Source organism: Astatotilapia calliptera, chromosome 23, assembly GCF_964374335.1.
Source record: "Astatotilapia calliptera chromosome 23, fAstCal68.1, whole genome shotgun sequence".
Classification (NCBI taxonomy): domain Eukaryota; kingdom Metazoa; phylum Chordata; class Actinopteri; order Cichliformes; family Cichlidae; genus Astatotilapia; species Astatotilapia calliptera.
Genome location: NC_137443.1, coordinates 21,059,789 through 21,348,146, shown reverse-complemented (window position 1 = coordinate 21,348,146; position 288,358 = coordinate 21,059,789). Strand labels below are relative to the sequence as shown.

The window sequence follows — 288,358 nt, the reverse complement described above, 5'->3', positions numbered from 1 at the left end:
TCTATTTCTTCACTTTCTCACATTGATCCCTGAGAATGAAAAAAATGCAGAAACAGCTCCAGACCGAAGCTGTTTGTTGACTTTAAAGGATTCAAGTTCAGATTTAAAGGGGGTATTTACTAGGGCTGAACGATATATCGCATTTGCGATAATATCGCGACATGATCAAGTGCAATTTTCTAACCGCAAAGGCTGCGATTATACTCTGTTTACGTGACAGGCGCGAGTAAAACATGTGATATGATCAAACGAGATTGTCTAACCACAGAGGCTGCACTCTGGTCACGTGACACGGGGAGCAAAGTTTTGAAACAGTCTACTGAGAGTGAACTAGCAAGCAAAGCTGTAGCCTACACAATGGCCTCAGGTTCAACAGAACCAGAGCCTGCGGGGATGCTAGTACCAAAGAGGAACTGCACATCAGCCGTGTGGGAATATTTTGGGTTTAAAAGAGATGATGTCGCACAGAGTCAGGTACTGTGTAAAACCTGTCTTGGTAGAGTTTCTACATCTCGGGGAAACACTACGAATTTGTACCAGCACCTTAAGACTCAGCACAAAACAGAGTATGATAGATATATGGCTAAAAAAATCTAGTAGTGTGCAGAATAAACCTAGTAACGTTACTCGGCAAGGATCACTGACCGAACTGTTTGAAGGTGTTACGCCATATGAACGCACTTCAAAACGGCACGTGGAAATCACCAAAGCAGTAACCCACTGCATCGCGAAAGACATGATGCCCGTCAATACGGTGACCAAGCCTGGGTTCAATAATTTGGTAACTACACTGGATAAGAGGTACAGAATGCCCTCCCGCACGTATTTCAGTCAGACTGCAATACCCGAGCTACATATGCAATGTAGGCGGAGGGTTGCAGCGGAGTTAAAGGCTGTTGAGTTTTTTGCGGCGACAACAGACATGTGGTCAAGCCGTACAGCAGAGCCCTATCAAAGTCTGACGGTGCATTACATTACCGAAGACCTCCACCTCGAAGCTCGCAGCCTACAAACGGCCTACTTCCTCGAAGACCACACAGGGGAAAACATTGCTGCTGGCCTGAGAGAGGGGCTTGCGTGTTGGGATCTCCCTGAAGACAACCTTGTCTGCATAACGACGGACAACGCGTCAAATATGGTGAAAGCAGCACAGCTGAACGAATGGACCAGGCTCCAGTGTTTCGGACACAGATTACATCTTGCTATTGGTAAGTTACTGCCGTGAGAGAGAGAGAGAGAGAGAGAGAGAGAGAGAGAGAGAGAGAGCGTGCGTATGCATGTGCGAGCCTGTGTATCACTCTCTCCCACAAACACACCACACTATTATTTATCTTGTTCTTTACTGCTGTTAATTCTAGATATGTTATGTCAACCCCACCCTGATGTACCCACCTCTTCTTATGTATTTTCTTTTTTGTTTTTGTCTTATGGTCTTATGTTCTTGTATGACATGATGTATGTAACAATAGCTTTGGCAACACTGTTCCCATAGTCATGCTAATAAAGCAACTTTGAATTTGAGAGAGAGAGAGAAATGGTGAAACCTTGCATCATAACTGCAATTGTATGTCTAACACTAATTTTACTTTTTACTTTTTTTTTCCCTCCAGAAAATGCAATCAAAGATGGTAGAGTAACAAGAGCAATTGGGCTGTGCAAGAAGTTGGTGGGGCACTTCTCGCACAGTTGGAAGAAAAAGGCAGCACTCACTGAGGCACAGAAGGAGCTTAAGCTTCCTGAGCACTCTCTCATTACTGAGTGCCCTACAAGATGCGGGTCCAAAGAGAAAATGATTGCCAGAGTGCTGGAACAGATGAAAGCCATATCGCAGGTATTGACAGGTGACCGACATGCATGCTCCCTCATCCCAACCTGGCAGGATGCTGAAGTGTTGGAGTCCATTCATAAGGCACTGCATCCTCTCTCCGAATTTACTGATGCTCTTTCTGGAGAAGAGTATGTGAGCATCTCCTACCTCAAGCCAGTTCTCCATCTTCTGGCAACATCAGTCTTGGCTGAAAATGCTGAGGACACTGATCTGACTAGATCAATTAAAACCAAGGTCCTGGCATACCTCAACGACAAGTATAGTGACCTCAACACCCAGGAGCTTTTGGATGTTGCGTCGTTCATGGACCCTAGGTTCACAACGCAATACATCAGCGCAGACAACCTTCCTGCCATTAAGGCCCGACTGAAGACAGAAATGGTGGAATCGGCTAGATGTACACATAATCAGGTAAATCCTTGAAAATTATATTTCCACAAACACATAATATTTATATATAAGCTAACTGCAAAACTAATGTCTCTCTTCCCATCTGGCAGGAGAAGAGGTCTCGCACTGAAACTGCTCAAAATTCTCCAAGTGCACAGGCCTCTGGGGGAAAGGCTCTTGGTAGTCTTTTTAAAACCAGTGCGGCCTCTTCAGCTTTGCCTCTGCCACTTGAAGATGTCGTGGAGGCAGAGTTGAATAGTTACCTTCTGACCCCTGTCATTGACGGAGAGGATGATCCCTTAGCCTGGTGGAGGGTGCACAACATTCACTTTCCACAACTGTGCAAGATGGCCTGCAAATATCTGTGTGTGCCAGCCACAAGTGCCCCCTCAGAGCGTCTGTTCAGCACTGGAGGGAATATAGTGACCTGCACTCGCTCATCCTTAAAGCCAGCAAAAGTAGATATGCTGGTCTTCCTAGCAAAAAACCTGTGAGCTAGGATGATTATGGCTAGCTGAGCCATACTCATTGTGCACTTTAGTTTGTGCTGTGTTGCTGTTACTTACTGCAGATAATCAAGATGTTCAGCCAGTTTTAATTTAAAGGCGTGTTTGTGTGTGTGTTTATACAATTGCTATTATGTTTGCACTTTATGTGTAATGTTACTGACTGCAGAGATCAGTAAGATGTGTGTATTTTTTATTTATTAGTTTTATTTATTTAATATTATTTTTTAATTGAATGACTGTCTCGTAGTTCACAGATGTCGAAAAACTGAGTGTGGTAAAGCCACTGATTTTTTTATGTATATTTCTGCAATCTGCACATTGTACTGACTTTCATTTTAATGTTTACACCAGGGTTCCTTGTCAGCACTTTATGCTTAGATGTTTGTAAGCTAAAAATAAACTATTGTGTATGTTCAAATATACTGTTGTGATTGAAGAAGTTAAATAAAAATGTCAGTTATCAATTCATGCATCACCTCATGTCATCATAACAGAGGTCTGTCTTCCAGGAAAGAACAGTTTAAAATTAATGTAATATAGTATTGGCCATACTATATGATGTATTGCTTGTCTTTGTTTAATAATACAGAAGACAAAGACCTTAAAAAATAATCGCATATCGCATCGCAATATTGGGGCAAAAAAATCGCAATTAGATTATTTTCCATAATCGTTCAGCCCTACACCACCAAAAACATCTCTCTTAAACCTTTTCTCAGGCGTAACGTCTTCAGAGCTGAATTGACTCATTACATCTCCCCTCAGTCGAGAAGACTGGTAGTGGCGGGGATGGGGGCGGAGCTTGCAGTTAGTGGCACTTCATTCATCTGGCTTGAGGCTTGCCTTTGTTTTGCTGGCAGGTGCTTCTAATCCCGCTGTCAGAATAGATGTTTGAACAAGCCCATGCTCAGAAGCCCCTGTTTCACGTAATGCAGCCACCCCCACCTCCCAAACATGTGATATGATCCATACCACATGGTATAGTCATGGCTGATTATCCTGTGAAAGAGGCTGAATGAGTATACGCCACGTCAGTCATCACTTCATGAGCTGTTTTCACGTTCACTGAATTTAAAGAAAGGAGACATGCAGGAAAGCTGTGGAGTCCAAATTCAGTTTAAGATGCTTAGAAATCAGCTGTCTGATGTTTTATTGCTTTCACAATTATATTCTTTAGATTTAAATCACTTTTGTTAAAACTGGCTCAATTTTGGAGCTTAAAGTTAAATAAATTATCCAGATTGTTTCTCTTGTCAAGTCAGGACAGTGTTTTTTCAGATTTTTAGAGGATTTACCATGAACGTGCCAACAGGATTCTAACTTTTGCCAAATCCTGAATTGTCCTCTGCTGTCACCGCAACATTGATGTTTTTGGCTTTGAATGAAATATTTTTAAATTTTTGGATAGGTTGGCATGAATGTCATTTGATACCTTCCTGTTTGGCGATCAGGCACTTTATTTATAGACCATCTTTCTGTGAAGTTCAAAGAGTGTCAGAGATGACTGACCAGGGAGTGGCTCAGAGGTCCTCGTGGAATCACCCTTAAAACATAGATCAGCTGAATTTTCTTATTTAGGCACGTACCCACTCGTCCCGAGGACCTGCCTCATAGAGCAAGCTGCTAGCATGACTGTAGCTTCTATAGCAATGACATGTTGACGTTAAACCAAAAATGCAATTTTTTTCATTGCATTCTTACACCAGTGGCTGTCTCCAGTATTACAACTTCAGAGATTTTAGCCTACTAGCTTCCCTACTGCACACATATCTAACAATAAGTCTAGATTATCTAATGCTGAATGCAAAACTCCAGCTGCTAGATTAATGAACACTAATAATTATGTATAGATATAGATGGAGTTATATAAATAGATACACAGATTTATAGAGAAGGATAATATAGCTAGATATAGATGTATATAAATGTATATTTCACTTTCTTTATCATATATATTTCTTGGAGCGTGCTCTGAGAGGAAACATCTTTGAGATAAAGACTTTTTTGTCTGCGGGGCAGATGAAGTACCAAAGAAATAACTGACACAACCTGTTTTTGGTAAAATGGGTTTCACATTTAGTGGCTTTGAATGAAAAAATGATCTCAGTCCTTTCAGTCTGTCTTGACCTTCCCTCAGGCGTCATATCTAGAAGCTTCTCCATCCAATAAGCATCACAGTCTCAGACTTTTCTATTGATGACCGGAAACTGTATTGTTCAGGTTTGAGATTAAGTGAAAAGGCCCACTTTCTTTAAATCTCTCTGATTTAATGTAATCTTGTTGTTCACAGTTATAATAACGCCATTGATTTTGCCCTCAGGGGTCAAACCCTGACCTCAAAGTGGGCCTCCTTTGTTTGGTCCATGAGATTGAGGACCACGGTAGAAGCTCACCTTTTAATCTCAGGGGTGAACTTTGGGCTTGTGGAGGTCAGGAGGACACGTGGAGGATACAAGCTCGCTGAAAATCCTTGGGAAGTTTTCTCTCAGCATTAACCTGGTTTCTGCCTGCCAATGATGGTCTATTTTTGGGGGGGAGAAGGGGCCGCTGCTTTATTTTGGATTCCTGGTGGCCCGGCTGCTCAGCCCGAGGTCTCCAATAACCCAATTTGAGTTGACTTTGCCCGTTCAGGGAGAGCCGTGGCCCGGGGCTACGCGCTGTTATAATTCAAGTAATACAATGAAGTGAAACATGACAGAAACCACCCACACATGCACGCATATATGCACACGAACACACACGATCACACTAATTCAGTTCATCTCTGAAAGGCTCTGCCAGGAGGATCAGGATCGATAGAAGAGAGGAACTTCCCCTCTCTCCACAGATATCACGCTTTATTGAATATTTGAATGTTTTAGGAGGACAGAGCTCTGTTCTTCGAGCATTGTATCAAATATCCTTTTATTTTTTCTTATGTTCACTAATTTCATTGTCTGAATAAAAGCCCCTTTCCTTGACGATTCAAAAGGTAAGGAGGTTATACAGGAACAAGAAAAGTCATCCTTTAAAAATAGCAGTGGCATTTTATTATAATCAGAGAGCTATTTAAATATGGAAAAACCTCAAATTCATTGGTATTATTGCATGATTGCCAACAATCAAAGGCTTGTCTGACCCTAAAAAGAGTAGAAATCTTTAGCAGCTATCAAAAATATTTGATTTTAGAGGATATGGGCAATTTTCTATGTATAGGTTGCAAAACAGTTATGATTATTGGTTATTTTAGTTACCAATTAATCTGTTTCAATAGCTGTTAAGTTATTGTTTCTTGTTCTTTCCAATATCTTTAAGAAAATGAAAAATGTTTATTACAATTCCAATTAGAGAGACTGATTAAAACCCTAATTCTTTTAATCAGTGTAGTTGGTTTTTACTGTTTTTCTCCTTTAACTGAAGCAAAATCGTCTTTAACTGAGTTTAATACAGTTTATAAACCTGACGAGTCATTTACACTAAAAGGAATCAGAGGATATTGATGGAAGAAGAAAAGCTTTCGTGTATTTGGTTGTAATATTATTGTCTAACAGCCCACTGTTTGCGGAGTCTGATCCTGGTTATTCAGGCATATATTTGGAGATAAGAGAAAGCAAAGTGACCTATATTTGATGAATGTAAAGACAGCGCTGAGGTTTGCAATACAGCAAAGCATAAACAAAACAAAATGGTAAATAGCTGCAGTGATTTATTGAAACGTGCAAACATATATGAACACAGAGTATGTCAGGCAGTTTGTACAATATAATGAGCTTGATAGTCAAAATTTCTTAAGACCACCTTTATTCTTCAACACAGCCTAAAGAGTCTTTCTGTAATGACTGTTAAAATGTGTGTTTTTCTATCGAGGTATGCTTTAGTACATAGAACAGTCTGTTTGGGATCGTTGTTGTGCTGAACAATGAATCAGATCCTTCCCACATGGTTTTTCATGGAGGATCAAAGTCTGTTGGTACTTTTCTGTGTTCATAAGTCATCAATTTTCACAAGATCTTCCACACGACTAGTACTGAGTAGTACTGATGTTTCAGTGCCTGAAATAACAGTTCCTTCAGATCAGTTCATTGATAATTAAGCAAATCATTCGCTAACATAGCATCATTACGTATAAATAACAAAGTAATCATAATTATCTGTTGTTAGGTGTTTCTGAAGCTTAATCTCAGCATGTTTAAATAAAATATTTGGCACATATGGTTTATGTCACTGTCATTAAATTAAATGTTTTCAGGGGAACGCTTTGCGGCTTACCACAAATGCATGATAATAAACTACATTCATCATTATTTTAGTAGAAAACAAAGCACAAGCTGGGTTCTGTTTCCTTTAAAACATATTAGCCGTTGCAAATTATTTTCAGGCCAGGCTGAAACAATAACTCAGGCTGGGAATCTGACCCCACGCAGGACCACCCTGTTCATGGAAACTACCAGATTGCTTGACCAACAGCAACAGTGTGGCTGAAAGATGAAACTGCAGTTCATCCGGTGGCCACTGGAGGTTGGCTCCAAAACTTGTGATGAAAATGGAACCAAGCGAAGGGCCTGGAGTCAACATACAGAAATCATTTCCAACTTTTACTTATTGTAGATAGATCTTGTTGACCAAAAGTATTCTTTCAGTCATTGTGGTTATTTTTATAACTATAAGACTGATTTATCCCAATTTTCTGGGTTTCAAACTCTTTTGAAGCTTAGCTACTAATGGAGAGAGAAGAAAAAAACTGGATGTTCTCACATTTCTAAACTCCTTGTTCGGATGAAAGCTGTGAGATGACTGAAAGCTGACGTCGGTCTCTAGCTCAAAGTTTCCTGACAATCAGGTACACTGACGAAGCTGCTACTTCCGGAGCGATATGTGCGGTTTAACCCACTCTCGCTGTTTGGTGTTTAACAATCGATTTCCATGCATGTCCCAGTCAATATTCATTAATATCTTGATTAATTGCCCAGCGGCCCCAGGAACCAGGTTCAGAGTGTGTTTGTGGACGAGCCGGCCGGGGCTGCAGTGTGCTGGGAACTTAATGGTGCATTGAAGGGCTGAGATGTGCTTGCTCAGAGCAAGAAGCCATTGTTTGACTTGGCACGGCTCACGGCACCCCGGGGTCCATGCCATGAAAGACTTTCTGTTCGATGCCCAAGTGCGTATTGTTGGAAAAATTGTCCCCCCAAAAAAATTTGCATAGAAGAATCCAAAATGCATAATGTTCTGCAAATGACAGCTGCTTAGCTGAAACAAAGGAAGCAAAATGGCTTTTGGTTGCACTGCACTTGTTATGCTAATAAACCCCCCCACCACCACCACCACCGCCTGCCTTTATGGGCCACACCATGCAAATCATGGATCCTTTTTTTTTTTTTTTTTTAATTTTGCATTGTTCTGCTTCACTTTCTTTATCAGGATGTGAAAGTAGGCCCGTGCTGCAGCCTATTTGATTCATCACTGCTCATAAAAAAGCTATTTTAGTCGTTTAAACTCCTATTTGTGACGTCTTGTTGTGAATTAATGCTGGTGTGCAGCAGCTAGACAAAAGGCAAAAGGTTTATTTTGAAAGAAACACACGTAATGACCCCAAAATTGTTATTGAAGTATGTTAAAAATCAAGCAAAGACTTATAAAAACAGACACCTTCTCATTATCTTTGATGTGCTCTCAGATGTAAACCTGACTTCCTGAGAAAAGGTCGTAGCTCCTCTCTCTCTGGTATTTAGTATGCTAATGTATTCTCGCTTCTAATTCACCACCGAGGCTGAGAAACAACAAAAAGTGAGCAGTGAAAAGGAGGATCGGGTTTCAGCACAGCCTAATGACCAGTAGATTAATCACGGGACACGTGGAGCAGAGATGGTGATGGCGTCAACGCCGCTGTCAGGGCGAAAAGCTTCACCTGGCCAAAAAGTCAATGTGGCGGGGGGTAAGAGGAAGCTTTGGTTTCCAAACATTTTTCTTAACTTTATGAAAAAAAGTTGATGGGCAAGATTAAAAGTCATCAAACGCCAGAATCTCCATTTCTTTCTTTTTTTGTTTAGAGCCATCAGGATGTTGATGTTGAGGATCACTTATTTATCACAGAGCACTTTTTCTGCAAAAATGTGACGGCTTGTATATCACAGTCAGATGGCATTAGTTGTGCATTTGGTGCATCAGCAGTTGCAAGCAGTAAACAGGTTAAGCCTATCAGGATTCAACCTACATACAGTGTCATCAATATCAAGCTACATGTTTTTGGTGTATTGGAGAATTGCACGTTTACATATGTTGCAAACACCTCTGTAAAGGCTCTGCATAGGCAAATACCTATGCAAATTGACCAATGGGCTTCCATTTTTAAATGTGCAGCTTCACAGTAGAAAAAAACCCGTTTACAGCCTGATAAAAACAAAGCGTCGCTCCTGCAGCTAAATTATCCCCCAACTGTAACAGCTATTTAGATCTTAAATGATCCAGAAATCACACTGGACAGAAATTCTGGCATCAAACAACCAACTGTGTTTTTAATTTGTTTTCTTTCTGTGACAGTTTATTACAGCTACAGTTTCTCTTGTTAAATTATGTAACTGCTGTTGAGTTTTATGATTCTGCGGGTTTTGCACAAACGTGAACATTTTTTAAGAGACAGGAAACATCTATTTTCTCAGAATTTGTTTTGTTCTGGGGTTTTCTTGTTAGGACATTATGTGTGCCTGTTTTATGTCTCGCACACAACACAAGCATGGATGAAATGGTATCCAAATCGGTTATTTTTCACTTGTGTTATGGCCCTAGCAGGACCTCCTTTGTAACTGACCTTGTGTGGGTGTGTCCTGCCAGCTCTCCTGTCTTAGGCGCCACCTTTTTTGTACAGCTGACTCCCATCAGCATTTAAGAATACTTAAGGCCAGAAAAAGGAGAGCTCTAGTGCCAGAGAGCCTTGTTGGGTTGCAGCTTGTGAGCTGAGTGTGTATGGTGGTTGATTGCTCCTGCTCTGTGGAGAGGAGTATGTTTCAGTGATGAACCCTTTGTGACTTATTTTTCAGCTTATTGACCAACACCTGAGTTTTGTTGTTTTCTTTCCTTAAAAGGTGATAGTGTATTGTCAGTCTCTTTTAGTTTAGTTATTAATAGAAACATTAATAAAACCCATTAATTTAACCATTTTGCCTCCCTGTCTCCTTTTTTCAACCTGGGCACCTTTTATTACTTTTCCCTCATCCCCTGGACCTATTTGGGGTTAACATAACAACTTGATTTAAAATGGAAAGTCAATTCTGCCGCAAGTTTTGTGAAAATCACAGATTTTTCTTACTTACTGAAACAGACAAAATAGACCATTCGACTGCTTTGTATGTTTTGAGCCATCTAAATGGCTTTTTTCAGTTATTAAGATTACATTACTTATGATCCTCCTCTATCATAGTTGGCTTAGTTGATCATATAGTTGGTTCAGTAGGGTGTTATTTTTATATAGTGGTAGCTATATAAGGTGTCAGGTATATAATTAGCATAAATGGTGTACAAAAATTAGCCAGCTAACGCAGCACTCAAGTGCAGATCCTGTAATGATAACTTGTTGTTGTTTGAAAAAACTAAAGTGTTGTAATCTTTATAGGGGCTCTGTTTGCGCTCCTTGAAGTCTAATTTTTTTTTTCAATAGATACCATAGAAACAATTGCTGTAATGCTGATACCATTATGTCACCCACTTGGTTGTGAAGTCCTCTTTAAAGTCTTGCGATTAGCATTTTAGCTGCCACCGTGATTTCCGTTGAGCCAGAAGCGATCATGTTTTTACAACAGCGTAAGGAGGTTTTGCAGACATGATCACTAACCATGTGATGTTAACTTGTTGGCCATTTTGACTATATAGATTCAAATGAATAAGGCCCCACTCACACCGACATAAAGACCATTTTTGCCCTTGAAACCTTCCTGAACTAGGGAAAAACGTGTATTCCCCAAGTGGTGCAACAACCTCCTTGTGATTGCATATTGTTATGGTCGTAGTTTGAGTCAAACTCACTGCCTTGTCTAGCATGTTTTGGTGCAGCAACTTCTTTGCAACTGATTTCACTCAGCCAGAGCTAGCAACCTCCAGGAACTACTGCCAGCCATTTGAAAAATATCAATCATCTGTAGTAACTAGTAGTTGTATTACATCCAATATGGGAGACATCTCTGATACAAATACACAAAGCATGAGGAAACCTCATAATAGTGCTAAGTTAATAGGTAACATTAGCCAGTGTGTTTAGCAAGCTGCATCTATGGACCATATTGGTGCATCACATAAACATAGATACCTGCCCAGTAAGTTGTGTTATTTCACCGATAATTGCATTAAAGGTGCTCCAAATACAACAGACTGGAAACGATCACTTTATGCTGATGATGTGATTCTGTTTATTAGAAAATTAGACAAATCAGATGAAACACGAACAAAAGCCTAGCAAACAGCTAGTCGCTGTAACTGCCTGTCAGTCAAAGAGGCCATGCCACTGCAAACTTTAAGCCTTAATACTGTTTAATTAGGTGAGTTTTATAAATAAATCGCCACCTGCACAGTTGTTATAAAGCAGTAGATTAAGCTACAGAGGCCAAAAGGTTTTTGTTTTGTTTTTGGGGGGTTTCTAATCAGACTGTGAACAATGTTTATTTCTGCTGTAAAGTCAGACTTTTTAATATCGAAGTCTGTTGGAAGTCTGGTATCGAAGTCTCAATATCACCTTTTTAAATGTTAAGTGTAACAGAATACAGTTACTCATATTTTGTTTTTTAAATACATAACGCCAGTACATGTATTGCATTACTCCCCAACACTGGTGACAGGGGACAAAAAAACACTTTAAGTTGTAAGTTTTTTGGGTTTTTGGTTTTTTTGGTTTGTTTGTTTTTTCAAAAACAGTCAGTTTGATTCTTGGGGTTTTCTGTGTATTTTTGTAGCTTTCCTACCTTACTCTATGAGGTGGTGTTATAAAAATGTAATTATATTTAATCTGCATTAGTAAAAACATACTAAGAGTGGACTTTTTTTTCTCTTATTATTATTATTAATACTGTGTAGGTTGTGAAAACAGTCCTCTGATGGCTTTTGCAAATTCAAAGATGAAAATAACCCTCTTGACATAACAGCAATATCGTCAAATTTATAACTGAACGCCTGGATGCTTGGACATTAAAAGACATAGCCATGGGATCTGCTGTGCCATCATGGAGTGTTTCGGGAGACTGAACCACAGCAGCTCTAAAAAAAAAAAATGGGTTTAGTGTAATACTAAATGTTTGGACTTCCCATTCAGATTAAAACAAAAGACCTGCCAAAAATAAAAATATTTCAACATGTTCCTAATTAGAAGCAGCTTTTAGCTTCTGCAGAAGTGACTTTATGTCAGACTCTGGCATGTTTAGAGCAGAAAGCGTTCCAAAGTGGCTGGTAAAGGCTCCAGACTTGCATTTAGCTGCATTGAAGTGCTGGCTGGTGGTGATTTCCCACCTCGCCATAAATTGTGCCTGGGCTTGGAAGACGTTTGAGAGTTGGTAGCGGTTTAATTCCCTGACTTCAGATCTTGAAGAAGGTTTGCGTGAAAGCACGGATGGCTCAGTTTCTGCCACGTCCACAGTATGTCTTTATGCCACTTGGTTCTGTTGCTCAGCGCTGAAAGAGATGGGCAGCGCTCGCCTCTCGCTCTTTGAGAATTAAGCTGCCATAGCACGCCCATTGGCTCATTGTCCGCCGAGCAGGGGGCCAGGCGCTTGGTATTCCCGGCACAGAGCGGCTCTAAACTTTGGCCTTCGTTGTGTGCATTAGGAACCCGGCCCACTGCCATTCCAATTCTCCCCCTCGCCTTTCCAACTCAATCTCGCACCGTGCCCTCCCCACCCGCTCCCTCCATTTGCCTTTTTACTGGCGATCCCCCCGGAGGACATCTTGTTCTTGTTATTCTGAGATATGGGAATGTTCCAGCATCCTGAAACATCTCAACTACTGTACATGTGACCCCAGAGCTGCTGCTGCTTATCCTGATGCAAGGCTGCAAGCTCAGAGTCACCACGGGGGGAAAAGACATTTGTATTGTAGTCATCAAAGACGGCAGAGAGGCGTCTCACCTGTTTTCTCATGAAACGCTCCCTTTCATATTAGCGGTGCAGCTGGTTTCTGTCCCTGCTCTCAGGCTTGATTAGAAGGCTGCAGAGGAGAGGCCCGCTCCTGCAATGTGATTGGGAGAGTCACCTCTGATGGTGATTTATTTCCACAGCTTGACATCTTGTCCAAAGTGTTTGCACTTGAGGTTTAGGAAGCTCTCAGCCTCTTGTTGGGTTCTCTTTTGTCTTGATCAGAGTCAGCTCTGTGGTGTTTCTAACTGTTTCCAATCTTTTATATCCTACAGGTTTTGTAAAGACAAATGTCTCTCTTAACTTCTTATCAAACATATAATATCAAGAGATGAGGTATGGATTTGTCAATGATTGGGGGCGGGTGGGCTTTTTTAATATAGCAGCTACTTTACCTTACAATATAAAGTCTCTTGGGGTGACTGTTGTAGTGGATTGGTGGTAAATATAGTCAATAAAAAATAAATTTAACTGAATAGATGCATCCCAACACCACATGCATCTCTACGTGTGTAATAAGGCATCCATATGTAACCCTGATTGAATTTATAGCACTCAGAAATACGGGTTTCCTTGAATGCATCGTAGTTTTCCCATATGGTAGCTTTCTCCTCTGGTAATTTCATTTCCGGGCTTGCCCTGAATGCATCACCTGCAGCTCCAGTGGGTGTGAAGGTGTGGTGCAGAGGAAAGAACACAGCAAGGAAAAAACTCCATGCTGGCGTGAAACACGTTTTCTTTTGTTTTTTCCAGTTAACAGAAAAAGAGAGCTCCATGAACATTTGTAGGAGAGCTGCTGTTAGCGATGAACCACAAACAAGTACATAACTCAAAGGAGTCGGAGTCCTCGAACTTTTTGAACTATCCATCTTTATGTCTGACGTCATTAGCCATGTCTGGGCCCAAACTCGCTGCAGGTCCCTAAGTCACACGATCACTGCAGCATCACTGAGAGTTAAAAACTGTCTAAATCCTTTGATCTGTAATAAAATGATTAGCGTTGCTGTGTGCAACAGTGACATTTGTAGGGTTACTGAAGTTGGACTAGCTGGTATATAATGATGTGCTACGTGATCGCTAGCGACACAGCTATGTTAGCATAATATAAACAGTGAAGCTGGAGGATGAACGCTAATTTTATTCCACTCAATAAAAGTTATCATGAGGGTCCCCAAAGGTTCGGGACAAATGCAATCGCATGGCAGGATGCTCTAAACGGACCGAACTTCAGTCGGGAGAACAACTGAGATAATCCACAATATAAGGTTAGTCATTAATATACTGCTGCATGGGCTGGGCTGTAGTTACATCGTAAGGTTTTAAAAACTGAGCTTTAAAATGATTTGTGGTACTAAAACCCGAGAGAGGCCGACAGTGATCACTGACTGTTTTTAGGGGCTTTTTGAGATTACATAGAACAAGATACAAAGCATTAAAACATGCAGACTGTTTTTTGAGAGACAATTCTGTCTGTGCTGTGTGAGGAACTGCCTCATCGTGGTCCAGGATGCCATTGCTGTTGTGGATGTTTTCTGCGTGTCAGGACATCGACATGTGGATGTTTGCCATACTGGTAGGGTGGAAGACGAAAAACAAAAGGGATTCCACCTGAGAGCCACCTTATTATTTTCTTTGCTACTTTTCTCCACCTGAGACTAATTTCGTTCTTTGTTCTTGGACCAAGATAAACTGACATCATAAGGAAACTGGAGGTTGACAACCAGTAAATAGTGAAGTGGTACCACATTTCCTTGTTTTTCCTTTTCTTTGGGGGTGTTGAAAAATTGTATTGTATCCATTTTTGTTGTTTAAATTATTTTTGTGGTATATTTGCAGATTTAAGATGTGTCTTTGTTCCAACAAAGCTAATTTAAATGGTTAAGTTACTTCATCAACATGTCTTGAGGTTCTCCAGAGGCCTGGCAAAGCACTAATCATTTGATTCAGGTGTGTTGACCCAGGGTGATATCTAAAACCTGCAGGACACCGCCCCTCGAGGCCTGGAGTTCGTGACCCCTGCTTTAAGGTATTCCAAATTCAACAAAAACGCAAATGGAACTGAACAAGATATTTGCATAAAGCTAATTTTCTGTTTCACAAATCTGTGGTCCTGTGTGTTGTTCTTACAGAGCCTGCTACTGCCAATCTCCTTCCCAAATCTAGTAGAGCGTGAATCTGAGCAAACCTGTGATAATTCTGTACTGGAAGGCCCTAGGTGTAAGATTTTTGATGCAAGCCCTAGATTTCATATATTGTACACATACTATTGTCTTCTGAACTTTAGAAAACGTGTTTTGGCTGAAATACAACACATTTTTGTGTCACATGGTTGGTGTTGGTAAATACATCATTCCCTGGTATGAGTGAATGGAGGGGCAAAACTGCACATTTACCTGCAATTGGAATAATATTAGAGTCACACTAGGGACATCATTGGTTGAAGACTCAGCCGCAAACAAAATCATCGAAAAAATGTCCAGTGAACAAATCTTGTTGCGTTTGTAATTGTGGCTTTAAAGACGGGGACCACTCACAATCAGATACCATCGTCAGCACAACTGTGGTGCATCAAAAAATTAAATCAATAAATATAAAGTCAGTCTAATATTAGTTTGATATTGAATGAGGTCCAGTTGGCACTTACATTTAACAGATGATAAACTGGCAAAAACTACAAATCAGCTGCCATCTACAAACTGCAAAATTCAAAATCACAACTAGTTCAATTAAGAGACCAGCCAGAAATTCACAGACCAGAAATAGAAATTCTGAAATTTCTCCACTCAGGAGAGTTTTCTCCAAGCATGACATCCCGGTGTATTTCAGACCCAGCAACACGCTCAGACAAAAACTGGTTCACCCGAAAGACAAAACGCCAAAACACAAACTTAACAATGTGGTGTATGCTGTACAGTGCAGCGAGGAATGCTCAGACCTCTACATTGGAGAGACCAAACAGCCACTTCACAAGCGCATGGCACAACACAGAAGAGCCACCTCCACAGGACAAGACTCAGCAGTCCATCTGCATCTTAAGGATAAAGGACACTCTTTCGAGGATGCCAATGTTCACATTTTGGACAGAGAGGACAGATGGTTTGAAAGAGGAGTGAAAGAAGCCATCTATGTCCACTGTGAGCGACCATCTTTGAACAGAGGCGGGGGTTTACGACACCAACTCTCTGCCATCTATAATCCAGTTTTGAGATCCCTTCCCAGACGCCTTAACGCCCACTCACATCCTGGGCCATCTGATCTCAGGAATTCGCATGATAAGGTGGGGCCAGGTTTCACAATGAACACACCCGAAACTCTGGCTGATTGGGACCCACACCCAATTTCACACCTTGGCTCAGGCGATTAGAGGATCATCATGGGGTCCTTTTGTCCCTCTGTGGGGGGTTACTCCCACTAGGCTTATATCTGGGACTCTCCACCATTTGACCTTAGAATTAATAAATAAGATTATTTGCGATTATTTCGAAACCTGCGCAAATTTATCTGATATTGCAGACAGCCTGAGTTATATCACAATTGGCTGGATTTTATATCCAGAATTTATTGGGTTCTTACATCGGTTCTGCTCCACTGTGACACCAAGTTTTAGAACATTTGGTAGTTTCTGTATAATTTAACTGACTGCTTTGGTTGGCGTTTTCTCATGATGGCAGAAGATTCCAGGTAAATCAGTTGTACTATGTTTAAATATTACTCAGTTGTACTTTTACAGTTTCCGTGTAAGTTGTAAGAAAAAGTCATGCTCAAGCCAGGCCTCCTGACATGACTTCATTTGATGTTTAGTGATTGATAGTTTGCTAGCTGCTAAAACAACACCGTAGGCATAAGAAAGTTGGTGGTGTTCAGATGTTGGGATTCCTCTGAAGACGTGACAAAGCTCCTCTGTGCTAATCGGTAATCTGGGCTCGTCTCTGGCTGATGGGCTGACATGCTCAGGTCTCCACACGCCGATCACTTTTCTGTGAAAAAAATAAATCATACCTGAATGAAAACAGGAGGGAGTCTCCACATGTGGTGGCACAAACTGGGGTTATTTAAAGAACTAAAGACAGTAAAAGAGTCTTCCATTTTTTCCACTTTTCCAGCCTGAACCTCGTCTGAGCCTGAGTTCGTCTTTGTATGTCACATTTAATGTGGTAAAAAGGCAACAGGTGGCAGGAGAGGAAAAAAGTTCATATTGATTGCTTTCACGGAGTGTTTTTAAAGCTTTGGAGGCAATCATTGAGGACGTCTGCACAAGCAATCACACCTCTTCTGTGCAGAGTTTCATCCAGATAACACAGCTCTACCTACGGAAATGTTGATCGATTCAGTTTCATCTGTCTGCTGCTTTATTACCCTGCAGTCCTCTCCAGCTGTCATAACAGGAGGAAAACTGCTCTGGTAATATTAAAACAAACCTGCTGCAGCTTAAAAATGGACCTTTTGACAGGAGCCCGCGACTGCAAAGGCTCACAACAGGCCAACGAAAACTTCAGGCCTGCCAGCACCTCCATGAAAAGGCCAATCAATCTCCTGTACCCGAAAACCGGACCATCGCTTTGAGAGTTTTACTCGCACCAAGACGGATAAATGAGTTGCTGAATAAAAAGCAAAAGAATTCGCCCGAGTTCAGATCTCAAACAGCTGAGAGAAGCTGACGGATCACGTGTGAGGATGAACCCTCTCGTTCATTCAGTCGTTCATTCAGTCTTTCATTCATTCGTTCACCCGGGGGACTCGGTGCTCTGATGGACGGCCTTTGAGTGATGGACGGAGCCTGAGGCAGAGACACTGCCTCAGTGTTCAGGCCCCACGGGGGGTCAGCGGGGGCCTCCAGAGCCCCGCAACAAATCTCCCAATTGTGTTCCCCAACGCTCACCAGAAACATGCCACATGATCCTTATCAGGCTGCCTTTAAAGTAAATATACACCCCGACCATATATTACCATAAATTATGGCTGCGTGTTCGGCTGTGATGGTGATTGGAGCCAAACAGGGTGTGTGTGTGTGTGTGTGTGTGTGTGTGTGTGTGTGTGTGTGTGTGTGTGTGTGTGTGTGTGTGTGTGTGTGTGTGTGTGTGTGAGGAAAGCTGCGAGTTAAAGCTCCGTCCTCGCTGCCAATATTTGTTCAAGCTGCCTCCAGTGAGATCTGGAGATTTGTATGAACACAAGCTGCGAGTGATGTCACTCATTGAGCGACGTTTCACATTCAGAAAGGAGTAAGCTCTCTTAATAGCTGCCTTCTTGAATGGTTGCCACCTCTCTTGGAGAATACGGCGACTCTGTGTATGTGTCTTTATTTTCACACATGTTCACACGTGCTATTATCAGGTCAGCCAGTAATCAAAAATACCCCCGAAACAAAGAGAGGTTAAATTAGTTCGCTTGCAAGTTGGCTCGGATGCTTTTTTGGCAATGATTCTTTATGCAAATACGTCGACGGAGCCCTGCATCGTGCGGTTTTTGCTTTGTCACTCTGATTATGTAAGTTAGATCCTGCTCTGAACTTTGTTTTGTGGGTTTCATGAAGCCATAAACCTGTCATGTCATCATCAGGATGTGAAACTGACAGCTGTACTGAGGGAAGCTATTTTGGCACTGCTCACTATGAAAATCGCCAGCACTCTATGATGAAATAATTATCTCTTTAGCTAATTTTCTTAAAGTTAATTTCCTTTACCCAGCAGGTAAGCCACAAACAGCCAAAAACTGTGCAGTATCACCACAAAATTCTGTCTGCAACCTGCAATCCTGCGGAAAAAATAAAAACAGGGTGTAAAATTTTGTGTAATATAGGCAGCTTTGAAGATTAGCACTGAATTTATTTCCTGTTAAGGACACTAAAGAAAAGTGTTACAATTACCAGCTGTTTCACTTTACCCTGTAAGGCTTTTTCATATGCACATAAATCTTAAGTAGAACAGTAACAATTTGGCTGTTTAAAACCTGTAACACTGAAAACAAGAACACGGTAATAAGTTAAAGTTCGATCACTATCCTTTTTGTTTGTTCTTCTAAAATCATGTATGTTAAACCTGACATTTATAACAGAGTTAAACATTTAGTTTCTCATTTATACATATTAATGTGGTTTATGTCATTTACAGTCTGCATCATGCAGCACAAAACTTTTCCCACAACCCTAGAACACAACTTATCATAGAAAAAAGTTACACAGAAGTTGTAAACACAACAATTTCTTCTTCTTCACAAACAGCATATTGGCATAAAGAAAATGTTACACATATCCTCTAAATAACATTTCCTCAGTAATTACAAACCATATATTTATAAAGAAATTGTAAGAAATACATGACTCATCCAAAAAATCTGGGGGGAAAACTAGATGGTGTCGATTTGTGGAAAAATGGCTGCAGATTGTGTAAATCTTGTCACAGTCCAGTGTGCAAACGCAGTAGAAATATCAATATTAACATTTTATCTCCTTTGGAGATAAAAACTGAACAAGCATTAAACACCTACCGTTTAAAAACTGATATCACAGGAAAAGCTAACGTGCTACATCATAATTTGGACGATATGTGCATGTCATGCTTGAAGTAAACAACAATTTCAGGATTTAGAACCAAAACCAGCTTCCCATCATCGACATCTCCTCATGTAAACTTATATTATTTTCTTGTGTGACACAGCTAAATCCAGTTTTACCATTTTATTAACCAGGTAGCCACAGTGGACATTTTTTATAGAATAAGAATAGAATAGAATAATCCTTTAATTGTCATACAAGGGGAAATTTGGGTGTAATGTGAAAATGTCAGAAAAAAGACAATTGGTTCATTATGTTGTGCAACAGATTGCACTAACTCCCAGATGTAGGAACCAGGAAAACCTAAAGTTTATTTTGCAGATTGTGTTTGTTATATGCAAAACATATAATTCAAATCTTAGCTTAATTGCACACCAGTCACAGGCCACACCCCTAATAATGAAAATGCAGTTCAAAAAGGTAAATTATAAATAAATTCAACCCCAGTTCAGTTTTTTTTTCAGTGAAATCAAGACCAGAATCTGATAAAAGTCTAATTAAGGACATTTAAGTCTCAGTTAATTCTCTTAAATCGTCGTTGGGAGTGTTTTCTGTCCAATCAGAGCTGCAGCCTCACTGATCTTTCCAGTATGTGCTAATAACCAGCTCCTGGTAAGTATTCGGTCTTGTTGATTCAAACCTCCAAACCTCTGCAGCTGTTATTTCATTGTAAGGACATAATCTCTGAGTTTTGGGTAAACTCGACCACGAGCGGCGCAGCCAGTCCGCTTCATGTATTTTGCACATCTAAACATCACGACTCTTGTGATTCCTGGAAAAACAACTGTGCTCATTAATCTTTCAGCTCTTGTTCTTACTGCCCAGAGCTCCGAGGTGAGCTCACACATCCACCGCGCGGCCTCACGGCTATTCAGAAAAATAATCTTCCAAGTGTGCGGCCGTGAGGAAAATAATTCTGCACCAAAATCCCCGTTAAGACGATAATGGCGTTTTGTACTCCCGCACAAATTCATCTAAGCCTCTTAATTACATGAGTTGTACATTCTTTTGGCGAGCGCCTTCTTAACTGATGAAGTCACTCATACCAGGAGATTAGCCGGCTGGGAGGCCTCGACCTCCAGCAGGATGGGCTGCTGCTGACCCATGATGTGAGGTAGGTGAAGTGGGCCCAAATCCACATCAGGTGTTGGGCAGAAAAACAAAGAGGAGCTTGGCAAAATGAGCAAAGCAATGATTAAAAATGCAGAAAGTACATGGTGTGCACGGAGCAGCGGCAGAGTTATGTTTCCCCGGTTTGACAGGCTGACAGGAGGAGGACTGACGAGAAACAAGCGGGACTCAGAGCGGCGAGGGAAGCCAGCAGGTGGGCCAAAGACTCACCTTGAACTCCAGAGTCTTCGGCTTCAGGGGGTCAGTGAGGGCGTGAGCTCAAGTATCTCAGTGTTTTTGCACATTCAGTTACCTCTGGTAGCTCTACCTCTTTTCCTTCTGTCTGCGGCTAAAACTCAGACTGGAATTGAAACAAAGGCACTCTAATCACTTAAATATGAGAGAGCTGGTCTCACTTGGTGAGTGTGGGTGATCTGGACAAATTTACTTCAGGCTGCAAATGCTATCCATGAACATTACTGCCACTGTTTGGCCTAAAATGACTGTGACACTGATTTAATCTGATTTTTAAAAGTTTTCTTACCTTTGAAGTTCATCATTTTGGAGGTTTTGTTTCAGTAGCAGCTCCTGACTCAAACATGAACCAGTTCGAAGAAAAATGAACTCACCATGTGGTGTTATTTTACATTATTTGCCTGCTTCTGTCCACTTTGTTATGGACAGAGTAAACTTAAACAGCAGCATTGTTTCCTATATTTTAAACTCCTTTTGTGTCTCTCAAAAATTAGACGAGGAGTAACCTACTCTACCTCAGTGGACCAGCTGCCATTGGTGTATACTTATCTTAGTGTGTATTTGTGGGTGGACTAATTGTCTGTTTCAGCCAGGACACTCTTGCAAAAGAGACTGCTATTCTCAGGAGTCATGTTCTCCATGTTGAATTAACATTTCCTGAGTCAAAGGTCAAAGCCAAAACAGCGATCTGTGTCTCTAGAAAGCATGTAGCCCGCTACAGCAGCTACGTGATGCAGTACTTTACAGGAACTCCTATCTTCACTTTGGTATAAACTTTGTTCATTAACGCAGTCGAAACATGATGAAAAACAGTGACATCTGTGCTAACAAATACAACATTGAGTCAGAAACAGCAAGAAATGAAAGAATGTGGGGTAGGTTGCAAAGCGTTTTGCAGAAGGAGCAGCAGCTGGAAATTAAAGCCCAGCTAGTGCTTCTGCAGGAAATCTACATCAACTTCCGACGTAACCAGAAACCCATCTTAACCCGACAAAGTAATCTGGCAGGAAATGTAACTACACGTCAGGTCAACGCAGCCCGCAATGACTCTGGTTGGCATGGAAGGTGTAGAACGTAACGGTGCAGGGTTAAGAGGGGTTACCGGTAACCCAACATAGATATCATCTATACATGTGGACACTAACGGATGAAGACTCAGTGGTTCCTGAAGTCTGCCTGAAGTTCACCACCTAGGGTTCATAGTTGGTGTATTATAAATTCTGACACAACAAAAGGCAGGTGTGCAAACATCCACACAGATCTTTGCACTCATCATGTGATCATAAAGGTTATGTCATGTATAATCAAAAGTTAACACTACACTTGTTGTTTACTTACTTTTCCTCAAAACAGAACTAAAATAATGGTATTAAACGTGAAACAAATCCCAGTCCTGAGATTTAAACCAGCTTCTTAACTGACAGCATCTGTTGGCTCTGAACATACCTACTACTCAACCACATCTGCTTGTGATGGTGCTGACATTCATGAGGTTCATTCTAAGTATTTTTTCCTAATTATTGTTACTCATCCCTGCAGCATTTACCATCCACTCCTTATCCTCCATCTGCCCTGGCCATTAATCTGCACAACTCCCACATTAATAATATCTGTTATTGCGATTAAGAGTAACATGCCTCATGTACCCAGATAGGTTGTCCTCATACAGTCTGTTTTGTGAATGATAAAGCTAGGCTTAGCTTTGGATCTTAATTTCAAGCCTTTAAAGTGTCTTTTTTAGTGGATCCATCCTGGTTGATACAATCACCAAACAAGCAAACGACCCTTTGGGATTGCGTCACAACGGCCGTCTGGTCGGAAAAAAAACTCTTGCAAATCAAGCAGCCTGCTGTGGCTGAAAGTAGCTTTAAACTTTCAGTTCAAGTCCAACCTGCACTCAGTTTGGTGTTTGACATCATTTTATTGACCCTGGGGTTTAATTCTTGTATTTAATCACTTTATTGATGTCTAATAACAATTGTCTTGGCATATTTAGTATTGTCTGCTTCCCACGCTTACTTAGAACCCCGTCCTGCCCACAGCTTGTATGAGGTCATATATATTTACCCATAGTTACATACAAAAGCACAAAGACAGGCTTGCATGCATCTACAAACCAACTAAAATGTCAAACAATGTCTAAAATTTCACCTTTAAACCAAATTTATTCCACCAAAAATGAACTGTTTGGATGTCTTTTGGAGCTCTGATCAAAAAAACTTCTCTGTGGATGAATTTGTGGTTCAAATTAAGTTTAATGTCTGCCTGAAACCACACTCTTTCCTCTCAATTTTCAGGCAAATTTAGACGTAAAGGGACATTGGAAAGTCATGGCCTTTAAGAGGGATGTCTGTTTTCAGACCCACCAGATTTAGGCCAGAAAAAACAGTCTGTGGACATCTGGTGCTTGGCAAGAATAATCAGTGTCATATTCTACACTTTATTAATGATCTTTTGATTGGACAGGCTCTTTGGCATACGATGGAGACAATTATTAACATTTCTGAAGGATTTGCAGCTAGAAGATGAGCCTCGAATCAAAAAGGACACTTTTCAGATACGGTAACTTGCTTTGAAGAGCCATCTATCCCACACGGTGATATGACCCTTTAAAGCTTACCCAAAAAGTGCAGTTTTCTTCAGTGAAGTATCAGAAAACACATCAAACATCCAGGATGCTTCTGCTCCTCACATTTATTCATACTCATGATACTGATCCTCACAGTTGGCTTTGAATTGTGACACTTGGAGTGGATTTAGAGCTGATATTTCTTCAATTCTATTCACGAAGGTGTGGTGGAAAAATAAGTTTAAAAGGACCAAATTTGAAAATATTGGACAGCATTCAGAGCACATAGGCTAAGATTTTGCACTGATTTATTAAGTTACCTTTGAGGATGGTTAGAAAAAAGGAATAGATGGTTAACTGAAGAAATAAAGCTCAAAAGCTGCCAAAAGCACCAGCACATATCCGCCTCTTCGGTCTGGCTGCTGATCAGCGCTGATCACGATCTCGTGATGTTCTCCCATCAGGTGCTGGACAGAAAAATTCCTTCAGTCACTCGGGGGGTTGGCGAACAGCGGCCGGCGAGGGCGACAACAACAGCTCAGTGTGCCGCGACCCCCACCTCCGCCTTGCCTCCCCTCCCTGCACCGCCAATTCATCAGGCCGGGCACGACACAAGAATTGCAGCCCCCTTAATGTGGAGGCAATCAGGGACTCAATCAGAGCCGCGGAGCACAGTGGGAACCGCACTCCTAGCACATGTGCACAGGAGTACCCCGAGGGCCCCAAAGCTGCAGAACTAATGAGAGAGAATATATGTGCCCCACAAGTATGCACCCTAGAGAGCGCGAGCGGCAGCACAGGGACCCAGCACCCTTAGAGAGAAGGAGGAGGAACAAGGAACAAGAAAAAGTAAATCAAGGCAAAAGCCGCTGTCGTAACGCCTTTGACCCTTTAACTCAGAGACCCTTTAACTGGACACTATGTTTACAAAAATATCAGTCGAGGGCACCGAGGGAGAGCTCGGGAGAGACGCGAGGCCTGATTTAGATAATGGATGTAACTTTTCTTTCTTTCTTTTTTTTAGTTAAATTACTGTCAATTATTCAAACGAAACATTTGGAGTGAGAACAATGCCTAATTGGGAGTTACCAAGAAAAGCAAACTGTCCCCCATCGTGCCTTTTGCAACTTGCCCTGTCCTACTTTCTCCGGTGCTGGGTGCAACAATGAAAATGCCAAAAAAGAAAAAGAGAGAGGGGCAGTGTGTGTGTGTGTGTGTGTGTGTGTGTGTGTGTGTGTGTGTGTGTGTGTGTGTGTGTGTGTGTGTGTGTGTGTGTGTGTGTGTTTTAACCCTGAAAACAAACAGGTATGAATCCTGGAAGCTTGCATTTGCAGGAAGCTGCTCGGCTTAAATAAAGCCCCGGCGTGTTTTCTTAACTGAACCATCCGCCTGATTCTTGATGCTCTAATGCTTTTGGTATGCCTCTCCCTGACCTAGAAACAGGGATAAGCATCAGGCTTAATCAGGCAACAAAAATGGCAGCTTGCTCACTGTACACTTATGAATGAGGCTCTCATTACTGGAGGTGGGGGCTGGAAACCCTTCGTGACCATTAGATTAGAGCCATCTCATGAATAGTCATAAGGCCGGCACGTCATTCTGGTGAACCTGCTCTCTGTGGTATGAATATTCTAATGAGGCCCGGCCCGTTTTCTCTCCACAGCCTGCTTCTTCTTCTTTTTCTGTAGCCCATGAATATACATGATGGGAGGGAGGATGCTTGCACCGTGCGGGTTAGTCGGACGCAGTGATCCAGCAGCAGCTCCGGCTTAACCAACCATCTGGAGCATTTAGGGAGCATAATGTTACCGCACCCCAGCAAGCCACCGGCATAAAATAAAGTACAACATGAATTACATCAATGAGAAGCAGCGTGCTTAAACTCCCGTGAAAGGACGCCGTCGCTCAATTTCTCCTCAATGGAAGCTGAATCAGCTGATCAAAGCGGCCCTTTCCCAGGCATTAGCTCCATCACATCGGCTTCCTCAGAGTATGGGGCCCAAAGAGTGTCTGAATGTTCCCAATCAAAAAATGTGGCGTTTAGTGATGCAGCACTTTCAGTTTTGATTAATCAGAAGTTTTGGAAACTTCAGTGCAGATTTTGAGGTGGCTGTTTGACTCTAACAAGGTGAGGCAGCTGTGCTGCTGCCACCAAAGGAATAGCACAATGATATAATCAGAGTTTTAGTGACACTCCCACCATCATTCATGGTCTCATTTCCTCTTGATTAGTTTACTGTAACGATCTTTTTAACAACTATCAATCAGAAAACAGTAAATCGACTTCAGGTGTTGCAAAAGGCAACGGCCAGACCAAGAAAATTGAGCATATTTCTCCTGCCTTAATAGCGCTGCACTTGCCTTTAAGATTTTACTTATTATCTTTAAAGCCTTTCACTGCTGTTCCCGTAGCGACTGGAGCGAGAATCCTGAGGGCAGAAACCTGTTAGCTGTTCCTGCCTCACACATAAAGGCAAAAAGGCATCAGTTTGTGGAATGACCTTCCCAGCTCAACTCATTTATTTCTTCTTTTAAATCAACACTAAAGATTGGTTGACCTTCATTGTTAGCACTCAAGGTCAAAGTTGACCTTGAAATAAAATGTAAGAAATCATATGAAGTAATAGATCATTGGAAAGGGCATGGAGAGAGCTGTACAACACACTTGTAATTTTCCTAATGTGACTTATATAACTTTACAATGATGCCATAAACTTCATACTGTATGTTAAAATTTCAATATTTTACAACTTATAAAAGCCAAAGATTTCAGCAAATTCTGCTCCAGTCAAATGCGTAATTATAATAAAATACACCACTTTATTATGTAATGCATCAAGGTCATAGGTCAAAGGTCAGGGTCACATGAATAAGGAAAAACCTTCAGATTCACTGGATCATCTCCAAATTTTAAAGCAATGTATTAGGCATTGGGGACATAAGCACTTTCTTTGTTTGAGCTCTTTCAAACATTATTTTTTCAATATACATTGTATGACTTTACAATGACACAAATGAAACACTTTTGTAACGTTGCTTTTGATAACTGTTATACAAATAAACTTTATCTTCATTATTGTTATTACAAATTTGACAGAATTTAACTACACCCCCCACCACTCCAGACAAACAGAAAATCACTGTTTTTGGGTTGTTGTTGTTTTAAACAAATAGCTGTTCAATTAATTCATGCTCATGTTTGTGCCCGTTTTAGCTGACTGTAAAATCAAGGGCACTCCATCCGTCCATCCACTTTCAGACACTTATCCAGGTCCTTATCATAGAGTCAGCAGTTTAAGCAGAGATGTCCAGACCTCCCTCTCTCCACGACTTCCTCCAACTTTTATTGGTGGGGGCACATCAAGCTAGCCAAGAGCCAAAGCTTCTGTTGTCTTCTGGGCCTTCTCCCAGTAGGGCATGCTCAAAACACCTCATCTAGGAGGCATCCTGGTCATATTCTGAGCCATACTGATTTAAAAATTTCAATTTCATTTAATATTCAACTGGCTGTTTGCAATGTGATCACTCTACTCTGAATTCCTCTTAAATGACCAACCTCTTCATCCTTTGAGAATGATCCCAGTCACCTTTATTAGGAAACACATTTTCACTGATTGTTTCCTCTGAAGGGTGTCTGTGCTCAGCCTTTGCATTTACTGCACTTTCATTGGTTCATGTCCTGCAATAAGTCGTTTATCTGCTTTATTCTCCTACAAAGAAACTACTGACTGAGACCATAAACTCATCAGGAGTTGATCAGTAGAGTGCCAGTGCAGTGCCACTGCAGGGGGGGGCGCGGTATGAATTAAAAAAAATTAAAAAAGAACGCTTGGACACTGCTAGCATAATGAACAGGTTAATAAGGTTTAACAATTACACCATAAAGATGGTTTGTTTTTCTGTTATTTAAAAGAGGTTTATTTAATTGCAACCTTTAATTTATTGCAGTTAACTTTTATTTGTTTAATTGTCTACAAAAGGTTTGAGGTGTGGAATAAACTGCAAAGGAACTTGAAAACAAAATATGGGTGTGTGTGGTTGGAGGATATGTTTGTGCCGAGGGGGGGGGGGGGGGGGGGGGGGGGTAAGCTGTACTGTAAATGGGGGTTTAATTGATTAACCATGAGTTCCCGCTAAAATCTCAACTGCTTCACTGGAAAAATGCCTTCAGGAAGTGAAGACACTTTCTTCACGCCTCATTAACATTTCAATGCAGCTGTCAGAGCAAAATAAACCTTGAAATGCCATTATCGCGGTCACATAACCTTTTCTGTCAAGGACTGTATGTGCTAAGCTTATAGTCCAGCTTGGAAAGAGTGTCAGTGATGGAAATGGAAGGAGTCCTGGGAAAACAAATCAGGTGGAAAAGAAACATGACAAAGATCGCCTGTTTGCTCCTCAAACCAAATCTTCTTCTGAGACACAAAAATAAAAAACACTAAGAAAGCAGAACCTGTGTATATCTTAAGGACAGATACTGCTCTTATGCTGTAGGTAGTTTTTTAGGGATGAAACTTCTTTGTCCTCGACTAGTCCACCTTCCTCAAATTTTTTAACTACACACTGCACACCATGCTGAGATATGCCAAGTTTTCAGCTAATAGCTCATTGAGAATCATCTTGTTGGTACAAAAATACTATTTTATTAGTCTTTGTGAGTTTTGCTGACTTGAAAAAAATAACTGCACAAGGTGATAACATCTTTTGTCCAGTAAGTCAACCATTTTCCTGAAGCCTTCATTATTTACCGTGTTTATCTCTCTTTGACCAACTGGAACGCGACTGACGACGTCTGAGTTCATATTGGATGATTCACGTTAGCAACCATTGCATTGTTCTCACTGACTTTGGTTGTCCTGCAGTTATGATGACCACAGCTCATGGTGGCATAGCTCATCAGGTATTTGTGAGGGTGGGACCAGTAAATCAAAAGATTTACTTTTCGCATTCAGCTCTGTCTTCATCCCAACCTGGACCAGTTCAGCGTCCACATGTTGGAAAACACTGCACCAGTCCATCTGTCAACCTCCAGCTCCACTCTCATCTCGTTCATAAACAAAACTCCTTGATTCCTGAACTCCTCAACGTAGGGCAGCAACTCCACAATTTTCAATCTAAAATCCAAGGTGTCTGACTTAGAGGAGCTGATATTGTTTTGCACTTAGCTGCATAGTTATACACACACACGTATATATATATATATATATATATATATATATATATATATATATATATATATATATACATAACCTTTCTGATGCATATATAAGACCTAAAATTACCCAAATTATCGATTGTCCTTCACAGGAGGACAAGCCCAGGGGATGAGCCGCTTCTGTGATAGGTGAGGTGTTTTGTGAGCAGACCCCAGGACACACTGAAGAGATCATGTCACTCAGCTTGGGAATGCCTGGAAGTGTTTGAGGATGATCTGAAAGTGGTTGGCTAGATGGAACTAAATATATTTTTAAAACTGAAAAAAATTGCTCTTTCCCATATGTTACATGTAGGTCAATATTTGTGGACAGGGTAGACCTACAAAGCCGAAAATGTTCAGAAAAAAAACACCATAAGTATTTAAATTTTTTATAATCCTTTGTTTGAAATCAATCATTTGAATTTATATATTTTCAGTCTTATGTGGAGAAGGTAAATAACACATGCCCACAGCAGGAATGATAAAACTGAATATGTTTAAGACTTTGTGGCTTTGGTGCCAGTTTAGGTTTAAAACGACTTTGTTTACCCATCTGTTTGTGATAATTGCCGTTACACCTTGTTAGGGGTAAGCAGGAGTCCTGTGTGCCCTCTTGACTAATCAGGGAGGAGCTGCTGTGGTTGTTGTGATTGTGGTTTCTTTTACCACATGCAGCCTATGAGTCACGAAAGCATCCATGAGTGTTCAGGGTCTCAGAGACCTGAGACGCTGTGGCTGAAGTGGAATGCCTGAGGCGTGAGTCAGAAACCAGCCACCGGCCACGAGTCACAGTCCACAGAGCACACTCAGACGTGTGAAGTCGCACCTGAATCCTTCCCAAAGAGGATGCAACACTCGGGTGAACCTTTAAATGACCCGATTAGCATGCCGGCTGAGGATTTTAGGCCAAACAAAAGCCAGTTGTGCTTTTAATTTGGTTTCTTTTCATGTTGATTTATACTTCTTGTTTTATGTTTTCATTTCCTTTCTTAAATTCAGTTGTTATTTGTGGGCTTCATAGTCCTCGCTACATCTAAATTAAACCCTGAAAACATTCCTTTTCTCCAAATTTGATTAAGTTTCTTTCTGTTGTGTTTTTCCATCGTGTTTTGCTCGTTTGTTAGGGCATTAGGGGGGCCTGTGTTTTGTCTGAGGCATCATTTTATTAAATGTGCTGTCATTTTTCACTCAGTGCAGTTTATGGAAAGCCAATTATGCCACAAGTCACAGATAAATGCTGTAAAAGGTATAGGAAATTGAGTAAAAATCACAATAGTTGTATTGAAAATTAAATTAAGATATAAGCTAAACTGTTTTGAATGTCGTTTGCAATTTAAATGTTTTTCGTCAGCTTTTATCAATCCCAAAGATATGGCTGGTAGAGGCCCTTATTTGCATGTTTCTAGCAGATATATCCTTCCTTGCAGTGAGAGTCTCACTTTGTTTATTTCGGTGGTTGCCATCACGAGTTCTCATTTCACCTGGAGCTCCATGTCATAAAACGATCACTCGGTTTAAAAGCACTCAAAAAGCTATTTCACCTGTAGAGGTATCAGCATGTGAAAGTGTTACTGCCCCTCATTTCTGATGAGTCTTAGCTCCATCAATCATTGTACCATCCCCTCGAGGACTGCTTATATCAGCGGTGAGTTGTTGGCTCCAACCTCCACTTTAATTTTACAGCGTGTTAAAGAAACCACAGACAGCTGATAAGCTGAGGAAGCTGCTGAAGCCCCGGGTGAAAGAAAACCTGAAGATGTATGGTGCATATTTTTGATAAGTGCAGTGGAACATTCCAGTCATTCTCCACCATAAACTCCTGAGAGCGAGCAGCAGCGACGCCCTTCACAGTGAGACCCTCATCTTCTCTTCCCCTGCAGCTCTCTCTATCACAGCGTCTCATTCAGACCTGCTGTCTTATCATTTCTCCCTCCCACTCACTGAAGGTCACCATAAAGGGCCTCGATGGAGAAAGTTTCCGCTTGTCTGAAATGTTGAGAGGCACTTTAATGTGTTTGTGTTTCTGTTTAGTGGCTCAGCGAGCTGTTTTTCACCCACATTACAACAAACCAGCAGTGGAAAAACAACCCAAATATTTGGTCAAAATTTAGCAACACTGCAATGGAAAAATACTAATTTACAAGGTAAAGTCCTGCAATTAGATGGTGAGCTTATTTTAAGAGTGCATCATCCTCTGGGTGTCTTTAAAGTCTTCACGAGTTTATCTAACTAACCAGCAGATGCCAAACTGTTTTGGTATGGACCAATCAGTTGGACCGCCAGCAACCAACCAGCTATCAAATCACCCAACTGTTAATTCAAAGATTGAGCCACCCAACAAAACAACCAATCACTGACCCAACTTTATATAGTAAGGTGACAGTAAGGCACCCTACAGCAGGGGTAGGCAACCTTTCTGAAGGCGAGTGCCATTTAAAATTTCCTCAGAGGTCAGTGTGCGATATGATTGCATTAGCAATAAATTTAATAATGCTCTATATTAACAGTTACACAATATATAGAACCACTTTATAGATTTATATTTGTTTGCAGATGTTGGCAGATGTTGGCAGATGTTGGCAGCTATCAGCGAATAGTTATCAGCTATTTTGAAACAAAAAAAGACACTTTTTATCCATAACAGCATAACAGCAGGCTAAGTTATTTTTAGCCAATTACAAGTTGAATCTGGTAGTTGGGGTTGTTAGCTAAGATACAGTCATTAAGAAGCAGCACAACTAATGTGTCTATGCGAGCTGATTTGCGATGTGCACCGCTGGCACGGCCATTTATTTTTTTAATGCACCTTCTCAGATTAATTCACTGCGTGTCGTTCCCAGGGCTGGACTGGGACAAAAAAACAGCCCGGGCATTGTGACTATAGAGACCGGCCCACCAGGTATTAAAACCATAAAGCCTTTGAATGAAAACAAATGCTGTTGTGACAGTGATGTACAGTCTTGTTGGTATATGTATGATTTCTATACATTTTACATCAGATAAAAACTTTGGTTGTAAGCTTCAGATAATTATTTAATAACAGCCAGACATTTTAAATGAGAAGAACAAAGAAAAGTATTTCTTTGTGCCCCCCTTTTCCCTGTTAATGCCCTACCTGGCCCCCCTGGCAAAACTTTGCTAGACCCGCCCCTGCACAGTTACCAGCTGTCAGCTGCATAGAAAAGGATCCTGGTGTTATTTGTCTCTCAGAAACAGTTTATAACTTCCCTTCAACTCATTCATTTCACCTAAAAGGTAAACCTGTTTCTCCATCACCTGTTCAGCTCTGATGATTCAGTAAGGACATCTCCTGGTTTCATCTTCATGTTTCCCTCTCAACAAATAACCAAACTGACATCATGACCAGCAGCTTTACAGCTGTGGCTCCAGCAAACATCAGCTGATACTAGAAATTAATATTAAATAAATTCTAACAACAGCTGATCAAGCTTAAACGTGCTGCTGTTGTTTAGCGCGACATCCGGCGGTTTCCTCTTTCTGGCGCAAAGTGAGCGATAAATAAACAAGAGAGACGATCAGCTGATCATTGATCAGTTTCATGATTAAATTAGCAACAGGAGAGGGAGGGGGAGAATGAGAGAAGAAGAGGCAGCTGTGCAGCAAAGACAAAGAATAACTCCAGCTTTGTGTCTTTTTTCATTCTAGCTGAAGTCCAGGACAAACTGCGTCCCCTCTCAGCTCAACACGAAACGCGTAATATTCTCTGAATGCGGGAGGATTCCGTCTTTTTACGGGACGGTTGGCAACTCTACTAACTAACCTTATGAATTAAATAAAGTTCAACATCAGTAACATCATAGCACCCACCCAGCTGTATAGAAACTCCGTCATGCTAGCTAGCATGCAGTACGAATTGTTGTAACTGACTGTAAAAAGTCAGCACACTGAAAATAAACTCCACCTAAACTTGGTTTATATCTGACCCAGATAGACTGCAGGTCATAACTTCTTACCTGAAGTTCAGTTCACCTGACACTCAGACCAGCGGCCGCCTCGGGTCTCTCCTCGTCCTGCCTCCGATCTCCTTCATCCACCTGCTGGCCTCCACCACTTGTTAATTTTACTGAATCTGTGGAAGCTCCGCGATGCCACCACCAAACAATTGAGATATTTTTACACACCGGCCAGCATCTGGCCAATACACCACCTTTCATTGTTTATACCGTTACAAAAAAAAAATCATCGGGCCACCGAGCAAATGCCCGGTATGCCCGATGGCCAGTCCAGCTATGGCCGTGCCATCAGTTAACCCTTCGTGGCTAGGGTTGCTGACCCCTGCCCTACAGTAATAAAGAAAAAACCTAACAATCAGATGATCCCCTACAAGTAACCACTTGGCAAGACTAGGAAGGAAAAACTCCCTTTTAACAAGAAGAAACTTCTGGCAGAATCAGGTTCCAGGAGGGGCAGGCATCTGCTGTTCATCTATAAAAACATCTATAATATCAAAATCCTATTGCATTTGTAATTTTTGTTGAACAAGTATTAAAAAAAAACTCTGTAACACATTGTAAGGTTCAAACTGCAAAAATGTGAAAACAGCCACAGATTCTTTAAGGATTAAAAACAATTAAACTGTGATTAGTTTTAAACCAGGAAAACAGTGATGTATCAGTGTCCACAGGTATAATTAAATTCAATGCAATGCATTCTATGACATGGAAATGTGTGTGTAAAAACAGTTTGTTGTGAAAGTGAAACTACCCTTCACATCTACATCCATCTTACCCTCCATTTGGGTGAGATGGATGTAGATGTCACAGATTTAGTGCATTTTCTCAGCCCTCTTGGGTCTAGATCAGGGGTGCCCAATCCCGGTCCTCGAGAGCTACCGTCCTGCAGCTTTTAGATGCATCCTTGTTCCCACACACCTGAATCAAATGAATGGCTTGTTATCAGGCCTTTGCCAAACATGATGGCATGCTGAAGAGGTAATCAAACCATTTGATTCAGCTGTGTTGGAGTAGGGATGCATCTAAAAGCTGCAGGATAGTTGCTCTCGAGGACCGGGATTGGGCAGCCCTGGTCTAGATTGACTAAATGCAATAGAGAAAATACGGACACTGACCAAACAGAAGGTTTCGGCATGCAAGTTGTTCTTGTTCTTCTTGGGTATAGTGTCTGGCTTTATCTTCCATATGTGTCCAGATAAAACTGCTCACACTTTGTAGCCTACTATGTTGAGATGATACTGATGTGAGTAACTACACTTTTTGTTTTGTTTTGTTTTTCTGAACGAAGTGCAGATGAAACGTTCTGATTCGTCGTCCCCGTCTCTGTGTCTTTTTATGTTTGAGAATGAGTCTCAGCTTTTTGTTCTCAGTTTTTTTTTTTGTTTTTTGTTTACAAAGTTTACATGCAACAATATTTTAAATTTATAGTTAGGAAGCTGGAAACACGGCCTGCTCCATATTTTCACACATATGTGTGCTTGTGTGTGAATGTGTACAGTTTTATAGATGTATGTGCATATTTGCATGTACATTATATGCTATATACTCTTACATGTCTTACAATTCTTTTTAAAATGTTTTCTTTCTATTTTAATTCTTTTATTATATTATCCCTCTGTTCAGCACTTTGGCCGACACTTGATGTCTTTTAAATGTGCTATATAAATAAAGATGACTTGACTTGACTTGTTAGTGATTCACAGCAAATTGTGAATTACTGTGTTATAGTCATATTTGCTGTACTGGTAGAAGTAGTTTTTCGTCCTCCTGATATATTTTATTTCAGGTTCTGATGGATCTAAAACTTTTATTCTGTTATTTCGTTTGGCTGCGCTGGTGAGACCCGGTGCCTTTCGCAACCATGTTGCATAAAAACATCAAAGTTTTAACAGTTCTCACGTTAATGTAAAAAATAATAATTAAGCTATACAGTAAATTAATAAAACATTTTTGGCATACCACCACATAACAAATCAAACTCTTAAACAGTTTCCTATTCCTCTCTCTTTGCGCTGCTTTTTTTTGTTGTTTTTTGCTTTGCCTTTGTCTGGTGCTTTTCTCCCTCACCTGACCTTCTGAGGTTTGATTTCAAGCACTTATTGGCTCACAGACAAAACTTTTTAATACAGAGTTCAAACATGATTTTTCTAATGGTACTTGTTTGTTTTCTGAATAAAATGGCCAAAGTTTAAAACATTTTTACATTTTGTAGTTTAGTCATAAGAGAAAAAGAATGTAAGAACAGCTCAGTTTAGACAAAAATGGCACAAACATCTTAACTGCTTGGGCATATATATGTCATAGAGCAAATGGCAGAGTGCGCCCTGAACTATTGTACCACACGTGAAGTAGTATATAGTGTCCCTAAGGATACCCAGACCGTGTCCCAAAGGGGTGTAAAGACCAAATACAAAAGGCCATAAAGCCTTAATTTTACATGAAATATGAAATAATAATCAGCGTTTATACTCTCCACTAGTATCCATGCAGGTATTCATACATATCCAATACGAAGAACATTATGCATGCAATAAAAATCTGTCTGTCACCACATAGTCTGGAGTCATGTTAATAAATAACACTTCCAAAGAAAAGGTAATAACAGATTGGTGTACTAAGATCTCCACACCCATGTTAATGAAGCCTCCGTTCTGAGCTCAGCGTGGGATGTTTGTCTCTGTTATTACCCTGTGGCACTTTTAACCAACCAAGTGCCTGTGAATACAAACACTTTGTTCAGGAAACACCGCACACCAGGGCTCAAATCCTTTAAACCACAGCAAGTTTTTGACACCTGAGGAAGAAACAAAGTGATTTACTAAACAGGAACAAACTAACGGTAAGTCTTTTAGAGATTAACTTCTAGGAATGCTTCTTTCCCATGCAGTCTTATTGGAAAATAAATTGAAACCCCTGCTTTTTCCACATCTTGAAATCTACTCAATGCATGAAAATGACTTTTTGATATCATCTACCTGCGCATGGCCTTGAAACACCGCAGTTTCCTGTGAGAGTGCATCAGCTTCCCCCAGAATTTCTTTCTGATGGAAAACCCCATCAATATTCTGATGGAACATCAACCCAAAATGGACCGAGAGGACTCATCTATTCAGCATGCAGCTGACAGTAAAGCATTGTTGTGCCCCGGCCAAAGGTTTTCTAAGCAGTTTTAGGTCACTGAAATTTTTTTTCCACTGCCTCACAAAGCACCTTAGACTAAACTGCCCAGTAAAAATACATCCAAGTCCACATTACTGAAAAAAGAAGCCAAGCAGATAGTTAAGTCCTTAGTTTTCTGCTGCTTTATCCAACCCAAAGACAATGGCCTAGACAGCTGTTAGCTAGCCCCCGGCCACCAGGATAAAATATATGTTTCTTGACCGGTTCCTGGAATTTGCTGGCAGTCACTAGGTAAAATTGTTCGCAAAGGTATATTTGGTGTCACACAAAAAATGTCGTTTCAACTGCAGGTTTCTTCGGTCAGCTGTAGTTTGCACAGAAGATGCCGAATTGTCTGTAAACAGTCATCAATTTCTCACCATGTGGTAGTCAAACTGTGTGAAAAGTCATTTAAAAAAAACTATATTTTATTTTGAAAATAAATATTCTTGAGTTTAAAGTTTCACTACTGCTCGGCAGCTGGTTGTCTAAAATACACTAACTTGTTGACAAGTTAGTGTACTTCATGCAAACTACAGGTGATTGTGAAAATCTGCTAACAATCAAAGCAAGTTTACACCAACCAGCTGAGAAATGCACATTTGTACTTACCAACTGGAGGCTGCCAGGAGGTTCCTGCGTGACTGAGGCCTTTGGTGCTCATTTCTTCTTTGCAAAAGTTTGTTTTATGCCAGGTTATGTAACGGGAGTTGGCTGAGGTCCATTAAATGGCATTATAACTTAATATTTGGGTATACTGTCTATATGCCACTCTACCAGCTCTTTGATCATTTGACTGTTCACATGGCACAGAATGTGTTTTTCTTATGTTTTTCATTTTTATTTCTTTCATGTTCAGCCATTTCTGCTAAACGCATGCAATGAAGACCTGATCTGAGATGTTGGAGTTACAGTTTGAAGACACGTGAGCTCCCTTTTTATAGCCGTTTCTCAAGGCAACAGGTAATACCAACATGTCACATACTGTAAATGTATGACTGATGATTCATGACCTCTCCCTCTCCCAAAACAAATTACATCTGCACCTCATTCATCATAAATCAGCAGGAAAAAAAACACACTCAGCGCTGGTTGTGGGTATCAAAGCTCCTCACCTGTCAGACCTGCCAAACGTTACGGCAACTTATTTACCTGAGGTTAGTGTGCGCCGTGCAGCGTGCCCCGGAGCTCCGTTCATTAACATTCCTGTGTTTTGTGGCAGACCAGCTAATGCTGCGCAACATGATAAAACAGCTCTTGCGTGTCACCTGACTAGGCCACAAACTTTACTCTATAATTGACTCGGCTTAATTCCTCCACACGCCCGCTACCGTGGCGCTAAAAACATCCCATAAATGCCTCGTAATCCCCTCCTAGTCTGAAGAATCTCTGGACTTTGTGGCTGTTTTGATTATGAAGAAGGCTTTAAATGTTTTTCATGAAACTACAACCTCAACTGAACCGCTTGGTGCTTCCAGCTGCATTTCCTCTACGGACCACTAGATGGGGCCTCCAGGCATACTCAGAAGTATGCATCCAAAAATTACCTTGTTGGGTAGTTAATTCACATTTTATTTTTACAACGCCAAATAAAAAAATGTTTAAGTTTGTGATGTGTAGGGAATAAAAGTGTTAAAATATTTAAACTTCGGTAATCAAACTGTTAGCCCTACAAGGTCTGAGTCGCTGTTGTTGGGACACAAATCTCGTCATTGAGGCCACTTACATCCTTTTCAGGCCTAGCGAGGCAAACTTTAGCACTGTCATGATATATTTTAGTCATTAAATGCTTTGCAATTTCAGGTCATACAATCCTTAATATCCGTGGTACAAAAACAGCTGCTCATACTGATGTAAGTGAAGTGTTTGTCATAACAGTTATTGTCATTATTGATCAATGTTTGGCTTTATTACCTTCTACATTGGATTAAATGTTCACATTTTCTTTACGTCCTAAGTGTAGAGCCAAAACATGTTGAGTTTACGGTGATATCCATCAGAGAAATGCAGATAATCATTAATAGGAGAGACAGTGAGTGACAATCCGACATTATCTGACTCATTACTCTGTTTCCCAGAGTTTCAGTTTGAAGCCTCTGACAGGCATGTCCCTGACTTTCTGGTTTTCTTTGCCTCATGCCTTTCCGTTTTTGTTCTTGTCTCCCTTTTCTCATGGCTGTAGCGGTGGTAGATAATATCAGAGTCTACTCGTCAGTTCATCACCTGTCAAAGCAAGAGTCAACTGTGTTCCCACTGAAACATATCATTTGACACCACTTAACAAAAACATTTCTCATTTAAGCATCTTCAGCTGACACTTAGCAGATTATTTTTAGGGGTAGTTATACCATGATTGATACCTGCATGTCACACTGTTTACCTCTATGTGGTTCTTATTCTTCCTGATGTTTACCTCTTCTTTATGCAAGTGCCTTCGGAGGCACAGAAAGTGCATAAGATCATGTTTTTACCGTCAACCCAACACCAGCAGTAGGTGATTGTGTACCTCCTCCCAGTCATGTAGTATGTGACCCTAAAGGTCAAACACTTAACCCCTGAAGTCCTGCTGAGATTTGCTTCGATATAATTAGGGTTGTTTGGAGCCATTGTACGCCTGGGTGAGTGCAGAGAGCTCTGGTCTGTTCTTACTCCCAGTGCTAGAGAGAATTTTCAAGGACAACCAGCACTGTATATACTGTGTTGGTCCTAGTGGTGAAACACACACACACACACACACACACACACACACACACACACACACACACACACACACACACACACACACACACACACACACACACACAAAAGGTTTAAAAAGCTGCAGTTCCAAGAGCATCCACTTGAGGCTGGCTCCAAAAACTAGTCTATCCAATTTAGAGACAGTGTGGTGGCTTTGAGGTCCAGGCGGATGCTACTTCATCTTGTTCAGAAGTAAGGTCTTAGTTTATCAGGTATATAAATTATGCCTTAAGCTTATTTTTTGCATTCCAATAAATTATAGAGGTGCCAAGAACAATGCTAGCTAGGCTCTCAGTGCAAGTGTTAGCTAGTTCACTAAAACCAGTATCTAAAGAGGGGTCCACACAAGAATAGATTGCAGAGATGGAACAAAAGAAAAAAACGACAGGCAGAATAACTATTAAGAGCACAAAGACTTTAAAGTGCCTTCATTTATTATTTCCAGGTAAGAAAATGTTAGTTTCCTACTTTTGACATGGATGTTTGTGCTGGTTTCAGCCTAAATGGACTACTCGCTGGGTTGCTAACTGATAAGTTTAGCTAGCAAAGTCAGTGATGCTAACATCAGTGTTGGTCAAGTTACTTGAAAAAAGTAATCAGTAACTAATTACTGATTACTTCCCCAAAAAAGTAATCCCGTTACTTTACTGATTACTTATTTTCAAAAGTAATTAATTACTTAGTTATTTAGTTACTTAGTTACTTTTTAAAAACACGATTTACAACCTGAAGAGGTGATAAAGCGATAGATCTTTCAGCCCAATTCTACTTTTTCCTGCATAATCCATCATACAAAATGTAATCAAATGGAAAAGTCTCTTTTTTTAACTTGTTTTATCAGTTTTAATCTTTAAACCTTATGCATCAAGCAAAAATTTAATTATATGCAACATTCTCTGACTTGAATAAATTAGTTTAACATTTAAAACTATTTTCTGCACATTCCAGCACATAAAATAAAATATTTTTTGTGTTTACACTCACTCTTTCAAATAGATGCAAGTAAAACACAGCAGAAAATAAATAAAGTCAAAGACTCAGCGGTCCTGTTGCTCTATTTTCACCTGTAAAGCAGGAGTAGGGTTGGCGGAGGTTTACCCTGGTGCAGGTGTGCCGCGGTCAGTTGAAGAATCCGCGAGTTTCTCTGTGAGTTTCCCATTACGTCGTTGCGCACTCGGTGCTTGCTTGGAAGTTTAGGGGTTTTTTTCGCTGTAAAAAGTTTTCTTCCCACGCACGATGGACGCTAATGTTTTTGTCACTTTTTATGGAATCAAACTCAAAGTAAGGTCAGTACTTCCACACTTTAAACGCTGCACGCTCATACTCTCTCCCACAATCGATATGTGATCCATTGTTGATCTGCACACAGCTGTTGTCACCAACGGCGCACTCGCTTACGTCACTGTCATAAGACATTCTTGCAAAAAAATCACAGTTTTAGTAACGCAGTAACGCAGCATTCCTACAGGAAAGTAACGGTAATCTAATTACCGATTTTGCAATAGTAATCCCTTACTTTACTCGTTACTTGAAAAAAGTAATCAGATTACAGTAACGCGTTACTGCCCATCTCTGGCTAACATATAACAGATAGGATTAGCTAACAAATGCCTTAAAACAAAGTTTACCTGTTTGGAAAGAAAATTATAACATGGGGTAAGCCAATGCCATTATCTGCGGCAAGATTTTGGAGGCTGTTTTGTTTTGGGGGGGTTTTACTTGCAATAAATAACTTAGCCAAGTGCATAAAACATTCAGTCACATGACCCAGAGACCAGTCAGTGATCTCATGGTAACTATCAGTTGAGACCCTAACTACTCTACAGTAACTCATCAACTCTCTGAGAGGTACTAAAACATTAAATGCATTGCAACCTAGAAACAGAGACTGCAACAACACGTTTCAAAGTCTAAGTACTTGCAAACTGTTTATAACTTTAAAATATCAACTAATTGCTGAAAAGTCAGCATCTTCCATACCGAACAGAGTAGGCCACAATAAACTAAACTAAAAGAATCACAAGTAGATTTTTGATTCAGCACTGTGTACCTCTTTGTAACTGATTTCAGCAACCACTCATAAACATTTAGACTTTACCACGTCTTTAGGGCTGTGTGACTGAGGCTTTCTAGCTTTAGGAAGTGTTAAAATCAATTTAGGAAGTTTGTATTTCTTTGTTGTTTTTTTAATTAAGCGTAATAATGTATTTGTTTTTGAGCCTTATATACTTATAAATATTAATACACTATTGCATGTCTGGATATTGGATGTTTTTGTTCTCATTTTAGTCAAAAGTTTCATGTCAAAACATACTGCTAGCAGCATGTAAAATATCAAAACTGGTGACCAAGAAAACATGATGCTGACTCAATGTTAGAATCCATAACTGTGTTAAAGTAGGTGGGGATTAGTAATTTGTAGCTTTAAATTGAATAATCTTAATATCCTACTACATTTTATAAAAATTACTATGTGTTTTTTAAATAAAAAATGTAAGTGTAACTCAATATAAAATACTAAGAGAAAACTTACTCTAAATCATAGCCCAGTTTTTTCCTATTTTTTAAATTAATTTAATTACATCTATCCATTATAGATCATTATATAAGGAAGTTTGGCACATTACTCCAACAAATAGCTGAAACTCTCTCATACAGGTCTGGGTAATGCAATGGCTAAATATTTCGGTAAGAACAGTTTCACCTTGTGCCCAACAACGGTTTAATATTTATCAAGTATTACATGAGATGATTGGCAGTCAGCTGGGAAAAACCCTCAGGCATCATCATCTCTCCTTATAATAACAAGTATGGGAATTTTTGTGAGATATTTAGGGGCACCACCCACATCATGGAAGGCAGACGTGTCATTCCATAGGGGCAAACATGGCAACCATCCAAATTAACCGCACCTTGAGGTTTTTCAGAAGAAGATGTCACGTCAGCCGTCAATGTTAAATACCTGGAAGTGCTCACAACAACAAACCCAAACAATCTGTAATAAGAACTTTATTTTTCAACAATAACAAAGAACAAAATATTTCAAAAGCATATTCATATGTTACATCGACTGTACAGAGACTGGATGGTGTGGGCTTTACTCTAAATGGAAGGATGCTAACAAAACGAGGAAACTAGGAATATTTAAGTCATCTCATGAAAAAATATGAAATATTCCATGTCTAGGTACAAAATAGAAAAAGGATTAAGCAGATTATGGACTGATACTATACCCTGATACAGTGTTTAGGCCTCTTAACTGTCACAACATCATTTACAAACAAAACATGACAACATTGCCATCTTTCAATAGCTAAACCTCTTGGCCTCTTTGGTTCCATGATTAGGTATAATACATTTGAACAGAATTCAATTTTGCTTCTATAAAAATAACTTTTATTTTTTCAATGGCAGTTTCTATTCATTTTTTTATGACTAGTCACGCAACTCCTCAGTGCAAATACTCTAAGAACCATTCGCTTTGAAGAATAAGCAAAAGATTACAGTGGCAGGTGAGCCTAGGGTTGGGCATCGGGCAGGAGGCTGGAGAAAACACGAGATAATGAGCAGTATCAAGTCTCAGGTATTTCTCTTTACCCAGCGAATAAGAGAAAAATGTGTAACGAGGTTGTGAAATAACAGGTCGCTGAAGCGTTTAACCTGAAAATATCAAAGTGACTGAGGCCTGAAAGTGTGTCTCAAAGTGTGTTATGGTGCCAAACAGGCCGCGATGGGAATTCCGCTGGGATGCATTTATTTAAAAATCACTATTCGTGCATCGCATTTGGGTCAAAGTTAGCCCCAGTTAGCCTCTTTTTACATTTCAGATGATTATTTTTCTAATGGCAGTAAAACCTTTTTAGATGAAAGAGAAGAAAAAACTCCAATAGATTATTGGATTGAGCTGGTATAGCAATGTACGGATGACATTGAAACAAACTTGTACATTATATGTGCAGTTGTAGAACGAATGTTGGTGCTGTTTGGAACCACTGATTCATATTTTACATGCAAAGTAAACAGTGTGCTGTATCAGTAAAACGTGCATATATGCAGAAGTGGACCTTTTATGTCAATACAGCAAGATTACTCCCTTCCAATATTATTTTTGAACCAACACCAATACATCAATTGACACCAAACTCTAAAAAGTTATATTGGTGGAAGGAGTACCAGGGGGTCCTTGGACAGTTTTCTCCATCGTAAGAACCTTTGGACTTGAAGATATATTAGCTTAAGCTGCTGTGTTGGTTCAATTTTCCTGTGCAACATATTCAATATTTAGCCAACCAAATCTCAAAAAATTGCAAGAGTAAATACATTTATTTAAATAAAATTCCAAACATTGGTTTTTACTAGATACACACACCACAAAGCAGTCAGCAACAGCTGACTAGTGCCCATGCTATTGTTTGGTCTGTTCTTGCTGTTGGCAAAGTGATACACTTCATCACTCTGAGAAAATGTATTAACGTACAGTAATTAGCCTATTTTTGTGGGTACTCTGTAACACTCAGGTCCTTCGCTGCTATGTAAATGTCATTTTAGGTAGGTGGTTGCCAGGCAGCGTGATAGAGTCATTAAAATGTTGAAGTTTTGTGGCTACAAATTATGTTAATGTTGAGAAATAAAAATATGCAATGCTTTTAAAAGCATTTATTTGTGCATATATTCTAAAAATTGGGCATTTTCACATGTTGATAGGTAGTTGCTAGGCAACATAATATATATACATATATGGGCCTTCAGGCATCTAAGCTATATCAGTGTACAAAGTTTGGTTGCTCAACTCCCGGTCATGTTGAAGGAGTTTCCAAACAAACAAATACACAGAGATTTGGTGTGTGCATTTTTAGGTTTGAGGATACTGAATAAGTCAAACTGTTGCCCTGCTTTTGTTGTTGTTGTTGTTGCTTCTTTAACTATAAATCAAAGAAAAATAAATAGTGTTTCCTTCTTAAAAGAGAAGGAATGTTTTTTCATCAGAGCCTCCCACCTGAAGCCCAACACACCACTGCCTGCCACACTTACTTCAAGTATTGGTGATAGTTTGTCACTAGAGCTTAAGTTCATCTTGTCTGATATATGGGTAAATACTATACATTGCATAGCTCATGCGGCACTTATTTATTTTAGAAGGACTGTGGGCGTAGATGTGCCACGTAGGGCTCATTAAAGGCATTTCAATCTGCAAGTGCTATCAAAGTGTGCGTCAGGAAGTGCAAAGTTGCACCTTCTCTTAACTGAGCAATATGGCAACTTTTCACTTTCACTGACGGAAATAAGAGTTACATTAAATGTATTTTGATAAGGAAGGGGTCAAACCTTCCATTTCAAGGAGAAGCTGCAGGAAAGTGAAGGAAATATCTTGCTTGTGAGGTCATTCCTGATATGCTGAAAAGGAATATTTGTTTGACTGGCACCTTAATGAGCAGGTTGGTTCGTCAACTAAAAGGATTTTCTTTTACTTCAGTGATACAAAGACCAAGAAGAAAGGGTCGAAGTTTTCACCCTAACAGGAATATCTTGAATAGGTCTCAAAACAAACTAACGTGGAATTTCTGAAACTTCGGATGGTAAATCAAAGCTCATAGTTACTGACGTTCTGATCTACAGATTTCTCTGGGGGCAATAGTTTGAGGGAACATTCCTGAGTGCAAAAGTAAGATAGTCTCCTTAAAGATGGGTTTATTACTTTCAGTAGTACAGATTTTAAGAAGGGAGCATAGAAGCTTGGTTGACTGAGCCAAAACCTCTGGGAAAACCAAATATTATATCATAGAATTTGTGGAACTTTAGTTGGTAAATGGGTGCTCATTATATATTGACTGGATGAGCTATTGCCCTACTCTCAGATACAAATATTTTTATTGGAGCAAAATGTGACACATACTTTGATGAGAAATTAAGGTGGATTCCTGAAAGATGGGGTTTATTACTTTTAACGGTACATATTCCCCAAAAGAAGGGTAGAATTTGGTTGAGCTGCTAGTTTATGATGTACAGATTCTACTGGTGATGAAGATTTCAACTACAGGATGTATTTTTTAAGTTCAGAGGTACAAAACCCAAAAAGAAAGGGAAGGCGTTTGATTGACTCATCCAAAGTCTTTAGAAGAGGTCAAAAATTAAGTTTGCATAAACTTATGACACTTTGAGTGTTACTTAAGTGCTAATTAAGTATAAACATTAATTGGACAAGCTACTAACCCATTTCTTTTTTATCTACAGATTCTACTGGGTAAAACAATTTTCAAATCAAAATGTTTGATCAGCACTAAAGTTAATGGAAAACTGTGAAGAAATGCATATCAGAAACATGGCCTCTAAGCAGATATTCCATTGAATTTCAGTTGTGACATCTCACAAAGTTCTACCTGTATTTTGGATAATTATTGAATGGTTTTGGAGTAATAAAAACCTTGTTTACTGGGGTTTGCTGGAATATAGAATATGTTTCCATTCATTTCAAAAATCTGTTTCTGGAATTTGCAGGTCTTATTATGGAACAAACTTTGTTAAGGCCAGAAGTGCTGTACGATCCAAGCCAGAAGTGCTGTATGTTGGTGTAGCTTGAGTGGTGTGAAGACATTTTCAGTGTTTGTCCAAAGTACTCTTGAAAGAGGCATAGCAGAATCACCCCCCAACCTTCATTGTTACTCATGTAAAGCTCCTTTTACCTCCTCTGGAGACAGCATTTTAACATTCAAGGTTGGGTTTATGTTCTACTCATGAAGAGTTTCAAGTGGCGCCTATACTAACAACTTGAGTGATAGCAGAAAATTACATCAGATGATGCTGCTTTGTAAAGGCTAGTAGGTTAAGTAAGTCTTACACAATTTAACAAACCAGATCCTCATTATCTTAGAGATAATTAATGAAGAACTTCAGATATTGATTGTTTTCCAAGTGGATTTTTAAAGATTTGGAAGAGAACTCTTCATTTCTGTCTGCAGGAGACTAAGTCTTCAAACTCATATTATGAATATATCAACAAACATAAATATATATACAAGTTTTTGTGCAGGCATATATGAGGGTGTGTAGATATGTGTGGATGAGGTTGTGCGTGCACATGTTTTCTCCGTCGTCCATAAATATTTTAATATTTAATTTTTTTGTAATATTGTGAATCTGTTTAGTTCTTCAGTTCCACTTTAAGTAAACAGGAAAAACATACTCAAGCACAGCCACACTCGTCCACGATCATGTTTGGAACGTCACGCTTGACGATGTTGTATTCATCGTCAAAGTAGAGCATGGACATGGTACTGAGCTTTGTGGGGATGCAGCAGGAATTCATGGAGCCCGGACTCATCCCCCGCAAGCGGTACTGGTTCACCACTGCTGTGTGAAAGGATGAAGCTGAACCGGGGACACCGGCCATGTAAGCCGGACAATTCCCCTCACAGTAGTTCCCGTAGTAGCCTGACGGTGCAATGATCCAGTCGCTCCAACCGATGAGTCGGAAGTCTATGTAGAACTGCTGCCGGCAGCACAGGTTGCTGCTGCCATCACACTCCAGTCCTCGCTTCCGGATCCGGTGTTTGCTGTCAGCCTGCCTCGCCTGTACCACCAGGAAAGGCCGGTGGGACTCATCATGGACATTGAGCAAAATGGGCAAGACACCCTCTGCCTCGCAGCCCTCACAGCGGATATCCAGGTTCTGTCGCCTGTCACCTTTCTCGAACACCAACCGGACAGCATCAGTCAGCATAAAGGTGTGCCAGCCACTGCGTTTTAGCTCCACTCGTTTTTCCACCAGGTTCCATTTGCTGCCAAGGCCGGGCTCCTGGTAGTACACCTTCACCGTAACCTTACGCCTGGCACGCACCTCCAAAGGTGCCGGCAGCACCTTAAAGTAGAGCCATAGGGTGGCTTGCGTCACATACAGGTTCTGGTTCCCCTCGCTGGAGATCAGGAAAAACAGGCTGGACTGGGATGTCACCATATCATCTAAGGAGCAAAAACACATCAGAGGTATTAACAATGATGTCAAGTAACTGTTCAGAATACGCCATCTGGAAAGACCACTGACGATTGAAAGTAAAGGGCAGTGACAACCAGCTCATGGGTAAATGTTTATATTAAGATATAACTCTTTCTCCCCATAAAGGCAACATCTGATGACCTCCCTTGTACCCTTAATGATCAGTTTTGACACTTCAGTATATATCAATAAAGAAGCACGAGAACAGGTTCTGGGTTTTTCCAAGATTAGCCCTAGTAAGCTGTATAGGAACTTTAAAGAACTGTGACTGAAAAATACAAATCCTCAAATCCCCTCAAACCCAATGATACCTCTAGACAGATTAATACCACCATGTTGGTCTTAGAAGTATTCCAAGTACTTAAACTACAACAAAATGCCAGGATTGTTTGGTCTGGGCTGCTTTGTATGGATTGCAATCCATCTCATTTATTTCTCTTGTGGGATTAAAGTTTTGATCTGGAGCAGAGACATGTAAATATCCTTTAAGTACTCTTGAGTAATTGATGGTGGAGTGAAACAGTACTCCACACTCTCATGACTAGAAGAAACGGTCTAATCAATCTACTGCGTTTTACATTTTGGGGTCATTTATCTTGAGATGCTTCTGGAGCTTTCAGTGGCTGTTTCAAACCTAGAACTTGCAACTTTGCTTTTATTTTAAATGCCCCAATGAGAAGCTGATTGACGGATGTCAGATGAAGACGCTTAGTGCCATTAATCAGGTCTGAACCTCCTGAACTGAACTGAGTGCAGCTGACCAGGATGAATTGAGACTGACAGCATTTAGGAGGCCACAGACTTCAGTGAATGAACCTCGAGAGCTTTAACCATTAAAAAAAAAAAGGAGAAGACCAACCAAATACCATGAAAGCTTCCCTGAACTGGATACAAGGCTTGTGAGTACACAAAACATAAATCTGAAACAGTGTGAAAGACGTTCTAACTCTACAAGCTTCGCCTCATCCATCTTGAGACAAGGACATCTCTGAGTCAGCAACTTGGCTGTTACATCAAACACTGCCCGCAGATTAGACCGCTGCTGTCACCATAAAAATCAAGGATGATAAAGTAAAGTTTCTACAAAAGGATAACAAAGGTTAAGTTGAGCTCCAGGCGCAGATTTCACAGGTGGTTTATGTTCGTCTGTCACCACATATTCTATCAAGATGCTAAAACCCTCGGCTTGTTCACTTATTCTAAACTGTAGAGATCAAAGCGACAGCTAAAATGCCTGTGATGCAGATATAAACAAGCACTCAGTGGCAGGAGGGGTCTGAACGGGCTGGCGTTGGTTTGGGGATGAGATCTACAAGCATTGTTAGATGAGCCAGCTGCGTTGTCTTTGATGGGACCAAGGAAGTCGTGGATTCTTCTGGACAAGATAAACCCAGAGATTAAAGGACTCTGGTATCAATACCAAGCTCGGCTTGATGGTAAATGCTTTGAAAGTGTCCAAACAGGCTTATTTTAATAAACTGTTCATCATGCGCTGGAAAAGAAAGACAGCAACTGGCTCGGTGTTACATCTGGCACATATTTATCATTTATTTATCTTACTTTCTCCGTGGTCAGAGCCACAAATGTTTAGTCAGGATTAAGAGACAGATGAATAAAGCATGCTGTGATGTGGCAGTGGCCCAACTGTGCAAATTTGCAAAAAGAATTTCTAATGCAGTAACTAAAACTTCAAGCTAAAATAAGCCGACGTGACGGCATGTAACCACTTTCATTTGAATTCACTTATCTGCTGTTTTCCTGTCAAACATTTGCTGACACTGGACATTTTCTGAATGGTCTTTCATTTGAAATCTGTGGCTACAAGAAATGCTGACCCGCTTGTGGTTATGAGATCAGTGGCGCCAAAATGAAAAGAGGAAGATAAGCAAATCCTATTCTTGCCGTCAAAGTGGTCAAACAACAGAGATCTGTTAAAACTCAGTTACTTCTCCTTTTTTTAAAACAATGAATGACCCTTTGTGATTTATTATATAATAATACTAAAAGATCCAGATCCTGACGTAGAAATTTTGAGCTTGTGCTTTTTCTGGAAACTCGTGTGTTTCAGCAACATGAAGTTTGCATCCTGTGCTTTAACAAATTACACTAAATAAGATGTTGAACGTTGATTACAAAATGTTTTACTCTAAATATGTAAAAATGGGCAAAAATGAACCATCCAGTACAGCAATTTTATTCATGTTTGAGGGGGAAAACTGTCAAATAAACACTATTTTACACATTGCTATTTTATGGAGATCATTTGATATGATCAAAAGGTCCTCATAATGTACTGAAATGACCATCAGGCAAGACTTTTTGGTGCTAAATGTGTCAGAATTGAATTGAGTAGATGGGAAGGTAACGTCTTGTATTTTGTAGCATGTGGTTAGAAATGCAACTCTATGTCTGCCACCAGCCTGAGGACTAGAACCGGCCCACAGACCATCTAAATCTACCAACAATGTCCTGAAAACAACCCATGAAAAACCAACCACAGACAGCATTGTGCCAAACAATCTTAAAGCAAATGACCGCAGAGACTCTAAACTGCCATTTACTTCAGTTTAGTTCAAACCAAATCGCAGCAGCAGTCCCTTTAAGGCACTTTATATTGTAAGGTAAAGGCTCTACAGTATTGTAGAGAAACCCCAGCAATGTGACGACCCACAGAGAAGAAACACTTGGTGACAGTGGGAAGAAAAAAACTCCCCTTTTACGGGGTTTCCAGGCTCAGGGAGGGGCAGCCGTCTGCCACAACCAGGTGGAGGTGAGGGGAGGAAAAAAGGACTTGATTCCAGTTCAGCCTGTTTTATCACTAACCTGTTCAGTCACGCATTTCATCCAAATGGCAATATGTGAGATAATTTAAATGCTCATGCAGCATTTTGGAGAATGTTTTTGTTAGCGTTATTTGCTTGTGCAGTGAACAACTGTTTGGTCTTTTGCTTTACTAAATCAATATGAGCTTCTAAAGTCGCCCACCCCTCGTCTAGTTGGATGTTAAGAGGTTAGCAGTGACTAGGTTGCAAGAGTAGGGGCTGAGTTTGTTTTTTATTTTATACACATGCAGAAGAAAAACTTTAAAACATTCATAAAGTAGAAGATGTTGAACTTCAAACAAAGTCTTTTGGTGTTTTTCTGTTAAATGCTTTTTTTATTTGGGTGAATGTTAACCTTTACCCCAGTGACCTGGTGGATATAAAGAGGTGCAAATCTGTACTACAAAGTTGCCCTGAGATCCAACCGTCAAGCTTAAGAGGTACATTGGTGCACCTACAGGGGCAGCTACTGATTTTTACAGGACCCTTTGTTTCTGGGAGTGACCCAAATGTCACTAGTGAGCTTATAAATACAGCAGCAAGTGAAGGCATCGCCACTAATGGAGCTCACACTCACAGAAAGTTAGCCTGAAAGTCAGAACCCAAACTGTGTGTCACTGTGACGCAGCAGCTAACAAACCAACACCATGCTCTCGGGTCCCTGTGTTTTTAGAGGCTGCAGTTAGATCACACACACACACACACGGAATGAGTTTTAATGGGGTGCCAGGCTGCAGGATTCAGCCCGTCAATCTGCATTCAGGCTGCACGACAACCAGCACAAAAGCTCTGACCTTATACTGAGAAGACTGATTCAACACAGGCCTGCTGTGTCACACACACACACACATAAACACACAGTATCCTGGATGCAGACACATGTGCATGCAGGCACTCACAGAAAAGCTGGACAAAAGCTCAAATCCTCCAAAACAGGCAGGGATAAATGACACTCAACACATGATATAATCAATACACACACATGCACACACATGCACACAAACACAGAGACACTCTGAGTGGTGATTTGTTGATGTAGAAAGCAGATGTTTTGGAGAAGCGACGGCGAGCGTGCTGAGAGACACACGTGGGCGAAGCAGGTGGTGTCGTTGATCATTTTCAGCCCTGCTCCTTTCAAATAAAGCAAAACTGTTCCTGTGGGCCTTGACGCCGTGCCATGTCCCCACTGGCAGCCGCTCAGCGCCGCTCAACGCCAGCCAACTGGCAAGTGGGTGATGCCGAGGTGGAAGGTCTGCAACACAGCGGCCACAGAGAGAAACATCTGAGAGCATAAAAGCCTCTCAGCGGGGAGTGAAACCTCCGCCGACACCGAGCAGAGTTTACACTGGTTTATTTTTTACAGGGAAGTGAACACAGCACTCACATTTGGATTGTCCCCACTTTCTGTCACTCACATGAATGCAACAGCCACCAAACTCCATTCAAAATGTGCCTGATTTGTAATGTATCTGCCCAAAGAATCACAAAACTTTACTTAAAGTGTGCAGAAAATGCATGAAATGAGTTTTTAGATCTGGCAAAACCAGCATTTCTTTTGGTTTACTTTGAGACTGTCTACAGTGGAAACAGCCAACATGTGATGACAGCTTAACTGGGGTCAAAAACAGTCCCAAACTATCCCCAGGGGTTGATTCTAGAAAGAAATCAAGCTTCTCGATTCACAGAACAACTTCAGGTAGCAGCTACAGCTACAGCTGGCCCCTCTGCTTTTATTTTGGCGGGGTTTTCAGGTCCTAGCGCCAACATCTGTTCAACATCAGCATGTTCTCTGGGTTGTTTCTCACTCAGTCAGTATATAAAGACACACGCACACTTTAAACACACACACAGAGCAGCAGAGTTGGAGGAAGTTCAGTGTGTGTGTGTGTCTCCTGATCCTTTCTGCATACATCAAATATCAGCTCACATCCTGAATTTTAGGAGAACAAGTGTCCTGCCTGCTTTATACAAACCTGCAGCCATAAAGATTTATCAAAATCTATTTTTTAAAGGTTTTTAAAACTTAGTGCTTTTTGTTGATAAATTTCTGCTGTTTTCACACCTGCATACTTTTAAAAAGTCCATAAAGACTTAGTTTTTATAGGGAAATATTTTAGTTTTAGGGTTATCTTTTAAAAAAAAAAAAAAAAGACTTTCACCTTGAACTTATTTTCTGCATAGAAACAAAAGCACAGATCCACCTCGGAGAGAAAAATCAATGTGTTCTCTTTTTTCATACCTAAATAAAACAGGTGATCTGATTGGTTTTAATTAGTTTCAATAAAAATTTAAAAAAGAAACGACTTTATGATGAGAACAGTGAGGCGTGAGTGACTCCTCACCTTTCTCCGCGAAGCTGATGATCTCCGAGCTCTCCTCCAGCACCTCGTTGCTCATCGGATGCCCGTCCAGGTTGGGGATCTCCACCCTCCCGTCCTCTCGCAGCTTCCCGGCGTGCAGCTTCCGCAGGGCTGTCACCATGGCCGCCTTGGGGACCGGGTGCGTGATGTTGGGCCTCTCCCGCATCTGCAGCCTGCTTAAGATGTGCCTCTTCACCGCCTCTAAGAAGTCCCCGTCGAGCCGCCCGGACTCCGGCTCCTCCGGCAGAGCGCCGCCGCCGCAGGACGCGCAGGTGTCCCGGGACGCCGTGCGCGCCTCCGCCTCGGTACCGGGCGCAGCGGTGCAGCGGATGGAGAGGACGCAAGCCACGAGGAGTGCCAGTCTGAGAAGACAGCTACTCATTTTCTGTCTGAGGAGGAGCAGAAAAAACTTTTCTCCCTCTTTTTTTTGTCACAGTTCAGATCATAAAGTTCAAACACGGAGACTGAAACGCGCTCCTTAAGCGCAGAGCAGCCTCCGCGCGTAACGGCAGCCCGCACGGCTCTGATCACTGGGAGGTGTGTGCGCAGGAGACCTTTCTATCACATCGCTACCAGCAGCCTGTCAGCAGTGCGGAGCTCAGTTCTCGATAATCCGTTTGTTTGGTGCAGTTTTTTTGTTTGTTTGTTTGTTTGTTTTTTTGGAGCTTCACCCGAAAAGCATCACGGTAATCAGCATCGGCCCCGCAGGAGGTTCCACGTATTCCACAGAGAGCGGAGAAGACGCGCAGAGTCCTCCACGAGCATCTTCAAAGTTCAGTCTGTGAGCATCACCATCATCATCATCCTCACTGTCTACAAGCAGCCCTGCTCGTGACTCCCGCTGTGCTGCTGCTGCCGGAGTGCCGACGCGCAATTAAGAAGATTAAAAGGAAGAGGAGGAAGATGAGAGGGAGGCGTGCCTGTGAGCGCACCGAGCAGCGTTTCCATTCTGCCGTGTGAGCTTGCAGTCTCCCAAAACTTCTTATATACAGGAGAGGGGGTTGGGATGGGGGATAGTGTGGGCGGGGCTAGCGAGGAGTCAGAGAAGCGCCAGGGGTGCTCACTGCTGAAAAACTCCCTGTGGGGAAATTAGCCCTAAAGGGAGGCAGACTCTAAAAACCCGAGCTGTTTACAGGTTTACACCACCCCTCTGCCCTCCTCCGCCCACAGAAAACCACAGGACTCCTCTGTTGCTGAAGTAATCTGATTACCCAAAACAGCTGTGGGAAGGGCTGAATTGTGCGGAATTCTGAAGAAATGTGCTCTACACATGCCAAAAACTAAAAAAAAAAAAGCAGCTGAAATTTATGCTGCTCACTTTATTTGATGTAAATGTAACAAAAATGTAAATGATGTATAATAAACTTATTGCACCTTACAAAAGGTGAGTTACAGTAAATTTGCTTAATGAGGAGATATCACATCAAGTTACAGTAGAGCAAAAAAAAAACTCAGCTACACTCAGTTTTATGTTTATAAACATCGATTATTTCTATTCTATTTTAGAACATTTTTAATATTTACATTATGTGTTTAAAAAATCTGTATTTTGTCACCTTCACGTGGCCCATACAGCACAGTGAGGGCTGCTTCAGTGACCCATACACCGCACATTTGTAGGAACATGTTTTTATTACACTGAATGGGACTGCAGGAGGATTGGTGTCCTTATTATATCTAAATCTTTACACAGCCACACTTCTAAAAGTCCAAACACAATATACCTGAAATAAATTAAGGTTATAATGTTGCACATTGGTGGTCTTTGCCATTTCTCAAGTATTTAAAACTGTGTATGCAGATAAAAAGTACATATAAATTAATAAGAAAGTGAACTTCAGGAACTGGAGATCAAAATGAATTAAGTTAAATGCCCTAATTTAATTAAAGAAGGGACCATGTTAGTAAATAAGTAGTTATTTGGATTAAATAGTCAAAACTTTTATTTTCTTTGTACTTCGTTTCAGTCGCCATGTGTCACTTTCTCTCTTTTTGAGTGATTTATTTTCAATGATCATCACAAATTGTATTTGATCTGCTTGAGTTCATCTAATTTATTTACTACTTTAAACATAAATGTTCAAGTTGATTATTTAGCTGGATTTCTTAAAAATTATCTATTTACTTGGAGAATTTTCTCGTTATTGATTACCACCTCTTGAGTACTTTAAATGGTAAATGGCCTGTATTTGTATAGCACTTTCCCTATGGACCCCAAAGCGCTTTACACATTCAGTCATCCACCCATTCACACACACATGGTGATGGCAAGCTACGTTGTAGCCACAGCAACCCTGGGGCGCACTGACAGAGGCGAGGCTGCCAGACGCTGGTGCCACCGGGCCCTCTGACCACCACCAGTAGGCAACAGGTGAAGTGTGTTGCCCAAGGACACAACGACTGAGACTGTCCAAGCCAGTTACAAGGCGAACTCCCAACTCTTGAGCCACGATCGCCATTGTAATCAAATGTTATTTATTGCATGTAGTCATATTATTTCAGTTCTGAAAACATTCCACTGCTAAATTTAGAGATAAAACACAACTTTTTTTTCATGCTCATGTAGAGTTTCGATGTACAGTACGACTGATTGAGTAAAAGCTGCAATATTTATTCTGTAATGTAAAAAAAAAGGAAATACTCAAAATGAAAGTGTTTACATGTAAAATACTTGTTGTGTGGACAGTAAGAACATTCAGTGGACTTCGGTGTTACCCTTTTCTCTCTTCTAATACCACTTGTAACGCTTTTGTTTATTTGTCTATGTATCCTGTATCCTGCAGTGCTTCAGCTCACGTGGACTTTTAAGACATCACATCACAGAAGATTCCGCTAAAACACGACTACAGTTTGGTTTAATCATCCAGGAGCACACTTTAAAATAAATAAAACAGGGAAAACACTTTAACTTTGGGGAGGGTGTTTGCAGTCTGATGAGTACAAGGAAGAGGAAAAACAAGGAAAAATCACATAAAACATCAAGACCCAGCAAAACATAAAGTCTGGATTAAACTGTAATCTTAATAAGAGTGGCAGAAGCCTGTGTTTAATACTCTCATACTAACTTTTAAAGTTTTTCTGGTGCATAAAAGGAAATTTATAGTCTTTGCTTTTGTTTTATATCCTTTAAGATCCTTAAATCTGGCTTTTTCCAAAGGACGTTTGTTATAAGCTGAACTTGAATCAATGCTCAGCCTTCAGAAAGACAACATAACACAGATATGTATATGGTAATCAGTTTATATAACATTACCTTACAACTGGATAGAAAAATGTGACCCAAAGTATGGAAATACCACCATTTCAGTTGTACCATATGTTGTAGCTATAATATAAAGCCTGGATTACCTTTTAATGTACATCAAAGCTTTTCTTTACAGCCTTCGTCCTGTAGAAACTTATTAAACGTTAATGGTCCATAAAAGTGATTTTGTAGACACTTTGTTGTTTTGTGTCCTTTAGCTTCTTTAAAACGGTTGATTTTCAAGTTGAGTCAGTGACCAGCAGGCAAAAAACAACATAGATGGAAAAATGTTGACTTACCCTGATATTTCCTCTCAGCTGTATAGAAAAAGGCTGGTTTTATTCTTCATGTGTTATTGTTTCAAACTAAGATGTGACCACATACTTTTGGAAATTCAAACAAATGTTGCCACATGTATTAAAATAAACACCTGGGGTTATTGCAAGTGGATAAACTTTGACGTAAACGCCCTGAAGCACCATGGGAGCTCAAACCACAGCGTTACATTTTCAGCCAAGCTCATTTCGATAAGCCCTAAAAGAACATTCAAATAATCGGAGAGCCTCGCTCTTTGTAGTCAAATGGAACATGATCCGCAACAGCTCGTCCTAATGACACGGCAGGAAGTCCGGACAACAACATTTGTTAGTAAAACTGAGAACCAAATGAGCTCGTCACACCCCTTTACAGCCAGCACTAGCGAGATAGGCAGAGAGGCTGGGCTCAGTGACCTTTGACCTTTCAGCTGGTGATTATCACAAGGCAAAACAACCTGAAGAGCAGACACAATCTGCTTTTCCCTTTTTATCCTCACAGTTAATGACCACATGAATCATAATTTCTAATTAATACGAACTCTTAAATGTATTCTATTTTATATATCCTAAATATGATAAAATAAAAGGTTAAAAACAGGTTTTACTTAACTTTGGAGCTCCATATAGCACCAGTTCAATAAAGGTTGGCACTTTAGTCATTGATCTCCGCTCCTCCTTGTCATGCGTGAGGAAAGTAATGAAATGGCGCCATCTTTGTTCCAAACACTGAAACTACATCATGTATAAAATCTTTCAATAATTCTATAGTTTTGCACCCCAAGAAAATGTTCATGCTTTCCAGGTAAGTAAATGTATGATTTTGAAATTTTGCAGCAGAAACCTAAAAAGTGGGATCTATCCAAGTGAAAAGGGGACAAAAGTTAAACAGTCAACATAAAATTGATGAGGCTGTGAAGGAAATTATTCTCTTTGTTCACAGACTGATTGAAAATTTGCTCCACTGAAAGTCAAAGATCTCCTCATTGTGCTTTTGGTTCTTCTAAAGTCGCCAAACTTACCAGACTTTAGACTGAAGCCCAGTTTGACATGTGAAAATCAAACATTGCCCTCACTCATGTCTGTCCCATCTGTAACATCTGAAAATAAAATATAATAAATAATAAAAACAAAGATCGACCAAATGGACCAATACGGCAATGCCACGAAGATCCATTTGGCAAAGTAAATCCATTGGGTATCCTTGTTGGTCTTCAGACAACAATTCTGATGGCTAAAGAACCAAATGGGACAGGCAAAAAAAAAAAAAAAAAAAAAAATCAAACATTGGCCAAACCTCAGATCATCACACAGGAGAAAATCTAGCTGTTTCCTTTGTTTTCATTTTGCTTTTCTAATTGTTTGTCTGCAGCTTTACTTTCCAAACGGAGTCTAACTCAGCTGTTACTGTCTGAAGATGGAGCACCCTGGACAGGTCTCCAAGCTAATCCAAGAAACAAAGAAATTTTTTAGAGAAAAAATGTGTTTCAATAATCCTTCCAAAGTACTTTGTCCTACAGAGTCTCATAAGAATTAAACCAACCGCATTCTGCTTTGGTCCTGAAGATTGATGGGTGATCATTTGGCTCAGCCTATAAAACTGCATCTGATCCTATAAGTTCATGCTGCAGCATTAAATCATATAAAAGTTTTAAAGAGGTGACTTTTAAAACGTTATATTCCTGTTGGTTTTATTTTGTAACATATTGTTAGAATTAAGATTTACATTTTTTGGCCTCATAGTGTAGTGATTCAGTGCCGGGAGGAGACATAAATCCGCTGGAAGGGGCTGAAACAGGAAGACCATCCGACATAAAACCTATTTCGGCCCTTGTGAATCAGGGAGCAGCTGAAAGTAGCTTTCTACTTACAATAATTGATCATTGCAGTACCTTCACAGTCCAGCAGAGGGTCATGGCACACACTAGGAGAAATTCAGAAACTGAACTTTTTTTACTTTAAACCGGGATCACTGATTTTAAATCTGTGTTCCTGTTTTGCTGTTTTTCCTCTGCAGAAGACGTCTGATGGTATCATAAGCATAAACTAAAATCCTGAAGCAAAGCAGGCCACAGTCCTCTTAGTTTACAGAATAGTCAGAATTGTTAGTCCTGTCTGGGCTGCTCATTGTTCTTCTTTTTTTGGTTTAGAAACAAACTCAACACTGCTGTAAAGACCTTCACATCAGTTTGTCTGGGGGTGTTGGGAGACTGATATTTAAGAACCGATTCATTCTTTCCCTTTTTTTTTTTTTTTTTTTTTTTTTTGAAAAATATAAAATATAAAGTCATCAGAGGTGAAGGGAACTGAAAGAAAGCAGCTTCTTTTCATGAGTTATGGACATCATGGTCCCAAAAGAAAAAAGTGTGAGGTTATCCAGCTTCATAATTACTAGATTATTTTTATTTATTTATTTATTTATTTTTCTATTTTTAAAATTATTCTAATTTCATCATTTGTTCCCCTCCTGTATGGATCACAGTTACTTCACTGCAGTGATCTAAGAAGGGAACAAAACAGTCATCATATTTATTTGCCTTTTTAAATTTCTGTTTCCCATCTATTCAAGTTCAAAGGTCACAAATTTTAGTCAGCTGTATGTAGAACAAAATTAATGAAATTTAAAGAAAAAATAAAGATAAAAATGTAAAGTAGCTCAAATGCAAAGACGTAAATCACAAAAAAAGACTGAAAAAAGTTAAATATGATATATGACATTTAAGTAATAACAAACACAAAAACTAAATAATAAAAGGATCTAAAGCAGATTTATGGAAGAGCTTTAATTTAATTCCCATATTTAGCGCTTCAAAATTTGTATGTAAAAATAAATCAGAGTAAAACACCTATATATATATATATAGTAGTAAATAAAGTGAAGTGTCAAAGTGGCCTATAAAAATATTACTGAATGAATATTTGTTTTCTTTCAGTAACAATAAAGACAGGGAATTCCGTGACGTCACATCCTGTAGAGGACAAGACGGTAAAGGTAAAGGTAGGAGGTGTCACTCTGTGTCTGTTTCCGGGTTTCTCTGCTAGAAATAACAGGGCCAGACATTTTGTGGACTTTATTTAAATCGTATAACCTTCAAAGATGCTTAATAACATGTGTTGGTGTTTGTTTAGCGGGTAAAGTGGTACATCAGTCGCCCTGGTAACATTTGCGCGTGCGCTGAGCGGCCGCCTGCGATTAGCTGAAAGAGTGGGTCGTCCTCGCGAACACAGACGATCTTCGCCGAGTCCGTGTACAAGGTGGGGCGCACAGTCTGCTGGAGAACTTGTAAAAGTTGTGCGTGAAGCGGATTTCTGAGTGAACGGCAGGAAAACACCTCAGCAGGTGAGTGAGTGGAGTCCGACCGTGCTGTTCACCCCGGCACGGTCCGCCTCTGCCTCGCGGGCAGCGTTTTAACGGCGGATTCTCGCTCAGTTTCCCCCTGTGGAGGAACAGAAATCGTTATCTGTCGCTGCTTTACGGGCAGCTTTGAGTGGCAGCGCGACCGACCAATGACAACAGGCCTGTCCGCGCCCGAGGCCAATCAGAGATGACGTTTGAGGGACGGGGGCAGAAACCGGGAAGAGCAGTGTCTGTTTAGTGTCTTGTTGAGACTCGTTTCCAGCTGTTTAGGACAGAGAGGAAGCTGAAGTTGAGTGTTGATAGGAGCACATATAGTTCCTCTTTGAGCTCAGCCAGCCGTGTTATTAATCTATGGCTAATTTCGGAGCTTATTTACAGCTCCAGCTTATCTCTGCCCGCATGTCGAGCAACTGGAAAGGTCACTGACGAGAGGGTTTTTCCACATACCTCCCATACTTATCACTCATGCAGGGTGTACAGACCTGTATCACTCACACCTGAAGCTAACGACCCTTTTCCACGGCAGGAACTTTCCCCATGAGCTTCTAAGGAACTGGCCCTGCTCTCCTCCTAGTACTTTCCAGCAGTGCAGACACTTTCAGGGCTGGATTTTTACCCCTCAGTGTGCTTAAGGGGGCTCTACTTTCTGTCTGATGTTAGAGCTGATGTAACGTTGTCAGTGATTACAAATGTTGATCACTTATTTGTCCAATCCTGAATCAGAAACTTGGATCGCATATCGGTGACAATCAGTCGATCTGTTGAGTTCAGTTCTGCAATTTTTCTGTGTTTACAACACCACAAAGCTATCACAGTGTGAAGCACGCTAACAGCAGAGACTTTGTAAGAACTAGAGCTTTGTATAGAGGTGTCAAACATCAGGCACTGAGGGCTAGAATCGGCCTGGCAAAGGCTCTAATCGGCCCCACTGAACAGCTTTTGGAACAAGTGAAGAAGGGCATAAATGTTGGACTTGTACCTGTATTTTCACAGGTTTTACAGCTTTTCCCGCTGATAAAGACCTCCTTGTAGCCATTCATGTGCCACCAGAGTAAATAAGTTACAAATAAGCAGTTAAATGTCAGAATTTCAGATTTATTCCAACACTTCTTTATGTAGAAAAACTGAGACATGTTGATGAAATTGCACTTCTTGTTTCTTACATTAAGATATCTCTGGGATTACATGTGTGCTTCAGCTTATTTAAACTGACAAAAAAGGCGAGTTTCACTGAGCTGGCACACTTAAGGGCTACTGTAAAAATGAGTTTGAGATTCCTGGTCTAGTAGAACGTTTGTTCGATGTTAAGCCACGTCCACTCAAGCCGCTACCAGTAAAGGCGAAGGAGACCACTGATTGCCTTGTGAGAAGCCTGAAATATCATCTAGCAACATGAGGGCTGAACGATTTTTATTTTTTATTTCTTAAAACTAACCCATGAGTATGTTGTTTTTGGCTATATGCCGAAAACAACATACTCCCCTTCAAAGCGAAGCACAATGTTGCTTTTTGTGTGAATGGAACTTAACAAACACTGTAAATAACGGCAGTGAAGACTCTCACACTGAGCTGGAATCAGCCAGGGGACAGTAAATGAGGCAAATACATCTTTACATTGTCAGTAACCTACAGTTGATATTCACAGCCAAGTTAACTCCATCCAATTGCAAGTGGAAAAAGTCTGATTGGTGAGTTCATAATCAAAACGCAGGGGAGCGAAGACGAGGACCTCGATGTTCAAACTGTCTGTGAAAACTGTAGCACGAACAAACCAGGAGATTTTTCTTATTGAGGAGTTCTTGAAACGTCTTCATTGCTACCAAACCATATCGTCTTTGTGTCAGGGCCGCGAACGTAAACTGAAGCACAAGAGGAACGCAGCAAGGCCAAGATCTCTCAGAAAGATAAATATGTGATTATCTCAATCAGCTGAAGAATGGAAAGCATCCTGTTGTTTCCTCTGTCTGCTCATTTGTTTGGCACCTGAAAAAAATCTCGTTACTCACAGTAAGGTTCTTATTTTTAGAAGAACCTTTGTTAGGAGACGTAGCTCCATAATCACAACAAGCTAAATGACAAAATATTCAAATATTACCGCCCCGCCACACCAAATCTGTAGTCTTCACTAAATTAGGTGCAAATGCAGCTTCAGCTCACATAGTGATCGAAGTACGTTTATCACATATGTGTCTAAGCATACACAGAAGCACCCAGACTTTGATTTTCAAAATAAAAGCATTAACCTCTTTATAAAACCAACAGAGCATAAGCATATGCATGTACATGTAAAGCCTTCAAACTGCTGACTTAAACCACAGACTGTCCGTCTCTGAGGATATGAAACAGAAAAACGGCGTCACTCTGTACCAGTTTCTTTGGATCTCAGAGGAAAGCATAAAAACTCAGCTGTGTGTTTGAATTTTTCTGAATCCTCTAGAGCAGAGGCGGCAAATTAACCATAGATCCTGGTCCACAAACAGCCCAATTTGACCTAAAGTGGGCTAGACCAGTGAAACCACTGCGTAACAACCTGCATTTAAAGGGAAAACCTCAAAACGTAAATGTATAATAACAGTACAGTCTGCAGGTCACAGTGGAGAAGCCTTAAACGTTCACATGTAGAGCAGGACTGTAATTAAAGCAATAATGCTTCATTTTTGCCATTTTTGACTTTACGCATTTCATTAATTCCCCATCCTTAATAGGTTGAAATCACAACTTCACAGTGATTAATTTCTTTATTTTTTTATCTGAATTTTATTTGAAGATTCCAGGAAATCCCCTTTATTAAAAATATACTTTTCTTTTGACTTTTTGCCAATGCTTTCCTGATAAATCATGATCCCAATATTTGCCAAAATAATTATTCAAGCAGCGTGTCCAGGTCTTAGAAATAGCAGGTTCCTGGTAGTCTTAGGCATTTGTGCTGAAGAGAACTTGGCTTCTTTGTTTTTAAGGTTCTTGAACATGGTTTTCATCTCATTGAGAGGTTTCATCTGCTCTAAAAGCTGATTGGTAGTTCCAGGTGTTCACCCTACAGTGGAGTCACAGGTTGTCCTATGAGTTGTTGACCCATCCTGTTGTCATCATATGAGTTGCTAAGGAGTGAGTGGTAGTTGAATCACCTGGTAAGGAATCTCAAGACTGCGTCACACCTTAATTATACTTCTGCATTGAACCTATGTAGATTCTGTGATGCTGCCTGCGCAAGTGACCAACATCATCATTGCATTTATATCTGTGTCAGCGTGTAGTTGCATATCTAGGAAGGTGCACATCATATAGTGGCTTATAGTGTCGTGGTTAACAAGTTTGCCTGACACATGAGAGATCCCCAATTCAAGTTCAGGAGGAGACGCAAAGCGCTGTGACGGTTGTGTCAGGAAGGGCATCCAGCATAAAAATCTGTGCCAAACCAAACGTGGGGTTTTTTGTAAGTCCCAAAATGAATGTGTGAGTCTTTTCATGTCCTTTCCTGCTGACCTCTGCTGGTCTCTACAGGTCGTCAGAACTCGAGAGCAGAGCTGTGAGCCACCTGACCTAGACCAGAGTCATGGCCTCTGGTAAGAACAAAAACCAGAGCTCTCTGGTTCTCCACAAGGTGATCATGGTGGGCAGCGGCGGTGTAGGGAAGTCAGCCCTAACCCTGCAGTTCATGTATGATGAGGTGAGACTCGAGAACTACATTTTCCATCAGCCCTTCCCTCTGTGCTGTTTCTTCTCCCCAGTCACGTGACCCTTGTTTTTGCTCGCAGTTCGTGGAGGACTACGAGCCCACCAAAGCCGACAGCTACAGGAAGAAGGTGGTGCTGGACGGCGAGGACGTGCAGATTGACATTTTGGACACGGCGGGTCAAGAAGACTACGCAGCCATCAGGGATAACTATTTCCGCAGTGGCGAGGGCTTCCTGCTCGTCTTCTCCATCACAGAGCACGAGTCATTCACAGCAACGTCGGAGTTCAGGTCAGTGTCTGAGTCTTCTTAACAAGCAGAGGTACATTTTAATCGACTTATGTGGAGTAAAATCTCCACAGTAATATACAACCAGGCAGTGAAAATGACTGTGTTTAAAACATTTTTAAAAATTCAGCCCTGGGGAAAAATCACATTTACATGTTGACACGAAAACTGAGCTGTTAAACTCAAAAGAACCACACACAGGTCGCTTTTAAGTCAACAGATTCCTCCCATTCCTTCCCATAAAGGCTGGACTTTAGATCAAGCGCAGCACACAGCTAGCAGCTACAGTAAAGAACTGCTGACAGCTTTCAGTAAAAACTAGAAAGGCAAACTTTAAGTCGTGATCCAAGTTTAAACAGGTGAGTCATAAAAAAGAGGAAATCACTGCTGTACAGCTGTTGTGACGGAAAATTAGAGAACAAAAAGTGTTTGCTTGCTCTTTTTTTTTGGAGAGTGCTGTAAACATGTTTATTTCTGTTGTAAATTCAGACATTTTAACGTGGGAATCTGTGGAGATCAGTGTTGGTCAAGTTACTTGAAAAAAAATAACTAGTTACTAATTACTTATTACGTCTCCAAAACAGTAATCCCGTAACTTTACTGATTACTTATTTTCAAAAGTAATGAGTTACTTAGTTACTTTTCATACACAACCTGAATACGTAATAAAGCAACAGACCTTTCAGCCCAATTCTACTTTTTCTGCATAATCTATCATATAAAATGTAATCAAATGAAAAAGCCTCTCTTTAAAACTTCTTTTAATCTTTTAACTTTATACACATTGCTTCAAGCAAAAATTAAATTATGTGCAACTGTGTTTGACTTTTAAATGTTAAACATTTGTTTAACATTTAAAACCATTTTCTGCATATTCCAGCATATAAAATAAAATAATGTTTTGTTTTTACACTCTTTCAAATAGATGCATGTAAAACACAGCAAAAAATAAATAAAATGAAAGATTCAGCGATACTAAGCCCCGTCGCTCTTAAATCTATTGTCACCTGTTTAGCAGGAGTGGGGAGGGTGGAGTGTTGCCTGGTGCCGCAGCGGTCATGACAGCAGGGGGATCTGGGGGTTTGTGATTTTCACATTCCCGTGGCAGCTTGCTACATGCTTGCTCAGATTTGAAGTTTGATTTTTCACTGCCATGGGCGTTGCACGCGCTTACGTCATTGTCATGAGACACTCTCACAAACAAAATCACAACAGTTTAGTAACGCAGTAACGCAGCATGCTTACAGGAAAGTAACAGTAATCTAATTACTTTTTGCAATAGTAAGCTTTTACATTACTCGTTACTTGAAAAAAGTAATTAGATTAAGTAACGTGTTACTTGTAGTGCGTTACTGCACATCTGTAGTGGAGATTGACTCACTGTTGGACCCAGCCTCTTGTTGACATTCTAAGAACTGCAGCTTCATTTTCTACCACTGATAAAATGAGAATATTTACTTTAACAGACTAATGAGGGCATCAATGTTTAATAGTCTTGTCTCAAAGAAACTTTGAGGACCATTAATGTAGAGTGACCTGTACTTTGAAAATCTCTCTTGTATTTTCAGGGAGCAGATCCTGCGGGTGAAAGAAGAGGAGGCCATCCCTCTCCTTCTGGTGGGGAACAAGTCAGATCTGGAGGATCGGCGGCAGGTTTCTGCTGAAGAGGCCACGGCAAAGGCAAGCGAGTGGGGCGTCCAATACGTGGAGACCTCAGCCAAGACGAGAGCCAATGTGGACAAGGTAGAGAACAAAAGAAACAAAACAAAGAGCTCTGACCTTTGAGACAAGGCTCTGACCAACAGTTAATCCATGTAATCTGTCTGCAGGTGTTCTTTGACCTCATGAGGGAGGTCCGCAAGAAGAAAATGTCTGAGAGTAAAGACAAAAATTGGCCGAGTGGCAAGAAGAAGAAGAAGCACTGCTGCGTACTCTGAGCTCAGCGGCAACGCGACCGTGTGCCAAAAACCAAAGAAAAGGAAAACTTCTCTGAGAGAGACTGAAGCAGCTTCAGATGAGCAGCTGCAAATGCACTCGATACGTTCACTCCTCACTTGCCAAACACAGAGCACAACACTCTTGTTTCTCTTCTTCTTTGGCGTCTGCTTGTTCTCCACATGATACTACTCACTCTTTGTGCACAGCTGTGAATGGCCCAAAGTATGTGGACACGTCTGCTATATGTCTGGTATTAACGTGCTGCTCATGTCAGCATCTGAGGGCTGTGGGGCAGATTGAAATCGTGCTTTATCTACACAACAATCAGATTACTTTAACTCTCCTCACTGCCAGCTGTGTCCACAAACATATGGCACATGTAGAAGACCACAAGTTTTTTTTTGTTTTTTTTCAATAACAGAAGCAGGTCCGTCAATTGTTTGTAAAACTGGAGTTCACAGGAAGCACACAGTCTTTTTATGTGGAGAACAAACAGGTTCGTACACTTCAGAGTGTTTTTCTTTCTCTCAAATCTGAATTTTGTTACTTAAACTGGTGTCTGTGCTCCCACTTGTTTTAAAACCTAATTTTTCTCGTTATTTAGCTCTTTTGTATGTCTGTTTTCAGTATTACAGTATCAGACATTCCTCATATCTGATTATACCACTTCCAGACACTCCTTTTGTAATAAGCTTTCACTTCCTTTATGAATAAAGTCATAATTTATAATCAAAGTTTCAAAGGGAATCAGCCCTTTAAATCTTTGCATCATCTGCATATACTCTAATTAATTACACATTTAGCTCAATTAAAGCTGGAATGTGTTTGTTGCTGTCGGCTTGTAGATAAACTCTTCTTAATGTGATAATAAAATGAATAATCAAATTTACAGTGTTTGCTTTATTAAAAAAGAGATTAGCATAATCACAGCTCCACATCTAGCACACTGTCATCTGTCAAAAGTCACTGATACTTAGTTTTCAGTCTGTTTCTGTCCAAAATGAAAGCAGAAGTGTACAACTTTGTTTGTTTTTTAAAGAAATGGTTCAGTCAGAATAGAGAATAAATAGAAACGTTGTCATCTTAATCAGCTAGACCTCCTAAATCATCTTTTTCATGGATACCTTGATGTTAAACTTTATTGTAACACCGGGCAGAATGACCACATCGATCATTTCATTCGAGCTGAATGAGTCCGGACAGGTTTTGCCTCTCATTTTGTTTGTTTGATTTTGGAAACTGAAGGATCATTTGGACCTGAAAACACAAGAGACAAGCTGTGATGTTGAGTTTTTAAGATAATCTAGGCAGTGTGTGGTTAATGTGATCAAGGCTGAAGCAGTGACACCCAACTGTTGGTAACAGTGAGTGCAGTGAAAGAAGAGGAAGACATGACGGAGAAAGGTTGCACGGCCCTCACTACTGACTTTTACATTCTCCATAATGTTCTGAAGTGCTTGAGTTGAGGGAAACTGAACTGTGACCGTGTAAAATGAATGTATAAACAGAATGAAAGGATCTAGAAAGCTCACAAACCCATATGTTGTTCACATTAGAACAAAGAAAACAAATCGAATGTTTAGACACACTTTGGACTGAAGAGGATAGCATCATTAGGCTTGTTATTAACGCTTAGTTCAAAGCCTACATCTCTCTATGAAGGTGCATCAGTGCTTATGGAACTGGCAGGTTGCACATCTGGAAAGGCACCATCAATGCTGAAAGGTGTGCATCTATGCGCACCGCATACAGGGAGTGCAGAATTATTAGGCAAATGAGTATTTTGTCCACATCATCCTCTTCATGCATGTTGTCTTACTCCAAGCTGTATAGGCTCGAAAGCCTACTACCAGTTAAGCATATTAGGTGATGTGCATCTCTGTAATGAGAAGGGGTGTGGTCTAATGACATCAACACCCTATATCAGGTGTGCATAATTATTAGGCAATGTCCTTCCCTTTGGCAAAATGGGTCAAAAGAAGGACTTGACAGGCTCAGAAAAGTCAAAAACAGTGAGATATCTTGCAGAGGGATGCAGCAGTCTCAAAATTGCAAAGCTTCTGAAGCGTGATCATCGACCAATCAAGCGTTTCATTCAAAATAGTCAACAGGGTCGCAAGAAGCGGGTGGAAAAACCAAGGTGCAAAATAACTGCCCATGAACTGAGAAAAGTCAAGCGTGCAGCTGCCAAGATGCCACTTGCCACCAGTTTGGCCATATTTCAGAGCTGCAACATCACTGGAGTGCCCAAAAGCACAAGGTGTGCAATACTCAGAGACATGGCCAAGGTAAGAAAGGCTGAAAGGCGACCACCACTGAACAAGACACACAAGCTGAAACGTCAAGACTGGGCCAAGAAATATCTCAAGACTGATTTTTCTAAGGTTTTATGGACTGATGAAATGAGAGTGAGTCTTGATGGGCCAGATGGATGGGCCCGTGGCTGGATTGGTAAAGGGCAGAGAGCTCCAGTCCGACTCAGACGCCAGCAAGGTGGAGGTGGAGTACTGGTTTGGGCTGGTATCATCAAAGATGAGCTTGTGGGGCCTTTTCGGGTGGAGGATGGAGTCAAGCTCAACTCCCAGTCCTACTGCCAGTTTCTGGAAGACACCTTCTTCAAGCAGTGGTACAGGAAGAAGTCTGCATCCTTCAAGAAAAACATGATTTTCATGCAGGACAATGCTCCATCACACGCGTCCAAGTACTCCACAGCGTGGCTGGCAAGAAAGGGTATAAAAGAAGAAAAACTAATGACATGGCCTCCTTGTTCACCTGATCTGAACCCCATTGAGAACCTGTGGTCCATCATCAAATGTGAGATTTACAGGGAGGGAAAACAGTACACCTCTCTGAACAGTGTCTGGGAGGCTGTGGTTGCTGCTGCACGCAATGTTGATGGTGAACAGATCAAAACACTGACAGAATCCATGGATGGCAGGCTTTTGAGTGTCCTTGCAAAGAAAGGTGGCTATATTGGTCGCTGATTTGTTTTTGTTTTGTTTTTGAATGTCAGAAATGTATATTTGTGAATGTGGAGATGTTATATTGGTGTCACTGGTAAAAATTCTCACAATTCAGATGTTCTCTACAGAAAAGGGCAGAGCAGGCTGTACCTGCTGTGGAAACTCAGGTTTTTTGGAGTGGAGGGCCCACTCCTTAAGACCTTCTATGACTCTCTGGTGGCCTCAGCCATCTTTTACGGTGTGGTCTGCTGGCGCGGCAGCATCTCCGCCGGGGACAGGAAGAGACTGAACAGGCTGATCCGGAGGGCCAGCTCTGTTCTAGGATGCCCTCTGGACCCAGTGGAGGTGGTGAGTGACAGGAGAACGGCGGCTAAGCTGTCATCCCTGATGGACAACATCTCCCACCCCATGCAGCAGACTGTGACAGCACTGAGCAGCTCCTTCAGTGGCTGCGGCACCCACGGTGTGGGACGGAGAGATTTCGCAGGTCTTTCTTCCAACTGCTGTCAGACTCCACAATATGGTCTCAGCAGATGACCACAAACATGCAGACAGACACACACATCCCATACACAATTGTAACTGCCTCACTGATGTGCAATATTACCAAGTGCAATTTTTCCTACTATAACAAAGCATTTCATTCTGTTTTGTACAGTATTTGTTCTTTTTTGTATAGTACTTTATTGTATTGTATATAGTATTTTATTCTTGTTGTATTGTATGTTTTTCTATTTTATCTTATCCTATTCTCCTATTCTTACCTTTATTCTTTTTCTATTCTCTTATCTTCTCTTGAGGTGAGAGAGCCAGTTAGCTTCTGTATTTTCAATGTTCGGCCACTAGATGGCACCCTGACGTCATTTTTTGATCACCACAACAATCTGAAGCGAAAAAGAAAAAAAAAACCATCATCTTCATTCTAACTGGAGTCTCACGTGTTGAAAATAAAAGTGGGCAAAGGCTCAGAAATCAGCTTTAAACATCCGTTTGCTCTTAAAGTGAAAGAAAAGAAAGCAGCAACCATCTACCTCATGATATTAAAGATTTTCTGGTGATTGATTTCTGGTTTCAGGATAAAAATCGTGTTTGTTTTGTGTTGAAAGCAAATAGACATATTGTGACTGCCCAGGCATTTATTTAAAGTGCTGCCTTTAGTCACCACGTTTCTGTCCTCAAATCTTTAGCAGGTTAAAATTATAAACAATTTTGGTGATTTTCAGTCACTTTATGATCTGACTGAGCCTCGCTCAGACCTTTTAAACTCATAAGAGTCACATGCACTTAGTGCAGGCTTCTTATTTTCCCCCTTTTTTACATCTGACTGATGCATTTAGAAACAGCAGAGAACACCAGCCTCTTTGAAGAACAGTGAAGTGGACATTAATGAAGATTATTTCTCTGTAAATTCTTCAAATCATGAAATCAGAAGATGGCTCTTAAAATCCAGTGCAAATTAATTAGATATTCCTTTTAATTAAGGAAAATAAGCAATAAAATTATTTTTAAAGAATTTGTGTATTTCAATATTTTTGCTTCATTTGAGCAAAGACTACATGAAATCAGAGGATGATTCCTAATACAGAAAAGATATTCCGTTTTCAGAAGAAGGAAAAATCAGGAATAAATGTGGTTTAAATAACATTACATTTATCACATTTATTTAACTGAATTTGAACAAATAAGTTTTGTTTACATTTGTTAAAGATGCTTAAACCCAGATCTTTTCCCCCCTTGTCCTGACTGTTTGTTGCCTTCAGACTCTCTAGGTTGTCATTTTTACTGAGGTTATAGTTCAGAATTAAACCAACATCTCTGTAAACTTTGGTATCAGTCTTAAATTTTTGATGGTGCTTTTGATCGAGGTTATAACATAACTGGGGGCTTGTCCGGGTTGTTTTGGACCCTCCTGGTGAGAAGTTTATTTGAGGTTCATTTGATCTCCACTGAAGCAGTTGTTTGTGTTTTTTGTGTTGTTGTTTTAGTTTATTGCGTTTGGCTATCTTGGGTGGAGGTAAACTTCAGAGTTTCACAATAAACTACAGCTCACAAGTTCAGTTTTTAAGCCTGGTACACCACTGAGGGCTGGGTAAGTGAAGTTAGTTTAATTGTTTTTAGGTGTCTTAGGTTGAGATTTGCTCAAAGTTAAACCACTGATACTGAATTTTGTTGGAAATTCTGAGAGTGGTTTGAGATCATTTGATAGTTATGGTCTTGTGGTTTCATCAGGGAGACGTTCAGCCGAACTAAAGTGGGCTTTAGTTACAGCTTTGTAGTGAGGTGGGTGTTTTTGTACCACAATCTTTAGTGTTTAGGAGAGGTTGGCGACTCCTGATGCTGCTCCTGGTCCACTTGCTGCCTGGGTGATGGCAGTAACTGTGCTTTGTGTGCGCTGAGTCACACTTGTGAAGATCATTGAATGGGCATGGTTCCACATTTTGTGGTTGGCCACTAGGACATTTGCGTCACTGAATTTTGTTGATATGGTGACTTGTTGCGGTACAGGACAATGGGTGACCACTGTTACTATTGTATGAGCCTCATGTATGTTTAGTGAAGTTTGAGACTCTTGGTTTTGCTGTGTGCCCCTCAGACATGCTCAAGCATGACCTGCTTCGGAGTCTTAGGCTTCTTTCCAGGGTTACAACATGTTGTCCCTGTTGCTCTTTCAGGTGCAGAAGAACCGTATGACTCAAGAGTGGCTTTTCCGTCATTTCTTTAGGACCCATTTCTTTATGCTCCTCTCCAACACCTACTTTACACCTGACAAAGTGTGGATCTCGTCATGTGGTCTTTTATCTTTTGCTAAGGCAGTTAAATCCTTCAAAATCAAACCAACGTTTCTTCACCTTATGTTGGGGCGTTTAAGCTGGGACGTAACACTTCTTCTGAAAATAAATAAAAGCAGGTTTAAAAGTCTCTGCTTTTAACATTTTTCGTCTTAAATGACCAAAATAAATCCAAGTTAAAGCTTAAAGTGAGGGGTTTTTTTTGTCTTTGAAGTCACAAAGAGTTGTTACAATCGTAAAACATGTTTAGATGTGTTACGATTTCAACATGTTTAGCACCGCATGAATGAAGGAATTTAGGTAAAATACGATTGTGATGAGATTTTTTACCTTTAAAGTAAACGTGTGACACCTGACAGGTGAAATCCAGCTGTCAGACCTGTTTCCTGTCGGCTCGCTGTAACAACTCAAAATCGTGGCTCGGTCTAAAAGCTGGGTACTTTGACAGCAGCGTGTCTCTAGTTTGCGTTTTGTAAAAGTGAAAGTACTTTTTGCCACCGTGGGATTGATCCTTGTTTCCTTCTTTGTGGTGTTTTTGGTTGAAGATTCATCTTAATTTAAAACTCTTTTACCTTAACTCTTAAATAACCAACAAAATGAACTTGTTGTGATGTGCAATGAGGTGAACACAATAGCTGACAGAAGAGTTTGGATCTCTGCTCTTATCACACGCCGACTAAAGCTGCACAACAACAATGAAGGCCGAACTCGTCCAACCTGAAACTCTCCTCCTCCTCCTCCTCCTCCTCCTCCTCCTCCTCATCATCATCATTAGTCACTCTGCTCCCTGACCGCTTTTGTTTTCTTTGGGGTTTATTTAACATTTGTCTTGTTGTTTCTGCTCATTTCGTGCAGCTCAGGTTGCAGATTCTGCTCCACCAGGCTTCATAAACACATCAGGAAACTTTTCAGATTATGTTAACAAGCTTCCTCATTCAGGCTGCATACATCAAACATCGCCAAAAAAACAGAAAACCCTCAGTTTATCCTGTCGTATGCACTCTTATCATTATAAAGGGTTAATAACATGTATCTGACAGGTTAATATGACAGCTCAAAGCCACAAAACATTTAAATCTGGGTTAAGAAGGTGAAAAGTAACGAAAACCTTGATATTATCCACAGATTAGAATTAAATGAATTACTTAATTTAAGTCATTTTAAATGTAAAGAAAAAAGTTGCATAATAGAAAAAAAAAAAGAATCCCTGTTTCAATAGCTCTGTCATATGTCATGCAGATTTTTTTAAAGCAATCAGAAACATCTCTGAGTCACTTACAGGGTTAGATTAGATAGAAAGATAAGATCTAGGCAATGTTTTGGGTTAAATCTGAGCAAAAGTCATCCTTTTCTTTTTTGTTTTTCTTTGTGCTTTGTCATCATTTCTTTTTTTCCTCATGTCTTGTCTTTAAATTAAGTTAAACACAAGATAAGAACAGAAATTTTAAAGAGCATCAAACAGCCTGCGCTATAAGAGAGAGAGGTGAAATAAATCAGAGCTGTGACTGACAGGCGTCCTCGCACATGCATCGGTTTTTAATCACTTCCTTCCCCTCTGTGTGACTGAGTTTCACAGTAGCGTGTTTTTGGCTGCGGCTCAGATATGAGACACATTAAAGCGCAAAGATCCAGAAAACAAAGACACAATAGAAGCTTTGTGTGAGTCAGCGCCAGGACGAGCCGGCAGAGCTGCTTTCTGCTTTAAAACGCTGAGACTGGAGTCTGAGCTGCAGATACAGAGAAAGTCTAAACATGTAATCAATACAGATACAATTGCAGAATCTGGGCAGCTCAAAAGATTTCAAACACCGTGTGATGTAAATCCCTGTGAAATGTGACTTGGGAAGAGAATCTAATAATGAAAAGATGAAAAGATGGAATGAAAGAATGAAAAAAAAAATGCTGAAACCAGAGAAGGGAGGAGTTTGGAGTTGATAAGAGAGCTAAAACATTTTGCTGAACATGCTGTTTATATCTTAAATATGACCCGGTATGTTCGTTAGGGATATCCTCTCTGTCTATGACAATTTAAAAATAGATAAATGAATGAAATGGTTCCTCTAAAGGTTTCTAGTTACTGGGGTAGGTTCCTAAAATCAAAACATACCAAGTTCCTCTAAAGGTTTCTAGTTCCTAGCAAAAGGTCCTACAGTCCTAACATACTGTTTTCATCTAATGGTTCCTAGTTCCAGGGGTAGGTTTCTACAATCAAAACAAACCAAGTTTTGAACTTCAGAAAAAGGTACTACAGTCCAAACATACTGAGTTCCTCGAAAGGCTCCTAATTGCTGGGGTAGGTTCATATAATCATAACAATCCAAGCTGTTCCAAAGGTTTCCAGTTTGTAGGAAAAGTTCCTGCACTTTCTTTAAGGTTCTCTGATGCCTAGGAACTATTCCAACAGTCAGAACATATCAAGTTCATCTACAGGTAACGTGGTCCTGCAGTCAAAATACATCTTTATATCAGTTCCCACTGAGTCATAATAAACATGGTGCTTGCTGTACTCAGAGGAAACAACTCTGAAAGAGGTTCTACAGGTGAGGTCCGTGTAAAGATGCAGCCCACCCCAAAATTGACTGATAACTCCTAAGTAGAGGGTAGCCAGTAATCTAGTATAGGCTTATTCAGGTTTGAGGGCTTGTTGGATTAATCAGTTAAATGACAGACAAATTAATGGCAACCGTTTCAATGCCTCATTACAAACTCAAGCTTCTTAAAGGTGAATATTGGCTGGATTTCTAAAAGTGCCAGCTTCAGGAAACAATTGTTGAACTTTTAAAGCCCCAGCTAACATTTCTGCTGCCTCAAGCCAGCCTGAGATAAAACCAGAGCCTGTCCTAATTGTCTGTGGCACTATATAGTGAGCTCACATCCATAATCCTCTTACAGTAATTCACCTACTGCTGAGCCGACACCGAGGCAGAGCTGTGCGGGACGGACGGTCCTCACTCCCACAGATGGTTTTCCAGCTGACTTTTTGACTGTTTCTGGACATCCAGGACCAGATCCCGAGGTCAGGCAGAGATGTTAGGCGGAGATGTGGTGGCCGTGTGGGAGGTGGCGTTGAGCGACGGCGTTTATAGGATCGAGTTCGCTCATGGCACCACCACTGGAAAAAGGATTGTTTTTGTCAATGGAAAGGTGAGGTCCTGCTTCTTTCTGGGAGAGCATAGTGGGGGGTTCCCAGTGTGTTTTGGCCCCTGACCAAATTTTTCCCCTAGGTTGTAAGCCAGTTTGTGCATTTTGTCACCTCATGGTGATTGATTTGAGAACTACCAGCTTAATCTAAAATCATTTTAAAGCCCATGCTGATTTTAAATGTAAAAAATAATATGTTTTAAACAAGTATTTAATACAGTTATTTAATGAAGCTGGAAATACTACAGTTTAAAATACTTTAAAATGATTTAACATTTGACTAAACTGGCTACAAAAGATACTGAAAGTACCAGTTATTATAGATTAACAGTTGTCAGTAGTATATACGTCACGTGGTTAACTGTAACTGGACCAAACAAAGGTCAAAATCTTCTTTTAACACATAGCCATCAAACATGCAACCTGTGGGGACTGAACTGGTTCTATACATGATCCAGTCCACCTCCAAAGGTGCATAAAAAGCAACGAGATCTGAATCTTCCAAATCCTGATGTTATCGCGTCATTTGAAGAAGTGAGGCATGAGTTTAATCTACAGAGAAAGCTTTTTCAACAGCACATCAGCATAATTTAATTAGTATTTCAAATGCTTGTTAAAATAATGACTCCAAAGAATTGTTTAAGGCCTCCAGCTGATAAGCCAATCTTATCTGAATCAGTACTTTTAGTACTTTAAGCACATTTCATGCTGATGCATGTAGTACTTGTTTTTTGTGTCACTGTGGTAATACCCTTAATACTTCAGTGAATCCATACTTCCATGATCATTTTGTCTGTATTAACCTGTCCAAAAAAAGTGAGTGTATGAAAGCAGTGCAGCAGGTGTTTATTGAAAGCAGCCATGTCTCCTTAACAGGAAGTCATCAGAAAAGACTGGATGTTCAAGCTGGTTGGAAAGGAAACCTTCATGGTGGGAGGTGCGAACACCAAAGCCACCATCAACATCGAGGCCGTGAGCGGTTTTGCATACGAGTACTCGCTGAACATCGCTGGGAAAAGTCTGCAGAAGTTCATCGACAACAGAGCCAAGACCACCAAGACCTGGCTGCTCAAAGTGGGCGAAGAGGACTACAGGGTCGTCCTCGGTGAGCTCACCCTCTCAGGTTTTTACCTGCAGCTGCAAGCTGTAGTCCGGTGTTTGCAGGAGGAAATGTAGGTGAGGACGGGCAGTCTAATCTGCTCAGGGTGAGGTCAGTGTAGCTATCTTTGGAAAGGAAGCAACCAGCATCAACCTAGTTAGACTACCAAAACGTAACGGTGGATTAAAGAAGACCGCGAACAGAAACAGAGAACCTGATGGTAACTTAGGTCCACCAAACATGGAAATGAGATGGATTGCATTCAAAGGGAAATACGTTAAACTAAATGATACAGAAAAGTACAATAAATTATTAAACACACAAAAACCGACCAAAGAAAAATAGAAAATGAACCCCAAAATGACCAAAGGAATGATCAAAATCAACCATTTATGATTTAAAATTACTAAAATCGAACACAAATGGAAATGCATCATGAGCAGAAGGACACCAAAAAAGATGCCAGTCTGTCAGAAATGATGCAGAACAACCCAAACTAAATGTCAAATACCTAAAACAGCTGTGAAAATGAGACACAAAAGGATCAACATAGTACAGCACAAACTGACCTTGAGAAGACACAATGAAATAAAGTGCAATCCAAAATGGCTAAAATGAAACTTGTGGAAAATGACCACAAGCAGCAGAAGGTTTAAAAAAAAAAAAAAGAAAAAAGCAAAACTATCAAAATTACACAAGAACATTTGATTAAAACAAAACTGAAATGCAAAAAGACTCAAGAGGCCCAAAATCTCCAAGATTAGATGTCAAATTACCACCAAAACACCAAAAATAGCAAAAAATTACCAAATTTAAAGGAAAATGACCAAACTGCTGAGAAACACTGCTGGGACCACAGTTTCTGCAGGAATCATGGGGAGCCTTTTACATATCTGTGCCAGCTGCTTCGTAACCTGATCTCAGACATTGATCAGCTGTGTGTTATTTCAAAGAGGAAGACCAGCCACTGGTGTTGCTTAAACAAACTAACCATCTATGTTTGTTCTTTCTCACAGAAAAGGACACCATGGATGTTTGGTGCAACGGGCAGAAGATGGAAACCACGGTGAGCGCCACTGGTGAATACTCTGAGACACACTATCCTGAAAATAAACGTAACGTATGATGTAACTGCTGGTTTCAATAAAGGAGTGGGAAACTGTGCTGTCAGGTTTGAGGCTACAAAGAAAACCAGGGAGGGAACATTAGTATACATGGCAGGGGTAACTTAGTGATCTGTGAGGGCCCCACTAATGCTGAACAATATCTACATGTGTAGGAGCAATACCTGCTGCCAGATGCATGTGCTTCAGTTGAAACAGGTGTATATTTGTGGACGCCATGATGAGTTGGTTAGCAGTGTGGCTAAAAGAAGAAGTGAACGTGTTCCTGTATCAACTTCTCAGAAACATTAAATCGAAAAAGAGCGGGTGCTTTTCAAAATAAAATGCATTTTAAAGAGATTTGTGATCCTGTAGAAGTTTATGAGAAAACAGCCCTGGGTTCCCTTTACTTATGACCCCAGCAAATACTTTCCTGAAGCTGTTTGGAGGTGATGTTATCGCTCACTCACCATCACAGCTCATTAGCCAATGAGAGCACTATTTATTTAATTTTCAAAGTAGGAGACCAAAAAAGCAATAAAGTTATTGTTTTTCTTTATGTTGTTGTGATAATCTTCTGATTTTTCAAAATAAAACTCCTAGCGCGTTTTTAAAGCTATGAATGCTGACAAAATAAAAGCCTCCATTGTTTCTCATGCCCTGTCCTCAGGGAGAGTTTGTAGACGACGGCACAGAGACGCACTTCATGGTCGGCGGGCACGAGTGCTGCATCAAGGCAGCGAGCGGCGGACAGAAGAAGAGCGGCATTGTGCACTATTTACTGCTGGATGGCGAGAGAGTGACAGCGTCCACGCAATAGAGCTCCTCTTTCAGACGCTCTTTGAGGTGCTTGAATGCAGCGGCACAGGATGGAGACCTTCTCCTGACAAACTTAGAAGCAGATCTGTTCCTGGAGATGTGAAGAATAAACTCTGGCATGCGCAGCTCGAGCTTCATGGAGGGGTACTGGTGACACTTTTATTTTGAAGGAGTGGCTCTTGTTGCGCAGCCTCCACGCATCAACTACCTTCCTCAATGCGTGAAGCACGCGGCAGCTGAGTAATAGAAAACCGGAACAAATAAGGTTCGAAGTTCAAAATAAAAGTGTAACAAAAAAGGTTTGTCTTTTTTATTATTATTATTATTGTCTAAAGGTAATCGGTAATATCAAACTCAGTGCACTAAAGACTAAGGAAACTTCAACTGAAGGAAATGCAAATAATAATTTTAATGTCTCAGTTTGATGTCGGTGATGGGCAGAAATTTTAACCATTTTTAAATATTTCACTTTGTGTAATGAGTTTTCTTTATGAGCTATAAATTTTTTTGTAAATAAGCAAAACAAAAACAAAAAAACAATGTTTCAAATATGCCGGTTTATCTCTTTAATTTGTCCTACAGTTGAGATTTGGACTGACATAACTTTAATGTTTTGGTAATTTTTTTTCTTGTTTTCTGATAAAAGAATGAATGTATTTGTTGGGAAAGCAGCTGTTAGACTCACAGACAATAAGAGGGGTCATAAAGCAACAGCTCTGTAATCGTTATTTTTGTTTTTTTTTTCCTTTTGGTGAGAAACAATAAACCTTCAATAAACACATGTGACTGAGCTGAAATCCCTGTAAATGAAATGTGAATAGATTCTGCAAACTTTGTAAAAGTTTGGGAAACCCTGGTTTGTATAACATGTGATTGAACTGTTAAAGCATGTTTGAAAGCTGGGGAAGTCCTGAAGGTGTTTCAGAATCATCAAGTCTGATGTAAGGAGGACAACCACCCCAAATCAAAGATGGCAGTTGTTGCCCTCCCTCCAAAGAGCCAACCAAAGTCACCAAACTTTTGAAACAGATTTTGTGACTGTTCAAGTCAAAGTTACAGCTCCATGTGCAATGATACAAAGAGGACTACCCAAATAACTGCCTGCAGATATTCCCCAGATGTCAGCTGACTGGTAAGACTCACTTATAGAATAGCCTTTTCTACAAGAAGTAATATTAGATCCAATATGTGACTACAAAATGTCAGTTATATCTATATGGCACATTTAATTACATGTAAACTCAATGTGCTTACCATAAAAGATAAAATTGACGACTGACAATTTTAACAGAAGATTTTCTAAACTTTTTTTTAAAATATCTGTTTGGGTGTTTTGAGAAAAATAAAATAAAATAGAAGAATGAAAAAAGCAAAAATGATAGAAATCAATATTTAAAAAAAATTGAAATTATATTCCATTAAGTAAACTCTGGCTGGTGTCTCGGGGTCACTGATGAATAAGAAAAACGTAATTTTTGTCATGCTTTACAGAAAGGAGAAAAAAAAACAAAATTGAAATACAAGAAAATAATTAATTTAATGGAACAAACTAAAGTGTTTATGAGAAAAAAGTGTCATCTTCGGACTGTATTGTTATAGCTTTTTTAAAAATTAAATAATGATTATTATATTTGGTTATTATTTACAGTTTTTACAATAAAAATAATAGTCATAAACAAATGACAGATAACTTAAATTAAATTAAAATTAAATTAAAGAACAATAAGGAACAGAAATTAATGACTGAAAACCCCTCAGCTACACCTTTTACACTAATATACGGTTTCTGCCTGTTTTATAAGAGAAAAAACTGTAAAACGTTTTTTAAAAGTGTCGCGTTTTATTTTGAAAGCATCACCGGAACTCTGCTGCGCGGCGTGTACAGCCTGACTCTCCGGGAGGAAGCTCTCCGGCCGGGATACCGCAGCTCCAGTCTATACGGGATGGACCTCACCGCCGCACGGACAGGGGGGCACGGCTGAGTGTTTGGGCGCCGCGTGCGGGACTTACTTGAGAGATACCTGCTGTTCACACACCTGGATTAACTTTAGAGGCGCGCGAGCTCCTGTGGAGTCCAGCTGTTGGGGGTTTAATCCGGACAGGTGGACGTTATTCAGCCAAGACATAAACAACAGACGGACCGGAGCAGGCATCCTAACTACCCCCACCTAACTGTTTACCAGCCGGGTACCTGCTCTGATCTTGCCCGCTTCTGAAAACTCCTCTCACGGCCTCTGACCCCCCTCTGAGTTGGTGAATAAAGCCCACTTTCACACCTGGAAAACGGTTACTTTTTCCTTACCTCCCGCTCTCTAAAGCTTGGAAGCTAGTTAGCTTTAGCCGGCTAGCCTAGCCACCTAGCATCAAGGCCGTTTTCTTTTTTTTTTTATCCTCCTGCTCCTCTCTGATTAATAATCCTTTTTTAAAGTTTAATCCAGCAACACCGGGGCGAGTGTCGCTTTAATCCCGCACGGACTGCGGGGGGATATGGGGAAGCGGCGCTCAGCCTGCCGCACATCTGTCACCGCAACGGAATCTGGAAGCGGGACACCCCGAGAAACGGCTGCCTTCACCGGACAGTAGGAGCAGTGTGTCTCTTCCTCTGGAAGCTGCTCTGGAAGCAGCACTTCCATGAATTTCTCCAGGCATGTAGAAGAGTTCCACCCCTCGCTGCTGGCATAAACCTTGCACCCACACTGTGATTTAAATTCCCCGCACATCTGGAGGTAAACAGCTGGAGTATGAGTGTGCTCTAAGGCTGCTGGAGGTCACAGATTTCACCTTCTTCTTCTTCTTCTGCTGCTTCAGCCATGAACTACCAGCAACACCTTGCCAACTCGGCCGCTATCCGAAATGAGATCCAGAGGTTCGAGTCCGTGCACCCCAACATCTACTCTATCTACGAGCTGCTGGAGCGGGTGGAGGAGCCGCTGCTACAGAACCAGATCCGGGAGCATGTCATCGCCATTGAAGGTAGGACAGGACCCGGGGGATGGAGGAGGAGGAGGATGGATGGATGCTGGTAGTATGTGGGTGGGTTGGTGAAAGATGGGTGACAGCAGACTACATTTCCAGCCCGGAGATGGTCTGTTAGATGTTGCACAATCCGCCTGAATTGTTGGTGGGAAAGTTTATTTAATGTTCCCACAGTCTTTTTCTCTTCTCGGGAAATCGTGTTCAGGCTGTGAAAGCTGTCATGTTTGAGTCCCCCGTATTTCAAGGGAAAAACAAAGCAGTTATCACACCGTGAGACACTCATTAAAGAGTCCTCATGAACACAGAGTAGCACTCTTTAAAGAAGATCCTGTATGGTTCTAGAAAACCTTGTTAATAGTGACACCTGTGGGTGTGGATTGAATTGCCGGTGGCGTTTTGTTGCTAGTGTTTGGTCTTCACTAACAACAAATCTAGTTTTTTTTTTTTTTACTGTTGGATGTATATTGTACAACATCCAACATATTTTGTGTAGATTCTTAAGTGGAGGGGATGTGTCACCGTGGCAACCAAGAAAACTGAGGTCTAAAACCAGTCCAAACTGTTTTATTTTAAACAGCGAAAGTTTGTTTCTGCCACTAAAAATAGGGAAAATGGCCAGGGAGGTAACTCAAATTTTTGAGCTGTTATCACAAAATCCTAAGTAAGTTATCGTGGAATAAAAAATTGGAACGTTATTATCTCAAAATTTTGGGTTTTATCTCCAAATTCAGAATGATTATTGAAACACTTTAAGTTCAGAATCAGAGAAATTTTATTAATCCCAGAGGGAAATTGAGTTGTCATAGCAGCAAATATACAACAAACATTAAGCACTCATACAAAATGAGTGTAGAAACAGATATTGATAGAAGTTGTTTTCAAATTTTGTATTTATTGTCTCAAAACCTCAGGTTTTTTATCTTTCCATTTTTGTCTGAGATATCTCAAAATCCCAAGTTACTTTCAAGTAAATTGAAATTTAATTATTATTACAAAATGTTTTTTTCAACAAAGTTTGAGTTATCACAAAATTTTAAGTTGTAATATCAAAATTTAGAATTAAAAACTGAGCATCTCAACATTGTGAGTTATTCTCTTAAGGTTTTAAGTTAAATATCTAAAAATTAGGGGTTACTTCTAAGCTAGGATTTAGAGTTATCTCAAAATGTTGGACTTTTATCATAAAATTTCTGGGTTTAATCTTAAAGTTTTGAATTACTTATGTTGAAATTTCAAGTTACTTAAGTAAGTCAAAATTTACATACATACTTGAAAATCAAACGTTAGTGATTCCCTCGACCATGAATCCCTTCAGTGTCCAAATGTGGACATTTTCACCCTTTAAAAGTAGAAAATACTAAGAAGAAGAGGAAAATTGGGGGAGAGACTTTATGAATTTGGGGGTGGAGTTACATTAGAGTTACATTAGTTTAGAGGCTGCTAAAATGTAAATGATCAATTGAATGGAGAAAATTAAAGTGATTTGGTGGGTTTTGTACCTTAGGCTTTTGCCAGTGATTCAGTGGGTTTTGTCCCGACTGAACTAGTTATCGAAAAGACGTTATTGATAACAAAGCCTTTTGTTTACATCTTCTTTGTGTTTTTAGTGTTATTATCAGAGTCTCAACACAAACCTGACTCAGGTGATAAATAAACTTGCTAGCAGTGATCAAAGAAAGTGATAACCTTCGAGGCGTTCTCGATGGATCGGGTAGTTTGGGAACAGATTTATTCCTCGTAATTCACAACATCACCGGGATTACACTTTTACATAACGGCTTCATAACTTAATCCCTCTGTCAGATTAGCAGAAGACCCTGTGCTGAACAGCTGTTTCAGCCTCCATAAGTACAAGTGTCTCAGCATTGATTTATTGATTGATATTGATGGGGAAGCAGCAACGATCTGACATGATCCTTTCTCCTTTAAACACAAGAGGCAGTGAGAGCCAGATGGCTGCTGTTTGGTGGTTAATCCAGTGAATTAACCACACATTGGTGCAGAAATCCTGTAAATCCAGCTCAAACATAAGCAGATATTACATTGAAACAGAAACGATCTGATCAGAGAGAAGCAGCTGGAATTCAGAGATGTTACAGCTGGAAGTGAAACTCTTTCAGACCTGAGAAGTGGAGTTTCTGCTTGCTCCTTTGGGCCACATGATGAAGGAAATGATGCTGAGGATGACGATATGAAGCTACTGTCATTTCAATGAAAACAAACTGATGAAATGTGAAAGAAAGAATAACGATGGAATCTGCTATTGCAAATAAGATGATACGATCTGACACACTAAATAAAATAACAACAAAAACAAATTGCAACACTAGTAGCAATGGATGATCTGATATCCTCGTGTTGGTGTTGTTCCCTCGTCATCATAAATAATGTTGTTCCAGGTTCAACATTGCAAGTGACCAATCACATTGTTGTGACGTCCCCCTTTTGTGCCTTTGAAAAATACAGTCTTAAAAAAATCTACTTCACTTGCGAGAAGAGAAACCGCTTCTGTCCGCCCATCCAGGAACTTCAGTTCTTTGCATTTCAGGATACTTTTCTTTAATAAACGGTAAGCATTATACATATCGTCCTTGCAGAGGTGGTTTCTCTTCTCGCAAGTGAAGTAGATTTTTTGAAGGCGTTTGTTTTTTTTCGAGGTCGCGGATGACGTCAAGAGAAGGTGATTGAGAAGGTCACTTGCAATGTTGAACCTGGAACAACATTATTTATGATGACGAGGGAACAACACCAACACAATCTGTAATGACATACATTAAGCAGAAAGCAACTAATGATGTAAAAAAAAAAGGTAAATAATTGAAAAAGAGGATTTACAGCTGGTTAAGTGTTTTTCAGTGTGATTTTAAAGGATCCTGGCAGAGTAAAGGGATTACATCACTCATGACATTTAAAGATAATAGCTGTGCTGTGGTTTCAGGTGATTTATGGGTAAAATAATCACTGACAGGGACATTAGAAGCAGCAGAAAACCTTCCGCATTTTCCTCTCAGACAGTTACTGCTGCTTGTTCTTCTAATGAACACAGCAAAGAGCTCAAGAAACAGCAGCCATGTTTAAAATGCGTTCAAAATTTATTCATCTAATTAAAATTCACTATTTGTGATGATGGTCAATAAGGCAATCTGATGATCACGTACATTTACATGTGCGGCCCAAATTTCAGTCTCTCCGTCTTTCATGTTTTTGCCTTAAAATGAAAATATTTGTGTTGGATATACGTCTTTCGTTAGCTGCCTTAAAGGCAGAATTACAGCGTGTGAATGTATGGCTGATACAACATACATGCGCAGTGAGGATAATTCTGATCTATTCCGATTTGTTTCTCAGTAGTTTCTGGTGTCATGTGTTGCGTTTTGAGATCTTTAAGCGTACTGAACTTTGTCAGGTTCTATTTTAATGATTTATTGATTCAACCGCTCTGACGGTAGTCAGGCTGGTGAAATTGAACTTGAAATTGAGCTGTTTAAAAATGTGACTGTTAATTAATTATAACATGGAGGGCAACTATGTTTTCACATAGGACCGGGTAGGTTTTATGCTTTTTTTGTCTTTGTCGACCCACCTGAATTTTGTCTCAGTACATCGTTTTGTTTTGTGGTCTGTTTTGCTTTTCTAGGGCCCTGACTTCTTATGACATGTTTTTGCATTTATCGTTTATGATCCATTTAACTTTTGGCCTACTCACTTTTTAGCTTTATGGGATTTTTATTTTTTGTAACCTTACCTTATTTTGGGCTTTATTTCTTTGCCAGTCTTGATTTTAAGCCCCACCTTCTTTTGGGGGTTTCCCTTTTTTCTTGACCCTGCCCACTTTTGGGACTACTTCATCTGTTTTGCTCTCCAAATAGACTGTTAATGTGTATGCATCCAAAACCCAGTCAGGCATTACTCTTACTAAAGAATATTATTTCCTGCACCACAAAAATCTGTCCTTTCCCACAGTCACTGATATCTGTATATATAGAATACTCAGAGGGGGTAAAAATACTTTTTCTTGGCACGCTGTCTATCTGTTGAGGCTTCAAAAATACTTCTTCGTGTAATCCTGATCTGTAATGTTCTAGTAGTTTGATCTGAACCACTGAATGTGAGATGTTCTCCAGCAGAAAATGTGACAAAATTTGAAATAAAGAATATGTTGAACTTCTCTAGGTTTCATTGTGTTTTGAAAGCTTACCATTGATGAGTTTTCTAACAGAATGATTGACGTTACAGTCCAGCTGTGCTGGTAATAGTTCAGAGTGTCAAATCAATATTGTCACTTACAGAAAAGTGCAGTAATTGTGTCTTATTTCTTTCTTAGGCTTGTTATTTCTCATAAACCTGGCCTAAAATAAATGGGGTTTAGTTTTTGCATTTCTTGTGTATTTTGGAGGATTTTGAGTCAGATTTGAGTCTGAATTGAATCATTTAACATCTGCTGTGGTCTTTATAGTCAACAGCATGGGTGGTTTGGGGATGCTAATAGTTCAGCAAGTCAAATTAGTATTGTTGTTGAAATAAAAGTGTCGTAATTATACCTTATTTCTTCCTGAGTATAGTTGTTTTTGTTAAATTTGGCGTAAAATGAATGGGGTTTGGTGTGTTTTTAGAGGATTTTGAGTCAGATTTGAGTCTTAATTGAATCATTTGACATCTGGACCAGCTGCAGTCCTTACAGTCGGCAGCACAGGGCTGAGGGTGGAGGCATTCAGTGGCCTCGCAGCTGTCAGCTGAGTAGTCCAAGCACTGACTCGCTCCTGCTCTGTTCACTTCCATTTTGCCTGAATTCACATGGTGACTCATGCTGGAAATAACCCAAAACAGCAGCGGCAGCACTGTCATCCTCTGTCTCTGCCTCTCGGTGCACATCTGGACGTGTCGCTCAGATTCACGTCGGGTTACATAAGCTCTCGGCTCCGGAGGCTGCCGTCCTCACCGCTCCCGTGGGCCGTGACTCGGCCCAGTTACGGCGCTCTGACTGCACGCCTCTGTGGGGGCTCATTTGCATTTGAGGCGTGTGCGAGGACGGATGGGCAATGCCCTGCCAGCCAGGTGACACTGACCCACTTTCTCTGTGTTTGGCCTCACAGCTGTGGATGCATGAAATGAAACCAAACCCACGCTGTGAACATCCTTCACTTCATCCTCCCACAGCAGGAGAGCCAGCGTGGAGTGGAGGTTAACCAGCATCAGAGGCTACAGAGTCCCACTTAAAGGCTGTAAAAGAGCTAATTAAGAGCAGAGAGACACAGAAACTACAACAAAGAAGAGAATAAAGACTTCTTTGTAATCTTTGAGTGTTTATGTGAAACTGTGCAGGTTAAAGTCCTGCATCAGATTCAAACAGTGATTCATATATTGTGGAATTTACCTGTCGGAGGTGAGCTGAACAGTTGCGTGGTGGAGTGCAACAAGCCTTTTATTTAATCACTCCTGCTCCTTTGTCCGAGTGCTTCTCCAGTAACACCGGCGTCTACTTTCTGCCTCGGGCTTTTGTCTCACTCCACCAGCCTGTGGTCAGCGAACGCACCGTGTGACCCAGTTAGCCTCACCACGGTGTGTTTGCTCTGTGTTTTCTCTCTTCAGTTATTATGATTGTGCCCACGCAGCACTCATTCTCATGTTTCAGCCATTAGGACTGACTGTGACGCAACGCCCATCCCGCTCAGGGACGAGCGGAGATAAAGAGGCAAGCAGGGTTTGGGACTCAGTTAAAAGAAATCTCGCAGGGCTGCCAGGGGGTGAAACTGACACCAACCTGAACCTAAGCATTGTTTTTAGTCACCTGCTGCCAGGATGGCTGCAGATGATGATGGTCATTTTGGTCTTTGTCTGTCATCAAGCTGAGAACATTTTCCTACAGTTTAGCTTTTAGCATAGTTTATATGGTTTAGTTTATATAGTTAATAGTTTAGCTTATAGTTTATAGTTTAGCTTAATTTGACCTTTTATTAAAACATTAAAATCACTTTAGGCTAAAATGGCAGAACAGTAATATGCCAGGAAGGACACTGTATGCTAAAACCAGAGGGAGATGAAGAAAGAAATGTGAATCACATGTTCTGTAATGTAAATAAATCATGGTTTAAAGCTATAAAACAGACTGCAGCAGGAAATCAAAGCGGCAGAGTAGCTGGAAAAGTTCCAAATATCAGCACAAGGTCTGAGAGACACTTTCAGGGTTTTTTTTTTCTTTTCTTTACTGCATGTGGAAATTTTTTGGTGCCCCTCAAAGAGGGTTTAGACAGCCCCCCCCCCCCCCCCCCCACCAAAAAAAGAAAAAAAAAAATCCTCCCCAGTGTTAGCTTAAAATAACAGCAAATTTGTCAGAGATGGAAAGGGTTCAGCCTTTCAAAATAAGAGCAAAGGGCGTGTACACTAGTTGAATAAGTTTCCTTATTCTCTTTGATAGATGAAAAAATAAAGCTAATTTGTAAAATATATTTAGACCTTTGCATGGGAAACACTGCAACACTTCAAAATTAGCAGAATAGATTCCCTTTGGACTCTATTAGCTTCACTTGGCATGATTTACAGTCCAAAATAGGGCTGCTCAATTAATCGAATTTTAATCACGATTACGATCTGGGCTTTCAACGATCATTAAAAATGACTGAGCCGATTATTAGCCCCTCCCTCATTTATCCGCGACACCTTAAAGGCCGGTCCATGAAAATATTGTTGGGCATAAACCGGTTCGTGGCACAAAAAAGGTTGGAGACCGCTGATTAAGAGGACCCGAGGGAAGCTCGGAAAGCTAAGCAGAAGTTATTTGGAGAGGAGAGTGACTGCCGTTGGTTGAAAAGAGAGTTTAAAAAAAAAAAACTTCAGTGGTGTTGCGCACTATTTTATATTATTTTTTTAAAGTCATTATTCAATACATTGTTATTGTTAACCCTTTAAAGCCGGTCAGAGCAGCACGCTCCGTTTTGTGTAACTATTTTTAAATCCCCGTAGAACCTGAACCATGTAAGCTAGCGCAATAATTTGTTTTGCATACGAAACCGGAGGAGTTGTACTTACATCTTATGCCACCAGCTTGTCCTCGGTCACGGTTTCCTTCCACATAAAGCTTTGCAAAAATTGCATAAAAAGCGCTTGCAGGAACAAAAACATAATATTCCAGAAACACGCTTTACCGATCCGATCAGCTGTTCCTAACATTTCCCACAGTGAAACAGACGTCACCGCTAACTATCGCATGTCCGCCATTTCCTGGCCAAAACCGGAAGTGACGTCATTTTCGCGGAAATGTAGTTTTTTTTACTTGTAGGCCTTAAAAGCCTATACTGGTCATGTTTGACTTTTCTGAATAGTTTCTGGGATGCTTAGAACTCAAATTGCACTGCTGGAAATAGTTTATTTTGATGCACCTGCTGTTTTCTTTGCTAATTTGCATCATAGGATTGTTTTTTCGTTTTTCCTGCAGTATATAAAAATTGGTGTATCTCCAAAATAAAACTATGAAGACACTCAAAATAAATTTCCTGTTGTTGTAAACTATTTTTTGCAACTTTTTTGTATTTAAAGTTTTGAGGGATAAGCCTCTTAAATTTCTCCAAGTAGAAATATATGTAAAAAAAACAAAAATGATTTTCAATTTTTTTTGTAGTTTATTGCACTTTTTTTGCAATTAATGTAGTTACTATGGACTTAATGCATACATATTATTAAAATATGGGCTATAACAGTTGCATAGCAAATTCAAATGCACCCACAAATGGCACTACAACATGTAAAAAAATAATATAAGCTCTGGCGGACTTGGTTCTATAGTAGGTCTTAAAGAGTTAAATAAATATCGTCAAATAATCGAGATCTCAATTTCAGTGAAAATAATCGTGATTATCATTTTTGCCATAATCGAGCAGCCCTAGTCCAAAATAATCCTTATTTATCTCAAACTGTTGTAGAAAGAAAAATTATATAAATACAACTTCAGATCACCTTTTAGACAATGACTGGGCAATTCATTTTGTCAAAGGGGCCATGTGAGAAGCTGGAACTATTGTAGAGGGCCACACCAGTCCCAGCTTCTTATAGGGACCATTTGGAAAATGATTTAACCGCCTGTGTTATAGAGTGCTTTTGGTTGATGATAATGACAACCAGTGCAACTAGTAGTTGATAAATTAGTTTGCTGGCAGAATATTAATGGTTAATCATTATGAAAATCAAATAATTGATGATATTTGAGTAAAAAAAGGTCAAAAGTTTTTCTCTCCATGTTATGTTTTTGATCTGCTTCTTCATTGGTAGGTTTTAAAGAACCCCACCCCTTTTAAATACAAAGAAGTCATTTTTGCAACCCTGCCTTATTTAAGGATGTTTATGGTCCCGCCTTCTTTTGGGGGTTGACCTTTTTCTTGATCCCGCCCAATTTTGGGTCTATTTCTTCTTATATTACAATTGGACCTCTTATTTTCTGGCTTCTTCTGTTTTCCTGGTGTCCCACTTTCTTACGATGTTTTTTTTTCTTTTATGACCACACATTCTTTTTGGGCTACTCCTCCTTTTTGAAGAATTCCGCCCTTTTTATTCCTATTCTTGGATTAAAAACAAGGTGAAGCAACACCTTAAATACATACAAGAACACTTGACAATAATACAGGGCTGTTTTAAGCCACCATATGCTCATAAAAAATTAAATGATAGATCTTCACCTTCAGACTACTTACTAAGATATTTTTGTATGATACTGATGGCAGAAATACAGCAGTTATTTGATTTATAATTATATAATTAGTTTATTTCCTGAATTTTAACAGGGAACCATTTAGATGATTAAGTAGTTGTTTTTAAGATAAAATTGAGAAGTTTTTAGAGTCTGTCCTGTAAAGATTTGATGATTAATGCTATATCAAACTTCTGTGTGTTTTCTTACATTTTCTAGTGAAATGATCTGTTACGTGACTGATTGTAAAGTAATCTTCAAAGTGAGGGTATGTGCGTCGGTTGTTTCGTTGTTTGTTGACGGTAGCACTTTTCTGTAAGGCTCAGTGAGCGTTACTCTGGCAGATGGTCGATCTCAGAGTGTGATTGTGATGTAACACTGCGGCTGATTGACGGCCGCTAATAACTGTAATAAGGAGTCACGGGATGCTTTTAAACGAGGCTTTTAGCCATTGCATAACTGCGCCCGCTGACCGCCGCTGAAGTCTGTCCTGAGATATTACGCCTCATATCTGTGCACCTTTTGTCCCCCCCTCATAGCTCCGCCTCCACCCCTGCTGACTCCACCAGATTAGGGCCAACTGCTGACATTATGTTCTTGTTTCTTTTTTTTACCAACATTCATTTGTTTTCCTGCTTTTCATTACGATTAATGCTTGAGTTGAGTCATCATCAGTGGAGTGGAGTAAGCGCTCTCAGTGGAGGTGGGCGGGCACTCAGGCAGCACAAACTGATAATGTGCAGCCACTGGGAGCATTTAAAGTGATCGATACGACACCTGAGGAAAGACTTTTAAAGGTTTGATCACCCCCTTTCATACGTGGAGCGATCATAAAGGATTATCTCAACAGTTGTGGGGGTTTATTTTTACTCTCGAGCCTCCGTCTGCTGAGATCAAACTCAATCCAACCTGAGGATAGAAGCTTTGCCCACCCTCCTCCAACAATCACACAGACATCTGTACTGTGTTATGTAAAAACAATAACAGCAAAAAAGCTGCAGATTCAGACTCTGACAGGTGGAGCTGCAGATTTAAACTCCCGGCCAGATAAATAAAACTGGACATCATGTAAAAGATTTATTTGACTGTAGAACAGCAGATGTCTAACATTGTCCTGCTTTGGTTCTGCAGTTTAGCTGTGGTTTTATCTCAATGCAGCCAAAACCAGCTCCAACATTACTGTGCAGTCCCACTCATACTGGCTCTTACTCCCACTCTCCAAAGCAGGTCATCCACCTCAAATATAGTACTCTTTCCTGAAAAACATACCTGTTCAGATAGTTTCAGTTTTAATGCACAGTGTCAGTTACCCAACCTTACCATTAAAATGGTTGTTGTTGTTGTTGTTGTTGTTTGTTTGTTTTTTTAAAGACGTAGTTATATAAATTTCCTTCTTTTAGTAAACATCTTATTTCTGGATTCCTCTAATTTTCTAATTCTTTGTCTACAGTATAGTTTTTATTAGTGACAAGATTCACAGATTTATTAATTTGTTTTGTTACTTTGTTTCCCCCTGGTCCATTAGGGACCCGCCTTCCTTTGGATGTTGCTTGTTTTCTTTTTTTTGTTTTCTTTTTTGTTTTGTTTTTTCACTCCACTCAGTTTTGGCTTTGTTTAGGGTATACCACCTTATTTTGGGTTAGGGTGTTTTGCTTTTCTAGGTCCCACTTTATGGTGTTTTTTTTTTTTTCCTTTTATGACCTCAACTAACTTTAGTACACTTCCTTTTTAGCTGTTCAGCTTTTAAACCCACCCAAATATGGTTGTTCAACACTACCCATATGGAAAAGATATATATAAATCTTATAAAGTTTGTATCTGTCTTGTGTGAAACTTGTATGAAAAGCACACAAGAGTGAAAACACATATAAGATCCCTTGAAAAATTATATAATGAAACTTGTATGTTTTGGATACTTCCTAAAACAATATATGAAAGTAATGAGAAAGTGGCCACTTTCATGAGTAAATCATATATGTTTTTACTATTTCTTTTCCATATGGGTAGGCTTACCACAGAATATAGAAGTTTCCTACACCAAAATAAAAGCAAAATAATAAAACTTCTGCTTCTTTCACCAAAGTGCTTTTATTTAGGGCTACCCCAACCTCATTTTTCCTTTTCTCTGGAGATTTGTTTCGCCTGTATCCTATTTTTCTTTTTAACTTTTTAAGTTTTTATAGAGAATAATTTGTTTAGGCTCCACCCTCTTTTGGGGGATGTCCTTTTTTTGTTCCACACCTAATTTGGGGAGTAAATGCTATGTTAGAACTCCAGTGGCCTGTTTGCTGACTTAAAGCTAACGATATCCAAATACAAAACCAATTTCACATTATTTTGTGTGTATTTAAAGTCCTGATAATCTAACATGGATTTAGTTGATGGCAAGGCTTCCTGAATTCACCTGTGTAGCATAAGAGTATGCCAATAAACATCAGAAAATGTGCCTGTTAACTTTATCTTTTTGATAACTTTAACTCTTTTGAACATTTTGTCTTGAAGATGTTGTTTTTTAGGGGCCAGTTTCACCAAATGTGCAACAGGAAAGCTGCAATAAGTCATTTAAAATTATTTCCTCTCACTTTTGCTGACCTGATTTCCAAAAACAGGGACCATTGTCGTGATCTGTGCTATATCGACTTTATCTTTAAATGAAGCCAGGTATAAATAGGCAGTTGACACTGAAATGCTGGAACAAACACAAATATTTATCCCGCACTGATTCGCGCTGTGTTTTAAGATAAACAAGTTAACCAGGATCCCCGAGCAGGTCCTCATGGTCATTAAGCCCAGAGGATGCTCTTATTGATCGGTCTGCAGAGGAAGCATCTCAGGGAGGCGGGGAGTGGAGGGGGGGATATCGACTCGGGAGAAAATGTCAGAGCCGTGCCGTGATCTGCATCCTACTGGCACAGATGGATTAACACGCATTAGGAAGATAAATACCAGTTCAAATGAGCTGCCAGTCCAGCTGAGTCCAGACCTCCCTGTAGCTGGCCTGCTCTGATTTGAAGCCTCTGCAAAGATAAACAAGATAAATTACGAGGGAAGCTCGTGTTGCAGCTGATTAATCTGGCTTTGAAGATGTAATTTCATCCTGTTTCGAGTCATTTTTAATGTCTTTATGAAGAATAAATGGTTCAGTTTTGGGGTTATGAAAACTTCAGTGTCATTACAGCCGATGATTCCCCCTGCAGGAATTGTGGGTAGTTCGGCTGGATTTAGCCGAGCTGTTTGAATGCGTACACGGGGGATTCCCTTGTTTTTTTTTTGTTTTTTTTTTACTGTGGAGGTTTTATAGCCTTCACAGTGTTTCAGTTTGCTTTTCAGTATCACAGTTAAACGGAAGCTGCTTTTCTCTGGATTATGGTGACGTTAGCGTAAAGTTTATATGATGACATCACTAAATTTGCAGCACTAAGATTCATCACAGACCTTAAAGCACTTACCTGCTGCTGCACATCGTGTGCTCGGCTTGTATTATTCTTATTTATAGGGCCATTGTTACCATGTCTCCACATTTTCCTGACCTCCATCTGTCAGAAAAGTGTGGGAAGTTATTTTCTTCTGTGTCAAGATTTGTTCCTTCTGTCTGCCCTGAATGCTCACGCTGAATTTAGAGAAAGGGCGTTAAATTGTGCAGCTTCCCCCTCCTCAGTTTGAAGTAAATCTTCAGCAGATGGTCTCACTGATTGGATTTAAGGCTGAAAATATTCTGCCTGAGACACTCGCTTATTCTGATGATTTAGGTTCTCACATCTTTATCATTGTTTGTTTATTCATCCCACTTCATCTCCTTCATGTTTGAAGACTTAATTATTTGTGCTGGCTGTACTCATGCCTGTCTGTCTCATGTAAAGTTGGCTGTTGATGTCTGAAACTTTGCACAGCTTTGGACAACAGGATGGAAAACATGCGTGGAGATTATTCACCGGTCTGCTGTAAATCATGTTCAAGTTATTGCGGCTCAAATGCAGATGGGGTCTAAAAAGGCCAGTTTTTCTGTTCCAAGTGTTTCCATTTAGATGAAAATCCAATAAAAACTGTTGGACAGTAACAGGTTAAACATCCAGACGGTGGCGTCTCTCCTCGTTTGCTGTAATTGGGCTCAGCTGAGGGAGGGTCACCTGTTAGCGATGCTAAAAATACCCCCACTGTCGTTCTGCCTGCCTGCCTGCAGGGCCCCATTAGGGTGATGTGCTTATCATCCATCCCTCAGTGTGTGTGATATCCAAACACATGACTGCACTCGAATGCAGCGGTGCTTTACGTCAGCTGTACGATTGTCCGCCACTGTTGTTGTGTTTTAAAGGCAGGAGAGGCTCTAAGTCGTGTAATGAGAGAGCCCCGAGGAGCTACAGCCTTTTATTATACAACAGGACAGATTTAGATTCAGGAGAACCGACTTAAAGATAAAGTTTGAGAATATTTGATTGAACATTTGCTCTATAAAAAGAAAAGTCAAATGAGAGGTTTGTGCAGTTATAAATCAGTCAGATCTGAACACAAACACATGAGACACACATTCTTAGCTTCAGTTTGACTCACACTTTTAAAGGAAACCTCCAGAGAAATCAGAGAAAAACCTTCCTGATATTATCTTAGATCTGTTTTACAACTTCAGGCCAATATTGACTGTTTATTAGATATAAACTTCATTATGAAGGTTTCATTAAAATTGTGCTTGCTCTGTATTCTAATAGATCTGATTTGTATAATGCTTGTTTTTACTGTAATAGAACAATGACATATAAAACAGTTAGTTCAGAATCTTCCTGTATTACAGCACTTAAATGCTAGCTGTCTGTACATGTGTAAATGTAGACTGCTAAAGATGACTCTCTCTTGCTTGCATATGGCCCCAGAATAAAACTGGCTACACCCAGGGAGAGAAAATCCCAAACCAGAAAGATGGATGAATTAATCCCAGAATTCCCAGGCTAGCTGCTTACCATCACTCCCAGTCTTTATGCTAAGCTACGCTGACTATCTGATTCCAGCTTTGTACTTAAGGTTGCCCAGGCGAGCAGATTATGACTGTTCAAGCCTAAAAACAAACAGATGATAACAAAAAGAAAAGTTTTACATTTCAGTGTTGTGGCTTTTTATAATAACAAATTAGAATCCTTTCATAACTTATGCAAAAACTCTGTACAACCCAACACATCTGTCCAGCAGAGAAACATCTGTTCTCTCACCTTAGCAGTTTATTTTAACCTAAAAGTGTCAAGTCTGTTTTATCTATAAAGGTCAACATCACATGTTAGAGCTAGAGTGAAAACAGGACGGCTACCTCCTTGCAACTAGGAAAAACCTGTGCTGTCATGGTTATTGCATTCATTTTTTGTTTTTTGCATCTAGTGACAGATTGAAAGTAGCTGCACTGACCAACTGGTTGCCCAGAGGTTGAGTGTGCACCACCCTCAACCACTTCTAATCCGGTTGTTCAGTGATGACGCGACAAATCCTACTTCCGGGTCTAAAGTAGTCTGCGTTTAATATGGCTTTTGTGTTGTTAACATGTTTAATGTTTTGTATTTTCTTCTATTTGATCTCAAAAAGCTCCTAAAACAGTCAGTGATCCCTGTTGACCTCCCTCGGCGTTTATTACCGCTAATCATTTATTTAAGATCAGTTTTTAAAACCTTAGGATGTAACTACAGCCCAGCCCATGCAGCAGTATATGAATGACTAACCTCGTATTGTGGATGGATTATCTCAGTTGTTCTCCTGGCTGAAGTCCTTTTACAGCATCCTGCCATGCGATTACATTTGTTCCTGACCACCGAGAACACTCACGTTAACTTTTATCGAGTGGGAAAAAAAGTTAGCTTGTTTATATTATGCTAACATAGCTGTGTCGCTAGCGGTCACGTAGCACATCATTATATACCAGCTAGCCAAACTTCAGTAACCCTACAAACGTCACTGCTGTTTAGTTTTCTGTATTCATTTATGCTGGAAGTGATAACAGAGCTGTACGTTTTAATTTGTTTCCAAAACCCCGCAGTCAGGACATGCTATATTGTATTTAGATAGAAGCTAGCGAGCTAACTCCCTGCTAACTTTTAACTCCGTTAAATGTCATAAATTCCGTTTTCATGGATGCCTGGATGTTAAACTCAATTGTTACTCCTGGTAGAGCAGAACGCTGATCATTTTATTAAAGATGAAAGACTTTAGACAGTTTTTCAACTCTCAGTAATGCCATAGTGATCGTTTGATATATGGACCTGCAGCGGAGTTTAGGCCCAGACACGGCTAGTGACGTCAGACTGAACAACCGGATAGCAAGGCGATTGTGCCTCAAGTGAGCCAACCGGTCTCTAGACAACTGCAGCTAGATTCAGATTGAATCACTCTCAGACAGATTGGCAAATGTGTGCAAATAACTGCCGTCTAATTGATAAAAGCAGACAGATTGCCAATATGATGTGGTCAGTCTGAGACAATTTGCAGTGATGATCATAATTTGTCTGCAACAGAGGTCTCAGCTCTACTGTTTGCCGGCTAGTTGTGTCATTTTTTTCAGTTAAATTGTTGTCCCGCTGTGACTGCATGATTATTTGTGTAGGAATCTGAACTTCTCTTTCAGATTGGCTGGATTCTGAATATAAGCAGTCAGTGTGAATTTCTGTGTATGCAGATGACAATAGATTTGCAGTTTCTAATGATTTGTCAAAGTTGACACAAACAGATTGCATGTAATTGCCAACCTGACCTCATTTAGTTACAGACTGATTGCAGATAGACTTTGTGTTGTTGCTGTTTTACCAGAGTTGTTCTGAAGATGCCAGCTGACTGCAAATGGTTGCAGACCACGTCCTCATCTTCGAGCAACCATGTCAAAGTCAGCGAGATTGTGTGACTGTAGCGTAAAGGTTCAAAGTTCATCACAGGCATAAAACATGAAGGAAAATGTCTGTATATTTAAACACACACTCAGAAATAAGACCTAACGCTCTGTTTGTAATGCTGAAACACTTTAATGTTATCTGACGTTTGCTGTGCTGGTTTTTACTACGTCCTGTTTTACACTGTGGAGCCATTTTAACATGGTGTTTATTGTATTTTATTTATTGATTTATTTTTATTTTCATATTTTTGGTGCACTAATAAAAACATGTAACCCTGTGGCGTGCAAGCTGCTGATTGTTCATATCTGATATAGGAGACCTTTAATGGCACATTAAATCTGTGGTGGTGACTGTGGGTGTGGGAGCTTTCTGACAAACATGAAACTGCACAGGAGGATTTCCCCTTCAAAACACTGAGCTGCTTCTTTACAGTGAAAACACTCGAGTTGATTCTTTTCAGATGGGCTCGCGGGGAACACACAGAAAGAAACAGGAAGCAGAGAGATGAGGGTTCAGGGACAGACTCTTCTCTGTGAGTCCCTTCATCACTTTTGAGTCTTGACCTTCTCTCTGCCTTTAATCACAGCCTCTCTGCTCAGCCACAAAGCACAGCGAACACGCCGAGCCGTGGCTGGCTACTTGATGTTTTCAGGTGGAAATCTGAGTACGACCCTTCATAGATGCTAAAAATGTGCAGATATCTGTTAAAATTTGAGATGAGGCCGAGCTGTGACTCATTGGTTCCACGTTTTTGTCTGTGCAGAGCTTTTCAAACCTGGTGATTGTTTGTTTGTTACCTATTGGAGATGTTTTGGCTGATCACTGTCGGCTCGTTGTCCCTTCTCTTTGTCTAATCTGTGTCGTCTCATGGGGACCCCCCACCGAGACGCCACTGCTTGTGTCCTATTAATCCTTCTGCTTGGTCGAATCAGAGCCTCCGTCCACAGACTTTCCCCCTCTGACCCCCCTTTTTTCCAGACCAAACAGTGCAGGGGATGAAGGGTTAAACCAAGCAGAGCTGCAGCACATTGCTGTTTCTGAAGTTTTCTGTTTACAGCCTTTAAGCATATAAAAAGGTTATTAATTTCTTTCTCTAGGATGATGATAAACGGGTTTTTCTGTCAGTTTTCTGCACATAAATCAGCTGCACGCAGAGTCTTACAGGTGTGCCTATGGAGTGTTTACCTTTATAGCAATTTATCTAATAGCATATACTAGTATCTGTGCTCCTCTGTCAGTCGGTCTCCCTCCTCTTCACTCACAGAAACAGTTTTAATGGGTCATTGTGTCTGAATAATGCAGAGCTCGGGGCTTTGCTGCTAAATTTGGTTCAGCATCTCCTCTGTGATAGGCTGATCTATATCTCCCAATGCCTTTCGTCTTTTTTTCTTTAAAAAAAAATCCATTACCCCTCCCTCAGAGTTTTTTTTTTTTCTTTACATTTTGTCCTCCAAAAATGCTTCCTGCTCTGCTCAGTGTGAGGTCAGAGGTCGCTCTGAGTCACGGCTCAGTCACTGAGCGAGCAAACATCAGAGGCCGGGTGTCACCGCCTGGAGAAATCCTCCGTGTTCAGACATTAAAGTTGAGATTTGGATGCGTTTATCTGTGCAGAGCTGCTTTTTCTGTGGTTGGGAGATGATCTGTGCCTGCAGAGCTGCATAACAATGAGTTCAACACAAACCCACTCATCTCTGCACTGCTCAGAGGGTTTGGAAATTTGCATGTGTTGCACTGATGACTCGGACACAAATTGTAACCGGAGGAGAAGGAGCTCTCCGTCTGACCTGCATTAGGTTGTAGAAAGGTGTCTGACTTGTCCATCCTGCTCCTTTCCTCCCTCGGGAGTTGTGCTAATGAAACCGTGCCTAATCTCTGTGTGACCCTCACAGGTCAGTTTGAACAGGTACTAGAGGAAGATTTTCTTTTCATGGTAATCAAACGTCATGTTCAGAAGCATTAAAGACTCACCAGAGAGCAGGCCCAACCTTTTTTATTAAGGGACATGAACAAAATAGCCGTCATGCCTTGTGAAGTGTCCCCATTTCTTTTCTCATTTAGCTGTCACACTTTGGGCAGCCCATTTATGGCATTCAGAGCTACGCTGACACCTCACACAGTTCAACAAAAGGGCCTCGCTGCCTCTGGTTTGTTCTAGAAGGGATGTTTGATTTCATCTCCTCCCATCAGATGATGCAATCAAGTCCAGGCTTTGTCCTGCTTGTTGTCCTATTTGCTGACAATCTGCCTCAAATGTGTTTGGTTCTCATAATTCCTGCCATCAACTGTTTAAACAAGCTTCATGAACAAGTCACCAAGTCATTAATAACGTTTTGTGTCGTTTTATATTGTAATGTTCATTTACGGTAGCCATGAAATCCCAATGCACACTTGGAGTTGCTTGTTGGCACATCTTCAGGGAACCACAGAAGGTGTGCCATGTATTCTGATTGGTTGCTTAGGATCTTTGGGTTCATGAACTAGGTGATTCACAGAGAAAGTGTGTTAGATATCTATCATTAAGTCAGGCAGGCTGTCTGAATAAGAGACTGAAAAATTTGCAGGTGAGAGGCAAATGCATGAGTGTTTTTCTTTCATGAACAGATGAATGCTTCAAATTTGTAGCTGCTTCTTCTAATTCCCTTCTCACCTGCATCCGATCTATCATTTTAAGGCCTATTTGAACTCCTTTGAAACCTATTTGCTGGGCAAAAGGTAAGGCAGGAATTTCTTTCTGCAGAAATAAAAATAAAAGAGAAACTCTGAAATCAGTTAGATGAGTGCAGGAGAAGATGATTTGATTGATTTATCCTGCTGAACTAAAAGCAGCTTCTGTTACCATCACCATAAAACCGGAGCCTCAGTCTGAGTTTTTTTTTCATCCCCATCATTCCCATGAGGAACTGCTCACTTCTCTAACAGTTCATAAAAAAAAAAGAGACAAGGTTTACGGCTCGTCTCACGGAGCTTCCTCATTATGATCCAAACTCACCACAAATCAGACAGGAAGTTCCTGCATGAAACCATTGGCTCAGACTGATACGATGACATCTGAAATCGCTCATATCCTCCAATAGGTCTTAAATGTCACCACAATGTCCTAAAGATGGATTTCATGTGTGAAACCAAACACTGATTTTACACTGGCACTGATTGTTTATTTTGGGGGCGATCGTGGCTCAAGAGTTGGGAGTTCGCCTTGTAATCGGAAGGTTACCGGTTCGAGCCCCAGCTTGGAAAGTCTCTGTCGTTGTGTCCTTGGGCAAGACACTTCACCCGTTGCCTACTGGTGGTGGTCAGAGGGCCCGGTGGCGCCTGTGTCCAGCAGCCTTACCTCTGTCAGTGCGCCCCAGGGTGGCTGTGGCTACAATGTAGCTTGCCATCACCAGTGTGTGAATGGGTGGATGACTGGTTGTGTAAAGCGCTTTGGGGTCCTTAGGAACTAGTAAAGCGCTATACAAATACAGGCCATTTACCATTTTATTTTGAAGGCCTACAAACAAATGTATGCTGGCTAAGCAATACTTTTACAACTGGAAATGTATGCTTTTGGTATTAGTAGCAGCAGAAATATGTCGTTTGTGAAGGTACCATCAACTTTGAGCCATGTCTCTCATGGAAAATAGATTTTTAATCTCAATATGACTTTTACATGGATAATAAATCTTGTCATTGTAATAATTTAATTTGATAAACAATACAGTGTTTGTGTTTTAATTGAACAAAACCAGGAAATTGAAAGGAACTGAATGAAGAAATTGAATGAAGGAATAAAAGATGGATGTAATCACCGTGTCCTTGGTCGGTGCCATTTTGGTGTTTTGAAATTTAGAGCTAAAGAGCCATAGTTAAATGCTTTTTGTCTTTTTTGACTCTCGCAGGACAAGAAATTACATAATACACATCAGATATTGTTCAGGAAGACTAAAAATTCAAGTCAGTGCAATTTTATTTATATAGTGCTAATTTGCAACAACAGTTTCCTCAAGAAAGAAATCAGGGGAAATCCCAACAATCATCTGAGCCTATATGAGCAAGCACTTTGGCGACAGTGGGAAGAAAAAAACTACCTTTTAACAGGAAGAAACCTCCAGCAGAACCAGGCTCAGGGAGGGGCGGCCGTCTGCTGTGGCCGGTTGGGGATGAAAACTAGCAACTGAAACCGTAAACTCACCAGTAAAGTGCTTATTAAGGTAAGAGTTGAAGTAAGATGCTGAGTAACCCCGTGCTGGCCATTAGAAAGACTGTAGGTTCACTTTTAACATCTGGAAAATAAAATCTTGGCCTAAAAGTTCTTAAAGCAACACTAACAGTCTCCTAGGTTATAAAGATTTAGTCTAGAAAAAATGTGATCACACAGTAAGTTCAGAAGTGTCCTAAAATCTGATGAAGTTTTTCTTTTTGAAGGAAAGCTTAGAGACTTGTAACAAGATTTCTACTGGTTAGGGCGAGTCAGACTTGTTGCTCTGAATATAATTAAAACCACCTGAATTAAAAGCCACAAAAGCAACAAAAAAACCAAAAGTAATGCACAAACTACTTAGAATCGGGGATGAGGTCATGGATCATGTTTGGGAAAGTTCTGTTAAAGTCAGTCGAGGTTAGTTTTTAGTTACCTGTGGAAATATTAAAGTAAAATCAGTGTTAACATCTTTTTACTCTGGGCCTTCTTTAGAGAATAATCCAACTTGTTGTTGCACATTTATTGTTTAAGTGTGTTTTTGGTTGTGATGCTACTCTGAATCCATATTTATTCCCAGATATAAAGTTAGTTAATTAACGTTGATTGCCTTGGGGCCGTCTTTGGTGGTGAATCTGTCCTTGACTTGTCATTTTATGGATTCTTAATGAGTTCCTTTGTGGTTACAACGCTGTCTCAAGTCTATATTGTTTGTTTAATAACTGGTTACTGACGAATGCAGGAAAGTAGGTCGAACACTGAATCTGTGGCTGGCAGAGTTAGTGTTTGTCTTTGTGCGGTGTGAACAATAACCGTCTAGCTTTCTGTACGTCTATGATGCGGAAGCAGCAACTTGTGTCTGTGCAGCTGTGGCGTCCAGCTGCAGCGGGCCTCTATACTATGAAGGAAGCTACAGACACTGACCTGACCAAAACAATGGCCGAGCCGAGGCCAGGTATAAAAATAGGCTGCCTGTTCATGGGCTTCCTGTCCTCTGCTTAACAATGCTCTGCACATTTTTATGCCTTGTTGGCATGAAGCAGTGACTTTAAAATGAGACTCTTAACATTATAAACTGCTCCCTGCGAGAAAAAAAAACTCAGTAAAGCTCATTAAAATCGGAGAATATTGAGTTACCGAGCGAATCAGAGCAAGTAGACGAGGAAGATGTGGATGAGCGGACACAGCAATCCATCTCTACCCAATTCCCAGGGGTGGGTGATGTCACTTCCTGCTACATCGATCTCTTCTGGTAAGGCGCAGCGCTCTGGAGACGGAGTGTCGGCGTGAGGCTTTGATTTTTTTTTTTTTTGGTCCTGCATGATTCTGAAGCGTGCAGCAGATGCTTGGGAGACCCTCGGGGCCTTGCCATGTTCACCGATAAATGATTTATTGCCTAATTAATCTGACTCCTCCACCACTGCCATCATCCAGCCTAATTAGACCCTTGTACTGTCCCCATGAAGGCTGAAGGTATCCAAGAAGTGCTGATAAGACCTTCCTAATTACCTTTATTTGAATAGCATCATATTTATCTTAATGTACCCATTTTTTTATTAAATTCCAATATTTTCTACTAGTTTTGCTTAAAAATGTATAAACTGGAGCCCAAATAAAGTATTTCATGACATTTTTGCAATATTACATAAATGAAAATTATGTAATATGTTTTAGACATCAAGCTAAGTCAAAACCTGTTGATGTTTTTAATATCTAAAAAGAAACGTTAAAAATAAGAATACTATGTTTACATTTCTCTAAATCTGGCTTTTTATTGTTGATTTAAAAAGCTGGGTATTATCTCAGGCCAATATAAAGTATGGATGTACCTTCCAGTGGCTGGCAGGGTTAATGTTTGTTTGTAAAGTGACCTCATCTGATTATACTGAAGTGTATAAGGAAATAATACTAATTTGGACTTGATCGCACAGTAAACACTCTCAGTTTCAAGTTTCAAGTCTTTTTGGCTAAAGTTGATTTTCATTTTGTTAGTCCAGACTTGTTATGTCTGGTTTGAAAATGTTAAGCTGATGGTGACCAAAGCTCAAGGTTTCAAAAATGGACATTTTAAAACCAATGGTTGACATCTTGGTGACGTGGTGTCTTTTATATAGCCCGCTGTAACATTTAGGCTTGACTTCTTGGCTATCTGTTCAAACCAAATTCAGCCACAACAACAAGTCTTTGACATGGCATTAATTAGTTTGGAGTCCACTCTATCGCTAATAACAGCTAGACACATAGCTGTTGTAGTTAAGTTGAAGGAGTTGAAAGCTGTGGAAATGGTTTTGACCTTGACTCGCTGACTCAGCCAGCGAATGAGGATTTATTTGGATGGGAGCGTATTGACCTTAAGACTTCATCTCTACTGCATTCTTAGTCAGTTAATGAAAAAATCGAGCGTTCTGCTTTCAATTTCTAGAAATTTTTACTAAAACTGTCACTATAAAATGGGATTGCCATCGACTCTGCAAAGCTTCATTACCATATGTGCATTGAACGAGGGTTCTGTTTTCTGATTGCTTTTGTTAGGAAAAATGGCAGAACAATGCACGCAGAAGATTAGCTCAGACAGCACAATAGGTTTTACAGTCCCCTCTGATTGCTCATATTATGTAAAAATAGGATATAGTCAGCATGATGATCAGACCTGCAGCACAGTGGTGACTTTGAAGCTGAGAATGCCTGAATCATCTTTTCTAAGGGTGGGTTATGGTGTCCTTCAAAGGGATGTAAACCTGACACAAAGAACAGAAAGTGATTTTACAGAGTCTTCCCCATCTGTCCTTCATCCAGAAAAATCAATCGTTCCCTCAGTGTCTTCAGAGCACGCTGCCTTTGTGCGAGGTCACCATCTGGCAGGATTGGCTTCTCTGCTCTGAGAGGCTGAGTGGATCGTAAAACCTTCATAGAACAGGTGGATCCAGTTTGGTACTTCCTGTGTGCCGAGTTTGCCTTTTCAGTGCTGGTTCTACTCTTTTACCCTAAAAGCCTGTGAGAGTAAACATGCCATCAGCTGAAGATATCCTGTCACTGACCTCTGACCTCCCTGTGCTGCTGAGGAAGCATATGTGCCATCACTGATCAATAACAATCTCATCAGGAAACTGTTGTTCCTCTTGTACCAGTACTTACGACTGCACTTATTCATGTAGACACAGACAGGTACATTGTTTTCATTGTATTGTATTTAAATCTGTATAGTCAGTAACAGTGGTGCGTAATAGTTTAAAGGGAATCAAAGTAAAGATATGAAGCAAGAGAACTCGCAAAACCAAAACAAACTTTAAATCAAAACAGTTAATCAAGGATATGAGATGTAAATCACTTAGAACAGCAACCAAAAGAATCTCTTTCATAATAATAAAAAAGAGACATTTTTGACATTTCTGTAGAAGTAAATCAACTTTTATCATTGTTTCAGAAGAAGAATATTTATAGATTGCCACAGCCATGTTGTTGTTGTTGTCGTTTTTTTAATTGACTAGCATGTAGGTTAAAATCAATTTAAAAAAAACCCAGCGGAAATCATGGATTTATGGATTAGCACCAAAAATATCTCTTTTAGTTTGTTTGTTTCAGCAAGAAAACCTTCACAAATCAGTTGCTATTGCACTGTTCAAAATATCTGAATTTTGACGATTGTCATCCATCAATATTTGGAGGTATACTCTAAATCATCATATTTGATCCATAAACAGCAGAAATGTTTAAATTATGTGATTGTCTGTTGCCCTAAAACAGGTTAAACTTAGATCGAGTACAAGTTTGAATCAAATGTTCCAGGTTTTACATGACTAGTAGATGAGACTCTTCAGCACAGTATAGTAGTGTATCATCTACATCAGGGGTAGGCAACTCCAGGCCTCGAGAGCTGGTGTCCTGCAGGTTCTAGATGTGTCCTTTATCCCTTCACAGCTGATTTAAATGGTTAAATTTCTTCCTCAACATGTCTTGAAGTTCACTAGAGGCCTGGTAAGGAACTAATCATTTGATTCAGGTGTGTTGACCCAGGGTGATATCTAAAACCTGCAGGACTTGCCCACCCACGATCTGCATATAAACGTATGTAACAAGTAGTTTATAATGAAACAGTGTAATTAATATAAATGGTAAAAAGAAATGTCCTAAAACAGAACCTTGTAGAAGACGAGTAGTTATCAGTTAAGTATTTGAATGAATAATTCACTGATAACGTTTGAATTAAAACCAATGTATTTAAAGTTTTTTTTAAAGAAATCCACAAAAAAACCCAGCACAGTGTTACTGTTCTTATCCATCGTTGAGAGCCAAAGTCATTGCAGAATCAGGACAGTAGTTCATATTGGGCTCAGAATGTGATGCTAAAACTCAGGTAAACAATACTATTTGGAAATTGTGTATTTATTAAGGTTTCTGTTTTTATTATTAGCCTTATACTTTCCAGTAAGCTATAATTTCATTAATTGCAACACTGCAGAATATAGTATCCAACTGTGAGGTTTTGAACATACTGTATTCCAATTTTTCATACTTGATGCCAATGTCTGTCATATTTGCAGATGGATGTTATAAACCTGGGTCAGCTGTTTACCCACCACAATAACCTTGTTTTTTATGAGAGCATTCGGGATGTAAAGCAGCATGTGTGGGCATATTCTGGACTCCTAACCCAGAATATGGTGTCAGCATCCTGCAGCACTTTTAAATGCCACTGTATCATGGTCTAATTCATTGTGACAACACAGTTTAATTAGCTTTACGTAACCTTAGGCTGCAGCTTTATTTATTCAAGAAGCTAAATATGCCTTAAGTGCTGTAAGTGAGCAGATTTTGCTTTGTTGTTTCCACATACATGAAGATGGAGAGATGGTAGGTCTCACAGTCGTTCTTGGCCCTGATGCTGCAGTTGCATGCCCGTTTGAAACGATTAGTTATGTCTATAACTTCTGTTCCCTGAAGGAGAGGAACGAGGTACAACACATAAGTATGGGATATCACGCCCTCGCGTGTCCTGGCTGAAGAAACCTTTATTCACGCCTTTACGGCAGATGACGTGTGATGACACGCGCAAGGCCCCGCCCGCACATATAGCCGCTGCCATCACCGTCATCCCTCAGTTCGATAGCCGCTCTTCACCGAGCCAACTGCTCAGTGGGGCCACCCTGTGTTGTACCTCGTTCCTCTCCTTCAGGGAACAGAAGTTATAGACATAACTAATCGTTCCCTTTCAGTCGATTCACTCGGTACAACACATAAGTATGGGACCTATATACACGCCCTGCAGAGCAGCCACCGAACCGGAACGGGACCACCACATCCTTAGTGAGTGGTAGACCCAGCAGAAAGGACAGCATGAGCCACCGAAGGGGCCGTAACGTCCAACCGATAAAACCGCACAAAAGTGTGCGGCGACGCCCAATTAGCCGCTGCACAAATATCAGCCACAGGCACCCCTCTAAAAAGAGCCCATGAGGTCGCCATCCCCCTGGTGGAATGAGCTCCCACCCCGTGGGGCAACGCAAAACCTCCGGTGCTGTATGCCAGCGAGATAGCTTCCACAATCCAGTGGGACAGCCTCTGTCTGGACAGAGCTCTACCTCTATTCGGATTAGCGAAGCAGACAAACAACTGGTCACCCAAACGCACATCCCGAGTGCGCTCAATGTAGGTGCGTAGCGCACGCACCGGACAAAGAGAATGCACCCTCCTCTGCTCCTCAGATTCAAAAGGAGGGGAGCAAAAGCTCAGCAACTCAAACTCCATTGAACTATAAGATGCAGGCATGACCTTGGGAAGATAGGCGGCATTCGGACGCAATACGACCTTGCGGCCATCAGGAGAAAACTGTGCGCAGGCAGGATGCACAGACAGCGCATGAAGGTCCCCCACTCGCTTCGCCGAGGCCAAAGCGAGAAGTAATGCGGTCTTATACGAAAGAAGTTTCATATCTACCGACTCAACGGGTTCAAACGGAGGGCCACAAAGGGCCTCCAGCACCAAAGACAAGTCCCAAGCCGGGACACTGGACTTAAGCACGGGCCTCAGCCGGCGAACCCCTTTCAGAAAACGCACGGCGAGGGGATGCGCACCTGGTGTCACCCCGTCAAAACCGATATGACAAGCAGATATAGCCGCTAAATAAACCTTGATCGTTGAAAACGAAAGGCCTTTATCCAACAGCTCCTGCAGGAATGTCAAAACATCCACAATAGAGCACTGAAATGGGAGAGTGTGGCGGTCCTGGCACCATCGCTCGAAGGCTCGCCATTTGTAAGCGTACAAGCCTCTAGTAGACGAGGCCCTGGCGCTCTGAATCGTCGCTACCACACTAGGTGGCAGACCCTTAGCAACCAAGTTTAACCTCTCAGCAGGTAAGCATGAAGGTGCCACAGATCCGGGCGCGGATGAAACACTTCCCCCCCCGCCTGAGAGAGGAGATCCCTGCGGAGAGGAAGCTGCCAAGGACTTGCTGCAAGCAGGCTGATTATTTCTGCATACCACGACTTCGCGGGCCACCAAGGGGCCACCAGGATCAGAGAGAGGGAATGCCGACGCACCCTCTCCAGAATTGGAGATATCATTTCCACTGGGGGAAATGCATACAGGAGCACGTCTGGCCATTGGTGCGCTAGCGCGTCCAAGCCCAAGGGTGCATCGTGGTCGATTATGGAGAAGTACAGGGGGCAGTGAGCATTCACCCTGGAAGCAAAAAGATCTATTTGCGCCTCGCCAAATAGATCCCAAATCTGAGCCACTATTGAAGGGTGTAACCTCCATTCTCTCACCAGAGGACCCCCCCTGGAGAGAAGGTCCGGCCCCAGGTTCAGGTGGCCCGGGACATGGGTGGCTCTTAGAGTCAGAAAATGAACACTGCACCATAACAGCAGAGAGCGAGACAGCTGCAACAGGGGAAGAGAGCGTGTTCCTCCCTGCCTGTTTATATAAGACACCACTGTTGAATTGTCCGTCCTGACTAAGACATGCTGGCCCTGCAGGACTGGACGGAAACGCTTTAGAGCTAAGAACACTGCCAACAGCTCTAAGTGGTTGATGTGCAGCTGGCGCTGAGCCGCGGACCAGATCCCTCTCACTGACGCACCCTCGCACAGCGCTCCCCACCCACTTAGGGAAGCATCTGTGGACACCACCTTGCGAAACAACACCCTCCCAATCCGAGAGCCCTGGTGCAGTAGCCCGGGCTCCCTCCAAGGACGGAGAGCTAGCATGCAAGACGCAGTTACCGGCAGCCTCCTCCGGAGGTGACGCGAAGCACACAAACGGTGAGAGAGAGTCCAGCGTTGAAACGCTCTCATTTTCAACAGCCCAAGCGGCACTACGGCGATCATAGATGCCATCATGCCCAACAAGCGCAATATCGTCTGGAAACGCAGTCTGCGTCCCAGCTGAAATTGAGCGAGGCAGCGATGAAACGCGGCCACTCTGTGCTCTGACAACCGTGCGCGGCTGGAAAGAGAGCATATTTCCAGACCGAGAAAAGCGATCTGTTGACCTGGGATTAGCGAGCTCTTCTGAAAGTTCACAGAGAACCCCAGTGTCTGAATGTGTGACAGAACCCGCGACAGCTGCGTCTCCGCCTGTTCTCTGGAGCAAGCCACGAGAGCCCAGTCGTCCAGGTAGGCCAAGATGCGGATGCCCCTCTTCCTGAGGGGCGCTAGCGCTGCCTCGGCACATTTCGTAAAGGTGCGGGGAGCGAGCGACAGCCCGAACGGCAGCACTAGGTATTCGTAGGCTACGCCCTCGAACGCAAACCTCAGAAACTGCCTGTGTTTCGGGTGTATAGCGACATGAAAATAAGCATCTGTTAGATCGATTGTCGCAAACCAATCTCCCGGGCCGACTGCACTCAGGAGCTGTCTGAGTGTTAGCATCTTGAACCTGTAAGTTCGCAGGTACGTGTTCAAGACTCGCAGGTCGAGGATGGGACGAAGCCCTCCCCCTTTCTTCGGAATGACAAAATAACGGCTGTACCAACCTTTGTCCGTCTCCGAAGCGGGGACCACCCGTATTGCTCTCTTCTGTAATAGCGCCTGTATTTCCTCCCTGAGTACCAAGGCTGCCTCGGGGTTGACAATCGTGTTCACGACTCTTTGGAAACGAGGCGGCTTGACCCGGAACTGCAACCGGTAACCCATGGCAACGGTTTGCAGCACCCACGGAGAGGGGGCGCAAGCGCGCCACTGAGGGAAGTGAGCAGCCAGCCGGCTGGCCTGCAGCACTGACGGCGGGGCGCCGTCGCCCCCCAGTGTGTCTGCAGGGGACTGCATCCCCTGCCTGACCTGGCTCATTTCGCCTGCAGGTTGAGCATTTGAGATTGTTTGAGAGTAAACAACACTCTTTATTGATTGCAACATGGGAACATGTACATTTATACATTTTGTTGGGTGCACCTTTTCCGGGGCATAACGATGAAAAACAGCGGGAACACTCGATGTGGTCGCTTGAACATTCAACACATCTGAACCGTGTGCAGGGGTTATGTGCTTGGGAGACCGCGATAGGGAAGTGCAGCGCCTTCTGGGGCTGACAACCTGAACAGAACTTAAGCGGCACCTCTTGTGCGGCAACAGAGGGGTAAGAGCAGCGTCTCCCTGCGTCTCCCGGCCTTTGCCCCAGGCCGACTGGCGTGGAGCTCGGGCCGGAGTACGTGCTCTCGCCGGCGGCCCTCCCACTCCAGCAGTGGGCGCCGGTCTCTTGCCAGCTGTCAGAGGAGCGGCGGGCCTGTGAGAGCTAGCAGTGGGCTTGGGCTGGGGCTGGCGTCTGGGGATGATGTCGCGCAGAGCTTCCGTCTGCTTCTTCCTCAGATCGAATCTAGCCTGAATGGCTTCAAGTGAATGTCCGAATAACCCAGCCGCAGACACTGGTGCGTCCAGATACACAGCTCTGTCTCTATCAGGGACGTCGGAGAGGGTCAGCCACAGGTGCCTCTGCGCCACCACTGTCGAAGCCATCCCTCTGCCCAGGGAGAGCGCTGCACAGCAAGACGCACGGAGGATGTAATCCGTGGTGACTCTAACCTCGTTAAGAAGAGGTGACAGCGGGCTGTCCTCCGGAACCAGCGATCCAAGCTCCGCCAGGCACATTGCTTGGTACGTCTGGAGCATGGTGACGGAGCTCATGGCTCGAGCGGTGCCGGCCTGAGCCCGATAAATCTTCTCCAGCTGCGAGGCCGAGAATCTGCAGTGCTTGGACGGCAGAGTTGCGGGGCCACCGACACCATGGTTATGGGACGGGGCCAGATAAGCAGCCAGAGACGGCTCCATAGGGGGTGGGTTAGCTAAACCAGCTCCCTCGGCGCCGTCCAATTCCATGTACTGTCCATAGCCGGGCACAGTGACGCGGGTAGACAGAGGTTTGTCCCATGACGCTGTTAGCTCGCAGAGAAAGTCTGGGAACATGGGGAGGCAGTTTTTGGCCGTTGCGGGCTCCGGTGGAAGGAAAAAACCCGCAAACCGCGACGGCTTCCGAGCTGGTGGAGGAGAGGGCCAGTCCACCTGCAGCTTCTCAGCGGCACGGCGAAACAGGGAGAAAAGAGAGGTGTCATCGTGGCCGACCGGCGCAGCAGCGGCGGCATATTGGGTCGACAATGAGCTCTCCTGCTCATCCTCCGACAAACCATGGATGTCCAGGCCGATGTCCAGCACGTCATCGTCTTCCTGGGGAGCGCTGGCGGGCTTCAACCCAGGCTGAAGCCCGTCAGCGCTCCTGCATGGTTCCGGTCCGTCATCGGCTAACCCGTCAACGTATTCCATGTGGTCAGCCCAGCTAATCGCGGGGACATCGACCTGAAAATTTTCGTCTTCGGACTCGGACGAAGCCGGGGCTCCAGACTCGGAAAGAAGAGGGTCATGCCGTGCGACAGCCGAGCGTCCCAGCACTCTTTCCACAAACGTCACCCGTCTTTCCAGGGTCGAGCGTCGGAGCTGGCGACAAAACGCACAAGCTTCGGGCTCCGTCGACGCTCTCCTAGCGTGGACGATCCCCAGGCAGACAGGGCAGGCATCGTGCTGGTCGCTGTCGTGCAAAGAGAAACCACATCCCTGAGGACAGGGGCGAACAGAAGATTTCTGCTTTGCTCGCTTCGGTTTGGAGTCCATTCCCAAAACGCAAAGCGAAACGCTGCACAAGAAAAACTTGAAAATAGCGCTCCGCGGGCAGCCTACGCACCAGCTGGGCGGTGGAGGCTAACACCAACAGGGGCAGTTAAGCTAGGTTCAAGTTGGCAGACAACGGAGCTAACTAGCAGTAGCTAGCTAGCCCAACTCAGCAGAGGTGTTCTCAGCGAGGTGAAGAGCGTAAGAACTGAGGGATGACGGTGATGGCAGCGGCTATATGTGCGGGCGGGGCCTTGCGCGTGTCATCACACGTCATCTGCCGTAAAGGCGTGAATAAAGGTTTCTTCAGCCAGGACACGCGAGGGCGTGATATCCCATACTTATGTGTTGTACCGAGTGAATCGACTGAAAGGGAACTGCAGACTTCTCATCACATTCAGCATGCGAGCCACATGAATAGTTTCATTTTAAGTGAGGGATTATGAATGTGCTTCTGCTGTAGCTGGACAAGAGCTCTGACCCCTGCAGCACCGCAGGGCCTCGGTTTTTGGCAGTGTCACAGAGCTTCTGGCTCACTGAGGCTGTTAATGCTGTAAGCTGGTTTACATGCAGTCATTGATCGAGGTTTGGACAGAGGCAGAGACCAAAAAAGACCAAAGTGAGGCATATGGATGACTTTAAACCCCTCAAAACTCAGTTTGAGGCACTGCAAAATGTATTGCTGACCTCTGACACTTTCACCCTTGGTCTGTGTTGCTGTTTGGATGATGTGTGTGGCGTCTCTGGATAAAAATAACTTGCAGTGATCATAATGCCTGCAGCTGAAGGTTTGACAAAGTGTGAGTCATCCTGAGAGCTGCAGGGCGGCTGAGCTTCAATGAGCAGAGAGAGAGAGTTTCTTCAGCCATCAGAGCACCGATGCACTCGTCTTTACTTCCTCCCCTTCCCTTGTCTCTCCTTGTGTCCTTCATTGCTTCCTCTAATCGTTTCTCTTCATTTTGCCATTTCCTCCAATTTTTCCTCCAATATTTCCTCTCCCTTATCCCTCTCCTTGTTTCCTTTGTTTCCTCTCCTCCTTTCATTAATTATTTCCTTTTATATTCATATTTTTCTTTATTTCCTTTAGTTGTTTCCTTCATATTTTTTTATTTCCTTTTCTATCCTTTTTCATTTGTTTTCTTGTTTCTTTTTCTTGTGCCCTTATTTCCTTCATTCTCTTCCTCAGCTTGTTTCCTTTATTTCCTCTTTCCCCTTCCCTTCATTATTACACCTCTTCTTGTCGTCTTAATATTTCCTCGATATTTTTTCTCCTTGTTCTCTTTGCTGTTTCCTCTTCCCTATTTCCTCATATTCTTGACAAATATTTAGGAATATTCTTGTCTTTTCCTCCTTTTTCTTTCTTTTTGGCATCCTTTGTTATTTGCTCTCTTTTGTGTCCCCTTTTTGTGTTCTCTTGTTTTCTCTCCTTGTTCCTTCTCCTTGCTTTCCTTATTTGTTTCCTTTCTCCTTTCCTCTGCCCTTATTTCCTCATCTCCTGTTTCCTTCATCTTGGAGACAGTGTAGGGTTGTGGCAAAGAAATGTGAGGATGAGGAGTTAAAGCTGTCAGTAGAACACGTCTTGTTTTGTGATTTTGTGGTGTTATTGATGACATGGAGCTGTGTCACTCCATAAGAGCTGTTTCCTCTCTGAGCTCCTCCAGGAGCCTCCTCTGTCCTTGAGGAAACATTTGAAGATACTGAAAGGATGCTTCATGATTTCCTGTCCTTGCTCTTCATCGCTCTCCTCTGTGATTTTATGATGACTCAGCCTCTGGCTCTCTGTCAGTCTTTTATGGATGAAGCAGTTTTTCAGCAGAAATTCCCGCTGCGTCACACCGCCCCCCCAAAAATGTTTCTGCACAGGAACCAAAAGAAGAAAAAAGATTTATGAGATCAAACGACTGCAGGAAATCTGAATTCAACCTGACTTTTCATCTCCTTCATCTGACAGGAAGTAAAAGAAACACCTTGCCATATTTCCTTTGTTGTCTCCATAGATATATCCTTTCCTCATTCCCTTAATTTACTTTCTCTCCTCTTCTTTTGTTTCTTTGTTTTTTACTCTTGTTTGTGTCCTCACCTTTTCTTGTGTCCCTTACTTCATTCCTTTATTTCCTTTGTCATTTCCTTTTACTGTATCCTAAGTTGTTCCTCTGCTTTCTTTCTGTGTCCATTTCCTCTCCTTTTTCCTTTGTCGTTTCCTCTCCATGGATCCTTAATTGCTTTCCTTATTTCCTTTCCTATTTGTTTTTACTTGTCATTTCCTATCCCTGACTTTCTACTCATCTTCTTTCCTTTATTATTTCCTTTTCCTGTTCTTGTTTCCTATGTTGTTTCCTCTCCTCATTTTGTTTCTTTTGTTGTTTCCTCTTCTCTCCTTGTCGTTTAAATTGTTTCCTTTCATTTTAGTTCTTCTCCTTGCGTCCTTTGCTGTTTCTTCTCCTCACTTTGTTTCCTTTGTTTTTTCTTTCCTCATTTTCCTCTCCTTCATTTCTCTTCTTACTCTATTTCATCTCTTTTCTTTATTTCCTTCATTTTTTCCTCTGTTTGTTTCGTCTTCTTATATCCTTATATTCTTATTTTATTTTCTTGATTCCTCTCTCCTTTGTAGTTTCCTCTCCTTGTTTCTTTGTCTCTTTTAAGTTCCTCTGCTGTTTTCTGGTTTCCTCCTTGTCAGGTTTAGCTTCTTTTAAGTGGCTATGAAAGGCTGTAAAAAACATTTTCTTCATAATCGTTTAGAGTCAGGAATTAAATGTTGACGAATGGTGTTTGTGTGAGCGTGGGAACGAATCAGCCATCGCCTGAAACTCAGAAAGATTTCTGTGACAGAAAGCTGAAAGCTTCCCGATGTTTGCCTCTGCTGAAGAGGAGCAGAGGTCTGACATAAAGAGGGGATGAGGAGGACGTGAAACAACAAGGCATTCTGGGAGAAAATAGGCCTTGTGTGAAAGGCAGCTTGTGTGGGAAGCCCCGAATTCCAAAGTTGACTCGAGAGGAAGAAAACCAGCAACTGAAGACGGCTACACAGACTCCATAGGACTCGAGGCATTGTGAGAAGAGTAGAGTCTGTCAGAGCGAGTCCATAAAATATTCAGGGACAGATGTTTTGATCAGAAAACAGCAGCTGCCTTAGAGGAACATCCACCTGCCAGCGAGCGCTGGAAGGAAACTCAGTTCGCAGCTCCGACTTTCTGATGGGAGAAGCCAAACTAAACAGCTGATTTAACAGCAACAGACGTGATAAAAAACCCACGGAAACAACCGCAGACAGGAAACGCTTATCCAGCTGCTGGTTCTGTTTGAACTGCAGAAACAATATGACCAACATAAAGGAATCCCACACTGACCTGCTGGGCGAGTTTACCGTTTCACAATACAGAATAATTATAGTACCATATAAACCAATGGGTGGATTAATCTCTAATAGTTGGAGACTATAGAGAAAAAAACAAACAAGAAACTGTCAGAAAACATCAAACTGGGCCCACACTAACAGGCCAAGGTAAAGGTAGTCGCTTCAGTCACTTACACCAAAGCTGAGAGAAGTACATGCCCACTTTCTAATCCCCGGACAGCCTCATCCCTGCTCGTCTCTTCTTACGCCTCGTTTCTACCAGCATCTACTTGGTTTTGCTTCTGTACCATCTCAACGTGGGTGTGATTGTTATAGGACACAAAAACAACACAACAATGGAGGACATCGAGGCAATGCTGTACCTGTCACAGAAACGACCATGTCGTTTGACCACAGTGTTGGTTTGTGTGTGCAGTCATTTTCCTCATTGTGGGATTTCAAAAATGGCGGGTTTGATTCTTGTGAAGGAGTCGCTCTCATGACTCATCCAGTGACATCACTCCCTGCCCAGTCAGATTTCTCCAGTCTGTTGATGTCACGTTTTTGGCGCAACTTGCTTGCTTGGAACTCCATGCGAGTAGGGCCTAATGATGTCTGGTACCACGTAATAGAAAACCTAAAAAGTGAGTCGAGTCAAGTCGAATAGGTGCTAGTGGAAAAGGCAATAGATGGTCAATGGTTTAGTAACTTATACAGTGCTTTTCTACTCAGTTTGAGCACTCAAAGTACTTTCTTACTACGAGTAGAAAACGACTACTTATAGTAAGAAGTCCCGCTGTAGATTATTTCCTCTATGATTGGCTCTTATATGAAACTGCTTGTCTCTTCTTGGATGGTCAATGGTTTGGTACTTATAGTTCTTGTCTACTCAGTTTGAGCTCTCAAGGTGCTTTCTTACTAGACGTAGGAGTAGTACTAGTGGTGCTATATCTGAGAAAATTGGCGTAGTTGCCTTCTAAGTCGCCCTCAGGGTCTCACCCTTGTACATGTAAGAATATAGGAGCACATACTTCTACATGAAGGTTTTATCACCAGTGACCCCTCACTATCATCCCTAAAAATGTGAGCCTCTGTGCTGATATGAGCTTAAATGTCACTGAAAGTTCAGTTTTATGCATTAAATATGTTTAAAAATATCTAAATGTAACCTTACAGATTTATCTGTCAAAATTAGCAGTAATTATAACTAGCACGCAGAGTTCATTGCTGCTTTAGGCTGAAAACTTTTCATCATTATAGTTTCATAACACTGCAGAGAGCGAGAGTGACTTTTGACCTCGGCAGACATCAGCCAGTTGAGTTTGTTTGCCTCGAACGTTTGAGCCAAACAGACCCTCGATTCTTCTCTGCGGAGTCATTTCAGGAATGATGAGCAGAGCTGCAAGAATCTTTCCAAAAACCTTTTCACACCACGAACGAAGAAAAGACTGAATGTTGATCTCAGAGTCAGAGGAGCCCTCCGGCATCTGAATGTTCCCAATAACATTCCAAAATACGGAATTCATAATTAATGAAAAGGGCGTAAGCTTCCAGAATATCCTTAGACAGGGACCAGTATTACTCTGTTATCGACTTGTTTTTTGGGGGCAGCGCTTTGTGGATTTTTATGACTCGGTGACCAATATTTCCACCACGACGGATGACACTTTGAACCTGTGAGGGAGCAACAGGTCGTCTGGAATGGGTGCTACAGTGGCGTACTGAGGCAGAATTAAAATGACAATAAATACAGAGCACAGAGAAAACCTGTGGGAATAAATCATGTGTTTATGAGATTAAAGTCGTAAATTTAACAGAAAAACACTTGAATATTAAGGCCTCATTTTGGGGGGGAAAGCATCCTCACGATTCTCTGAGATTAGAGTTGTAAATTTATTAGAATAAATTTGAATATTCAACAAAATTAATGTCATAAATTACAAAAAAGTAATATTTTCTATGAAAAAAAATAATATTTTTATAGTTGTAAACTTGTGAATAAAAACGCGAGTCTGCTCTGAGTTAAGGCTAAAAATTTCTAGGGAAAACTGTAAACGCTTTCTGATCACCTGTTTGCTCAGGTATCGAGTGGACGAGCAGAAACAGGTGTGCATTTGTGATTCATGAGAGTGTGCGTGTGAGGTTGGCCTTTCATGTTTGAGTCTTTCTATTTGTTTCATTGTGTGTGTGTTTGTGTGTTTGGCTCAAGGCTGTTACTGTGATTCTGTATCTGTCGCTCTGCATTTGCACTTATTCCTTTCTCTCTGTGTGTGTGTGTGTGTGTGTGTGTGTGTGTGTGTGTGTGTGTGTGTGTGTGTGTGAAAAAAAAAAATTCCACCTTAAAAAAAGAACACTCTTTGGGTATAGATGACTCGCTCTGATTGATTCACATTATCCTGTTGAACTAAATAATAAGGCTATAATCAGGTTTGGACTGTTGTGGACCTGTCCTAAGTCACACCAAAATCCCATTCAAAACCTCCACTGGAAATCTACAGTTTTAACTCGCAGATACAAATACTGTCCAGTTTGGCCTGTGAGATGATGTCATAGATAAACATACTATTATTTGAAGTCATTCAATGGAATTGATTCGGTTATTGTAATGAGTGGGCTGGTTTTACTAGAAATCTGTCATTTAACACATAGGAAGTATTGCTTAGTTTGGACTACAAAATGACGGGATATCTACAACTATATATTCTTTGAGTTGTTGAGTGGACTTCTGGGAGATGTAGGAGGTCACCAGATGAAAGGTTTGAAGGTAAATATATCTGCTGAGTTCTGCTTGATGGGGTGATCATACAAAATCTATTTTAACACCTCCACCAACACCATCGGTCCTTTGGACTGCCATATGGAACTGTTGCCCAGTTTGGACTACAAAATTATGTAAATAGGTTAGAGTAATCTTTGGGTTGTTCTGTGGAATTCTGGGAGTTGTAGGCAGTGACCAAGTGATTTGGCACAATGATAGGATTGTTCATACTTGATTCAGTATTATGCAGTCATGCCTTGGATAGTTCAAAACCTCCATTGGTAATCTGCTGGTTTTACAAACAAATACAAATGTTGTTCATTTTGGAAGAGGAGAGCACACTATTCTTTTGGGTTAATAAAGGGAATTCTGGGAGTTGTAGGCATTCACTAGGCGATGCAAAGGAATGATATACCTCATTGTTTTTCTCCTTTGTGAGGTGTCTGTTGCTGTGAATTGGCACTATATAGCTAACTTTAAATTGAATTCATACATGGTTTAGGACAGATGATGAATGAATTGATTTCACACAAAATCCCATTCAAAACCTCCATTGGAAATCTGCTGTTTTAACTCACTGATACAACTACTCTTCATTTTAGCCTTTGAAATGATGTCATTGTTACACATACTATTATTTAGGTCATTCTGTGGAATTCTGGGACATGTAGGAGGTTATGGGAGGTTTGTAGATAATTGTACCTGTCAGTTTCTCCTTTGTTCATGCATGATTCAATAAGTGGGCCAATTTCAAACAAAATCCAGCTCAAAAGCCTCCATGGTCTAAGAGAAGATGCTGTAACTAGACTACAGCATTCATTGAGCTGTTGAGTGGAATTCTGGGAGCTGTAGGAGGTCAGCTGGTGTTAACAGGCACATAAAGCGGGCACATTTTAAAGCTTTACAGCCTCGTGAAACCGTCAGTGCCTGTTTAATGAGACACATGCTGGTGCTGAGTGCTGGAGGACACTTTGACCCAGTGCAGGATAAATATTCCTACATCTTCTTTCCCACCACACGCTTTTAATGATTAACCAGCACAGAGGAGCCTGACCCAGTAAATCAGAGCGGAGCCACAGCGCCCTCTGCAGGCCACAGCATCCAATTTTCACCTTACAGCTTTGTCTTATGGGAAAAAAAGTGTCATGCTTGACCGTGCGGTTTCACCTTAAAATCATTGATTACAGTATTGAGTAGACATTTTATGGTTTACCGCCGATATTGACAGTTTATCTGCATTTTTGTGGTGTTTTCACCCTGAAATAGTGTAAAATTTCCTGTAAATAGATTTAAAATATCCACATTTTCTGTCTGGGTGTAGGTTTTGGGCTGCTAAACATCCTATTTTTCATATTTGACTTATTTAGTTTCATATTTTTAATCCCTTTCAATCCAAAATCTGGTGTTATTTAAGCAAAGTCCTTATTGAATGTGATTCTTGTGGAGGTTTTTTACAGCCAGTATTTTTAATAAATTGAGTTATTGTGACTATTAATGCCCTAATCTCACTTCTTTACCTATTTCCTTATTTCGAGACTTTAAGATGTGGTTTTTTTTTTCATATTTCACAATAATTTCATCCTTCTTGTGAGAAAAAACGGCTTTAATCATATTTAAACTACAGGATACACAGTGTAGTGTTTTCACAGTGTAGCAGCGCCCCCTGTTGGTGAAAAAGCTCACGTCTTCTTCCTCACAAGCAGATTTCAGGCTCTGTCTTCTTCTGTGGATTTCTTTGGTGTCACGGCTGTCGGCTCGTGTTTTTCTCACCTTCACTCACAGCTTTTGTCGGCCCTGAAAGACGATAAAGAGTTTCCAAAGAGGGCACGGCTGCGTTTTTGAGGAGGAGAGCCCTTACTGAGCATGCCCGGGATTTGCTTAATTTATTTTTAAGTAAGTCACAAGAAAAGGGAAAGAAGTTAGAAAAGAAAGCTGGAGCTGGAGGCGGTCTGATGTGAGAGGTTCTCAGAGCGTCTCTGATGATGAAAAGAAGGTCTGAGAGGCCTGAAAGAGGAGCCGCACACACAGCACAGCCGAGGGCAGAGAAATATAACAACCAAGCAATGTTGGAGATAAAGTGATGAAGTTGGTTCAGTATATTTTATATAGGAATTTTTTTTGTCATACTTACAGAGTATCCTTTATCTGTGCAGTTGTTCTTAAATGTTCTGATGACATTAAGGAAAGTTTTCATGCAAAAACAAGTAAAAAAAAAAAAAGATGATGTGAACAAAATGACTTTTATTTACACAGTCCCTGTCTGTTACTTCTTGCAAAACACGAGCATGATATTAACACAAATACACTCACTGAACGACTGAATGATGATGAAGAGTTTCCAAAAAGGACACGGCCGAATGTTAGATGAGGAGAGCTCACTGAGCACGCCCGAGAATTGCTTTCTTTTCTTTTCTTTGTTTTTCAAATAAATCACAAGAAGGAGAAAAGTTCGAAAAAGAAAAGAAAGCTAGCCATATATATGACTTATTCACACCAGCCACTTTATTAGGTACACATGCTACTACACCAAGGTGGGCCTCTTTTGCCTTTAGACCTGCTTTAATACTTCATGGCATAGTGTCGCACAGCTGCTGCACATCCCAAAGGTGCTCTGCTGGATTGAGATTTAAATACAGACAACTAATTGTCAAGTTCAAGAAACCAGTTTGAGAGGCTTAGGTGTGCTGTCAAGCTGGAAGAAGCTATAAGCAGATGGATACTGTGAGCATGAACGAATGGACATCGTCAGGCACAATACTCACGCAGGCTGAGGTTAAACAACGCCCAATGTTGGTGAGTCTGTGAATTGTAGCCTCAGTTTCCTTTAAAAGGAGTGGCGCACACTGTGGTCTTCTGTTGCTGTAGCTCGTCTGCTTCAAGGTTAGATGCTCTTCTGCATACGGTATTGTAACAAAGAGTTACCTGACTATTATCTGGGATCAACGAGCCATTTTCACTCAGAGAACTGTCACAACACTGAGATGGTGGTGTGGGAAAATCCCATCAGATCAGCAATTTCAACCGTGCCACTTTCAGAGTCGCTTAAATCACCTTTCTTTATAGTTTCGATGCTCAGTTAGAACTTTAGCAGTTCGCCTTGATTGTCTACATGCTCAAATATATTGAGTTGCTGCCATGTAATTGGCTGATGGCATAATTGGATTAACGAGTTGATGGTGTAACTAAGAAACCGATCGACACGAATTTACAATTAAGTCCTGACAGTCAAACAGTTTTTGATCTTTTTTTCCTTCTTTCTAGCTGCTGTTTCAGGTTAAATCTGATGTGTAGATGTTTGATCTTTCACATACTTTGTGCTGAAGCATCCAAATTATTTAGATTACTGAAGTGTCTGAAACTACATATATTGCCTACACCTTGAAGTCAACACCAAGCCTGTAGTGTTAAAAACTATGTGATTACAGCACACTACTTTCTATTCTCTTCAACACACCAATCGACCAGTTCCTGTAAAACTGATGAAACGCAGCAGGAGAAGTAGCTTTCATGAAAAATTCATGTTTACGATTAAAAAATACCACAGCGGCTCGGTCACTTAAAGGTTAAGGGAGGTTTTCAGGAGGGATCACTTCCTGAAAATAACATTTGAAACCAGGCAACAGACACAAACATTTACGGGTAACGGGTGATTAGCTGTAATACAAAAACATAAGAAATATGTCTCATCCTGGTTTTTCAGCTCTGATGAACTACAAATGTTACTTCATTAAGGTACCGCCTCATATTCTTTTATGGGTGAACTGTAAGACCCGAAGAGCCTGAGAGCTGGGCTTAAACATCTGACACACCATCATCTGTCATGCATCGTCCAGCGGCAAGACCACCAGGAATCAGCTTGTCACATGTCGTGAATGAAGTTCGGCAGAGAATCAAAGGAAGTCGAGATTTCCTCACTTCCTCTCTGTGCTTCATTCAGGGAAGTGGTGTCTGTTACCATGATAATAAACTACAATTGCCGTGACAACCGCAATGTTTCACCACAACAAGTTTCAGTAAGTGACCGCCGAGTCACGACAGAGTTTTATTGACACGCTGGCTGAGTTTATTAGAGCAGAATCTGACACAGGAGCAGAAAGTGGAGCTTTATGGCTCAATAAAATGATAAAGACATTAAAACAGCTCAGCAACCTCTGTTTACATAAATCAACCACTTTTTGAATGGACCTTGGCAGAGTGACCTGAGAGCTGTGCAGATAAACACTCTGATGAAAGATCAGTCAGCTGAAAGCTGGACAGCAGGTGGCAGCAGTGAGCTGCGGTGCGTTCGGTATGGGAGGAATGCTGGGAATTTTCTGTGTGTGTGTGTGTGTGTTTGGGTCGATGTGTGTGGGCACAGAGTGTGTAGATACTGAGAGTTTAACAGACACCCAGAAATCAAAGGTTCAAGTCCTCAAGTAATCTTATATTTCTGGTATTTAAAGTAATTTATTACTGAAAAATATGTCACTGTACTCAAAGAAAGCACGTTTTAGTTTTGCTGTACTTAACAGAGTTGGGATATTTTCCTACAGGGATACTTTAATAAAGATCTAAGGGTTATTTTGATTGGCTAATCAATTAATGTTGGGCTCTATAAACAAAAAACAATAATCCAGAAAGACCTGATCAGATGTCTTGTTTTGTCCCAAATCCAAAATGCTTTAATTCTCAATTTCTTTTGTGTAAAACTAATAAAAATGTAAACATTTCATATCTGAAAACCTGTAAAGACAAAAGTTTGATGAATTGTTTTTGCTTATATTAATGTTTAATTGTGTCAGGGTTCCTGTACCAAAGACTTATAGGCAAAAGGGCATTTGTTGCTTTTAAATAAAAGGGAAGTAGGACTTTCCCTGTTACTTTGTCAGACATTGCAGTGCAAATCTGAAAATACAGTGGCCTGGATGCTTAGACCAGATGTACCAAATGTGAGTGCAGTGCTTATGAAGCATGGTAAATTTTGTACAGACAGTTTTTCAAACATTGAATGGGAATCAGTTCACTGCAGTCCTAAACAATGGTCCAGACCTCTGAAAATGTCTATGTTTGAATGCAAAGTTCCAGTGGGTTAGCCTACCCAGAACACATGCTGTCAAGGACCTGTTGGTTTTAATGTTCAGCTGGAGAAACAAACCAGTCCCTAATTAATAGTTGTCTTTGTTCAGTCGTTGCTTTTATGAAGTTGGTTTTACATTTTCACTCCAAGTGGAATCTACACCGAGCTTTGGGGATCCTAAAGTTTAAAGAAAAAAAAGTTAAAATGTGCATTAAATAATCCTGTAATATTTTTCTAGTAGTTTTCTTATAATGCTCATGCATCAACTTTTCAGGGAAAATAGGGTAAATTCATGTATGAATACTTGGTGTTGTGATCTTTTGACACTTCTGAGCAGAATTTTGTGAAATTTGGTGGAAAGGTTGAGGAAGATCCCATTAAAGAGACTAGATTCTTTAAATTTGCAACATAGTTCACTGGCTTTTGTAAATTATCCCTGTGTACTTATTAGTATTTCATGTGTATGTATTTTTGTAACTCTTTCCACACAAGAGTAAAAAATACTAACTGTGAAGAGCCCTGTGTGTATTTGATGTCTGCAGGGAAACTATCTGACTGTCTAATTATGTAAAAATGTTGTCACCAGGCAGAAATGTTGCCCTAAAAGTTGCTGAATTAATCAACTGTTCTGCTGCTGCTGTTAATCTGACGGGATCACAGTTTTCTGATGCACGGTGCTCTGTGATTGGTGGGAACCAATTAGCTGCCTGTGATCCCTGTCACTAACACACACACACACACACACACACACACACACACACACACACACACGGGACTATTCACAGGCTCTGAATAATTAATGGATCCCCCTCTCTACTTTCTAATGATGCCTCTAGGGCATTTATTACATATGTATGTGCATGTGTGCATGTTATGTATGTGCCTCATGATGCACAGCACACACTCACACGCACACACTTCCTGTGTGACATTTTCTCAGAGAATCGCGAGCACGTCTCCAGAGTCTCTGCTGAATTTCTGCAGCACACACTCACAGCGTGATGAAGAAATGATCTCTTCTCTTATGTAACTTATCAGATCAATCAGGAGTTAAATGTCGTTAAGTGTTTGAAAGGGGCAACAATCAACAGAAACACCTTTTTCACTGTTTAAATAGTTCAGCTTTCTAATTGTAGCGTTACTTTCAGTCTCAAAACCTTTAACTTACATTTCAAATATTGGACTTCCCACTTTAAATTTTTCCTTTTTTAACATTTCAACATTTTCAAGTCAAAATATTTAAAGCTTTACCTCGTGAAAAGTGAGGGCATTTCTTTTATGATATTTAAGCTTTCCCCCCAAAATAATTATATTTTTCTGTCTGAAATGTTTTGATGTTCATGTAAATATGTCATCATTGATAAAAAGAAAACACTTTTGATGGATCGGACATGGATTTCTGCAGGCTCTTAACTCAAACCAGTTCTTCATTCCCATCCCAAACCTCAACATAAAGAAAGAAACCACCAGATCTTATTCTTTGGGAACTTTTTCACATTTTAACTTAAAAAAAAGAATATCAAAATAATTGCAAGATTGTCAATTAGCAGGACTGAGCATTTCATGTAGAGACATCTGGTGATATTTTATTATATTTTATTGGTTTTTGTATTCATTTGTCATTCATGTCTTTAATCTAAGATTAAATTCAGAGGACATCACTTTGGTTCTTTTTTGTCATTTTGAGTTATTGTTGTGGACCAACGGATCATCAATAAATAGTGGTTACAGCTTTTCTTAATAGCTGAAGATATTTTCCACTTCTTATGCCAGTTTCCACCTGCTCCTCTTCTCTTTATCTGGGATTAGTGCTGTTATCACTTCACCCCCAGCTGCCCCCTTCTCCTCCTCCTCCTCCTCACCCCCTTTCCTGGTCTGCCTCCTCCTCCTCCTACTCTTTGCTTCCTGGCCATGAACCAATCACCGGCCTCGTTGTAATGCAGCATAACTTCAGCCCAGTGTCTGGTCGAGCAGCTATTGTAACCAGATTAAAACACATTATGTGCAGTAGCTTGTGTGCACTCAAACCTCTCGTGGGATTATTGGACATCAGCTGTTTGCAGCCCCCGATCACTCCCTCACACTTACACACACTTGAAGGTGTGTGTTTCAGTTGTGATTTTTAGTTGTTTTCAGATATTCACGAATTCTTAATCAGCTGGGCTCCATCTGTGCTGCAGCAGCATCCCGTTTCGCTGCCAGTTTTATGCTGTTTATTGTTTTGTTTTTCCTTAAACATCTGCTGGTCATATCGGATGCATTTTTCTCATCGTTTTCCGTCTCTTTAATGTTCATTTTGCTCTTTTGTTTATAAGAAGTTGGAAAATCCCTCAAAAACAAACCATAATTAAGCCAGTTTTTCTTCTTTTTTTAAATTTTGACTTATTTTTTAAGCTTTAAAATACTATTAAACCAAAGTATTGGTCTGTCGTTGTTCTATAGCCTCTTGTCAAAACAAAAAAAGGTGATCTTTTAACTTAAAAGTAATTAAGTAGTCAATTTCACCCCATTTTGTAAATTCAGATTAATTCATTTTACAGCACTACTTTCTGTTATTATAATGTTCCTTATTGTCGTCTTTGTATCCCACCAAAGTTGGAGCTTAACATGGACTTCACCAAACATATTGTTAAGTCCAGTTTTGAACCTTCTGTAGCTTTATAGCCACCACCATTTCTCCTTTGTGGAGCCACAAGTGATCATATATGTGTAGGACTGAATTGTCACGTAACTTAAACTAGTCTATTTAGGATGCTGCATCCGGAGCACAGACTTATTGGACTGTCTGTTAGTATAATTAACCGCACAATAAGCCAAATTACTTGTCAGACAACTGGATTCAAAAGTGCTCCAGAAGGGACAGACCAAAGATACACTTTGACGTTACGCTGATGACATGATTCAGCTTATTACCAAATCCCACAAATCGGTTCAAACGTGGTCCAGGTCTATTTCTGTAAGTCAAGGAGGCCATGCCCTTAATAATAGAAACTGTTAACCTTAATACAGTTATAAAAAGCTTCATTCACTATATAGTTGTTATGAAGGGGAAAATTTGAAAGTTTGATGGACACACTCACCATTGGAGCCAGCCTCTAGTGGACATTAGAGGAACTGCAGTTTTTGTCTTTTTAATGAGAAAGCGTTTATGAGTAAAAGCACAGGGATGAATGCTCGTGTATATGATTCGATGTCAAAGACCACCGTAGCTTTTTAATGGTTTGAGGTTGGTAACCACATGATCCTCATGTCTGTTGGAGAGAAGCTGCCCTATGTGTCTGCACATGCTCAGTGAGCAAACACACACACACACACACCCTTCAGGTGCCAAGCCAGCCGTGCATCGCCCGGCCCCCTCCCATCCCCTCTCATTGCCCCTCCATTTGCATCTCCATGGCAACAGACTGGGCGTCTGGAGCGTGGGGTGGGGCAGGTTTCTCTTCCCTCTCCTTATCTCCACATTCACTCATCTCCATTTTTGATTTGCATAAATCTGTTCAAGGTCACCTGTGCGATGGGAGTTTATGTGTGTTTGGTTTCCTAATGATGTGGGAACCAAAGAAAGGAAATCCCCACACATCATTAAAGCCGAGAGGGCAGGGTCTACACACGAGTGCCTGATAATGTCATACATCATATTTAAAAGCATTTAGTGTTCAGAATCATTTTGTTTCAGAGTCAAAACTGTTTCCTGACAGCTGGGGACGCCCCCGTTTCTTTGTAGTGAGGTTGTATCAGAATCTGAGCCACTGTCTGTGTGTTATGTGCAGTAGGTGGCACTAGAGTAAGCCTCCAAGGAGCACAGGTCTGGCATCAATAAAAAAAATCAACATGGCTTAAGTGGATGTTCTGTTTTGATCAGTTTCACCAATTTCTTTGCTCTTTCTGACAAGAAAGTGAAGCCGCTCCTCTCCACCAGACTCCATTCACAAAAACAGGAATTTTGCCTCACAACAGAATTTGTTTGCCTACTTTTGCCTTGATTGTTTAGTTGGTTAAATTGTATGAACTTGGGGTTATAAAGAGTTAGTTTGGATCTGAATAAAGGGGTCAAAAACAAAAATCACACAGCAGCTCCTGTTTTCTGTGAGGAAAAATCAGTTTTTGTGAATGAAGTCTGGTAGGTATGAATAGTGTAATTTTTAAAAAAAAAATTCTCGTGTGTTATTTGTGTGAACTTGTGTATGTACCTCCACAGTTGTTCTTATTATTCAAACATATTGTTATTATTAACATTCAAACTTAATGAAAGAAAACTGAAATCTGCAACACAACACGCTGACCTGATTTATTTCTCCAGATGTCTCCACATGTGCAAAACATCATTGTAATTTGTGTGACTAATGCAGTTTATCCCTTTTTACTGAAGCATGTTGTGACTGTTTCTCTTCTCTCTCCTCATGTCCTCCTGATGTTGGCTCACCTGTCCACCTCCTCCAATCACAGGTAAGAGAAGTAACGCTGCGTTTAGTTGTTGGTCGCCTCTGTAGCCTAAAACAGGACAATGTCTCCTTTATTTGCTGTTTGACCTTTGACCTCTGTGCTGTTGAGTCATTAGATTTTAGCTGTTGAAGCTGAGTTGGCTTCTTTAAGTGAAGCATGTTTATGAGTGTGCAGATGTGCAGCACCTCCTTTTCCTCTTCCTTCCTCCTACCAGAGGGGGACACTCCCTGCCTGCTCCCCCCTTTCTCTCCCTCCTCCTCCGCCCCCCTCTGCTAACTGACCCATTTTCCCCCGTCTCCAGGGGTTGAGGGAGAACGTGAGGCAGTAGGTGGAAGGGAGGGTGTTGTACCTCCCACTGCTCCCTAAGTCTTTGATGCAGAAGAAAAACCCTGAACTCCTGCAGGATGAGGAAGATGAGCGTGTGTGTGTGTGTGTGTGTGTGTCATGTTTGATTAGAGTGCTCCCCGCTGGGTGTTTGCTAAACATGATTGTCACAGGAGCTCGTCTTTAACCTGTTGTCAGGAAGTGTAAAACTAATGTTCTTTTACTGGCTTTTTCACACAAATACAAATATACCAGTGATTTTCCCCATCATTGCAGACCTGATTGTTTGCGTTAAAGGTATAGTCAAATATATTTTAAGGTTATTTAACAGGAAGAAAAAAGGATACTGTACTCATAAATGTACTGTACTGTACTCAGTGGTAACAACAGCTGCCTTACTGACAGAAAAGTTCAGGATGTCCTCACTAATGTGACTAATGGTGATTTGACTAATGGCTGTCATTAGTCAGATGATCTTCTCTGACTAATTGACCTGTGTCAGACTTCTGTTACAAAGTTGTACTCCGTCTTTCAGACTAAATACAGGTGGAGGCTCTTCACCCAGTATTGACAGCTGAGGTAAACAGCAGGCTTACAGTCTTCTACTGAGATGGGAAAAGCTATGGTGTACAGTCTAAATTTAATGTTTTTGGGGATGTTTTGTCCCACAGCAACAGGAAGAGTAAGAAAACAGAACTGCAAACGATCGTCTACAGACTGTAACTTTAACAGGTTTCTATCCGACTGGAACCTATGTGTACCTACAAACTCCTAGTTATTATTATTATTATTGTTATAAAGAATACTCAAGAGTTATTGTTGAAAACTTTTGACACTGTGCCCATTTTTGTTTACATTTTCACTCTGTAGGTTTTGGGGGGCTGAAGGCACCCCGGTGTAAATTAAATTCTACGTACAGGAACTTTGGGGGCGGGCCGAGCAGCTCTGAATATTAGTTGTGAGTGTTCAAAGATGTTCATCAGCCTTTTATGAATGCGAGATGTTTCCTTGGAGACAAAAATAGAATGATGGAAATATTAAAACTGATTGAATGCAGGTTTAATTTAAACAGCTATGTTATTGATTTTTATTCACGGTAAACCGTTTTTATACGCCGCCTCTGCTTCATCGGCTCTTCTCTGACAGTTTAAAATAATTCGTCAAGCTGAAATCCTCCACCACAGTTCAACATATATTTGCAGTTTGATGAGATCTGTCTAGCGTTGCGTATCGAGTAAACGTCTCCGGCTGTTTTGGTCATTTTAACACGTTTTAAGGGCCGAGCAGTTAATCCCAGAAACGGCAGACTCGACTCCAGATACAGAGGTGTGTGTTTCTCCCTCGTGGTGGTGCGGCATGTCAGACACGCTTTGGCAGTGTCTGCAGAGCTGCATACATATTTCATGTGAGGCAGCCAGAGCGTGCCGACACAGCAGATGGATGCTGGGATGGTCAGTCAGCAGATACACACCACCTCTCTCTCTCTTAGTTTACCTCTGAGCTCGCCTGTTCCTGATGTATTGATCAGTATCAGTGCTTTAAAATGAGCCTTGTTTTATAACTTTATATAGATTTATGCATCTGTACTCGTGTAATGCTCGCTGAGACCCAAAGTGACTGAAGTGACTGGCCTGTAAACAGATCAGAGTCTATTCATAGTAGATTCAAATGACTGCTATTAGTTATAAAGTATATTATTAAGACTTCTTCACACTAGACTCTAGTGTGTTTATGTAAAACCCATAAAATAAATGGCCTGATTTTGCATGTGTGGGTGTTTATGTCATTTCAGGATCAAGAGCTGGAAATATGATCCACAGAAAGATTAATTCAAACCTTTTCAGTGTTGCTTAATCGTCTCTGTTAAAGGGCGTCTGCATGCATTTAGAATTGAAACATCTAAATGTAAGTAAATCTAAAACTAATATATCTTGAAAGGACTCCGGCAGGGTTTAGCTTTGGCCTTTATTAAACTGTAAATAGTTGCAGGATATCAGTGAGGAGTATTTTCCCAATAATCCCAATAATCATGAGGGCAGTTGCTCAAAATCCCTTTTTAGAGAGCGAGGTTGGACGGGTTACATCGGCACTCACTGTATCTCCAAAGGCCTCAGAGAAAATTAAACATGTGTTGAGTCTATATTAAAGATAACCTATAGCTGTCATCCTGTTTCTAAGCCACTAAAATAAAGAAGATAAAGTGAAATTTGCCTTGAAGAAAGAGACAAAAAAAGAAAAAGAAAAAGAAGAAAGAGGCTTGTTTCCCCAATGTTGCTCCCAAACCATAAGGAAGATGTGAATTTAAGATCTGTTGAAAACCGAGGAAAAAGACGCGTGTATAGTGTCTTAGGAGCAGTAACGTGTTTCTGAAGAGGTGATTTCTATTCATTCAAGGCTTCAAATGTTATTTTAAGGCTTTTCCTTTGCCTTAAATGCAGCAGCAGAGCTGTTTCCAGACACTTCTTGGTAATCCCATTTAACAGCCATGTCTCCATCTTTTCCTCCATCGGTTTTCAGTCTCCACCTGCCGGCTGCAGTTGACCCCCGGTTAATCCCGCTGTGCTCGCAGATCACCATTTCAAATATCCAGCTGCTTTGTGTCTCCTTCTATAAACCTCGCCGCAGTGACCCTCTCTGATGTGGCGGTGTTTGTCCACGCTCTTGCCGGGGTTGGGTGCTGCAGGGCCCGATAAGGGCAGTGGCGGCGGCGGGGTCCCCAGAGAGCCAGATTAAAGCTTAAAGGACAGGTTAAAGCTCTGCAGACCTCTGCGGACACTTAGATTCCAACTTTACTGCAAACAGCCTGCACCAGGAAGCTTAAACTCACAGGAAAATGAGAAATAACCTTCCTCAAAGTGCGCCGGCTATAAATCCCTCTCACTGGTATCTGTCAGAGGTCAGGACCCCACACGGGGTCACCAGATAAATCTGGGAGGTCACGAGATGATTAACGAGAGGAAAGAGAAAACAAATCCTCACACACACACAAAAAGCTAACAGCTCATTTTGGAGGACGTCGAGATAAAGCAGCCTCTTACCGCAGACAGCTCTGATCTGTTTCTGATCGAGCTGATCGATTGGAATTAACACAGCGCTGACTTTGACGAGACCTTGTCATTTTCCTGACCAAAAGCACCCACCATCTAAGTGCCCTTGAGCACTCTTTTACCTGCAGAGGGTAGAAAAAGACACTCTCCCCCCCCCCCAATAATTTCAGTCTTTGTTTGCTTTCTGCTGCAGATTTTACCTTTTAAGAGGGAGGGCGCCCTCACAGGGAGAGCGCCTCACTGTGTTTGTACCAGTTAGTGAGCCAGCAACCTAAAGCCTTTAAAACCTATTAATTTGAAAGCTGCATTAGTTTCTGGACTTGATTTTCTTCCTCATTAAAGTCTTAGAAACTCACGTTAGTGTTCTAGGGTTAGAAAATTATATATTATGGAAGAAAAACCGGTGAGTTAGGTTTGGGTTAAAATGCATCGGTTGCCATGTCTTTTAAAGATTGGTTGCCATGAGGACCCTCCAAAGACGTTCTATTCTGCGCACAAAATATCTGAATATGTGGATTAAGGTTGTGGAGCATCAGTCTAAATGGAGAAGCTCAATTCTGCTGCTTGTATCCTCGACCTGATGGGCGAGGGAAGGACTGTAGATCGACCAATAAGTCGACAGATTCAGCTCCATCTTCACCACAACAGATTACTACACTAATATACTTACTGTTGAAATACACTACTTACACATTTGTGCTCATGGACCCAAAAAACGTGACGTTTTGTTTCCATGAACTGAAGCTCTCATGTCCAGACCAAGGTCTGACCTCATGGTTGCCCGATTGGACGAATAAATTGATTGCAGGTGTTGAGCTGAGCTGTACACAGACTCCAGGACACAGACTGTCCCTCAGGACAAGTCGCTGTTTTTTTTTCCGGTTTGAGAACCAAACCTTCAGAAACACGAGGACTCGCTGACAAACATGCAAAGGACGGTTTTCATGTCTCCACCTGCCGTGACAGACTCCGCCGCCGGAGTCAGGAGCTGCATTGGTGGCTGTGACATCACTCGAGTTATCTCACGTCTGAGTCCGAGGCTGCTGCGGGATGAAAGGCTGCGAGGTGTGTTTGATGTCACGGAGGGGCAGCGTGCGTTGGCGTGTAATTTGCCATCTCGGCGTGGAGTTTGCTTCCACCATCCCCCTCCTCACCTTGATGCACAATGTTTCCAGCTTCGTGTGACAACGGCAGCCTTTACCCATCTCCGTCCAGCTGTTTCCACCTGTGCTTGAGCGGCAGCGACCCTCTCCGTACTTCTGTCGTCAGGTGGAGGTGCGTTTGATGTTCGGTGTCTCGTTGGGGGGGGGGGGGGGAGAGCACATTAACTACCTTTATGTGCTTCCCAATCGAAAAGTGGAAGGAGAAAGTTGCCCTCAGCTGCTCGTCTAATCTTGATTAATCCCACTAATCATCCACCCGGCGTCAGAGGCCGAGGCCTGACGGTGAGGAAGAGGAGGGTGAGTTAATCCTCCCCCGCACTCCTCCTCCTCGGAGATGAAGGGAGGCACTTCAGAGATGAGAAGTCGTGATGAAAGAAAGCGCTGAGAGAACAAGTTTCCACTCAGGATTTCGCTTTAATTTAGAAACTGATCAAAGAGGCGCAGGTCACGTGACAAACAGCAACCGCAGACCCACTTCTCACTTCCACCTTAAATATTTCAAAGTTGGAGCGGTGATGAAGCTGCACATGCTCATAGTGACACTGGGTCTAAACACAAGAGGACCCCCCTAAACACAGCATATGTGTAATCTTTGCTGTGAGGTACCTGAAGCTAAACAATGTTTTTAAGGTGGATTTATTCTTTCAATCTGCTCTTTAACAGCCCAGAAGCCCGCAGCTTCATATTGTTCCAGTGTGCAGATCTAAGGAAGCCACTTTTCCATCTTTTTCGTGTCCTCATAACTTCATAGGTTGGGAGATATCCAGCCTAAAGGCAGAATCACTTCCTCAACTTCACTAAGGCGGAACTCCTTAGTGTGTTATTACTGCGATCATCAGCATGAGCCCGGTGTTTCAGGGACTGTAAAACAGGAGGGAGAAACTCAGATCTATGTTGGAATCTAGTGGTTCCTCTGGAGATGGAGACCTCTTTCAGACTTTTCAGTTTCTGCGTCTTTATTTTTATGTTTCTTGCTTACTGTTTGGGATTAAATCAGTGCACACTCAGGTTCAGTTAAACATCACTTAAATGTTTGTGTGTATTCCACCATCAGAAGCTCCTCAGCTCCTCTTTCTGCTGCTTCTTCCACCTCAAATTTGATTTTGTGCCCCTGTGGGTGCAGCTTTTGCCTCCATGGCTGCCCGGGAGGCTTCAAAGAGCTTGACAGACAGAGAGGAGAAAGAGGAGGCTCCACCCCTGCTTTAGAGGAGGCGGTGCAGACGGTAAAACCAGAGCTGGAGTTTGCTCTCGCGTGACCCTGCTACTGCCCAGCTGACTTACATGTAGATCAGAGCAGGAAGTAAAGCCACAGTTTAGGGTCATCAGGTCCTCAGCATTTAGTTTAGGAAAGTTTCCAGCCTGCTGAAGGGAGAAACCTGCTCCAGAATATAAAATCCATGCTTCAGTGTCCAAAGTTGGAAGACTGAAACTGCCAGAAAAGGGAAAAAAATTATCAAAATAATAATAAATAATAGATAATAGATAATTAAAAAACAAAATAATTGCAAGTATATATGTGTATATGTATATGTATGTATATGTGTATATGTATATGTATGTATATGTGTGCGTGTGCGTATTCTAATTCATTATTCATTGTTGCAAAAAGGGGGCTGTACTTCAAAAGGTTATGTAAATAAAAGAAAAAAGGGAAGAAAATATAAATTTAAACAGGAAGGTAAATAAATGCAGGTATTATTTAAAATGAAACGCATACAGGAGCAAACCAAATCGGAAGCATTCATTTATGTGAAATTTGATAAATTAATTAATAGCCATGAATGTTTTTTAATTTTTTGTTGTTGTTGCATTTATATTTGTTATTTATATATTCATTAACACATTTATTTTTTTTATTTTAGTACTTTTGGTCCTCCATAAGAAAATCTTAATGCCATCCTGTTTGTTTTTCATATTGCAGGACAAAAGAATTGTATTACAAAAATAGAGATAAACAAGCTTCAATGGACAAACCAATAAAATAAACACAAAAGTAAAATAGTGAATAAGTGAATTAACACCTAAAATGTCAATTAGTATATTTTTTATGAATAAGCTGTTGCATATATATATTTTATTACTTCATTCTTTCTTTCTAATTTGGGATTTTCAGTCCTCCTTAAATGTGTTTGAATGAGTGAATAAATAAACTGTTTGCACTTAGTTTTTCTTTAAATTGGAATTTAATTTAATTCAATTTTTTGGTTTGTTTTTATTTTGGCAGCTTCAGGCCTCCATATATTTTAGCCATAGTGAGGAGAAAAGTGTCCTTCTCAGTGTTGGTGCCGCTAACAGAGCTTCTAAAATAGCCCAGGCTCTGCTGTAAGAGTAAATAATAAACACGTGGTTTAACACTCCGGCTCCTGTGAGGTCTCCGCACCGTGTTTCCCCATCATCCTTTGCTGCTGCCGCTGGCCGGTGTTCAGTGTGTGTCTGTGTGTGTGGAGCGGAGATCGCTCAGAGTGCAGCGGAGGACGGTGCGGTGGCTGTCCGGTCCGGTGTTTACTGTCGGCGGGTTAAAGTGTGAGCGGAGGTCCGGATCTTCAGCTGGAAATTCAGCGGCATTTGGAGCACAAGTGAAGCGGGTTTGAGGAGCGAGAGGCCCGGCTGGCTGCTGCGCGGCGCTGCGGGGGATGTGCGCACACAATGGGAGACGGTCCGGGACTCGAACAGCGTCTCCCCGCCCGGCTTGGTTTGTAAAGACACCGGAGCTGGAGCCGGGACTCAGCGCGGAGTGAGGACCTCCTCTGACCGGGCAGGACGCCTAAGACACCGGGAGGAGCTCAGCTGCGAGCCCCGTGGGAGCCGCGGAGGACGCGCCTGTGTGTCGTGAATCCCGCTGGGATGAACCCCGAGTGTCTCCTGCGTTCCAAACCGCTGTTTACACATCTGGATGAAGAGGAAAGCCTGGGTTTGGAGCTGGTTTATGGAGTTAATGCATGTTAGTTTACTGGATTTACCCGCAGACCCATCAGCAGCCTGCAGAGGTTAGTGCTCAGAGGATAAAACTAAAGGAGCAGTTCACAGTTTCTCTTTGAATCCGAATATTTTAAATTAAAGGAGCAGTTCACAGTTTCTCACATGAGCTTTGAAGGAGGCGATGTACCTGCTGGACAGTAGCAGCTCTGAGAGGATGGAGAGAGGAGCTCCTCAGAGAAAGACTGTGTACCGGATCTCACTCACGCTGGTGAAGAGGGAGAGCTTAGAGGATGAGGACTCGGTGCCCCGGCGGGCAGAGAACCCAAAGGTGGGCGCCTTCAGGCGTGAGGGGTCGGCAGAGGTGCAGCGGGGAGGTCTGCTGGAGCAGCTGAAGGAGGTGGAGGACGAGTCGGAGGATTTCTCCTCTTCCCACGGCTACATGCGGAACTTTAGGACGTTCAGCACGGGCCAGCTGGAGCTCGGCAGGCTGAAGATCTGCCGGAAGCAGCTGCTGCAGCGGGGCGCCAAGGCCACCAGTCCGCTGGCGGAGCCCGGGCAGGAGGACGGCGGCGAGCGGGAGGTGGAGGAAGCACCACAGGCGCTGGTGGAGAACGGTGGTGTTGGCGAGAAGAAGAAGAAGCTCCTGAAGGCGAAGAGCGTGGAGGAGCAGAGCTCGGAGCCCGTGAGCAGCGTCGGGAAGCTGGCCCACTCTAAAAGTAACGGGGCGCCGTCCACAGAAGGCCCCCCGGAGACTCCACCTCCTCTGAAGCGCCCACCCGGTCTGCTGCGCCGCAGCTTCAGCTTCAGGCACTGGAGCGGTGGTGAGCTGCTGCGCCTGCGGGCGCTCTCCAAAGACAAACACCACAGCAGCTCCGGCTGCATTGGCCAGGACGCCGCAAAGAATGACGAGCCGGCTGCGCCGCTCCCCACAGCCCGCCTCCTCGACCCCACCAGAGAGAAGAGCAGGACACTGGAGGTCGGCGCCGTCCTCAACAAGACAGACTCCATGTCCGAGCTGAGCCGCTGGGAGAGGGCGCAAGGCAGCAAGAACCGCACACTGGACAACAGCGACCTGCTCCGGCTGGCGGAAGAGAAGGACGCTGCCGGGGCAGCAGGTGGAGGCTTCCTGCTGCGGGGAGGTGGGGGACGCTCCAGCGAGCGGCGCCTGGTTCGCTTCTTCAGCGGGATCTTCTCCAGGAGGGACGGTGCTTCCACGTCCACGCCGGTGGGGAGCCCTAGCACCAACAGGTCGCTGCGCCGCAGCCGTAGGACGGCGCTGTCGCAGTCCAGCACGGAGAGCATGAACGGAGGCAGCGCTGACGGTAAACACGTGACCACAAGGGTTTGAGTGTGTGGATGTTTGAGTGTGAAGTGTGTGTTTGTTTTAAACAGCAGGGTGGTGTTTGGTTGAGACTCTGCTGCTGTTTGTCTTTCATTACTCGGAGCTCAGCAAATTCAACACGAGGCAGAGCGCCATCACCTCCATCCAAAGCATGGTGAGACAGAAGCCAATGAAGGGTTAAAAATGTCAGACAGGAAGTAGGAACAGGGAGCAGTTTGACTTTTATCTGCAGCATCCTCTTTCCATGGAGAGGGGACGAGTGGAAAACATGACAGATGAGAGGAAGTGCATTAGTTGTTGTTCTCACAGATGGATGTTTTCTCCATCAGCCTCTGTCCTCTGCAGAGGAACCTTAAAGGCTCCATAAATGAGTCCGTGCAGGACCACAAAGACTAAACACAGAAACAAACACATAAAGCAGAAATCATTTGTAGCTGTCTCGGCTGATGCAAGGTTTGTTTAGAGGCTTTTATTCTGAAGGAGCTCTGTTTTGTCCTGTTCTTAGGGTCTCTGTGACCTTTCCACAGGCGTTGGGTTCTGCAGGTCTCTCAGAGGTGGACTAACAGGTTTAGAGTCTGATCACACAGAGGAGGTGGGGGTGGGTGGATGGTTGTGGTGGTGCAGGGCATGGCTTCACATGTTTGAGATTCCTGAGGCGTTAACCCCCCCAACCCAGCGAGCTGCTAGATGACGGCGTCTGGCAGGTAAGCTGTTGTTTCTGCAGACGACCTGTTTGTCCTGAGAGAAGTCCTGAAACTGGAGGCTGAAGTGTGGCTGTTCACACCTTCAGCAGTGTGGGAAAACCTTTCAAATTAAAATAACTAAAGGCAGCAGAACAATTAAATGCTGCTTTTCTCATTGTTCCCTCACATTTTGCAGATTAATCAAGAAAATATCTGTCAGCCTGATTTCTTACTTTGTTACTTTTTCTCTTTCATGTTCACACTGACCAAGAAAACCTCAGCAGGGAGGCCTTTATTTTGAAGTTCAACGTTCAACTTCTGTTTCTTTTGGTTTTTGAATGACTTGATTCTCTCTTCTGGCAGCGCGTTCAAAGGTTTACGCCTCCGCAAGACGAAGGCAAGCCAGGCTTTTAACTCCTAGTTTGAAGGCACAAAGCATCGCGTTTAAAATGCTGCGGCGCATTTTAACAACGGCTCCTCACCGCAGAGCGCACACACTCTTACGGCTTGTGTTTAACATGCTGCACGCGGCTTTCAGGCCAGCGTTCTGTCAGTTTTGAAGTTTAAAAAAAAAAGGGCTCAGTGTTCCTATCAGAAACACCGCCGCGCTTTGGTGCTCATATTGGTTGTTTAGCATGCCGTGCTACACAGTAATATTAACAAATTAATTTTATTTATATAACACCAAATCACAACAACAGTTGCCTCAAGGCGCTTTATATTGTAGGTAAAGACCATTCAATAATAACGGAGAAAACTCCAACAATCACATAACCACTTGTGAGTAAGTGCTTTGGCAACTGTAGGAAGGAAAAAACTCCCTTTTAACAGGAAGAAACCCCCAGCAGAAGCAGCCTCAGGGAGTGGCTGGATGATGATGATACTAAGAATAATAATAACCAGGAACGGCGCATTTAAAGAAAATAATCTGTGTTGTTTAATTTCAAATCAAATCAAATCACTTTTATTGTCACATCACATGTGCAGGTACATTGGTACAGCACATGTGAGTGAAATTCTTGTGTGCGAGCTTCACAAGCAACAGAGTTGTGCAAAATACAATAATGTAAACAAGCAAAATACAAGAATGGCTACATCTGAAACTAATAAATATATGTACAATATATAATAGTATATGCATTTCTGGATGTGTATACTAAATATTTTTCTGTGTGTGTGTGTGTGTGTGTGTGTGTGTGTGTGTGTGTGTGTGTGTGTGTAATTTGGCTAGACTCTTAGGTCTAAATGAGCTTCTAGCATCGACATACATGCTTCTCGTTGGGTGTTTGGCTTCATTAGCTCCACACTAATCATAATAACCAGAAGTGCTGTAAATGATTTAGAAAATGTTGTTGGGCTCTGCGCTCTTTTAGTCCATGTTTCGGTCTGTTTGAGGTATGAAATGTGGTGAAATGTCGACTTCACAAGCTCATGTTACCTTTTTTTAAGATTCCATGTTCTCCGTAGTAATCATTTTAATAAGAATAATAACTGTAATTAGTGTTTAATAGTTAGGAAATAATGTGTTTGGACGCTGTGAGCGACAGCTTCCTCGTCTTGCTCTGACGTGCCACTCTAATCTCTCTAGTCGATCAGTTTTTTCTTGTCATTTGACTCAACACCTGTATGCGCTTACCTCATCCTGCTGCTGCGTCCTGATTGGGTGATTTCAGAGCACCTACTCATCAGTGTACAGAGGGGAACTTTTTTTTTTTTTCTGTCCGAGGCCAGGGATTGTTGTCTGATAAAGACGGCCCCTGACCTCGCTGTCTTAATGGACTCGACTGGTGTGTGTGTCTGTTGGGAGTAAATGTAGGGGAATGTGTGTGTGTGTGTGTGCGTGCGTGTGTGTGTTTGACCTACATCCGCAGCCATGCAGAAGTAATATGGGCTGTAAAAATGCACACACTCAGTCTTGGATGCCAATTACTGCGTCTACGTTTGCATCAATTTATCTGCTTTTTTCTTTATCTTCCCAACACACACACACACACACACACACACACACACACACACACACACACACACACACTCGTGATTCTTCAGCAGCTGAAGCTCCTCCAGATGAGTCGAGCTGTTTCTCAGTTATAGCTTTGATCCTCCTCTCTGCTTTGCCTCCATACATAAACCTCACACACACACACACACACACACACACACACACACACACACACACACACACACACACACACACACACACACACACTCACTACAATGGGTATAATAGGGAGAAAATCCTATTAGAGGAAATGCTGCAGCAGGGAGCAGAGATGGAGGGATGATGGAGAGATGACTCTTCTCCTTCCTTACTTCCTTCTCCTCATTTCTCCTTTTATTTTTATTTTTTTCCTTGCTCGTCTCCTTCTCTTTATTTGACATCATTTTCTGTTTCCTTCCTTAAAGTGTCACCTGTTCGCTATCCTAACTTTGCCTCGTTTGTTCTACATTTCTTCTCTTTCTGTAACTCCACTTCTTCTCCTTTCTTACTTTTCCTTACCTCGTTTTCTTTTCTTGTTTCCTTTTCTCCTTGCTAAATTTTCTCCTCCTTCATCCCTTCATTTCATCCTTCTTTTCTTTCTTCATTCCTTCACCTTTCCATCCTTCCTTGTTTCCTTCTGTCCTTGCATGCTAGTCTTGTGTGCTCCTAATTTAATTCCTTCTTGTTTCCCTAACTCCTCCTTGAATCTTTTTCTTTTTTCTTCCTTTCCTTAACTCTTATTTCTTGTTTCCTTTTTATCAATCTTCCCTTCATTGGGTCCTTATTTCCTTCTCTTTTTGCCTTATGTTTTTCATTCCTTTATCCCTCCATTTGTCTTTGCTTGACTCCTTTTCCCACCTAGCTTTCTTTCTTCGTTTGCCCAGTTTTTCCTTTTTTCTTTTAATTTCTTTCCTCAACTTTTTTTCAGGTCCTTTTTTTCTCCATCCTCTGGTCTGCTTGTTTCTTTCTCACTGCCTAATTTCCTTCATCTGCTCCTCTTTCCTTTCTTCTATTTATTGTGTCCTTGCTTTATTTTCTTTCCTTGCTTCCTTCCTTGTGTTCCTCTCCTTGATGAGTTTAGTGAACTCCAGACAGAAAGAAGATGTTAGATTTGATCCTGAAAGCTCCATTTACTCCATTTGTCCATGCTGAGGTCAGTTCGCAGGCCATTCAGTCTTTAAAGCTGGCTCAGTTTCTTCTCACTTAGGTCCAGTAAAGAGCATTATAGTCCATGATACAGCTACACAGAGCAGGTTTAATTTGAGTTTGTTCTGCAGAGCCGAGGAAGCAGAAGTGGGCCAGATGCTGTCCTGGTTCTGGGTCTCCGGCGGGGACTCTGGCTGTATCATTACTGCAGGCGGGTCAGGCCGGCGGAGTGTGGTGTGTTAAAATAACCGGACCCGAGTGTGACTTCAGGCCGCGGCCTGGAAACCATCAGCCTTCTTTATTTTTAACAGCACTCGCACCAGAGTCTGTGAGAAAAACTGCATTTAACAGACAGGACTCTCTGTGTTTCACAGCTGCAGAGACAAGCTCTTCCCTCTTTTCTCTGCAGTGTTTTTAAATAACTGCATAAGCATGTGACGGAGCTGTTCGCTCATTAAAGAGCTCGGAGACGCGTCGATGTTGTAACACTGTTTTCACTGCTAACCTTCAGTGTTAGAGCAGCGACGCCTTGGCCTTCTGCCGCTCCCTCCTCGCTGGCAGCGTATTAGCTGGCTGCTGTGTCGCCTCAGTGCTGGAGGTTGTTCAGGGGTCCTGCTTGTCCTCCTCCTCACTTCCTCTTCAGAGCCAAGTTGGCCCATGTGGCGAGGCTTTGTGGCCTCTGTGAACAGAGCCGTGAAGCAGCACGGTCCACCTGTGTGCAATGAAAACCATTGATCACAGAGCTGACAGCTGATTTGTCATTGATTGTGTTAGTTTAAACCAGACGTGACCTGAAGGTCCTGCTGATGTTCACCACGTTTGCCTGGATCAATATCAGCCTGGTCTTTTCCTCACTGAGCAATATGACCTATTAACTTATTATCGGCATGGGATCAGCAGATACCAAAAGCTGAGGTGTTAGAGATGGAAAAAGTTGGAGCTTTGCATCCCTAACTTAAGCATATAAAGCCTCAAATGGTCCTGGGCCCGGTCACACTGCAGTCTTTATAAAATCTCGATTTATTTCTTACTAAATTTAATGTGGCCTTTGTCACTTTAATGGTCAATATAATAAACGTCTAGAGTCTAAGTGGTTAATAAAAGATCAGTAATGGTTTTCAAATGGACCAAAATCCAAAGGTCGTGGTGCTTGGTGTGTTCCTAATATTTTGGCTCTCTTGTATTTTAATAGATGATCATTTTGTGTTAGACTGCACACTCCTCAGGCTTCTTCATATCAGTTACTGGCTGACTGAGCTTAGCTTGTTTGTGTCCTGTAGTCCACGACTGGCCCAGTGACGTTGGCGTGCCGGTTGGAGTCCCACCCCTCCCCTCCCTGCAGCTTACAGCTCTTACATAAGGCTCAAATCCATCCGAGGACGCTCGCTGTTATGCTCTGAATCACCCCTCTGATACGCAGCATCAGCAGCAGAGCGAGCCAAAGTTGAGATGCATCCGGGACGGCGGTAACGCCTGATGTAACCACGCTGAAACAAACACCTCCTCCTCCGTTCTTTAGAGAACAAAGGGAGCAGAGCAGCCGAACTGATGAGCTAAAGATGCTAATAAACCTGGAATCAGTTTACAGACTGGTCTGTGACTCAGACCAGTTCTTTACTTCACCTCTCCCTCCAATGCTTTTTGTCTTGAGTTAAATTGGGACATTTTTTTAGTCTTGGCACTAAAACGAAGAAAGTAAATAAAACCGTTTGGGTTCATTTTCATTAGTCTTCTATCTTCCTGTCAGAACACACCCAAAAAGGTTGTTGTGGTTTCTGAAAGGATTCTTGTCAAACATTAATAAGCAAACAGATTTTTATTCTGCAGTCTGAATCCTCACGTCAGTTTAAAGTTTAGTGTCTGTATCTGATTGTTGCCTGATTGTGTGTAGTTTTCAGTAGCTAAAAATAAGAAAAGCCTAAAGATGAGTCATTTTGTAGACAGACAAGTGGATGTCGAGAGGGAAGCAGATTCACACATAAAGATGGAAACGTGGCTTTTTTGGCAGAGTGCAGAGTGTTTTGGCCTCTGTACAGAGTGACTCCTACACGTGGATTTCACTGATTGTTGCTGTGGATGATTGCTGATGGTTATTTGTGTGTTTCATCCTTTGGCTTTTCATTTTTGTGACAGATCCAGGAGAGAAGGACAAGTGCTGCCTAAGCAAAAACCTTAGACTGTGAGATTTCCATCAGTAATGGGAACATCTAAAAGTTCATGTGTACTGTAAGCCAATGCATACAGATTTAAGGTTTGACTCTCATCATCCACTGAAGCACAAACTGGGTGTCATCAGGACGCTACAACATAGTGCGAACACCATCCCCACAGACAGAGCGGTCAGGGAAGCAGAAGATTACATCAAGAAGGCCCTGAGTAAATGTGGTTATCCCAGCTGGACTTCTGTCAAAGCTGGGAAGGCGCCTAAAGAAAGGACAACTGCTGCCTAAGCGAAAACCTGTAGTGATCCCGAATGTGTCAGGAGTATAGGAACAGTTAAGACGCATTTTCTCTAAACACATTATGAGTTGATAGTCTAAATATTTTGTGGACATATATGTAGTCACTGATGATGAAAACATGAACAAGATCATGACTGCGTCTCCTAGAGTCTGCATTCCTGTACATCCAAACGGCGTGACCTTGGCCTAGATTACTTGAGTTTAGTCACCAATGGCGAACCCTTCCACACCTTTTTAAATGAATGAAAAACTACTCAGAGTTGGTAGGAGCAGGTCAGGGTGGCTGATGTGCGTGTTCAAAACACAATAACTCTCACCAGAGACCAATGCCTACATCCTGGTGTCCTTTCTGAGGTCCGGGCTGTAAAAGTGTCTCTGTGAAGGTTCGGAAAAGGCAGCGCTTTCATCATAACCTATTTGCAGTCCCATCAAGAGGATATTTTGGGGGGAAATGTAACCTTATGCTTTTTTTTTTTTGAGGAGATAGAGGTGAAGGAGGAGGACGTGAGGAGGCAGTGGGAAAAATCTGAGTGTAAGAACGTGTCAAAGTGTGTCAGAGTGAGCGTTAGATGAAGGCTGGAGCGCAGTTTAAGGCTGTTTGTTTCCAGGTGAAGTTCCTTCCCGCCCACACTTCTGTCTTTATTCTGCAGCCTCCGCCTGTAGTCTGGCTGATGGGGGTGAAGGTATTATGTTTGCTCTGACAGCGCTTCAGTTAAAGAGCTGTCTCACTGTAGAGAGCATTTCATTACAATGAGAATACTGATGCACTTCAGCCATTTAATACCTGCTGTAATCCTCGACTGCTAGACAAACATGTGGTGTGTTAATAGGCTCGAGTTACGTCTTTCCAGTCCTTATGTAAAGATTATTCAGGTAAACTGAAGCTACTGTAGTGTGTAAGATCAAACTGCTACTCCCCTTAATTAATGAGCAGCTTTTGTTAATGAAAGAACACTCGGAGCCTTTTACAGCCTCTCAGACGTGTTTGTTTCTGTTTTGGGGCCTAAATGCACAGACGCAGCATCGTTGCTCTGATTAAATGAACTCCTGACCATGAGTGTGTTTCAGAGTGTGTGTGCAGCAGTTTGTAGCCGGCGGTATGACGGCGGCTTTATTTGATTTGAGATGAGGATGAGAGCGGCCGGCGTGCTGCCAGCCAACCAGCACTCTGTGTGTGTGTGTGTGTGTGTGTGTGTGTGTGTGTGTGTGTGTGTGTGTGTGTGTGTGTGTGTGTGTGTGTGTGTGTGTGTGTGTGAGAGATATGGGGGATGGTTGTGTTGGACTGATTAAAAGGCTGATATTTGGGTCAGTGTGTGTTTGTGTTAAGCCGGTGACAGTGAGTCTGACGAGCACTGCTTATTGATATTGAGTCTATTAATGGACTCTGTTCATCGATTAGGACTTTATTTCACCGTTGATCGGCTCACCGATGACGCAGCTCCGCCTCACAGCTCACTCTCACTGTGTAAAGTTGCTTTTTAAATAATTAATTTACTTATATTTATGTAATAATTCTCCACAGTGGGTCTCTTGGTGATTTCCAAGGTTTCATGTTGGACATCTTCAGATTTTTGAGGTCCAAACTGACATTTATATTAAAATCAACCAACATATGATACTTCCATATCCTGTCTGATCTAAATGAATTCATTTCAGTGGTCACTGAGACATAAAAACTGCATTTATAGCACCAGAAAGCTTTATAACTGTCATCAGTCAGCCCTGAAAACAGCTGCTGGAGGCTTCTCTCCTTTAAATAATGCCTTTGTCCAACGAGACGTTGCAAGAACTTATTTTGGACATAATCTGGGCAGCTGAAGGTCAGATTGGAGAGAAGCCACATTTGTACTTGTAATTACTGACGTTTCATTGTTTCAAATCATTTCAGTTGATTTCAACCTTGTGTTTCTCCCAGTAACAAGTATAAACTGGAACGCAAACCTCTGTTGTGAAAGTTCAGAGAAACTAGGAGTGGTACAAATGTTTGTCAGCACAAGATCCCAAGATTTATACTTATATTCCTGGACGTGACACCCCTCCCCTCTTTTATCAGCAATTTCCATCAGTCTGGGCTCATATCTACTAGAAATGGAAGATTTTCCAGGTTTAAAGCATGAAGTCTAAATTTATACACAGAAGTTTCTTTTTCTGTCACACCTGAATCCCAGGGCCCACCAGCAGGAGCTAGAGGCACATTTTGTTTTATAGCCACAAGCTTTCCAACTTGCACAAACCTTCTGTGTGACGTGCAGAGATCAGATTTAACCTTTTAACCAAAATGAAATTGCTCGACACGTCTTATTTAAAAATCTGCCATAAATAAACCATCAGCTGTAAAAAGATCCTGCAAAAAAGAAAGAATTTTGTGGACTTCGGTGCAGCTGAGAAGTCATGACTGACACAGCCAAGACCAACAGACCAAATCTGTGAATTTTCTGTGCACCAGGCTGTGTTTACACACTGTATTTTAAGGAGGTATTCAGAGGACGTGGAAGTGAGAACAGAGCAACTAAAACACCTTTTCCCCTTATTTGTTTGCATGAGCAACACTTTTTATCAATGAACTGAAGTTCTTCCAGTTTAGAGGGTGAAATGTTCACATTTGGAGGCTTAAGAGCCAGTGAACTCCTTCATGGTGTCTAAGCTGAGGGTCCGGGTTGTCCGAGTATCCTTGCTCTAACAGTGAAGGAAGTGCAGCAGGTGAACATCTGTGTGTCTGTGACTCACATGCAAAGGTTCGTAAGCATGTGATCAAACCACAAAGAGTCCGTTGGACAGTTTTGCATAATTTCCCTGCTGCCTCCTTTGAGCGCAGGTCAGACGAGACCCTTCACAGTGTCACTGTGCTCCTGCAGGAGCGATGCCGATGATTAGCTCGCTCTGCGTCTCCATTTCTCAGGCGTGAACACAGCTGCCCTGTCAGAAAGAAACACACCTGCAGGCGCTGCATCTCTGAGACTCGTTTCACTCCAAAGCCTTGCCGTTGGGTCCCCGTGCCAGCAGCTCCGCTATCGCCGTGGCAACTTCCTCTTTGCCCTCCTGTGGCCTGGGGGAACAGCTGAGCGAGTGGTAACACACAAAGCTCTCTGTTGTCCGAGGCTCTGCAGGTTTCCGTGCCCCGAGTGGAAACCTCTGTGTTTTAAACCCAGCTTCTCTGCGATGGATCTGCAGACCCCCCGTCCCCTCCCCATCCCCGCCATCTCAAACCCACTAATAACACCCCCAATGCAGCATTGGTACACAGAACTGAGCAGCTTTGACAAGTCTGAGGTCAGCGGAGGGGGCCGGGCTGTAAGTGTAGATGATAATGATGATGTTGGAGGACAAACTGCTCGTATGTCAGCATATTTCCTGCTTTACAGTGCTGATGAAGGCACATTCAGTGTATTTAAAGCAGCGCAGCAGCGGTGCCCTAGGCGGACTCAGTTTTCTTTCTCGTCTTTTTACAAATTATTAAACAAAACTAAAGCAGTGACACATCATCACACAGATTCAGCTGCAGACACACAATAGGATAAGGTGAAAGATCTGATTCTGTTTCTTAGATATGAAACTTTAAGCTTTTATTGGTGTAAAATGTTGAATACACTGCAGTGTAACAGCACAATATACTCTTAAACTGATTTACATTTTAATGTTTGAATAATCGGATTTTCCCAGCCGGGGCAACACAAACACATTTCCATGTAAAGTGATCACTGAGCGAGAAGGTTTGAGGCAGCAGGATGACTTCTAGTTATTTCAGCAGCAATTTGAGGATATTTTAGCATCGATCTGGACCGAAGGATCAGATCACACCTTTGCTATCATCCCTTGGCATCCTGAGCTTCTCCGAGCTCCTCAGCCTCTCCCTGGGAACACACCGGGAACGAGTACTCGGTCATCGAGTCTCTAGCTGTTTGTGGCTGTGTCCGCATCAGACTGTACTCCAGGCTTTAGGCACCGGGTTATTTTGAGGTTAGCTTGTGTCAAAAATAGACCCAGTGCTGTTTCCAGAAATCAAAGAGTTGCTCTGGGTCTTTTCTAAAATGTGGATTTTGTTGAAGCCTCGTCTGGAGTGAACTTCATCAGTGCTGGTGTCTCAGTGATGTAGCACCCACAAATTTTGGACTGTTGGTAAAATTCGGCGACTTGTAGAGACAACCAGAATGTTGGGAGGTTCCCAAATTAAACTTTTCTCAACTAACGATTTGTTGATATACAAATAATGGAAATCGAAAAAATGCTGAACGTGCACTAGACTCCAACCATCAGCTGCACAGCAGTGCTCAACGTGCGAATCTCATCCCTTGTGTCCTCGATCTCACACTTTCGGACTCTCTTGACAGCTCGTGGCCATCGGTGAGCGTAGAAGTTTAGATCAGTGGGTAAACTGAAGCTTTGTACTCGAGCTAAGCTCCCTATACTAATGGAATATATTTTCAGCGTTTATCTGAACATAGAGAGAAAACACTGAGTTTCAGAGTTAACACAGCTGCAGGTTAACTGGGCTCCTTACATGCTTACATTCTCCTTCAATGATTCATGATACCAGTCATTCCTGAATGCTGGCTTTATTATTTTCAGGACTTTAACCGGTTTTGTCTCTGCAGGGAGAAGCCAACGACATTTCTTCCCCCCGTGCACGATCATGTAAATCATTCAGCAGCAAAGTTGGGACTGCCGTTTGCTTTGCGTCTTGCATGTTTTTGTACATTTGTAGAAGTTTTGTCAGCGTCAGCATGTGACAGAAAGCATGTGGGCGTTTTATAAAACCAGACCCGGCCTCTGTTCCCGCTCTGTCCTCTCAGGTTTTCCCGTCCTGCTAAAGCTCATCGTGTGCTGACCTCCGCCTTTTCTACCCTCTAAATGCACGTGTGTGCTTCTCTATTCAACTCGAAAATGTGTGCGACATGAGACCTGGGTGCTGACATGAATACTACTCGCACCAGAAGGCCATCGGGGTTGGAGGTCAGCTCCATCTAACCCCCGTTGCTCTCATGAAGTGAATAGAAATGTAGAACTTAAACCGTTTGCAGTAAAAGCGTTGAGCTGCTGAGCTGTAAAGATGGAAAACTGCCTGGTCATGACTGCACTTCAATCATAGAGGTTGCTGGTAGGGCTGGGCCATATCATACCGTTCACGGTAATACCGGTATAATGTTGGGCAATGATAAGAAAATGAAATATTGCGATAGAATCTGGGTAAAACACGCATGCGCAGTGCCTTTGTTTTCATACGCACATGACGGAAAAAGCATGGTGGCGACGGAGAAAGAGAAGGGCGAAAGTGGATCGTTGAATGAAACAGATGAACCAGAATTGGTTTGTAAAAATGCTGCAACTTCAGTGGTGTGAAACTGGTTAAGCTTTCGTCCGTCAGGTACACAACAAAGCACTGTTTTTGGTAGAGCATGTTAGTGGGCCGTCGTTATTACCGTGTTTTTTGGAAAATACGGCACACTTAAAATCAATCCTTTGATTTTTCTGAAAATCGACAGTGCCCCTCATAATCCCGTGTGTCTTATGTATGAATTCTGGTTGTGTTTACTGACCTCAAAACGATTTTATGTCGTACACGGCGCTCAAAAATCTGTCAAATGTTTCAGTACGACTTTGTTAAGCTACGAACCCGGACTGCTTGATGGCTTGTCGGAGCATTACGGCTATCGTAGGCAGGCGCCTGGCGGAGTGATACGTACTGCGCTTCGACATAGTATTACCGTATTGTGTGTGTATAACCTCTTGTTAAGTTTTGTGGATATTCTACATGGTTATGCTGAGGATATGTCGGACAATTTCCACTGGAAATGCCTTTTGGTTAAACTGTCAGCAAGGAATTTGCATTTGCACTGTAAATTTTTTATATAACTTTAATGCACATAAAAAACAGCTGCTTGTTTAAGTGAAAATAGATTAATGTTTTGGGTTTTTTGCACTAATAAAGTTGTGGAGTTGTAAAGTATTTTGTCTAGTGTCAATTATATCGTCAGTTATATCGCCAATTTCCAATGTATATCGTGATAAATATTTTTGGTCATATTGTCCTGCTGTAGTTGCTGATTCAATTCTTGGCACCAAAAGGATGATTTTACATATGTCAGAGACCGAAGAAGTGTCCTTAAGCAAGGCAGAACAACAGATGTCTTGCTATAAAAGTTCCCATATAGTAGAGCTGGGCGATATGAGATTTTTTCATATCACGATATGTTTTTTTTTTTTCATTTCAGGCGATAACGATATCTATCACGATATAAGCCAAATAACTATATTTGTAAGATTTAAATGTGCCGTTTCTCACAAGTAAAATGTGAAATAATCAGCAGCTTGTTTTTATTTAAATATTTATTTCCCATAATAAGTTCAACAGGGTAGATGTACTTAAGGAACATGAGACTTTTTCAGATAAATAAAGGCAAATACTGCAAACTACACAAAAGGCAGCCGCTAAAGCGTTTAAGTTTCAAAATAGAACAAACGAAACAGACTAAATTGTCAATTCCACTTAGAAACAAAATATTAATTCTAAAAATAAATCTTAGTTTGTTTTACAGAAGAACAGACAAAACTGACTAACTTTTGTCAATATCAAATAAACTGAGAACTAAAAGGAAATTCTCAATCTCTCCTTGTTGTATATCTTAGCTTTTCAAACAGTTTTAACAGTTACTTTAGTCTGACAAAAGCCGAATGACGAATTAGCGCTTCCAGTCAGAGACTGAGGCTACGTCCACACGTACACGGGTATTTTTGAAAACGGAGATTTTCCGTTTTCGTTTTAAAAAATAATCCCGTCCACACATAAAGGCAGAAATGAAGGAAAACGCTGCTATGAACATGCCAAAGCAGCAGGTGGCGCTAGATTCCTAACCGTGCAGAAATGTTGGCCAATCAGAAGTCTAGAAGCCTCGGTGGGAAAAAGTAAACAAAGCTGGGGCATAGAAGCAGAACCGAGTCGTATGTGTGGACGGACAGTAACTGTGTGTATATGTAAGCATTGAAACACTGCAGAGAGTAGAATTAACAGTAACAGTATTGTAGAAATTCATTTCACCGAAACAATAACGTGGTGCACAGTGTGACGCATGCACCAGTTTATTTATTAAGAATTTATTCGTAAATCAGGGTGGAAAATAAGTATTTGGTCAATAACAAAAATACAACTCAATACTTTGTAACATAACCTTTGTTGGCAATAACAGAGGTCAAACGTTTACTATAGGTCTTTACCAGGTTTGCACACACAGTAGCTGGTATTTTGGCCCATTCCTCCATGCAGATCTTCTCGAGAGCAGTGATGTTTTGGGGCTGTCGCCGAGCAACCCGGACTTTCAACTCCCGCCACAGATTTTCTATGGGGTTGAGGTCTGGAGACTGGCTAGGCCACTCCAGGACTTTCAAATGCTTCTTACGGAGCCACTCCTTTGTTGCCCGGGCGGTGTGTTTTGGATCATTGTCATGTTGGAAGACCCAGCCTCGTTTCATCTTCAAAGTTCTCACTGATGGAAGGAGGTTTTGGCTCAAAATCTCACGATACATGGCCCCATTCATTCTGTCCTTAACACGGATCAGTCGTCCTGTCCCCTTGGCAGAAAAACAGCCCCATAGCATGATGTTTCCACCCCCATGCTTCACAGTAGGTATGGTGTTCTTGGGATGCAACTCAGTATTCTTCTTCCTCCAAACACGACGAGTTGAGTTTATACCAAAAAGTTCTACTTTGGTTTCATCTGACCACATGACATTCTCCCAATCCTCTCCTGTATCATCCATGTGCTCTCTGGCAAACTTCAGACGGGCCTGGACATGCACTGGCTTCAGCAGCGGAACACGTCTGGCACTGCGGGATTTGATTCCCTGCCGTTGTAGTGTGTTACTGATGGTGACCTTTGTTACTTTGGTCCCAGCTCTCTGCAGGTCATTCACCAGGTCCCCCCGTGTGGTTCTGGGATCTTTGCTCACCGTTCTCATGATCATTTTGACCCCACGGGATGAGATCTTGCGTGGAGCCCCAGATCGAGGGAGATTATCAGTGGTCTTGTATGTCTTCCATTTTCTGATGATTGCTCCCACAGTTGATTTTTTCACACCAAGCTGCTTGCCTATTGTAGATTCACTCTTCCCAGTCTGGTGCAGGTCTACAATACTTTTCCTGGTGTCCTTCGAAAGCTCCTTGGTCTTGGCCATGGCGGAGTTTGGAGTCTGACTGTTTGAGGCTGTGGACAGGTGTCTTTTATACAGATGATGAGTTCAAACAGGTGCCATTCATACAGGTAACGAGTGGGGGACAGAAAAGCTTCTTACAGAAGACGTTACAGGTCTGTGAGAGCTAGAGATTTTCCTTGTTTGAGGTGACCAAATACTTATTTTCCACCCTAATTTACGAATAAATTCTTTACAAATCCTACCATGTGAATTCATGGATTTTTTTTTCACATTCTGTCTCTCACAGTTGAAGTGTACCTCTAGTGCAAATTACTGACCTCTGTCATCATTTTAAGTGGGGGAACTTGCACAATCGGTGGCTGACTAAATACTTTTTTGCCCCACTGTATGTGAAGGGACAGTTTAAATGATCGTGATAAAGACTTTCAGTAAAGAGGTGATTAAACTGAAAGTTTTAAAAAGAGCTGAAGGGTCTGTTGAGGTTGAAGTGTCAGCAGTGAAAAAAGTTGTGATGAAAGTGCTTTAAAGAGTAATTTGAAGTTTCAGGTGAAGTAAAACATCAGGATAAAGTTAGAGATTGAGAACCGAAAGCAGCTGAAGCATCAATTGAATCTGAATCTCTGAAGCTTCTGAGTCTGGAGCCAATGCTGGTCCCCGTATATATATGAGACTAGCAAAGTGTTGTTTGAGAGGAAGATCATTGCTAAAGGAAGTTGAAGTGGCAGGTCAAATGAATGTGATGAAAGAGTTTTAGGACTGATTTCTATATTAATAAAATTTGAAAGGAGTTGAAGAGCATCTTAAAGCTGCGTTTAGTTGTTAGCAGTGAAGGAACTGCAAGTGTTGCTGAAGTTTTGTAGGATTACTGAAGAAAGTTGGAAGTTTTAGTGAAGAGTTACAGATGCTTCGAGCTCAGATCACTTCCTCCAATCAGGATCAGTTCCAGATAACGTACTGAAAGGGGCTGAAGTGATTTAAGTGTCAGCATCTAAAACGTTCATAGGTCGGCCATAAAGCGACACGTCGACATATTGAAACACCCCTGGTCTGTTCAACCACGTCTGATCAAACAGTTTCAGGTTTCCCCTCAAACATTTGGCTCGACGACGCCTGGAAGCTTAACTTGTCTTTGTTTACAATCTCATCAGCTCTGTCCAATCACAACACGGCCTCTTTGTCTCGACTCGTCCACGGTTGGTCGCCTGCCATCGTCTTCCTGCCGCCACTTCCTGGTTTTCCCTCAGGCAGCTTTAATCAGATCGTGTCTGTGTGAGAGAGGGAGAGAGAGAGAGAGATTAACACACACATCTGGAGGAAATACTCACAATACCAGGAGATTTGTTTTTTTAATAAAAACCCCACAGTCATTAATCTCAGGTATGAAGGTTAAACGCACACACACGTTCGCGCTCTCTCTCTCTCTCTCTCTCTCTCTCTCTCTCTCTCTCTCTCTCTCTCTCTCTCTCTCTCTCTCTCTCTCTCTCTCTCTCTCTCTCTCTCTCTGTGTGTGTGCGTGTTTGTATCAGACTTTATCGTTTTCAGTGGCGCTTTAAAGTTGTTTTCTCCTTCATTTCCCCCTATCTTTCCTCCTTTTCCTTCATCACATCCTCTGGATATTGCTTATCTATTTTTATCCTGCTTTGGATCTCAGGAGAACTGTTTTCTTTATTGTAATCATTTTTTTCTGTAAACAATGTAAAAGCTCCTGATCTCAACATCATTCAGTCAGACTGGATTACATGTAGAGACAGAAGACCAAAGTTAAAGTAAAAACAAAACAATGCGAGATGCCAGCCTAAAGTCAAGTCCAAAAAAGCAGTCTTAGACCAAGCAATTGCAGAATTCAGAAAACACTCAAAAAGCAGTTGCCCCAAAACAAAATAACGTCAAAAATCGGAACAAAACCAGTCTGTAACCAGTTTAAAACAACTTTAGAATAAGATCAGGAGTCAGGCTAAAACAACTTCACAACGGGTAACTCCGCATGTTTTATTCGGCAATTCCTAAATATTCCTCAACTGTTTTTAGGAGTGCGCAGAGGCATTTTTGTCTTCTCCTGGATTCAAACAGGAGGATCTTTCGCTTGTTAGGTGAATGTGTAAACCACTACACTATGGAGCCACTTGTCAGACACCAAACTAACCAACCAACCAAAACCAGTGCAAATCAAGTCAGAAAACAGAACAAAACCAGATTAAAAGAACTTCACAAAACATCAGAAGCCAGGCTAAACTGGTGCAAACCAAGCCCAGGAAACAGTTTAAACCACTTTTTTTTTTAAAAAGAGTTCAAAACCATGTCAGAAACCAGTCTAAAACCAGTTCAAACCCAGTCTAAAACCAAGCCCAAAAATATAAGCCACAAAATAACTGTGGTCATTTTGTGACCACACAGCGATGTTGTCACAGTGCCACAAGCGGGTGATTCTGCAACTTAGCAATTTATGACCAAGTGATGTAATGTGTTTGCAGGGAATGCTTCTGTGTGTTATATATTTAGGTATCCTCCAGTATGGATGGCTTTTCCTGTGAAACTCTGATTTACTGGCTCAGGATCCAGTGTGGGTACACCTCCTATCCTTCCTCCTTTCCTTCCTCACCACCATCCTGGGGTTTTATCCAGCTCAGAACAGGCTTTGGGGATGACCGCAACTGCTCCGCGTATACTTATGGCAAAGACTCTGTTACCTCTCTTCTTCCTACATCCCTCCTGTTCCTTCATCACCACCTTCTCATCCTTTCTTTGCTTCCTCTCCCACCTCCCTCTATCTTCCCTGCTCCCACGCTCCTCCCCTCCCTACATCCTTACCCCCTCTAATGATCTCTTTGGGATGGCGGCAGCAGCCTGCAGGCCTGAAACCTGAGCAGTCAAACTCGGGGGATTTTGAGCTCAAATGAAAAATGTGGAAACCCTAAAGCACCTCTTATGAAAGCTGTCGACTCTGCTGACTAACGAAGAAGAATTTATCTGAATCTGCTCGGTTTTTATTAGAAAATTCAGTGGCGTGTCCCTTTAAGGGTGGATACGTCCTGCAAACACGAGGAATAACTGTTTGTTTTGGAAAATAAATGTAGTTGTTCATCAAAGGACAGAAACAAATGTGTGTGTGTGTGTCTGCGTGTGAGCAGGTGTGTCCTTACCTGTCAGACAGGTTTAATTAGCGGTGACACATGCAAACACACAGCTGTCCTCACCAAACTTGCGAGTGAGGGTTCAAATTGAAAAGCACCTTTACTACTCTGACACTTTTGAATAATGTAGCTCATCACAGCTGGAAAAACAAACGAAACAGAAGCACGTGCAGGAATCCATCAGTAGATATCAATCCAAACTTTATACACACAGGAGCTTTAGCACAACTTTAAAGGTTTAAATTTAACGCACAGCAGCAAATATCGGAAAAGATATTAAAAACAGCATTTAAACCAACAATTGAGTTAAAATACAGTCAACAAAACACTAGAAATATTTCCAAAATATTGCTTTTTCTTGACATAATTTGAATATATCTAACCTTGCAGCCCCTTATTTCCCAGCTACTTTAAAGGCTCATAAAGCCAGTTTTTAGAGACGTTAAAGGGGCTGTAAATAGTTCTCTTTTTTAACGTAATTTCTTCCACATGTGGCTTCATTTGTCACAAGAAACAGGCGTTTAGTGGGTCTCCTGCAAATAAGGAGTATTTACTGCTAGTTATAGTTCCTGGATTAATTGTTTGGTCTCTGTAACAATGCTGGAAAACAGTGGAAAGTATTTTCCTGCTTGGTTTAAAGCTACTTTCTAAAAGGTTTATTATCAAATAAAACAAATAAAAATCAGGAAATGCCACAGACCTGTGTATAAAAATGGAAGTAGCCACTGTGATGCAACCTATTGGTTTGCAAAGCCTCGGTATTAGCGTTTTGGTGTCTGTGATATTGTTGGGGTTTTGTGACCATTTTTTTGGATAAGCTGCCCACAGACTTCTTGGAAGGTCTGTTAGTGGAATTAACCACATCTTAATTACTTAAAACCGTTTTGGTTTTAACCAGATTGTAATAACATGATATCCATCTGTGTTCACTCTAAGTTTGTTACATTTAGTGAGCCTTATTTCTTTAATTTAGCTTTCTTTTTTTTTTTTTGCTCTATGGGAAGTTTTGTTTTGTAGTTTTGCTTTTTATTGAGCAGAAAATGAGCTTGATAAATCTGGTTATCTTGCTTCTCTTCACCCCTGCAAAGCTGGGGTGGTACATATTTAGGGCGGGTGTAACTCAGGAGGTAGAGAAGGTCGTTTACTCATCAGAAGGTTGGTGGTTCAATCCCTTATTACTGCTGCAGTCAGAATACCAAATATACCTTGGGCAAGATACTAAACCCCAGGTTGTTCTCTGATGAGTGTGAATATTCGTGAATGTTGGATAGAAAACATTTAAGCATAGGAAAAAAAAATTATATGAATGAGGCATATTGTATAAAGCACTTTAAGTGCTCAGGTAGAGTAGAAAGGCATTTAAAAATAAGTTGTCCATTGTCATTTACCATTAATTAGGGGTTTATCTGGGAAGCAGAAAAAATTAAGTAGATAAACTCAAGTGCTACTTGAATGCTTCTCTTCACCTCTGCAGACCAAGGGTGTTACATTAATTGGGGGTTCACCCGGGATTGTGATTGATCCCATAGAAAAACTGAACAAGGCAAGTAGCTGTAAACATAGACTTTATTTCACCCTGTCCAAGGAAATGAACTTACCTGTTATTGATCTTCTTGCTCTTATAGTGACAGCCCAGTCGCTGCTAACCAGGTAGCCTGAGTCCTTCCTTTCATTCAACTGCCTCTCTGGATACCTGATTTTAAAACAGTATTTCCCTGACACCAGAAAAATTGAACTCTGTTGAGCTAATAATTATCAGCGAGTCTTCTGGTTGTTTTCTTAATTAATCCATAAGTTGGTTAAAAACCCATTCTGAGTTTAGTTTTGTGGTTGTTTGGTTTTTATTTATAGCTAGATTTTCCCACCATCTTTCCCTAAAGTCATGTCAAACCAAAGCTAAAATACAAAAAAAGGGCTTCTGGGACACAACTGTGTATATAGAACAATCTGGGCAAGAAAAAAATAATGGAGCCGGTGCTGTAATTTATGATGTATTTAGATTTATTGGGTTTAAACAGGGCAGTGCTACAACAGAGAGCTCATTTTAGGCTTTGTGTAGTCCAAACATTTAAATTTTTGGCTGCAGTTCTTTGTTGAATCTGACGGCCGAACTCCAGATGAAGTCAGAAAGACAAAGATGATGGTGCAGACAGCAGCAGGAGGAGGAGAAGACAAATGGCATGAAGGGCGAACGCTGCGATAATCTGATGTTGTGTGTGACTGATGAGCCGGCGCTACTCTGATTTGTCACAGTCAGACGACGGTTTAACCCCCAACACACACACACATACACACTCCTATAGACATGTACACCCTGCCCTCAGGCTACAAACAGCGCTCCACCCATGATCCCCGCGGTGTGTGCATGTTAAGACAATGGTGTCATTAGTGTATTTGCAGCAAAGATCATCTATTCATGGCTGCTTCACCCGTTTTCAGTGTGGCTTAGAAGAAGTCTCAGTTTAGGAGTCTCATTCTAATGCGAAAATCAAGCAAGCAAGCCACACATAAACAGAAATATCAGTTTTCACACAGAATAATCTGATAAGTATAGAAAAAAAAAACTTCTGGTTTTTAATCTTCACTCTGATCTGACATGAAGCTGGTAAAAACTCCACAGAAGGAGGAAATATTGTGTGATGAAAGCGTGTCAGCGTCCTGTCGAGTAAACAAACCACACACGAGTTTTGTTTACGAGTGCTGGTGGGCTTGTGGTGGACGCCAAGTCAAACAAACGAGAGACCTAAGACTACAGCAGACGCAACGTTTCCACCTGAAGGAGCGTGGTATGGAGGGCCAACACAGCCAGAATCAAAGTAAAATAAAGGAATGGTGAAATTAAAAGAAATATATGCCCAAAATTATAACAGCTCTGTATTATTATTTTTTCTTTATTTTCTCTTTACTTATTTACTTAATTACATGCTTTAGCATGAAGTGCCATTAAATGCACCAAAAAAGTGACATAAATATATTTATTAACTTTATAAAATGTTCCATGTATTCATATAGTTCACCTATAAGCTATAGCTGTAACTGAAAGTACACACTTTGAATCGATGCCCCCTCCTAATGCTTGTAATATAATGCTTTATCTCTTATCCCCCCCCCCCCCCCCCCCCCCCCCACACACACACACACACACACACACACACACACACACAGCATTTTGGCAGCTTAGACCCTCCGTACAGAGGAGAGATTACCTGGGTATTGATGACATGTTTGTGAAGTTTTTATTGTGTAAGTGGATTCTGAGCTGACCTTGGGGTGTTTCCCAGCTGACGTTAAAACTATAACTAACACCGCTGCCGTCAAAGACATCACGTGTGGTGTTTGACAGCTCAGGAATGTGACTCCATGAAAAATCTCCAGTGAAGCTAGATTTACATGCCTGAAATGTCAATAAGGAGGAGTGACGCATGATCAGCAGGTTAAACCTGGGTTCAGTCACAGCTATTCCTTATTAACGAGACGTTTTTTCTCCATTTTGTGAAAAGGCAAATAAAAATAAGTCTGTCTGTTTTTTTCTTTTTGTGTGTGAATGGTTTGGTTTAATAAAGCTGGCGTCTTCACAGTCTGGAAGTGAAAATCAGTTTTCAGTCGTCTGTAATCAGGCTCTTAGATTGGCTGCTTTTTCTTATACTTATGTAGAAGTTAATTTAAAAAAAAAGAATGCAAAGCTAATCAGTTTATCAACCAAATAATCAATTATTAAAACCAATTTAAACCATATTTGTTTTGTTTCACTCCACAGTCAGAACAAATAAGCAAACAAGCAGCAGCTGAACAAACAAACATGCCAGACTTCATCAGAGAAACGACTGAAATGCTGAACCTGTACAACCAGTTAAAAAAAACAGTATATGGAGGACCCAACTTTCCAAAGTAAAAATGATAGACTCCTAATTAGAAATCACAAGCAAACGTAGGCATTTGCATATGCTTTCTAAATGAAAACATTTCATATGGTGTAATTTATCTGTTTTTTGTCTAGGCATCTTTTTACTCTGTACTTAAAAAACCTAACTGCAGTCATTTTTTTCTAAAGCATAGGTGTCAAACTCTGGCCCGCGGGCCAAATTTGGCCCGCAGCCTAATTACATTTGGCCCGCGAGGCCATACCAAATTACTATTAGAGCTGGCCCGCCGGTCTTATACAGCGCATGTACTGCTAATACTACAACTCCCAGAATGCTCTGTTGGCGTTTTGGCGCGTCAGTCAGGACAGGACCCATTAACACCCTCTCCTCTGTTGACTGTAGTCATAGCAACCGCGCGAATACTGCCGCGCTACCTCTCCCAAAATGGCGAAAAGAAAGAACGAAAACAGGAGCTTTCTGGACAGGTGGGAGACAGAATATCTGTTTACCTATGTAAAAGACAGACCTGTTTGTCTTGTATGTGGAGCTCATGTGGCTTTAACCAAGGAGTACAACATTAGACGACACTATGAAACGAAACACCAAGAGAAGTACAAGGACCTGGACATGACTCAAAGGCGCCGGAAAGCAGAAGAGATGAAAATAAGTTTTGTTTCACAACAGACTATGTCCAAAAAAGCCATATCGCAAAGTGAGGCTGCTGTAAAGGCTAGTTTTGTTGTGGCAGCAGAGATCGCAAAATCAGCCCGGCCCTTCAGTGAGGGAGTTTGTGAAAAGTTGTATGATGAAAGTTTGCGACGTTGTGTGCCCAGAGAAAAAGCAAGCATTTTCAAATGTTAGCCTGAGCAGAAACACAGTAGCTGATCACACGTGAACTTGCCAACAATCTAAATAACCAGCTGATGGAGAAGGGAAACAGTTTCGTTGCATTCTCCCTCGCTGTGGATGAGAGCAGCGACGCCTCTGATACTGCCCAGCTTTCAGTCTTCATCCGTGGTATGGACTCAACTCTCTGTGTTACGGAAGAACTTTTAGGATTAAAATCAATGCATGGAACAACCACAGGGAAGGAAATATTTGAAAGAGGTTTCCAAATGTCTAACTGAAATGAAGTTGCCATGGGAAAAACTTGTGGGGTTAACGACAGATGGTGCACCAGCGATGTGTGGTCAAAGGAGCGGACTGGTGGGCAGGGTACGGGAGAAGATGCGAGCGGAGAACTGTGCAGGTGAGCTGACTGTTTATCACTGCATCATACATCAAGAATCACTTTGTAGCAAAGCCCTAAAGATGGAACATGTTATGACCGCAGTAACACGAGTAGTTAACTTTATAAGAGCCAAAGGTCTGAATCACCGCCAATTCAAATCTTTTCTTGAGGAGTGTGGTTCGGAATACGGAGACGTGCCGTATCACACAGAGGTGAGGTGGTTAAGCCGAGGGAAAGTGTGCAATATTAAGTTATATATGTTTATATAAGTTATATATCGTTCAGTATTAAGCGTTGCTTATTCCATATTCAGTTTTTCAGCAAAACTTATTTGAGTCTGTAAGAAAAGGTTCCTTGTTATATCTGGAGGAAGATTTTTTTCAATAAATATTAATGTTAGCCCGCGACTTTGTTCCAGTTTTGAATTTTGGCCCACTGTATATTTGAGTTTGACACCCCTGTTCTAAAGCATAAAAAGACCTTTGAGTTTGTAACAGAAACAATAATAATGAGGCTGTTGTGTATTTGACTGTGAATACGTCAGGTCTTATCGACAGCGTGAATCAGAGTAATCGGTGTACGCCGGTGTTTTGACGTTGGTTGTTTGGTGGCTTGACAACATGTTGCATTCCCGTTTGTGAGATATCATCGTGCAGGAGCGTTTGTATTTTGTAACTGAGGCATGATGAGGTGCGGCGAAGCGTGCAAGAACAGTACAGCAACGTCACCTTTTTGCCATCAGAAGCTACTTTCTGGACGGCTTCCTCACACGCTCACATTCCAAGCATGCTTCAGGGCACACGCCACTAGTTTGACATGAAGCTTGAGCTTCTTGTGATGTCACCATGATATTGGTTTGAGATTACTCAGTGAAACCAGGTTACAACATACAAAAAGCCAGCACCGAACTGGCTTTACTGGTCACTGTGGGCTGACAAGCACACCGAAGTAAATGTGCAAAGCCTGATTTTGGTGGATTAGCTGTATTTACTGTGGCTAGCGTAGCATGTGGACTATAATAAAGAAAGCAAATAAACCTCTATAAAAACATCAGACAGGTGGGTTGCAAAGTGGCTTGCAGAGCTCAGAGAATGTTTGACAATCTTACTTTTTAAACATTTTCTTCAGTGTCTGAGCTTCTCTGAATCATTCAGCTGAAATGAATTGAACAACACCTCCAGAGATGAAAGAATTAAATCAGTGTTGTAGTTCTAATAGTTTTATAACCTGGAGGGCATGAAATTTAAAATGTTTTGAAACAGATTTTTCTTTGTTTTAAAGAATTTTTTAGGCATTTACTCATAAATGTTTTTACTTTTTTTGGGTGGGGAAACCATATTATACTTTAAAAATATTAGTATTTATCTAGTGAGTTTTTTCTTATAATAAACCACCAGAGAAATATGATTTAAAACCATTGATTATACTGCTGTATACTAACAGCAGCCAAAACCAAGAAAATTGGGTTGAACTTTGCTGTGCTCCACCTTTAATGGTTTGATTTCCTGTTAAAACCTAGTCCAGGCTGACTGACGTCTCATTTGCTTCTGAACCTGAACTAAGGTCTGCTGGGCGTGCTCAGTAGCCTGCGGGCGATGTGCCCTCACACATGTTGGGTCTTGACCTTGATTGTCTCTGATGGAAACAAACTAATCTACATGTGATGAAGAAACAGCTTATTTAAAGAGAATTTGAGTGTTCAAGTGTCACAGCTGCAGCAATTTGGTGCCAGCATCGATCCGGGCCAAAAGCCGCCGGGTGTCGGTGGGTGTTTGGCATCAGTGCGCTGTAATTACCAGCAGTTACCAGCCAACTGAGGCCAGGTTTTGGCTGACCAGTTTGTGCGGGTAGCGAGTGGCGGACGGTCATTTAGAGGTCGAGTCCGAGTCTGGCTGCTGGCAGAGACGATGAAGTCTGATTTTATGACCAGCTGTTTCGCCGGCCGCTGCTTCCTGCTCTTTACAGTCCTGACATCATGCTGGACTGTTTGGTTTCACATTTATATGATAAACACAAAGTCGGGCAGCAGCCAATTTAACAGAAATGCAAATTAACAAATAACCAGCAAGCCAAGTCCTTTGTCTTAAAGACAGTGAATCATGGAAGCTCAGGCCTGCCAAAAGAAACAAAAGAAACCATAACAATGAGATAAAGTGGTCCATAATAGTTTAAGATCATAGTTTTACTTTTCATTTCATATTTCACTGTCAGCATTAGGAGCAAAAACATTTAATGTGACATAAAGGAAAAATTGCGTTAAGTAAAATAAAGGGAAAATTATAGTGAGACACAATGAAAAATGAGATAATGTTTTACCTCATTCTTTAAGTCTATTTATACACGTTCATCTAAAGGCAGGACATTTATGAGAAAAAGTGAAAAGTAAAATAAAATAAATAATGTCAGTACACACATCTTTTAGTTGGAAATCAGTAGAGAAATCAGTTCCTACAACAAACAAAAAAAACGACAAATGTAACATTTTTGTCATTAAAATTGTTCAGTGTAATAGAGTTTTATTTATATTGCACTAGATGTTGGGATATCTGATTTGGTACTTGGGTATTCCATCAATTTGTTACATATGGTTTTTGTGATTTGATAGGTTGTTAGGTAAAGAGCATAGAGAATACAAATTATGATGTTAAAACTCCAGATTTGTAAGTATCATCTGCAAATAAAGTGTCAGTTATAAAAAAAAAATACAAAGTAGGGTATAAATAAGGGAAAACAGTCATCCCAACAGCCAAATAAATTTCAAATGTATAATTTAAAATGGAAAAAAAGTGGATCGTTAAGAAATATGATCATTTCAAACATAAAAATGTTGACTCAGTATGAGTACTTTTTTTTTTCTTTTTTTTTAACCTTCTTTTGTTATATGATTGGCACTGATGGGTTTCCATATTGTCTGACTTAGTATTTGTTTTGGGGGATTTTTTGTTTGGTTTTTTTTTTCACCTCTGATTCTTGATGAGGAAACAAGCTGCATCTGTGTAACAACAAAAACGTCATCATTGTGGCGGCGGCGGCACACGACAGGCCTGAAGTAGCAGCATCGCGTGTTGAAACACAACACACAGAACTGCTCTGTGTGTGTGTGTGTGTGTGTGTGTGTGTGTGTGTGTGTGTGTGTGTGTGTGTGTTAGAGAGAAGTGTGTTGGCCGGTTGCCAGCTGCTGTTTATTGCCTCTTTGCTCTTTTATCCGTCCTCTTCGATGCTCCCTCATCTTCTTGCATTCTTCATCTGTTTGAAGCGGCCTCCCCTCCCTAACCTCTGTGCCCTCCTCTACATCAGTCACTGCATTTTTCCTGTTGTTACATCATCTGTCTCTTCATTTACACTCTCTTCTCATGTCTCCGTCTGTCCATCCATCCTCTAACCCTCCATCCCTCTGGCCTGCTTCCAGCTGTGCTGCAGCAGCTGTCTTGTTTTTCTAAATCATGTAAGCTGATTTAGTTTGAGATGAAAGCAAACAACACAGAGTGTAAAGTAGGAGTCTCAGAAGTCACCAAATCCATGGTTCGGTTTAGTCGTTGGATGTTTTGCATTTAAGGTTAAGTTTTAGAACTTTTAGACCCTAAAACAAAAGAAATTTACTGAAAGGAAATGATTTTGTCTTAATTATGTAAAATTGATTGAATCACTTGCATATTTTTGTTATTTAGCCTCCTTATACAATAGCATAAATAAATACTCTGCTATACTGAAATTTCACTCTTCAAAACTGGAGCACAGGCTACTTAAACAGTCTTTTAGTACAATTAGTCACACAGCAACATGTTTATTTCTGCTTTTCTATAATTGGATATTTTTAACACTGGAGTCTGTGGGGATTGACTCACTTTTAGAGTCAACCTCAAATGGACATCAGAGAAACTGCAGGTATTGGCACCTTGACCTGGGGTTCTGTTTGTAGTTTTCAGCCTGCTTGATATATGAGAAGTTTTAAAAATGATTGTTTTCACTATTCGTTGAAACTTTATAGATATAGTTAAGCACTTTAGTTAAGCTACAGCTAATAATTACTAATTAATCTGCTGGTTGAAGCTCATTGGCCTGCATATTTCTGGCTCCAATCCCCAAATCTTTGGCTGATGTTCTCCACAAACTAATAAAAGGAAGAGATCAGGGTTAAAAGAAGGTCCTCAAAGAGTTTCTGGAACAAAACAAAGACAGACTGTCAGCGCTGTGATTTATGATGAAGTAATATTTATTAGTATTACCTGCTTCTGGAAAACGGTACAGTGCTCCAGCAGAGAGCTGGTTTTAGTCTTTGTAGAGGCCCAGGCTCTTTTTGTGTTGCTGGTTTATTGAGTCCAAACTTCTGAATGTTTAGTTGACTGAAGCCAACATCAATTCCAGATGGATTACCATCCGAGGCGCACCTCATTTATACCCGACTGTCTTGCTTTGTTGTCCCTTCTGAGCAGATCTCTGCCTTTTTATAGACATTTGGAGCGCGCTCAGTTTCAGTTGTGTTCCAGGTAACTCGTCCATGTCAGCCTCAGTCTGGAATCGCAATGTTTTGACAACAGGCTGATCTCAGTTTGTCCTGTTAGAGTTCATTTAAGCACAAAATCTCTGTCTCTGTGGATAAAGTTGAGCTGTAATCGTAGCACTTCTGTTGGTGTTAAAATCCAAGACGAAACGTCTAAATATTAAATAAAGCCCAGCTGCTTTTATTTGCCTCATTTTGTCTTTTTTTAAAACTCTACATTTCCCTTTTCGTATTTTTCGCTGTGCATGTCTGAAACCCTCAGTTTGACCTCGGCTGCGACTCGGAGACCTTGTTGGAGCAGGTTTTCAGATCTTAGAGACCTGTCTTTGTTATCTTGTTTTCTGCTGTTGTGTCTTTGTCGCCATGTTTCTGTCTTCCAGCTGCCTTCATCTAAACACACTGACGTGGTGTGGCCTTTGAAAAGCACAAATATGTCTCTCAGTTTGAGTGAATATTTAGGAACCGAGGCTGAGTTTAGCAGTTTGTTTGCTTTTTGCCTTCAGGTTTGCATTTTTCATTGATTAAAAGAGTTCTGGATCAGGTTAAAATGCCTTTAAAGTCCATAAAGTTAGAGTGGAGTCAGCTTTAAGATTTTTTTATTCATTAGGTTAAGGTTCGGGACCTGGTTTTAGCAACTGTTTATAACTTAGTTTAAACTAGTCCTTACATAAGCTTTTTGGAATTAAAAGGTAGCTCCTAAATCACTGCCACATTCAGGATCAGTACCAGCACAAATTTTATTTTGTACATTTGTGAGTTTAATCTTGTAAATGTACACCTAATTTTCAGAAATTTTCTTTAGAAAATCAAGAATTGGGAAAAATCTTTAAGTTTATAATCTTGTAAAGTGGTGAGAACTTTTTCTTTGCAACTGAATCTGGGAGTTTATTCTTGTAAATATTTGAGCTTTTCCTCATAGATTTACCATTTTATTCAAATAATGTTTGATTTTATTTCTACTTCATAAAAGTTTGCAGTCATACAGTAGTAATAAACAGTTTCTGAAGGTTCATTTTTGTTAATTTATTGCTTTATTCTCATATTTCTTTCCTCGTAAATTTACAGGGAAAATGTTTGCCAGTCCAGATTATTCGAAAATCTAGATTAAAGATTTTAGGCTAGCTCATTTTAGCCTGCATGTAACCCAATCATGCTCAAAATGTGATTTAATACTAGAACTACAAACACCTTGACCTTTACATAGGAATTCAAACATCAGCCTCACAGAGATTACTTTAAAACTAACTGGTAGGATGGACATAAACGAAAGTCTGCAGCGTGTTTAGTTTGATGTTAAATACAATCTAGAGTAAGAAGGAAATAATCCGTTACTCAATCCAATCATTTCATCAATCTGAATCCAGGGAAAGATCTTGGATTCAGTTTCATGGTTTCGTTTAGTTTCTTTCAGGTGAAAGCTGTTGGAGTCTGCAAATTTTATGTTTAAGGGACTGTAGCTTGTATTTATTATAGCTTAAAGCTCTTTAGTTCTTTGTATTCAGGATCTAAAATCTTTGGTTCTGGTTTAGTTCTAGAGTTCCTGAGGTACAGCCACCTCTTAGAGATAATTTTTCTTGCTTTATTCCTTAAAACTCTGATATTTAGGGTTGTTCAAATAGGGTTCAGATGTTTGAATTATTGAAGAGACGTGGCTTCTTGAGAGTTTTGTGTTGAAAGTGTATCACCAGAAAGCTAAACAACCTTGGCTTCTTCATGTTGAAGGTCGGAACTGAAGGTAAATGTTGAAGTTAAACAATTCCTCTTTATAAAGAGAAACAAAGATGTGTCGTCTCATACATGTTCCCCATCTTTCTGAGGGAGAGCGGAGCATAAAAATAGAGACAAACGAGTGAAATGAAAGAGAATTAATGAAGGAGATTATTCTGGAGAGAGCCAGGAGTCCTGATGCCTCACTTTGAAGGCCTCCTTCCTTTCTTTCTCTGCACAGAGGGATGGAGTGATGGAGGAGAGTTTTAGTCCCATGACGCTCGCTCTCATTTCCAAGTTTTTCCTCCCTGAGTGATGACGAAGCAGAGGAGCTCTCCATTTCCTTTTCCCATGGTCTTCGTCCATCTGTTTCACTCCATCTGCTGTCTTTTCCCCTTCGTATCTCACCTGTTGTCCTCTTCTTTTCTCCTCCGTTTGTTTCAGGTGGAAGAATAACATGTTTTTCTAATCATCCTTCAAATGTGATTAGGTTAAAACATGCAGCACATTTAGCATTTAATCATTTCCCCCTTGTCATCTGGTCCACCCTTTCTTTCTCTTCCTTTGTGCTATTTTATCCTATTAACAAAAAACAGCCATGACACTTTAAAATAAAGCAAAGTCTGCCTGTGTTGCATTTCCACATAATCCAATCTTAGTGTTTTTACAAGGTCAAAACACACGCTTTTAAAACTTAACCATTATTACATCATATTATTACTATCTAGAGCAGGGCGATATGACCAAAAATATTTATCACGATATGAAAATTTGCGATAACGATATAACTGATGTGACAGTTTAACCAAAAGGCATTTCCAGTGGAAATTGTCCGACATATCCTCAGCATAACCATGTATATTATCCACAAAACTTAAAAAGAGGTTATACACACACAATACGGTAATATTATGTTGAAGCACAGTACGGATCACTCTGCGAGGCTCCTGCCTACGATAGCCGTAATGCTCTGACAAGCCATCAAGCGGTGCGGCTTCGTAGCTTAGCAAAGTCGTACTAAAACATCTGACAGATTTTCGAGCGCCGTGTACGACATAAAATCGTTTCGAGGTCAGTAAACACAACCAGACTTCATACATAAGGCACACGGGATTATAAGGGACACTGTCGATTTTCAGAAAAATCAAAGGATTGATTTTAAGTGTGCCGTATTTTCCAAAAAGCACGGTAATAACGACGGCCCGCTAGCATGCGCTACCAAAAATAGTGCTTTGTTGTTTTTCTGATGGATGAAAGCTAAACCAGTTCCGCACCACTGAAGTTGCAGCATTTTCACAAACCAATTCTGGTTCATCTGTTTCATTCAACAATCCGCTTTCGCCCTTCTCATTCTGCGTCGCCGCCATGTGCCTAGGAAAACAAAGGCACTGTGCATGCGCGCTTTACCCATATTCTATCGCGATATTTCATTTTCTTATTGTTTCTCCAACATTACACCAGTATTACCGTGAACGGTATGATATAGCCCAGGCCTATTACCATCATTACATTACCATTACATGTTAAAAGGCTTTCCTTTTTAAAGTGTGGTCTTGAAATGAGTGAAGTCTTTCATACTCCATAATCTGGAGTACTTTGTAATCAGTAATCAGAATAAGTGATGAACCCATCTCATAATTTTGACAATTTAATCTCAGATTTTTTACTTTACCTCATGATTCTACCTTCATCTGATCATTTTAACTTTCTAATCTCAGAATGTTTGAGAGTCTTGGAAATCAAGAATTTCGACTTGCTACATCAGAAAAAGAACAAAAAAAGTGTCCTGTGGTGGTATAAACCTTTCACTCTGCCTTTAAGTGGGTAAACAATAAATCACTTAGTGGATGTTTGCTTTTATTGAGCGTGAAGCTGTAGTGGAGGAAAGGAGGTGTGTTGGGTTTCTAACTCATGACCTAATTTTGGAGATTCCGCCTTCATGTAGTCAGGCCGTGATGGAGTCGTATCATCCACCCACAGGCCCTCTGTCTCCCTCTTCCTCTCAGCCTCGTAAATACGACACGTTGACGGATTGATTGAGTTCAGGTGTTCCTCCCACGCGCTCCCAGATGCTTTCGCTTCATCTCATCTGGACTTTCCCTCTTCTTGCAGCACAGATTCTTTCAGTCGACATTTGTGTTTCTGTTTCTGTGATGACCCCTCGGCAGCCTGGAAGTAGACTAAAAATACCAGATCGTAGCTAAGGGCGGTCATCACAAAACACGACAAAGCATCATCACCGTGCAGATGTTAGTCAGTGGTCTTCTCAGGCATAAAAAAAAGTCCCAAATCAGCTCCAAAGGTAGATCAGTGCAGCCTGAAGCTGTCGTATTTCTTCCTTTAAACCCGGCCTCACCTCCCAGTTCAACCACCAGCTGATGCTTCGTCAGCCGCTAACCATCTCCTCGCTTTGCTGGTGCATCATACTGGGAACCAGCAGAGGGGAACTGGAGGGCTGTGATGGAAAACAGGAAGCAGCTGGGTCAACATCCTGCCTGGCAGGGAGGGAGGGGTCGGCCCCGACACAGGCCGCCGTTTGTTGAGTGGGTGAACAATGTCCCCCTCTGTGTGCCCGCCAACCAATCGAGACGCTCCTCTCTGGATGGTTTCCAGACAGATGAGATGTTGGCAGCAGCAGTTTGGGCTCATTAAAGGGAGGAAAGAGGAGCAGTCAGGATGCTGTGTGGTGGAAAGTCAGTGGTTTTTAAGCTAAAATGAGGAGATTAACCTCCTAACATCTGAACTCTATCATGGCATGCATTTTTAATTTTTCTTTGCTATTTGGGCTGATTGGGACCTGATGAATGTAAAAACAAAGAATTACCAGATTTTTGCTTGTTGCCTAATTTTTGTTTCTGAGAAAAATGAGATCCACATATGAGGACATTAGTTTTAAATTTCGTTAGAACAGTGGCAGTATAATGTCCTCGTTAGTGGACATCAGGCCCTTGTAGAGAAAAATTAAGTATTTTGGTCTAGACAACCGAAAACGTGCTGTCCACATATGTGGATAAGATAAGATAAGATAAGATAAGATAACCTTTATTAGTCCCACACGTGGGAAATTTGTTTTGTCACAGCAGGAAGTGGACAGTGCAAAAGTTATGAGGCAAAAATTAGAATACAATAAGAATAAATACAGTACACAGCTGTACAGAATAGAATAAAATACTATATACAGTAGAATAAAATAAAATAAATATACAATAAGATAAAAATAGAATACAAATACAAATACTATATACAACTGAGTAAAAATACAACGATGACAGAAAGGATTATTGCACTTAGTATTATTGCATATGTATGGATGTGTGTGCTTGATCAGTTAGTCTTTATTATGGAGTCTGACAGCAGTGGGGAAGAAAGACCTGCGAAATCTCTCCGTCCCACACCGTGGGTGCCGCAGTCTCCCACTGAAGGAGCTGCTCAGTGCTGTCACAGTCTGCTGCATGGGGTGGGAGATGTTGTCCAACAGGGATGACAGCTTAGCCGCCATTCTCCTGTCACTCACCACCTCCACTGGGTCCAGAGGGCATCCTAGAACAGAGCTGGCCCTTCGGATCACCCTGTTCAGTCTCTTCCTGTCCCCAGCAGAGATGCTGCCGCCCCCAGCAGACCACACCATAAAAGATAGCAGAAGCCACAACAGAGTCATAGAAGGTCTTCAGGAGTGGGCCCTCCACCCCAAACGACCTGAGTCTCCGCAGCAGGTACAGCCTGCTCTGCCCTTTCCTGTAGAGGGCGTCTGAGTTATGAGTCCAGTCCAGTCTATTGTTCAGATGAACACCAAGGTACCTGTAGCTGTCCACAGCCTCAATGTCCATACCTTGGATGTTCAGTGGTTGCAGTGGAGAATGCTTGTGCCTGCGGAAGTCTACCACCAGTTCCTTGGTTTTACTGGCGTTGATCTGGAGGTAGTTCTGCTGGCACCAGTCCACAAAGTCTTGGGTCAGACCTCTGTACTCCTTGTCGTCCCCATCAGTGATGAGGCCGACTATTGCAGAGTCATCAGAGAACTTCTGCAGGAAGCACTGGGTGGAATTGTGGGAGAAGTCTGCAGTGTAGATGGTGAAGAGGAACGGAGCCAGAACCGTTCCCTGTGGGGCCCCCGTACTGCAGACGACCCTGTCCGACACACAGCCCTGAGTCCTCACATACTGTGGTCGGTCGGTGAGGTAGTCCAACATCCAGGTAGTGAGGTGATGGTCCACTCCAGAGTTCACCAGCTTGTCCTTTAGAACCGAGGGAAGAATGGTGTTGAAGGCACTGGAGAAATCAAAGAACATGATTCTCACAGTGCTTCCAGCGGTCTCCAGGTGAGCGAGGGAACGATGTAGGAGGTGAATGACGGCATCATCCGCTCCAATGCCAGGCTGGTAGGCAAACTGAAGTGGGTCCAGTGATGAGCTTATTAGGCGCCGAAGCTGAGCCAGGACCAACCGCTCCAGGGTCTTCATCAGGTGGGATGTCAGAGCCACCGGCCTGTAGCTGTTGAGGTCCTTGGGGTGTGAAGTCTTTGGCACTGGTACAACACAGGAGGTTTTCCAGAGCTGTGGGACTCTTCCCAACCTCAGGCTCAGGTTGAAGAGGTGCTCCATCACCCCACACAGTTGGTCCGCGCAGGACCTGACGACCCTCGAGCTGATGCCATCTGGACCCGCTGCCTTCTTGCCATTAATCCTCCTCAGTTCCCTCCTAACCTGGGTGGTTGAGAGAGACAGGCTGGAGCCTTGTGTTGAGTGTGTATTGGATGCTGTTGTTGGGGGTGGGGGGGAGTGAGCAGGGTGAATAGAGGAGGTGTGAAGTGTCTGAGGTGGAACAGCAGCAGTGGGGGTGGGTGAGTCTGCAGCCGATGTTGCAGACTGCCTCATGGCTGAATCAAATCTGTTGAAGAAATGATTCAGTTCATTTGCCCATCTCACATCCCTCCCAGGCAGAGAGTTCTGCTGTTTGTGGCCCGAGATGGTTCTGAGGCCTCTCCAGACTTCACCAACGTTGTTTTGTTGAAGCTGGTTCTCCATCTTCTGCCTGTAGCTCTCCTTCCCATTCCTTATCAGTGCCCTCAGCTCTCTCTGCACCCTTTTCAACTCCTCTTTGTCTCTGGATTTGAAGGCCCTAGGAGGATGCCAGGTGGCCTAGGAGGATGCCAGGTCCTAGGAGGTTAAAATTCAGAATTGAGACAAAAATGTAAAAAAGAAACTACATTAAAACATCAGAAACCAGCTGAATCAAAAGAAAATAAATTTATTGAGATATTTATTAGTTTTCTGTCAGTCTTTTTCCTCCATAGGGAGCATCGCACACTCTGCACGAAAACTGTCAGTGTGAGTCTCAGGTATCAATGCGTTAGAAAACCAGTGTTTCATGGGGCTTTTAGCACTTCCTGTCAGTACTGTGTAGTCTGAGGGTCTGCAGGCTGACACAGATTGCTGCAGATGAATTAGTAAAGAGGGGCTGGAGGCTCTAAGTGGCTCTGGCCCACTGGCCTACTTAACGGCAAGCCCGAGGTGTCTCAGAGTCCAGCAGTTTTAAAGGAGCCTGCGGTGGGATGACGGCTACAGAAAACATCTGGACGCCTCACGTTTTCTTTTTTATGAAAGGCGTTCATCAGCAGTTACTGAAATACAGCTTCTTTAATGATAAACTCAGAGGTTAAAGGTCGCACATCTCTATGCAGACTGAAGAGATTCCCCATATGTGACCACAGACATGTTAATGTCAAAGTATTGAAATTAAGTTGTATAAATAGAAATATTTTTAGATTGAAATGCCAATTATGACTAAGTTTCAATATAGATGAAATTAAAATGTCCCAATTTTGTGATTTCAATATGAGTTGAAATGTGACTTTAAATATTTTGATTTTATTTGTTGTATCTTATCCAGTAAAGTTTGTTTGAGGCTTTGAAACATTTTCTATTTACTTGATAACAGAACTTAAAGAACTACAGCTCCATATTGAATACTTTAAAGGTGTGTTAGAGTACCTTTACTGTACGGTTTTTAGCTGACTGTAGAAAACAAACAAACCCAGCTCTCTGTAAGAGGCCACATTCTTTCAGTAGGAGGGCCCAGATTTGGTCCACGGGCCTGTGTTTTCTCACTGCTGGTGTTTTGTCCTGTTTGAAGTGTGTGTGTGTTTTTAAAACCACAGAGTGTTTTTGTTAGAGAGCCGTCTCTGCAGTGTGAGTGGAAACGACCTCCCTGATAATACCAACATTATCGCACTCCAATAACACACACACACACACACACACGCACACATGCACACACAGTGCAAGTGTGTGTGTGTGGTTTGACATCATTTGGCCTCCGCCCTCCTCATTTCCCATGACCTCTGACACTCGGCACCTCAGATGGTTGCAGGAGTTAATTTGTGGGGAACCTTTAGAAGAATTTAGAATACAAATATTTTCTCATCTACTGATTTTGTCTTTATTTCCTGATTCTAACATTTGATTGATTGATTCTAAGATTAAAGTGCTTAAAGAACATATAGATTAATGTAAGTTGATCTCCCTCTTAATGGACTTGTACGTTTTTATATAGTGTTATTTTTTGGTTGCTTTTAACCTTTGTATTTTCTCAGCTGTGGTTCTTCATGGTTCTTCTGTACCATGACGGTATTTCTGATCGTGTCCTGTTATCGTGTTCAGTCTGCTGTGACTTTTGGCCTGGTGTTGGTCGTCTGTCAGCTTTAACAAGCCTCTTCTTCCTCTTTGTCACCCTTAACAAGCCTCTTCTTCCTCTTTGTCACCCTTGACACCACTGAGGAGGAGCTGATTGGCTGCCTCGTTACTCCATCAGGCATTTTTAATTCCATTTTTTCCCTGAAGGCATCACATGTTCCTCACAGTTTAATAATGTGTGTTTTTCCTTTCTTTGTGTCTTCCAGATGCGTTTGTAAACAGTCAGGAGTGGACGCTGAGTCGGACGGTGCCCGAGCTCAAAGTGGTGAGTTCAGAGCGTTAAAGGGGAGGGGGTCACCTGTCCAAGAGTCAAGCTTCAGCGGGATGGCATACCACTATGGAGATCATTTCCTGCCAAAACTTAACAAAAATCCCAACAAACAAACAACAAACAGAAACATTAAAGAGATTTATTTTTTAAATGTCGAGATTGGCTGCTGTTCAGGGGAGCAACTCAATGTAAAGGTGCTCTAAGTATTTTATTTTGAAGATTTAGTTACTTCTAAAAACCCAACCTGGACTTCTGTCTCACGATTCCTGACTTGCAGGCTTTAGGACACTACAAGAAGTGAATACACGAAGATAACCAAACAGATGTACAATTTTGATCATTTTAACTTTGAAGATTAAATAAAATAAAATAAAATAAATGATGGATGTTAAAATTGTGAGATTAAAATTTCATAAGTTAAATGTTTTGAGATAAAAGTTTAAAAACATGTTGAAAATGTAATTCAAAAGTAAAAATGATTAGATGAGATTAACTATGAGGTCATGTCAAAATTATGAAAGTAAAATGTCAAAGTTGTGAGATTATAACATCAAAATTAAAACAATACATCACAACCATGAGAAGCAAACTTTAAAAGCAAAATGTTAAAATAAAGTCAAATATTTACGTTAAGTATAAAAACTATAAGACCAAAATATTAAGCTCAGAGATAAAAGTAAAATATTACATTTTATGTCTAAAATGTCAAAATTATGATATAACTTGGGGACTAAAAAAAAAAGCTTTTATAGCACAATATTAAAATTTCGAGATAAAAGTTAAATATTCACATAATGTATAAATATTTTAAGAGTAAAATATCAATATTTTCATTTAACTAAAATTTAAGTTGAGATTATTATGGGCCTAACAAATAAAAAATTGCGAGTAACTATGATTCATATTTCATTTCTGCTGAAGCATTTGTTTGTCCACTCACAGAAGCAGTAACAGCTCCATGTGCTTGAATTATATCATCTTCACCAGCAACACTAGAAAACCTTTAAAACCAGTATGAGTTCCTGTTGATGGAGTGATTACAGTCTGCTGAATGTTTTAGGAGATGCTAACTTCCCTTCTGTCTCCCCCTCAGGGCATTGTGGGTAATCTGGCCAGTGGTAAGTCAGCGCTGGTCCACAGATACCTGACGGGAACGTATGTCCAGGAGGAGTCACCAGAGGGTAAGAACATCATAGCATGTCTGTCTTTGTTTGGCTGGACCAGCTATTTCTTCTTCTTCTTCTTCTTCTTCTTCTAATAAAATGGCAGAGCAGTCGTCCGCCTTCTCAGACTGAATCAGTCTAAAACACAGAGGAGAAAATAATGAGCGGATTAAACGTCATTTAACGACCTCCTTACAGCACAAGCCTAACCAGCAGAGCGAAAAAAGCTCCTCAGTCAGGCTCAGAAGCTTTCCAAGTTGCATTAAAAAGAGATTTCACTCCACTTTTGGGAGAAAGCTGAAGTGGGTTTTTTTGGGTTCAAATAAACATTTGTAGAGTTTGAGATGGAGCTGAATCACCGCAGGAGGCTTTAAATGATCAGATCTGCTGGTTTAATGCCGATCTGTCAGCCTGTTAGAGGGAAAATATATCAATATAAGCAATGAGTGACTGAAAATGAATACTGAGTGAGATGAAAACAGCAGAAAGTGACATTAAAAAGTCAAACTTTTATTAGATATTTGTTCTGCTTACTGAAAAACCAACAAATTTGACCTCTTTGGGGCGTGAGCGTGGATTTAAAAAGTGAAGAAGAAGTGATTTAAGCATAACATCGCGCTCAGTTGCTTAATATCTGAGAAACAGTGAACACCCAAAAGGTTAAACTTCTCTGCTGGCTGACCCAGAATCACTTATGAAACTTTAAAGATGACTTTTTGTCTCAGAGAAAAGATGAAGCCCTACTTTCCTCCGGTGTCTCAACTCACACGCCCTGCAGGGACGGCCATATTCCTCATGTAATATTAAAGCTGCCCACACACACACTGTTACTGTACAGGACGGCAGGGTCCTCAGGCACAGACCCACTTTACGAAACCCGCTTTAATATTTCAGCACATGAGCTGTTTCCTCTCAGGGATCCTGCACGCACAGCCAAGGCACTTTCTGCTCACTTTCCTTTATCAATCACACCGACAGACGCTGCAGCGCTTTTACTTTTCATTCATTCATCCTTCTACTGTCCAGAGAGGTGGTGCACCGAACTCACAGTTCAAACCACTGGTGAGGAGCTTTAAGCTCGAGTTGTTTAGTTGAAGCAAAAAAGCTTCTTTATTCCCTCAGAAAAAAACAACAAAAAAACTGCATCTTTCTGATAACTAACAGGGGCGATACCTCTGCCTGTATAAAGAAATCAATGGCATGTATGGAGGACCAAACTTGCCAAAATAAGCAAGCCAATAACACAAATTATGCCATTAAATGCACCTATAAAAATATTAAAAATGATTGCCGTCTTTCACATGAGACATAAATGGTTTTTTTTCTTATGTATTATTTTTTTCTGTTTTCCTTTTTTTTTAAATTTATCTGTCTTTATTTATACATAAGTACGTCATTACGTTTAGAACTTTTAAATTCATCTTGCAGCTGCTTTTATGTTTACTCATCTTTATATTTATTTTGCAAGTTATTTATTTTTATCATCAGTGTTTTTTATTTCTTTTTTAATTTTGGCAGTTTTGGTCCTTCGTGCATAACTAAAAATATATATTTATGAAGCCTGACACCAAGTTTTTAAAAAGTTTTTAAAAGAGCTAAAAGAAGAATATGCAAAGGATGAAAATCCAATAGTTAAATCAAAATCAAAAGTTTATAACAGCTTCAAATCAAGTCTGAAAACAGTCTAAAACTAGTAAATATATAAATTAAAGTCCAAAATAAACTCTAAATAACCCAGACCAGGTCCATAAAGTCCCCAAACAAACACAAAAGAATTTAAAACAAGATATTTTATTGTTTAATTTCTTCTTTGTTGCTTTTACTTACCATGATTGCCTGAACGTTTTATTGTTGTAAATGTTTTTTGGGTTTTTTGTTCTTAATCTTTTCACTGTACATTTTAGTCCAAAACCATTTCCCAAAATTAACAAAAAATGGCAAAAATCAGGTCAGAACCACAATCTAAACACAAGTCTACAATTAGGCCCAAATTCGTTGACATCAATTTGTATATCAAATATCAATATCAAATTACTCTAAAAACGTCTAAAATGATGACCAAACTCCGTCTGAAATCAGTTCTTACATGGTCCAATTTAATGAACCCAAAATAAGTCCCGAACACCCCAAAACAAAGTCTAAAAGCAGTAAAAATCAGTCTAATATATTTCAATAAATATTTTCAAAACTCGTGTCTATGCTCAGTAACGTTAACATATTTTTAAAGAAAGTTTTATTTTCTTCACTATTTCCTTGTTTTTGGTTTTAGTTGCGTTAGTGCTCAATACCCTTCTTTTTGCTGTCCTTTCACATTAAAAGCTTTAAGTTGGCTGACCAGATGAAACTCCGTTACTTTAAAACCTCTGCAGAACGTTTTGAATATTTCAGTCTAATTAAAAATGCTGCAGCCAGAAGTCTTCAGACGGAACAGAGTCAAAGAAGTACTTTGGCTACTTTTGAGGGTCCGCTGTGGAGCTGCAGCTAATTACCCCCTGCCGACCTCTTTGTGTATTTAAAGCCTTGAAAACCATCAAACATGGTTTATTTGAGAAGAAACCTTTGCTGCTTTTGTTATGTTGTTATGTGGGGACCCACCCCGAAATCAGCCCGCAGACCAATTTTAGCTGCTGGTCCCTCTGCGGAGAGACTTCGAAGTGTGGGAGGCAGGAAGAGGAGGAGGTTTATTTTTTTAAATTTAATACGCCTGCAGAGAGGTCGATCAAAGGTCAGCTGATAAGAGGGGACCCCAGGGACTACATTAAAGCACAAAAAAGAAAAAAACTACAAGCAGAGCAAAGACAGCTGGGAAGAGAGTTGGTGGCGATGGGGAATCCCAGAGCAGATAACTTCACGCTAAAACATGAGAAAGTCTTCCACGGTGGTGACGTTCTCCTCAGTGTCGTGCTGCTAAATGCCCGGCGGCCTCCCGCTTTAATTACACTGCAGCGCTGCCAAAAGCAACACGACACGGCTTTTCGAGCAGGTCCACATACCACATTCAAACAACGGCTCCCCCTTATCTCTTATCGAATTACTTGGCACCACTGCCCGTCGAGGAAGCGGCGATTCAAGTCCAATTAAATAATAAAAAGGAGATAAAAAGCTTTTCTGAAATCGTTGCATAACCACAGAGAAATAAAAGCAGCCCAAGGGGGAAAGCTGTTTTGAAATTCCTCGGATCTAAAAATACGCCGGCTGCCTGGATTCCCATGGCGATTGATTGGAAGCGGAGTTGGTGGCTTGCGAGCGGCGAGGCGACCGCAGCGCCATGAAGCCACCGACCAGAACTATTCTGAGGCTGCAGGCTGGAGCCTCGCTGCTGCAGAGGGAAAAAAAGCTTCATCGCTGACTCAAAAACATGCAGGTTGCCCAGATTTACCTCTGTGGTGCGTTTAAGGACTGTCAGAAATGCCCAGATTTATTTCTATTTCTAAAGACTCTGACACTTTGCAGAGAGTGAAATCCTGCAGAAGCAGCACTGATAGTTTGAGAAAAAGTCCGACTGAGACTGTTTGTACAGCAGCACATGGGATCCATTACAACAGGGAGAGAGAGGGGAGCTATGGTTGGGAAATCACCCACAGCCACCAAACTAATGCTGCTGACTGTGGTTTGAGGAGCTGCCGCTCTCACAAGCAGCCAAACATCATTCACAGATTCTATTGTTCTCGTGGCTTTAACGGAAAAAGAAACGCTGGGAGGCATCAACAAAGTCTCCAGTCCAATCTTTCCAGAACAGTCATTAAGTTTTATTTTATTACTCTATTATTATTTTTGTCAGGTTTACACAGACATGTGGAGAGGCAAGCTTTGGTTCAGTCTGCGATTTGTCAGAAAAGAAGGTGACACCCCAAAAGTTTAGTTCATTATTATTTATTCTTCAGTGATCGTACCAGAAGGAGCAGGAGTACAGCTCTGAACATCCAGTCACGAAAAACAATCTGCGGCTACAAGAAGTCAACAGAGTCTCAGCATCAAGGAGTCATAGAAGACACACGTGTATTTAAAAACCTCAGATTTAATCCTGCCCATAAAAACTTTTCTCTTGCCACAAGGGGTCACCACAGTGGGTCGCTCTGCATGTTTAATTTGGCAGATTGTTATGCTGGGCAACTTTCCTGACGCAATCTCAAACGGGATTAGTGTCTCCGACTGGAATCTAAGCAGTGACAGGTGAGTATGGTGGCCACCACACAAGGCAAAGATTAAATCACCTCCCAAAATTTCCAAATCTGAACCTAAAAAATTTACAAGAAGTCCTAAACTTATTCCAAAATTGAATCCAAAACTTACTAAGTCCCGAATTAAGTTTAAGTCAAACCAAAACCCAGTTCAGAATCATCCAAACCCCTAAAGAGTTAAAAATCAGTCTTGAATCAAGTCCCAAGGTTAAACACCACAAAAGTAAGTCCAAAAACCAGATCACTAAATCAGAATCCCAAACTGAAAAATGTCCAAAATTTACAACAAAACGAAGTCAAAGTCAATTTAAAACAGTCCAAAATGATTCCAATCAAGTTCTTAAAGAGTCCAAAATCAAAGTCTTGAATAAAGTCCCGTAGTAACTGAAACAGCCCAAATCTAAATCTCCAGTAAGTCTAAAACAATTCAAAACCAGATGATTGTAAGTCACAAATCAAGTTCAAATGCTGCAAAGCCACCTCCCAGAAAATTTCAAATCCAAGTGCAAGTTTTAAAGGGCCTCAAACTAATTTTAATAATAATTTCAACCCACAGTCCAAAATCAAAGTCTTAAATCAAGTTCCAAATAACTCAAACAGCACAAAACTAAGTCCCCAGTAAGTCTAAAACAGTTCAAACACAGACCCAAATCAGAGGACTAAAGTCCAAAATCTTCCAAACAATGTCCCTGAATAGTCCATAATCAAAATGTAGAATGAAGTCGGTTTTTAAATGAGTCTAAAAGCAGCTTAAAGTCAAGCCAGAAAAATTTATTTATTTAAAACATAAATAAATAAAAATCTACTCACCAAAACCACCAAAACCACAACTCAGAAAGTCAAACTTTCTAAATACAGTCGAGTTCAAACAACTGAAAACTAAGTAAACTGTAAATCTGAAACAGTCCAGATGCAAAACATTTAGGAAAAAACATAAAGAAAAAACTCTGAAATGGTCCCAAAACATAGTTGATAATGAAAACAGTCTAAGGTTGATTTCCTGCTGCCATTAGGTATCTTTAGTGTAATGCTGGGGCGGGGCAGCATGTTAAAGCTTTGTACTCCGCTGGCTCTTCCACATCATTACTCATACAGAGAAAACACGTTCAGCATGTTACAGAATGGCAAAGAAATCCAAAGTTTGCTGAAAGTGATTAATGTGACCTCAGCAATGTCTAATGACTCAGCGTCTTTGTATAAATCTGCAGTAACGAGGTGGTGACAGTGACATAAATGAACCCAAACTCATGAAGGAAAGCGGTCCATCCTTCCTCTCACCTCTGTCCTCCTCTTCCTCTCAGAGCTTTTCTCGTGTTTACGTGTTTGTTTATTCACTGCTTTGACCTCCAGCTGACTGCAAATGAAACGGTGTACTGTTCTTTACTGCTCTTTCTACTTCTTCTTCTCTCTCGTGTCCTCTCTTTGAACCTCTCTCAAACACCTTCCTCGCTGTCTCCTGATTGGACTGTGCATGCATTAACTGTGGCTGTTGTTTTGCTTTTTGTTTCCTCTCTTTCTTCCTTCGGGGCTGATCTTGTACAATAGCTGACGTGGATGCAGGTAACTATCCTTCCTCTCTCCTTCACCTGTCCATCCCTCTATCCTTCGATCCATCGCCTCATTGGTTCAGACAGCAGCACGTTGAGATCAGCTCGGGTTCAGCACCGCGTCTCATCTCCGCGTCATCAAACAACTGCCAAACATCACGCTGCACGTCTCCAGGGATTTAACTGCTTCATCTTTCATTTTTGTTTTTTGTTTTTTTACATGTTTGTACAAATAATTTCATCAAGTCAGATTTGAAACATCTGGATTATTTAATGCTTCCAGCTGCTGAACCTGAAGCTGAACTCGATTGGCTGCTGCGACTGAATGTGTAGCTCCGCCCCCTCATTATCTAATCATATTTTTTCTCGTCTCCATCCTCATCATGTTCACCTGCTTCACTGATTTTCTTCCATCTTGATCAAAAAAGGTGAACGATCTTAGATTAATTTCAGATCACTAGTGAACCATTTTTCATGTTTAGTAATAAATCCGTGTTCACTTTCCTTTTTCTGCCTGTTTAAACTCCAAAGGATGAACTTATGACTTTTTATTTGTCTTTAAAGAATCAATAAGTGATTCTATTAACCGATTAAAGAGAAAATCGTAACACTGGAGACTTTAATTGCATGTGGGGATCAGTCAGCTGTGTTTATGGTCCTGTTTTGTACGTTTGTTCCTATAATGGTGCAGAAGTAAGATGACTAGATGGCTGTATTGATCAGTGAAGACATTAGTTACATGTTAAAGGTATTAATCAGTTTATCAAGCTGGACTCATCGCAGAATGACCACAGACACACACACTGTAAATAAAAGATCGACATCCACTGTCATAAGTTGTGCTGATGCACTCCTCAGAAGCTTTGAGGGCTTTTATTGTGAAAGGCAGCCCCTCTCACAAAAATCAGCTCCTCTTGACGCAAATATTTAACGTCAGGGTAAAGAAAAGGGCAAGTGATGGAAACATGTCCACTTCCTGTGCTCGCCGCTCTCTAAACATCTACTGTGTTATTACTGCAGCTGCGCTAGCTCGGCCACGCCATCCCAAGATCAGCTGATCCAGCTGAGAGAGAGAGAGAGAGAGCCCGAAATAACACCGGTGACTTCCTGTAAATGCTGAGGAAGAGACGCTCGTTCCCACAGTGACTTGCCACACTGCTGTTTATATTTGTGTCAGAGTGGAGTTTCTTAAAGCAACAGCAAGCTCGGAGATGAACGGTCAGAGCACAACAAAATGCACGAGTTCACGGTAGAAAGAGGCAGAAGCTGTCGGATCATCAGTGCTCCTGATGAGATGTTCCAGGTCCTCAGTCATCTGCAGGCACCTGTTACAGCAGAACATCAGGTGGGAGCAGGAAGCTCCTCCTTCTGCCCCCCTGGATTTTTGACCCTGTTTGAAGCTGGTTTTTAGAGCAGTGTAAGGCACTGAGAGGCTTCCGTATTGCTTAAATGTGGTCACAGCCACAGACTGTACATAAAAGATGGCTTACCCCGTTTTGTGTTTTTTTTTTTTTTAACCCTTAGTGTTTTTCGCTCTCAGCTGCTGGTTATCTCCGTCATCCCCCCATATGTATTAGTTTACTTTCCTGTCCAATCACCTCCCTCCTGTGTAGCGTTCATCATCTCACACTCGATCAGCCGGATCAATCGATGATCGGCTCCACCTCCCTGTAGATCAGACCTCCTCCCACCGCTGGCATCGCTGTTAGTAACCTGTGTGTCTTTTCTGCAGGCGGGCGCTTTAAGAAGGAGATTGTAGTGGACGGTCAGAGTCACCTGCTGCTCATCAGAGATGAAGGAGGCCCCCCGGAAGCACAGGTGGGTACTGCACCTCCTTCTGACTGGACTGTGAGAACACTGTGAGCCCAGAGAGCCCGGCATTTTTGTTAGGCTGATATTTGTGAGAAACAATGATTTTATGCTTTAAATAAAGTTTGGATTTACAACCTTGTTTGTGTGTGTATGTGTGTGTGTGTGCAGTTTGCGTTATGGGTGGACGCAGTCATCTTTGTCTTCAGTCTGGAGGACGAGATCAGCTTTCAGACTGTTTATCACTACTTCAGCCGCCTCGCCAACTACAGGAACACCGCTGACCTGCCGCTGGTGCTTGTCGGCACACAAGGTACTACACACACACACACACACACACACACACACACACACACACACACACACACACACACACACACACACACACTAGCCTCTGTATAGACACCAAATCTTTGTATTGTTTAAAACTCTACTTGAAGGGGTTTATTTTTAGTCCCTAGCAGGAAGCTCTCTCTTTCTCTCTGAACAGTCTGCTTTTCTAGAGCTTTGCTACCACCTAGTGGTGCACAATCCTAATTGCAGCTGTAAACTTGACTTCATTGCCTCTGATTAGCATTTTGTGGCTGCTGTTAATTTTAAGTTTATTCCTCCTTTTATTTATTTGTATTTTATGCACTCATAAAAGTATTAGAAAAAATGTCTGCCCTGCAAACTGCCGTTATTCTACATAGATCCAGATATAGGAACCATAAAACTGAGAAGACACAGCAGGAAAACATCAGTAGATTTGTAGAGTGTTTAGGCTGAACGCTGGCCAATCTGCGCATCAAAGGACATGAATAATTCTTTGTCGTTACAGTTTTGTCTTTATTATCAGTCTGAACTGAAAGTTATTCCTCTGTTTGGACATTTTAAGGCAGCATTTTCATTTGTTTTACTCTTAATGGATCAGTTAATCCAATAAAGTAATGATCTGATTAATAAACAGTTGAGTCAAAGCTCACCATGGTAACTGATGCTGCTCCTGACCTGGTGATTTTATGTTTGGGTTTAAAATAATCTGGAAGCAGCACATTTTTATTTACAGCATGATTTTAATAAACTTGATAAGTTCTCTGCTGGAAGAATGTGTTTTAACTAGAGATGGCACGATACCGATTCCGATATCATAAATTTGGATATCTGCCGATACCGTTATGAATCCGATATAGCGCATTTTGTAATGAATAAAACTGTTTTTTTTTAATAAATATCTTGCTGCATTTTGTATAAGTTTATACTCAAGTTTTAAAAAACAAGAGACTGAAGCTATTCTGTTATACCTGTATGCAAAAAATACACTGCACCCAAAACATTTTATAGTTCAGCAACACTGATCAATCTAATAAATTCAAACCTACACCATCCTCCCTATTCTGGCTTTTTATAGAGTACTTACCTACCTAACTAATAGGGTTGCCAACTCCCAGCAAAAATATTAGGGAACCAACGTCCGCCCTTAATAATCACCTTTAATTTAATGCAAGTGTAAAACAAATGCACAGAAATCAATTATTTTTCTACAATAATTAAATAGATTCAACATCTTTCTTCAACAGAATTACAGACTACACAGATGGTGTCTTCCCAAAGGAAAAAGTACTATAGCTTACTAGGGTGTGTATTAGACTTATTAGTTACTATATGCAATAATGGATTTCTATACATTTAATCAGATGACCACTTTTGTTGTAAGATTCAGATAATTATTTATTCAAAGTTTTTAAATGACATAACAAAGAAAAATATTTCTTTGTGCCCCCCTTTCCCTGTTAATGTCCTACCTGGCCCCCGACAAAACTTTGCTAGAGCCGCCCCTGCACAGTTACCAGCTATCAGCTGCATAGAAAAGGATCCTGGTGTTATTTGTCTCTCAGAAACAGTTCATAACTTCCCTTCAACTCATTCATGTCACCTAAAAGGTAAACCTGTTTCTCCATCACCTGTTCAGCGCTGATGATTCAGTAAGGACATCTCCTGGTTTCATCTTCATGTTTCCCTCTCACCACATATACAAACACATATCATGACCAGCAGCTTTACAGCTGTGGCTCCAGCAAACATCAGCTGATACTAGAAAGTAGCATTAAATACATTCTAACAACAGCTCATCAAGCTTAAACATGCTGCTGTTGTTTATCCGCTGGTCTCCTCTTTCTAGCGCAAAGTGGGCGATAAACAAACAAGAAAGACGGGACTTGCGACAGAAAAGCTGATCAGCTGATCATTGATCAGTTTCATGTTTGAAGTAATAACAGGAGAGGGAGGGGGAGTGAATGAGAGAAGTGGATGCAACTGCGCAGCAAAGACAGAATAACTCCAGCTTTGTGTCTACTTTTTAATTCTAACTGAAGTACGAGACAAATCGCTTCCCACTTGTTTTACTTCTCTGGGATAGTTTTCGCTGAGATGAAATGCCGCGGTTAGGAAGCATGTAGCGAGGCTCCAAATGCTCCAACAGACCACCGACAGGTCTCGCAGACAACAGCCGCTCTATCACGTGACACATACTGCTCCGATGCGCTGAGCTGGGTTATGCCAAGTAGCGTGTTTTGTGAGGTGATTTTGTGATACTTTGGATCGGATTACATTTTTTATTTCTCTCCGATATCTGATCCAGTAATTTAGGTCAGTATCAGACCGATACGATACGTAATATCGGATCGGTCCATCTCTAGTTTTAACATGTCTGATTGGTGTAGGGGCACTCATAGGGATGATTTTCTGAGGAAGAGAGCCTGAAGCAGGTAGCAAAGAAAGATGAAAACCACCAGCATGATACCTGTTATCTCCTGCTGGGGTTTTAGGTTTTGTTGAGTCAGCCAAAAAACAATGAAAGCCTAGCTGTGTTGACGACTCTTGACTCTTGAAGCAGAGTCCTGCTGTGCTGTTACTGAGCTGAAATCTTGTATGTATGAATGTATTTACAGTCTCACTGAGTTTGTCCCTGTAAGCTGCAGGCGGAGAGAAACACCAGAGAGCACAAATATTCTCCACAAACGAGCAACAATAAAGACCCAGTGTTTGTGTAATCACTGAAATCATCTCAGGACGCCGCTTCCACATTCTGATATTCATTTCCAGCCGCAGTTAAAGTTACCTGTATAACATCTGCCTGCCTCTGTCATCCTTTTTTCCTGGTGTTCACCTGAAAAAACCAACATGAACCCATGTTGAGTTTAACAGCCAGCACATCTAAGAGTTGGTTCTACATTCTTTAGCAGATAGGTTAAATAAAACAGAGGCAGGTACAGTGATAACAGGAGCAATTACTTTGACACATGTGGTCCCTCAAACATTAAAACAGGAGGAAACGTCTTTAAACACAGGACAGGTTCTTCATGTCACCTCCAGTGACATCTGAGTCATTTTAAAGTAATTCTAGTGTTGTTCATGGAGGCGTTCATTCCTTAAAGTGAAATACTCTCGTATAAATAATTACAAATATTACTAATAGATGTTATTTGGCAGATTTTTGCATGAGCCGGTCCTCTCTAGAGCTGTTGTTACTACCTATTTTGTTGCACTTGGAAGTAGCTTAATCCAAACGTGCTCATTACTCTCATAACCAGCAGATGGGGCCAGAGTACTGCTGAAGTTTTCCTAGTTAAAGTCTGGGCTCTTGTTTCTTTTCACCTTCATGAGCCACAGCGCTGATGTGGAGGCGTTCCTTCTGATTCTACAGGCCAGAAATCTAATAAAATACATGACTGAGTCAGTCTTACGGCTTTTATTATATTTATGACACCTTATATACCTACATTAGGGTAAACGCCTGAATAAAAATAGATTGGTGCCTTTGAGTTTCTTTCTTTTACTGTAAAATGTGGATTTAAAGTTAGACTCAAGCTCTTTCTTTGTCATTTCCCTCTCAGACGCCATCAGCTCGACCAACCCGAGGGTGATCGACGATACCCGGGCCAGGAAGCTCTCCAACGACCTCAAACGATGCACCTACTATGAAACCTGCGCCACCTACGGCCTCAACGTGGAGCGAGTCTTCCAGGATGGTAAGCAGCCATCTGTCAGGGAAAAGTGTCCAACACGACCGGGAAACCAGAGTCCAGTCCTCTGGGAAGGTGACATTCCTCCCCGGCACACTCCCTCCTCCTCCTCCAACGTCCCGGCCGGAGCCATTCGAACGCTCTTAATCACACATCAATTAAGACTTAAATGGACCCGCTCAGCTATTTAGCTCAAACCGAACAGCAATTAAGTTTTATCATAGCGGGGGGAGGAAGGTGGGGGGCTACAAAAAGAGACAATTCCCCAACGGGATTAATAAAAGAATCAGACATTACAGCGGGAGGAAGGACAAAGAGGAGGAGCAGGAGAGTGTCCGGAGCCGTCAAGGTCCTGACTGACCCACACACTGCATGCACATCTGCATTAAATGAGTGAATAAATATGTGATCTGATCTGTGTCTAAGTCACAGTGACACAAAGACACAGTGTGTTTAGGTACGTAACTGACAAACAGTTTAACAACCTTTACTGAACAAGAGCAACCTGTGATTTCTGAGGGTGGATTTCCCCTGTTCAAAGTCATTCTGTGGTGTAGTTACTGGGAAGAAGCCATAAAAAGTGACGTATCTTTAGTTAAGTCCCAATTAGACGCCTCAAACCTCAATGTAACTGAGCTTTAGGTTTGTGAAGTATATCCCCTGATGTTTGGCGTCTTCCTTGGTTTGAAGCCCCCAGTTTACAGTGTTGCCTCGGCCATTCTTCACGTATTGGTTCATAGGTTCATTGCGTCTGAAGGCCCAAACTTACGATGCCACCTCCACCATCTTAAGTCGTTTGGTGCTACATGTTTGGTTGAGTATTAGACTTTCTGGGCCCAAACTGTGATGCGAGTCCTGACCGTGATTTTCTTTGTGTTTGTGATTTTGTCTGAGGCAATTTCTTGGTGATTCATTGGATCTGAAAGCCCAAATTTGTGATGCTCCTTCATCCACATTTAATTTTTGTGTCCATGAATTCTTCCCGAGTTGATTTTTGCTGGATGTTTGATATGGTTTGGGACTTCCTTGGACTGAAGCCTTATGAACCCAGACGTGAAGCACGGCAGAGGTCACCTCTGCCGTGCTTCACGTCTGGGTTCATGAATTCACCTCAAGCCACCTGGCACGAGACTTCCTCGCTATGGAGGTCCAGACTTATGATCATCTCATTACTGAGTTTCAGTTCTGGGTTTGTGAAGTTGTCTTACATCATTTGATAATGGACGTTCCAGGCAGGAGCCAAGAGGGCTGTTTTTGAAAAACCACCTGCACCTGTGGTTTCAGCTTTTTGTCCTGCCTCCTGCACGCTCTCCACATGTAACACGTTCATTTCTATTTCCAGTGTGAGGATGCATCGAGACAGGATTTCTGGAAACCACCAGTTCATGTGTGAAAGTGTCTAAAGAGTCATAATTTATTTCTGCTGCACCAACAAAGATTTACCAAACTGTGAACTTGGCCCTACAACATGAGTATGCGTACCCAGTTATGTTTCACCACTGCTTGTGTTACGTCCCAGCAGCAGCAGTAGTAGAGTGGACCTTTACCAAACAGAAATCTTAGGCCTGCCTAAGACTGAGAAGTCTTTGGTTGATTGGACTGAATCACCCAGATGATCGTTTGTTTGGCTTTCTGACATCACCAATGAGTGATGAAGGCCTTTAGCTGCTACTCTTTTACCCATCCTGCTTTGTGCTGTGTGACTGCAGTGCTGAACCTCTTTCAGACATTCAACAGGAGCATTTTCAAATGTTTGATCGCTCTGAATGCAACAGTTTTAGGACAGAAAGACACAAATCTGTGAAGCTGAATCATCAACAGGAGCAAACAAAAAAGCGGCAGAAAGGTTTCAGGAGAAAAGTTTTTTTTCTCTCTCTCTTATTGCAAATGGTAAACCCTGCGGCTCATTTTTCACACTCTGAGAGCACATTAATAAGAAGAGAGGCAGCAGAGACGTTAATGAAGCGGCGGGCGGGCGACCGGTCGGCAGGCGCGGGGTTAACGGCTGTAATTAGAGAGAGAAATGGATGACACGGACTCAGCGGTTAATTAGCAGCGACTCTGACGGCCTCTGGCTTCTTTCGCGTCCACCTGAGTTTCACTTTGAGTGGGTCTGATCAGATTCTGCCGCTCAGGCTCGGTTTACAGGGTTACAGGTTTGCTCTCTGACTGATGACGACGAAGAGCTGGGAAATCTGTCGTCCGCTTTACGATTGTTTAATGATTCACAGCTTAACCAAAGCCTGAAGCAGACATTTAGCAATCAAAGTCACAGAAATAAAAATATGTCAAGGTGAGGTAGATAGACTGCATGTTAGTGCAGAAAACTTCATGTACTGAGATGGAGCCCAGATGTTAAACACTTCATTTTCAAACTCCTGATTCTGGATTTCAGAGACGTTCTCTTCAGTGTTGACCCGCCCACAGGTGACCAACCATGCTGTGATATGAGGCTGAATCCAGAGCTAACCTGACGATGGTTTGAGGTGGAATGAATGTGACGAAATAAGGCGTTTGATTGCTTTGTTTTGATCCTGGATGCAGATTTTAACAATAAAAGCCCTGCTAATGATTTAAGGCAGGGGTGGGCAATTCCAGGCCCCAAGGGCCAGTGTCCTGCAGGTTTTAGATCTCACCTTGGGTCAACACACCTGAATCACATGATTAGTTCGTTACCAGGCCTCTGGAGAACTGCAGGAGCTCATTTAGCCATTTAAATCAGCTGTGTTGGTTCAAGGATACATCTAAGGCCCTCGAGGCCTGGAGTTTCCCACCCCTGATTTAAGGGCATTTCATATGTAAATTTTAGCTTGTAGTCATCACATCAGGTGACATGATCACCTCTTAACCTGCTTGTTTCATATCTCCCGCAGATCTTTGGCTCATATATAAACTTTTCTGTACGGAAACAGAAGTTAAGCTGAAAAAGAGGCAGGTGATCCCCTCTGTGCAGCGTCGCCTCATTTCAGGGGAACTAAGAGTATTTCTTACATCTCTTAATTTCATGCTTTTGCATTTATTTTTAATAAACTCAAAACAGACAAAAATGTTGTAAAGGATATAAGAAAGTATCATCGGCTTCTTCTTCAAATCGGGTTGAAATAGTTTAACGCTCAGTGCAGTTCATCTATGGGGACTACTTTCTGTGGCGGATGAAGTCCCTGTAAAGTGTGTGTGTCTGTGTGTGATGAGACAGCATGTCCAGAGAAGGAACAGACACAAGTCTTCATCCATCATCTGTGGGCAGTCATTGCTGAGTGTGTCCTGCAGGGGGCAGTGCAGCAGCAGCAGAGGCTCGCTGTGTCGAGCACAGGAAACAGTCGAATCCTCAGAGGAGCGAAACACTGCAGACTTTTAATTGTAAGAGAAGAAGAGCTGCAGTGTGTGTGTGTGTGTGTGTGTGTGTGTGTGTGTGTGTGTGTGCGCGGTCGGCCCAGGAGGAAGCTTTCCACACTAAACGCTGCCTTATTATCCTCTTAATTATTCCACTCTGTGTGTGTGTGTCTGTGTGTGTGTGCGTGTGTGAGACACTGTCTCCTTGTATTCTTCTCGTCATTATCCCAAATTAATCAGTTTTCTAATCACCCAGCAGAACGATGCAGCAGCCTGCAGCTCTGAGTACGTGCGTGTGTTTGTGTTAGTGGGTATTTATATTTTTACTGTGTGTGTGTGTGTGTGTTTGTGGGTTTAAATTTGAGTCCGCTTTGACTGCAGTGTGTCGGTCAGATGTGTGACAGATGGCTCAAGTGGGGTTGTCAGCTAAGAAGGTTGGTGGTTTGATTCCTGGCTGTTGAGCAAGATGCTGAACCCTGAGTAGCCCCGGTGTGTGTCAATGTGTGGATGTTATGTTAAACGTGTTTATGGGAAGAAAAAGGCGCTCATATAAATGTGTGTGTGTTTGTGTGTGTGTGAATGACGCTTGTAGTAGGAGTAGAAAAGCACAACATAAGTATAATTTACCATTTAGAGACAGAGAAGAAGACACACGAGCGTGAAACAGCAATGGGGACTTTATCATTACTATTATTTCTAACATTATTATTATTATTATTATTATTATTATTATTATTATCGTTGTTGTTATCATGGGTTTATATGGGGTAGGGGCACCTTTTGGCTTGTCTTTGGACACACCCCTGTCTATACGTTATGGTGTGTATGTAAATGTTTATCTTATTGTGTGAGCTACAATCGTGCTGCCGTCGAGCTGATTCCCAGTATCACCTGTTGGTTCACCTGTTTACAAAATAAAAGCCTGCACACAAACAGGAAGTTGGTGAACAAATAATGTCTGAAACCTACTTGCATTAAATTTGTATAGTTTTTTATTTTATTTGTTTATTTGTTTTATTTTATTTGTTGTTAACTTAAACCAGTTGAGACGTCATCTTATCACCAGGAAGTTTCATTTATACAAAAATAATACTTCAAAATTATTTACACATTATTTAAAAATCAATCACACAGGAAAAATACTTTACATTATATATTATATTAAAAACCTTAAATAAAAAAAACCCTACGTAGCAGATTTTCTTAAATGCTGAAGGTTTTGAATGGACTTTGGTGGGAGATGTTTGTGCTCTACATACACTTTTCTTCACCGTATTCTTACTTTTGTGAAATATCTGTTATTGATTGATTGATTTAAAACAGCAGTGTAATAGCTGTTATTGGAGGCTGATCGATGCATTTATTTATTGATCGATTCTGCAAACTTTCTTCTTGTTCTCTGATTTAAATGACATTTTGCACGCATGTCGATGGAGGGTGAGGTCACACTTTATGATGGAGCTGATGTTTCTGAGCGTATCGATTGTGCTTTAGTGACCTTCGCTGCACTTTCAGACGCCATCAATCGCGGCCGGTTGGCCCAGTGGTCGAGATGGGGGCGGGGCTTTAATTACCCAATGCTCATATTCGGCCTAGTAGTCAGCTGGGGCCTCATGGCGACAGGCAGAAGCTTGCAGTGCAGAAATGCTGATTGGCACTGATTTGACTTGATTTGTGTGTGTGTGTGTGTGTGTGTGTGTGTGTGTGTGTGTGTGTGTGTGTGTGTGTGTGTGTGTGTGTGTGTGTTAAATGTAATAGAGGCTTTGATGAGTCGCAGCGGCGGCACCGAGATGAGGAAGTTGCATGAATGACCACAACACTTAGCATTAAACATAATTGGCCCGCTTGTTGTAATGACGTTTTTTGAGCTAGGGAGGGGTGAGGAAGAGGAGGAGGAAGGTTTCATTCTGTATTTTATGCCGTTAAACCATCATTTTACTTTATTTCAACCCACCGAAGCTTTGATGAACCTGAAATTTTAACACATAAGAATATCATCGTGTATGATTATATATGGATACTTGTAAGAATCTAATTAGTTAATGATCCAACAGATCCAATAATAATCACATGTGAACTGTAGCTGGTTCATTTTGGGCATTTTAGCTGAAAAAAGTTACTTTTAACAGTTTGACAGCTTTTATATTTTTATTTAAAAAAATCAATTCTAACAATTTTGTAGCAAAAGTTTCACATTCAAGTTAAACATTTAGGTTCCCTGATGTGGTTTTATTAAAAAATTGGACCAAAGTGTCTAAGTAATGTCAGGAAGTAGCTAAAATGTTTCTCATAAATGCTGCAAACCTATGTTTGTATGTTTAAAGAGGTTATTTTGTTCTACTAAAATTGATTTACCCTCATTAAAAACCAAACAGTATTCACATCTGAGAGAGAACCTGTCAGTTTTTGACATTTCAGCTTCTCTAGTTCAGATGTTTCACCTCCTGAGTTTGGTTATATTGAAACATTGGACCAGTCAGTACTAGAAAAACCTGCCAAAAGATTAAAAACCTTTGTGTTTAAACTGCATGTCGTCTTTTAACCAGAATTACTTAACTTTCATAAAATGCAGAATTACATTCACACCTTTGCTGGAACCTGTTTATGCTTCTGCATTTTAGCTCTAAAAATTACACAAAACCATTTGGACATTAATCATATAAGAAACCATTTTAAACTCCAAGTTTTTTCTAGCATGATGAAACTATTCCTAAATATAATAAGATTTTGTAAATGATGCTGTTAATAAAAAAAATAAAATTGGTTAAAATTTTTAGCATTTTTTTAATTAAAACTGTTAAATTTTAGCGCAAATCTGAGTTGAAATGATGTTGAATCAACTGTGCTGTGATCTGTAGTCGTCTTTGTTTTCTGCTGGGCTTCAGTGTGTGTGTATATGCATGTGTGTGTGTTTAACATGTTTAACATGTAATTTGCTGTAATGGGAAGTGAAGCCTGGTCCAGTCAGAGAGGGGCGGGGCAAGGGGGGGTGACCTCTGTGTGAGGGATCGAGGGGGGAGGAGCACAAGGGTGACAGCCCTGCACTCCCTCGTCCATCAGCGCACTAATTTAATTAGCCTAATTACACCGACGTGAACCCCAACACACACACACACACACACACGCGCGGGTCCTCCTCCTCCTCTTCTCCTTCTTCTTCTTTTTGGTCCATGTCAGAGTGCAGACTGAGGATGCTTCGTTAGCGCTCACTAACGAGCTTTAATGACCACACACGCTCTGTCAAACAGTCACTCAGAAACATTCCTGCGATATAAAAATCACATCCAGTGTGTAAATATTCACACACTGACACCACAAACACACTAATCTGCAAAGAGCCGACTGCACAGTTTTTATTTTTGGGTTATACTAGAGTAGCTTATCTTACACTGGACCTTTATGCAGCTCCTGTCATCCAAACAACAGCAGACGTGCTGCACATCAGATTTGAAAATTCAGGGTTTATAAAAGTAGAGAGTAAACCAAAAATTACATTTACACGCGTGTCCACGGTGCCTTTGAAACAAATGGATTTAAACCTTTGCAAAAACAGCATTAAAAAAGTCTCCCACCCGAGCTCAAGTCATCTGGATTTGAACATTAATGGTTTCTTCCTTTGGCTGTTCTTAAATAGTTAAAGTACTCCTGAATAAAGCTTTACTTCTAACAAACACATAAACATGAACAGATAATTTTGTCATTTGACAAACATCAAACCAAAGTCAATTTCCTGTTTTGATACTTTAGGAAAACTGATCTGGATTCATACTAGAATTTCCTGGCTTTTTCCTCCAACCATGATCCACCGTTCCAACAAGTTTCGTGACATTTGGCTCAGCATTTTCTTTTTTCTTTTTTTAATGTGACCTTGAAGCACCACACGTTCAGATAGCACACCTGCAGCAGCTGCGGTGTTTGACTTTAACATGTAAAGAGTGAAACGCTGCAGTCAGCTCCGCCCCCCTCCCCTTCATCTTTATGTGTGAGCTGGCGGTGCAGCCCCGTCATAAATCTGATCAAAGGGGAGACGTTTCCATTAGAAGAAATGGCAGCTTCTCAGAGCAGAACTGAGATTGATGGATAAAGTTAAATTGCATTAACCGTGCAGTTTAAATATTTAGCGCAGCCTTATCATAACTGTTCTTAACACTTAAAGTAATATACAGCCTGCCAGGTGCAGGACGGACACGCTGACATGCATGTGAGAGGCTCAGTCCTCTGTGACTTTCTCACTCTGGGATTCAAACTTTGTTCTGATCAGGGCCAAAAGTCTAACTGGAGCTACATTAACTGACCACTGGTCACTATCAGTACATCGTTACCAGCGAAAACTCCAAAAAATGGTGTTAGTAAAAGCTGGAGATGTTTCGTTTTTGGACTGTTGCTCAAACAAAACAAGAAATTTAAAGATGTTAAATGATCCAACACTTGAATGATCTATTTACTTTACCCTTGTCAAAAAAAAAAATCTGTTGGGATGGATTTATTAATTAGATGAACATGAATATTGGACGATCTTTAGCCGTCATGAGCCTATCAAAAGTGAAACCACTTCCAGGAACGTGTCCCTGTATACCAATAATAACTGAAATAAGTAGTAGGAATTACTAATGAGTGTTTTGCCATTATAAATATTATGTAGCAAGGAAGTGCAAATGTTTAAATTTGTTAGAACGGATGCTAAAAAAGTGTTTATCCTTCCTTTATGTCAGCACAAACTCCACTGGAGAACAGAGCTAGTATTCGTCCACTGATTTTGCAGTGTTAGTTAGCACGTTGATGTTGTTTTCATTGTGCAGCTGATACGAAACCAGAAGAAAACAAAAATGTGTTGGTGAAGAAGAAGAAGAAGAGTCATTCACATAAAGACAACAGTGAAAATCTCTGGTGATATGAGATGATTTGAGAACTTCAAAATCATTTCACACGTTCCAGAAACTGATCAAAATCAGATAAACTGAAGCTGAGCTAGACCAGGGCTGTCAAGCTCATTTTTACAAAGGGACACACTTGAAAGGCAGGAGATCCGTCCATCCATCCAGGAGTCTACAAGTCCATCCCCACTGTCCTGGATGATGTTGCATATCCCAAAAGGGCCTCAGTAAACGAACAGTCGTTTATCCATTAAACAATTTAATCAAACAATAATCTACTGCCAACATAATCAATCTTTAATTTTCTTTTTCTTAAAGGCATGAAAATGAAAATCAGATTACTGTGGGTATTTTCAATACAATAGCAAAGATAAAAGGATCTTGACCTTTTGTAGTCTACATGCAACATACAGATGAGGCCTCTAGTATGACATGAATCGACATAAAATATAAAAATGGCAACTCTGCAATTTTTTAAAACCTAAATTGATCATTAGGCTGGATTAAATCTGCCACATGGCTGGATTTGGCCCCCAAGCGTTGAGTATGACAGATGTGATGTAGACTGTACTTTGTTGTAATTCCAGTCTGCACCACAAGATAACAACTGATACGATATGTAACCTTTATTATGCAAGATACACACACTGGTAAATGGGTGCCCCCTGGTGGTGAAAGTTTGTTAAATTTTGCAGAGGACAATTACAAAAGTGTTCTTATCAAGGAGAAACTGTTGGTGCGAATTCAGTAGAAAAATCCCGCAATCAGTGTCAGACCAAATGTGTCCAAGCTTCATCAAACAAGCTAATCACCGTCTCAGCATTAACGTTGATCCCGTGGAGCTAAAAGCAGCGATTTTTGATCAGACTCGCTCCCTTTCATCGTCTGTTTTTGTTCTGAATGGCTCCATCGTGCCGCAGAGGCTTCTTTTAAACACCTCCGAGTTTCTTCTCTCTCTTTGCTGCCCTTGGCTCGGCCCCGTGTCACCTGGAGGTAAATGTTTACGACTGGGTCCTCATTAACGAAGCCGGGGCCTTTAACGAGCCCAATTAAAACAATGGCTTCATCTGCGAGAGCATGAAACAAGCCAGTGTTTATTGGAACAGAGATAATGGAGTCACTAAAGTCTTAACTCTCTCCTGTCTCCTGTCCAACACTCGGCTCCACCAGCACATCATCAGACAGACACAACAGTTTGATCGCTCCGAGCTTTGGTGCTGACCTGCTGGGACCAGATTTTAGTGTAATTATTTACGGAGGCTGGTGAGACTGACTGACTGAGCGCGCTGTGTGAACACCATTCAACCAAAGACCTTTACTGTTGTTTTCAGTTTGAAAGGACCAGGTTTTCCTCCAGGAGTTGTAAAGGACTGTTGTCAGAAAACAGAAGAAATTTCGAAAGATTTAATTAATACTAGAAAAACAAAAAGACGTGATACAAATAGACGATATTTAGGGGGAAATCTCTGAAATTTTGAAATATAATAATATAAGTACTACGCTATCCTATGTTTATTCCAACTTAATGTTTAACGTTTTCATTGATTTTGGGAGCTAATTATATATGTCAACATTAGATTGCTACTGTCAGCCTGCATATTAGAAAAACAGGAAGAGAACGTGAGAAATATACTGCTGAGGGCTAAACCAGCTGTAGCCACATACAGCCTCAGACACACAAGCCTAGAGACCAGTTAATAGCTCCATGGCGACCATGGGCGGCTAGAAAAAATTGTGCAGTCCCCAACAGGTTGGCAAGTAGTTGCTAGAGGTTGCTGGCATTGCAATTGCATCTACGGGTGACCAAACCAATCGCAATCAGGTTTTTTGTGCAGCACTCTCTTTGAAACTGATTTCACCCAGCAACAGCCAACAATCAATTGCCAACTTAGCAACTAGTTGTTCACATGGAAGCAGCTACCGGTCTCTAGGACTATATATAAGCTATACTTTGCCTGCCACCAGTTAGCCCCTTTCAGTAGGTGTTTGAACTTATATCACCTTCTATAAAACCACCAGATTGCAACAAATAAAACAACCGTTTAAATTGAAAATTGCTAGCCTTCCAAAAACGTACTTTTAGTGGTGTAAATCAAACTTCTGCTGATTCTTGAGCTAAAAACACTTCATTGGATTGAAGAGGGGTAAACTTTTGTCATAATGTAGCAGTACTTTGTCCCCTCAGGGTGGTGCTCAGGACACCAGCTGATGTTGGTGAAGACGTTCAACATTATAAGTGAAAGAGTGCGGTTTAGTCTGACCACTGTATGATTTTAAATCATAAATCTGACATTGAAGCCCTCCACCACTCTCAACAGTGCCGAGCAGTCATTATTCTCCCATTAATATCCTAAAAGGTCCTCGTCAGTCAATGAAGAACCCTCCTCCCCCAGCCATTATGAGCAGCCAATCAGAGGAGAGAATGCTTGGATCTTCCCTGCCTCAACCTGACTTGAGTTGTACTGAGGATCATAAAAACATCAGTAGAAATGATGTTAAGAGACTCCATGTGGTTATAATGTGGAAGATGCCTAATTTAAAACAATGACAGAAGAATTAGGAATTCAAACAGACACGTTTGTTTCAGACGTATTCTGGGTTTTAATGGACAAAAGGTGATTCCCCCCCCCCCTTTTTTTTTTTTCTTCTAAATTAAAGTGAAAATGTAAATGGTGACTTTCACTGCCTTGTTTGTGGCTCCTGGGTTAAACCCTTAGCTGCTTTTAGACTGTAAAACGGCTCCTCTGAGCTTTATATACACTTTAATAAAACCACCAAACTGAGAGAGGGGCTGGTTACAGCTCAATAAAACCAGACACAGACGCTTTTTTCTTTTTTACATGATGCCAGACATGAACACACTTCACCCCGAGGATGTGATGATGACAGCAGGCAGTAGGTGGTGCTGATTTTTAAAACCTAAAAGGGGGACACCATGTTCCTCTTTGAGCACTGATATTTTCTTTTTGTAGTCACCTCACTGGTTGTTGGACCTCACTGAGTGTTTCGGTGTACTTTGGTCTGATTTGTGTGTGTTTTGTGTGTTGCAGTTGCCCAGAAGATCGTGGCCACCAGGAAGAAACAGCAGTTGTCCATCGGGCCTTGCAAGTCACTCCCCAACTCCCCGAGTCACTCGTCTGTCTGCGCCACACAAGTGTCAGCCGTCCACATCAGCCAGGTCAGAGGTCACACAGAGTCACATTTGCATTACATTGGTTTACAGTCATTACATAGCACTGCTGGTTCATCAGTCAGCTAAAGAGGCACCATGTCACATGTTGTCAGCTAGCCTCTTTGATTGTAGTTGAACACCTTCACTTTGTGCCATTGCACTAATTACATTATACAGAAGTTAGTATAATGGAGCTGATGAATCCTTCTTGTGATGGTTAATTTGTAACATTAGGTGTTACCATACCAGCCCATAGAGTTTGAATGAGTTAGCTGACCTGGTGAACTGTGTCTGAGCTGATGAAGGTCATGTGACGATATGAACAGCTGCTAAATGGGCTTTTTAGTTAGAGCCCTCTTCTCATCCCCAACCTGTCGCAACAGATACCCGAGCCTGGTTCTGCTGGAGGTTTCTTCTTGTTAAAATGGAGTTTTTCCTTTCCACCGTCACTAAGTTTTTGCTGAAAGTGGGCCATTAACTGTTGGGGTTTCCTCTGGCTTGAGGAGACTGTTGTTGTGAATGAATTGATTTAACTAGATACTAAGGGCAATAAAATCTTGGTCTTGGCAGTAAATCACAGCCTATCTCTGCTGAAGCATGGTGAGATGAAGCTGAAAGCTCTGGAAAAAAAATCCTCAGTGGACCTTTAGTCTAAATGATCAATTAAACCAATCAGATTTTTCTGAAATAAAGAGACATTTGCACTCAGTGTTCATAGCTTTTAGCAAAGACGCCTATATCAAAAATCAAACACATTCCTGGAGAACATGAACAACAAACAAACTGCTCCAACATCTGCCTGAACCACACTGTGTGCAGCTCGAGCTTCAGGCCGTTAAACACTTCGATCCTCATCCTTCAGTCCTGCATCGATTTCTCATTAAAAAGCCATCGCTCAGCTCCCGCGTCCCCCAAGAGAGTGGCGTTTATCTCTCCGCTGTCCTTACAGACGGCCCTCTGTGCTCTCTCAGCTCTGTCTGATTACTGTCAAGTACTCCAGGAAACTGCACCTTAGCCATGACCCCCCATTTTCAAAACACTCTCAGATTTCACCCTAAAACAATATGACTCTGCTTCCTTCTCTCTCCTTTGATCTTTTCCTGCTTTTCTGCTCCTCCGTCCTTTCAGACGAGTAATGGTGGCGGCAGTTTGAGCGACTACTCGTCATCTGTGCCGTCAACACCGAGCACCAGCCAGAAGGAGCTCCGTATCGACGTCCCGCAGACCACCAACACGCCAACACCCGTCCGCAAGCAGTCTAAACGCCGCTCCAACCTCTTCACCGTGAGTCGCCATCAAACACGCAGCCCACAGAAGCCACGGAAAAAAATATTGCACCAGACTTCCGGTTTTGTAGTTATGGACATCATTTCTAATCTATCACAAAGCTTTTGCGTGTAAATTTATAAAAAGAGACTAAATATTAGGAATCTGTCCAGGTTCAAACGTTCCCACTCAATGTTCTCATTATTACGCCTGATTTTAAATCCAAGAACAGTTTTGAAATACCTGATTTTTCGCTATATGGGAGTCCCAGAAATAGTTTTAATAAAGCACGATTGCAGTTTGCTGCCCGTTTCAGTTTTGCAATGTTAACTGTAACAGCTAATTTAGTGTTAGTTTTAGTCATAGTCTTTTGTTAAAGCTAAATTGTTTTAGTTTTATATAGCATAAGATTATCATAGACTGCATCCAAAGTTGTTTTATGACTTCTGCTATAAAGTATAAAAGTCACAAAAGAGTATTATTTTCTCTGACATCAAATGTGAAACGTGTGCGTGTGTCTACTCTCTTGTTCCTCCCAAGCATTTGATTGTTACATTTTCATGATAAACCCGTGAGGCTTGGAAGCACCTGTAGATTAACCAAACTGCTTTGCGTGGTGACTTGATGGCTTGATGCACAAATGGCTTTTCTTTTTCTTTGTCTGTGGTATTGAGAAAGAACTTTACGTCCTCTTGACCTTATAAATGATCATGTTTACATGTTTTAAAACTCCCTAAAGTCGTGTAAAAAAGTCGCTCTTTCATTCTTTTTTTCTTTCCTACTGTAAAATCTTTCAGAGCTTCCAGTTTGAGCACATGAGATTCATCAGCTGTTGGAAAATAGCTGGTGTGAATATTTTCCACATTTTACTGAGCACGAACTGAAAGAGCAAAGTCACAGACTGAAAGTAAACTGTCACTGTATGCTGATGATGTGATGCTGTTTATTATAAAATTTCAATCAGTTCAAACACAGTCCAGTTTCAGGGACTCCAGCTATCTGAGGTAAAGCTTTGCAGCTACAGCTGCACCTAATAAAAAACACTTTAATTCAACTTAATACAATTTAAACAGGTAAGTTGTAAAGAAATTCACCCCCTATCCTGTATGATGGGGGAAATATATTTTTTGAGATCAAAACAGTTTCTGTAGCTGGCTTTTACAGCCATCATATATTTTGGGTGTAAAGTTGGGCATTTTAATATGTGAGTCTATGGGGACTGACTGGCTTTTTGAGCCAGCTTCTAGTGGACATCGAGTAGCAGCTTTTGGTACTTTTATGTCTAAGCCCAAGTTGGCCTTTGTTGTTTGATGACATGTTAAATGAATAATCAGTCAACTGGAATCAGTATATTTTTAGTAACTGAATCATCAGTTAGTCCCTTCTCTTTGAACTCTTCCAGGATTTTTTAGAGTTTTCTTGACTAAAGATGATTTAATCACTCTACATATCAGACATGTCTGCAGTAGCTGTTGACTTTTACTAAACTGATATGTTGTGGTTTTTGCCTGATGTGTTGATACTAACTCTTCTTATCTGGTCTTCTCCACAGTCGAGAAAGGCGAACGAGGCGGACAAGGACAAGAAGGGCCTGGAGGCTCGAGCCGACAGCATCGGCAGCGGGCGAGCCATCCCCATCAAACAGGTGAGACTTCCTGTCTACTCTGCTCGCTCGCTCTGTGTGTTTGAAGCTTCGGCCTTGATTAACAGTGAAATCACACACTTGACATCAATTAGAGTGAGGGGCTCTCCTGGGTCCTCCAACCAGATCATTAGGAGAAGGAGAGGGACGGATTCGCCGTCACTCCTGTTTCTTCCTCCCCTCCCTCTGTTCATCCATTCATCTCCCGCTTCTCTTCTCCCTTCAAAGCCGCTTCCTTTTCTCTGGACTTCTTCTCCTTCCTGAGCTGCTTGATCGCGCCGTTTTAAAGGAATGAAAGAAGGAGAGGAAAGAGGCGACCGTCTCCACTGCGAAACGTCCCTGCTGCGACAGCGAGGAGAGCACCTGAAGTGGCTCTTAATTTGTTGCAAACAAGCTCCCCTTGTGTGGAGCAGCAGAGAGTGAGGAGGGGGTCTCCTGACGAGCAAATCAGGCAATTAGCGAGCTCTAATCGTGGCCTCTCGAGTCGCTGCCGCGGCCTCGTTTGTACTCTCCTAATGAACAAATCGCATCTCTGATTAGGCGCCGCCTCGACAGGAGAGAGCGAGAGAGGGGCTGCTGTTTGTGTTCGGGGTCGGCGTTTAAGAAACGAGCCCGCTGTGATCGCACAGCGGCGTCGACAGTAATTGCAGCAGAACGTGTGAAAATCCCTCTTCAGCTCCCAGTGGCTTCAATTGCATTTTCGTCGTCTTATTCTTTTTCTTCTTCTGTGGTGGTAATGCAGCGGTGGATCTCAGCGGGCTGTTTGAGCGCCAGAAAGACGTTACATTATGTTGTTAATCATCTGAAAATGGAGCTCAGCTGAAACGTGCCAGGTTTCATTTTTAAACGAGCACCTCATTACGTTCACACAGATTATTCTGCTGCTTTAGTCTATGCTGTGTTCAGGTCATGTGGGAATTATGACTTCTGCTAAATCACTGGTTACTTCATTCCAAATTAAATTTATTTTACTTATCTCTGGTTTTTCAGTATTTTAATGTCAATCAGCTGTTGTGTTTCCAGTATCCTCACTAAGACGTTATTCTACAGTAATTATCTGAGATCATAACAGTACTAACTATGTGTGTGCTATCAGAGGATCATATAACTGGTTTAAAACATAATAGTGGCTATATACTGTGAGGGAAAAACTCAATTAAAAAAACAAAAACTCAAAGATTAACAACAAATGAGATTTTCTCACTATGTCAACTTTTTTTAAGCATCTTAAAAATTTAGGAAACAATTATATTCTCTTGACTTAATTCCAATTCAGTTCAAAATTAAAAAAATTTATGGAACAAAAACATGAAAAAAAGATAATTTACTCAAATTAAAATTGAAGTGTCAGCGAGAAAATGTATAAATGTATAATTTTTGGTGAAATAAAAAAATAAAAAGGTGTCGCCAGCACCCTTTTATTTTAAATAAATAATAATAATAACTAAAATAACTCTCGAAGCATTAGAGAAATTTAAAATCTGAATATTGAGATTTTTTGAGATTATTTCATTTCTTCTGGATGCTTGATGTCGATCCAGAAATATTAACATGTAGTGAACACATGAAACTACAGATTTCATCAGGTGAAAAATGTTTCTGTTCGCCTCACATCCTAACCTCACAGTCAGAGGACCACTGTTCGTTATCCAAATTCATGCTAATAAAGCTGGACGCAGACTCCGCCTCCTCCAGAGCAGAGTGAGAAGAGGAGGAGGAGGCGCTGCGAGGCTGAGCGCAGAGCTTCCTCCTGTTGTATTTTTTGGAAGTGGACGTTAATTGATTTGATGGTTCCCTGTGGCCGCTCTCGCCTCGTCTCCTGCCTGCTCCTCAGTGTCGACACTGGCTCAACACACCGCTGACCTGCTGCCTCATTACACCGCGTGTGTTTTAAATGCACAGTGTGTGTGTTAGGAAAGAGGCTGCTTTTCACATTCAAGGTTCAACTACCTTTTCCCCATTATCGCTCCATTTGCACTCCATTTTACTCTGTATGTGTGTCTGCATCTCTGTGTGTGTGTGTGTGTGTGTGTGTGTGTGTGTGTCATTAGCATCGTACTCACACTTGTTTTTAATGAGACTCTCTCCCTCACCTTTTAGTCTCGAAGCACGAACCCATTATTTTCTCATCCAGGTGTTTTACTAAACTTATTTTATTTGCTTGCACCTTGAAATGTTCAGTATTAAAAAAAGCTCATAAAAGGAGAAAATAAACAGGCTACATTAAATTAAACTGCACTGAAATTAAAAATAAAACAAAATTAAATTAAACTACCATCTATTGACCTGAAATGTGCAAAAATTGGCAAATTGTGTGTAACTAGTAGAAGCCACTATTCAAATTTGGCATCTTTACCCATAGAAGGCGCCTTGCTGACTCTACAAATTTTCATGACAAAAAAAATAAAATAAAACATTTCTAAATTAAAAAAAAACAAAACAGTAGCTTTTATCTTAATAACCCAGAGGTGTGGATTCACCCATTGCTTTATAAAACCTCAATTATGACTATGACCATGTTGATGCCTGATTAGCGAGCTCTATTCATAAACTATATAGACACAGGAACAGATGATAGTTAGTGAGTTGTTAGTAATTAACTTGTTTACTAAAATGCTACGAATAACTGCATTAAAAATCTCCTGAAAGGTACAGACTGAGCATAAGCTATTACTATATGCTGATGATGTAATTCTATTTATTACAAAACTACACACAACAATCCAAACACAGTAAAATTAACCCCCTTTGCAGCCATTATGAATAGAATACAAGACATTTTTTGTAACAAGCTGTAATGTTTATTTGTGCTGTCGAGTTAGATATTTGAACATGGTGATTGCCTCAGTTTTGGAGCCAGCCCCTAGTGGACATTAGGGAAAGGGCAATTTCTGGTGCTTAGTTTCATTTTTTTTCTTTTTTTTTTTTTGGAGGTTTAAGCTTCATCTTTAAGAAAGAAGCAGTTCACACCATTCAAATTGCTGGTAAAAATTATACAACATCTCTTTCACTGGCTGTGATAACTTTTCCTACTTTAAATTAAATTTGTCAGGGACATTTTCAGTCTGAAATCTTTCTGCAAAACCCATCTTGATCTCATGACCACTAAACTGGCCTCTGATTAACATTGTACTGTCGAGGTAGAAGGCAGCTGGCCTTAAAAAGCAGCATCAAGGTCCTCACTAAACAATGAAAATCTGAAATCGAAGCTTCATAATAAATGTTTCAATGAATAAACCTCTATTATGTTTGTTGCCCTGTCAATCAAACAGAAAGAGGGGGGGACTTTAATGTCTTCTTCTATAGAGTTTCTGTAGAATTTCTGGAGTAGTAGCTGTCTTCTCACTGTCACCAGTCACCTTCTTCTTCTTTCCAGTTTATTAGTGTCACCTGTGTATGTGTTGTACCTGAATGTGTGTGTGTCTGAGCCACTTGTTGCCCGCCCTGATCTCATTAGAGCGACTCTTAGCGTGACACTCGACAACTCAAGGTGACGGCGGTTCACTTCTTAAAGGGGAACGCCTTCGTTAAGAGAGTCCAGAGCTCATTAAGACAACACACATACACGCACACACAGAGACAGAGGCCAGGTCACTGTGGCTGTAATGAGAACAGGGCGGATCTCGACTCTGACACTATTAGCCAAAACAAATTCACACAAACACGTAAACACGCTGGTCATGAGTAGCATTCACAGCAGCGAAGGTTTGTCTCTAGTTTTTCTTTTTCTTGTCTGGTTTTCAGTGTAAAAAAATGACACAAAGACTGTCAGTAAAAGTAAAGACACTTGGTTTGGTTTCATGAGACAAAGAAAACCGGCCCATTTTTTTCTGATTGATCCAGTGATTAGTCAGTTAATCAGGACACAGTAATTCTAAGACCTTCGGTTTCCTTTCTAGAAGTTTATCCTCCTTTCTGACACTTAGACTAAAACATATTAATGAACATCATGTTTTATTCAGTAAAACTTAAAAATAAAAACTGAGCCCCTTAACTGATCAGGAAAGGACAGAGATCAAGGCAGACGAGGGCTGTTTTCTTCTATACAACCAGAGGTCTTTAGGTTTAGGTTTCTGTTTTATACTCTCAGAGGTGTTGTTATGTGACGTAGCTTAAAAATGCTTCATTTAACAGACATGCTAGCATTAGCGTAAACAAAAACAACTCAGGGTTGCAATTGATCCCTGAAACTAAACAAACCCTCCATGAATCAAATATATTGCCCATTTTGAACATGTTTTTTCTTGGATAGTCAAATTTCCTGCTATGTTTAAGTGTACTGTAGCTGCTAGCTTCTTAAGCGTAGCTTGCTTGCTAACATGATCTCTGTCTAAATGTGATACAAAGCCACATAAGTGTTATGTCCCTGTTATACAATATAATGTTGTTGTTTCCACATTGGAAGATGGTGACAGCATCACTTCAGCTTTGCTTTTATTTTATTTTTTAATCAGTCAATTTATTTATTTATTTATGATCTCCGTACACCTCTTTGGCAGCAACAGTAAAGCGTGTGAGGTTACAACAACTGAGAGCTACATGACGGGCTGTAATGACACGAAAGTACGGCTTGTGCCAGCGGAAGTGACATCACTTTTATCATGCGGTGCTGTTTGTGAGGACAAGAAGGGTTATTGAGCTGCTGTCTAAAGCCGGAACAAGAGGACATATAAACTGTTCCTACTTCTTTACTTCTTTAAACCACCGAGGAGTAAACCACTTAAATATGTTTGCAAATGCAAGTGAAGCTCCAGAGTGGTGCGTTCAAATGTGGTATTATAACCTGGAAATTTTCCAATCCATCCGCTCACCATTGTGTAATGAATATTTGATTTAATAATGAACATGTTTATGCTAATGAACTCTCTGAGGGATTACATTCACGTCTGCCACCTGCACGATGAACCAAAGCAGGAAACACATGTGGTGTTGAAGCTGAAACCTCCTGCGAAGATGCTCCACTGCGACTCGAAGCCACAGAGGAAATGCTGGCTGTACCAACACCCGATTGGTCGTTTTTTTGTTTTTCTTCTTCTTCTTCTTTTTTGAAGTGAGCGGATGCGTCCAGCTTTGTTTACAGAGGCTGTTGACGGCGCAGGGTTCCTCCGACATCTGCTCCACGCCACTAATTAGCCGATAATTACCGGAGAGAGAGGGAGAGGCTCGCTCATGTCTCTGTCAAGCGGCTGACCGAGGTGCTTTGAAAACCAACAATCTAACAAATTAATTTCCTTCGACACAGCAGCCGAGCCTCTGGGACCGGACACACTGGAGAGGTGCTCGTTGTTGGGGTTTTTTTTCCCCCTCTTTTTTTCTGTAAACCTTTATTTACTTTGGGAAGGTTCACTGAACTCACCTGAGAAATAGGGAGGACAAACACTGCCAAAATCAAAACAGAAACTTAAAATTCTTAAAACTTTATCTAATTGATTTTTGAATATTTCTCTGGATCCTTTTTATCTTACTTTATTCATGAGTTTCACAGGCCTCTGTCATCAGTATGATAATTACCTTGCTTAAAAACTCATGTAAACTTCAGGTAGGAAAGTATGGAGGACTGCAGGTGCCAAAATCAATAATAAATAATAATAAAAAATCACTCTATTAAATGCATCAAAATAATTAATGTAAATTAAAAGTTGATAAATTGATTATCCTAATTTAATTTGCCTTTACATTTATTTATATTCCTTTATTTATTTACTTTGTCATTTATCTAGTTATTAAGGAACAATAAGGGCATGCAAAGAAAAAGCAAACTGAAAGTAAAATGAAGTGAAATTAAAAAAAATAAGGAAAATGCCTGAACAGATATTGAAAAAAATAATAAATTGATAAATAAGTAATTATTTGTTCAGCTGAATTCCCAAATTACTATGTGTTAATTTGCATGGTTCTTTTGCTAGTGGCTCTAAAGCGGCCTGTTAGGACCACATGTTCACTAACTGTAACTCCCAGGGCTTCTTCTTTTTCTGCATTGCATTGCTAGCTACAAAGATTTGTGATGTGGACTGTATTAACATCTAAAATGATCTCTCAGAGAGAAAATTAGAAGCAACAGATAGCATTTTTCTTTGTGCGTTCATTTATGTTTATGCCAGCTACCTTCCGGTCAGTTGAATATGCGGATTCACTGCCATTTACTTGATGTGCTTCCTGTAAACAGAAATCCCTCTCCCCAGCAGTCTGTCTATCAGTATTTGACCTTTGTGCTGCATTTTGTAGTTTTAATCGTAACTCTGTTGTCATGTTGGTTGCCTCATCTATCTGATTGAGATTACCTTTTTGCACATCTGCAGATGAGTCTTCCAGACTTCCTAAGATATCTGGCTTGTTTGTTTTCCCACCTAGAGGAAACAGATGTGTAAAACTCATATTAGACCTCAGAACTCTCCAACCAGGACTTCAAACTAAGCTCCAAGTATGCAGCTAGAAATGTTACAACCTCCAAACAGATCTCTGACCTGTCCGACATCCCTACTTTAGCGCTGATGCTTTGTAGAAGAACTGTTAATAGATTCCCTGACCTCCACCGAGACGACCTCCTCCTGTAAATGAACATTTTGCATCTCCTCCTGAGCTCCACTTGGAGTCTGAAGTCTCAAGGCTTTTGGATGCTGTCGCCTTCTTCCTGCGAGGAGCTGATTAGTGTCGTGCTTGTAATTGCCTCTCGCGGGGTTGCAGACGAGCACGGGGCTGGGTGGTTTTGACAAGTCTACTCGTCCCCCCTCGGCGCTGGGCGCTTTGTAAGGAGTTAAATTGGATGGTTAATTCGGGTGTTATTTACCCTGTAATTCATTAGTTTCGCCCCGCCATTGGCAGCGGGCAGGCTGTAATTTCACGCTTCGCAATAAAAGATGTCTCATAATCTGCTTCATTTAGCAGCCAAAGAATTTAATGAAATTAACTGCAGCCCTAATTAAGACGGTGAATATTAAAGACCTGCTATCAAGGCTTTAACGAGGGTGACATGATCCGCCTTCCGCCGGATTGGAAAAATATCATTTCCCTGGGAAAGGTTGTCACCGCTCGGAGCCATTTTGGCCATGATGACATTTTTGTCATGCACACTAACCCCTGGAAATGAGATTTTTTGGGGGGTGGTGGCGGTGGGTGGAAGATGTGTTGGAGGGATGTCTCTCCCTTTTTAGTTTGAGAAATAATTAAAACAAGGAACACAGGCGTCAATCAAAGAGCATTTTTAGACTGTGCTCATTACGCCGCTGCGTGGCAGTCTCCATGGAGCAATCCCGAGTTTTTGTTTGGCACGGAGGTGTTGCTCTGAGCTCGCTGGAAGTGTCCCTGTGGTCGCTTTGTTGTTTCACACCGTATGAGAAAGTGTGTGTGTTTGGGTGTGTTGTTACACTTATTTGATGAAAAGCTGGACAAAAGTGCCCGGCGGTGACCTGAAGGGTTCTCGCAGAGGAAGAGGAGTCATGTTTCCTTCACATCCTGTCTCTCACCGAGCGTCGAGCCGAGCGAGGGGCGAGGTTTTTTATCCACTAATGAATTGAGACTGCTGAAGTAAGGTTTGGATAATTGAGTTTCTAATTAATTACCCAGAACTCTTATCAGATAAATCAGCCCCTCTTCAGCCCCCCTCTTCTTCTGTGGTGTTTTATTTGATCTGGTCTGCGTCTTGCTCCCCTGGGCTTGCCCTTCGCTGTCCTTGCCTCATCAACAGTGACCTTGTCATGGAGCCTGAAGCTGCTGCGTGGCTGTCAGTGTGTTTTGATGGTAGTTATGGGGTTTTCCCTCTGCTGTGGTGGTTTTTTAATGATTTTTACTGTTTACTTCGAGGCAACAAATCTTGTTTTTTTAAATTCCTGTCATCCTTTGTAGTGATCAGGTCAAGAACCACATGGAAAGAAATGAATCAAAAGAACTGGAGCTCCACCAGGGCCGTTCAGTTTCCTTTATTTGTTGTTTTAATCATGGAAAATAAATCTTAATAACTCTGCATCCAGAACACTCACAGTTTAATTTGATTTTAATCCTTAGTTTGCGAAGAAATAATCATAAATAGGGTCTTGGCTGAAAAATGAATATTCAATCAATTTTAAGTGCAAAAACACCAACCTGTGGACGAATCTGTGGGAACAAAGTAACAAGATGTAAACTCCATGTGGTGTCATTAATAGCCTCCCCACCCACATTTCTTATTTTATTTCACTTTTCACTGTCAAATAAAAGCCCAAAAATAATTACATTAACCTTTCTCAACACAAGAAAAAAACCTTGTCCACGCTAAATGCAGGCACTTAACACCCTGTATGTCAATTCTCAAGCAAAACCCATCATAAATAATTTGACTTTTATTATCACATTTTTAACCTTTTGTCAGAAAAAGCAAAAAGGGCTTGTTTTTGTCAGGTATCAATGAGTGATGTTTGATTCATATTTAGTTTGAAAACCGGAAATACATTAATACATTGCAAGATGAGAGAAGGAGACAAAGAGAACAGTAATGGAAGACTACCTGCTAGCATGCTCACATTAGCTGTACACTTTCTAAAAACCAATCCCTGACGACGTTCAGACTAAGCCATTCGTGGAAATACCTGGAGGTTAAGCATCCGCAGACAGTTACCAGATAAGAATGCCAGTGGTTAATGTTGAAAGGTAGTTCAGGTTTATAGTTAGGATAGCTCCCTTTGGTGGTTTTAGAAGCAAGCCCAAATATGAAGAAACCCCAGGGTAAACCCACGACCTGCTGAAGAGTTTATATATCTTTTCTGGTCTGGGAATGCTATGGAATTTCCCAGAAGGAACTGGAAAGCGAGAAGCTTGAAAGAAGGATCTCTAAAAAATCTTTGATTAGCTTGCTGCCCAAGTTCAGATAAACCAAAGGCGATGGATATATGGAATTCCAGGAATTATAGTATTGGGAGCCACGAAGTTCAGTGGTTGGTAGAGCAAAATTACTTTTTGTGTTCTTACAGTTTAATTTTCCATCTTGGTAGCACAGATGTTTAGATGTTTTGTCGTTGTTTACACTTTAAGTGGCAGTTGTCAGTGTCGCATCATATCTTGGAGGGTGAAAAAAGATTTGAGTTGTAAGAACTCAAAGGCAACATTGTCTTCAACAATTAGTAAAACTGCAAAAAAGTTCCTACATTCAAAAGAGCCTAATTCCAGGACCTAGTGATTGCACTTTCAAGTCATCCATAAAGACATGATCTTTAGTTTTGGACTGCCTTTGAAAAGTCCACCCGGATTTTCTGATTCGTTTTCTAATCTGTGACAAACGCCACCAGTCTACTCTAAACCACTGTGAAGAAGATCTACCTACTATGACCTGCAGCAGGGGGTCAAAGAGCTTTCAGTTGCTTCCCACAAAGAGGATATTTACCTGGAGTAAGTCAGACAGCATCGGCCCCTTTCCTTTATTTTCTCTTTTTGTCTTCTTGGAGATTAGAGGAGTGAACATTTCACACTCTGTCCTCTTGTCTGAGAGGATGATAGATGACCTGCAGACGCTGCTCAGGCTGGATCAGATGGCCACCACGATACAGAAGGGATCCCTTTCTCGTCACCCCCCTCGCACTCCTCTGTCGGCGGGGGGTGACACCTCTAATTTAGCCTCCTGCTCTCGAGGGACGTTGAAGAACAAAAGGGCCTTAGCTCCTTTGAGATCATCCTGTTCTGTGGAGGGTTTGTCCAGTGATATTGCCTGCCCCGTATCTCCTCCAAGATCCGCTGTCACACTCTTCAGGAGGCCCCGGTAGAGTCCATTGTCTGAGCAAAATAGGGGGGTGATTGAGTGATTAGAGAGTAGATTAGTCTGTATCAATAGGCAGGCAGCCTCCAAGAGGAGAAAAGTTTTCCTTCTAATTTGACTCACACAATGGAAGAAGGAATTATGGTTCATGTTACTGTTCATGTTCCTCAGTTTTAGCTTCAGACAAAGAGGTAAAAGTTGTGTCTTGTGAGCACACCTTTACGCCTCAGAAATCATTTTCTGTGCAATATGTTCGTCCTCGAACATGCCGGACATGTGACAGCTGTGGTCTTTAATCAGAGACCCTCAGGTACGAGCCTTTCCGATGCGTCGTCTAACGAATGACTTCATCTCTTGGCTTCCCCCGAGCTAGCGACCTTTTCTTAAGCACTACCCCACAATACTTCAACCGAGGCAAAGAAGTGAAGGTAGAGAGTGTCTCGGGGAGTTTTGTTTTTTGGGGGGTTGTCTGTCTACATCTATTTGTCTATCCATCCTTGTTTGCTTTCTTTCCGACTGAAACCCAACACAGACCCTTCATGCCCCTTTGTTTTGTTCTCCAGAGAAGAATCCTCATTGATGCCCTCGGACGTTTTCTGTTGCTTAACAAATGACTTCATCTTCCCGCTCCCTGGAGCTAGCGACCTTTTCCTAAGCACTACCCCACAATACTTCACCAGGGCGGAGAAGTGCCTCAGTCGGAGGGGAGAGAGTATATCTGAGGATGTATTTATCTCCCCACATCTATTTTCCAATGTGGAGACCTTGTGAGCTGTCATAGCTGCTCCCCCCTCTCCTCCTCCTGAAGGTAAAATAAGTGTGTCACTAAGCTCGGGGAGGTGAATAATGAAAGATATTACCCATCATGAGGATTTCAACGTGGCGTTCAATTAGCCTTCCTCTCGCACAAACTGATCGCTTGTCATCCTCAGGATGAATGGACAAAATTAATCCACTGACGTCTCCCTCCCCAAAACCCGGGTTTAGGTGAAGGTCTGTGAAAGATGTTGGTTCATCTCTCAGTTTCGTTTGGTGGTGATCAACCATCCACCTCTTAATGCTCCATTGTCTTGTTTCAATTTACTTTCTCTTTTGATCCTGTAGTGCAAAAATATTTCACTTTTTGTTTTAGGATTCAGGTAAAATCTTAAAATGTATTCAATTCAATTTTATTTATACAGCGCCAAATCACAACAGCAGTCGCCTCCAGGCGCTTTATATTGTACAGTAGATCGTACAATAATAGATACAGAGAAAAACCCAACAATCATATGACCCCAATGAGCAAGGACTTTGGCGACAGTGGGAAGGAAAAACTCCCCTTTAACAAGAAGAAACCTCCAGCAGAACCAGGCTCAGGGAGGGGCGGGGCCATCTGCTGCGACCGGATGGGGTGAGAGAAGGAAGACAGGATGAAAGACATGCTGTGGAAGAGAGACAGAGGTTAATAACAGATATGATTCAATGCAGAGAGGTCTATTAACACAAAATGTAGATGAAAGCAACATTTTTTTCCCCACTGATTTTTAATTCTTTTCTTCTATTATGCAACCAAAACACATCAGAATACATTTTTGATGTCAGGCTGTGAAAATTAGGGGTGGGTTTTGATTATCGATTTATCCATTAAAATTGATTCTAGCTTGGATAACGTGATATCAATTCTTTAAAATCCTGAATCGATCTTTTAATATAAATTTATTTTGCCCGAAACGCCAGAATTTCAGGTTGAACCTCAAACAATTTACAACAACCACCAAACAGCTAAAACAGTAAATGAGAGCAGGTATTCTGCACAAAGACGTAAACACACAGCGCGGACCCGCCGACTAGGGCTGGGTATCGTCACTGATTCTAGAATCGATTCTATTCCGATTCACAAGGTCCTGAATCGATTCGATTCAATTCGATTCGATTCAATTCGATTTGAATCTGGGAAATTTTCCCTCAGACAGTCAGAAATATTATAATTATAATTTGTATCTATAAAAAGGAAGCTGAGCACGCAAGACTTTATCAAAGGTGTAAACGTCACAGCAGATGCCGTTGTGTCAAAGTAGCTGAAGATAAAACACAGAAAAACATGAAGGTGATTTTCCTGGCCTGGGATTTTATAAAAATATTCTGCAGTACATCAAAAACGAAAGAAAACCATTAATCAATTTATGAACATTACCTCTGAAGCTACAGAAGCTTATCTTGGACTTCAGGAAGGGCAGAGCAGACCCGGCCCCACTTTACATTCACGGGAGCTGTGTGGAGAGGGTACACTCCATGAGGTTTCTGGGCGTGCAGATATCTGATGACCTCTCCTGGACTGCAAATACTACAGCGGTGGTTAAAAAGGCCCAGCAGCGTCTCCACTTTCTGAGAGTGCTCAGGAGGAACAACCTGGAGGAGAGGCTGCTGGTGACATTTTACAGAGCCACCATAGAGAGCATCCTAACGTACGGCATAACAACATGGTATGCAGGGTGCTCAGCTGCAGACAGGAAAGTACTGCAGAGGGTCATCAACACAGCCCAGAAGATCACTGGCTGCTCTCTGCCCAGCCTGGAGGTCACTGCAAACTCTCGGTACCTCAGCAGAGCTGGCAATATCATCAAGGACTACTCTCACCCCAGCAACCAACTGTTTGAACTATTACCGTCAGGCCGACGGTACAGGTCACATAAAACCAGGACAAACAGATTCAGGGATAGCTTCTTTCCCAGAGCTATCACCGTAGTAAATAAGCACAAAAACAATTGAACCTATTCCATACCGTCACTGTCATTATATTATGCTGCTATCCTGTATATATTGTACATACTATTGTTTGAGTACTTACGATTGTTTTTTTTGTACTTTTTATATTTTACATTTATATTTATTATTGAAACTTGCACCAAGGGAGTGGCACTCCAATTTCGTTGTACTCTGTACAATGACAATAAAGGCTATTCTATTCTATTCTATTCTATTCTATTCTACAGCGGTTTTATTAGAGACACGGCTAAGCGTTTTGCATTTTGCATAATTTTAAAAAGTTTACATTTGTTCAGTATTGAATGGCAGAAATTAGGTTTTCTTTTCGGAAGTCAATCAATCAAAGCTTTATTCGTCACATGCAGGTTGCCCTGCAGTGAAATGGGACACCCCCCCCCCCCGACCTTACACATATAGCACAGACATTACATGGGGATATAGGGAAGTGAGCAAAAGGAAAAATACATTTATATAAAAAAGAATTTTTATGAATCGATATCACGTTATCCAAGCCAGAATCACTTTTAATCGATGAATCGATTATTAAAACCCACCCCTACCACCGACGGATCAGAATCAGTGAGATGTCGCCTTTCTCACCCGATGGCACGGACACGGTCGGGGCTGAAAGCCGACAGCTCGCTGATTTTGTGTTTACGCCCTTTTTGCGCTGATTCTGAAGCTGTAGGTTTTATCTCACTCCAAACAATATTGACCGAACCAGCAGCAAAAGAAGATCCAAACTACGCTTCACAAACACATCGTCATGGACTCCCTCTGACTTTTGCTGTTTTGCTTCCACCACAATAAAATCACACTTCTCTCTCTCTCTCTCTCTCTCACTCACTCAGTGTACTTCAAGAACAGTTTCCTGTCTAAAAATCTTTTTTCTGCATTATTCACTTGCTTGTCACGCACAAGTCTACCGTTGTTTACAGTGATGTCGGCTGCTGTTTTTTTTCCTTTTACTTACTTCCGAACAGAGAGCCTCATATCTGCTGTTCAAAAGGCTACTGAGCAAATTAAAACTTTAAATTATGCAAAATTGCAAAACGCTTGGCCGTGTCTCTAATCCAACCTCTGTGACTTTGCTCTGCTTCACTTCAGCAGCATAATGTTCATATGTTGATCCATGGTTTTCTTTCGTTTTTGATCTACTGCAGAATATTTTTAGAAATCCCAGGCCAGGAAAATCACCTTCATGTTTTTCTGTGTTTTATCCTCAGTTACTTTGACACAAAGGCATCTGCTGTGATGCTTACACCCTTGATAAAGTCTCGCAAGTGTCAGCTTTCTTTTTGTAGATATAAAAACATGGAAATGTACTGATGCATGATCTGAATTATAATATTCTGACTGTCTGAGGCAAAATTCCCCCAATTCTAATCGAATCGGAATCGAATCGATGCTAGAAATCAGTGACGATACCCAGCCCTAGTGGAAAATATCCGTAAAATTAATTATACAGAACAGCTAGAGGATTATTTCAGGTAGTAGTGATCTAACTTTAAGCCAGAAAGGATAAAAACAGACTGAAGGGCAGAAAACAATTTTGACCCTTTAAAAGCTAAAACTGGGGCTTTGTAGGGAATTTCTGTCTGTTTAAATGGACAGAAATTCAAAAGCGGGATTAGATCCTTCTGTTCCTACTCTTTTACACTTTAAAATTAAATATTGCTCTGCAATATATGTATTTTGTATCATGTATCTTTTTTTTTTAATCACATTTGCTTTCACAGTCTGTACAGATGTAATTGCCATATTAAACCATATTTTTCAGGGGTATTTTGAACGATCATATCCGCTGTGGAAGTTATTATTGCTTTCCTTTTTTGTTAGCAGGGATACTCATAAAGCTATGGACAAAAAACCTTTTAACAAAGGTTTACTTGGCCCCACAGGCGTGATAAATTTTAGGAGTTGATCTGGATCTAGCATTTTTGGAGAGATTCTAGATAGAGTTTTCACCTTTATCATGTTATCTTTAGCAACAACATATCAGGTCTCAGATGGTTAAAGAGGCGTTGGCCCAAAGGGTCTCTGTCGAATCCTTGATCCAGGTGAAGGGCATGACTTTTCAAGCCAGTGAAATAAGAAACAGCTGAGCAGTTTATGTGCTTAATAAATTGTTTTCCTTCCATTTAATGTACAGAAAACTTTTTATTTCAGAGTGAAAAATTCAACTGAATCAAATATAAAGACCATTAAAGAAAACCTTATTTAAGCTTCCAGACATTCACATTTTGGACTCAAACGCTCAGAAAATCTCCAACAAGTGTAGACAAAATAGATCCAGCGCATAGTATCCTTTATTTTTTAAATCAGAGCTCTAATAAAGAACTGAAGGAAAGGACACTGACCTTTGCAACAAGCTTGATGTTCTGAAGAAACAATAACTAAACAGCTGAGCTTTTTGAGCATACAGCTACTTATAAAAACTAACATCTGTATGAAAATAGCTGCATGCACCAACTCCAAATTCCACCAACTGCCTTCTTAAGGCTTAAAGTGTCTAATAATTCAGAGGTTTAGTCAGTGCTATCTTTTTTTCTTGGTTGGTTACTGTCACAGGTTCTTTATTCCTCTTTTCTTTCCTTCAGCATCTTAATATATTTTCTTAACAATCTTAAAGTATTCTTTGCTTCAAATGATTATCGCCAGTGTTTACTTGTCAAGGTGAGTTTACATGAGTGACTCTAATTTCAATCACCCGTCCCTTGACAATAAAAATCCCTCTTGAGTGTTGAGACTGTAGATTTATCTGTTAAATGATCCGTCTGATGGATTATAATTGAAAAGCCCGCACCACAGTTATCTGACCTGAAGTCTTATTGGATGATGGTCGTCATGTAAACACACGTCCTCTCTGGCTGGCTGGCTCTGCCGGGAAACATGTTGGCGCTCGCTCACTAACAGGCAGTAATGGATGATCAGCTGGCCTGACAGCTGCACGGCTGCCGGCAGCTTTCACTTCAGAGCAGCAGGAAGCTCGTCAAGTCGTGTTTAGCGCACCGTGGGGAAGCCCTGTTGTTACACACACGCATACACACTGCTCTGTTTCACTTCCTCGTGACATGAGCTGAAATTAGTGGAATCACTGCTGTCGAATGTCTGTGGGGAGTTCACTGTCTGTAATACCAGCAGGACATTTGAACATCTATTCTGATATGACCTAAATTATATATCACTGTATTTTTGGGGGGTTTTATGGTGATATAATTATACAATTTAAAGGAATGTTCCACTCAAGACATGCTTCTATCGGTCTCTATTATGTGTTTTTGGGCTCTAAATATGATTTTAAATGAAACATAATCCTGACAAATGTAGGTTAATTCTCATTGTTAGCAGTAACAGCTTTGAAGTATCACTTGATGTCTGAGCTGAAGACAGACTGTTAATAAGACATCGACATAGCTTAGCTTAATGTCCATTGTCATTTTGGTATCTTGTAGCCAAAAAGATGCAAAAGTAGAATGTCAAGATGTCATAAACATATTTATTTCTGCTGTAAAGTTGGTCATCTTAGAGTCTGAAGCTGACTCACTCAAATGGACGTTAGAGGAACTGTAGCTAATTTGGCTTGCTGTGTTGTTGTCACACAAAAAGGCTTGTGTTGTTAATGGCACTAACAGAAGGTTAGAAGGTTAGCTCAAGGTTTGGTGCAGGAAACTGTAGAATCTACCTACCCCTTTGCAGGTTTCCTGAAGTTGGCCGATCAAATTAAACTTATCACTTATCAACTTGTTCACTTCTGGCCCCAAAATCCAATAAGGCTGTGGACAAAACACCAGCCTTGAGAATTTAGATTGGATCTTCTGAAAACAATGGGTTATATCCTTTTTTTAAACAGTCTCTAAATGTAAAACGGTGTCCTACCCAACCTTACTCTGTGTTTCACTGTCTGTAATAGAGGTGTATTATTTTATTAATACAAAACTAAAGGCCTTTCTGGGGTATTTCTAGTTTATTCAATCTTTTATTTTCTACTTTGCCTCTGGTGTCATCCTTACAAGACGAATTTCAGTCTCATATATTACTCTTGAAAATGTATTTTAGACCTTCCAGGGTAAAAATTGGTCTCCTTTCTTTCATAGCTCGCCATCTTGTCCTTTCCTCCCCTGCTTCTGTCACTCTGAGACGTTTCTTCATGGCATTATGTCACCGCCAATTACACTGAATGCACCATCACTGGCGGCGAGGGTCACCCCGGGCCTACCGCGCTATCCCACCACTACTGACCGCCTTAATGAAAGCTGAGCGGCCGGGGCGCCGGCGAGCAGGCTTCTGTCCATCAGCCTGGCCTGTCCGTCTCACTCCCCACTTCCTCATCTTCCTCTAACTCCCCCTCTTCCTCCCTTCACGGCTGGACTCTATTAATACCCTCTGTCGGAGTGTTAATGTTGTAGAGGTCCAGTGAAGTGACACGCGTGGCAGCGCGGCTGTAATTGCTAATCAGCGGACAGTTTTATCCCCCCTCCTCCCTCCTCCCCCTCTTCCCTCTGCCTCCTCTTTTTTTTCTGCTTCTTTCTCCTATTTTGATCCCGCTCTCTCGCCTTCTCTTTGACCTTCCTGCTCTCTCTCTCTCCTAATGAAGTGTGGGCGGTGAGCGGGCGATCGCTTGGCCTAAACGGTCAGTCAGCCGCAGCTGATGTGCGTAGGAGAGAGAGCGAACAAAAAGATAGTCAGACAATTAAATGAGCGCTGATTTCCTTCCATCTATTCACATCCAGCTCCTCTCATCTCTGATCTTTTAAATGTTGTTTCTCTCGTTTCGCTCATTAGCTTCACTCAGCCGATTCTGGACGTCATTTAGCTCCAGCGCGCACAAAGATCGAGGAATCGAGAGGCTTTAAAATGCACAATTAGGACTCAAAAGTGGACAATAATTTCCATATATTTTTTGTCCACTTTTGAACGGAGTTGTGTTTTTTTTACTCTTTTTGGTTCTGTATGTGAAATCACAGAGACATTTGAGGCTAAAGTGTGCTTATCGTTTTGTTTGTTTGATATTGCCAAAGACTGGATCACAGTCGGATCTTAAGCTTACACACAAATCCCCCCCAGCACGAAAAAGCTAGGTTTTCCTAAATGAGTCCCTAAATATTTCCATTCATTTCCAGCAAGACTTCACTGTCAGTAACTTTCTATTGGGATGTCTTCCTGCTCACTTTGAAATCAAAGATTCTTTTTTCATTAACTGAAGAAAACTACCATGTAAAGAGTCAAATCTCCTGTGATCAAACCAGTAATTTCTGTATCATCACCAAATTTAACATTGAAACCATCAAATAAGTTGGTAATCTGTTCATTTCTCAAAATGGTTGTACTGTTCACCTTCAGCTGTTCCAACCTTTCCATTAACACATTCATTACCTTCAATAATATCTCTACAAAGCTATTATAAATTTTTAATGTCAAGAAATGAAGAAAAGAAGCGACGTCGTCAAAGTATTTTATTAACAGATTTAGTCAGGTTACAAAAATGACACCAGAGCTCACTGCATGACCATTTTGGCCTCACTTTGGGTGACAACAGCGAGCATACACTGCCTGTTTGGATTGTGGCATCTTCCCTGTATGTACTCCCACTTGACCATAATGGTGCGCCACAGCTGTTCTACTTTTGCTCTGTCGGTGTGCTTGGGCGCTTGATGGCCACTTTAACCAGAGCTGGTCGAGCTCACCGACGCTGCAGAGCTGCCGTTCAAGACAGCAACGATGGAGTACATCTACATACCGAGGAACTTATCGGAGAGGCTGCGGATTATCATAGTGGAGTTCAGAAATTTCTTTTGCAGATGATGATGCTGTTTATGTTCAAAGTGCACAGCTGCATTGAAAGGCGTGTGCTGACAGTGTGTTTATCTGTGTGTTTTCTGCAGGGCATGCTGCTGAAGAGGAGCGGTAAATCCCTCAACAAGGAGTGGAAGAAGAAGTACGTGACGCTGTGTGACAACGGTCTGCTCACCTATCACCCGAGCCTACACGTAAGACACATACACAATTGCACAAACACATACAGCCATTGTGAATGCTTATTAGACTGCAGCGCTCTGCCAGCCTGCACTGACCTCCATCTATCTGCTGCTCTTCATCTCTCCCCTGCGAGTGTGTGTGTGTGTGTGTGTGTGTGTGTGTGTGTGTGTGTGTGTGTGTGTGTGTGTGTGTGTGTGTGTGTGTGTGTGTGTGTGTGTGTGTGTGTGTGTGTGTGTGTGTGTGTGTGTGTTGATGGCTTGTGTATTAATTAGGACTCGTCATCTGTTTGCCCACGTCGGCGCTGATGATGTGAATATCATCTGTAATGTCTCTGCTAATTGCCCCAGCTCTCTGCCCTGTTGGCACAATATCCTGCCCCCGACGCTGCTTTATTATCTCACTCACACACACACACACACACACACACACACACACACACTTTTTTGTGTCTTTCACTCTGTCTGCTGCTCGTTTTCTCTCTGTCCTCTTGCTCAGTCTGAAGTCAGATTAGATGTATTGCCTCTGATAGGTTTTTGCCACATTTTTGTTGTGTAATTAACGTTTTTTTGTCTTTTTTTTTGTTTTCAAAGAATTTTGGCCACGAGTGCATATCAATTTGTTTTATTTTGACTTCTTTTTCTTTTATGTTAAAATGTAGACATACAGTTGTTTTGTGCAAAAAGATGCTTTACAAAATCACAAATTTGATCATAAAAATGAACACAAAAAGCATTTCAGTGTGTAATAGTGTTAATACGGTTACTTTGTTTTCTTTCTTACTTGTTGTGAAAATGTATTCATAATTTTCTTTAATTACATCGTATTTTCCATGTGGGCATTCTTCAGTTCAAGATTGCGTTTTAAAGTGGTTTAATTAATCTGTTCATCAGTCGAAAACTGGAAGAATTTTCTGAAACTGTTTTAAATAACAAAGAAAGGAAGCCAATTTCACATATTTAGAAGCTAAAAATCGCAAATTCTAAACTAAACATAAATGAAATTTATTGATTATTTTTTAAAAATACTGTTTACAGTGGTCCCTCGTTTATTGCGGGAGTTACGTTCTAAAAATAGTCCGCGCAAGGTGAAATCCGCGAAGTAGCCAAGTTTATTTTACAATTATTATACATGTGTTAAGGCTACAAAACTCCTCACTACACACTTTATACACTTTTCTCAGACAGGCACGAATATTTTCACACTTTTCTCTCTTATTTAAACACTCAAAGTTCAAACCTTCGTAGAATAATAAGTTCAGTATTATAGAATGAAACCACCCACGGTTGCTTTTGATGGTGCAAAACGTTTTGTCAACATGATTGTGTTTGTTGGGGGAAAACTTACAAACATACAGTACAGCACTTCAGAGTCACACTACTAGTGATCGAAGAAATTTGACCAGCTGGACGCATTCTGTACTGTACAGGAGACACGGCATGAGATTGATTGACAATGGTCTACAGCCAATCAGGACACAATGTGCTGTAAAAAAAAAAAAAAAAGAAAAGGAAAAAAATGCAAAATTGCACAAAAAAAATCCACGAAACAGCGATGCTGCGAAAGGTGAACCGCGTTATAGCGAGGGACCACTGTATCTCTTATGAAGCGGCGATATTTTTGCTTTGAATCAATAAAGGAATACATGTATGAACTGCACTGGAGGTGACAGGATAAGGTTGGGGTGGATGGAGCGGTTGGAAAACAGTTGATTGACCACTTGATAGTGCTGGGGTCACTACAAGAGATGGGAGTGAAAAATACTGTGGAAAAAATGAGTAAAGGACTCTATAGACATCTGATTTAGAAACATTGTAATTTAGGAGTATGCTCGCTTTCTTTTCATTCTTGTTGGTCTCTGCTCAGTAATTATGTGTTTTGGATGGTTTTTTGGACTTATTTGAACTGGTTTTAGCCTTCATTTCACTGATTCAGGGTTGCTTGGACATCATGTTTGATCTCTTCAGGATTCAGATTGTTTTGTTTGACAACGGATGGCTTGTTTTGTGCAAAGCTGATCAGAAAAGCATGAAAGGTCCCCTCCATGTTGCCTGGATTTTCTTGTTTTAACCCACCGACAGACAAAAAAGTATCTTAGAACCTGAAAATATTTGTTTTAGGTTGAAAAATGACCTAAATGAACAATGATTAGCACATTTTAGAAGTTGCAGATTATTGTTATGCTGTTCTTGACTAATTGACTATTGGTTTTATCTGCAGAAACATTAAATCACAAATGATTTGCTCAGACATATCCACACTTCACCAAACTGCACACGTCCATCAGCCATTAGAGCAGCTGATGCAGTAAATTAGTGTTAAAACTCATCACTTAACACATCAACACACACAAACCCCCTCCAGCACCAAAAGCCAGGTTTTCCTGAATGCTTTGCATCTGCAGCTCCGGCGTCAATTAACGTGTTTGCGGAGGCTAATCGAATGAAACTCAATCAGCACCACTAATTGCCCGACTATGTGCAAAGAAATCACATTAATGCCGCTAATTAAGTGGATGGCAATAGATGCCACCTAATTGCCAAGAAAAGTCTAAAGAGGAGAAGATCAGGCCAACAAAAGGCGAGAGTAATTAATCGCCTCTTGTCACGATGTGACTCTGAGCAGTGAGAGTTGTTAAGAGCACTTAAGAGCAGAGATTTTTTAGAAACTCTTGTGCAAGAAAGAATGATTAGAAGTCAGTTTTTCTTTTCTTTTTTTGTGTTCATAAGCCTGAAACTAAGGCAAAGAGCTAACCAACGCTGAGTGAACACAAGATAGAAACCAAGATGGTCTTAAAACATTCATTTTTAAACATCCCAAATCCAAATGTTCAAAACGAAATCCAGCAGTAAAAGTAATAATTGATTAGAATTAGAATAGAAAGTTCTAACTTCAGTGAATCTTAAATGCAAGTTCAGTTTTTAGTCTTTAGATAATAACTTGAAGACACTACAGTTTTCTGTCCATTGAGATAATTTTGCATTAAAAGCAATGTACATTTACAGTTTGCATATCAACAGATGTAATTTATAACACAAACCATAAAAACCTGTTATGTAATGTGTTTAAGTTCGTTTAGGCTTTAGGTTTGAACATGGATTATAGATCTCTTCAGGTTTTTTGACACTGGTTTCTGACCTGGTTTTGGGCTTGTTCAGGTAGGTCCTAGGCTTAGTTTTAAACTTATTTAAGGTGGTTTTGTTTTTGACTTTGTACTTGGTATTGCACCGATTTTTATACATGGTTTTCAACGTGGACGTGTTTAGGCTAGCCTTTGCACTTCTTTCTGACCTGGTTTTGGACATGTTTAGATTTTGTTTGGGACCTAGTTTTAGACCTGTTCAGCCTACTTTTTAGACTTGGTTTGTGACCTGATTTTGGACATGTTTAGTCCGGGTTTTGGGCTTGGTTTGTGACTTTGTTTTGGACATGTTTAGTCTGGGTTTTGGGCTTGGTTTGTGACTTTGTTTTGGACATGTTTAGTCTGGGTTGTGCATTTGGTTCTGACCTGGTTTTGGACCTGTTCGGGCTAGTTATGGAGCAACTTTGTACTTGTCTTTGTAACTGTTATTAAATTAGGTTTTGTACCTGTCATCTCTGCACCTTCATCACTTTCTCCACATTTTCAGTCTGATCGCAGAGCTTCTTCTTCTTCTCCTTTATCTGCTGTCGTCTGTTTACCCATCGATCGTGTTGTGAAGTAGTTCGCTCTTTATGGATTCATGTTTCCTTTGGCGTCAGCAGTATCCAGCTCTCAGTTCATGTTGCATTTTTCACACTGATGCTGCCGTTAATGCGTCCATTTATACTGACTGCACGCAAACACACACACACTCTTAAATACACTTTCTTTCTTCCGCGTTCATAAGCTGACAACATGTTCTCGTCCTCTCTCACACACACACACACTCGTCACCACCTGCTGTCGGTTTGTTTGGTCGATACACACATCCGTCCTGGACGCCGCTGCGTGGTGTGGACGATCGGGCCGATGATGAAAGCTCTCAGATGCAAATGGAGACTCAATTACCTCGGTCAATCTGTCGGAGGGGTGTGTATGTGAGTGTGTGCGCATTTGTGTGGGTGTGGAGGGTTTACCCAGCGGGCCCCTGGCTCGAGGGCTCTCCAGTGGCTTGTTAAGACACCGTCGAGAGCACTTGGCTTTGAATTGGCCTTTTGTCAGCCGAGCTGCCAGAGGGAGGCGGGAAACACTGAAAGAGTGTGCGTGTGTTATAAATGTGTGCATTATTATCCAAGTCTGTGCAATAACAGCAAACCGAGGATGCTTTCTGAAATAATGCCACGAACAGTTTGCATTTAACAGTAATTACTTCAACTGTATAGAGCAGCGCAGCTCTAATGAAAGCTGTAGTGTGTCAGAGATGAACACAACATTGACAAAAATGGGGGAAAAAAAGAAACTTTATTAGTTGGTGTCAAGCTTTGGTTGAGTTTAGGTGAGGAATCCAAGTGGAAAGTGAAAGAGGGTTTGGTATTTTCCAGAATACACTGGAACAGGTTATCGTCTTATGGCTTATTACAATTTTTCGACATTCATAAATAGTGAAAAGGAGGCGATGCAGGAAGTTGTGGCTCAGTTTTTCTTTTTTTCAGGTAAATCAAAATAACTTCATGTTGCTTAGATCAGGTATCTGCTCTGAGGTTGGATTTCAGTCGTTACGTTGGACTGATTTTGGGTTATGTTTTTGGACACTATTTAGACAAACTCCCACTTGGTTTTGTACTTGGCTTTGGGTACATCTTTGGAGTGTTTTTAGGTTCGGTGTTTCCCTTTGGTTTTATCTTAGTTTTAAATAGTTTGTTTTGGCTTTTATTGCTTTGCTTTTGTCTGGTTTTGACCTTGATTGGTTTGGACATATTTTAAACTGGTTTTATAAAGTTTGCTTTGAACCATTTTTGTGGCTGTTTTGACCTACATTTAGACTCATTTATTAGCTTGGATTGGGAATCTCTTTGGGTTGATCTAGACTTGTTTTGTCCTGTTTTATAGTTGGGGCTTGGTTTTATACACATTTTTAAATTTGTAGAGGTTCACTGGCTGGATGTTCTCGACTCATTGTCCTGCTATGGAACATCTGGATCCATTAGATAGTTCTTTGTAATGGTTAAGAATGTGAAATAATTATTTTTTCTTCAGATAGAAAAAAATATATACTTGTAATAGCCTTCTTCTCCAAACCAACACTTATTTCCCTTCTCTATGTCTTAAAAATATATATATCAGACTCTCTTTTTAATCCACAAGCTTTGTTTCTCATCACCACCTTGATCCTGAAGAGGAGGCCGACCTCCCAAGGTGCCGTGCTTCTCTTGGGTCACCACTGATTCTCTGCCACCGTCAGAGAGGTGGGGGTGGATTTAACAAGCACCTCTCGTTCGTCATTAAACACCACTTCTTGTCTGATCCATCCGGTCTGGACCGGAGGGGGGCTCCTCGCTAGGGGGGCTGCCGAGGACCCTGACAGTGGTCGCTCTTGTTTCAGGCACATTGGCGAACGGGCAGAGCCAATCAGAGTCCGAGTGTTGGGCCACTTCAGTGCCGCTTTAAGGGATTAGTGTTGCTTTGTTTTCATTGTATGTTTGACGGATTTGGGAGGTTTATTATCCCAAATAATCCCACTCGTGTTGATGAGATCGCTTACACGCACGCTTCATTTTACTTGCTTTGTGTTTTGTGCTCTAAGTGTTGTCCCATGTGTTTGTTTGCTGTCAGTGGGCCTGCTTGGTCAATGATTGCATGTAATTACATTTTTAAAATGCTTTCTCTGGTTTAAACGGTTGTAAAATGTCTGAATACTCGTACGAATAAAAATGGGTTTGAGATTCATGTAGGTTTAAAGATTACGGGACTTCAACACAAAGTTTGAATGCTGCCTTCTGTTTGTCAGGACTACATGCAGAACGTCCACGGGAAGGAAATCGACCTGCTCAGGACCACGGTGAAGGTCCCGGGGAAGAGGCCACCGCGCGCCGTATCCACCTGTGCCGCCATGCCGAGCCCCAAAACCAACGGCCTGACGAAGGACATGAGCAGCCTGCAGCTCGGACAGACTTCAGGTGAGGCCTGCAAACTGACACCTGAGAGCGTCTGTATCAGTCCTTCAAACCTTTCAGCCATAGGTATAAGGGAGATCTTTGTCACACCCCTCCTCCTCTGTGATTGGACGGCAATGATTTACCTGAAATTCAACTTTTTTTTTTTACTGAACACCCGTTTACAATAATCAGAATTCATCATCTAGAAGTGCATGCTCTAACGTATCAAATTTTTCAAAACAAAAGCCATAATTACTTATAAGGAATTTACCAGGATGCATTTAAATCTAAATAAAAGTTTTCTATTTAGTTTATTGCAACTTACGTTTTCAAAAATATTCACTCCTGCTATCAAACATCCAATCAGGAAGTCCATTTGTTATAGTTTAAAGTAACGAGTCTTTATGTCAATTTTCATGTGGATATCCAGGTTTAATGGTTAATTTGTGAAATTATTATTAATCACTGTAATTAAGTAAGATACCTGTTTAAACTCCATGTTCATGCTTTTAGATGTCTCATTTTATTTTAAACATCCAAATCTTCTATTTCTTGTAAAATGATACCATAACAACAATAGGTTTTCACATTTCTCCTACTGTTATTGGGAGAATGATTAAAACTGAGATTTCTATTGAGACAAACTAACATAAAGAAAAAGAAATTTGCATTTATTTTCTAAAAGTGTCTTTGAAAGGCTTAAATGTAACTGTCAGCATTCACACGTAGAAACCAACAACGTGTTTGGAGGTAAAAGCGTTGTGTTAAATAACGGAAAAACTGAATCAGCGTTATTGAAATGATGTAATAAAAATGAGCTGAAATATGAAAACATAAAGGAGTGAACATGAAGTCTCGCCTCCACTCAGCAGCGATTAGCCCGTCATCAACACACTTGTTTCCTAATTGTGCTTCTAATCGCCACTCTCGCTCTGACATCATAAACACGAGCGTTGTTTTGTTCGTTCTGAGTCAATAAAGATTGATTGAAAGGAGGAGGGGAAAAATCTGCAGTTCAGCCTCGAAGCAAACGTGTCTTATCACCTGAAGGAAGACGTCGTAAAACAAAAGGTAGAGCGTAATCCTGCGTGTCACACACACACACACACACACATAAAAGCAGCGCTTATGAGGCTTAAATCTCTCTCTCACACACAAACACACACACACATGCGCGCGTGCAGGAGGCCCGAGCTAATAGCATGAATATTCAGTGAGCTGTACTCCATGTACTAATTATTGTCATGAATATTAATGCCATCAGAGTCCTGGCTCCATTCAGCCAGCACCAAGAAATGAGCTGTAATGAGAGAATGAGGAGGAGGAGGGTGGGGGTGACTCACCCTGCTGCTGGACCACACAGCCTCTCACCGACTCGAGGGTTTGATTTAAGCAGCCGGCTCGTGAGAGGCTGCCTTTTATGGCTCCCTCGTGTTTCTGTGTGAAGTAAATGAGAGTGTGCGTGCACGCCAAGGAAGGAAGAGCAGGTCTGCAGATGATCTGTGCCACGCTCGGGACGTTTGAAGCTTAAATAGCAGCACGGGCTTTAAATGTGATTCTCTGGTCATAAGAAACATGCTCAAGTGTCAGTTTTCTTCAGTCAGCTGGTTAAAATGATCAGAATGCCGAGCTAACTGTACATGGAGCCCGTAGTTACTGCTCCCAGCCTGTAGAGGGGAGCGTGACAAATTCAATCCAAAAACTCACCTTCCTCCAGTGATGGAGTCCACAAACCAAAGGACAGCTATGTCCATCTTTGTATATTCAGTGTATGGTGCTATCGTCAGGCTTCCTGTCATTGTCCAATCAGAGGAAAGAGAGCTGTTAGGAAGGAGGTTTCTTAAAGAGAAGCTAACGCAGCTTTTCTCACAGAAGTTATGAGTGATAAGTGAACACTGCAGGTATCTGAATCTTCCTTATATGCCGCATTGACGTCTCCACTTTGTGTTTCAGGCTCGGTGACTAGCAGCTCGTCGGTGTCGCAGATGGCGAGCGGCGTCAGCTTGGTGTCCTTCAACAGCCGCGGCACGGAGGGGATGCACCAGCGCTCGTACTCCGTCTCCAGCGCCGATCAGTGGACCGAGGCCACCGTCATCGCCAACTCTGGAGTCAGCACAGGTCAGTGACCGGCACGCTCACGCAGAGTCATGTGATCCTGAGTTAAACCGCAGGTCACACGAGAAGCTACACAGATGGGACTGAAGGCCCCAGCGTGGAGCTACGCGAGGGGGACTATCATTTGTCTCCCATTGATCCAGCTGCCAGACCTCTAATACTGCCTTAACTGTTTGTCAAGCTAATGGACTGTCTGTGTGTGTATGTTGGTGTGTGTGTCTGTGTGTGTGTATAGGTGTGTAGGACTTAAAGCGCCAGTATTAACCAAACACACACACAGAGCAGGAAGCTGAGACTGACAGCTGTCAGGCTGTGTATGAGCCTGATGTTAAGCTTGAGTGGCAGCTCCTTCTTTGGGGCCTCCAGCCTTCCTCAAATAACGTTTAAAGCTGTGAAACGCTCTCAATGGGCTCCCAGGGGCAACACAAACACACAGTTTCTATAGGTGTAAGGGCACTCCTTTAAGGTCCCTGTGGATCCTTAAAAGGTACTTTATGCAAGAGTAAGATATTAATTAACCTTAAAAATGGTGATGAAGTCATGAATTCTTTTGTCAGAGATCTGAGAAATGTTACAGATCTTACAGCAATATCTGAAATCTAAAAAAATAATTGGGACAAACGAGTAGTCAAGACTTACATGTGTTAACTCATCACTCAGTTCTCAAGCAGTGTCGAGGCCAAAATGATAGGAAATAATTATAGAGAAGAAAAAAATGAGAAAAACAAAGATATTACATATTAAATAAGCTAATGAAAAGATAAGTAGTAATATAACATCTTAAAAATACAGAAAGGAAATTAAAAACAGAAGTAAATAAACTGAGCATGTTAAATAAATAGGAGGAAATACTGCAGATTCAATCATTTCCGAAATACTCCTGTTTATATTTTATTAGGTGGGGTCTGCCCTCCATAGATCAACTGTCAGAGTTAATAATAACTACAAAACTGCTTAAAACATTTGTATTAAACAGTGCAAAGATGCAAAAATAAATAAAATTCTGCAATAAATAAATACTAAAATTAAGATTAAACTCATGAAAAAAATTCAGTTTCTGCTTCTTCTTTGAGGTTTATTAGGCTCACAGGTGCTTTGCCGCCACCTTCTGGAGCATAAAACAAAGAAAAGTTTGTAGTCTTTGGACCAGCTGCTTCTTCTTCTGTGGTGGTTTGTGTGGTCTGAGCAGCTGGTGTTTAAACTGTTGATGAGAGCAAATACACCACAGAAAAACAATCAGAGTTTGGACTGAGAGAGAGTGCAGCAGGATGAGGTGGTTGTGGGGGTGGGGGCAGCGGTGGTGGGGTTTGACGTGGATGGAGCGCGGCTTGCAGATGGGAGGGCCGTTAATCCACGGCGGTTAATTGCGCGCTCGGGGATGGCATCTTGTCAGCAGAGATAAGTTGTCACATTTTCCACTTGAGCTGAGACTAAACGATTGTAAAATAAGTTATGGCCGTCCTTGGGGCTGTCTGCCGTTCGGGGATGCGCCGGCCAGCAAGCGCTCGACAAGATACGTTTGTGTGTGTGTGTGTGTGGTGTGCACACGTGTTTCCATCTGCACACACAGATACACACCGCGCCCGTGTCAGTGTGGCCGCCGCGCCGTGATATTGATGGAAGCTGAATGTTATTTTATTCCGCCGCTAGTCACAGCTGTCAGCAGCCGGCGTGAAGAGTGGAGGGCAGAGAGAGAGAGACTCCACTCACTGTGCTGATAGCCTCGCTCGCCCACAGGTCTGAGCCTGCATGTCGACCGGAACGGGATTCAGTATAGTTTACTTTAATCCATTTGGACCCCGTCAGTGGTGATTCCAGATATTATATATACATATTTATACATTTACTGTTCTGCTTATAAAATAGAGCAGTCGAGGTGTGAGGTTTTGCGCTCAGATTTACTCAGCTTCTGTTCTGTGCCAAAGAGTTTTGCCACCATGCATATTAAGGTCATTAGTGAAGTATCAAAGGTAACTGTGCAGCAGGATCAAGAGCTGAAGCCAGAGTCAGAATGAAGAGCAGGGAGTCCTGTATCTGATGGCCTGGACTTCACACAATCCTGATCGCAATATCAGCAGTGTGAAATTACAGGAAGAGACAAAAGACTCCAGTTTAATCCCACTGATGAAGCAATTCCTCCATAACCTGTAAGTCAACTACAAAGCCAGGTCCAGAGTCCAAAATTAGGCTCACAACTAACCCAGAAGTTATTAAAAATAGCAACCGCAAAAGATTTTTTAGGGTACTCAAAAACGAAATCAGAAAACTTGTAAGTTCTTCCAAACCAGTACCAAACCAAATTTAAAATCATACCCAAACCTAAGTTAACCCAATGGAAAATTTATTTTGAAAGCAGTTTTAAACCAGTTTAAAAGAAAGTCCCAATAATCCCATTATGAAGTGTAAGAAATAAGTCTGGTGTAACATGAAGGAACCAAGACCCTGAGACTAATTTAGAGAACTGTGACAAGCCCTCGAAGATGTTAAAGGTTTAAAAAAACCAAAAAACGCTGAGGTCAAACCAAAATGAAACTAGTCAAAAACTTAATCCAGAACCAGCTTAAAACCTGTCCAAAGTTCTCAGCAGATAAAACAAGAAAGGCCACTTGTGTATTAAACTTACAACTATCTCAAATTATCTCTGAATGTTTTTCTCCACAACCATAAACTTCCCCTTTTAAGACACTGCAGAAAAAGATGGGTGCCTCGACCTATCCTCCACCCACCAAAAAGCTCTTTGGTCTTTAGAAAGCAAAACCCTCCAAGTAGTTCTGTTTAGTTATATTTGGCATCAGTCTACAGCAACAGTTATTTTACTGATGGGTAAAGATCCTGCAGTATTATAGTGAGAGAAGCCCATTGATCACTTGTGAGCAGTATGGCAACAGTGTAGAGTTCTATTTGTGATTTTATTTGGTTAAATTTGCAGACACAGGCCTGGGAGACTCCGTCTGCTCCAGTCCCAGCATCTCCAGCACCACCAGTCCAAAGATGGAGCCGCCGCCATCGCCGCACGCCAACCGCAAGAAGCACCGGCGGAAGAAGAGCACCAGTAACTTCAAAGCCGACGGCCTCTCTGGTACTGCGGAAGGTAACGCCATCTCCCCTCCCCCTCGCCTCGCACTTTCCCCGCCTAGTTCTTTAAAAACATACAAATGAAAACATCATCTTTAAAACTGACCCGACCTTTATTTTCTAGTTTTCAAATCTTAAATCCCACTATCTTTGTAAAGTTTGTGTATTGATGCTACACTCAACAAAAATATAAACGCAACACCTTTGTTACTGCTCCCATTCCCCATGGGATGGACGTAGAGACCTAAAATTCATTCCAGATACACAATATAACCATCCCTCCCAAACAGTGGTCACAAATCAGTCCAAATGTGTGGTAGTGGGCACATCTGCCATATTGAGATAATCCATCCCACCTCACAGGTGTGCCACATCAGGATGCTGATCTGACATCATGAGTAGTGCACAGGTGTACCTCAGACTGCCCACAACAAAAGGCCACCCTGGAATGTGCAGTTTTGTCTCACAGCAAAATGCCACAGATGCCACAAGCAATGAGGGAGCGTGCAATTGGCATGCTGACAGCAGGAATGTCAACCAGATCTGTCGCCCGTGCATTGAATGTTCATTTCTCAACCATAAGCCGTCTCCACAGGCGTTTCAGAGAATATGGCAGCACATCCAACCGGCCTCACCACCGCAGACCTCGTGTAACCACACCAGCCCAGGACCTCCACATCCAGCAGGTTCACCTCCAAGATTGTCTGAGACCAGCCACCCAGACAGCTGCTGGAACAATTGGTTTGCACAACCAAACAATTTCTGCACAAACTGTCAGAAACCGTCTCAGGGACGCTCAACTGCATGCCCGTCGTCCTCATCGGGGTCTTGACCTGACTCCAGCTCGTCGCCGTAACAGACTTGTGTGGGCAAATGCTCACATTCGATGGCGTCTGGCACGTTGGAGAGGTGTGCGCTTCACGGATGAATCATGGTTCACATTGTTCAGGGCAGATGGCAGCTGAGAATGTCCCAGTTCTTGCATGGCCAGCATACTCACCGGACATGTCACCCATTGAGCATGTTCGGGATGTGCTTGACCGGCGTATACGACAGCGTGTACCAGTTCCCACGAATATCCAACAACCTCGCACAGCCATTGAAGTGGAGTGGACCAACATTCCACAGGCCACAATTGGCAATCTGATAGACTCCATGCGACGATGTGTTGCACTGCATGAGGCAAATGGTGGTCACACCAGATACTGACCGGTTCTGGGTCCCCAGACCCCCAATAGCGCAAAAAACTGCACATTCCAGGGTGGCCTTTTGTTGTGGGCAGTCTGAAGTACACCTGTGCACTACTCATGATGTCAGATCAGCATCCTGATGTGGCACACCTGTGAGGTGGGATGGATTATCTCAATATAGCAGATGTGCCCACTACCACACATTTGGACTGATTTGTGACCACTGTTTGGGAGGGATGGTTATATTGTGTATCTGGAATGAATTTTAGGTCTCTACGTCCATCCCGTGGGGAATGGGAGCAGTAACAAAGGTGTTGCGTTTATATTTTTGTTGAGTGTATAAGAAAACCCTGAACCTTTGTTCATAGTGACATTAGTAGATTATTTGGGACCTAGGCTGGGAAACGCAGTCATGTGATTGTCTGAGATTTTCGACCTCCTCAATGAGGAAAGGATCTCTCCATCCTGTCATTCTCTCAGCCCTTCATCTCTTCACCCTGTTTGGTCTTCCTCTTCTCTGTAAAGTCTGTGGATCAATGAGTGTGTACATGCACAGCAGTAACTCCATATTAGTGAATCCAACAACAGCTGAAAAACCTGCTTTCATATTAATACTGCAGACATTAAACATGAAAAGCATTGTCTTTGGTAATAATTCAGCTGCAGATAACCTGATGAAGCTAAAGTTGATCAGAACAAATCTTAAAGACAGTTACAAAAAGCCAATTAGAGACCTGGTTACTAACTAATGGCTAATTTTGTATATGCTTCTATATATGCTTATATGACAGGTTGGCATCATTTAAGTGCATGGAGACATCCGCCATTTGGCGATCATTGTTGGACAGTTAGAGGAGCAATTCCTTATGAATGTTTGGACTTGGGTTAGATTCGATGTTGAAATTTGTTATTATGTTTAAAGATTTTTGATTTATTGTGGGGGGGGGGGTTGTTTTTTCTTTTGTTTATAATAGTCTGTAGAACAACTGAATTAGCTTGAGTCCCATTCAGGGACCGTTCAGCAGTTGTAGCCACATGTGTTGCTATACACCTGTCAGTCAAAGTGGCATTGCACCTTTCAAACTTTAAGCCTTAATACAATTAAAACCGGTAAATTATTTTAAAAATTCACCATCCAGTTATTGTGAAGGAGGAATGTAGCCATAGAACCCCAAACAATTTTTGTAGCAGGCTGTAAACATGCTTAATTCTGCTGTGAACATGTGGACATCTTATAATGTGAGACTGATTCACTTTTGGAGGCGGCCTCAAGTGGACATTAGAGGAACTGCAGGTTTTTGTACTTTACTTTTAAGCCTTGGAGTTTGATTCTACTCTGAAACGAGCCCACTTTCTTTTTCTCACAGACTTTCTTTGTATACGTCAGTATCTGAAACTTGGGCCATGCTTAATATATATATTATATACTGTAGTATTATGTTCATGACAAGAAGAACAATAATACGTCTTCTTTATTGATCAAGGAAACTGAATGCAAGAAAACTCTAAAGTAAGCCTTTTACATTGTGGTTTAATGGGTTGTTGCTGATCGTTTCTGCTGAGAGACTGGATCCAATATTAATTTGTTTAGCAGCGTCATATCAAGTGTTTCACACTAAACACAGCAGAAGAAAATTCTTAGTATTAATAAAGTGGCTGGCGTAAAGGAAAAAAAAGAATAAAATATGGATTCATTCATGAATAAAAACCACAAATTAAACTTAAATATATACATTAGAAAGATCTGCTAAACATCAACCTGTGTGTTTCTTTCTGTTTTGTTTCTGCACCACACATCTATGACCTCCGCCCGCTGCTGTATCCTGATTGGCTGATTCCATCCTAAATTCCTCCTCAGTTTATCACCATTATTGATGTTTTTGTGATAATTATCGAGATCTTTTATCACACACACACACACACACACAGTAGCTCGTTGAACAGATGTGGCGCAGCAGCAGATGTGTAATGTTCGTCCCTCCATCAGTGAGGTATCAAGCAGCTGACAGGACAAGTGGCTGTCTGAGTGACAGATTGACGCTGCATCTGCCTTCATCTCTGCTCATTTCCATCCCTTTATTTTCCTTTATTTCCTCACGTCCACCCTCAATGCTTCCTTTTTCGTTTTCAGTCTCCCCTCCTGGTTCTTGTCCTCATTTCCATCTTCTCCTCTAATCTTGTTCCTCGTTGTTTTGTCTCATCTGTTTCATTCCTCCTTCACTCTGTTTTCCTTATGCTTTACTCCTCCTCCTCCTTTTTTCCCCCTCTGCAAGCGTTTTATTATCACTTCCTCTGACCGCCACTCGTTATCAGACGCTTCCCGACTCCCTCATCTCGCCCCCACATTAGTCAGCCAGAGAGGCTTAAGTGAAATATTATAAATAATCCAGTGTATTGAAATCTTTTATCAGCTGTGTCACTTTCATTATTCAATAAGCGATTAGTAACAGTCTTCCCAATTTAGCCATTAAGCACTGAGCGTGCTCAGCCGGCCGCTGGCTCACCGCCTGTCACGCCGGGCGGGCGGGTGAAGTATCTTCATGTCAGAGCGAGGCCTGGCGTAATTCATGAGGGGGAACCGCCCTCTGCGGCCGAGCTCCCCCAGGTAGGACCACACCAACACACACACTCGGAGATTCTCACCCTTAGTTTGCTGCACCAGTGGAAGTTCCTGGTGGTGATGGTGATACTTCTACCCACCAGTATCTTTTGTTTCAGATGGGGCTTTTTGTGACCTCTGGCCAGACTAATGTGCGTGACTTTTTAATGACTCACTGACCTGCAGCTCCACCGTATTCACCTGGATTTGGACTTCATGGCTCATGAGGATGTTTTACTACCGTTCGTTCTGATGCATTTCAGTTTTCTGTTTTGACCAGGTCTTGGTTTTATTGGTGTATTGACTGGGACTTGTCAGATTCATGAAGATGTTTTTTAAAGGTATTCTTGCGTGTCATCTTTGGTGTACTTCTGGTTCATCCATTGATTCTGACTTCTGTCACGCTTACATTTGGACTAAACCCATGGGATAGGATGGGATAAACCCATGAATGGGTTTTGATTTTCACTTATCTTGATTTTTAAGGGCATTTTTTTAGTGTGTAGCATTTGATCTAGTTTAGTTTAATTAATGCATTCATAGTTTATTGGGTTAGGATTTGTGATAGTTGTTTCAGTTTTCTGTTTTAACTTGGTCTTGGTTTTGTTGGTTTTATAGGTGTACTGACAAGGACTTACCAAGTTCACGTCGGTGTTTCTACTCTGATATTTTGGATTTTTGGATCAAACTACGACTTCTTTTGTGCCGTTCTTGCTCATTAGCAGTACTTTGTTTTGTTTTGTTCTTCACAATGCTTTTTTGATTCAGACTTGGTTTTGGCTTATTGTCTTTGGTAGAGTTCTTGTTCATCTATTGATTTTTTTATTTAATTTTTTTGGATATGTGGGGTTTTTTTTGGTTTCGTTCTAGTTTGATTAGTTCAATTTAATGTGTTTCACCGGGGTTAATTGCGAATTACTTCTTTTATCCTTCAGCTTTAAACATTCTTAGTTTTGTTAGTTCTATCCTTGGTTTGTCAAGTTTATAGGCATTTTTTGACTTATTTTGGTTTTAACTTTTATTCTGAAAATTTTAGCTCAAATGTAGCTCTTCATTTTTACTTGTGGTGGTCTTTGAGTTAGTTCTCTACATTATACATGCTTCCCTTAGGCATAGCACACATTTTCACTGCTATGCAGATGACACCCAACTTCTAGCCATGAAGTCAGATAACACACAGCAATTTGTTAAAATGCAAGAATGTCTTACATACATAAAGCTCCTCACACACAAGGTCTTGAATAATCAGGGCTCATCTTATCTTAATGACTTCATAGTACTGTGTGACCCCAATAGAGTGCTTCACTCTCACATTGCAGGCCTACTTGTTGTTCCTAGAGTATTTAAAAGTGTGGGGGGAATGGGAAAAGAATGGGAGGCAGAGCCTTCAGTTTTCAGGCCCCTCTTCTTTGGAACCAGCTTCCAGTTTGGATTCAGGAGACGCACACTATCTCTACTTTTAAATTAGGCTTAAAACTTTCCTTTTTGCTAAAGCATATAGTTAGGGTTTGATCAGGTGACCCTGAATCCTCCCTTAATTATGCTGTAATAGGTCTAGGCTTCTGGGGGATTCCTATGATGTGTGAAGTATTTCTTCTTCAGTCACCTTTTTCACTCAATATGTGTTTATACACCTCTCAGCATTTAATTATTAGTTATTATTAATCTCTGGCTCTCTTCCACACCATGTCTTTGACCAATCTTCTTCTCCTCACCCCCAACTGGTCATGGCAGTTGGCCATCCTCATAATGAGAGCATGAGTGGATCTGCAGCCTCGACACCGGGCTGCCATTTGAGCTTTGAAAGTTGACCTCAGTCTCTTTCGTTCAGCTTCAAAAGTTTGAAGCTGAATCTGTGGCCACATTCCTGAAGTTTAAGTTGAGAAACGGTGGCTTTGATTCCTCACACGGAAAGCTGCTCACAGCTGATGTTTAAGTTGTGTGCGCGCCTCTCAGATCACATTCGTGTGTGACGGTGTCTCAGCTGAAGAGCTTCACCTCATTGTTGTCAGGTGGTCGGTGCACCTGCAGCACGCCGCTCTCTGACTGCTTCATCAAGGCCTTGAATTCCTTTAAAGTCGCAGCTTAATCAGGAAGGTGGGCTCCGCCCTCCGTCACAGGTCAAATAGGGTCAGAGAGGGTCAAACAGAAGGGAAACAAAGAGGGCCTCTGTGGAGGAAAGACCAGGTGGTCCTGCAGTTACCTGTCAGTCACTTTGTTTTAGTCTCTCTCCCTCTGACACAAGTTTATATAGTTTACACAAACATGTTCTTGTGTTGTAAAGCACTTTGTGATTTTTTTTTTTTTATCTGTGAAAAGCGCTATATAAATAAATTTTACTTTACTTACTTATGTTTAAGCTTTTTCAGACAGGTTGGTGAGAAACATTTACAAGATTTTTTAAATGAGACGCACAAAATACAAAGACTATCGTCAGTGCTGGATAGACCTGCTGATGTTTTAACGTTTTCTCCAACATGAAGAGTAACAAACTGTTCAAATAAACTTCAAAGCGTTCAAAGATCAAATTAAACATCGACATAGCCTGTACACTCACTACAGCTATAGCCTGTACATACTTATACTATATTCATAACATACCTTCATACCGTGTACATTATAACATCAGAAAGTGAGAAAATGAGGAAAAAGAAAGCAACAAGCTTTCACAAACTTCCACTAATGTACGATTTTTGATATCAGCGAGCTCCAGAGAAACTCTTGCTCCTGGTTCCTCCTTAGATCCCTGATCCCTGAGGAGATGATCCAGCAGGCTACACAACATGGTTTAAACCATGAGTCGACTTAGAGGCAAATAATATCTGAGTTAGACTGAGAGGAAAAACACTTCACGTCCCCCTGCTTTGAAAAAAAGCTCATACTGGAGTAACAGGCTGGATATTCATGTAGGTGGAGTGTAGTGACAGTTTTAACTGAGTCCCATCACTTTGTGGTGTCTTATATCATGAAGCTGCTTCTGCCTCTTGATTCATTTTTTAGCTTTTGTTTTTTATCTCAGATCCATGACTCTGGTCTCTGCTTCAGCCTCTCTGCTCGCGCTCTCGGGGCTCCAACCTGTGACCTTTTTAACACCACCCTGATTCATTCCATCCGTCACTCGCCTCGCCTCCTGTGGCAGATCGAGGAAAACAAAGCGGACTAACATTAAAGTGTCAGCCGCGGCTGTATTTCATCCTCTGCAAATGTTGCTTTGGTGGCAAATGCTCGCAGTAGCCCCAGGGGGGAGTGAATATTACAGAGTTTGCAGAGGTCAAAGGTCACAGAGCTCAAACCTGTGGAAGAATCAGAGCTACAAAGGAGCTACAGAAGTTCAGCGTTTTTATCGTCCCATCATTTGTTGGCACTTAGGTTTGATTTAATGCTTAAAAAAATCACATTATCACAGTTTCGACCATATTTTTTGAAGAATGTTGCCTTTATATTCTGCTAAAGGTGATTAATTAAAATAATTAATCATATCTATGAAATAAGAGATTATACTGAAAACTGTCTAATGCAATTTCAAAGTTTAAGTTGACTTTTGTTTTATTCTATCCAACCAGCAGCTCACAATTCTAAAAAGGAAATAAAAGTTCAAACCTTACACATCACACACTGATATTTCGCTCTAAATTGCCCGCAAATAAGTTTTCTTACTTTCTTGGTTATCTTTTAATGTGAAAATCTCGAGGAAGTGTTGAGTTGTAGCTCAACAGCAGGTTTTTTTGAGGCTCTTGTTGTTTGACTTTCAGTGGGTTTAAAGTGTCATGAATATTTTTAGTTTGGTTATTTTTTTATCAGATAAATGTGAGCAGAAACTTTTTGATTGACATCTTTAGATTTTTTCCAAGTTCTATTTTTTTATTTGTAGTGGATTAAAGATGTACTTTGTTGATCTTTCACGGACTTCCATCCCTTCATTGTGCTTATTGGCTCCTCCCACTTCAGCACCGAGCCACACCCCCTCCATAGCATCCTCTGCACTGCTGGTTTTGACACCTGTCTCTCTCTTTCTCTCCCTCTTCCCCTTTACTGTCTATGTCTTATATTTGTTGTCTCATTCCTAAAATCTGGCCTCACCTCTCCTTTGGTCCTGCATGTTTCATTCCTCATTCATTCCTCTTCTCTTGTCCCTTGTCTCCTTTGTTCCTGTTCGGATCGCCTGTTATCTCTTCTTCATTCCTCTATCATACCCGCTTGACCTGCTTTTGTTATTCCTTCATTCCTTCTTCAATCTTCCTTTGGGTCCCCATTCGATCTTCCTTCATACCCACATTATTCCTGTTCCCTTCCTCGCTGCCGTCTTTTCTCTCTCTCTTCCTGCCGTCGGGGGATGCAGCCAAACGTAAAGCTTGGAAACTAAATCGCGTCTCTAGCCTTCGCAGCATTTACACCAACAGTCTGCAGAACTCAGAAGGTAAAAAAAAAAAACTGCTGTGGTGGGACGGACAGACCCCCAACTGACCTCCACCCTGACCCTCCCACCACTGCAGGGTTGGAGTCCCCTGTGCTGGAGATTTGTGCTTTTGATTCCAGGAATGAATGAGTTGGTGATTTGCAGAAAAAGATGATGAAACTGGGTTTGAGTCACTTACATGTTTAAGCAAGAAGCACTGAGACACTTTTATAACATGAAGGCTAATTCTTTAATGAATCATCAACTTCGATCAAAGAGGGAAAATTAGTTATTAGTGATATTTATAGTATTAGTAGTATAATATATAGTAATATTAAATTATACACCTTTTTTTCTTTTTTACCAAAATTGAGGTCAGTACAGAGTTTAACACATCATCAACTTCGATCAAAGAGGGAAAATTAGTTATTAGTGATATTTATAGTATTAGTAGTATAATATATAGTAATATTAAATTATACACCTTTTTTTCTTTTTTACCAAAATTGAGGTCAGTACAGAGTTTAACACTCATCATGGACCATAACTTGAAAGTGAGCTGCTAGCTGAGCTGTAAACTGAACATGGATTGGTTACTTCTGAAAAAAAAGAAAAACTGAAAAAACCCTGATATAGTTTTAAAAGAAACTAAATATGTTGCTGTAAATTTTATGGATTTATGACTCACATAGTCAGTTTGGGATGTTTGCCCGACTTGGACTCATAGTTAACCTTCCCGTCCACTTTATATCCATGTACAACATGTTGGAATTGCCATTTTAAATCTTTTTCACCACCTCATATGTCTTAATCAATGTGAGAGTAATGCAGTATTGTCCATGGGGAAAAAAAATATTTCTCTAACTTTATAAACCACACAGGGATATTTTCATCCTGCAGTTTGGATGTGTTTCACCTCTAAAGAGTTCTTAGAGTCTTTTTGCTGCAAATCATCCAGTCAGTTCTTTCTCGGTGTGTCCATCTGTGTTTGGTCCAGTGGAGAAAGCATCTGTCTTTCCCTTCCCCTGTATTTCTTTGCCCCACCTGCCTCACCTGTGAGGACACAGCCAACCAAACACCCCCACCCTGGAAGCATGGGCTGTACAGGTGATGATACACCACAATGTGATGTGCGTTTTGTGCGATAGTGTTCCAGAGCATCTTCTGGTGTGATTTCCTCCTTCATGAAGTATGTGCTGTGGTTCGGTTCCTCTCCGTCTTCTGCTCAAGAGCAAAAAAAATAAAAACACAGAGCCACATATTTCTTTCTCTGAGCGACTTCTGAACAATCGGCTGCAATATTTTCCAGGTTATTAATGTTGTAAAAGGCTGCGAATAATATGGGGAGTAATGACCTGTGTCGCAAAGCAATACTGTGTGCGGTGACATTTAAGGCTTTTAATTTGTGTTTCCCGAGGCCCCCTTTTGTCTCCCTCACGCCTCCCCTCTCATTGCACCTCCCGTCCTCCACTCTCAAACACACATACACCTCCCGCTGAGCCTCAACACCTCACACCCCGGATGGATGATAGGCTTGTATGCATGTCCTGCCCCCCACCAACCCACCCTCTGCCAATCCCCACCTCCTCCCCCTCTTCCTGCCGCCATTCCTCCCTGCGTCTTGTAAATGCTGTATATTTGGTTTGTTCTTTTCTGCCGTTAAAGGTTGCCAGTGTCAGAGTTCACAAATTGCCTCGGCACCACCTCTCTCTGCGCGAATGTCACCCACAGTAGCCGAGAGCGGTGGCAGTAATTACCCGCACAGTGCGGCGTGGTCGGCGTCCGAGTTTGTGTGTGTTTGTGCTCTCGTGCATACATTTAGACACACGCAGCAGCGAATGGAGAAAGAAAAACACAGGCCGAACAAGGCAAGAAAAGAAATCAGGGGGAGTTTTTTGAAGATTTCCTCAGAGGATTTAAAATCTCTTTTTATAGCTTAAAGTCACATTTTGTTTCATTTCCAATCTGAATGAGCAAATTAAACTGTCAAGACAAAGACACGATTTTCTAGAAAGTTCTTCAAAAAATAAGCTTGATTGTTTTCGCCTTCAAAGTTTGGGGTTTAAAGTAACTTTGACAGCTAAATGGTCCTTAAATTAGTTAGAAAAATGAGAAATTACCCAATCCAATGTGCTTGGAAGATCCAGTATGATCTTGGAGGTTTATTTTAATCACGTACAGCAGTGTTACCCATGAACGTGCGATGAAAGAGCTTTAGTTATTTTTAGTGAAATGAACTACTACTGTAAAAAGTCTGAAATAAAGTTGAGGAAAGTAAATTCTTAAAAATTGTTTCCACATGCAGCAGTTACTCATCAACACGATCATCACGTATGTGAATCTGGCATTTTCTTACTTTTAGCTCCGTATTTGGTCTCCTCCACTTCCTGAGGAAAATATCTGGCCTTTTATCTGCAACATGCTGCATGTTCTGCGACAGCTTTGGACATATTTTGTTCCTGATTTGTTTTTAGACACTTAGCATTATTTTTGTGAAGATTTATCAACTTTACTTGTCTCTTTTTACACTTTCTAGTCATACAGTGGTCTCTCGTTTATCGCGGGAGTTACGTTCTAAAAAATAACCCACGATAAGTGAAATCTGCAAAGTAGCCAACTTTATTTTTTATAATTATTATAGATGTATAAGGCTGTAAAACCCCTCACTACACACTTTATACACTTTTCTCAGTCAGGCATGAACATTTTCACACTTTTCTCTGTTGTCTAAACACTCTCAAAGTTTAAAACTTGTAGAAAAATAAGTCCAGTATTATAGAATGAAACCAAAGGCACCTGCAGGTGATGGCGTTTCGTCGAAATTCTTGTGTTTGTTGGGGAGAAAACTTACAAACGCACAGTACAGCACTTCAGAGTCACACTGCTAGCGATCGAGATTGATGTAAATTTGACAAGCTGAACGCATTCTGTACTGTACAGGAGGCACGACACAAGATTGATTGACGTTGGTCTACAGCCTATCAGGACGCAGAACACAATGCGCTGTTTAAAAAAAAAAAAAAAAGCATGCAAAATTGCACCAAAAAAATTCAACAAAACAGAGAGGCCGTGAAAGGTGAGCCGCGTTGTAGCGAGGGACCACTGTATTGCTTGCATCTTTTTGTGTTAATTTTTTGGACATTTTGTTATTTTTATGACACTTAAGTAATATTACATATTTATTAACATTTACTAACACTAACAGCAATTTCTTTGTATTTTACAGCAATTTTAGTTGTAGTTCAGAGATTTTTATCATCTTTTTCCAATTTATGTTGTCATTTTATTCCTATTGCTTTTTTTCATAATTTTCTAAAATATTTCTCAGGGAGTTCATTCCAAACTAATATAAAATAATGTTATTATTTTATTGATATTTTCTTATATTTTTAAAACTTGTTATATTTTCTCCTTTTTTAGAAGACAATGTGAACATTGAACACTTTTATTATCCTCTGCCCCTCGGCCCGTTTGCAAATTGAAGCTGCACATTCTCAGCATTAATTAAGCTTCATTAATGTTAAAGGTAATTAATTTTAGTCCTTGCACTTACATTTTACTTCTAGCTCCTCACCCTGGATATAAAGCAGCTAAAAGCTCCATGTTTCATATTTGACCTATTGAATATAGTTTCCATTTCTAGTTTCTATCATAATATAATCCAGTGAATATCTTTTGGTCTCCACCTCTGTTTCTTTTAGCTGTTGGCTGCTCAGAGAACTGAAACTATGAGCTAAAAGAGACTAAAAAGCTCCACAGAGTAATTTTTCTACCATGCTTTAAGATTAGTGTTGCTGCTGAGGTCCAGGCAGGGGTTTCATAGTAAAAGTGGGTGGTGGGAGTGGTTCTTTTCCCCCCTGATTTTATTCATTAGCGGGCTTAGTGCGCTGGGTCAGCATGCAGCATTTAAATCCAGAAACACCGTTTAATTTACGCTGCAGAGAGGCAGAGCCTTTCTGGATTGTTGGTTTCCATAATTGTCAAGCAGCCTCCACCCCTCCCCTTCCCCCTGAAAACAGAGAATCATGGGAATTTAATTATGATGGGATTCTGGCTCTTGACCCTGCAGGGCTGAGGCGGTGCTTGATGGGTGAGCCGTCATTTAGAACGAAGAGGCACCCGGTGTTCACCCAGGAGCTCCGAACACACTCCCTCCCTGCATTATGTACAGTTTGCCCTTCATCAGACACACGTTCATACGCAGAGCTTCGACTTCCTCTGGTCTGAAGATAGTTTGATGATGGTAGCACCCGCTCTGAAGTCACGCAGTGTCCCCGTAAATCATGAAGGACAGCAACAGGTGCTCCTAAAATAAAACTCATGTTTTTATGCAATCAAGTTAATAATCAAAGGTCAATAAGCTCCAGGCTATGAATCAGGATCGAGCACTGTGTGAAACTCTGGATGTTTTTCTATGTTTTTGGAGGTTTAATTTAGTTTAAGTGAAATTATTATAAGTGCTTTATCTTCAATATTTCTCGTGATAATCTGGGGCCCTTTTTTCTATTTTTTTCCTGCTTTTTGGGACAATTCTTCTTCTTAGACACCAAAATAAATGTTTTCCATAAAATGTATTTATATTAATGTATCTTTTAAAGAAAAGTAAAAAAGGGTTTTTTTGACACCTTTTTCTGTCATTTTGTTTTTAAATTCTTTAAAAAATTTTATTTTTCCAATTTTTTGTATTTTAAAAAAAGTTTTTTTAAATATATTTTTTAGAAATATTAGTTTGACCAGTGTTTTCTTCCTCTTTGTATATCATTTTACAGATTTTGTTTATTAATGGTTATTAATATAAAGTAACTGGAATTTTTTGTCTAGCTTTCTTCAGATTTTATTTATATTTTTCAAACAAGTTTTCAGACATTTGTGGGGTGAATTTTTCTTTCCTTTAGCTGCTTTTTGAACATTTTATTATTCTCAACTCATTTTCAGTTTGGACCTGCAGGTTTTAATTAGGCTTCATTAATGTTAATGTTGATTAATTCAGTCGCTTCCTCTAAAAACTTATTTCTGGATCCTTTCCCAAAAACATCACCTGGAAAAAAGCAGCTTGAAGCTCCACTTTGGTAAAAATGTCCAGCTTTTTTCCACTGTGAGAAAACCTTTTATTAAATATTTTCCTTTACAGTTTGTCCCTCTCGTTTCACTGCTTTCATGAGAAAAGTTCAGTCTCATCATTGTTTCTCTGAATCTCTGCGCTCAGCGGCTGGTTTACTGCACAGATCGGTTTAACCTTGATCCGTTAGCCGGCCCTTGTAAACAGTAGTTTTAATTAACGTGAGCTCATCCGACTCGGGCCGTCAGCTGCCTGCAGCAGCTCACAGATGAAAACGATCCTCGGTTATCTCTAGTAGAGAAACTTTGGAGAGCAAAGGTGTTTTCAATCTCTTCAACTGGAAGTGCGGGGCTTCCTCAGCCCGCCGTTCGCCTCGGGGCGCTTCCTTCCATCCTTACCTTCCGTCCTTCCTCTCCTCGGACAAGGCCATTGATTATCCAGAGCAGAGCCGGAGGGGAGCTTCGGCTCTGCTGCTCTGAGACGATCCCAATTAGCCAAATGACTGGAGTTGAGGAGGAGCAAATGGTTGTTCCCTGGCGGGCCGGCCGTGACCGCTCTCCGACTGATTAAACCCCTCATCATCATCATCTTCTTCTTCTGCTGCCGCCGCTCGTCATGAACGGCTGCTTCCAGAAACCCTCGCCCGTGTTGTGAGTGATTACCGAGCTCACTGCTGAGATTTTGTCTGAGCCCGACGCCGCGCAGGTTTGGATGGAGGAAAGCATTTCCGGGTCACACCAGCAGAGATGGTGGAATCCTGGGAATTATCAGGCACGCTGGAGGCCATCCTTTGATTAAGTGATTACCCGGTGTCGCCTCCTCTTCCCTGCTGATCGGGGTTAATTGTAAACAGAAGCTGCTTGTAGTCTGATCTGCTGTGGTGATGATACTCAGCCCCCCTCCCATCCCGTCTGTGCGCCCTAACAGTTTCCAAATGTGGCTGACATGTCAACGAACAAATGTGAACATCTGTGGCGAGGCATGGAAGCAGTCGTACAGAAACACAGAGGATTTTCAGCTCCACGAGGTTTACTCAGAAATCCAATCAAATTTTACAGGGAGTGCAGAATTATTAGGCAAGTTGTATTTTTGAGGAATAATTTTATTATTGAACAACAACCATGTTCTCAATGAACCCAAAAAACTCATTAATATCAAAGCTGAATGTTTTTGGAAGTAGTTTTTAGTTTATTTTTAGTTTTAGCTATTTTAGGGGGATATCTGTGTGTGCAGGTGACTATTACTGTGCATAATTATTAGGCAACTTAACAAAAAACAAATATATACCCATTTCAATAATTTATTTTTACCAGTGAAACCAATATAACATCTCCACATTCACAAATATACATTTCTGACATTCAAAAACAAAACAAAAACAAATCAGCGACCAATATAGCCACCTTTCTTTGCAAGGACACTCAAAAGCCTGCCATCCATGGATTCTGTCAGTGTTTTGATCTGTTCACCATCAACATTGCGTGCAGCAGCAACCACAGCCTCCCAGACACTGTTCAGAGAGGTGTACTGTTTTCCCTCCCTGTAAATCTCACATTTGATGATGGACCACAGGTTCTCAATGGGGTTCAGATCAGGTGAACAAGGAGGCCATGTCATGAGTTTTTCTTCTTTTATACCCTTTCTTGCCAGCCACGCTGTGGAGTACTTGGACGCGTGTGATGGAGCATTGTCCTGCATGAAAATCATGTTTTTCTTGAAGGATGCAGACTTCTTCCTGTACCACTGCTTGAAGAAGGTGTCTTCCAGAAACTGGCAGTAGGACTGGGAGTTGAGCTTGACTCCATCCTCAACCCGAAAAGGCCCCACAAGCTCATCTTTGATGATACCAGCCCAAACCAGTACTCCACCTCCACCTTGCTGGCATCTGAGTCGGACTGGAGCTCTCTGCCCTTTACCAATCCAGCCACGGGCCCATCCATCTGGCCCATCAAGACTCACTCTCATTTCATCAGTCCATAAAACCTTAGAAAAACCAGTCTTGAGATATTTCTTGGCCCAGTCTTGACGTTTCAGCTTGTGTGTCTTGTTCAGTGGTGGTGGTCTTTCAGCCTTTCTTACCTTGGCCATGTCTCTGAGTATTGCACACCTTGTGCTTTTGGGCACTCCAGTGATGTTGCAGCTCTGAAATATGGCCAAACTGGTGGCAAGTGGCATCTTGGCAGCTGCACGCTTGACTTTTCTCAGTTCATGGGCAGTTATTTTGCGCCTTGGTTGTTCCACACGCTTCTTGCGACCCTGTTGACTATTTTGAATGAAACGCTTGATTGTTCGATGATCACGCTTCAGAAGCTTTGCAATTTTGAGACTGCTGCATCCCTCTGCAAGATATCTCACTATTTTTGACTTTTCTGAGCCTGTCAAGTCCTTCTTTTGACCCATTTTGCCAAAGGGAAGGACGTTGCCTAATAATTATGCACACCTGATATAGGGTGTTGATGTCATTAGACCACACCCCTTCTCAATACAGAGATGCACATCACCTAATATGCTTAATTGGTAGTAGGCTTTCGAGCCTATACAGCTTGGAGTAAGACAACATGCATGAAGAGGATGATGTGGACAAAATACTCATTTGCCTAATAATTCTGCACTCCCTGTAACGCCGAGCTCCCATTACTGACTTTTCTAACGGTTTCTACTCACCTCATCATAAGAGATCTGAGGAAGACTCCAGCATGCAGCTGGAAGCTCACCTCATGAGTCATCTGAAGTTTGAAAAAAGCTTTGAAGAGCTAAAAAGTGGATCTTTTAGTCTTTGAACTCAAGAATTAATTCATGTTTATTTAACAGGAAGTGAAAATTGGTGAAGGTTTTCAAATCTAGTCTGAATATCCTGTTTATTCTAACAGTCGATACGTATTGATGTGGCTCAGTCTGTTAGCTCAGTTACTGTTTTAAAGATCAGCTGGAGAGGTCTGTTGGTTACTGCTCTTTTCTGGTATTTTATGTAGTTTAGCTGTAATTTCTTTTCTAATTTTGTGACATTTTTTGAGGTTTTTATACATTTTATTGCAGTAAATCCCATTAGAACTGTCTCAGTGTGGAGACTTTATTTGAATTTACTAAAATGTGATTTTGAGTGAACAGTCCCATTGATGTGTGACTCTGCAGACATGTTGTCAAACCTCGCTGGTGCTGCTTTAAAAAGTGTCCTCGACCCTGAATCCACACAACAGGCTCGCACATACTTGATGTAATTGGCTCCTGATTGTCCCATTAACCTCTGAGGGGGTTCTGTGTAACAGATCCATATGCACCCCCCCCCCCCCCCTCCCCCCCTCCAGCTGGCCCTGATTGTAATGACTGGCCTCTCCTGCTGACATGTCTGCAGAGAAGAGGGCAGGATGGTCCAGGGACCCTTAATTTGGGTGATATCCTGGCTACAGGGGGCGGGGTCATGTAGGTCAGTGGAACAGGTGTCCTGTCAAACAACGTGAGAGAGAGTTGGTCGTTACAGCCCTCAGCTGAGCATCCACACGTTGTTCTTATTTTTAAATTCTGCTTGGCGACTGTTTGATGACGAAGCTTTTGAATCAAAATGGTCAGAGTAAGGTCAGGATGTGTTTTCATCTCTCCCTCTCTCTCTCTCTCTGACAGAACAAGAGGAGAACTTTGAGTTCACCATCGTGTCGCTGACGGGGCAGACGTGGCACTTTGAAGCCACTTCCTACGAGGAGCGAGATGCCTGGGTTCAGGTCATCGAGAGCCAGATCCTGGCGAGTCTGCAGTCGTGCGAGAGCAGCAAGAACAAGGTGAGCCGAGTTCTCCTGGAGCCTTTCAGTCTCTTCATCGCACCATTTTCACATTTGTCCACATCAGGACCAACAAACATGCGAAATCGCCCTTTAATGCACACAAACACACACACGCGCGTTCACTCACATAATTAGAAAATAGCAATTACTGTAGCTCACATTGAGCCTCAGCATTGCCATTTTCCACCTGCAGCAGGCGGCTGCGTCTCATTCGAGGCCTGATGTGTTTACGCCTGAGGCTCTCAGCCTTTTTATTGCCCTCCCACCCAAAAAGAAAGAAGAAGAAAAAAGACGCCCGCCCCCCCTCCCTTCACCAATTCCATTTGTGTATCGTGTTGTTCCTTCACTCTCCGACATTGATGCTCATAACCCAAAACAGCAGCGACTCACATATGCTCAGTGTTTTAAACATTTTTAGCCTAATTGAGAGACAGCGCTGTCAAGAACACAAGAGGTTGATCAGTGTTTAAATCCTATTTTTTTTCTCCCTCAAACTGTAAAGTAAACATTTAGTCAAGAAAAGACGTGAGTCAGAACTGTTTTTTTTCTTCTTCTTTGTTTCAGTCTCGTCTGACAAGCCAGACAGAGGCGATGGCTCTGCAGTCGATCCGAAGCATTCGAGGGAACGGTCGCTGTGCCGACTGCGACACACCGAGTGAGTACAAACCACCCACAGTGTCAACAAAACCTTCACTAACACAACCATTACCCTTCAGTTTACTTCCTAAAAATAAACCATCAGACAGGTCAAGAAAGATGATTCTTAGGGTTCACGCAAGAATGCCTTCTGAGTATCTTCTTAATGGTCAGAGTTAAACTAGACTGAAAGGATTAATTATGTGTAAATGTGACACCATCCAAGAATGGGTCCAGTTATTTCAAGGAGTTGCATAATTTAAGTCCAATTCCTGAAACTCCGTCCATCCTTTAGGTTGTTGTGCAGGATGTTCAGCCTCTCACTGTCCAACTTAGGCTACGTTCACACTGCAGGTCTTAATGCTCAATTCCGATTTTTTGATCAAATCCAATTTTTTCTGTCTGCTTGTTCACACTACAAATAAAATGTGACAGCAAACGTGCTCTAGTGTGAACGCTCAAAGCGGCACGCATGCGCAAAAAAAAGACGTCACACACAACACACTCTGTTTAGACCCAAACCAAACAGTATTATTTGAATGATGGCCGTTAATATAAAGACTTGTTTCGGACTTTACGTTTCCCATTTTTGCTTTAAGTTATAAAGTTATTTTGTTATTTACATATGGCCTAATAATTATCCTTATTGCTGTTTTAGAGAGGAGCGGTGCTTCAAAGGATAGTTGCTGATTTCTGTCAGAATCTGCAACTATCTATGTACTATGTACTTATACAGTACAAATAAAATGTTCACGTTTCTCCAACGTTGTCTTCCCAACACTTTCACTAACATCTACACGGGATGACCAGGAAGCGTTCACGATGTCTTCTCGGTCGCTTCTCCGGTGCTGATAATTGGCGTCTGTCTTGTGTCACTGACGTAAAAGACGGATTTAATGCGACATGACCGTTCAAACAGCAGTCGCTTTCTAAAACATCAGATATGTATCGGATTCAGTACCACAAATGAAAGTGACCCAGATCCGATTTGAAAATATCGGATTTGTGCCGTTCACACTGTCATACCATGATCAGATATGGGTCGCATAGGGTCAAAAAAGTCGGATTTGATGCGCTTTTGCCTGCAGTGTGAACGTAGCCTTAGAGATGCAATCTCTCCCAGCAAGCAGGCCAATATTGTGAGCTTTTCTCAGATCATAATTCTTACAAATGCTCTTTTTGCCCATTTTTGAGACAATAGGAAGGAAGAATACAGTAATGCCTACATTCTTTCTTTATCACGTCACATTTAAACCGAAACCAAAAGAAAGAACTTAAGATATAAAATGACGGAGGTCATTTCCAGTTTTGTCCATTTGTTCCCGAATTCGATTTTTTTTGGATTTCAGTTATTGATTACAGACCAAGAAGGTCTGTAATGATGACCAAGGTCTAAAATTCTTCTAGCCTTGTTAGCCACCTTCTACCTACAAATAAAGAGCAATGATTGTCCGGTGCTGGCTTTTACCAACTGTTTAAATTTCATGTCTTGATCTTCCTCTGTAAACACAGTTTAAATAGATAAACTTCCTCATTGACCTTTAAAATAAAGGTTGTTTATCCAGAATTCTTACTTTTTAGGAACCCTTTTAATAATCTTTGTTTGTTATAACATATTTACATACATATTTATATACATAAACAATTAAACCGAAGTTCTTTTTTTTTTTTCCCCAAAAAGGGTATATTGTCTTTAATAGAGTGAACTTGTCTCCTTCAGACCCGGACTGGGCAAGTCTGAATCTTGGGGCCCTGATCTGCATTGAGTGCTCGGGAATCCACAGGAACCTGGGCACTCACCTGTCCAGGGTTCGCTCTCTAGACCTGGATGAGTGGCCGCTGGAGCTCATCAAGGTGATGTCGGCCATTGGCAACGAGCTGGCCAACAGCGTGTGGGAGGCCAACGCTCAGGGACGCCTTAAACCTGGACCGGACGCCAGCAGGTAGGAAATGTAGAAAACATCTAAGGAAAAGAGTTTGGCTCCACTGGGAGGTTTGAATTGGAAGTGTAGTCTGAAGGAATGACGAGATTCTAAAGATGACTGTGGTTGTTTCTGGTGCAGCAGGAAGTGACAGGATTACATCGAAGCTACAGGGAATAATTTCTCATAATCTCTCAGGTCAGGGCAGCAGTCCTGACGTTGCTTATTGGTTGGAAGTACTACTGTTTTTAAATAAATAGTGAATAGACGAGGACCCAGACATGAGCCTTGTGGAACGCCATTTCTAAAACTGTCTCCAAGAGAGAAGACATTCAGCAAAAACTTTACTTCCTATAAAGTGAGTCATTGTTGTGCTAGATCTTAGATCTCATTTTTTGTATATTGAAAGTTAGATATCAGTGCAGTGCTGCTTGCTGCAGGCAGGGAGCAGTGTTTCAGTGTGTGGCTCAGCAGGGTTCACACTGAGTGTGTTGATATTGACAGAAATGTCACACAATAAAAAGCCCACCTCTGTGTGTGCACTGTCTTGTAGACTACAGGGGATAGTAACAAATCGGTGAACTTCAGCGTGACGTTGGTGTTGATCAGCATGTACCTGCATGTTTGTGTGTGTGTGTGTGTGTGTGTGTGTGTGTGTGCGTGCATGCTGTGTAATTATCGGATGCTGCAGCCCTGGGAAGCCAGCAGCCATCATAACAAATTAGAGCTGACTGCCATCCGCATGAAGATCGACTTCCCCGTCCTCCCCCCCTCCACTCGCCCCCCTGACGCTCATTAGTCAACAGAAGCACTTTATAATTACTCCCCTCCAACACACACTGATGCACACTCACTTATATATACACAAACATTTTTACCCTACATGCACCGAGACAAAACAAATACATGTAAACAAATGAATATTAAAAGCAGTGTTCCTTTAGTGAGTCCAGCTATCCGAAATATATTCAACATGCCAACTCAAGCAGCACAACAACTGTATGAAAACTGTACACACAGCTATACTTTCTGCTGTGCTTTTTTGAGATTTAGTGCTTGTGTCACTTATTACTCGTCCTCTTAACAAAGGTTTAAATGTGTCAGACTTAATTGTATTAATTTCAGAGAAAATATAAATTCCTGATCGTGGACCCATCATCCTAATCAATTAAACATACATTGAGCTGAAACTGCAATGCAATCACAGTAACAAAATTTACAAAGTCCTTCATATTTTCAGCTAACAGAGAAACTTGAAGGATTTTATTCTTGATTACATTTATGCTTAACTAGTTTATGGTTTGGGGGTTTTTTCTGCTAAAAACAAAAGCAGACAAAAATATTCATGCAAGATCTTCACAGCCTAGTAATAAGACTTGAATCTCAGGTTAGTGTGCATGAGAAATCAAATTTTCAGTATAAAAACAATGTAAACGTACTCACAATAATTTTTAAATAACTACATTAAAGCCAAATTAATATCAGTAAGAATTAAAGTGATGCGAGTGAATACAGCACTTAAAAATATGTATACAATAAATCAAAATCCAGGTTAAAGTTGGACATAAAAACACAAGGAGATGCCTACAGTCAATATATTTGAGTTCAGCTTTACGACTGTATCTGCTTAGCTGAATACACACAACACAAAAACACACACACTCACTCACACTGAGCGATCCTTGGATATCGACGTGCCATTAGCCCTCCTCCATCAGGGCACTAATGCTTTTATTGTTGCTCATGTTCCTATTTATTTATGAATCTGAAGCATGTTTCCCCCTGAAGAGATTAGAGGAGGAGGTCAATATTATCTCAATTAACCCGCGACGCTCCACTGCAGCTCCATCTCTCTCCTCCCCTCTCTCCCCCATCGCTGTCCTGTCGATAGTATTTATCAGTCCATTCCTTAAGTGGCTCGCTGTTTGTCGTTTCCCCTCCATAAATCCTGGTTTTCTTTCTATCTTTACTCCTCCTTCTCTGATTTTTCCATCGTTTCTCCACCTCTGACTGCTATTTTTTACCCTGTGACTTCTACACCTTCTGTGACTGGCTTTTTTTAGTCCTGCATTTCACCTCTAAGATTACACAAAGGCTATTTTAACCCTCCCGATGTTAAAGCTGGAAACCTGTTTTGTTCTGGGCACTCAAAAATTACTCAAGATTTAATTATTAACCCTCTAGTAAGACATTCACCTAATAATTGTTTATTTTCCTATTGTATTGTACTATTAGTCTAAACAAAATAAGCAAATGAAAAGACACTTTTTCTAAATTATAAGTCAGGGTGTTGTGTGAAATTTTTACACTGATAGTGGCTACTATAAGGTTGTTTAACAGCATCTGTGTTTCCAAATCCACACCTGAATTTTTCTTAAATTTTCTCACAGGTTTTTTTAAACTTATGTGTATAACAGGATGTAGTTGAAGTGCTAAAATGCTGCCTTTGTCCCTCATCATAGTAGTATTTATCCATGGAGGGGTCTCTCACACGTTCCCTGAGACACAGTGGGAGGAAGGCGTGGAGCTTTTATGACAGCTTTATGGAGTGCCAGTGACGGTCTATGAAATGATATGTAGAAGCTGTGTCACCGAGGTTGCATTCACTCAACGCCTACTGCTCCTCTGAAATTACAAACCATCGCTGGGGTTACAGGCATGTAACTGCTGATAAATACAAACCAATACAGTCGCACTAAAAACACAAAACTTGTGTGGAGGGGGTTAAAAACATCATATGCTATGCTAACCATCAATGAAATTTTCTTAGCCTTCAAGAGAGTATCAGCTGCATATAAATATAGTAGAAATTGATAATTACCTTGATTTGTCAAACGGTGGTCTTGCTGGAGCCACTTAACATTGTTTTATTCCTCTGGGCACCCATTTAGGTAAAATTTTTAACTGTTAGATTTAAATAGAAGTCCACAATAACATGGGGGAGAAGCTATTGAGAACTGGTACATATTTGCCTTCTCAGATCACACGATTCTGGCACAACTTCACTTCATGGAGAAGAGCAAGCATGTAAAAATCCTGAAATTCTAACATTTGTGCTATGAAGAACAACTTCATTGCTTGACCAACATGTCCTGGCCTGTAGCCTTCGAAGGAAGAGTCGATCAGATTAATGAAATGTTGTAGTTAAACTGTGTAACTTCAGAAAATAGTGTAAATGTGGCCAGATTTGAGTTACACTCAAAAGTAAATAAACCTAAAATCGACATGAGGATGAGGAGTTGTGGAGCCCCACTCTGCTGTTGACATATTTACCATTTTTGGTATGGAAATGCATCTACTTACATCATTTAGTGGCTTAACGTCCTCTTGCATTGTGCACTAAATTACTGCAAATATGTGAAAACATCATCCAAATCATAAATCTCTCCACATTCAACAAGAACCGTGACTAAAACCTGTGTAAAAGAAGAGGAATTGGTTGAGGAACGAGACAAGGCCGGCAGAGGCTTTGTCCAGGCAGCAGGAGGGATGGGAGGGAGAGTAAGGGAAGAGGAGGTTGGGAGGGGTGGCTGATAGATGGAAAAATGCCCTCCCCTCGTGGTCTCTCAAGTGAGTAATAGAGGCCGAAATTTCATTTTGCAAGTGGCTGATTTAATGATCCAAAGGGTAATTAATGGCCTGATTATCTTAATGTTAAATATGGCCAGCAGCAATTACGCTGACCTCCTGTCTGTCAAGGTCTGGCCCCCCACTCTCGCCTCCCAATTAGGTCCTGTTTGGAGGTTTGGTGGGGGGGGTGGAGAGAAGGAGGAAGAGTGAGAATTAGAGGAAAGGAAAGGAATGGACGGAAGAAAGAGGAAGCGTGTAGAATGGCAGAACAAGAGGGAGGTACAACGAAAGGTGAGGGGAAGATAGGTAGAAAACAAAGAGGAGGCAGAAATTTGGAGGGAAAAAAGAAGTGATGCTGGGAGGAGGTTGGATGGATGAGAAGAGGAGGCGCATTAGTATGACCGTCAGTATTAAACTCCTCCATTTTTTTTCTCTCCTCCCCTCCTCTGTCAACTCCCCCGGTGGACCGGAGGGAGGAATTATGTTCGGAGAGATCGCGCCTCACCTCCGTGGCGTCGCCCCCCCATGCAATGAGATATGTGACAGGGCCGAGCCCCGCCATCTCCAGCTGTTGTCATCATCTCTTTATCTTCCCCGGTTCGTCCTCCTCCCCGCGCGTCTGCCCACAGCGACGGCTGGTCCAGGTCTCATTAACATCAGCGAGTCGCGGTGAGGATGAGGAGCGAGTACTGTCGCTGCTAATCGTTTTAGGGCTGGAGCTCATCGCGCCGAATGCAAGGTCTTGCCACGCCTGCTCAGCGCTGCAATGCTTCACAGTGAGGGGAGATACTTGTTGACGTGCGTCGCTCGCAGTGGCAAAGAAGGGAACAGGGCAGGTTGGGTACAGTGTGGATGAACACCAACTGTGCCAGCTCTGCTGCGCCAGAGGGATCCTGTTAGAAGTATTTATTTTCTTGCTGCTCACAAACCACAAAAAGGCTCCGTTGTCCTCTAAACGTTCCCATTAACCTCTGGCTGCCCCGCGGTCAGCCGTCATCACCTCAGCTGGCGTGGTCGCCCGGTGCCACGGCCCAGCTGAGGCCACCGCTGAAGGGGCTGCTAAGTTTGGGCTCTCTGCCCATCCCGGAGCACCCACAGGGGCCTCGCAGGCTCCGTCGACACTGCTGCCGCAACACCCCGAGTCTCCGGTTCTCGGCGCCGCGGCTCATTGTTTTAATTACGTGTCAAGTGGCGCATCAACACCAGCACCTTAGGCCTGCTCGGGCTCAGCGTGTTAGCAGGCCTGAGCGGACAGCAAGTGACAGCACCGCTAATCCAAGCTCCTGGCCACTGGACTGGGAAGGTGATTGCTGGCAACATGGTTGGCGGCTCCCTCCCTCCCCCTCCACCGTTACTTCTCTCACGCCAACTGCTGACCTTTGGTAGTCTGTCGCAGAGGGTCAGCGTCTTCCCCTGTTTATGTACACACACACACACACATCTGAGTATGCTCAAAGCCTGTGTTCATTGTTTCACTGAGATCTTCTGCTGAGATGGAGATGATAAACCAAACGCTGTCCAGTGCTTCCAGTCAGTTACCTGCAGCCATACTACCAGCAGTATATGCGCCTCTGAATCATGAATCATGGTGATATCAAGGATTCAAACAGGTTTATTATTACTATCAATTCACTGCTCGTTAACAGATTTTAAAAAAGAGTTTACATCCTGCTGAAAGCCGTCACATCAGTTTTCAGTGTGAACAACAGGGGGAGGCAGAGGTATGTAGATGCTGGGGAGCCACACCTTAATTAGACAGTAGAAAAATGAGCATGAATGAGGTCGGCAAAAGGATGAACTCGCAGGGCCATGCATCGCGGTGCCGCCACGCACTTAACATCGGGGCCCGCATGACAAATGCGTGGCCAGTAATAATTCAGCAGCAGGTCTGTCGGCGCTGGGAGCCAGGAGAGGGGAAAGAAAAAGGGCCCTTTATGGGAACAGATTAGTCTTGTTCCCCCCTAAGAAAAGGCCAGCGCTAACAGATTTAAAATTAGACCGGGGGCTTTTAATCTGGACCGGGGTGCAGGTGCAGCGGGCGGCCCGACAAGGCAGCAGGATTGGGCTCAGGGGACCAGATGGGGCGACCAGGAGGAATGGGGCAGCCACATCACAACATAATTGCCCCCCAGGGTCAGAGCCAGTGGTGGGGAGGAGGGGACAGCCCTGCTTCATATCCCATAAAACCCAAACTGATATCCTCCACTCACACACACACCTCCCCCTCTCTACTGTGTGATCATAACACAGATTGGACTGGTGTGATTTGAGATGGACACATGCAGATCAGATGGTGATACAGGACGATTTGAAGTTATTAATTACAGCCAGTCACTGATGGAGGTCCTTAGCCTCCCTCGGGTGTCAGAGGTGTTTGCGGCCACCTCATTTTAATTCATGTTGGCGGTTCATGCATAAAAACACAAAAGATTATCACATATTTCTATTATTCATCAGCTCTTTTTAAGGAATAGGGGCAGTTTGAAATTTTTGTTAATTTGTTGTATGTTAGCCTCATTTTGCTACAGAAACTGCTGACTGACTGACTGAGTGCTGTTGAGCTTAGGGGCTCCAAACAGGGCCGAGTACAGCCTGCTCTGTTAGTGGACTTTTGGCCAAAGTATATGAGACTTCAGTTGAAATGTAGCATCGATTTTCTGAACCAAACTCAATCCAAACCCTAAACATTTGCCCATAGTTCAAATTTTCTATCATATTTAATTCGTTTACTGCAGTTTTTTGTTACTGTGTTCAGGTATGAATACCTGGAGGGAGGTAGTTTACTTGTCTGCCCTTCGTAAGTAATAGTATGAACTGATGGGCTGTACGAAGTACTTTGAACCCTAAATCAAAACTACTTTAGTCTAAGAGCTGTGAATTAGCAGAATAGGTCCAGACACCAAAGGCAGTGGAGTAAATGTGTTTAAAGAATCAGGCATCACACCTCCAACCCTGCATTTAGTGAACACCCAGCTTTGCCACCTGAACTACAGCCACCCTATTTAACATGCATGTGGGCAGAAGTGTCAGGCCTGAAATAGATGTCACCGTGTCTCCCATGAGGCCGGACTCACTCTGTATCCGTATGCATGCGTGGGATTATCTGCATACATGTGTGCTCGTGTATCCATTTGTGCAGATCGAGCCGGGCTCTGTTTCATCTGCAGCGGATAACTAGCTGATCCCGCCTACCATCATCTCTCTGTTATTATCTGCAGCCCCTGCAGATCCGAGGCGGCCCCATGGCCTGCATTTTAAACAGCGCACACACACCCGCGCGCGCACACACACACACACTCGCAGAGAGGAAGCCTCCTGACAGGCAGGGCCAGTGCAAACGTTGAAAAATAATTGGCCCCTACATTCTAATTCATCTGTAAAAGGGAGGCCTTGATTAAATTAGTCCTAATAGACATTATTTTGTACATGACTGCCCCGCCGCTGTTCGTAACCGCGTCCCCCGACTCGCCTAACAAGCCCTCCAATTTACTATTGACATTAAGCCTGCTGACACGAGCCAATCACCGGACCATTCATCGTTTGTCATCGCGGCGAAGTTATGCTAATGCGGGCTAAAAGCACAAACTAAATGCACATTCTTTATGCCTGAGTCATCAGATTAACCTCGCTGTCCTCTGCCCTCCCTCCCCTGCCTTATTTTAATAATGAAGAAATAAATAACGCTCTCCACATGCGTGACTCGGTCCGTCCTCTCAGCTCGCCGGATTCTCTGGGCTCCTGCTCGCCGTAAGCCAGCGGGGGCTGGCTCCTGGAGCAGAAATGAATCTGTGCGCCGTCGGTACGAGTCCCCCTTCCTCCCCGCTCCCCCTCCTCCCTTTGGCTAATTGGCTCAGTCGGCAAATTGCTCATACAATAAAGAAAAGGGAGAAAGGGGGTGGAAAAACTCGAGGACAGAGTTCTCCTCGCGTCGGCCGGTAATGTGTTTGGATTGAATGGGTTCACTGCGAGCTGCGGCCGGCTGGTAAACATTTCAAACACTGAGCCATGACGATACACTTAAGAAAAATTGTCCTCTTTTATTTGTGATTTGTGCTAATTCACACATTGTGTTCACATCTTTTAGAAGGAAGTGATTTGTTTGTGGTTTTCACTCATGCATTTAGTGAACGCGTTTTATGCCTCAGAAATGAAAGCAAAGCACAGAAAAGAGGACTTTGTTCGGGTGAGGAAAAGGGTTGGATGTTTGTCCAAGAAGTTAAATTCTCAGGGTATTTTTAAAGAGTTTGGATTTCATAAATATCTATTAAAATACAACAGACTTGTTCAATAATAGAATGGTAGGACTTGTTTCCATCAGTATTCCCACCAACAGAACATTGAAAAGACAAATGACCAACCGTATTCCTTAGATATTAAAATCTGAAGAATATAAATTGGACACAGTTACTGTGACATCACCCACTGCAGTGGTCCCCAACCATTTTTGCGCCACGGACCGGTTTAATGTCAGACAATATTTATATGGACCGGCCTTTAAGGTGTCTCGGATAAATACAACAAAATAAAACGATACCACAGTTTTTGTCTTGGTCGTATTTTGTAAATATAAGAATAAACGCGAATTCACTGTGTAATTGTGTATTATAAAAAAGTGTATTAGCAGCGTCCTCCTGAAATGCACCAAAAACATTGAGAGTAACATCCTCCTCTCTGCCCCTTAATGCTCGCTGGTACACAGCAAAATCTCCAGTGTTAAATTAACACTGGAGAGTGTCTATATGGGTCCACACCTCTGGGTGTTAAATACAACACTGTTGAGTGTTGAATTAACACTTTTGACAGTGTTATATGTTTAAAAGTAACCTAGTCAGTTTTGAAGATTAACAATGGCTAACACTGAGCAGTGCTGATTTTCTAACACTGGAAAATAACTCAAAATGTTAGAAATATTCCAGTGTTAGAAAATCAGCACTGCTCAGTGTTAGCCATTGTTAATCTTCAAAACTGACTAGGTTACTTTTAAACATATAACACTGTCAAAAGTGTTAATTTAACACTCAACAGTGTTGTATTTAACATTCAGAGGTGTGGACCCATATAGACACTCTCCAGTGTTAATTTAACACTGGAGATTTTGCTGTGTAGCTATGGTAACGCCTAAATATTTATTTCAAAATAAAAGACCCAGGGAAACAGAGTTAACGATAAAAACCCTGAACACCATCAATTTCATCCCGAGCCTAAAATCTCGCGGCTGGGTACCAAACCGGTCCAGACTTTAGAGGGAAAACCAGCACACCGCAGACCACGGCCTCTCTGTGTGAGGATCTAAACGTATTCTACGCTAGATTCGACGCAGCGAACACCATGAGACCGGACAGTGTGCGCACCGCGGATGACGTCAGTGCGCACACTGTGTCTGAGGAGGATGTGCGGAAGTGCTTCAGGAAGGTGAACGCGCGCAAAGCTACTGGTCCGGACGGGATTCCCAGCCGCGTCCTCAAGTCATGCGCGGCTCAGCTGGCTGGAGTGTTCACACACATCTTCAACCTTTCCCTCTCTCTGTCTGTAGTCCCAGCCTGCTTCAAAATGGCCACCATCGTCCCTGTACCCAAATCCTCCACCATCTCCTCATTGAACGACTGGCGACTTGTAGCCCTGACCCCCATCGTAAGCAAATGCTTCGAGAAGCTGGTCAGGGACTTCATCTGCTCTGCACTACCCGACTCACTGGACCCTCTACAGTTTGCATACCGCCACAACAGGTCCACTGATGATGCCATAGCCCTGACACTACACACTGCCCTGTCACACCTGGAGAAGAGAGACACGTATGTGAGAATGCTGTTTGTAGATTACAGCTCAGCATTCAATACCATCGTTCCCTCGAAGCTGGACAGGAAACTGCAGGATCTAGGACTGAGCAGCTCCCTCTGCAGCTGGATCCTTAGCTTCCTGTCTGACAGACGCCAGGTGGTCAGACTGGGCAGCATCACCTCATCCCCCATCACACTGAACACTGGTGCTCCACAGGGGTGTGTACTGAGCCCTCTCCTGTACTCACTCTACACCTACGACTGCACAGCCACTAACAGCTCCAACATCATTGTGAAGTTTGCGGACGACACTACAGTGGTGGGTCTTATCACCAACGGTGATGAGACGGCTTACAGGGAGGAGGTCAGCGCCCTGACCCACTGGTGTCAAGACAACCATCTCACCCTCAACGTCGCAAAGACAAAGGAGTTGATAGTGGACTTCCGGAGGTGCAGAGAAGTACACACCCCCATCACCATCAACGGCGCTGCTGTGGAGAGAGTGAGCAGCTTCCGGTTCCTTGGAGTACATCTGGCTGAGGATCTTACGTGGTCAGTACACACAAACAAAACAGTGAAGAAGGCGCAGCAGCGCCTCTTCTTTCTCAGGAGACTGAAAAGATTCGGCATGAGCCCCCGCATCCTCAGGACCTTCTATCACTGTGCCATTGAGAGCATCCTCACTGGATGCATCACCACCTGGTATGGCAACAGCACCGCCTACAACTGCAAAGCTCTCCAGCGAGTAGTGCGGTGCTCTGAACGGATAATTGGAGGTGAGCTTCCCTCCCTCCAAGACATCTACAGGAAGCGCTGCCTGAGGAAAGCGGGGAGGATCATCAAGGACTCCAGTCACCCCAGCCATAAACTGTTCAGACTACTTCCATCAGGAAGGAGGCTCTGCAGCATCCGGTCCTGTACCAGCAGACTGAGAGACAGCTTTTTCCACCAGGCCATCAGACTGCTGAACACGTCATAGACACCTCAGCTTCACTACTGGAACTTCAACATTATGCACTCCACACTTTATATAAATGCCACTTGTTTTGCACATATTCAACTCTGTATATTTTATATATTTTATTATTATTATTTTTATTTTTTTTATTTTTTACTATTTAATTTGTAAAATGTGTATACACACACACACACACACACACACACACACGTAGGAAAATATTTAGTATACACATCCAGAAATGCATACACTATTATATATTGTACATATATTTATTAGTTTCAGGTTGGCCATTCTTGTATTTTGCTCGTTTGTGTTGTTGTGTTTGCACATCTCTGTTGCTTGTGGGGCTCGCACACAAGAATTTCACTCGCATGTGCTGTGCCAGTGTGCCTGCACATGTGATGTGACAATAAAAAGTGATTTGATTTGATTTGGCCCAGGGGTTGGGGACCGCTGGCCTACTGGTTTAAAGAGTCCTGTTTTAAAGCCTTCATCACACCGGATGGACTCACTTTTGGAGCCTGCCTCTAGTGGCCATTAGAGAAACTACATGTTTTGATAGTAACTTATCAATTACGTGTTTTACGAAGCTGTAGCATCAGTTTTGATTATCTGTAAACTTAATATATTTTTTCATTTGCCAATCAGAGTAACAGGACACTTAAAACAAAGGTATTTAAAGCACAAGTTGGTGTTACTTTATGAAAGAAGTTAAAATTAAGCTTTGCCTGACACATACAAACAGACCCATATCAGATGATTTCAGATACATCACCGGCCTCAGAAATGTTGCATCAGCTGAGCTGTTGCACCGTTTAAATGTCTATTAATGTTTAATATATGTATTTTTAGATCAGGCTATTGTTTTTATCTTGTACATAATGGTAATATTTGCAGTAAAACCCCTGTTTTAATCATTAGCTGCCTTTTTTTTCCCCCCCTCCGCTGCCTCCTGTGCTACAATAAAATCTCACCTTGATGTGTTTTAAATCGAGCTACTGATTAATCTGGCTCTTGGCTTTGTCCTGTCCAAACCCTGTTACTGCGTTAACCCCCCCCCCCCGCCCTTTTGTGGTCAGACAGGTCCACTCATCTGCATCCAGCTAATCTAGTAGCAAACGTTAATGGCTTTCCCGGCCACGAGGCCCAAGCCTTCAGGGTCACCACTGTCTTTGCTGAGGCCACTTCCTCTTTTGGACCGGTGACAGGAGGCCCTGAAATTCCCACAGAGGAAGCCTTTTTCAGTTTGATGTAGACAGTAAGTCAGGTTATTCCCAACAGGAGCAGTCAACATTGAATAGAGCATCCAACCCTGTTAGGGCAAAGTCAGTAATAAAAAGTGACCCTATTCTTAGTGGGGGGTTTATTTTTGGGGGAGGGGTTTAGTTTGTTTTTGTGGTATCCTGATAGCTGAGACTTGGGAGAACTATTTTAAAAGCCAATAGCAGTATGTATACCTGTTAATATGACAGTGTGCAGGCTTGTTACATCTTGATCAAAGAACCACTTATCCAAATATTATTTATTTATGAAAGAATCAAGAGGTTTAATCTTTGTTTGCAGACTTTTGATTCAGATAAAACATGTAGGCTCTTTAATTGTCAAAAATACTGAATATAAATGTATGGACAAATTCAAGGCATCTTCACATGTGATTCATGGCCATATCATCGTGATCTCGTCAGATCTTAGATGTCTCTAAACCAAATGGGCCAGACTTCAGTGCCAAAAAGGTGCTGTTATAACCCAGATATCGATTTTTTTTTTCTGGAAATTGCATTTTAAAAATTGTGAGAAGTCTGATATTTGAGGACAAGACAATTACCCTTTCACAGCTTTGAATATGCTATTAAAGGGTAAGGAGTGTCTTCTCCTTGGATTAAAGGTATCTTTGGGAAACTTTCCCAATAGGACGAGTGTTTTCTTGAGAATAATGAAATGAAGGTCATGTCAAAGTTTCGTACATGGTTCGGAAACGAGTTAACATTCCTGATTTGTTCAACAGCTACAAATTAAGCAGAACTTTATTCTTGTTGAGTCCTCCTGTTTCTGATTTATAATCTACCTCCAAGATGGTGTTGGACCGATTTGTTTCCATTGTCCAGTTGTGGTCATGACAAGCTAACGTTGATGCATTCCTGGACTACTATCATTGCAATATGCAGTGGATATTTCTTTTACACTAGAGAAGATGCCCCTGATATTTTTACCTTCCTGCTGTCTCTCTCTCCTTGGGTCTCTTCCTTTATATCTGTGGTTGCTTCTCCTTTTCCACCTCTTTTTATGAAAACTCCCCCTTTCCTCCCCCCTTCAGTATCTGTGCAGCATCACTGGAGCATTGCGTTTCACCCCAGAGATCAGCTTCCCATCGGTTTGCTCCATTTCTCCTCCACCTCTTCTCCCACTCTTTCTCTCCTCATTTGCATCATCTCTGTCTCTCCTGTCCGAATTAACCCCTCCATATCTGTCTAATACAGTCTCATGGCTGACTTCAGCCCAACTCACCCCTCCCTCCCCACACAGAGACCTTTCTCACCCCACCACCCTCCCTTTAATTATCTGTGCCTATCCAAGGGCAGCTAACGACCAGCTAGAAAGGCTAATTGATTTCAGCCTCTTCTCTTCTTCTTTCGTCTCATCTTCTCTTTTCTGCTGTAAGATAAAACAAAGCACGCATGTTTTCTGCATGGATTTAAAGCAGAATTAGTGGCTCATTTTGCTCCTCACCTTGTTAGAAGCCCCTCCATTTGACGGTGATTTATCTTAAATGTACATTAGGTCAGGCAGCTAGCTGATGCTCTTATCCACGCTCTCTATCTATCTATTAATCTATTAATTAGAGGGCTAATTAGGCTAGAAGAGAAGCCACTGACACCATGTCACTCTTAACCCCCGAATCCTACCGCTCATTACCACACACACACACACACACACACACACACACACACACACACACACACACACACACACACACACACTCTCTGTAATTAATGACGGGCTTTAACAGCAGTGTGGTGGCTCATACATCTCAGCTTCTCTCTGCAGGCTGAGCTGAGCTGGAGAATACTCTTTTTATCTGCATTTAACTTTTCTTTATTTTTACTTCATGCATGAAAAACTCAGACAGGACATTACCAAATCTGTTAGATATATGTTTAACCCCCTACTGGGTTGGACTCTTTGTGCTTTACAGCAATGTAGAGATTCACAAAGATGCTGGAAACACAGGTTTTGGTCCACATTGACATGATAGCGTAACACAGCTGCTGCTGATCGGCTGCACATCCATGATGAGAATCCTCCGATCCACCACATCCTAAATGGTTAGCTAGTGTTTTTCCAATCTGTTTTTAAATTTTAACCTCAATCTTTTTGTTTAGCTGACAAAGGTGGCACCCAGGTGTGGTCTTCTACTTCTGTACTCCACCCACTTCAGGGTGTGACATGCTCTGCTTTCAGAGATGCGCTCGGTGGTTATTTGAGTTACTCAAAGTTTGAGTTATTCTCAGACTTCTCTCAGAGAAACGCTGCTCACTGGGTATTTTCTTGTTTTCAGATCATTCTCTGTGAGCCCTAGAAGTGGTTGTGTGATAAAATCCTGGTAGTTCAGCAGTTTATTAAATGTTTGGACCAACAACCAGGTGGAACCAGGAGTGTTCAAGGTGGAAATAATATCTTTTTCTCATTCTGATGCCCTGTTTGAACATCATGTCCCCTCGACCATATCTACCTGAATACATTGAGTTGCTCCTGTGTGATTGTCTGATTTAGATATTTGCTTTAAAAGCAACTGATGAACAGGTGTATCGAACCAAGTGGCTGGTGAGTGAGTCCTGAAACACTTGAGTGGCATATTTTAGTCATCTGGCATCCAGACAGTGTATTTGCAGAGGGGAGGCCTCAGTGAAGCCAGAACAATAGAACAGTGAAAGAAAAGATAGCAAACAGCGACAGTTTAGCCCTCACTGTGTTTGTGGTGATTTTCTTGCTGGTAGAATTTGAGACAGATTAGAAAGGAGTATTGACTTTGAGTATCAAAGTTTTTTGTTGTTGTTTTTTTTTTTTAAGTTGAAATGGCCACATTTCTGGTTTTGTGAGGTTCTAAATAAAATTAGTCATCAGATTAATTTTCCACTTGTTATACCTGACAAATATAAATATAAAAAAGGATAAGATACATTTTATTTATCCTAAAACTTGAGAAATTATTGTTGAGTTACTAAGTAGAAGTCTTTGCTCTTGCTTCCATCAAACTGTATTCAAAGTGTTCATTTCTGCTGTTGAGGATCCATCGGGCTCTTTCTGGTGTCAGGTCTCTTCAGGTTTTGTTTGGTGGTAATTATGGTAATTAGCCTGGTGTGATTATCGGGGTGTGTGTGCTGGTATTCAGCTCTCTGTCAATGCTGTGTTGTGGGGTCGTGGGCAGATGACCCTCTTAAACACACACACACAGAGCGGTGGGGGAGCAGCTGGTGGGACGTCCAACGGTGGTCGGTCACTCGGCCGGGCCTCTGGCTTTAGCTGGGCAGGAAACTCGGTGTGTATGTAAACACAGCGGAACAAAGCGGCCGCTCAGGGGTAACATTGACACACACACTGGATACACGCACACACACAATGAGAGGTCTCCAGAGCTCAAACAACAGACAGGAAATCGGAGAAGCACAGTGGGCCCAGTGTGGCGCCCTGAGTGACCCCCAAACAAAATCACACTATGCCCCACTGTCTCCAACAGAGACCGAGACCCAACACCACAACACAGCCGCTGATGGAGCTGTCAATCAACAGGTCCACTCAGCTAATGTTTCAACAGGGTGCAGCAGCTACACTAAGACACAAAGCCTCTTGAAAAGTTTATTATCATCCGTATAACTTCAGATTTTCAGTTTCCATCAAGAAAGTTGACTCTGCTGTTTTATTCTTCTGTTTTTCACTGCTAGCATCAAGACAATCCAAAACACTAACTTAAAGGGTTTTATTTAAATAATGTAATTGTGATTGTCATGTTTAGCCAAAGGGATTCTTTCATTTTTATCCTCTATCAGAACAAACCGGAGTATGACCAATATCTAACTATGTTTAACGTCAGCAGAACATTGGATTTATAAAGTTTGTTTGGATTTTGGAATTAAAACTGACGCCAAATACTCAGGAAGATAACATTACACACTTCCTGCTTGATTTTGATTTGGAGAAGGTGGTATGAACAAAAAGACAGCAGGAGGTGACAGAGTTGAAGGTGCTAACATTGTCATTGTTAGTAACCAGGATGGACGGGGTTAGAAACGAGTACATCGGAGGGACAGCTCAGGTTAGGGAGGTGAGGCTGAATTGGTTTGTACATGTGCAGAGGAGGGAGGGTGGATAATTGAAACTGGCAGGCCAGAGGAAAACAGGAAGACCTCAGAGAAGATTCATGGATGTTGTTAAAGTGGGTGAGATGGAGGCAGATGATCCACTGTAGTGAAGCCAAAAGTCAAAGGAGTTAATGTTACCAAGTCACAATGAATTTTTTTAACTCGAGGGTCAAGACATCATACCTCACTGGTCACATTTCAATAGTAGTAGTAGGAAAAAAAGGTTTATTTTACTCCACAATACTACCTAAAGTACAACTCAGTGCCTGTTTTTCTGCACTTTAAAACTGTGCTGACAGACAGAGCCTCTTCTATTCTGTGTTGTGCGCTATTATTTAGCAAGTCACAAATGCACAACAACTCCAGTTTACACTCGCTGGATTGCAAATCAGGTCTGGTGTGACTTCTGCAACTTTCCAATTTGGAAATTCAACTTGATGGAGCGTTCTCACTGAAAATTCCAGCTTTTAAACTTGTATCTGGTGTTTGTAGCTTTGTACTGAAAATCTTAGTTGTGAGAAGATTTGAAAACCTCGTGAAAAAAACCTGCAGATTCTATTAGAACAAGACATCTGAGGTGAATAAAGTCTGGGATAAATTTAGATGCTACGGCTTTTATTAAGAACAAATTAGCAGACCAAACCACAGACCAGTGATGCCATGCCCAAAGCCATAATAAAAATTAAAGTAGCATTACAGCAATGAAACGGTGAAAACATGAACCACACAAAGGGACAGCCCACATGAGATCCTGTGAAAACAGCATAAACTGAAGGTCAGAGTCGTGTTCCTACTAATCGTCCGACATGAGCTCATTCAGGAGGAGCTCGAGTTTGTGTGAACGGAGCAGTGAGGACAGTAGAAACAGTAGATGCATGAAGGCTTGTTTCCTCTGGCTGGTGCAGTTTTTATCATTTAATTTAACTGACTGACACACACAAACACACATTATAACCCCTCTGGGCTCTGCTTGACATACTTGCAGTGTGTGTGTGTGTGTGTGTTTTCCTGTCACAAGCGATCTCACCGGGACTCATGTTTAATTATCTACCCAGCATGCCTTGGTGCAGGGGCACAGCTCTTTGTCTAATGGGATGTGAAAAGAGACACACACACACACAGATTAACACACAAAATATGAGCACGTACATTCAGACACATGTTAACACATAGTGTCACACACGCACACACACACACACGCTCTGTGTGGTTAATTAGTGCAATTAGCCTCTCCACTGTCCAGAGCTGTGTGTTTTCAAGACTCGTTAGCTTGTGATGAAGGAGAGTCACTGTTTACTGCGACACACACACACACCAAACACGCAGCCAAACAAACAACTACACATATGCTAAACAATAACCAAAACAAAACGACTCGTACAAAAAATAAGAAGTCAATAAACTCACACGCTAAAAACTCTCCAACCAAAACACAAACGAACAGGAAGAATAAAATGCAAAATCAAATGTGCAGTAAACAAACCACAGAACAGAAGCTCAACAAATAACCAAACTCATATAAACATACTGTGAACAAACTACTAAACACTCCATAAACAAATACCCGCACACACTGTCAATAACCCAGCAAACACAACCACTCAAACATACAGTAAACAAATTCCAAATACATAAATAAATAAACCACCAAACAAATTGAAGAACCAAAAGAATGCTAAAGAAAAAACAAAAAAAACAAATAGGGAAAGATACAATTCAATTCTTATTTATATAGTGCTAAAATCACACCAGCAGTTGCTTCAAGGTGTTTCATACTGTAAAGTAAGGAGCCTACAACAATGCAGAGAAAACCCCAACAATCAGATGACCTTATTAGCAAAAATATGGTGACAGTGGGAAGAATATCTCCCTTTTGACAGAAAGAAAATCAACAGCAGTACCAAAATAAACATCGATTCTAAAAGTTCAAGCTTCTACCGAGCAACCAACTATATTCAGAACCAAAACAAACACAGTAAACACATCCAGATCTGTGTGCCTGAGGTGACCACATTCTGTCTTTGATATCAGGCACCTAATTTGGCACCACTGACAAGAGTGGGCTTTCTACCCCAACACCTCACTGGGTTGTCAAACCTGTTTTGGTTCTCAGGGGGTGCTAAGACAGAACTGAAGCTCTGTTGGTGAAAAAACAGGTACAGGTTATCTAAAAAAGCAGTGATGCTGGTATTTCAAGGCAGGACAGTGATATATATAATGTGTTTGAATGTAAATGACATGTCATTTCAGGACATGTTAAGGACACCATTGGGTCAAAATACTGGTGAAGACCTTCTTTAAATATGATGGCAATAATACAAAATCTGCCATGCTTCTTCTTGAAGCCAGTCAGAAAAGAACAGTTTGTCTCTTTGAGCACCTAGGGTTGAGCCCTCTTCTTCTCTGACTTACATCGGCTCTCTGCAGCCCCTTAGCAACTCCGGTGGCGGGGGAAGGCATGCGTTTCCTGGGTCCAGTGGCCTCACATTTCCTCCCTGTCCTCTGGAGGACAGAAGGCCAGAGCCCTGCTGAGCACACACACCAACAAACATAGGCAGACACACACACCCAGCGACACCTCCAGGCTTTGTCCGGGGGCTGTCGGCCGTAGTCTGGAGCCCAGCCTCCCTACTCTCTCTCTGGGCTGGGGCAGGAAGGGAAAGCCCCCGGGACATTCCGTGATGCTAGCCGTCGCCACCACACCCCTGCACACACACTCACACTGGTATCCAGGAAGAGAGTTAATGAGATTCTGCAGGTTCCCACACTGACTGAAAACTTCTTTTTTAAACTTTTAACACTCACTGTTCCCACAGTTTGTCTCCCATCAAGCCTCCCAGCATCCCCACTTTACTCCACACACTACGCCAAATTTCATAATCACACAGATTCTTCTATCGGGAGACGATGGGTTGAGTCAGAGTTTAACAGGTGACTTAAGTGTAGAAAGTGCCGTAATCACAGTTAAGATCCAAGAACTGTTGTGTGTCCAAGGGTAAAGAATGGAAAAGCAAAAAAAAAACCAGCTTTATTTGCATGATTGTGTGCAGAAATGGTGATTTGTAAGAGATCAACAAGAGGTCTGCAGTAATTTTACATTGACTCAAGTAGAAGGGGCACTGAAATTGTGATTCTATTTTCTAATCTGTGATGTTTTGAAGTGAAAGACCTAAAGCAGCAAGAGTTCCTGCTCAAAAAGCAGGTACATAGAGGCCAAAGTGACAGATGAGTTGGGTTAAATCAGCGTAAAGTATTCCTTTAAATACTCTGTCATTTTAACTTGGTTGGTTGCTTGAGGGTTGAACCTTGAACTTGTTAGAGTGCCTTTGAACGTGTAAGCATTGGATGACTGTCCATGTATAAAGAGATTTGTTTGAGGCCCATAGCATGTAGCTGACAGCTGATCACTCGTAGACACTCTGGTTGCATATTTTGTGCCCCATCATCTATCAATAAAGCAACATCCTTCACTCATGCTGGCATTCACATCAGTCCTTTACCTTGCTGACTAAAGACTTCTCAGTTACAAGTTGGTAGTCGATGAGCGTGCAAACCCAAACCGAACCACAGAAAGTCGAGGCTTCACTATGTTACTATGGTTGTGGTTCAGTTCACTGTTGATATTGAAAACTACCTAAACAAACGATAATCTAAAGGAATCCAATCGAATCTAAAGAACAGTCAAGCCAAATTTAGATGAACGATTATTTGGGTGCCAGTAAAAAATGAGTGAGGCAGTAAGAAGAGTTTTTAACCTCTACTCTTTCTCCATTTCCTGCAACCTCCCATCTCACCCCTGAAGGATGTGTTGTTACTGGGTGAGAATAGAGTAGAGGGGCAAGGGAGGAGGGGGGACAGCTCAATATCTCTCCCCTAGGGCTGTTCGGCCCCCACACACTCCCTCCTCTCTGTCCTCTCTCTGGACTAATCCCAGCAGGCTGAATGAGCTGCTGTTTACACGGAGGGATTAGAGCAGAGATTAGAGCGATCAGAGTTGTGGATTAGACAGATCAGCAGTTAATGATACTCGATCGGCGAACAATGCGTCCACGTCCTTTGGCCTTTCACCACGTCTGTCCCTCTGCCTCTCGCTGTGTCTTATTTTACACTCAAAGGAAGAGTTTAAGGGCATTTAAGGGCAAAAAACGCTTGTTTAGTTGTTGTATTAAAGCTAAATTTACGTCCAAATCAAAAGCAAAAAAGTCTGTTTACAGCTTCATGTTTCGGGCAGCAATATGACACTTCATGCTACAGCCATTAGATAGCTGTCAGTTCTTAAAGGTGTCTGTTTCTCTTTTCTCCATCAGGGAGGAGCGTGAGCGCTGGATCCGGGCAAAGTACGAGCAGCGTCTCTTTCTGGCGTCGCTGCCCTGCACTGATCTCCCACTGGGCCAGCAGCTGCTGAGGGCAACCGCCGAGGAGGATCTACGTGCAGTCGTGCTCCTGCTTGCTCACGGGTCCCGACAGCAGGTCAACGAGACCTGCGGAGAAGGAGATGGACGCAGCGCGCTGCACCTGGCCAGCCACAAGGGCAACGTGGTCATCACGCAGCTCCTTATCTGGGTAAGAAAAAACAGTGCTGGTATTCCAGTAATTCTGGGCTTTATAGGCAGGAGATGATTGATGACTATCCCTCTCTGATTCTTTCTGCAGTACGGTGTGGACTTGATGGCAAGGGACGCCCATGGCAACAGTGCAATGGCATATGCTCGCCAGGCCAGCTGTCAGGAGTGTGTGGACACGCTGGCTCAGTATGGCTGCCCAGATGAACGCAACCCCCTAATGGCCACACCCAACCTTTCACGCCGCAACACCAATCGTAACAACAGCTGCAGCAGCGCCGGCAGTGCCGCGCTCATATGACCAGACAGTTTCCTGTGATGACTCTGAGAAAAATAAACAAACTTCGATTTGGGAGTATCCTGAACGTTTTATTTTGGGAACCACTACTTTAGCTTTGCCCACTTCACCTGACAACCACCAGTAAACTGATCACAGGTCAGTGGTGACGCTGCGGCCAGGCGTCTGTTTGGGAGAAGAAGTCTAAAGCATGTTGGGAAACATAGCCCACGATCATCAAAGCATTTTGGGAAATGGTCACACGACTTGTGCAGGTCAATGAGTTATATTGTACCTCGTCACACAGCCTCAGATTTCACACTACAAAGGCCAGTTCCCGCTCAGACTCAACAACAAACTGAACTCAAAGCATATCATCTTCTGTCCACAACCTGAAACTGTGAGATCAAATCAATGAGAAGGAAACTCAAGTCTTCGTATCTTCTTTGAGGCAGCCACCCATCAACATCATCTTCACTGCAAATCTCTCGAGGATTCTTTACGACCTCTTCACCTTCTTTCAGCTGTCATTTTTTTAAATTTTCTGCAAACCAACCGGCTTTACACATTTTTGTTCTTTTTTTTTAATGTGAAAAAAATCTTGATGTTAAAAAAAAATATCAGCTTAGAGGTAAAACATAAGTGTGATAGATCGCATGTCCTAGACACTTTTTCTACTTTAATTTAAGGCATTTTTCTCGACTGTGTATATTGTATCTCGATGTGCATTGCTGGACCAATGGTAAAAAAATGCTAACAGGGGAAGGGTTTTTGTTTTTCCTTTTTTTTAAGCTATCGGGTGTATAAAGTCATTAAGTGTACAGAAGCTCTTGCCAGGCTCAGGGACTGGGGACTGTCGATCGTCAGCGCTCATTGTCTTTTTTCCCAGCGAGTTCTTTAGATGAAACAACCTGTTTTCACTTCACTTACTTCTGACTACATTCAGCACTCAAGTTGCTCAAAATTGCTGGCTTCACTTAATTGGTTGGATGCCTAAGGCATCGAACCAAGAGATCGATTGGTGGCCCTCTGGCAGCCACTGGTCACTGGTTGGCAACTGGTCGCTAGAGGTTGCTGGCAGTCACTAGGTGGTTGCAAAGAGGTGTACAGTACTGTACTGAAAACCTTCTTGCAATTGCTTGGAAGACGCTCCTTGTCTGCAAACACTGACCAATTACTTGCCCAAGCGATAGTAAAACTGCAAAGGGTGCGACAAAAGCTGGAAATGGGGACCATTCGGCTTCAACGTAAAAGTTGCACTTTTTGAAACATGTTCGTTGCATTATTCATTAATCACCATAAGAGCAAAGTGGTCGATCGAGCGGTTGAACATTTTTCTGTATGTTGCCGATAGTTTGTGGCATAAGTTGGTTTATAAATTTGGTTTGCCATCCACATCCTGGCTCAGCTGGGAATTAACCTGCTAATGAGCATCTATATGTAGGATTTCAAACCTTTTCTTATGCTGAAGGTTTTATCGTCTGAACTGAGTGAACTGTAAGCATCTTAAACCCAAACCTGGTTTACATCCTGATGAAAAAGCATTTAATCTGAACTCTGTCCCTGAAGTTAATTTTATTAATGGAAAAAAATGGAAAAGATACAGAAGCAGCTGTCGGAGCAAAAAAGGGAAATTATTGTCTTCAGGTGTTTTTGTTTTTGTTTTTTTTTGGGGGGGGGGGGGGGGGGGGGGGTTTAATGTTTGCTATCTATCCAGACACAATGATGGGGAGACGGTTGGTGGCCCCTGCCATCACCGCCACTTTTTTATCTATCCCGTCCAATCAGGCAGTCTCCCTGATCTGCTCAGCGAATCACTAAGAAGGGCTTCTTTTTCTTCTTCTCTGGTCTGAAAACGTCTTTGTTGTAAATAATCCTCCTCTCTTTCTCTGTCGCTTTCTCTCTTTCATTCGAAGCATCATGTAAATTAGAGAACACAGTAAGTACTTAGAGTATGTGAGGTTGCAGAGTGGAAGTGGTTTATTCTAATGTGTTATGGTATGGTTTTGGCTCTGTGCTGAACCATGAAGAAACCAGGAAGAAAAACTTTTGCAGGTGTCTAAACCTGTGGTTCCCAACATGAGAATCTTTACAGACTAAAGGGTCAACGGACGGTTTACAGCAAAGGAAATCAGAAAATACAGATCCAAGTTGCTTTTTTAATGAGAAAGAACAAACCCAAAGGGAAGCTTATAAAACGTCTACATCTTCTCAAATTTAGGTCTACCCTGACTTTAACAAATGTGGTAAAAATTAAGTTAAGACGCAGTATAAAAGTGTTGAGTTTACTTTTGGGGGCATTTGGGGCCACAATAGCACTAGATGTGGTTGAGTTTGAGTCAGGCTCAAATCTGATTATTTAATGAGCACATGGACAAAGTCAAGCTGGACAGTGGACAGCATACATTAAGACTACCCTGAATGTTTATGGATGTGTTTACATTTGTCCAATTGGTCTGCATGGCCATTAACTGTTAGACAAGATGAAGTTTACTTCATACTAGCCCTTATATTTTAAAATCACCATGAGCTAGAAATGTTGGGAACCACTGGCACAAAGGTCCATTTGGATTAAATGATAGGGTTGCAGGTTGATTTCAGGCGTTTTAAAAACACCTTTCTTAATCCTGGTGATATAGATTTTTCCGTTGGTTGTTGAAATGTGTAGAATGAAGGCCTTCAGGTGAAGATAGTTGGGGAACTAGTTTCCCAAACTCAACATTTATGTGATGATTCAGACAGTATGCTGCTCCTCAGCTCAGATCTTCAACTTTCTCCTGTTTCGCCCTCTAATGTAAATGTTGCTGCAGCGGTTGAGTAGCAGCTCTCAACCCGACTGTGTATCCAAGCAATATTCATAAAAACCTTCACGCTCACATCCTAACTTTGTATGCTAACATCGCTTTAATATTCACATGAAAACACAAAAACACACTGTAGAAATGGAAGAAGGATCAAAAAGCAAGAAACAAATGTTTTTCTATCAACATGAACACATTTGTCCTCCTTTTGCCTTTTTTGTTTTTGCACGCCTGCCTTGATGTTCCTAATTTTTGTTGTTGCTATATGTGTCACGCTCCATTTTCCTTACCAGTCATCTTCAAGACGCCGTTCTATTTCCTGTAAATGACAAACCAAGACTATTATTTTTATTGGATGATTTTAGTTTGTTTTCATATCTGACCCATCCCACAGCTGTCCAGAAACAGGACAGGGAAAAAAGACGTCCATTTATTTATGACAGAAATGCACTAATTTACTGCTTTATTTCATCTATCTTAAACACAACTCTTCTACCATCTTCCTTTATGTTCTGTCAGTAACTGACATTGGCTTTTTCTAAGCGGTGGCGGCTTCAGGTTGTTTTCTTTAGAATAAAATTGTATTTATTTTATTTTAAAATCGTGTGAGCAGAAAAATTTGAATTGTAATTAATAATAATGCTAACTGTAGATAGTAGTAAACAAACTAACGAGAGCATTGCGCTAGAGTTTCCGTTTACAAGCGCTTGTTAATGCAACTAGAGATCAGTTAGCTGGTGATAGCTAATAGAGAGGAGGTGAACATTAGTTGTCACTTTGCTGCAGATTTATGCTCATTCAGGTTTGAGACTCAAAGCTAAAATCGAAAAATTGCTGAGTCATCTGTCACCTAAGCTAACACCTAGCAGTGAGCAAGCCAGCATTGTTTTAGGTTAACAGTGCATTTCCCCTTTTAAATATTAATCAAATAAATAGTGAAATAGGAATAGAGAATCGAAACATCGAGGCTCATAAGCTGTAGATATGTTAACTGAACTAAGCTAAGTGAGGGGAAGAGGGGCATAAGCTAAACTTCCCACCATAAAAATGCAAACTGTGACAAACATTGTTTTAAAAAAGATTTTCCCAGCTTCCAAGTAAACAATCTAAGTCAGTCATCTGCTTTCCATTAGAAGTTTAGCAGAACATGAAAACAATATGTGGATAATAGAAACATGGTGTGAAGAGCAGCTAGCTAAACTCTGCTAGCAGAGCATATGGGGTGCTGTATCTCCTTGAGTATGAAGACTTGACTCTTCACAGATGTTTCTGTTGTTCCGTTCACATTTTCTTAGTCTCATAATTGAGGAGAAAACATAGAAAATATCTGTTTTTGTGTATATTTTGAAGCTAAAACATGCTGTGAAGCTCCAGCTAGCGGTCAGTTAGCTCAGTGGCCAGTAGCATGGCGCAATATGTTTCCTAGCCTAGGATCTTTCGGCTGAAGCCGCCTGCGTGTAGATAAATTATGTCATATAACTGCGTTAATATGTCTGCACTGCTCTCGCCACCGCCAACACTTGTACATAGACATCAACAGAACGAAGAAATAATATGGTCAATGTCTAGTTGTGTTACCTCATGTAGCCTCCTTAACCCCACCCAACTGGGCTGTCCACTACATTATTTATAAATGCACCCCTCGAGGAAGACTCGGCCCCCTTAAACCTACATTTTTGTATAATTTTCTCCATCCACTTTTTATTATTGTTGTTCTGATTTATCATCCAGACACATTATTGTTCTTATTGTCACTGTTAATCTAATAATTATTATTATTGTTGTTGATGTTGTTGTTATTATTGTTATTGAATTTTTGTTTGATGTACAGTACCGTTGTATGAAAATTCTACCTAATACAGAGTCTTCTACTGTAATGTGTCTCTTTTCAATAAAGACAAGAATAATGCTTCTTATTATAACTTGAAGTGTGTGTGTGGTCAGTGTTTTTGAAGTGGATTTCTTCAATATTTAGGCATGTATTTCATATTTTCTTTCATTTCCTGGTCACACCTGTGGGAATTTTACTTTGGTTTATATTAGTTTTCTCTATTTGTGGTGTAGGAGGTGGCGAACGAGTATTACCATAATGTAAAAGTATACATAAAACCACATAAACCACTCTGATGTGGTACTTTACAAAGTTCATTAGTTCTGGTTAGCCCACAAATCATTAAAATGATGAAACAAGTCAAAGTTTAAGAATGGTTGAGATTTTGCCCCACAACCATCTCTGAGGTTTGCAGAGAATGGGCCAAAAGAGTGAGGGTTAGGGTTAGTCTAGTAAGTGGCAGTTCTTTGGGAGAAAATATCTTTTCCCAGGTCAGAGGAGAATGGCCAGACTTCTTTGAAGGCAACAGCAACTAAAATCATCACTCATTGCAACCACAGTATGTAGACAAGCATCACTGACCACACAACATGTAGAAGCAGCAGAAGACCAAAGCAGCTCACAATTCACACATGCTCACCAAAACTTGACAATAGAAGATAAAAATAAATGTTACCTGATCTGATGAGCCTCAGTTTCTGCTGTGACATTTAGTTGCAAGGGTCAGAATGCGGTGTTAGATTTACACCAAAATGAGGTTTTACTTCTCACCACTAAAGCAGAAATGTTTCAGTTGTTGGATATGTATCTACTAGATTTTTAGCATCTTTCGTCCATTGTTATGGTATCTTCATCAGCAGGTGACACTCAAGCAAAGTCTCTTTTTGTTTATTTTTTACTCAAAATTATTATTATTATTCTATAAGAAACCTGACAATTTTTGAATTATTTAAATTTAAAATTAGGGATTTTTTTAACTGGAGTTTGAGAGACTCAATCATGTTAAAAGTTTTAGCTTCGAAAAGCTAAAGTTAACATTTTCCAGAGTGTTAAAGATTCAGAAATCAATATATTTGTTGTTTTGTCATTATTAGAAACTCACTTGTTTGTTTTCGGTTATTGTGGGATGGAAATCTAAAATGAGAGAAGGGATGGGGTTGTTTTTTAGGTCCTAAAAAGTTTTTATTACATCAAACTCAAACAAGTTATTGCTTGATGAAAATTTAAAATTAGGGATTTTTTCAGTGGGAGTTTTGAATGAGAGAATCTGTCAGCTTTTCCAAGGGCTTCTGGGAATCGTTTAATTACAGGAGTCTCAGTGATCTCCCTGTGGTGACCACCACAGAAGAAGAAGAAGGAGAAGATGCGTTTTGGCCTCCTTGACGTCAGAATTAATCAGCAGGAGCTGAGCTGCAGCCGGGCGAGTTGGTGTTAATTCAGGGAGGCGGGGGTAGCTGGGCTGAGGCTGATCCCCCGGGTCTCATTTATCAGTCGCCTGCGACGGCTCGAGTTGATTACAATTTGCAAAAAAAGAAAAAAAGTCATTAGAGTCGCAGGCAGCGCTGACTGTTCACACTATGCAGGGTCCAGTCCGGATTTAGGTTTCTGTCGCCTTACTCTGAGCTCACATCTGGTTTTTATTGACACTTAGAGTCACATTAATTCAGAATTCCTCATCCACAGCTCTGACATCACGACAATCATCACAATTACGCAACGGGTGAAGACAGAGCCTTTACTTCCTCGCTTATAACCAGGGTCCATGTAGAAACTGTAGAATTTAAGCGGGAAGCTAACATTAGAGCAGAAAGAAACTAGATTTAAAGATGCAGTCATTCATTTAGATTTGGCCAAATTGCTAATTGTGGGTGAGATGATGGATTTGACTCAGGCTGCTGCACATGAGAACATTTTTTCTTGTATAGAGTGTGACGGTGCCAGTATTTTGAGGAGTAAAAGTGTCGGAAATGTACCTTTAAATTTCCCGCATTTCTGTATAAAAACAGACTAAGTAAACGTTAAATTACTGTAATTTTACAAGTGAAAACAACCCGAAGAACATTTGTTATTTTCTTCATTAAGAGTCTGAAATGTGCAATAAATTTTCATTTTATCAATATAATACCTGAAAAGGCTTCAACATCAAAAAACATCACGGGCAACTGTATCCACATGTTTCCTTTTCTTCAAGCCACTCTGAAAAGGGGAATATTTTAAGGGTGAGATTATTTTTTTAATGTGATAATAGGCCTAAACAGCGCATGCGTCAGTGCGCACAGGCGCATCTACATCCAAACTGACTCCTGGGTTTCACTCTGAGGATTTAATTTTGTTTCAGGTAAACTTCAGAGCCAATCAGGACGCAGTTTCTGATATCAGGCGAGAACGTGAGGCCTCATGCCGCCCCCCACCTCAACCACCATCGCCGCCATGCAGGCACGTGCAGCTGGTGGGATGACGTCACGTTCAGGTGAATTTCTCCTCTTCCTTTTTTTGTTTAGCCGCTGATGTTTTAGGATAATGCTCTCGGTGGAGACGCCATGGCGCGCTCCCGTTTGCCTGAAACTTTGTTAATATGCTACGAGAATGCGCAATTCAGTCCGCGCAACAGGCTGAATACACATCAAAGTTTAACGACATTGTAATACTGTTTTCATTTTTTTAACAATTAAAATTTAAAGTGCACTCAAACTGCAGTTTAAAGCAAATTATAAATAAATATAATAAAACGTTTTAGAATTTAATCTTTAACCTAGTTTTTCTGACTCATTTCAGCTTTGTTGCGTTTCCTTCATGTCTGAAATCAGCTTTAAGGCCTTCAGAATAAAAAATAATAATAATCTAGACATTTATTTTGTAAAAAAAATACAAACTTCCGGCCTAGCTGTCATTGATGATGGTAAAAAAAAATGCCAGTGTTTTTTATTTATTTAGTTTAACTAAAGTGGCAGGAAGATGAAGATGATTTCCGGGCATGAATGGAGACACTGCAGCTGTTCAACATCTGATCATCTTTTAATTCACACTTTAATTCATCTTTTTTTTGTTTCTCGTCACAAGTTTTGTGTAAATAAATTAGCAGCTTCATTCAATCCAAACAAAACACACGACTCCTCTGCTTGGTCCCGGAAGTATGTACATGTGGGGGTAGGAGGGGAGAGAGTGTGGGTTGATCAACATGTTGCCGAAACAACCCGTCAGTCTGAGTCTTCCTCCTCCTGCCGCAATTTTCTCTCTGTCTCTTTTTTGTTTTTGGTGCCGCTCAGTCACGCGCTCAGGCTTCAGGTGTTCTTTTATTTATTTATTTTTTAACTTCCTGCAGAGAAGAAGAAGTCCGGAGTCAGCCTCTGCAGTCAGTCGGGTTCCTAGTTTGTGGAGATGTCCACAGTGTTTTATGATCAAACCAACTCCGTTCAGAAAAAGCGGAATTTTCTTGCATCGGTGCCGCAGTTTGAAAAAGAAAAAAAAAGAGAGAAAAGAATCGCACCTCTTTAAACAGTGATGAATAATAATTATTTTCAGATTTTACTTTTTATTTTTTCTGATTTCTCAATTCAATGATGTAAAATTATTTTATAAAAATCAAATGAAATGTAATAAAGATAATTATTATCGCAAAGATATCCCGAAAGTAATAGCGCTGCAGTGAGAAGATTTTTAAAGATTTTACTTCATGAAAAATAATCACATGATTATTTTGAATTATCCTCCTTTATGTTTGAATTTGTCACATTTTCAGATCAGTTTCATTCACTTCATTTGATATTTTTTCTTTTCTCTAAGCTTCGATGAAAGAAATCTGTTAAAATAGAAACTATAAAAAATAATAAACCCATCACATTAAACTCATTCACGTTTCTTTCTTTTCTTTCTTTCCTTTTTTTAATGAGTTCTGCGATTTTTGAAAATCTTGAATCCGATATTTTCACAATAAAACAACCCCTCCCCCCTTAAACGCGGCTCGCGGCCTCTCAGTCCGGCCTCGGTCCTCCCGCTTCTTCTTCTACGGTCTGGCCTGCTCCATCTGCTGGTGCTGACTCCTTATTGCGAAGCGGCTCACGTGCACGGGGATGGGCACCACTATTTTGGGGTTCCGGGACGGCTCCCCGGACTTGTTGTTCACGTTTCCAGCTTTCACGCGTTTCCACTTCGCGCGCCGGTTCTGGAACCAGATCTTCACCTGCACTTCGCTCAGCTTGAGCGCATGCGCGATCTGGGAGCGCTCGGTGAGGGACAGGTACTTCTTGCAGTGGAACTCCTTCTCCAGCTCCAGCAGCTGCTCGCTGGTGAACGCCGTCCTCCTCCGCCGGTTCTTCCCACCGCCTCCGCCCCCCGCGCCTCCTCCTCCCGTCCCGGAGCCGCCGCCGGGGGGCCCGTGCAGGTGCGGGCCTTCATCCAGACCTCCTCCGTCTCCGTCCTCTTTGTGGCACATGGAGGTGAGGTTGTCGTCCGAGCTATAGTCCAGGTCGCTGTCCATGGAGAAGCTCTCGTCCTTTCGGCCGCACTCCTCCTCCTTGGAGTCTTCTTTGCTGTGTGCTCTGACTGTGAGGAAGAGGAGGGACACACAGCACCACCAGTGAGACCAGGACAAAACCAACAAACTTTATCAGTTTAAGGCAGAAACAAACGTGACAAAAAGTCACCAAAATATTTAAACGCGCTTCTTCCGTTTTCCCCTCTTATTTTCACAGTTTTGATGCTTCTTTACAAAAGATTTCTGATTATTTCATTCTGAATAATAAATTAAGCGACCCAATAAAATAATTTTCTCTCACAATCTGCACTTTTTATTAATCGCAAAGTTTAATTTACAGCTATTACATGTAAGAAATGAGCGAAAATGCGCATTTAAGATTTCTTTAAATGCTCCGCGTGTTTGGGGGGAAATTGATTAACATGTAAAAGCCAAAAACTTTATATTTTTCTAAATATGTTAAGAAGAAAAGTTCTGTGAGAGATATGTTAGGAGGAGATGCTGTTAGAATAATTAAATATGAGGTTAGATTTACATTTTTAATGCGAAACTGTGACGTGTGGAAGCTGAAGGGGTGAGGAGGGCGGTGGCTGCGTTGGGGGTGGAGGTATGTGCGTGGTGGGGTTAGGGGTGCAGTTGTCGTGTCTCGTGTCAATATCCATCATGAGGTTAGTGTGGCTCCAAAGAACGCGCTCCGTGAGGATTTTTATTTTCATGCGTAATTACGCGCGGAGTGTCTCCGCGCGGCCTTTCCCCCGCACCTCCCCCTCAGCGTGACACTCCAATGTGTCAGAGATCATCACAAATAAGGGACCCGAGAGGGAACAAATGTGTTTGTTTTATATGAGGAAGCAATAAAAGCGGTGGCGCAGGATTTTTTTTCTCCCCTGTCAGTGAACATTCAAATCAGGATGATTTATCGGCAAAGACAAAAATCAATCAGAATAATTTCAATAATTATTAGAGATTAAATCGACCCACATGGATCCCACTTTTATGAGAATTGTGAAGTTTGGTTTTTAAAATTAATCAATTATTGTTATTATTGGTATTTCTTTTAAAGCTTTAAAATGTTGATTTACAGAAATTAAAAATGAGCGCTGGGCCTGCGAATAATTCCCGAATAATTTATTTTGAAAACGCAAATAAAAACGTTTAAAATCACTGAAGAAAATCAAATTTAAATGTCCCAGTTTCTTTTTGAAAATCGTCGTTAAAAAGCAGATTTTTTTTTAGTTAATTTCTTGCTTCAATAAAACAGATCAAACCTGGACGGTTTTTGTTTAAACACGTGAAACTCTGTAAACAATGAGGAAATATTCTCGCGTTTCAGCTTCATTTATTTCTCAACATAACATCTCATCAAACGAACTAAAGTCTTTAAAATTAGGATTTTTTTCCTTCACTGAAATCAGATAAAATGATGAATTTTTCAGCGGGAAACGGGATGAGGAACCCGCCTACCTGTGGATGCGTGTACCGGCGTGTCCGTGTCGTGGAAACCCGGCAGCGCCGCAGACTCCTTCCCCTGCAGGAAGCTCTTTCCGTCCTCCGCGTCCAGCCGCAGCTCCTGAGCTTTGTCGAAGACCGCATGCAGTGCCTGAGAGCCGAACTTCCTGGCTGCCTCCTGGTGCTGCTGGGACGGGGAGAAGCCGCCGGGGAGCGAGGCCATGAGGGTAGAGGTGAGCGCCATGCCCTGCGTCAGGCCCTGCGTCAGGCTGGAGCAGAAGCCGCTCTGCAGGCTCGGGATCTGGGGGTGCGGGTGATGTCCGGTGGGGAGCGCCTGTTGGAGGCCCGGGGGTGGCGGTGGGGGCGGCTGGAGCACCACCGACCGGTATGGCATGAACATCGGGTACCCGGTGTAGACGAAGTGTCCCGGGCTGGGCTGAGGTGGCCCCCCGATCAGAGAGTCAATGCTGAAGGCGGTGGTGCTTCCGAGTGGCCGCTGCATCACCATGAAGGACGGACTGAACGCTGCGCTCATATGAACGACCGCTGGAGCTCGGAGGAGACCGGATAGGAGTCGCTGCGGGCGGAGGAGCCGCGGGGGTCACCGCCGTTGTGAGGAAAGCCCACAGAGGCTCAGAGGAGCGATAATCCCAGCAGAGAAGAGCATCCCATCAGTGCGGCGGAGGAGAGAGAGTCCCTAAGAGGAGCCGAGAGAGCAACACTTCTTCCTCCTGATTTTAGTTTCCACACAAAAAACAAAACCAGAGAATCCACTGTGCGTGTTTCCGCTCGCACTGACGCACAGTGCGCACCTCAGGGTCCCGCGCCGCTCCACTTCAACTTGACCGGACCCGGTGTCACAGCAGCGGGCTCTTCTCCCTTACTCATCCGCTGACACGGTGTGGGTTTGTGTGTGTCCTCGGTGTATGTGTCTGTAAGCGTGTGTGTTTTTTCACCCACTCGGCGCGCGTCCAGCAGTGTTTTGGATTTAAATTGCGCTCCCCTCAGTTTAATTGCGCTGCCTTCTCCGAGAGGGCTCCTCCCCACTCCCCGCGCTCTACGCGATGATTGGCTGGCTGAGATGACGCGATAGGGCGGCTTTGGTATCCTGGATGAATGGCAATTACACTGAGTGGAACCTCGGGCCATTTAGGCCCGAGAAAACACATCATTGTAAATAATAAGCTACAGATACAGATCATTTAAAAATCCGCATAAATCACCAGGTAATAGTGATCCGGCAAATAATCGGAGCTCCTGAGCTGCAGGATTTATGTGCACGGTGATGTTTAGAGCCTTTTTGTAGACACAGAGGAAAGATGCTTTAGTTCAATTCATTTTTTTTCTTGGACATTCATCAGAGTGTTGTAGCTGCTTCATGTTCCTCCTTGAAGGCTGGACAGCAGGCTTAAAGTCAAAGCTTCTTTGTCCTTCTCTGGCTGAGAGTTAAAAGCCTCTTTGGTGCCTGACATTCACCTACATCTGTGATGACATCCATCCTTTCATAACCAAATCATATATGTTTGTTTTTAAACATTAGATGGCAGAGAATTTACTTTTTTTCTGTGGAGGGTCAGATCAGACTGCTGGCATAGAGAAAGGTTTTCTATAAAGCGTGCTAAGAATTAATTCTGTAATTTGTAGTTTCACCCGATGGCGGCAGTCTTGTCTTGTTATTTCAGCAGCTAAATCCAGACACTATGAATCAGAAGTTTGTCTGTTTGTCTTGTTGTCATATCACATTGTAATGCTCCAGCACTTTATCACCCAGGTTTAATACAGAAAAGCACACTGAAAGAATATTTAGGACTAAAATATTTTTTATTCTATCTTTTAAGAGGTCATAAACTTTCATCATTTGCAGTACATATATTCACGACTAAATAAGCTTAACATGATGCATTGTATTCATAAAATCGATCATACAGTGTAGTGCTAATAATCCCAAAGAGTTTCAGATGCACTCAAAATTGAGGAAAACTGAATAACTATTAGGTCCACATCTTTTTAATTAAATTTTCAGTTCTGCAAATAAAGATATACATAAGCCCCCTGATAAGGATGAACCATTTTTTAAACACCAGCTCATTTAAAAGTTAAACCATAGAATACAAATTGTTTTTAATTGTCCATGTTCCCACTTGGTGATTAGGTGAATATCAAGTTATATGCAGATGATGATGATTTAAATTACAATCCTGCATGTTTGCACACGTTTCAATAAATCAGAGTATCATCTGCATATAAACTGACATTTACCTTAATTCACACAGAAAGCCCCCACGTAGAAGGCTGTACAATTTAAAAAACAAACAAAAATAGAATCGTATATGGAGCTCTGTGGAACACCACCACTTAGTAAAATAAAAAATAACAGAATATAAATCTTGATGCTGTGCTGCTTTAAATGGTCTGAGTGTTGGCAGAAGCTAATTTTCTTTCTTCTCCTCTCATCACAAACAGCTTCTTCCCCTGAACTATTCAGACTGTTAACAAATACTATTTCCCCCACACCCCACTACCCGCCCACTCATGTCACCAATCTAAGCCATGGTCTGAGTAACCCTCATCACTCACAAACCAAGTCCTTTGCACTACTACTACTAATTTTGTTTCGTTTATTCAGGCCATATTCAGGCTGTGGGAACATGGCTCACGTAGGTGGTGCTGTGAGTGACCCAGTATGAGTAAAGTAGCAGCACTCATGTGAATAAGACCTGTATAAATGATAACTGCTGTAAGTATATTTGTCCTTATATTATTGTGGTCTTTAAAAAAAAAAGATTAAATACTTTGTAGAAACACAAATCACAAAAGCTCAATTAAACTTTATTTATTCATTTTTAAAATGAGCAGCTTTTTATGATTCACCAGGTGGGAGCAAACAGGACTGTTTTAGGACTTATATTCATACACATTTTCCATTTATTTGTATAGTTTCAGCAAAGTAATAAAAGAAATGCTGTATCTACAAATTTTAAGTACAAGTACTTAAAATTGTAGTTATGATATTATTATATTACTTGTGTAGAAACAAACGTCCATACAAACAGACACATTTCTGTATCATTGTGTTTAGGTGTTTGAACAGCTAGACAGCTCCGCCACCATCTGGTCAGACTTTGAATTATGACACTTCTAGTTATAATTTTTATTGGGCAGTTTATTAAAATTGACACTGTTACACATAATTTAGATTTTTTTTTTTAAAGCAGAACAACATCAAAGACAAAAAGTTTGAAGAATAATTGGGTTGATGGGTAAAATGTTAAAAGAAAAAAAAAAGAGCACTCTCTTTGAAAGGTCCAAATAGCTTCACTGCTCCTTGGCATTGATTTTCCTAGTGATGAATGTGTTTTTCTAAATGTATCCCCACAGTTAATGTTTTGTTTGTCTCACACTTGGTTCCAAAATCTCTCATAAGTGTTCAGCGTCCTTACTTACTGCACCCTGGAAACAATTTTTTTTTTTTTACACATATTTAGCATAAAGAAACATGAATTAATTTCAGAGTGAGCAATTTTCATTTCAGTGAGTCTTTAAACTAAATGAAGACTGACTCAGGTTTGCTCTGCCTCCTGTCTGGCACCTCTGGTTTGAGCAGTCATTAGTTAATAATCAGAAAGGTCAGTTCCTGCTCAGACAACAGAGAGTTTGTTGTCATTTACCTTTATCTGAGAGAATGTATCACTAGTAAATCATCCAAAATGTTAATGATGCAGACACCAAAATAAATGCCATAAACCAGATGTTTCCAAACGTAAGAAAAACATGAATCACCCAAACCATTAGCCATAACTTAGACTGACACTGACATTTTTCCTCCTTTCTGTTTTTGGCTTGTGTTTTATGATCTCTTGGTTTGCCAACTGATTTATAGCTTTGGGTGGGTAATGATGGTTAAGATTAAGCCTTTAGCTACCTTTACCAAGGTCCATTTACATTCTCCTTAAAATCTTGGTTATAACTGACTAAATTGACATTTCTCTTGTGGCGTATGAGTCCAAAAGGTGCACAATTCTTCAGGAACCACTGCTAGCGCAAGTCCACTTGATACCTGCTGTTGTCACCTTTGTGAATGGTAGCAGGCAGCAAAACATGACCTCACGTTCACTGGTTTTGTTTCAGTGGGTCATGCGTCTCTCAGGCTGAAGACAGGAGTGTGCGATTGTGTAGTTTTTACCACCATTTCAGTGGTACTTCAGATTTATGAGGAGAGAAACGCTTCAACGGCTTGGAAAGATGAGACTTCTGTTTCCTCAGTACCAGCAGTGATGCAAAGATTTTTTTCAGCTATCATTCAGAGATGGCGTTCTGGCGTGCCCCCGGTGCTTGTGTAAATGTTGATGTCAGTGTTTACATATGGCACCATCAGTGGCTGAAACATTAAATATGCCCGTTAAAGATTCCTATCTGATCCCTTATTCACCAGGGTTTTCACTGTATTTTTAATCTGGCAGATTTTTACTCTGGATGCTTTTTCGTGATGCAACCCCAAAGGGATTTGCATCTCCTACTGGCCTCAAACCAGGGATCTTTCACGTGTGAAGGAAATGTATGTAAAGCACTGCATTATGAAGCCAATATTAATCTACCCTTTAAAGTTAGTTTGGACCAGCTGGGGGCTTCCTACTGGTTAACACCAGTCTAACCAAACCTACCCAAGGCCCTTGCTGTTTGTTTAGCTGTTCATTTACAAAAACTGAAGTCTGGTTATACAGACATTAGTAGCTTATAAGCAAATATGTGAAATGAGACGTTGTGTTAATTTAATCGAAGGATCTTCTAAAGCAGGCCTTCATTTAGTGCTTTCACCTATCATCCTGAAATCTGGCAGTTTGACCATTCACACAGGTGCAGAGTCAGTGTAAAATAAATAAATAAATACATACAAAATGTATACATTTAATGAGACAAGTTTCTCATTCAGTTTAATCCATTAATGATGCTTCTGTGCTGTCTGCGTGGGAGGCTGTTAAGCATTTAAATGACAGACATGTTAAAGCCTGCAAATACTGTAATGCATGCACACGGGAATTCATATTTCTGTGTTTTAATCCTCTGAATCCTGCCATCAGCGCCTCTTCCATCTGCTTTAAGTTTGTTTTTTTCTGACTCGTCCTCTGGCTCGTGTTGTCGTGGCTCCTGATGAGGTCTGAAGTCGTTGGCGGAGTGATTATCCCGCGATCCATCTCCTGCAAAACACAGCTCTAAATCACAATATTTGCTCGCACGCCGGCATCAAGCTCCCTTCTAATGAATCCTGTAATGGCTTCCTCATCAATTAATACGAAGCTTGTCGATGCCGCCGGTGAACACACGGGCCATCTTATGAATCCCGGTGACCCCTGACCTCCTGCGGATCTCCCAGTGGACCCTCCTCTCTTCTCCTAGGCTGAGTCAAGGGCACTCCCCCTCCTCCTCCTTCCTCCTTCCCTCCCCTTCCTCCTCCTCCTCCTCAGGGTCACTGGGACACGATCTCATTAAAGGCGGCCTGATCTGCAACTGCAATGCAGACATTAAATAGCAGTATTTTTCAATTAGGGCTGACAAATTCAATCAAAATTCCATAGATTAGGATGAAATGAGGCATGGGTCATTTACAAGGGAATTTAATTGCACGGCCATTAGACAAATAGTACAGCAGTCTCTGTCTCATTATCAATCACACGGGGGCATCAATAGTAAAAGGTTGGAAGGCAGGAAGGGAGAGGGGGGGCCGGGGAGCATAGGTGTAAGTGTCCGTGCACGGGGAGCGTGCACGTTACAGCTCTGCCACCACCGCAGAGCAGCTAATAAATACCCTCTTTTGTACTTATAAATTATCCAGTTTAATTAACAACATGGATTATGATTGGACTATGATTTAATTAAACCTCTCCTGCATGCAAGTCGAGCACCACGACCATCCATTATGGGCCTGAGGAGGAGGTGGTGGCGGTGGAGGGGGTTGAAGGTGGAGGAGGCAGGGGTTTAGGGGGGAATGGGGGGCACTGCAGTAAATGAAGCTTCCTCTAATAGGAGCTGCTTACCTGGTTGGATCATCAGTTGCTGCAACAAGCAGCGATAATAGACCTGCGAATGGCCGGCGGGCATTTACCGAGATAAACCAGTTTGATGTAGAAGAAGAAGAACAGCCGACCTCAGCCCCTCCACCCTTTGCACCCACCATTGCCTCCCCCCAGCATTTAAATAGAAGCTAAATGGCACAATCTGAGAGAGGTTGCTGATATTAGCGCCACATGTTGTAAAGTGGAGGGGATGTGGCGGGAAAAGCAATTACAATGAGGAGCAGAGCAGAGGAGGAAGCAGATGCACAGATGAAGGGTGCAGGGGGACGCCGCCCAAAGTGCTGCCCGACACCATTCAGTCAGAGTGGAGCAGTGTGGCCGTATCAACCTTTTCGTCAGACTCTAAATGCCAGGCCGGATTTCCTCACACGGTGGAGGAGGAAAGAGACGCCATCAGGAGTGAGAATTGCAGAGTGAAGACGAAGTGAAGGCTGTGTGAAGCCCTGAGTCTGCAAAACGCAGCTTTCAGGACCAGAAATTTGGAGTTTAGTAATGTCTGAGATCATCTAGAGTCTGTAGTGCCTTTTTTCTAAAGGATGGCTTTTGTCATGACCAAATCTGACAATTTCTAGCCTGCTGTGGTACAGTGGTTAGGGTGGAAGAGATACTCGAGAGATCGAGTTGGATGCTGATTTCTCCTGTCACCAAGGTTAATTTGTCTAGGTCAGGGGTCCCCAATCCCAGTCCACGAGGGCCGGTGTCCCTGCAGGTTTTAGATCTCATCCTGGGTCAGCACACCTGAATCACATGATTAATAATGATAATATAATAATGGATTGCATTTATATAGCGCTTTTCAAGGCACCCAAAGCGCTTTACAATGCCACTATTCATTCATTCGCGCATTCACACACTGGTGGAAGCAGCTACGGTTGTAGCCACAGCTGCCCTGGGGCAGACTGGCAGAAGCCAGGCTGCCATATCGCGCCATCAGCCCCTCTGGCCAACACCAGTAGGGTAAAGTGTCTTGCCCAAGGACACAACGACCAGGACAGAGAGCCCTTCCAGTCGTTAGTTCATTACCAGGCCTCTGGAGAACTTCAAGACATGTTGAGAAGGTAATTTATCCATTTAAATCAGCTGTGATGGATCAAGGACACATCTAAAACCTGCAGGGACACCGGCCCTCGTGGACTGGGATTGGGGACCCCTGGTCTAGGTGATGCCTTACAAAAATAGGTATCAAAGAGAAAAACCCGACCAATTATTCATAGGCTTAATATTTCATTATGACCCTACTATAGGATGGTTCAGTCACTCACCTGGAAGTAGAGAACACTTGATCTTTGGTCCTGCTCACCTCATGAATCACTTCCAGTGTGGATGTAGCTTTACTTCACTTTACTGTCTTCCTCCTGTCAACCCCAACCAGTTGTGGCAGATGGTCGCCGGTCCCTGAGCCTTGGTCTGCCGGAGGTTTCTTCCTGTTAAAAGGGAGGTTTTCCTTCCCACAAGTGCTTACTCATCGGGGGTTGTCTGATTGTTGGGTTTTTTCTGTATTTCTGTAGGATCTTAAACTTACAATATAAAGTGTCTTGAAGCAGATGTTTCATTTGGCACTATGTAAAGAAAGTAAATTTGCACAGAACTTCAAATTGCCCACATGACTGAGCTGTCACTCAAAGATTAGGTTAACATTAATGGGGTAATTCAAGATAATGGATCTTACTGGGTTCAACATTTAAATTTCAGTCATTTTGGACAGACAAAAACAAATAGTTGGTTCTTAGTTTAATTCTCTGCCCTCAGAAATCCCACTGAAGAACATTCACAGAAAATTAGATGATCAGGTTCATGAGATTAGTAACTGTTTCTGTTTTCAGCCTTTTAAAAAAAAAACTTTTACAAAGGGAGAACTCCCAGAATCTCTCAGTGGTCTGCATCACAGCTAACGAGAGTAAAATGCTTAAACTTTAGGGGTGATCGACACCAACGGACAGAAAAAAAAGCCTAATTTTTATTCTAAAAAGCACCAGAATCTCTCTTATGAGATTCAAACTCGAGTCTGAGCTGCTCTACTCCCAGATCAATTAACATTTAGGACACTGATTGGATTTTTGATTATCAGAGCTGAAAGGGGCTCGATTGATTGGTCGCCGAGGTTGCCCCTGCCCTGACGGCGGCTCATCCAATGAGAAGGAGGTCTGATGGGGATTGAGTTTCTTAAGTATCTTCTGGCAGCGAGCAGGGTCAGTATTGATCGTCACTCTGCAGAAAACCTCCAAACAAATCGTTTGTTTAATATTCGTATCGAGCTCAGAGAGCAGAGGGAAAATCAGCTCTTTGATGCACAGGAAATCAACAAATAATCACAGGAAATGACCAAAAATGCTGCTGAATGATAATTTAACATCTCCACCAGGTATCTGTTGGTGAATTCTCCGAATTTATTAATTTATTTAGAAGGAGAAGAAGAGATGTGCTGTTCAGAGCTGTCAAACAGGATTTGGAGTTCTTGGAGGGTCAGTCTTTTGGTTCATCAGTTCTCATGTGGATCGATTTGAACAGCAGCTCAGAAGAAACACAGACATTGTGTTTCTTGGATGTACAGCTGATTGTTTCTGTTGGTGGATTGGCTCAACACTATTATTCTTAACTCACTCCTCTTCGCATGATGCCCTCTGAATCTTCTCGACCTCGTTTTTAGTCTTCCTCAGTATTATCTTTGATGTGTGCATGCTTCCAGCTTGGAATAACCTCTATTTTTTATTTACTGTGTAATTATTCAGGAAAAGAAGTTGAAACCAAATTTATCCTTATGTGAAAATTATGTAACTTTTTTTGTTTTAGATGATTTTTTTTATAGCTGGTATATGAATAGTTTGTAACAAATTAATGTCTTTGAAAACCTGTGGATTGATTTATATGTGAAGTACTCAGGATGAATTTTACACCAAAATTGGGGTGTCTTTGGCTTCCAGTATCAACTGTGAGCAACAACAGCTGACATTAGCTTAGAAATTGAGCTCAGTAATCCAAAAACCATGATTGAAATTACAGTAAATCCCAACATTGTTCAAGCTAGTGTCAGCTGAACTGTCGTACAGAATTCATGTTACCATCACACTTAGACAATATATTTTTATAACTCCTACAGGAGTCGACAACTATACAGTTAAAGATCCAGCTAAAATGCTGCCCTCTTGTGGTGAAAGTATTTCTTAATTTTGTAAAGAGTCTTTGAAAAAAGTGGTACAAATGAGAGGCCAAATATCTTTGATTAGAGTGAGTTTGTTGTGTTGTTGGTTTTTGGTATATCATCATCAGAGGCATCTCAGAGGTGGCAGAGCTGACGTCACGATCACATGAAAAGTATCTTTCCATACGGGGACGACGTGGTAATATCTGGCTTTATGGGGATATTTCCAACAGGAGTCTTTGATAATCTTTTTGATAATTATGTTCATGACTAAAAGCTCATAATCACTGTCTGGAAGAGTCCTGTTTCTTCTTGTTAAAAGGGAGTTTTTCCTTCCCACTGTCGCCAAAGCGCTTGCTCATAGGGGGTCATGTGATTATTGGGATTTCCTCGGTTTTCTTTCTGTTATTGTAGGGTCTTTACCTTACAACATACAGCGCCTCGAGGCAACTGTTGTTGTAATTTGCACTGTATGAATAAAATTGAATTGAACTCTAACTTGAAAACACAGCGAGCCACTTTTATTAATTGTATGATGAAACACTTTGACACAAATGGAAGAAAATCCACCAAATAAACTTAACGTGCTCCAATTGAAGTCTAATTAACCCACAGTGCCCCCTGTAGGATGACAGAGAGCTTGGAGAAATAGACAGACTTCCCTGCCTCTGTCTGAGGGCGGTTCCAGTTCGGTAATAGCTGTGGGAGTTTGGGAAACATCTCGCTGTCTCTTCGGGGCTTTGAGTGAGCTGGACCCGAAAATGCAGACAGATTAAATATGGAAGCCCGGAGGAGTCAAGCAGGGGGGTCGCAGACGGTTAAATACAGGTCTGGGAGTCTGGGAGTGCTGAAGTAGATCTTAGACTCTATTTTTCTGTTTTACTCTGTGATTGTGACAAAAACTCTAGAAAGGTTTGGAGCTTTGTGTCTTTGTGATGACATATCTCTGTAAATAAGAGCTGTTTGGATTCTGAATTTTAGCTTTTAAACAGGAAAAAACAAGTAAATAAAAACAGCCAAATGTCTTTTAGCATAAATTAAGAACAAAATCGGAGCAGAAAGTCATTTCCAGATCAGCGGGTGTCTTGTTTCGACCTCAGTGCTCGTCCTGAGGCAGCAACAAACTGGCTTCGTTTTAAACTAATTACCCACAATGAGCTGTTTGACATGCAGAAAATATGAACAAAATGACTTCTTGAGGGAGTTTGAGAGAAACCAAAGCCTGAAATGAGTGACAGTTGTTCAAAGTGTAAACCACTCTCTGCTGCAGCGCCCCCTGCTGTAAAAAAAAAAAAACCCTTAGCAAAACCTAAGAAATATCTGCATAGCACAAAGACAAATCTGAGGATAATTAGAAAGTTTTTGAAATATCTAAAATATGTAAAAACGTCTAACTTGTAGCTGAACTCTTCACTAAATGTTTAGACATCCCCTGCCATAAACAATGACTGAAAGAACATCAGTGTTTATCTCCTACTCATAAAAACAAGTCAAGGAGCAGAAGTGGTTAAACTGGCAGATAAATGAAGCTAGGGTTAGCTGGCTATGTGTTACACTGGCTGGGCTGATGCCAGAGTATAGAGACCAACTTTAAAACTCATCTCACTTTGCTGTTTTATGAATAACATGAAAAACAAAAAAGAATTTAGAGGGTAAGTAACACCCAAGTGCTGCTAGCGTCCACAGTTTTTTAGATATCAGTTTCAAATTTTGTGTGATGTAGATACCAATAACAGCTGGAGCTGATGAAAACTGGGCAAGGTGCTAGACCTTGGGGGACATGTGTACCTAGGCTTGCTAAGCACCTTAACCTTCATTGTTAGCGCCAAAGGTCAAAGTTAACCATGACAAAGAAACTTCAAGAAATCATACTGAGTAACATATCATATGAAAGGACATGGAGAGAGCTGCACACAACACACTTTTTATTTTTTCAATCCAATGCCGTATGACATCACAATGATGCCATAACAGGCTCCCATCATCATGTTGTAACAAAAATATCACAAAACATCAAAGTTTTAGTGTAGCTATGCTCTTCGGGGGGAGTTTCTCTTAGATATGTTTTTGTCTCTCTTGAAAATAAGATCTCACCCTCATTGAGACTACCTGTTTAAATTAAGGTTTTAGTCTGTATATATGTATTATGTACACTGCTCTATTAGGTGTTGCACAGCATATGTGACATATAATAGTGCATCGTAACTGTGGACAGGACAGCTAAGTGTGTGTCTCATTTTTTTGGTGGACACGAGCAACTTCAGATTCAAGTAACCAGATGATTTTTGCATGTTCATGTTTGAACATATTGTAGCTCACGTTGTTCTAGTTTTCTGGGTTATAAGCGTGTCAGCACGTCTTCAAAGGAGAGCGATGATCTCCAGAAAAATGCATGTGGAGGTCTGTGACAGCTGCTGGTGGGCTTTAGTTTTTAGTCAAACTTAAGCAACTTTCTAACCCTCACTGCAGCAGCACGGAGCAGGTGTGCTTGCACCCTCTAAAGACTGTTATTACCCACAGAAAGCAGCCGTCCCCCCTCTTTAAGCATGTGAAGGCACCCAGCCTGACCTTTCACCTCTGCCCAG

At 41.5% G+C, this 288,358-nt stretch overlaps 6 protein-coding genes across 13 annotated transcripts; 4 read left to right on the top strand and 2 right to left on the bottom strand.

The window, feature by feature from the left end:
* Window positions 1-45,394: 45,394 nt before the first annotated feature.
* LOC113016719 (inhibin beta B chain) lies at window positions 45,395-52,489 on the bottom strand. Its single transcript, XM_026159775.2, has 2 exons — window positions 51,520-52,489; window positions 45,395-46,321 (listed from the first exon to the last, which is right to left on the bottom strand). The coding sequence occupies exons 1-2, from the start codon at window positions 51,917-51,919 to the stop codon at window positions 45,546-45,548; spliced, it is 1,176 nt and encodes a 391-aa protein (XP_026015560.1). The 5' UTR covers window positions 51,920-52,489; the 3' UTR covers window positions 45,395-45,545.
* Window positions 52,490-58,083: 5,594 nt separating this feature from the next.
* On the top strand, window positions 58,084-65,237 carry LOC113016604 (ras-related protein ralB-B-like). The gene is made up of 5 exons (XM_026159538.2): window positions 58,084-58,435; window positions 61,955-62,120; window positions 62,209-62,417; window positions 63,983-64,157; window positions 64,244-65,237. Exons 2-5 carry the CDS (start codon window positions 62,007-62,009, stop codon window positions 64,349-64,351), a joined length of 606 nt encoding a protein of 201 aa, XP_026015323.1. The 5' UTR covers window positions 58,084-58,435; window positions 61,955-62,006; the 3' UTR covers window positions 64,352-65,237.
* Window positions 65,238-73,001: 7,764 nt separating this feature from the next.
* Window positions 73,002-77,047, top strand: LOC113015501 (fas apoptotic inhibitory molecule 1-like). Of its 2 annotated transcripts, none has more exons than XM_080297833.1 (4): window positions 73,002-73,248; window positions 74,122-74,350; window positions 75,361-75,423; window positions 76,118-77,047. In XM_080297833.1, the coding sequence occupies exons 1-4, from the start codon at window positions 73,132-73,134 to the stop codon at window positions 76,432-76,434; spliced, it is 726 nt and encodes a 241-aa protein (XP_080153959.1). In that variant the 5' UTR covers window positions 73,002-73,131; the 3' UTR covers window positions 76,435-77,047. The 2 variants fall into 2 exon arrangements, with proteins under 2 accessions (XP_080153959.1, XP_026013271.1); XM_026157486.2 differs by having other exon boundaries at window positions 73,005-73,248; window positions 75,361-75,410.
* Window positions 77,048-78,120: 1,073 nt separating this feature from the next.
* LOC145424471 (arf-GAP with GTPase, ANK repeat and PH domain-containing protein 1-like) lies at window positions 78,121-130,652 on the top strand. Its single transcript, XM_080297834.1, has 3 exons — window positions 78,121-78,992; window positions 79,075-79,239; window positions 124,940-130,652. The coding sequence occupies exons 2-3, from the start codon at window positions 79,077-79,079 to the stop codon at window positions 125,002-125,004; spliced, it is 228 nt and encodes a 75-aa protein (XP_080153960.1). The 5' UTR covers window positions 78,121-78,992; window positions 79,075-79,076; the 3' UTR covers window positions 125,005-130,652.
* A 566-nt stretch (window positions 130,653-131,218) lies between these two features.
* On the top strand, window positions 131,219-270,737 carry agap1 (ArfGAP with GTPase domain, ankyrin repeat and PH domain 1). Of its 7 annotated transcripts, none has more exons than XM_026158515.2 (20): window positions 131,219-133,413; window positions 169,179-169,237; window positions 170,337-170,424; window positions 176,133-176,147; window positions 177,867-177,952; window positions 178,115-178,256; window positions 181,819-181,953; window positions 193,205-193,332; window positions 194,455-194,610; window positions 196,145-196,237; window positions 214,589-214,693; window positions 220,589-220,757; window positions 222,690-222,854; window positions 225,781-225,930; window positions 234,055-234,132; window positions 242,789-242,943; window positions 243,511-243,601; window positions 245,303-245,525; window positions 265,477-265,732; window positions 265,823-270,737. In XM_026158515.2, the coding sequence occupies exons 1-20, from the start codon at window positions 132,273-132,275 to the stop codon at window positions 266,030-266,032; spliced, it is 3,645 nt and encodes a 1,214-aa protein (XP_026014300.1). In that variant the 5' UTR covers window positions 131,219-132,272; the 3' UTR covers window positions 266,033-270,737. The 7 variants fall into 7 exon arrangements, with proteins under 7 accessions (XP_026014300.1, XP_026014299.1, XP_026014301.1 ...); XM_026158514.2 differs by having other exon boundaries at window positions 225,781-225,942; XM_026158516.2 differs by lacking the exon at window positions 176,133-176,147 and having other exon boundaries at window positions 225,781-225,942.
* A 2,899-nt stretch (window positions 270,738-273,636) lies between these two features.
* On the bottom strand, window positions 273,637-277,952 carry gbx2 (gastrulation brain homeobox 2). Its single transcript, XM_026159274.2, has 2 exons — window positions 276,579-277,952; window positions 273,637-275,182 (listed from the first exon to the last, which is right to left on the bottom strand). Exons 1-2 carry the CDS (start codon window positions 277,096-277,098, stop codon window positions 274,644-274,646), a joined length of 1,059 nt encoding a protein of 352 aa, XP_026015059.2. The 5' UTR covers window positions 277,099-277,952; the 3' UTR covers window positions 273,637-274,643.
* Between the last annotated feature and the right edge of the window lie 10,406 nt (window positions 277,953-288,358).

Excerpts from the sequence above, each read along its gene's own strand:
- LOC113016719 (XM_026159775.2), bottom strand. The coding sequence starts at position 51,919 with ATGAGTAGCTGTCTTCTCAGACTGGCACTCCTCGTGGCTTGCGTCCTC. Across the intron at positions 46,322-51,519 it reads CATCAGCTTCGCGGAGAAAG|ATGATATGGTGACATCCCAG; the intron begins GTGAGGAGTCAC and ends TTTGCTCCTTAG.
- LOC113016604 (XM_026159538.2), top strand. The coding sequence starts at position 62,007 with ATGGCCTCTGGTAAGAACAAAAACCAGAGCTCTCTGGTTCTCCACAAG. Across the intron at positions 62,121-62,208 it reads TGCAGTTCATGTATGATGAG|TTCGTGGAGGACTACGAGCC; the intron begins GTGAGACTCGAG and ends TTTTGCTCGCAG. Across the intron at positions 62,418-63,982 it reads ACAGCAACGTCGGAGTTCAG|GGAGCAGATCCTGCGGGTGA; the intron begins GTCAGTGTCTGA and ends TTGTATTTTCAG.
- LOC113015501 (XM_080297833.1), top strand. The coding sequence starts at position 73,132 with ATGTTAGGCGGAGATGTGGTGGCCGTGTGGGAGGTGGCGTTGAGCGAC. Across the intron at positions 74,351-75,360 it reads GGACTACAGGGTCGTCCTCG|AAAAGGACACCATGGATGTT; the intron begins GTGAGCTCACCC and ends TCTTTCTCACAG. Across the intron at positions 75,424-76,117 it reads AACCACGGTGAGCGCCACTG|GGAGAGTTTGTAGACGACGG; the intron begins GTGAATACTCTG and ends CCCTGTCCTCAG.
- LOC145424471 (XM_080297834.1), top strand. The coding sequence starts at position 79,077 with ATGAACTACCAGCAACACCTTGCCAACTCGGCCGCTATCCGAAATGAG. Across the intron at positions 79,240-124,939 it reads GCATGTCATCGCCATTGAAG|GGGTTGAGGGAGAACGTGAG; the intron begins GTAGGACAGGAC and ends CCCCGTCTCCAG.
- agap1 (XM_026158514.2), top strand. The coding sequence starts at position 132,273 with ATGTACCTGCTGGACAGTAGCAGCTCTGAGAGGATGGAGAGAGGAGCT. Across the intron at positions 193,333-194,454 it reads CAGCCGTCCACATCAGCCAG|ACGAGTAATGGTGGCGGCAG; the intron begins GTCAGAGGTCAC and ends CCGTCCTTTCAG. Across the intron at positions 242,944-243,510 it reads GCGAGAGCAGCAAGAACAAG|TCTCGTCTGACAAGCCAGAC; the intron begins GTGAGCCGAGTT and ends TCTTTGTTTCAG.
- gbx2 (XM_026159274.2), bottom strand. The coding sequence starts at position 277,098 with ATGAGCGCAGCGTTCAGTCCGTCCTTCATGGTGATGCAGCGGCCACTC. Across the intron at positions 275,183-276,578 it reads GCCGGTACACGCATCCACAG|TCAGAGCACACAGCAAAGAA; the intron begins GTAGGCGGGTTC and ends TCTTCCTCACAG.